Source organism: Centroberyx gerrardi, chromosome 4 (assembly GCF_048128805.1).
Source record: "Centroberyx gerrardi isolate f3 chromosome 4, fCenGer3.hap1.cur.20231027, whole genome shotgun sequence".
In the NCBI taxonomy this organism is placed as follows: Eukaryota; Metazoa; Chordata; class Actinopteri; order Beryciformes; family Berycidae; genus Centroberyx; species Centroberyx gerrardi.
Window position 1 is genome coordinate 1,694,512 of NC_136000.1, and position 288,358 is coordinate 1,982,869.

At 42.5% G+C, this 288,358-nt stretch overlaps 14 protein-coding genes, 1 long non-coding RNA gene and 1 other non-coding gene across 18 annotated transcripts; 13 read left to right on the top strand and 3 right to left on the bottom strand.

The window, feature by feature from the left end:
• The first annotated feature begins 590 nt into the window (after positions 1-590).
• Positions 591-86,210, top strand: LOC139919289 (uncharacterized). 2 transcript variants are annotated; one of them, XR_011784992.2, is made up of 2 exons: positions 591-625; positions 84,858-86,210. It is a non-coding gene; the product is annotated as an uncharacterized LOC139919289 (long non-coding RNA). The 2 variants fall into 2 exon arrangements; XR_013504341.1 differs by lacking the exon at positions 591-625 and adding an exon at positions 73,925-73,942.
• dld (deltaD) lies at positions 20,360-32,372 on the top strand. The gene is made up of 14 exons (XM_078283233.1): positions 20,360-20,484; positions 22,910-22,985; positions 23,757-23,836; positions 24,972-25,040; positions 26,042-26,111; positions 27,151-27,251; positions 27,380-27,523; positions 28,067-28,168; positions 28,624-28,814; positions 28,901-29,071; positions 29,521-29,710; positions 30,351-30,488; positions 31,009-31,098; positions 31,369-32,372. Exons 1-14 carry the CDS (start codon positions 20,446-20,448, stop codon positions 31,432-31,434), a joined length of 1,527 nt encoding a protein of 508 aa, XP_078139359.1. The 5' UTR covers positions 20,360-20,445; the 3' UTR covers positions 31,435-32,372.
• On the top strand, positions 39,244-49,293 carry syt8 (synaptotagmin VIII). The gene is made up of 8 exons (XM_071908985.2): positions 39,244-39,444; positions 41,195-41,358; positions 42,793-42,888; positions 43,906-44,073; positions 44,518-44,685; positions 45,725-45,842; positions 46,907-47,040; positions 48,382-49,293. Exons 1-8 carry the CDS (start codon positions 39,291-39,293, stop codon positions 48,613-48,615), a joined length of 1,236 nt encoding a protein of 411 aa, XP_071765086.2. The 5' UTR covers positions 39,244-39,290; the 3' UTR covers positions 48,616-49,293.
• Positions 64,498-71,090, top strand: LOC139919285 (troponin I, fast skeletal muscle-like). Its single transcript, XM_071908977.2, has 7 exons — positions 64,498-64,607; positions 67,677-67,709; positions 68,133-68,169; positions 68,635-68,763; positions 68,848-68,937; positions 69,868-70,044; positions 70,803-71,090. Exons 2-7 carry the CDS (start codon positions 67,702-67,704, stop codon positions 70,896-70,898), a joined length of 537 nt encoding a protein of 178 aa, XP_071765078.1. The 5' UTR covers positions 64,498-64,607; positions 67,677-67,701; the 3' UTR covers positions 70,899-71,090.
• LOC139919286 (troponin I, fast skeletal muscle-like) lies at positions 75,788-86,210 on the top strand. The gene is made up of 7 exons (XM_071908978.2): positions 75,788-75,832; positions 79,746-79,785; positions 79,871-79,907; positions 80,832-80,960; positions 82,972-83,061; positions 83,495-83,671; positions 84,466-86,210. Exons 2-7 carry the CDS (start codon positions 79,775-79,777, stop codon positions 84,544-84,546), a joined length of 525 nt encoding a protein of 174 aa, XP_071765079.1. The 5' UTR covers positions 75,788-75,832; positions 79,746-79,774; the 3' UTR covers positions 84,547-86,210.
• Positions 86,211-94,030: 7,820 nt separating this feature from the next.
• LOC139919287 (troponin I, fast skeletal muscle-like) lies at positions 94,031-100,962 on the top strand. Its single transcript, XM_071908981.2, has 7 exons — positions 94,031-94,151; positions 95,044-95,076; positions 95,220-95,256; positions 98,274-98,402; positions 99,341-99,430; positions 100,495-100,668; positions 100,764-100,962. Exons 2-7 carry the CDS (start codon positions 95,069-95,071, stop codon positions 100,839-100,841), a joined length of 516 nt encoding a protein of 171 aa, XP_071765082.1. The 5' UTR covers positions 94,031-94,151; positions 95,044-95,068; the 3' UTR covers positions 100,842-100,962.
• A 3,960-nt stretch (positions 100,963-104,922) lies between these two features.
• Positions 104,923-110,285, top strand: LOC139919288 (troponin I, fast skeletal muscle-like). Its single transcript, XM_071908982.2, has 7 exons — positions 104,923-105,037; positions 106,105-106,133; positions 106,573-106,612; positions 106,996-107,124; positions 107,743-107,832; positions 108,989-109,162; positions 110,168-110,285. The coding sequence occupies exons 2-7, from the start codon at positions 106,126-106,128 to the stop codon at positions 110,243-110,245; spliced, it is 519 nt and encodes a 172-aa protein (XP_071765083.2). The 5' UTR covers positions 104,923-105,037; positions 106,105-106,125; the 3' UTR covers positions 110,246-110,285.
• A 1,438-nt stretch (positions 110,286-111,723) lies between these two features.
• Positions 111,724-117,666, top strand: LOC139919280 (troponin I, fast skeletal muscle-like). The gene is made up of 7 exons (XM_078282880.1): positions 111,724-111,843; positions 113,548-113,578; positions 114,538-114,577; positions 115,281-115,409; positions 115,824-115,913; positions 116,609-116,782; positions 117,330-117,666. Exons 2-7 carry the CDS (start codon positions 113,571-113,573, stop codon positions 117,402-117,404), a joined length of 516 nt encoding a protein of 171 aa, XP_078139006.1. The 5' UTR covers positions 111,724-111,843; positions 113,548-113,570; the 3' UTR covers positions 117,405-117,666.
• A 3,421-nt stretch (positions 117,667-121,087) lies between these two features.
• Positions 121,088-125,908, top strand: LOC139919279 (troponin I, fast skeletal muscle-like). Its single transcript, XM_071908968.2, has 6 exons — positions 121,088-121,178; positions 121,620-121,656; positions 122,216-122,344; positions 122,897-122,986; positions 123,797-123,970; positions 125,553-125,908. Exons 1-6 carry the CDS (start codon positions 121,171-121,173, stop codon positions 125,628-125,630), a joined length of 516 nt encoding a protein of 171 aa, XP_071765069.2. The 5' UTR covers positions 121,088-121,170; the 3' UTR covers positions 125,631-125,908.
• Positions 125,909-151,125: 25,217 nt separating this feature from the next.
• LOC139919277 (uncharacterized) lies at positions 151,126-151,797 on the top strand. Its single transcript, XM_078283022.1, has one exon. It carries the CDS (start codon positions 151,126-151,128, stop codon positions 151,795-151,797), a length of 672 nt encoding a protein of 223 aa, XP_078139148.1.
• Positions 151,798-154,633: 2,836 nt separating this feature from the next.
• lsp1a (lymphocyte specific protein 1 a) lies at positions 154,634-196,823 on the top strand. 2 transcript variants are annotated; one of them, XM_078282875.1, is made up of 14 exons: positions 154,634-155,024; positions 166,920-167,066; positions 173,874-174,357; positions 174,610-174,746; positions 175,239-175,479; positions 176,528-176,665; positions 178,291-178,332; positions 180,592-180,635; positions 183,884-183,965; positions 185,276-185,410; positions 187,317-187,412; positions 188,429-188,515; positions 189,250-189,358; positions 195,870-196,823. In XM_078282875.1, exons 1-14 carry the CDS (start codon positions 154,966-154,968, stop codon positions 195,890-195,892), a joined length of 1,824 nt encoding a protein of 607 aa, XP_078139001.1. In that variant the 5' UTR covers positions 154,634-154,965; the 3' UTR covers positions 195,893-196,823. The 2 variants fall into 2 exon arrangements, with proteins under 2 accessions (XP_078139001.1, XP_078139002.1); XM_078282876.1 differs by lacking the exon at positions 178,291-178,332 and having other exon boundaries at positions 195,870-196,822.
• trnas-aga (transfer RNA serine (anticodon AGA)) lies at positions 164,568-164,649 on the top strand. Its single transcript has one exon. It is a non-coding gene; the product is annotated as a tRNA-Ser (tRNA).
• prr33 (proline rich 33) lies at positions 191,943-194,922 on the bottom strand. The gene has a single exon (XM_071908984.2). The coding sequence runs from the start codon at positions 194,890-194,892 to the stop codon at positions 192,301-192,303; it is 2,592 nt and encodes an 863-aa protein (XP_071765085.1). The 5' UTR covers positions 194,893-194,922; the 3' UTR covers positions 191,943-192,300.
• Positions 194,921-199,885, bottom strand: LOC144538544 (uncharacterized). The gene is made up of 4 exons (XM_078282999.1): positions 199,825-199,885; positions 199,352-199,397; positions 195,026-195,438; positions 194,921-194,993 (listed from the first exon to the last, which is right to left on the bottom strand). Exons 3-4 carry the CDS (start codon positions 195,421-195,423, stop codon positions 194,921-194,923), a joined length of 471 nt encoding a protein of 156 aa, XP_078139125.1. The 5' UTR covers positions 195,424-195,438; positions 199,352-199,397; positions 199,825-199,885.
• A 2,742-nt stretch (positions 199,886-202,627) lies between these two features.
• On the top strand, positions 202,628-215,840 carry LOC139919273 (troponin T, fast skeletal muscle isoforms-like). The gene is made up of 13 exons (XM_071908955.2): positions 202,628-202,673; positions 204,855-204,895; positions 205,031-205,044; positions 206,800-206,967; positions 209,965-209,983; positions 210,115-210,160; positions 210,283-210,399; positions 211,040-211,117; positions 211,876-211,989; positions 212,583-212,695; positions 212,917-213,007; positions 213,594-213,634; positions 215,559-215,840. Exons 2-13 carry the CDS (start codon positions 204,876-204,878, stop codon positions 215,593-215,595), a joined length of 858 nt encoding a protein of 285 aa, XP_071765056.1. The 5' UTR covers positions 202,628-202,673; positions 204,855-204,875; the 3' UTR covers positions 215,596-215,840.
• Positions 215,841-219,872: 4,032 nt separating this feature from the next.
• Positions 219,873-223,134, bottom strand: myod1 (myogenic differentiation 1). The gene is made up of 3 exons (XM_071908966.1): positions 222,541-223,134; positions 220,875-220,956; positions 219,873-220,093 (listed from the first exon to the last, which is right to left on the bottom strand). Exons 1-3 carry the CDS (start codon positions 223,126-223,128, stop codon positions 219,873-219,875), a joined length of 891 nt encoding a protein of 296 aa, XP_071765067.1. The 5' UTR covers positions 223,129-223,134.
• Between the last annotated feature and the right edge of the window lie 65,224 nt (positions 223,135-288,358).

Genomic DNA, 288,358 nt, shown 5'->3' on the forward strand with positions numbered 1-288,358 from the left:
AGCTGCAGGTGAAGCTGCAGGTGAAGCTCGTCTGATCAGAGCTGCAGGTGAAGCTGCAGGTGAAGCTCGTCTGAGCTGCAGGTGAAGCTCGTCTGATCGGAGCTGCAGCGCTCAGATACCAGACAAACCCTCAGGATCAGGTTTCTGCTGAAATCACCATAAACCTGCAGACTGAGAGTCGAACTCTCTGCTGTTTACTGACTTCACATCAGACTCTTTACACAAATGAAAAAGCATGAAGCAGCTAGGTAACACCGCCTGCCTGCTGCCACAGTGTTTAGTGTTGCTGAATATGTTTATGTGGAGTGATCTGTATATTCTGTTGTATGTCAGTGCTGTGTGGAAATTGTCAATATCATGTATCAATGTCACCAAGGCCAATTCCTGTCTGTTCACTGTGCTTTGTGAATAAAGTGATTCTGATTCTGAAAGTTGTTTGACACTGCAAACAAAATTCAACAAATCTAGTATTGAGTCTTAAAGGAGAAATCCCCATAAAACAATTTAACTGTTAAAATCAGCTGTTGATGTTCTTTTCATCTCTGGCTCCATCCAGTAGTTTGTTGTGTTTTTCTTCTTGGTGGATAACCGGCCAATCGTAGACGAGGTGACGTCACCTCCAGATGTTTCCAGCAGCTACAGTGGAGTTTGATATGAGAAAATGTTTCAGGATGTAAAACATCAGCGGTAAACGTCAGGTTTTGGTGTCAGTCCCTCAGAATCAAAGAGCGAGGGCTTCTTTCTAGAGCCGCCATTTTGCACCGAGAGACGTTCAACAATCATACAGGGAGAAATCCATCGTAGAAGAGGAGAGAGACCAGTTTCTCCACCACAGGAGCAGGAGAGAGACCAGAATGCACTGCAGGAGCAGGAGAGAGACCAGAATGCACTGCAGGAGCAGGAGAGAGACCAGAATGCACTGCAGCAGAGAGACAGGTTGGGGTTTGAGGAAGGAGAGACTCTCACTTTTACTAGACTGGAAAAACTCTCAATGACTTGCTCTCACTATGCTCACTATCATTATCACTATCAACAAGTTCACGCCCCTTCTCTGGAGGTTGTTGAAAGGCATTCTGGGAAACGTAGTAAATCACTAACTGCAGTAGAAGTAGACGAGGCAGGTAGAGGGAAAGTGGGTTCACCAAAAAAAGTAAATTATAGATTTCATCACTAAATAACGCCTGAGTGTGTTGAACATCACAGACTGAAGAGATCTGACAGTGAAGAGGATCAGAGGGAGTTTTCCTTTAAAATCTTATTATTCTTGTGAAACAATCTTTAAAGAATTTTTTTAAATCAAGCTGAATTATCTTGATACTGATGGAGGGAAAAGTCTTATTTCACAACACTTGTCTCTAGACAGGTGAATCTGCATCAGAAACCAGTGAGATGATCTCATCTCATCTGCAGATTTCTCCACTCGTTTTCAGAACAATACGATTTTAATACTAAATGAACCTTTTATATTTCTGTCCTGTGATTTAGTTTGCTCTTGGATTTGATTGACACCTCGTCTTCCTCACAGCTTCGTTCTTCTTATCCAACAATGACTTCCTCAGAGTTCAAGCCCCCGAAAAGTTTAAGCAAAGTTTCCTTCAGCTCAGTTTCCACCACTGCCTCAGATTTTCAACTTCAAAACAAACTACCCTGCCGCCCCCTCCTTTATCTGAGCGAATACATTTGCATAATTTACTCTGGATTATCCTTAATTTATGCAGAAACTGCTTTTCACTTGTTAGGTTGCGTGTTTCCAGGGGGGCTAATAAAATTAGTCGTACTCCCACAGAGCGACCATTCAGGGGTTTCCAGGCTGCTGTAGCTGCTTTAAAGGTTAGGACAGTTCAACATGACTTTCCTTCAAACTACAGTGAGGAGAGAGAGATTTCTGCCCTCCAACACGAGTCTGTGACCTGAAATGATCTCCGGAGGGAAACTAATGAGCTAGATCTCCGCAATAGATTTTCTTCTCTTTCTCCTATTCATTCTAATGACTCGTTCAATAGGGACATTTTTCACGCTGCCCAGCCGTCTGAACGCAGCAGAGAGGAGTCTGGACAGAAAACATTCCTCAGACAAATGATGCTGCCGCTGCTGCGAAAAGTAAGAAAACTATTTCAGAGTTCAGAGCGAGCAGAGAGTATTGATCAGAGGAAAACATCAGCAGATCGATCAGTCAGCAGGTTCCAGCCTGTGAGAGGAGAGTCGCCGGTTTGAATCCCAGCTGGAGAAGTGACTCACTGTCCCGTCCCTCAGGCTCTCCAGCTGCCGGTCAGCAGGACGCTGAACCCCTCCTGCTCACCGGCCACCAGTAAGAGACTGGGCTGTACTGGGAAGCTCTCAGCAGCCAACGGTATATCATTCCCAGTTGTATAACTGTATGATTGATTGATGATTGATTTTGTCCCCACAATGAAATCGGGGGAGGGATTATGGATCTGTCCGTTCATCCGTCTCTCCGCCACACGCAGTGTCTCTGACGCCACTGATTGGATTTTGATGAAACTTTGGGCGATGATGTGACACCATGTTGTCACGCAATATACTGGATGATGCTGTTTGGATTTGGGCTAAATGATGCCTCTCACACGTCTCATCAGAGGTGTGACCAAGTCAACTTTGCTCGACTCCCAAGTCCGTCTCAAGTCTTGAGGCACAAGTCTCAAGTCTAAATGTAGATCACCAAGTCAAGTCCAAGTCAAGTCCAAGTCATTAATGTCAAGTCTCAAGTCTAAATGTAGAACAGCAAGTCAAGTCAGAACAAATCAAGAGTCCAGTATCAATTTAATATCTTAAAGAAAACTAAATATCTAGGACTTTTCAATGCAATATGGTTTTAATAGGATAAAGACTTGGTAAGAGCATCATGAGTTTGATTTCTATAATCAGTTTCAACTTCAATAAATTCAATCATTCCATACAAATTCAGAAAACAGAATTTAAATTCAGTCGTCTGCTGGAACAAAAGTTCCACCTCTACGTCTCATTCCCATCATTCAACATGCAGAACACCTTTCTTTCTATTTCATGCTTCAGATAAGAAATGAGCAAACTGAACATTAACGGCAAAAAGCCTCACTCAAAATGGAATTTATTCTCCACCTGATCCATCTTACATAACAAGTGCTTCCTCTCCTCTTCTTCCTCTCCTCTTCCTCTCCTCTTCTGACCGTTTCAAGTGCCAGGGGAGGAGAAACTGACCTTTGACCCCAAGTAAGGGGTTTGGCATAGCAGTTACCTTTAATGAGACTGAATGATCTAAGTTTGGGTTTATACCAAATATCCTCTGACCATTTCTCGTTGCAAATAAGAGAGCGTTGCTTTAATCAATACTATATAATCTATTAATATTTCTGTGATTGTATTGAAGATCAGCTTTCCCTAAATAATACGCAGTCCATCTTGTAAAGTCTGGTTATTTAGACCAAAACTAGCACCAAGAAAAGGAGGGAGAATATACATTCATCGACAACAATCATCACAATAAGAAAAAAGCCAAAATAATAAAATATGTATTAAACAAGATGTATTTATTCAAAACATACAATGTTTACTAGAAAACGACAGATTCTGACCACAGACTGTAAACAGATGCAGTACTGAGTGATGTCACCACAGGTTTCTGAAGGGTTTTGAAGCCTAAAGATCTGGTTTACGATCGCCGCCATGTTGACATTTTTTGGAGGCGGAGCAGCCAGAGAGAGGCTGAGGGTCGACACAGAGCCGCAGCTCCGCCTGCTATTGGTCTGTAATCGCCGACCTGTCAATCACTGGACAGACGACCTGTCAATCACTGGACAGACGACCTGTCAATCACTAGGAAAACAACCCTGTTAGGTTACAACCGTTATATCCCGTTAATGACACAATTATTTTGAAAATCTCCATAAGGACACACATTAGAAGAAGTGAAATTAGCTGCTGAGACCAAAACCTCTTGTGGAGAAAATGTATTGATTTTATATTTTTATCAGAAGTTGGTTGTGGTCCGTTGACTTCCTGGAGTTGGAGGTTTGGAGTTGCCTGATATCAGACAGAATTGTCAACTCGTTACTCTCCATTTCCATCTTCAGTCTGACGTTGCCTCCACTCTAACCGATTTCCGTGTGGGAGGGGGATTCGATTTTCCCTAACCAATCACTAGAGACCGACGTATCTGCCTGAATCTAACGTCATTTTAAGTCGACGCTGATGCGTAGCCATGACAACACCAGAGACAGTTCAGAAAGTATAGAGCATCTTTGACAACACGGAGCGAAGTAAAAACAAAGTATTTCGGATTTCAAAGTAACTGGTACTTTTAATGGATTTAGAACAGCCTCGATAGCGGCGTCTATCTTGTCTACAGCGGTCGCCATTGTTGTTATTACTCCTCCTTGGTTTCGGCGCACAGCTTGACAACAGCTTGACAACGGCGTTAGTCCCGCCCGTGGCGCTGATTGGCTAATCGTTAGTCCCCCCCGGCGCTCATTGGACCGATCATTTTTCAACCGAGAGAAACCGCTGTTTCATGTCACGATGCCGGACCAGAAGCAGTCAACTGGTGGAGAGGGCGGAGTCAAAGGTCTGGACCCAGGCAAGGTTTGGAGTCTTTCTGGAGCCGGACTCTAGCGGACGTTAGAGGAATTGCCGCCACTTCCTTGTCTTCAAAATTCACCCGAGGTTTTGGCCGCTTGGTTCTGACGGTCCGCTGCACAAACACAAAGTTTGAAATTTTTCAAAGCATCCGCCACTCCGTTGTGTCCACACGGGGGCGTTGAGTTTATACTCCGTCGGTCCTCCATTGTTTTTTTCCGGCGAGGCCGACGGAACGAGCGAAGGTGAAGTGTGTGTGAGGCGTTACGGGACGCTCTGCAGCTCAGCCTGCCGTCCCACACCTACAGCACTAATCAATCTCTCTCATCTCTCTGTCGATGCTATCGTCGCTCTCACAGAGGAACCGAAGCACGGGGAGAAATCCTCCTGAGGTGAAAACCAGGTTCCCTTCACAGACGCAGATAAAGCTGCGGTAAACAGACTTTTCACGTCCAGGTTCCACCCTCAGATAGAGTTACATGGGAAAAACAGCCGGCTTTGAAACGGACGGACAACAAGGAATCCCCCGAGGGAAAGTTCTCAGGCGTTTTTCAGGACATCAGATAAGAGCTTCTGTTATTATTGTTGACGTGTTTAACCTTTATTTCATCCGGAGAGAGCGGACTGAGCTCCACCCTGCTTCACCTTCACACAGTGCCACACAGTCATACTGGGAGCTGACCAGTACGACCAGTCTGATACTGGTGGAAGAGTCAGTTTTAGGGAAAGACCAGTGCCAAAGTCTTAAAGTAAGTGAATGGATGGATGGATGGAATAGACAGACAGACAGACAGACAGACAGACAGATAGATAGATAGATAGATAGATAGATAGATAGATAGATAGATAGATAGATAGATAGATAAATAGATAGATAGATAGATAGACAGATAAATAGATAGATAGATAGATAGATAGATAGACAGATAGATAGACAGATAGATAGATAGATAGATAGACAGATAAATAGATAGATAGATAGATAGATAGATAGATAAATAGATAGATAGATAGATAGACAGATAGATAGATAGATAGATAGATAGATAGATAGATAGATAGATAGATAGATAGACAGATAAATAGATAGATAGATAGATAGATAGATAGATAGATAGATAGATAGATAGATAGATAGATATAGAAGCATGTTTGGCAGTGATTCCAGCTTCTTGTCTTCTTTGTCTGTATCCAGATTTTGGGATTTTCTCCTGTTCTAACTGAATCTCTGTCCAGCTGGATGAGCGTCTGTGAACAGCATCTATCTTCAAGTCATTCCACTGATTTTCGATGGGATTTAAGTCAGACTTCAGCCGGGTCTTTCACGTTCTTGTTGTCTTTCACGTTCCAGTGCTGATGTGTGTGTGTGCTGAGCGTCTCTGTCCTGCTGGAACTGAACTGTCGAATTTGGCTGGAAATATTTTCTCACTGAAAATGAATGAAGCAGTTTGAAATCTAGCCAAGAAAATTAGTCAGGTCAAAATATTTTCAAAATGGTCCAACTGCTACTAAATATTAAACACAGCTATGAAATAATAGCTGTGATTCTTTCTGTAGAACATTTAATCTAGCTAGCTAGCTCCAGTGGAAACTACAAGATGACAGTGATGCAGCAGTTTATTTCATCCATTTTCACTCCAAATTGCAAAAGGCAAAACGATTGCCCATTGCCCACTTGCTTATGCTCGTTGCCCATTGCCGGCATATTGTGGCCCAAATTTGCCCTAAAAATGTGCCTGTGTATCATCAGCTTCAGGTCTTGGGCTCTCTGATGCAGGTTCTCCTCTACAGTTTGTATTTATCTAAATTCATCCTGATCCCTCTGTCCTTACAGGTCTCCAGATCTCCATCCTGCCACAGAGCTTTAGTTCAGTCAGATCTCCTCTGCTCCTCGTTCTCCTCCTGACCAAACTCCTCCTGCCCAAACTCCTCCTGACCAAACTCCTCCTGCCCAAACTCCTCCTGCCCAAACTCCTCCTGACCAAACTCCTCCTGCCCAAACTCCTCCTGCCCAAACTCCTCCTGACCAAACTCCTCCTGCCCAAACTCCTCCTGCCCAAACTCCTCCTGCCCAAACTCCTCCTGACCAAACTCCTCCTGCAAACTCCTCCTGACCAAACTCCTCCTGACCAAACTCCTCCTGACCAAACTCCTCCTGCCCAAACTCCTCCTGACCAAACTCCTCCTGACCAAACTCCTCCTGCCCAAACTCCTCCTGACCAAACTCCTCCTGACCAAACTCCTCCTGCAAACTCCTCCTGCCCAAACTCCTCCTGCAAACTCCTCCTGACCAAACTCCTCCTGACCAAACTCCTCCTGCCCAAACTCCTCCTGCAAACTCCTCCTGCCCAAACTCCTCCTGCAAACTCCTCCTGCCCAAACTCCTCCTGACCAAACTCCTCCTGCCCAAACTCCTCCTGACCAACTCCTCCTGCCCAAACTCCTCCTGCCCAAACTCCTCCTGACCAAACTCCTCCTGCCGGTCTGTTTCCTCTTGATGGAGCCTGAACCTGAATTTGGCTGAACCTTCACTCACTGCAGTGGTTGAATAGTGGTTGACTAAAAACAATTCAAATTTTCATTTTTAATTGATTTGTAAAAATAGTTTTATTTTTTGGGCATTTCATCACATTTTCTATAAAAAAAAATCAACTTTAATATTATGGGTTATTGTGTTGCGGAAAAAGTCACGAGGGTGGAAGACTTGTGAAGATCCTGGAGATCAGATCAGATAAATGCCGAAAATGTAAATGTGGATTTAAAGGATAATCCCTGTGTGTGTGTATGTGACACAGATAGACATGATGCTGGGCACTGATCAGTAACCCCCCCCCCCACACACACACACACACACACACACACTCACACACACTCACACACACTCTCCCCGATAGAGGTATTAAGGTAATGAGGTCATGTCACAAAGTACAGACTGGGGTGTGATTTAACACACCCCTCACTCTCTGTCTCTCTCTCCCTCTCTCTCCCTCCCTCTCTCTCTCTCTCCCTCTCTCTCCCTCTCTCTCTCTCCCTCTCTCTCTCTCTCTCCCTCTCTCTCTCTCTCTCCCTCTCTCTCTCTCCCTCACTCTCTCTCTCTGTGCTCTTCTATTACCCCCCACCTCCCCCCCTCCACAGGGAGGTCAGAGGTCAGGGTCACAGCTAAAGAACAGCACTCTGGAGCTGCACTGCAAAAACTCACAAGTCATTTAGACTTAACAAGTCATTTAAGGAGTCCTAAAATTGTAATTTTTTTAAAACAAGTGAAGAAATCTGCCAGTGGGGTTTGATAATTTCTCTTGTTTCCAATGCAAATCAACTTGTTTGAAGAATTTAGTAGAATCAAGAGTCATTTTCCTGACAGCAGTGCAGTGATCTGCCTTATTCTGACTGGTTTCAACAGACTGACACTCTGTTCTAGAAAACTCCTGAAACAAGTGAAGCTGCATTGGAAACAAGTGGAGTTATCTCTCCTCACTGCAGAATGTTTCTCTTGGTTTAAGAACAATAAGATTTGATGGTTGAATATGAGACTAGATGACTTGTTAAGATGGACGTTCACAGTGTGGAGGGAGTCAGAGTGTTGCTCAAGGACACTTCAGCAGGTCGGGGGTTTGAACCCGGCTGCCCCCTCATTCATTTTGTTCTTTTCTCAGTCTTTTACCCACACATTCACTCACTCACACTCACACACACACACACACACTATTATTATTTGGTTCACTGCTCTTGCACGTTCCCGTGGCAGCGGGGGGGTTGAAGCCCAACACCAGCTATTGATCCTCAGTGCCGATCACCACCGGGTCAGCGGTCGATCCTGTGTCCCTGTTCATCACAGGACAGTATGAGCTTCACAGTCCCTCTGTCCACCGCTCACACTTTAGGTTTGGTTGTATTGTTTTATATTTGAGGCCGATCAGTAACAAGACGCGTCATCAAGTTTCATCAAAGTCAGAGCTGTGGTGTCGCAGTTATGGCCTTTCAAAGTCTGAAATTTTGATCTTTTGATGATGAATGATTTCCGCTCATGCATGCTGAACAGGGAAAATATTCTATGAAAATGAAATATCACCTATTCTGAAGGTATTCTATAGGAATACCTGCAGGAAATAGAGAAGTTACTAAATGAAAAACATAAGCAGGTAGGAGTTATCTATTCTTATACTTCAAAATCTGTCACTTTAAGTGCACAGAACATAGTTACTGAACAGTAAATTAACATAGTCAATGAACAGTTAATTAACAGTTAATGAAGTTGCTGAACAAAGTTAATGAATAGTTAATGAACAGTTAACAAACAGTTCATTAACAGTTACTGAACATAGTTAATGAACAGTTAATGTAATGAACACAGTTAATGAACAGTTGAAAATACAGCTAATAAACAGTTACTGAACACAGTCAATAAACAGTTAATGAACAGTTACTGAAGGGTTAATGAACACTTAATGAACACAGTTAATTAACAGTTAATGAACACAGTCAATAAACAGTTAATGAACAGTTACTGAAGGGTTAATGAACACTTAATGAACACAGTTAATTAACAGTTAATGAACACAGTCAATAAACAGTTAATGAACAGTTACTGAAGGGTTAATGAACACTTAATGAACACAGTTAATGAACAGTTAATGAACAACAGAAAACACTGTTGGTGGTAAAACAGATGGGAGAGCTGTACAGAACATAAAAGAATTATTTTAGAAAAGGCTATAAATGTTATAAAAGTTATAAATGTTATAAAGTAATAAATGCCTATAAGCAGAAATGTGAGTGTGTGTTAGAGGGTAAACTGAAGAAGCGGACAGCGGTGTGTGTCGCAGCGCTGTGACTCGGCTGTTAACTCTGTTACTCTGCATATTTACTTTCTGTCGGCTCTTGTTGATTTAGGCGATGGGAACCAAACCCGTCCATATTCTTTCAAACTTTGATGTTTGGTGCCATTGTGGCCCGGTCTGAATCGCGGGCCGCCGGTCGCCATTGAACCTTTCCGAAGATTAACTGTTATTACCGCGCTCTTTGTGCCGTTCGGGCGTCCGGCTCTCCGCATACCAGCAGAACAAAATGCTCCTTCAGCCTCTCCAGTGGAGGACGCTCAGTCAAAAGGAGGCTTCAAACCACACCGGGTTTTATTTGGTTTTATCCACACACACACACACACACACACACACTGACAGACAAATGCATGTGTGTACACTCACATGCACACACACACACACACACACTCATCGTATTCTGAGTCTAAAGACGAGAGTATAAGAGCACTAAGTGGTCTCTCGACTACAAGTTCCTTTTTAGGAGAGAAGAGGTCCGATATGCTCTGTATTACTCTACACTACCTCACACACACTCACACACACACACACACACACACACACACACACACACACACACAATGGAAAAACTTTCTATTTTGGGACAGACGAGGTCAAGCCACAGATCACCTTAATAAAGAGGCAGGAATGTGTTGAAGCACTTCAGATGAGCTGCCATTCACTCTAACTATGGTCTGCTCTCTCTCTCTCTCTCTCTGACACACACACACACACACACACACACACACACACACACTCACCTCCCACTTGTACAGTTCCTCACAGCACTAATGAGCTTGCATTCAGGCATTCATGTAGTCCTGGCTGTATTTGAAACATATGTGGTGTTTCACTGCAACACACGCGACCTCTGACCCCTGCAGCCGGCAGCAGAGGATCAGACATGTTGAGTTTAATATGTTTTTGTTCGAGGGAAAACTGCAGCAACTTGAAGTCAGTGTGATCCTTTCTCATTTAAAACATTCAATTATTTTACTGCTCTCCCGAAATTTGGTGAAATGAGCAGGATGTCTTAAAATGCAAATAACGGTCTCTGCGCACAAAAAGTGAGAGAAACACGTTTTCCCATCGACAAGAGGATCGGGAGGAGGGCGAGAAACAGGAAGTAGTTTGGCGGTGGACAGTCAGGGTGTGGAGGTCGGAGGTCGGAGGTCGGGGGGCGGATGGTTCAACTCCCAACTCATGACAACAAGTTTTCATTTATTGAACCGTGAGCAAAACCTGAAGCTAACCTGAAGCTAACTGTTTCAGCTGCTAAACTGAAGCGTTAGCTAACCAGGAGACAGGAACAGGTGGAAATGTCCAGAACAGTTCCTGCTGTTGGACCAGAATCCTTTACTGGAGGAGGAACCTGGTCTGAACTGGATTCTGTCAGAAACATGGAGGCTGAGCTGCAGAGATTTACTCACAAAACTTTGTGAGACAGACTTCAACTGCCTCGATACAGCGCCTCGATCCTGGTCCTCGATCTGGTTCCTGCAGGTTTTGATGGTTTATGAGCCTCACATGCTGTCAGGTAGATACAGACCAGGTGTGGCATTCACCAGCGGAGAGGAACAAAAACCTGCAGGAACCAGGGCTTTTTATCAATATCGTTCAATATCGTTCTTTATCGTTCCTGTGTCCTCCATGATGTGTTTTGCGTAATATCTAAAAGCTGAAGCACGATTCCAAAACCAAAGAACGAAAGGACGGATGACAGATAAAGATCCTGGAAGCATCGGATGGAGACTTGACCTCCGAGAACGAATGGAAACCCCACGATTCATTGCATGAATGCATCACATCCTAACATTAGCAATCGAGCTAACGATAGCCTAGCTAGCGAGCAATCTTCAGCTATTTCAGGGGATTCTGAATGTAAACACCACAGGAAACTGAACACCGCAGCACTATAGGTATCAAGGAAGATCCACGTCTTTTAAATTTGTACTTGTGGTTCATTTTCAGCTTTATTGTATGAAATTTCTTCCATTCACGTACGACTGCACTGTGTTCAGCCATGTTGGAAAGAGCGATGATGTCACAACTCGGCCAATTCCTGCAAGCAGCAAAGAAGTGAAAAGCAAGTTCACATAAACAGCAGAAGATAAAAGAGTTTTGTCTCTGCCATCAGACGCAGCAGTCTGCCAGTCAAACTGCTGCTGCTCCACTTCTGAGTGTGAAACAGATTAGTTTATTGCTTCCACCTGAGGCACAAAGCTGCTGAAGCTAATTAGAGGATATTGATCGCTGCTCGTTGTGTGCGTGCGACACAGAAATCTGATTTACTGTCTCTCTGCAACAGATAGATTTACTTTCCCTTCTGCCCTCTCTCTTCTTCCATCCTGTTGTTCTCTGTGGGCAGAAACTCGTTCACAGTTGACTCTTCCATTACGTTACCGTTTGGCAGAAGTCCATTGTTTCCTATACGCTCTGTAAGCCCCGCCCCCCCGGGTCCTCTGTGACGTCACTGTCGTCCTTCAACGGTTCCACCCAGCACTCATTTTCTGATTGTGGAAAAACATTAGTGATTAACTAACGCATTTAAAACAATTGTTGAGTAGAGACATTTCAAATTAAGAATTAAGAATTAAACATCGACTGGTGAACGTATAAAGGAAGTTTCTGACTGAACTCCTAAAGCCAGGTAATGTGCTTGTAGTTCTTTGTAGTTTTTTAAAGCTCCATATTCTTCACTTCACCCAGAGTTTTATTTTGTGTCTTTCTGTCCATTCAAAGCTGTGTGTGTGGTGTCATGAACCAAAAACACTCTCAATCCATTTCTCCACGTTCATTTTCCAGCATCTCTCTGAGCCTTACCAAGAACAGGCCGTTTCTGTCTCCGTGTCTTTAAGGCTCATTAATATTAACGACCCCTCTGTTCCGATTGGCTAACCGTTTCGAGAGCGAAACGTGAGACGCCGCGGCCCGGCGGCTACAGGTAGGGAAAACTCTCCGGTAATAAACGATGACGACCGCTCGACCGCTTTGAAAAAAACACTTTGTTAGTCTATTATTTCTTACAGAAATGATAATGAGCGAACCTTTGTGACGCCACAAAGTTACGGAAGTCCAAACGGCTCGTTTAGAGGCTCGCTTTTCTAATATGGATTGTGTGGATTTAGTTTTGACACTTTCACCATGTTTAGATACACATCCAACTCCTTTATCATCACAGAGGAGAGGGAGTCCTGCTTTACACCGTATGGGACCTTTAATGTTTTATCAGAGGCTTTGAAAACTCCCCATTGTGCAGCATGAGATCTATTTAACTGCTCCATATAAACACAATGTTCTCACTCTGTGCATTCATTTTTCATTGATGAAAAAACAATGATGCTAATCGTGGCTCCATTGGGTTCCACTAGCGAAACTAAAGAGTGGAACTCGCCTCTCTCCCGTCGCACTAAGTTACGTTTCCTCTGACAGCGAATTTCCTACAATTTCTTCGGAAGCAGCAACGCAGCGCCTCCTTGTGGACAACAGCTGTGTTGTCAGCGGAGTGACGGATAACGTAGAAAAATCCAACTTTTGCGTTTTCTCCAGTTGTCTGGATTCATGAGCTATTTTCAGTTTTTTTACTTTTAATTCAACACAATATCATTAGACCATTTTAAACCATCATTAACCATTTGAAATTCTGACACAATTTCTGATGATTTGGTAACATGATAACATTATGCAACCTCCCTCCAAAATATATTTTTTAAATTCCCGCTGAAAGAGAAATGATCTGTGTGTGCGACTCGTCCGCCCAGCAGGGGGCGACGTGGCGCTGGAGGTGACGTACGTAGAAAAGCGCGACATTCGACTGTAATACTTCCCCCAAACACACTGATTATTCAACGCAACAAATGTGGATGTTGGCTTTAGTGAATAAACCTTCACACGGCCTAAAAGGAGATGTTTGCTCGCTACTTAGAGCACAACAGAGCCACCTGACCGAGCCGGCGGCCAGCAGAAACCCAGGCAGGAGAGAGGAGAAAGAAAGAAAGAGTCTGCAAGTGCAACTCCGAGCTGAAACTCGGAGTTTCCTAGCAACACACTCAGCGAGATGAAACGAGCAGCGAGACTTTTACTGAACTGAGCGGCTTCTGGGATCTGCTTTCGTTTTTATTCAACACTGTTTTATTCTGCTTTTACTAAAGTGCAGTTTGGTTTTTATAAGGTGAATACCAGAGCTCTTTTATTGGACTAGTTCCTGTTAGTGTTCGTGACCCCAACCACACACACACACACACACACACACACACACACACACACACACACACACACTTCTCTCTCAATGAATTTCCAATAGCAGCATTTGCAGAAGCATTTGCATGTTTTGTTTTTTCACTGTAATCTCTCTCTGCCTGTTGAATCTTAAACCTCACAACTCTCCCATTCTCACCACCGCAAGACCAGGAAAAAAAAAACAAAAAAAAAAACAAGACAAAAGGATGAATGCATAATTAATAAAGTGAAGCTGCATTTTTAATTGTTGCCGGTCTTCAAAGTCGCCCGGTGGCATTGTCTCTCGGTTCGGGCCGGCTGCTTCCGATGGCGGAGCTTCATTCAGGGTTTCTCGGGGCCGAGCGCTGCGGCGGCGGCGGCGGCGGCAGACAACGGCTCCCAGCTCCCCTCTTTCTCAGGGTGTCTGCCCGCACAATGGACTTCCTTAGGCTGCACACAAAGGAGCCCGGCGCATGAAAAAACAGCCAAATTCAATGGCATTCCTCGCCACAATGCACCGCTAGAATATGCGCTTTTTTTTTTTTCCGCCCTCTCCTCCTCTCTCTCCTCTCTCCATCTCTTCTATTTGGGGCGACATATCAGGATATTAGGATGATGATTCAGGATCAGGAAGTGATATATTCACACGTCGAAGTGAAACTCGGGGGTGCAGGAATGTGACTGGAGGCTGTAAAAGAAGAAGAAGAAGAAGAAGAACAGACGATGGCTAACGTGATATTCAACTTTTGATTCGTCTTTATTGAACAAAGCCTCCACTCATGGGGTGAAATTTTTTACTAAGGTGAAATTATAAACAAAAATAAATCACCCAAACCCATGCCTAACACCCCCCCCCCCCCCACACACACACACACACACACACACACACACACACACACACACACACACACACACACACACAACCATACAGCACAGCCACCCTGTAGCTGCCCCGACCCAGAAGGGGCGTCCAGGCCGGTCAGATGGGGTGACATTAGCTCCCCTATCACATCCTCTGTCTGCTGCTGCGGTGGGGTGCGAGGTGGGTGGAGGGCGTGGGGGGGGGGGAGAAGGGGTGGGGGGAGAGGGGGGGGGTGGGGGTGTTGCTCCACCATTGTCGGGGCGCACAACGGGCCCCATTGGCACGGCAGCAGCTTACCACCCCGCGGCCGGCGGGGGGCAGGAGGGCCGGTGTCACGTCACAAACACCCGCCGCCTAATCCGCCCGGCCCGTACATCTGCGCGGGGCGGTTTCTGCTCCGCCGCCAATCAAAAGGCAGCTAGACCCCCTTTTTTTTTTTTTTTTTTTCTTCCTAAAATCACCCCCCCCTCACCCCTCCACCTCCCCCCTCCCTTCCTCGCTCTCCCTTTTCTTTTCTTTCAGTGTTATTCTGTAGTGGAGAAAGGACGGGCCTTTGTGGAGTCCGAGCCCCATAGTGTCACACAGACACAAGACCTGAGGCGGCCGCTCGTCAGATGGAAGCTCTCTCTCTCTCTCTCTCTCTCTCTCTCTCCTTCTCTCTCTCTCTCTCTCTCTCTCTCTGCCTTTCACTGCGCTCACTTTGCTCATGTCGACTTGGAAGGCCGACTCTTATTTTAGCACGTGAAAAGGCTCGAGACGGGACATGAAGGCCGGCTCTTCAGATTGGACACAATTGACTTTGAAAGCCGTCGTCTCTGAGTAGTAGGGAGTGTTTGCCTGGATGTTGGCGTCGTGTTTTAATTGAATTTGACTGTCAGCCGGCCTGAAAGCCTCCAAACAGGCCGGGAGCCGTTCCACCAGATCCACTTATTACCGAAACGCTCCGCTGGGATCCCGCTGAAGTAAAACCTGCGACTCGCGAGACGGAAAGGTCAAACGCTTAAGCACGATCACTTGATACCTTTACATTGATCGCGCTAATTTGGTCAGATCAAACGTTTTACCGAATGAAGGCGGTCAGGTTTCGGCTTCGTTTGTTTGTACAGGGAGAGAGAGAGGGAAGAAATGCAAAGTAGTGAGACAAAGAGGAAACCAAACGGGCCTTTTAAAGACATCGAACCCTCAGAAACCATTTTACTGGTTGGTCACCGGTAGGAAAGTCTTCTGAAATGTTTCTGGAAGAACTGGATTTTTCCACCATGTTGAGAAGGTTAAAGGTCATCGTTGGGCAGCAAAACCTTTCGCCAACATTCAAACTTCCTCCTCTGAAAAGCGTGTGGAGTTTCCAAGTAGAAAATCTGTTTTTTGTGAGCAGGTGAAAGCCGGGTCGGCACTACAGAAACACTGAATGTCTTGCTGATCCGTTTTAATGCCATGAAATAATAAAAATGATTGATGACGAAAAATAACAATTCACCAATTTTCCAGGAAGTTAAAGTGATGGGATTTGATATAAAAATACAAGAACAGCAGTTCATTTCAAGCTAGGTTTGACACCGTAAAGTTTGTATTTCAAAAATGACAAAAAACAAGTAAATGTTAAAAAAATCTAATTCCATACAGCATGCATTGCAAAATGATTGGGGGAAATGAAATAAATGGGCTTTAACTGCTGTTCTCCTAAACCAGTGATTCTCAACCTTTTTCATATCCAGGACCCTAGTTTAGTCCACATTAGAGCCACAGACCCCCATTTGATGAGATTTTGTCTCTCGGACCCAAATCTGAAAATATTTTTATTGTCAGATATGATTTTGTCCAGAATCCCATGACTGTCTGTATTGCAGGTAGAGAGATAACAGAGAAACTATGATCAAAACAGTCATTCTTCTACATTCTCTAACTGTGTTAACTTCTTGTAAATTAAATAATGGTGAAATTCAGCAATTCATCAGTTTGCTGGGGATCTGGAACCCCCTCAAGGACCCCTGGTGGTTCCCCGGCCCCACGTTGAGAACCACTGTCCTAGAGGAACCAAACCCCAAACCCTAATTTGTGGTGAAGCCTGACACCTAATGGGGAAAAATATATGGTACTGAACTGGCCTTCTGCTATTGGCTGATCTTTGGTGCCAAGATGCAAAGATGCAGTCTGGACTGAGGTGCGAACCGTGAAATCAGCACTTCTCTGATCATTCCCCTCTATTCTCTATTCCAGTTCCACATGTCGGATTTCCACCAAAAGTTAATAATTTCTTCCATGCCTCATCACCAACTGGTTTCACATTTTCCCGACTGGACCTGAATGGGACATGAGATCTGCCTGTTCACATTCTACACACTTTTAATCATTTGATCTGATTATCTCAACACCACCTGACCAATCAGCTCTCTATCTGTTCAGTTTCCATCAGAGCTGCTCTTCTACCACTGGACCGAGGTCTGGAGAAATCAGCAGCTCTCCAGAGCCTCCATGTTGTCTGATTGGACCAATAATGGAAAGTTTGCTTCATCTTCTGTCTGTTGATGTTGCCACAAAGTCTGATGGTGTCACGTGAATCCATTTCTATGTTATATGCTTTTTTTGTGAGAAGCCACGCCCACGGCCACGCCCCGTTCAGCTGCACTGGCGGAGGTGTAGTGATGTAGATGCAGTGTTCCCATCCCGGCCAGCAGGGGGCGCCACAGCTGCTCTCTCTGGTCAGATTACCTTCAGCGTCGGGTTCTTAGTGTAACAGAGAGTCAAACAGCTAATTATAACAACAAAAACAGCAGTAGGTGTTGCTCGCTTTTCAATAATTCATCTGTTTTTGGAACCCAACACCTGCATTATGTATGAGTTTGTAAAGTGAGGTGGAAAATGAACGGTTGAGGCGCCGTGGAGCTGTGGAGATTCATCTGATCTTATCCCATCTCACCTGTCTTATCTTATCTGATCTGATCTTACCTTATCTTATCTTGTCTTTTCCTGTCTCATCTCATCTCATCTTTTCTACTGACTGCTTGTAGAAAAAACCCTCTTCCTACACTCTTGAGGTTCAGTTGTTGTTCTTGTCTTTCTTCTCTACCTTTGGTCCATATGTTTTATTATAAGCTGAACAGCTAGTATGCAAATCAGCACATTCTCTACATACTATATGTTACCAGCTGTAACCTTATTACATTTGATAAGGTAAATTGTTTTTTACAACACACATCTCTTTCTGTACAGATGTTTGATCTGTCAGTACAGAGAGCTGACAGCATTTTCACGTCCTGTAGTTTTTCATATTTGCATTATTATTTTTTCATTTGATATATATTGCATGTATCTCTATATTGTCATACTGAATATATCCTCATGTTTTTCCTATGGGTTTATATGATACATATTTTTCAGATTTTCCATTTATTTTATTTTCAGTATGCTCTACTGCTGTCACTGTGTACTCTGCACATATGCTTTAAATTCAGTTTTTTTTTACACACACATATATATATATATATATATATATATGTATATATATATATATATATATATATTCATATATATACTCATATCATTCTACTTACATGTTCTAGTGTTGTAGTTGTTGTGTTTAATAGCTCCCATACGCTCTGTTCTTATTTCTGTTCTGTTTTTCTTTGCTGTGTCCTATTAGCTGCTGCAACGAGTTTAATCTAATCTAATCTAATCTAATCTAATCTAATCTAATCTAATCTAATCTAATGAAATCTAAACTTTTAGGGTTTTCTCAGCAGGTGATGTGAGAACAAACCCAGTGACTGACTGCAGAATAAAGGAAAGTCTTCTTCCCTCTAGTGGTCAGGATGAGAAACTGCAGCCTGAGGCCATCTGAGGTCACACTGCACACTGCACACTGTCTGTCTGCCTGTCTGTCTGTCTGACTGTCTGCCTGTCTGCATGTCTGTCTGTCTGACTGACTGTCTGTCTCTCTGTCTGTCTGTCTGTCTGTCTGTCTGTCTGACTGTCTGTCTGCCTGTCTGTCTGTCTGTCTGTCTCTCTGTCTGTCTGTCTGTCTGTCTGTCTGTCTGACTGTCTGTCTGCCTGTCTGTCTGTCTGTCTGTCTGACTGTCTGTCTGTCTGTCTGTCTGTCTGTCTGACTGTCTGTCTGTCTGTCTGTCTGTCTGTCTGTCTGTCTGCCTGTCTGCCTGTCTGTCTGTCTGACTGTCTGTCTGTCTGTCTGTCTGTCTGTCTGTCTGTCTGACTGTCTGTCTGTCTGTCTGTCTGTCTGACTGTCTGCCTGTCTATCTGTCTGTCTGTCTGCCTGCCTGCCTGCCTGCCTTCCTGTCTGTCTGCCTGTCTATCTGTCTGTCTGTCTGCCTGCCTGCCTGCCTGCCTTCCTGTCTGTCTCCCTGTCTGTCTGTCTGTCTCTCTGCCTGCCTGCCTGTCTGTCTGCCTGTCTGTCTGTCTGCCTGCCTGTCTGTCTGAATACTGAAGCAAATTATTTGTATGAAAGAATAAAATCAAGTTCAAGTTTGTTTCTTTCTATAGCTCTTCATCACAGCATGTGTCAGAGGACTTTACAGAGAATGAGCCTAACTAGATCTAACTGATCAACAATCAGTTGTGAACAACATGATACAGGACAAGTATAATGAAAAGCACAAGACAGACAAGAGCAGATTATAGCAAGACAGTCACCTGTTCTGCAGCCCAACCTGCCGGCTGCACCGGCCTCAGAGCCTCACTGCACACGAGGAAAACCTCCAAGAGAAAAAACCTTGGGAGGAGAAAAAAAGAACAGGAGGAGGAGGGAGCAAGGCCGGCATGGCGACTGGAGAGCCGGGGCAGCACCCGTCCACCGCCAGGCCGAAAACCACACCGCAGTCTGAGAAAGAGGACAGAAGAGCAGCCGCACACACACACACACACACACAGTCTGAAGGGGACAGAAGACAGCGGTACACACAGACATGGAGGCGTGGACACGTCCAGGTGGGGACAGCAGCAGGGAGGGACCAGGCCGGGACGGGACCAGGCCGGGACCAGGCCGGGACCAGGCCGGGCCGGGACCAGGCCGGGACCAGGCCGGGACGGGACCAGGCCGGCCCGACACCGGCACCGACGGCCGTGAGAGCCGAGGATCACTGAGCAGTTTAGCTCAGTGATCCCCCCCCCCCCCCCCCATCTCCAAATCCACTGGCCTTTCTGTCCTGTATTATGTTGTAAAAACTGATGAAATGAGACTTTTGATCCCTGTGTGGAAATCAGGTCGCTGCAGCAGTAAAGAGTGATAGGAAAGAACAACTTCTGTTCAGAACAACTTCTGTTCAGGTCATCTGACACACACACACACACACACACACACACACACACACACACACACTGAAGTTCATTCAGGTTCAGTTGGACTTGGATAACAAAATGGAGATTATAGCAGGAAGCTCCAGTGGCTTCCAGTTAGACTATTAGGCAATTTTGGCTTGATACTTGTTCTCCAATTTAATGTTAAATGCTACAACAGCAAAAAAATGACACACCTCCCAATAGCTGTATATTCTGTGATGAAGAAATAGAGACTACTAATCTTTTCTCTCTCCCATTTTTCATCATGCAACGGACCAAGCAAGTCGCTGGTTAAAACTGCGCAGGACTTGCTCATCTCAAACGAGCCTAATGAATTGTTTAAAAAAGTATTTACTTAGAGAGATCCGTTATAATAATTGTTGACCTTGGGGGGGGGAAATGGAAGAATGACAGAATTATAATTCTTTTTTTTTTTATTGAACAAATTCCATGTACAAACATCATGGCTTTGAAATCTTCACAATATAGGAAATACAATTTACATATATTTTAACTGAATCGTTTCTTGGGTTGTGTCATGGGGTTGTGTAGTATGTAAGATGTCATGCGTCATATAGATGCGACGGACAGGCCTTTTTGCTGGATTGGTACTGCGCGTGCGCAATGTCAGGAGTCCTTGGCTGGTTGGCCTGCTGTAGGTGACTGATCCTGTGAAGGGACGCCGACAACATGCAGAGCTGGAATCAGTTATATCGCACTCTGGCAACGGTAAGGCTGAAGTTTACTCCCCCACTGTCCTGCACATGTTAGACAGACTGGTTATGAAGAGGTGTGCCTGGTTGTTAGTGTTGTGCTGACTGCTTCTCCTGCCTCATTCCCTCCTCCGCTGCCCGGGCCTTGCTAGCTGGTTAGCTACACAGCCCTGGTTCGGCGATATTGTATGGAGTGAGCGGCGCACCGAACTCCATTAAAAAATCTGCCAGTTCAGGGTTGCTTTGCTTAGTGGCAAATATACATACATCGTAAAACATAATTTAAGGTATTTTCTAAATCTATAGTTTTCAATGATACGTTCGGCTTAAACGCAATCTACCAAAACGGCTCTTATTTCAGGAAAATATCAACCTATATTAATGTTCCCCAGCTATTCCTACAATCTCTTCTTCCAGCCAAAAAGACCACAGAACTTGGTAATAAACACTGCAAACCAGTTCTAAAAGCTTTATTGAGCTGCTGCTTGGTGGATTATCTGACTGCCGATTTGAAGAGAAACTCCTAAAGATTCAGAGTTGACCTCGGGTCATGTTTTATATGTGTGTGACGTTAACGTTACCGATGAGCAAGGCAGCATCACATCTGCCGGTGTAAGGCATGACGTCTGTCCGTACAGAACGGACCGGACCGAGGCTTCTGGGGCTCGCTCACTAGCCGGGATAGCTTGCTAGGCTAGTTACCTCCGCCAAGGAGGTTATGTTTGTTTGTTTGTCTGTTAGCAGGATTATGGAAAAACTACTGGCTCGATTTTCATGAAACTTCGTGGAATGGTGTAGCATGGGCCAAGGAAGAACCCATTACATTTTGGAGCGGATCCGACTCACGAACGAGCAATAATAGCACGAGCCTTGGCGGAGGTCTGCGCTCTCGTGCCCTTCTAGTTATCACTGTTATCTAACTAGTTTGTCACAGCTTTGCTACTTGTGGCTCGTCGTCATATAGAGAAGCTTATCTCTGACTGTGGATATGATTACTGTCTAATACGACTGCAGCTAACGGTTCATTTCGTCATAATCTATCGATATTTTTTTTCCTATTAATTGATTAACCATTTACTCTGTAAAATGACAACATTTGTCCATCACAGTTCCCAGAGCCCAAAATGATTCTTCAAATTACTTAATTAGTCTGACCAGCAGCCAAAAACCCACAGTATTCATTTAATGATATGTAACGGAGATAAGCAGCAAATCTTAGTATTTGTGAAGCTGTAACCAGCAAATGTTTGATATGTTTACTTGATAAATGACTAAAACGATTCATCAAGTATCAAAATGATAATCAGATTGACTAGTTGTGTCTGCACTACTGTCTAATGACTTTCATCAGCTGTCATTACAAAACCATGTTTACTTGCTAACTAGCTAGCAGCCAAGTACTGTATATCATATCCACCATGTATAGTGAACGTTTTCCATACGTAGGTAAACCACATTCAATAATTGAGGACATGTAGAAAAGAAGATTCATCTCTCTTCTGTCTCCACAGATGTTTTCAGTCTGATACACACTGTGTGACTCTGCCAGGTGTTTAGACAAACTCTGCATCCCCTAAAAGTGTGTTCCCCCGGCAGTGTGTCCTCGTTCTGTCCTCGGTGTGTGTTGTTCTGCCAGTTCACAAGGAAATCCTGATGTAGGAAATATATTTGATAAATGACAAGTAGGCTGATGTGCAGCGTGTCGAGTCAGTGGACACTTGTTGTTTCAGATAATATCACAAACGAGGGACGTCTCTGTTTATTACGAGGGAACCAGTCCGGTTACTTTGGGAACTTGATGATTAATTTCATTCTCTGTAATCCTGTGAAATGTTTTTAAAAATGTTGTTTTACTGTTTTAAAAATCTAGAGATGTGAAAACAATCCAAAAACAAAAAAGAAGTGACTTTATTTTCTTCCCTTAAAGTTAGTAAACCCAGTAGAAATCACACAGTTTGCTGCCTGGTTTCCTAACCTGTCTGCCTGTCTGCCTGCCTGCCTGTCTGTCTGTCTGTCTGTCTGTCTGTCTGTCTGTCTGCCTGTCTGTCTGTCTGTCTGTCTGTCTGTCTGTCTGTCTCTCTGTCTGTCTGCCTGTCTGTCTGTCTGTCTGTCTGTCTGTCTGTCTGCCTGTCTGCCTGTCTGTCTGTCTGTCTGTCTGTCTGTCTGTCTGTCTGTCTGTCTGTCTGTCTGCCTGTCTGTCTGTCTGCCTGTCTGTCTGTCTGTCTGTCTGTCTGTCTGTCTGTCTGCCTGTCTGCCTGTCTGTCTGTCTGTCTGTCTGTCTGTCTGTCTGTCTGTCTGTCTGTCTGTCTGCCTGTCTGTCTGTCTGCCTGTCTGTCTGTCTGTCTGTCTGTCTCTCTGTCTGTCTGCCTGTCTGTCTGTCTGTCTGTCTGTCTGCCTGTCTGCCTGTCTGTCTGTCTGTCTGTCTGTCTGTCTGTCCACAGCGGGGCCAGCATCTCCCCTGCAAACTCCACGGAGCGTCAGTCCTGTCTGTGCGGACGTACGCCGACAAAGCAGCAAGTAAGCCGACGATTTATGATCCTTAATCAACTCCGCTGTCTTTATTAACGCCTGATGGACTTTGTTCAGATCTTGGCAAACTGACAGAAGTTTCCCCAGGAGTTAAAGTTCCAGCACGGGGCCGGGCGATAAGTCAATATTATCATTTATCGTCTTGTGATCTGGTGATTTTGGGAAATCATGACACACAGTTCTGCTGTCTGAGCTGATGAGAACAAGCAGATTTTATTTAAGAACTCTGACAAAATGAGATATGGTAGGAATATTATTTGAAAATGTCAGTTTTGTTTGACATCACTCCTAACATTACCATTCAGTTCAATGGGATGAGCATTAATTTGATTATTTAACGTGTGATTTTTTCATACGTGAGCCGTATTGTAACATATATTGATATCGATAAAAATCCATATCATGATATTTTTTCAATCATATTGCCTAGTCCTAACTGAAATCAATATCACAGGCAGTGCCAGAATTCAGCATCCACCTGAATTATTATTTTTTTTTACCAGCCAGCTAGAATAGATTGTTAGAATAAAATTGGAATTAGAATTGGACTTGATGGTTGGTCGCCTGCCACAGTGGCTGCTACAGTACACTGACTTCCTGCCACAGCCTAAATAGACCTGTTTGGCTGGAGGTGACTTCCTGTCAGGTGACCCTCCTCTCACCTGGCTGCGTCCAGATTCAGAGGATCTGACAAACTAAAGGAGTCTGAATAAGAGCCTGCGGTGATAAACTCCTGATGTCGTTACTCTCTGTCTGCAGTCGATGCCGACGTCACGGTGGTCGGCTCCGGACCCGGCGGGTATGTCGCTGCCATCAAAGCCGCCCAGCTGGGCTTTAAGGTGAGATGCCTTCAGGGCCGCCGCATACTGAGAAACTATGCAGGTTTTTTTTTGCATTTCTGCTTCATTAGACAGGGCAGAGAGAGGGAGACATGCAGCAGAGGGCACAGGCCGGCTTCAAACCCGTGCCGCTGCAATTAGGAATTAGCCTTAATGTTACTTTAATTAACGCTGTACCAGTTGAGCTTTACTTCCTTGATTTGATGTATTGAAACACGATGTTGGGGCGGGGCTTAATGCAGGGAGGGATCATTCAAAAGTGTAAACCAATGGGAGATCAGTCAGGAAGAGAAAGGCTGATTGTTTTGAGCGGAGAGTAGGGCTGAACAATTCATCGAAATATTATCGAAATCGCAATATGGCCTACTGCAATTTTCAAATCGCAGGAGGCGCAATATTCGTTAAAGGCGAAACGTATGTCAAAATACCATTTTAAATGAAATATTGTCGTGCTGCAGAGATGTCCTGCCTACACATCATATTCTACAGACTTAAGAAAACATCTTTGTTTGGTACAGATCCCCGCAAAAATCACACCATAACCATTTTAATATGTTTTACAATGAAAATGAGAATAATGATGTAAAAATTATCATTCCCTCTAATATTGCAAATCATATCGCAATTGCAATATCAGTCAAAATAATCGCAATTAGATATTTTTTCAAAATCATTCAGCCCTAGCGGAGAGGCAGGACTGTTCAAAAATCTGTGATGTTTTATCGGTTTAAATTTATAGTTATACCATCTAGTACAGCATGAGGTCACCGTTAAAGATGCACTGTTTTCCAGGAAGGAGAAGTAACGGGAGTTCATTTCATGGAGAATGTTATTGTGCGGTCCTGGTTTCCGTAGGAATATTTTGCACAACCTGACCTTCCAGTATCGTCGCCAAATCCTGTTTCAGTGAAAACTCCCTGAAACCAAATTCATGTTGGAGTCCGTGAACGAGCCTCTCTCATTTAAACTAGAGAAACTGGAAAGTAGAGAACCAAGAGTCCAGTCTGTCACAGAATCAACTCTCATGTGAACATTATGCTTTGACTTTATTGATTTCAGGTTAATTGGAATAAATGTAGGCTTCCCTTTTTTTTTTTAAAGCAGAAATGTATTGATGTGTGTTTCTCCCGGTCAGACGGTGTGTGTGGAGAAGAACATCACTCTGGGTGGAACCTGCCTGAACGTCGGCTGCATCCCTTCAAAGGTAAAACCTGTGAAATGTCGTAATGGAAGAGAAGGCAGTGAGCACCGAAACATTTAGACAGCGACTCATTTATTTGTCTCTGACTTTTGGCTTTAGTCAAACATTTTTAACGTGCAACGACCGAGGCATCCCATAATCCTCACCAGCTGATTCAGATCTTATTCTTCTCAGCCTGTTTGTCTGAGAAAACTGAACTGAACTACAGTCGGCTTTAAAGTATTCTGGTCTACTACAAAATTCTTTATTGGCTAGTCAGTGGTTGACAGTTGGGGGGTTTAGGCGCCACTGGTGATGAAAAGAGTTGTTGATTAAGATCAAGATTAAGAGCAATGCCCTTTAGGAAGGAAAAGCAGTCCCACCAGGATTTCGCGGAGTTTTTTTGTGATTATTGCGGCCAAAAATGCTTGAATTTGCTGCGGCTTTTCTCAAAAATTGCGATACAATTTGTGAGGTTTTATGTGCTCTTTTTGCGGTAAAATTGCGGGAATTGGGAAAAATTGCAAGCAAAGGAAAACATTTTTTTTCTCTCTCTCTCACACACGCACGCACACACACACACACACACACAGCCTCCCCCTATTCTCTCCCACTCTCCGTTGAAGCTATTAACTCTTCCAAGAGCTTGAATTTTGCACTCACCTCGATTCTTGCTGCTTTTGTTTTGTTTTGCACGGTCTATGGCAGCCATTTTTGTTAGCAGGTGAGTTTTGTTCATCTTCCACCTGAATGCGCGCTGCGATGACGTAAGTTCCCACGACACCGAATGCGACAATTGGTCCAAATCACAAGCGGTCTGTTGATTTGGCCATTTCATGCGGAAAAGTTGCGGCAATTTTGCAAAACTGCAAGCTCTCGCAAATATTGCGGAGATTTCTCGAATTTGCGTTAATTATTGCGATCGCAAAATCGCAAGTTCCTGGAGGGACTGGAAACGTGACTTCCTTCCCTGCTGTAGTGTGACATCGTTCTCCAGCTGAGAGGAAACTGTCTTCTCTCCTCAGGCGCTGCTGAACAACTCCTACCTGTACCACATGGCTCACGGCAAGGACTTCGAGAGCAGGGGCATCGAAAGTAAGAGTACACTTCATTTTGTGAGCGATGTCAAACTCCATTAAAAGGTTTTGGCCGGTCGCTAACGGCAGAAATCAAGTGTGAAGTAAATGTTTGCTAATGAATGTGTTGACACTGTTTTCTGCACCGGGACTTGCACACTGAACTTCCCTGCTGCTGGATCTTATCAGTGGTGGATAGAGTACTAAAATAAGTAGGAGTGCTGTTACTTTGTTGATATTTTACTGACAAAGTTCCTGAGTTCCTCTTTAGAACAGAGAACGTTGTTAGCTGTGATCTTTTCCATGTGATTCTAACAGGAGAGAGGTCAGAGTTCAAACTAGATTCTTTTCACTGGAAACATTAGAAACGACAAAATAAAAGTGCAGAAACAAAGTAAAGTCAGATTCCTCTTCTCACTGTGAATGGATCCACAGTTTGTCAGTTTCTGTTGATCCAGTTTCTGTTGATCCAGTTTCTGTTGATCCAGTTTCTGTTGATCCAGTTTCTGTTGATCCAGTTTCTGTTGCTGATGGAGAGACACGATCTGTTCTGTGATGGATGGATTTAAAATGGACTGAAGGACAAAAATACAGACTTTAAAAAAATACTCAAAAGTACACAAAAAAGCTACTCAAATACAGTAATGTGAGTAAATTTAATTGGTTACTTGGTCTCTCTCTGTCTCTCTCTCTCTGTCTCTCTCTCTCTGTCTCTCTCTGTCTCTCTCTCTCTCTCTCTCTCTCTCTCTGTCTCTCTCTCTCTCTCTCTCTGTCTCTCTCTGTCTCTTTCTCTCTCTCTCTCTGTCTCTCTCTCTATGTCTCTCTCTCTCTGTCTCTCTCTCTCTATGTCTCTCTCTCTCTCTCTCTGTCTCTCTCCCTCCCTCTCTCTCTCTCTCTCTCTGTCTCTCCCTCCCTCTCTCTCTCTCTGTCTCTCTCTCTCTCTCTGTCTGTCTCTCTCTCTCTCTCTCTCTGTCTCTCTCTCTCTGTCTCTCTCTCTCTCCCTCCCTCCCTCTCTCTCTGTCTCTCTCTCTCTCTCTCTCTCTCTCTCTCTCTCTCAGTCTCTGGCATCACGTTGAACCTGGAGAAGATGATGTCTCAGAAGAGCGGGGCGGTCAAAGCGCTGACCGGAGGAATCGCACATCTATTCAAACAGAACAAGGTCAGGACTTTCACTTTACACTGAATCAAATGATCGTTCGCACGCGTCTTATTCAGCAGCAGAAGAAGAATCGGGATCGGTTGGCACGTACAAGGAATTTGCTGACGGTGTGACATCGCTTCCCTCAGGTGACCCACGTGAGCGGTTACGGGAGGGTGACGGGTAAGAACCAGGTGACGGCCACGTCGGCCGACGGCAGCGAGCAGGTCATCAACACCAAGAACATCCTCATCGCCACCGGCTCCGAGGTCACGCCCTTCCCCGGGATCGAGGTCAGAGCACTTGAAGGGTTTCTCTACTTCGCTGTAGCGCTGTGAGCATTTACGGTTCTGCGTTGGTGATTCTGAGCGGAAACCACTGAAACACCAGATGGCAGTGTGGTGCTTTGTTAAAACTTAAGTAATGACAGAAGAAGTGAGACAGAAATCACTTCTTAAAACACGTTTTTACAGACATACGTTTATATAATTGGTTTTAATCTATTTTATTTCTGTTTTATGTTATTGTTCGGTCTCCAAGTCTACAATTCTGTTATGTTATTGGCTTTTTTTTCATATTTCTTCACTAATGCAGTGGTGTTCATTTTTCTATACTACAGTTAAAAAGCTGCTGCAGCAGATGCGTTTTTGTTGACCACAGTATAATGCTATTATTACTGTTGACTAAAATGCCATTTTAGTCGTTAAGTAATTGACTAAATTGAATCAATGTGGCATAAGTCTTACTAAGACTAAACTCTGCTAAGACTAAAGTTAAAAATGAAATGTAATTCTCTTTTGAAACGCGCTGCAGAATTGAATGTGATTGTTTTGCAGATCGATGAGGACACCATCGTGTCGTCGACCGGCGCTCTGTCGCTGAAGAAAGTTCCTGAAGAGCTCATCGTCATCGGAGCCGGCGTCATCGGGGTGGAGCTGGTCAGTTTCACTTCAGTCTGCTTTTATTCTATTCTATTCTATCTGCTTATAATTCTATTCTACTGCGGCACTCCCTGACTACGTTTACATGGACAGCATTAATCCGACTATTGGCCGTATTCTAAATAAGACAATATTCCGATTAAGATGTTTAATTGGATTTCAACAAATCTATTCTGCCGAAACGACAGTGAAAAACGTCGCAGAAACCATTCAAACTTTAGTCCCGCCCACAAAGGCGGCGATTGGCTCGATTGTTTCTCCAAGCAAGAACAAGTCACTGACGAGGGAAACACCAGACTCTCTGAATCGCTCCACAACATCTGAAAAGTGGAGGGACGATGGAGCCAGACTAACTTCTTGTTGGTGTTTGGGGAAACCTGCAGTGCTGGTGTCTGTCAGTCAGCAGTGTGTGTGTGTGTGTGTGTGTGTGTGTGTGCGCCCCTGTCCCGCAGGGCTCGGTGTGGCAGCGTCTGGGATCTAAAGTCACGGCGGTGGAGTTCCTGGGTCACGTGGGCGGCATGGGCATCGACATGGAGATCTCCAAGAACTTCCAGCGCATCCTGCAGAAGCAAGGCATGAAGTTCAAGCTCGGCACCAAAGTCATGGCCGCCACCAGGAGGCCCGACGGCAAGATCGACGTGGCGTGAGTCCCGAAGTCTGGGAAAGTTCCTCCAGATAAAACGGAAGAACCGGTCGTCTGTAACTCCGTGTGTTGATGTTTCTCTCCAGAGTGGAGGCGGCGGCCGGAGGGAAGAACGAGACTCTGACGTGCGACGTGCTGCTGGTTTGCATCGGCAGGAGACCGTTCACCCAGAACCTCGGCCTGGAGAGCGTCGGCATCGAGCTCGACAACAGAGGAAGGATCCCAACCAACACCCGCTTCCAGACCAAAGTCCCCAGGTACAAGATCAGCTGACCGGAACAAACATGATTCATGATAACAGCTTGAGACTTGACTTGAAGCATGAAGAGAAGACTTGAGACTTGACTTGACTTGGGTTCTGGTGACTTGGGACTTGACTCTGACTTGTACTTTGATGACTTGAAAAGGTTTCTAAAGTCTTGACTTGAGATCTTGTGTTTGTGTAAATGACTTAGATTGAAAGTGATGAGATTTGTTCCAGCGGACGACTGAATTTAAATTCTGTTTTCTGAATTTGTATGGAATGATTGAATTTATTGAAGAAACTGATTATAGAAATGTCTGTAGATTCTTTTCAGTCATTCAGGTAGTAAGATGTCCAAAAAAATAGAAACAAAATCCACTGGACTTAAAATGAGGAGTTGAAGACGTTTCACCACTCTGACCCTCATCCTCTCACCCCCCCCCCCCCCCCTCCCCCACGCAGTATTTATGCCATCGGGGACGTGGTCGCCGGGCCGATGCTGGCCCACAAGGCGGAGGACGAGGGCATCATCTGTGTGGAGGGCATGGCCGGCGGCGCCGTGCACATCGACTACAACTGTGTTCCCTCCGTCATCTACACACATCCTGAGGTCGCCTGGGTGGGCAAGACCGAGGAGCAGCTGAAAGAGGAGGTGAGAGAGAGAGAGTGGGAGAGAGAGAGAGAGAGAGAGAGAGATGATAACGATGTTAGTGGTGGAAATAAAACATGTCAACAACCAGTGAGCTGTACTGAAGTGGAAACTGCTGACCCAGAACTCAGAAAACACACTGGACTCCTAGCTAACAAATTAACAACATTCATGCAGCGTAATGAGAGGAAACCTCAGTCATCACCAGTCAGTTCAGTGCAAACATGTTTTGGAGAAAGTCAAAGCAGTTATATCTTTAAACTAGTTCACACTGTTTGTCCAACATCTTCAGCTGAAGACGAGCGAATGAAATGAATTCACTGCATTAGTAGTTCACAGCTTCAGCCACTAGGAGGCGACATTTCCTCTCTTCCTTCACCAAGTACAGTAGATTATATATCAGTCTACATATAGACAGACTGTACGTATGAGTCTACATGTAGCCTCTATACATGTCAGTCTGCATGTAGACAGTAATAGGTCAGTTGGCTAATCGATTAATCGATTAATCGACTAACCGCTTCAGCAGTTGTTCTGTACCTTCCAGTCCAGCTGCAGCTGTAGAGGAGTGCATCATAATACTGACCGGGCTGAGTCTCCTCTCCTCTTCATCAGTGAGTCACTGAGCTCTTCCTCTCTGCAGGGCGTCCCGTACAAAATCGGCAAGTTCCCCTTCGCCGCCAACAGTCGAGCCAAGACCAACGCCGACACCGACGGCCTGGTGAAGATCCTGAGCCACAAGGAGACAGACAGGATGCTGGGATCACACATCCTGGGAAGTGTAAGACTTTTCTCTACACACACACACACACACACACACACACACACACACACACACACACACACACACACACACACACACGACTGACTGTCCTCACCTGGTCTTTTCTCTGTTAGGGTGGGATTACTACGAGAGCCCACTGAGGATTTTATTTACACCTTTATTTTCTCAAGATATCGACTCATTTCTGTCATGACCTCGAGAAAACAAAGTAACAGGCAGAGAGTAACTGACACAGTAATGATCTGAGCTGTGATGTTCCTGATGTTCCTCTTCTTCCTGTTGTTCTTGATGTTCCTGATGTTCCTGATGTTCCTGATGTTCCTGATGTTCCTGTTGTTCCTGATGTTCCTGTTGTTCCTGATGTTCCTGTTGTTTCTGATGTTCCTGATGTTCCTGATGTTCCTGATGTTCCTGATGTTCTTGTTGTTCCTGTTGTTCCTGATGTTCCTGATGTTCCTGATGTTCCTGATGTTCCTGATGTTCCTGATGTTCCTGATGTTCCGGTGTCGTCCTGCAGGGAGCAGGAGAGATGATCAACGAAGCAGCGCTGGCCATGGAGTACGGAGCGTCCTGTGAGGACATCGCCCGAGTCTGCCACGCCCATCCTGTATGTACTGCTGCACACACACACACACACACACACACACACATATATCCATACATACATACATTGTGACAGTAAGTTAAAATATTCAGCAAAAACATACGAGTGAGATGAAGCTGTACCTGACCTTCCTCTTCCTCCTCTTGTTCCTCCTCCTCTCCTCCCCCCTCTTCCTCCTTCTCCCTCTCCCTTCTCCTCCTCCTCCTCCTCCTCCTCCTCCCCCTCTCCCTCCTCCTCCTTCTCCCTGTCCCCCCCCCCCCCCCCCCCCTCCAGACGGTGTCGGAGGCCTTCAGAGAAGCCAACCTGGCCGCTTCCTTCGGTAAAGCCATCAACTTCTGAGCCGCCGGCCGCTGCGGCTCTTCAGTGTAAATAACCGTTGAGTCTGAGTGTCGACCTTCATCAAACTGTATACAGTCAGCGCACAGTTGTACCACAATCTAGTTATTATGTTATTTAAATGTTCTCAATAAAACCAATAAAGGGGTTTGGGTGGTAACTACTGACTGGAGATCAGTCTTTTGTTTGCTCTGGGAGACGCTCGCTGCTCTTCAGCTTCATTACTTCACTTAGTCACAAATGTATTTAGCTGTTTTCCAACAAGATAAACATCCCGAGAGAATACATTATACATATATATATTTAGTTCTGAATGGATGACTGCGGGTTCTCATGGTAAAGGAAGAAGGGAGTGTATTTCATTTTATTTTTTTTACAGGCTGGCTTGTATGAAATGTAATCAGGGCGGGAAACTCACTCTGAGCAGCAGATCAAATATGATACGATATGATACAGATGTTTATTTTGCTTCAATATCTTTAAATTTGACCATTTTCATGCCCCAAAAATTCCAAATATTCAGTGTTTCCTCCAGAGTTTTATTCCTTTCGGGATGGAAAAGCCTCACGGGACACTAAAACTCTCCACTGAAACTCAGGATGATGATTAAATAAAATTAATAAAACATATTCATACAGACTTGTGTGGAATCTGATCAAAATGTCTCATTAGAATCAGTTCAGTTTAAATTCTTCCCATACACAACCAGTGCAGTATTGATCAATTCTACAATAAATCTGTAATCAATCAGACTGGACCAGAAGCACAGGACCTGGACCTGTAGCTGGTCTGCTGCTGATTTTGGATTCACCCTCCGCTGTTTGGTGGAAAAACAGTTTCCTGCTCTGATTACATCGCTTTGATTTCCATCTGACTGTTTCCTGTTTGGTTTATTCATTCTTGCCTCTCTCAGCACTAAAACCAATAAATGCAGTAACAGTTGAAAAGACTGAGTGTGTTTAAGTTGGGACGTCCCGCCTGCTGAAGCCTCCTGAAGCCTGTGATCCTTTACACCTACTGAACATTTTAGGCATGTACTTGACGCCGAGTGACTCACAGTGAGGTCAACAGTAGAATCGGCTTCAGTTCCTAGATCACCAACATTACAAGCAACCAGCAGTAAGGTCAAAGGTCACAGCACCCAGACATTAGACCGGTCCACCCTGCTGCCCTTGGTTACAGTCAGTGATTCCTTCCAGTTTCAAGTGTTGCTGGTAATGCTGAAGTTTTAATAACGCACCTCTACATGTGAAGAAAGCAGATTTCCATACACATTTTGGAAAAAAATCATCATCTCTGGATTCAGTTCAGTTCAGCTTGCAGCAAGATAACAAATACAACACAGACACAATACAAATACTAAAGGAGCTATGGATTATGGATCCTGTGCACAGGAGGAGACTGCCTGCACTGCACATGGGGAGATAACAGTGCTTACAACTGTCATTCATATACATTCTCTAGTTGGGATCTGTCCTAGTCAATTCAATTATAGTAAACTTCCAGTTCCACATGTCAGATTTCCACCAAAAGTTAATTTCTTCCATGCCACATCACCAACTTGTTCCACATTTTCCTGACTGGACCTGAATGTGACATGAGATCTGCCTGTTCACATTCTACACACTTTTAATCGTTTGATCCGATTATCTCAAAACCACCTGACCAATCAGCTCTCTGTCTGTTCAGCTTCCATTAGAGCTGCTCTTCTACTGATAACTTCTTATCAGTAGAAGGGCACTGGACTACGTTTTGGAGAAATGAGCAGGTTGGTTCTGTCTAAACAGGAGATGAGCTCTCCAGAGCCTCCATGTTGTCTGATTGGTCCAATTGAGAACAGTGATAAATGTGCAAGGAGAGAAAAGAGAGAAAAGTGCAACATTTTTATGTAATGTGCAAATTGAGCAGATTTATTGCACATGGGATAAAGTGTGTTTGGATTGCTGCTGCGTTCAGGTGCTGGAGGGAAAGTCCGACACCTGGCTGCTAAACAGCGTTGCTTCCATGTGTGATTTTGTTGGAAAATCAAATCCTGAAGCTCAACAAGCTAATTTAACAAACTTCATTTAAACAAATGTTAGTTATGATGGTTAGTCTGGTGAACTACAAACCTGTCAGAAAGTTTCATGTGTATAGAAGAGTTTTCTCACTGTTCACTGACACTAAACTGGATTTTTCCGCCACGTTGAGAAGGTTAAAGGTTACTGTCTTCATCATCTGACTTTGAATGGCGTTCTGGTGAATTTTCTAAGAAAACTAAGAAATTAATTTGTCTGATGTATCCAGTAGCGTGAGAGCAGAGTTTCTACAGCTGACTTTCCCAAAACCTGGAGAGCAAAACTGTCTGACAGGAATCTGCTGTCACTCAACTCAGCATCTCTCACTTCTAGAGGATCCAGTCTATAGAAGTTATCATCAAGGACATAAAAAAAAAAAAACAGAATTAGTTTTAATTTTGTGCCATAATTTTGTTGGTCGGTGTCGGTCTTCCAGTTGTGGAAATCTTATTCTGGAAGGAAGCTTCATGTTCAGCAGGTTCATCCTGACCGTCTCAACTCTTCACATGAGACATTTTGATAGAATAAAGAACGCAGGATTTCAGTTTGAGTGCAAATCATCAGGTAACAGCCAAAATATTTTCAGCAATGCTGAGATATCACAAAGTGAAAATGTTAGGTTCAGTTAATTTATTTGCACAGTGATGAACGTAGAAATGAAGCGATTTCAAACTGATATATAATGATAAAAAAAACAAACAAGAAAACAAGATTTTTCAGATTTGTTGTGGTGAGATGAAACAGGTTTGATGTTTTCCTCACACTCGTCTGTGACTCCACCTCTGTTTGAGCTGAGCTGTGTGTTCAGGAGGTGTGGTGCTGCTGAGGAGGTGCAGGTGAAGCCCGTCCTGACGCCAGCAGCAGAAACCAAACCAGCAGCCGACCGAACAAACGCAGCAGAAATATGATTTCAACAAACTGAACAGAAAGACTTCAGGACAGAAACTAACAGGTAAAGTTGTTATTTGCTCTTTTACTGCAGTTCCAGTTAGAGCTGCACTTTTAGGGTGGGAACATTTTTCAGGAATGATCATTTAGTGTTTTTGGATTAAAGTAAATGTAAAAAAAAATTTAATTTTATCAGACAATGACATGTTGATATGTTGTGTATGTTTACAGTCTTCCATGTGTATCCGACATGTCCGGATGGAGCTGCTGTCTGTTGTAACTCGAGGCTTGTTGACTCTTCAGACTCGTTTTTGAGCCTCATTTCTGTGACGATGAAACAGTTAATTTTAAACCTTCTGACTTGCTCTATAGCAGTGGTTCTCAACGTGGGGTCCGGGGACCACCAGGGGTCCTCCAGGGGGTTCCAGGGGGTCCGCAGCAAACTGATGAATTGTTGAACTTCAGCATTATTTAATTTACAAGAATTAACACAGTTGGAGAATATAGAAGAATGACTGTTCTGATCATAGTTTCTCTGTTATCTCTCTACCTGCAATACAGACAGTCATGGAGTTCTGGACAAAATCATATCTGACAATAAAAATGTTCTCAGATTTGGGTCCGAGAGACAAAATCTTATCAAATGGAGGCTCTAATGTGGACTGAATTAGGGTCCTGGATATGGAAAAGGTTGAGAATCACTGATCTTTATCATAAACTGATGCAGACGACTTGAGTGCAGAAGAGGAAATTAGCTGTTTTGTTTTCTCTGCTTCATCCCAAAACTCAGCAGACTCTCCCACTGTGTCGCCGGCCGGCCGGATGATTAAACAGAACCGACTCCTCATGCAGGCCGGCGACCTGAGAGCGGACCGACCTCCAGACACACGTTTCATTTACTAGTATTTATCTGCCGGTCGGTGTTTCAGAGGGATTGTTAGTATTTTTGTTCCCTGCTGATTGTGGTGGAAACAGCCTGTGGGATGGGAGGGAGGCGGGAGAGACGCTTCCTCTGCCTGATCAAACAGTTTCAGTGGTGTATTGTGGGAAATGTCCAGTCCAAAGTCACTTCCTTCCCCTGCACTTGTTATCCTGTAACTCCCCTCTCTGTCTGAGCGATGTGGATCAGAAAGGAATTTTCTCAGCCTTCAGTCTTCTGACCCGCCGCTGCAGCACCGACATGCCGACATTTCTGTAAAGCTCGACATCAGTGAGTAAAATACTTTGCTTAAAGGATCAGTTTGGTGGTTTCGTTCCTCTATAATTCCTCTCTTCATCCCTGGAGCACTTGGACCCACAGACAGTATTGTTTCCAGAGAGCAGAGTCAAAATATCTCCCAAAAAGCTGTTAATATTGTCTGTGGGTCCACAGTACTGCAGGTACAGAAGAGACTAATAATAGATAAACTTTTCCTTTAAAGTGATAATCTGCTTGGTTCTTGTTTTTCTTGGTTTTGGCGACACTTTGATGATCAGCGGGCGTTAGTTTGGTGTCGGCACTGACCAACATTATAATAAAGACAGTCCACTGTGGCTAATAAACTGTAAACCTACCAGTCCAAAAGAAAAAGAGCCACATCTTCATCGCTCCTCATCCTCCCTTCTCATCCTGGAGTGTTGGTTTCGCCTCGGAGACGAACGCTTTCCTCTGTTCTGTTGCTGCAGTTTGAGTTTCTCTTTTCTCCATGGCGGCTATCGCTGCTCATGCTAACTACCCAGTTCTTCTTCTTCTTCTGTTGATTCCAAACAAACCGGAAACGTAAAACGCATCACTTCCTGTGCGGCAGGAAAGAGCGACCAGACACCGGCTGTTCAGAACAGACAGAGGAGAAGATTTATGAACTGATAGAGGCTGGATCACTGTGGAGAGAGAGAGAGAGAGAGAGAGAGAGAGAGAGAGAGAGAGAGAGAGACAGAGAGAGAGAGACAGAGAGAGAGAGAGACAGAGAGAGAGAGACAGAGAGAGGAGCAGAAAGTTGTAGATTATTACTTTAATAAGCTGACAGCTGAGTCAGATCATGTTCTCGGTCTTGTCAGACTGGAGGAATAATTCATCCTTGGCTCGACTTGCTGCCTGTGCTGTTTGTTTGCTTCCAGGTCTGTTGATTTACCCAAATCGACTCGTCGGGTCTGCTCAGGAATCCGTCTCTGCTCTCTGGGTGTTTTTCCAGCAGCCTTGTTTGAATGTGATCAGCATTGCAGCAGAGCGTTATCGCAGTATGAATCACTCTGTGTTAACGGGCTCCGCACACCCTCCGCTGTTTATCCATGGTGTCGCCCAGGACCCGCTCGGCCCTGCAGACCAGGCTGTTCCTGGTGCTGTGGGACGGACTGAGACGGGGTGTAACTCTGAGAAATAGCTGGTGTCATGTGGAAAAATTGTAACTCCAGTTTTGGTCAAGTCAAGTTTATTTATATAGCCCTTTATCACAAGCACGTCTCAGAGGACTTTACAGAGAATGTGTCTAGCTAGATCTAACTAAACACAATCAGTGGTGAACAAAATTATGTAGGACAAACATAGCGAAGAACACAAGGTAGGCAAGAGCAGATTTAGCAAGACAAACAATCTACCTGTTCTACATAGCCTAACCTACCCGGCACCCCCAGCCTCAGACCCTAATGCACACAAGGAAAAACTCCCAGGAAAAACCTTAGTAGGAAAACTTGGAAGAAACCTTGGGTGGGCTGAGGCAGAGAGGGACGCCCCCCGCCCCGGGACGGCTTAGCGTGCAATAGGTGCCGGGCAAAACATTGACAGAGTCATGGGCAACAATGATGACAGGAGAAAACAGAGAAAGACAAAAAGGGTGGAGAAGCGAGAGGGGGCTGAGGCCAGCGCTGAAGGAGCGAGGGCGGCAGTCGTAATTCAGCATCCAGGTGGGAACAGCGGAAAGGAAGAGCAAGGCAGCACTGACGGTGATATTTGGTGATTTTCATGTTTTAACTTCAGCTGAAGGATCCCGGGCTCCTCTGTGGGCTGAGATCATTCTACGGGCTCTTGGTCTGATGAGACTCTTTGAAAACCCCAGTGGATAAACTCTACAAGTCATGTGGTTAGTTTGGAGATACGAGGCTTTCACCTGACGATCAGCAGCCTTCTTTCCACAGACTGATGGAGTCGTGAGTTTCTTCCCCCGTCGTCTCCTGAAGGGCCGTTTTACAGCCTGGAGTTTACGTTCGCCGCCATGTTGTCATTTTTTGGAGCCGGAGCAGCCAAAGAGAGGCAAAGGGGCGGAGCCACAGTGGAAGGGGCGGAGTTTGGGCTGTCTGCAGGTCGCATAATCGGCGACCTGTCGATCACTAGGAAAACAACCCAAAACAACAGCGTGTTATATCCAGGTCCAGCAGGACAGCTCATATCATACCCATGTTATCTTCTTTATATTAGCTTCCCATCAAATTTAGGACTCAATTTAAACCTGCAATCAGCGATATCAGACCTTCTAACCAATCCTGAAGCTGATGTGTGCTGTGTGGAGATTTCCTTGAGACATAATGATATAAACCAATATCCAGCTGTGTTGCTGTTTTCTCCTCTTTTCTAAAGCTTGTTGTCAAATTCTGCTCCTGAACGAAACTCCTCCCGCTCCATTCAGCAGCTTTTCATTTATTTAAAACCAGCTCGTCTCCTCCCTCGCTGTTTAAAAGCGGCGCTCCCCCTCCCAGTCCTGAACATTTTCTCATAATGGAGGAGTCGATGAAGCGAGCGAGTAAACTTGTTAAACTAGTGAACTTGTTGTTAAACTAGTGAACTTGTTAAACTAGTAAACTTGTTGTTAAACTAGTAAACTTGTTAAACTAGTGAACTTGTTATTAAACTAGTGAACTTGTTAAACTAGTAAACTTGTTGTTAAACTAGTAAACTTGTTGTTAAACTAGTGAACTTGTTAAACTAGTAAACTTGTTGTTAAACTAGTAAACTTGTTAAACTAGTGAACTTGTTGTTAAACTAGTGAACTTGTTAAACTAGTAAACTTGTTGTTAAACTAGTAAACTTGTTGTTAAACTAGTGAACTTGTTAAACTAGTAAACTTGTTGTTAAACTAGTAAACTTGTTAAACTAGTAAACTTGTTGTTAAACTAGTGAACTTGTTAAACTAGTAAACTTGTTGTTAAACTAGTAAACTTGTTGTTAAACTAGTGAACTTGTTGTTAAACTAGTAAACTTGTTAAACTAGTGAACTTGTTGTTAAACTAGTGAACTTGTTAAACTAGTAAACTTGTTAAACTAGTAAACTTGTTGTTAAACTAGTGAACTTGTTGTTAAACTAGTAAACATGTTAAACTAGTAAACTTGTTGTTAAACTAGTAAACTTGTTAAACTAGTGAACTTGTTAAACTAGTAAACTTGTTGTTAAACTAGTAAACTTGTTAAACTAGTAAACTTGTTGTTAAACTAGTAAACTTGTTAAACTAGTGAACTTGTTCAACTAGTAAACTTGTTGTTAAACTAGTGAACTTGTTGTTAAACTAGTGAACTTGCTACCTTGCTACCTCTTCACTTGTCATAGTTTGTGGCTTATTGCAGCTTTAAAGTTCTTGTAATCACATAACTCCCAGCATGCTCAGCAGCTGTGTGTCTGGATGAACTGAACTCAGGTTTCTGTCCTTCACTCCGGACTGAAAACTAAAGCTGATGGAGACTTTAAACTGTGGATCGCTCTTCCACTGGACTGAAGATCTGAGACTGTTGACTCATCTGTTCAGACTGGCCTTCGTTCAGTTGTTTCAACAGGAAGTGCATCATCACATTACAGAATGCTGTTTCCTTGTGACTTCAACTAACTTTACAGTTGCTGTTTTTGATGAGATGTAACGCCTTGCTTCACCACTAGAGCGCAGACTGAAACAACAGTAGAGTCAACACTAACCCCCCCCCACCTCTTGTTTCAGATCTCACCCCCCCTCACCATGCCTGCCACCCCCTCGCCCGCTCCCGTCCCCCCCACCCATCCCCCCGCCATCACCACCGCCATCACCACCGCCAGCCTCACTAACTCCACCACCGCCGGCCCCCCCGACGCCGCCGCCGGCTTCGTCAACGACCTGCTGGACAAGATTCCCTGTAAGTGACCCCTCCTAACCCCACCCAACCCCACCTCTAACCACCCATGGGTGTCAGTTGGGTGAGGTAAGGTGTGGTTCTCTCTGTAAATCTCCGACTAATCGAGTCTAGATCTGATATTTTGGTTTTTTATCATTATAATGGAGAGTGAGGATCAAGCAGAAGATGCCAGAAATGTGCAAAATTTACATCAATTTTGCCAAATCTAAAAATCCCATCAGGCAGCATCAGGACCAAAGTTCCTCTGAGCTGATAGTTTGGTGACCTGTGAATAATCATTTCTCATATTAACCAGATAATAATATCAGTCATTGCTCCAGGAATTTCATCAAAATAATCAGGTTTATAAGTTTTGTTTCATCGAGTCCAGTCCAGTTTATCTCTACATTCCTTCATCACAGTCTGTCTCACAGCTGACCTCCATCTAACTGATCAACAATCAATCACAGGATCAATACCAGGCTTGGGGCCACTCATGAACTGAATTGAGAATGCAAAATGGAAATTCCAATTCTGTTTCCTGTGGGTTTTTTCCAGCTGGCACACTTCTGTCTCTTTCTCAGAATCTACCTGTTTGGTTTTTGTCCTACGCACCTGTCACTCAAAGACTTTTAGGTGTACAAAAATTGTTTTTCTTTGTTTGTACAACATGCAAATGAAGCTGCTCAAACCCCAGCAAAAATAAATAAATAAATAAATAAAGTTAAACTTGACACTTTATCCCCAGGAATTTAGTCAGAATAATGGGGTTTAGAAGTTGTAATTGATATCAGATTCAGGGACTCTGCCAGAGCTTAGGGTTTAGTGGGACCCCCCCCCCAGCACACACACACACACACACACACACACACACACACACACACACACACACACACACACACACACAGCAGCTGTTCCCTGCTGTATCTAATTCCACAGCAGGAGCACATTTCTTCCTTCTCCGTTTCCACTTGTTCCCAGTTGATCTCCTCTTAATCCTCCTGGCTGTGCTCTTGCTTCATGCTTCACATCAGTGCCATAGCGAGGCTCTCACAGCAGAGCTATTTCCTAGAAAAAACTAAAGCTTGGGCTTCAAAGAACAGTTATGTGCTGCCTGGACAGTCACAGCAGTCTGACGAAGCTGAAACTATCGTGGTCTCATGAAATTTAGTGAAATAAACACAGCGTCTAAAAATACAAATCACCCTGTCCACGCACAAAAGGTGTTAGAAATGTGTTTCCCAGCAGAAGGGATCAGCTGGAGGAGACAGGACTAGAAACAGGAAGTAGTTTGGCGGCGGACAGTCAGGGTGTGGAGGTCGGAGGTCGGGGGGGCGGATGGGCGACGACCCGGGTTCTTAACCTGAAGCTAACTGTTTCAGCTGCTAAACTGAAGCATTAGCTAACCTTGTCATGTGACCAACAGGTGGAAACGTCCAGAACAATTCCTGCTGTTGGACCAGAATCCTTTACTGGATCTGAACCTGATCTGAACTGGATTCTGTCAGAAACATGGAGGCTGAGCTTCACAGTTCAGCCTCATTTCATTAAATTTTGAGACTGTATTGGCTGAAACGCATTGGCCAGTTTTAACTTTTCAAATTGCCAAAGTAGAATAAAGGCTTTGAACTTTTGCTGACACAGCAGAGAGCCTCGGACCCGCTTTGAGTTTTACTACAGTCTTGTTCTGAAGTGGATCTGTTGATGGTTCCTCCACCTTCGCTCTGTCCCAGACAGATCGGTCCTGAGCTCAGTGTGTTCTGTCCTGCAGTGCCGCGGTGGGCCGTCTACGCTCTGTTCGTCGCCGGCGGGCTGCTGCTTCTGCTCTGCTGTCTCTGCATCTGCGTCAAGTGCTGCTGCAAGAGGAAGAAGAAGAGGAAGAAGAAGGAGCAGATCAACCTGAAGGGGCTGAACGGGAAAACCAGCACAGCGCTGGTGAGCGAGGCCGCCGGCAGAAACTGAAACTGAATTGAGTTCATTTGAATTTTTGATGCTTGAGTTGAATCATCGTTTGCAAAAACTGAAACTGAATTGCAGGATTTGAATTTGTATTGTCAAATTTTAAAGCTATAATTAGCTATTCAACACTACGAAACCAAACCCCTTAATTTTATCCCTGAAATATCCTTAATTTCTCCATTACATAAACAGTAATTATCCATTAAAAATAAAAAACTACGGTTAGTATCCTGGGTTTATAAGGGATTTATTCATGGGTTGATTCATGAAGACACTAGTAATTAAGGGATTTTTCATGCCTTTTGTGCAGGTTTACAGGTTATTAATGAGTTATTAATGGAAAAGTTCCTGTCTCCCTGAATTTTACATTAAATTAGAAAGTAAGAAGTCAAGGGGGTGTTTAAGGAGGTTTCGATGGGATCTCCTCCATTAATTTTAAGGTGATTTTGCATGAATTAAGGGGTGAATTAATGTAAATTCATGAAAATGTAAGGTTATTTTAAGGCATTACTGGTTCGTAGAGCAAACTACAGAAGTTGGATATCTTAGTCACATACAAAATTCAACAAAATATAATAAAACTAAATCACGTCTCCAGCAACCTTCTGTACTATTCCAACAATATTTGTCCAGTCCAACACGTTAGCTGGAGGAGTTTAGCCCTGATGCAGGAGCCTCTGGTCGATTTACGTAATCCTTCACTTGTCTGCTGGCTCATGCTGCATCTCCTGTGCACAAATAAACTATAAACCGTAGTTAAAGACAAGTATCTCCCAAATCTCCACTGTAATGAAATCAAAGATGGCCGACAGACGCCTTGGCTTCAGTCTGTCCCAGCGCTGCTTGTAAAGCACTTTGAGCTGCATCCTGTGTATGAAAGGTGCTATATAGGCTAAATAAAGTTTAGAATTAAAGTTTAAGATTTCTCTACGAACCAGTAATCCCTTAAAATAACATTTTCATTAATTTACATTAATTCACCCCTTAAGTCATGCAAAATCCCCTTAAAATTAAGGGAGTTATATGGAGGAGACCCCATCGAAACCTCCTTTAACACCCCTTAATCTTGACTCCTTACTTTTTAATTTAATGAAGAATTCAGGGAGACAGGAACTTTCCATTCATTTCCACGTAATAACCCTGTAAACCTGCACAGAAGGCATGAAAAATCCCTTAATTACTAGAGTCTCTGTGAACCAACCCATGAATAAATCCCTTATAAACCCATGATACTAACCTTACTTTTTTAAAGCTATGTTATTTTTAATGGATAATTAATGTTTATGTAATGGAGAAATTAAGGACATTTCAGGGATAAAATTAAGGGGTTTGGTTTCGTCGTGTTTATTATTGTTTTATTGCTTCATTAATATGTTTTTATCACTGAACCTTCCTGTGCCTTCCTTCCAGGTCCAGCCTGATGCGGAGGATGTGGACTACGGCTCGGCCAAAGACCAGAGAGGAAAACTGCTCTACTCTCTGGAGTACAACGCCGCTCAGTCAGAGGTGAGCTGACGAGCACGGACAAGATGAGATGAAACTTTATTGATCAGCAGGGAAAAATCAGCTCCAGAAAGATGCAAATCTGGGTCACTTCATCCCTCTGGGTCCAGATCTTTCTGTTTCTGTTGTCAGACAACTGAAACATTATAAAAAACAGATTTGATCGAGGCTCACAAAATGCTAACAACACAGAAATTACTGTTAGCCTTGGTTAGCCAGGTAGCATTTTGTGACCGTTGATCAAATCACTTTTATAGTGGAGCAAACAGAAAGACCAGTCAGTGACAACAGCTGTATTGTGTTCTACAGCAGTGGTTCTCAACGTGGGGTCCAGGGACCACCAGGGGTCCTTGAGGGGGTTCCAGGGGGTCCCCAGCAAACTGATGAATTGTTAAACTTCAGCATTATTTAATTTACAACAAGTTAACACAGTTAGAGAATGTAGAAGAATGACTGTTCTGATCATAGTTTCTCTGTTATCTCTCTACCTGCAATACAGACAGTCATGGAGTTCTGGACAAAATCATATCTGACAATAAAAATGTTCTCAGATTTGGGTCCGAGAGACAAAATCTCATCTAATGGGGGTCTGTGGCTCTAATGTGGACTGAATTAAGGTCCTTGATTTGGAAAAGGTTGAGAATCACTGATCTACAGTATGTTGAAACAGAAACTCAGTGATCAGAGTCGGAGGAGACAGAAAGTTGCTTCTTAACATTGCTGGCAACAGTGTGAACCGATCTATAACCTGCAGAAGTACGTCAGCCATGTTTGGGAAAAGGGTTTATTTGTCTCGGGGCGTCAGCTGTTACGTCATCTATCAGACAGGTGGGAGACATGTGGGAGCCATGTCATTTATCTGTCATGTATGTAACCGACCACTGTACAGATCACAGCTCTCTGAGTACAGAGAGGGACTGACATCACTGACTGTGTTCAGCTTGTTTCTCCGATGCTGCATCATTAGACGTCTACTAACTGATCAGATGGACTCCTGTCCGTCTCATGTCTCCCTCTCAGCTCACTGTGGGGATCAAACAGGCAGACGGGCTGAAGGCCATGGACCTGGGAGGAAGCTCCGACCCGTACGTTAAAGTCTACATCTGCCCCGACAAAACCAAGACCTGCGAGACCAAGGTGTTCAGGAGCACGCTCAGCCCCGTCTTCAACGAGCACTTCACCTTCCAGGTAGATGATATACAGCACAGTATTTTACAGTATTTCCATATCAGAACACCAGGTTTACTGTTCTGTTTTCTGTGCAAACATGAAGCCTTTCTTCTGCATGTTTGCTGAACTGCTGCTGCACTTTGGCTGCAGCCCCATGGGAATTATTTGGAAAAATCAAGTTTTACTTTCTATTCAGCCGTTGCAAATTACAAACTAAAAGATGACGGTGATTCTTCTGGCCTAACCTCCTCAGGCAGGTTGTTGTGTTTACCACTGTACTTCACTTTCATTTTTTTTCTATTTTTCTTTATGCATTATTTATATGTATTAAGCCCTGTCTATCTTCAGTCAATGCAAAATAAAAATCATCCACAACAGACATTTCAGCATCCGGGTGGGAAAATCCAGGAAATGCCTGTCAGTCAAAAACTGTCTCTTAACCTGAACTGTCTTTCCACCCAGATATCGAAGGCTTCCCTCATTAAGTCGACGGTGGTGATGCAGGTGTTTGACTTCAACAGATTCACCAAACACGACATCATCGGCGAGCTGAGGCTGCAGCTCGGCGACGTCGACTGGAACCACGTCATCGAGGAGTGGAGGGAGCTGGGACAGCCCGCCAAGTTCGAGGTCAGACCACTGCCTTTATCTTTCTGAACATGTGTTCCCATTACACTGTACAGTTTTTACATTGCATTCTGACAGTGAGATGTGGTGGTAAGTATAAAAAAAAAGAAAACTATGGAGTTAAACTATGACTAGGCCTGTGCAGATGTGAACATTTCATAGTAAAATTATCTCGATATACGACATTATCTCAATAATTACTAAAAACTTTAAAACTTTAAAAACAGTACTGTAATATGCTTCAATTACTTAAAAACTAATTTATTATATCAATCACAACACATTTGACTATTTTCTTAAAAAACAAAATGATAAAACACTGGTTTAGCTAATAGAAACTGTAAGGAGAGTTTTAAACAACACAAAAAATCCAAATAACAGCATCTGAAATAAAGTAAAATGCGTCTCAATTAAATTTCTGCTGTCCTGCAATACTGTGGTCACAGTAATAAAAATGAGCGTTATTATCGTGATATATAGTAATACCGGTTATCGTCCCTAACTTTGCCCTCCAAATAACCACCAATATAAACAAAAAAATCTAATATATTTTCATTCAAGCTTTAATTTTCTTCTCCATAAGAGACCCCCACCTACATTAGTTTGGTAATGTTTAGTATGACGTGTGCTACTTTATGTCATAAAGATTCCTGTCAGCCTAAAAAAGTGGTAAACTATTTGCGATTTGCAATGTCCTTCAAATGACAAACTATGTGCCAAAATTATTGCAATTTTGTTATCTAGTTTTCTTTTAAAACTGGATGTTTGCAGATTCTGAAAATGTCTTAAATAATGTTATAATCTCAAGACCTAAAAAGTCTTGAACACAGTCAACTGCAATTTCAAGCATTTCAAGGTTTTGAAAACTACAGTTTCGTGGTGCGCTGGTTTTCTGGTAAAATAGTCACACAGCTACAGTATATTCTGACATTCACAATATTCACATTTAGTTAATGGTATTATATTTCAACGGCATTAAAAAAGAATAGACTTCTAGTTCTATGTGTGTGTGTGTGTGTGTTGTAATGTTTGCGTGTTGCAGGAGGAAAATCTAGGGGAGATCTGCTTTTCTCTGCGTTACGTTCCCACTGCCAGCAAACTGACTGTGGTGATCCTGGAGGCCAAAAACCTGAAGAGTATGGACGCTGGAGGATCTTCAGGTCGGTCAGAAACAATTCACTCTGAAAAAGCACCTTTCATTTTCAACACATTCATGTCTCTACTGTGGGACAATACATGTTTTTTTAGGCTACTTTTCAACAAAACATCTTCATAGAGCATTTTCAGGTGACACAATGTGCCTTCTGGCGGCCATGTTGGAGGTCCTCAGCTCTGTGAACAGCTGACTGTGTTTCTGTCGTCTCAACAGAATTGAACAGACGGTTAATTTCTGTCTGTTTCTGACTGAACTGATCATTTCATCACTGATCCATCTGATTGATTTAGTGTTTAGATAATGTCAGCTTGTTAGCTAGCTAACCATAGTATCTGGTCAGCTAACATCACTGTCTTGTTGTTAACACATCTGATTAGCACACTAGCTAACGTATCTAGCAGCGGCTAGCGTTAGCGTGTTCACATTAACATCAGTGTGTTTGCCGGCTAGTTAGCTAGCTAACAGTTTGTTCAGGTTAACTGAGCTGACTCTTCTCAAGCTACAACTCAGAGTGTTTTGGAGTAGAGACTAGGGCTAAAGACAAGACAGTTTACTGTGTCACAGTAACCAAATCCACCTTATCACACTATTCACTTTTACTGAGAACGTTACTGAATGGATCTACAGCCACACCACAACAAGCTGACTCAGCTGCTCTCTGTTTCTAGCTGCTTGGTGCAGATTTACACTTTATTAACTAACACAGTTCTACAGATTTACACTTTATTAACTAACACAGTTCTACAGATTTACACTTTATTAACTAACACACAGTTCTACAGATTTACACTTTATTAACTAACACACAGTTCTACATGTTCCTCCATCATGGAGACTCAGCTGGTTGGTTGCAGGTTGGAGTCGCAACTTGAAAGGCTATATAACAAAATGTCGGTATGCAATGCTATTAAATACGTTTTGTTGAAAAGAAACACAAATGTGTGTCACCCCAAACTAGACACACTGATAGGTTTAAAATAATATCTACATTTTACAAGTTACAGATTGCAGGTGCACTGAGGAAGGCTAGATGATAACTGAATGATTCATCCCACCTCCTGTCTGTAGATCCCTATGTGAAGGTGCAGCTAGCTTTGGACAAGAGGAAGTGGAAGAAAAAGAAGACGTCCATCAAAAAGAAGACACTGAATCCTTACTACAATGAATCCTTCACCTTCGACGTGTCGTTTGACCAAATCCAAGTGAGTATGACTGGGTTGAAATTTTTCATAAAATCTCTCCAGGGCGATGAACAGGTTTTTTTCGTCCCTCATTTATCAAGGGACAGGTTTGTGCTCTTTTTCATCACTACCCTGCTTCACATTCACATATTAACATTCATACCATAGGTTGATGTTCAAACTGATATCAGACGTCACTTTCAAACATGAACGTAAGTCGGATCTGAGCAAAAAAAAAAACAGTATCCACACAGCAGCCAGCTGTGTTGCTCTTTTCACCTCTTTTCTAAAGCTTGTTGTCAAAAGCTCCTCCCGCTCCATTCAGTAGCTTTACATTTTTTAAAAACTAGCTCGTCTCCTCCCTCGCTGTTTAAAAGCGGCGCTCTCCCCCTCCCATTCCTGAAAAACATTCTTGTAATGGTGGAATCGATGAAGCGAGCGATCGATGAAACTTGTTAAACTAGTAAACATGTTAAACCAGTAAACTTGTTAAACTAGTAAACATGTTAAACTAGTAAACTGTTAAACTAGTGAACTTGTTAACTAGTAAACTTGTTAAACTAGTAAACATGTTAAACTAGTGAACTTGTTAAACCAGTAAACTTGTTAAACTAGTAAACATGTTAAACTAGTAAACTTCTTAAACTAGTAAACATGTTAAACTAGTAAACTTGTTAAACCAGTAAACTTGTTAAACTAGTAAACATGTTAAACTAGTAAACTGTTAAACTAGTGAACTTGTTAACTAGTAAACTTGTTAAACTAGTGAACTTGTTAAACCAGTAAACTTGTTAAACTAGTAAACTGTTAAACTAGTGAACTTGTTAACTAGTAAACTTGTTAAACTAGTAAACTGTTAAACCAGTAAACTTGTTAAACTAGTAAACTGTTAAACTAGTGAACTTGTTAACTAGTAAACTTGTTAAACTAGTGAACTTGTTAAACTAGTGAACTGTTAAACTAGTGAACTTGTTAAACTAGTAAACTTGTTAAACTAGTAAACTTGCTACCTGCCTCTTCACTTGTCATTGTGGGTCATGTGACCTTCAGCAGGAGAAAGATCTGTCAAAGTGAGACTGGTAACCGGTGACACTTCTCTGTAGGTACGGTTAGCTTAGCTGTTAGCATTTATCCTTTATCCTTCAGGGCCTCCTTAGTCCAGTAGCTTTGCTGTGCTCTATTTACAAATGTGTTGCAGTTTCTGTCAGCCTCTAGTGGTCGGAAAATTGTTTAGTGCAGCTTTAATTATCCAATCAGGCTGAACAGTTTGGCTATGAAGTATCATTGTTACTTCCGTCCATTGAGCTCATCATTCACATTCTGTGATTCTTTGGGCTGACCTGCGCTGGCTTCTGTCCACAGAGGCTGCACCTGGTGATCTCGGTGTGGGACCACGACGCCATGACCAGGAACGACGCCATGGGGAAGATCTTCCTGGGCTGCGACGCCTCGGGGAACCAGCTGCGGCACTGGGCCGACATGCTGTCCAACCCGCGGCGCCCGGTCGCCCAGTGGCACAGCCTGCTGCTGGCCGCACAGGTCAACTCCACCCTGACCCTGAAGAACAAAATCCCCTTCACCAACAAAACCTTCTGAGAACCAGACAGAGAACATCTGGCTTTCAGAACATTTCAAAACATTTACAGGATCTGTGCTGTTTTTATGGCATTTTACATACGGGATCGAATCTATTGAATCTATCTGATAGACAATAGACAATACAGTTTTGTATTTTACATGAAAGATTGACATTTCTATATTGATATCAAACTCTAATGTGGTCTATGATGTTTTAGCTTTGTAGCAGTGGTTCGCAGTCCAAAACAATTTGTAAATGAAAATGGTTTCTAACATCTTTTATTAAATACGTTGCAGGGGAGCGCACGTCTGTGTCCTTTTTCCTCCCCTGTGCCATATTTAATAGAAGATATTAAAAGCAATTTAGTCTACGGACTGTGTTTTTGAGTGTGAACCACCGCTACAAATCTTGAATAACCAAGTAGGATCATTCAAGATTTGTTAGTAACAGACAGTGGACCTGGCTGAGCACGATGCCTCTGTCTAAACTCTGGTCTGATGTTTCACCAGCAAACCTGAACACAGTGATTCAGCACATTTTCAGCCACCCGTGCAAAAGATCAAATCCTGTCTGATCAAGTCCTTCCTGTCTGGACTGTATGATCGCCCACAGTTTTGAACAAACTTCGCCCCTCAGGGGAGAGAAAATATTCTACAGTCTGCTGTAATGTGTATTAAATACTGTGTTTTCTCAAAGGTGTCAGATTTAATGTGTCCAAACCTCAGGTCAGCTGTGATCCTCAGTAATCCTTGGGATGACGGTGGACCAGAGGTGATGGAGGTGGGTTCGTGGGGTGGAAAGTAGGCTTGGGCTGATATTTGATAATATTCAAATATTGCAATATTTTCTACAGTATGGTATAATTATTATTATCACTATTATTATTATCGATAACCTAGAAATTTGATGTAATTTAAAATTTAATTTAAAAAAAAACACCCACGCCTCCCCCCACTGGCCAATAGCGATAATATCGCATATCGGCAGCATTGTGATGTAAAATTTTGGATATCGCCCAAGCCTAGTGGAAAGGTCAGCGGTTGAATCCAAAACGGCAGAAACTGCAGCTGCTCCACTCAAAATAGGAGTGACGTGTTATGGCAATGATAGAAATATGAAGAAACAGCCTGCACTATTCAAAATGATGCTGATAAAGGCTGCAGAGCCAAAACATGCTGATCATGTCTTCTGAATAAAGACAAGTTATTTTTGGAGAGTGCTAGCTATTTCTTCATATTTCTGTGGTTGTCCGCATTTGAAAAAATCGTTCTATTTTTACTCATTTTCAGTGCAGAAACATCTTGGCATGGAAAGAGAATGAGAAATGCTCTCCCCTCCCTCAACACCTACCGCTGAGGTTCCCTTCAGCAAGGCACTGAACCCCCAACGCTCAGTGTGCAGCAGCATCAGACTGTCTGTACCGCGCAGCTCCCAGTGTGAATGTGTGTTACTGGGTGAACTGGGAGCTGAAAACGAGCCTGGTGTTCAGTCAGCTTTCCCCAGATAAATGAAGGCTAAAAAAAAATCAAGGCTCAATCAAGATGAGTTCAGCGTTGTGTTTCTCCCCGCTGAGACCGAGGTTGGGAGCAGATGTGCTGCGTCAGCGCTCCAGAGGCCGGCCTCCCGCTCGTTATCCTGTCCCCGAGCGCCGCGGACGGAAACAGGGAGGGAGGTTTCACAGCCTCAGCACCTCCACAGCGTCACTGCAGCTGCCTTAATTGGGATTTAAACCCCATTCACACCTGGTATTAACATGCGTTCTGTGTCTGAATGTTTTAACAGGATAAGGACAAACAGTCATGTTAAAGTCCCCGTGAAATGAACTCGTATTACTTTAACTTCCTGGAAAACAGAGTATCTTTAATGGTGACGTCATGCTGCACCAGGAGGCGTAAATATAAATTCCAACCAATAAAACAGCAGGGATTTTTGAACGGTCCCGCCCCTCCGCACCTTTCAACCCAGTTCTTCTTCTGTTGATTTCAAACAAGCCATTAACGTAAAACGCATCACTTCCTGTGTGGCAGAGGAGCAAAGAGCTACCAGACCCCGGCAGTGGAGAAGCTTTATGAACTGGACATAGGTTGAACTGGCTCCAGGTTACATTTATCAATCAAGAGTTGTATATCATTCGTTCTAATCCCAGGTGTAAACGGGGCCATAGTTTATCTGAACACACTGCACTGCTGCATGCTGGGTAAGTGCTGTGAAAGGACAGCGTCAGGCCCAGCGGAGTCCGACCTGCGGGTGGCGACTCGTTCTCTCTGCTCTGATCCGCTCCCCATGACGTCCCTGTTCACCGCCGGGGCTGCTGGGAGATCTGAGGTGAGTCACCGCCCTGCTGGGCCGACACGGGGCCGGAGCGTCCGCCGCTCTGTGACCCGCATCAATAAAACATCACATCGGTCTGGACAGATGATGTCACCAAGATATACTGCCTTCAGAAGGATAGGAAATATTTAACATGTCGGACCAGCATTCCCCCTGGGTTTAATGACTTTACTTCTCTTGTCTTTTTCTTGCAATGACCATTTTTTGCTAAAACCTCCAGAATGCCTCAGGCAGGTGTTGGACAGTCCTGGAGGGCGAGGTGGAGGTGGAGGTAGAGGTAGAGGAGGTGGAAGGTGAGATGAAAGGCGAGGTGGAAGGCAAGGTGGAGGGTGAGGAGGAGGAGGAGGATAAGATGGAGGTAGAGGTGGGGCTGGAGGGTCAGAGCTGACCTGGGATCTGCCTGACGGACGGACTGACGCAGGTCTTCCAGCGTCTGAAGAGCTGAGGAGGCTCTTTGAAATGCAAATGTCCCGCCCACCATGCAGCGCTGCATATTCAGCACTTCACATCACACAAGACGCTTCAGCTCTGCTCCTCACTTTCCCCTCATCACCCTGCTGCATGCTGGGAAAACACTCAAGAGTCGGGAGATGACAATGAAGATGAAGATGGCGATACTGACAACAAATATTTATTTGTAAAAGCAACACGTTTCTTCAAGCCAAAGTGTGTTGGTTCACGAGGTTGAAGTTGGAGGTTGAAGTTGGTTTCTGATTGGTGAAGGGAAAATTAAAGGGGAAACCTAAATCTGTTTCCAAAACCGTAAAACACGTCAGTACACACATTTCTCACTTCATCTAAGTCAAATAACACAATTCAACATCACTGAATTTAATTGTATAATCAATAGCTGTGACAGAGGTAGTCATCAGTGTTTTCAGTCCAGATTTCTATGTGTTAAACCACTGATAGAGCGACTGATATACTGCTACAAGGTAAGACCTTTTCAAAACACATGGTTTCTACTGCGGTCCAAAGGGGTTTTGACCTAGAAGTGTTAAAGTGAAAAGTGAAAGTGGAATGAAATAAACAGGTTATAATAATCTAACGTGTGATATTAACCATTTAAAGAAGAAGCGGAGCTGTTCTGAGCAGCGATATCAAAATGACATTATTGTATTACATATAAGACGTGGCCTTCTTTGTCCGCCTTATCTGCTGTGAATTCCCCTCCCTGTTATTGACAGAGGCGGCTGGATACACTCACACTTCATTATGGAGAGCGGTGACATCAGCGGGCCGGCGGGTTACCAGGATACCTGGTGAGTGGCCGAGCCGTCCAATTACAGCCGGGCCTGAAATCACCTCCCAGATAATTGTTTTCAAGGAGAGAGCGGCTGCTGCGTCAGTCTGCTGTCAGACAGAGAAACACACGAGTCTCTACCTGAAAACTCAAACCTGCGGAGTCGACCGACGAACACAAGGTTAGTGAGAAAAAGGCCAAACTGATGATATGATGTTAGGAGTTGTAGTGTGAGTTCAGAAAGAGTGAGGCACTTTGGAAAATGGAGCAGGATGGAAAAGATATTCGCTCTCACTACTGATGTTTTTTATTTTTTTTTATTATTACAAACCTTCTTAACGTGAATGTGTGAATTCATCATCTCTAAGTGTTTTTTTAAGCTTGATTTAACCAAGCAAGTCAATTAAGAACAAATTCTTGTTTACAATGACGGCCTGGCAACAGGCAACATGCTTCTTGGGGGGACTGGGGAGGAAAAAATAAAAAGGAAATGAAGCAACATCAACAAAAATAAGAAGAAGAATTGGACAGTCCTTTACAAAAACAAAAACATTTAATTCTGATTTGTTTTATATTGATGCTCCACCAGCCAGACCTTAACTGCTGTAAATCCTATAATTTGCACAGTAAGAATCTGTTTGTGCACACTGCTTGTTTTCAATTGATTGTGAATATGCATGTCCAATTACAGGGATCCTATTTTCTTATGTTGCACTTTGCTGAACTTATCCCAACCTAAAAATATTGTAATACTGTGATAGTTCAGAATAGCTTATATAACATAACTTGTCGACTAGGTTTCCCCTTTGCCTCTGTGGTATAAAATATAGGCCATCATACACTTGTATCACTTATATGGTGGTTAGGACACAAAAGATTTTATATGATATGATATGATATGATATGATATGATATGATATGGGAGACTGGATAGTTTTTGTTTCATATGGGATAAGATAAGAAATAACCGTTTTCTGCTGCCTTTGCTTTTTCAGGACAGTCTGTAACTAACAGTCTAACAGGCTTTGCTAGAATAAATTCTCATAAGAAATAATTACCAGTTGACCAGCTAATTATTATTATCATATTTTTAAAGTGCTTTGTAACTGTGGTTTGTAAAGTATAATAATAATAATAATAGTACTACTAGTAGTAATAATAATAATCATAATCATAATTCCTAAAAAAAAATAAAAATCATTGCTCTTTAATTAATTTTACCCATTGGAGAGGCTTTATTAAGTATCCTGGCTCAGCCGTAGGAGGAAATAACCGTTTAGCTTTGAGTTGAATGCACAGGGAAACGGCCTAACTCCACCCGCCTGGCAAATGCCCTGAAGATAATCGAGCGTTTCCTAAAGTCACATTCCAGTCAGCGGCGGGGGGTCGCGCTCGCGCAGAGAGGGACGGTGATGCGGTTCTGGCAAAGCTAGCTAGCCAGTTAGTTGTACCTGGGTTATATAATAATTAGGTACATTTTCAGTGCTTGTCACGGCAGTGAGTTTGTCTTGTTTGTCTGTTGACAAACTGAAGATGTTGTAGCTGTTGTTAAACGGCGGTTATCGCTGCTTAGCAGTAGCCGCATAGGACGGAGGATGCTACAGTAGCAAACAGCGGGTAGCTAGCCGGGCTTGGTTAGCTACTGGACTTTTAACACAGAGAATCAGTTGGCCAGCTAACGCTCAATACCTTGATAACGTTAGCTACTTAGTCGTCATGTTACTCTTGTGTGGCTTGCATGGTGCAGCTTGTTCTGGTCTTACACGTCGCCTCCGGTAGAAATAAACGCCGGTAAGAGCTGCCGTTAAGCCAAGCCTCCTCTAGCACAACATGAATCTTACACAGTTAGCTAGCGGACTACCGGGCTAGCTGCTGCTAGGAGCTCAGCTAGCCGAGCTGGCGACTCGGCTGGTTCTGCTAGCTCAATCCACGCTGCAAACTGAAATGTCTGGCTGATGGAGCTGAAGTGTTGCTCGGCTTGTGAAAGATGATGGGCCGCCTGTGTCGGGTTTTACCTCTGTCTGCAGGAGGCGGAACATGGAAACCGTGGAAAAGTGGAACAAAGACGTGAATGCACACAAGCTGCTGGATAAAAAAGTGTTCTGCAAGCAGAATGGCAGGATCGGTAAGACCGTCGTCTTCCTGTGTTCCAAACTGTAAATAATAACCTCAGGAGAAACTAAAATGTTGATTTGTGTCATTCTTCCATGACTTCTTCGTTCACAGGTATTGCGAGGAATCTTCACAACGTTTTCAAAAGCCACAACACACTGCAGATTCAATCCATCACTCGCTCAGAATGTGCTGGTAGGTAAATCCTCAAGGAAAAAGGTTTTGTATCTGTATTATTTGCATCTTTCCTGAAATGAGAGGAGTCTTAGATGCCTCTGGACTGGTGGCAGCATTAAGGCCACACTGAGATTTTGTTTGTTGATTGCAACATCATATTATTTAATATTTAGGAGCGTCATGTCAGCCTGTTGAAGTAACTGATGAACCATAGATCATCTGTTCTGATATTGCTGAGCTGACTGAGTTTACACCAGTGCCGTACCATGCACTATCAACCATATTACTCGTGTGAGCTGTGTCCGAAATTTAACTTTTTGTGTCACCTGCAAAGGGGCTGGTGAACTGAAAAATGATCTGCCAAGAATAACCTTTACCAGCTAAAATACTTAATATATATGTTTTTCACGGAGGTATGTCACCCTACATTACTGCACACCTGGGTTATTTTGCGTCCTGTGTTTTAATTAATATATATACAATATCTATACAATACAACAGTGGTTCTCAATCTTTTTGGCTTGTGACTTCTTAAAACGAAGCATTGCCCACTCGCGACTCTCTATCAAAGACAGTCCAACCAGAGAATGATTTTCCCTTTTCAGGTTGTTTTATTTGATATCAGAGAAGGCCTAGAGGCTGAAAACTATTCAATATTTCACAAGAAAAAAAACAAAATTAGAAAAAAAAAATTGTCATGATCATGAATTTGTATGACAGAAATATGTTTATTTCTTGTCCCATAAATCATCTTGCCCCCCCACCCACAAAAAAAAAATCCTGCAACCCCCAGGTTGAGAACCACTGCACTGGGGTCGGACAGTACTGGTCAGGCTACAAACAAGTTTCTTATTATAAGATGGAGTCCGCACACTAGAAATTGCTCAAAATGGTGTTTATTACCACCACATGTAACGTTTCAAGCGTGAGCTCTTCTTCAGACATGAACAACAAACAAGTTTCTACCTGTGTTTCACCCCTGGTTCGGCTTCGTCCGTGTGACCCAGGCTCCTGTCCAAATTTGATGATGAGTAGGAACGAGCAGGCCGACGCCCGTCCCGTCCCCATGGCCCTCACCCCCCAGCTGCCCCCCCGAGCCCACCGGCCCCTCTGCCTGTCCGTCTCCTCCGACAGCTCCGGACGCTTCAAGGCTCTGGAGACGCAGGAGTGGAAGAACAACCTGAAAGCCCAGGTATGTCCGCACATCGCCGTCCTGGTCACGGTACTGTAAGTTGTGTTGGAGAACAGTCGCCTAATGTCAGATCCGTGTGTTGCAGATGGAGCAGGCCCACAGCGCCGGAGCGGCCAGCAGCACCGGCTCTCTGGAGCGGGCGTCGCTGTTCTGTGCCTCCTCTTCCACCACGGCGTCCAGCTCGGGCCTGTCCAGCCCGGTGGACATCCTCAACAAGAGCAAGTCCTCCAGCCGCTTCTCGCTCTTCTCTCCGCCCTGGAACAGCAGCTCCGAGTCCGACTCCAACCCCCCCTCCCGCTCCGGCTCCAAGAAGCTGCGCAACTACAGCAGGCGGGCCGCCACGGGGCCGGCCGGCGTGGGCGGCAGGGGCCCGGACACCCCAGAGCCCAAACCCGCCGGCCCCGAACACTTCCAGTACTCCGAACCCGTCATTTCCAAGGTGACGGACTACATCTACGTCGGCAACCTGAACGCGGCGTACAACGGGCGCACGCTGTGCCGCAACAACATCGACAGCATCATCGACATGAGCGGCCTGCCGGGCGAGCCGGGCCCCAGCCTCAGCCTCATTCCCTGCACCTGCTCCCGCGGCGTGCGGCACAGCTGGTCCCGCCTCAAGGTGGACATCGGCGACGTGCCGGACGCTCTGGGCGACGGGCCGGCCCTAAAGCAGCGCTGCTTCGAAGACATCAACGAGTGCATCGACGCCTCCACCGAGAAGAGGAAGCGCGTCTTGGTCCACTGCCGGGACGGCTTCTCCCTGGCGCCGACCTGCATCATCCAGTACCTGATGGTGAAGCAGAACATGAGGCTGATCGCCGCCTACGAGCTGCTGAGGGCCAAATACCCGCTGAACATCAGGGAGTGCCACCAGAACGTCCTGGTGAGCCTGGAGCGAGCTCTGCGGCCCGGGGGCAACGTCGACCCAGAGTGCTTCAAACAGGCCATCTCACGCAAACTGGCATGGACCTGACTCCGTTACCCAACATCCTCGGCTGCTGCTCATGACACTCTTTATTTTTCTACCCTACCACGGTATTGGATATTTTCCTATGGACAACGAAGGGCAGCTGTGCTTTTCCCTGTAGACTGGTCAACTGGATGTTGTTGTTTCCACTTGAGTTCGGTGGTTGTAAAAGTTATTTGCGAAATTGATGTATTTTCCTCTTATAACCTGTAAATGTGACCTGTGACCCCCCCAGAAAAGGAGACGCAATAGACTAATTGTATTGTACACAGCTTCTTGGTATGAAAATGTAATTGTCTTGGCTGTATAGTTCATATAGTCATGCTTCAGTTCTGTGCCATGCTGGTGTGATGATGTTTTTATATCAGGGGAATTTTTAATGGGAGATCTCAGGAGATTATTGATGTCATTCTAGTGCAGGGTGGGAAATTACTTCAAGCCACCAACCAGACGCTGGGGAACTTTGGCTGTTGCTTGTAAATTAGAGAAAGTAACCAACCGTCATTTGGGGGTTTGTTTCTCTTCCAAAAAAAATCAGTTTTGCTGGTTAAGTGGCTGGTAAATTTTGGATGGACTACTTAAGTTTCCAACCCTGTTCCAATATCGCTGCGAATTCTGCTGCTGATAAACTGAAGCCTGGAGGACAGAACGTGACTTCTCACCGCTGACTAGACCACAGTATCGACTAATCCCCCCTGCTGTCACAAGAGGGGACTTTGCACATGGATACCCATTTTAAATCTGACCCGCTTCTGTTCTGTGTGACTTTTTTTTTCTTATGTTTTCCACGGTCATATTCGACGGAAGATGAACGGCCCCGCTGTCCTCTGTGAGGAAGTCCTGTCGGTCCCTGCAGTTTGCCACAGTCCTCTGGTTAAATCTCTGTGGTGCTCAGACTGTGGCTTTGTGATTTTGAGCTTTTGTGTTTGCAGTGAAGCTGGATGATGTGTATCTGTATCAGTATTAGTGTCAGAACCACTGAACTGGGATTCAGTGTTAACACTGCAAGAGATGTTTTGCACTACTCACAGGGTTACAAATGCACAGTGTTGCTAGGTAGCTTTAGTAAGTTTTTTTTTTTTTTTTTTAATAAGTATGGTTGAAATAATTAGTCACCTACATGGTGTGAAATAACCATCACCACCACCAGCTAAATGCAGTAAGTTTGTGCTGTGGCTGTGAGTTTGATGATGCTGCCAGCCACAGGCCAGGCTGTTTTCTTTTCTAAAACCCATTTTAGCTGATGAAACAGGGAAAGTGTCTGCTGAGTTGTAGACTCCACCAGCCAACCTGCTGGATGAAAGTTTCCTGCTCTGAGGTCTGTTTCATGAAGAGACAGTAGTAGGGTTGGGCTCCGTTGCCCGGTTCTGTTTTGGAACCACTTCAAAGTTGGCAGAAACCCGGATTCATTAATCCCCAAGTCGAACGAATCTTCTTTTCGAATCCCCCGTCCCCCTGATGATGTCATATGCTTGCGTCCCCAGTCTCCACTTCCCAGTGTGTCCATCAACATGACAGATCGACACACGCGTTCAAAAGCGATACTGGATTTACATCACCATGCTCCGCAGCAGCTTATATTTAGGTTATCGGATCAGGACGTAAAGAAGCCCACCTCCTAACCAATCAGCTGTCTGTAAAAACAGCATCACCTCTCCTACAGGATCCTGTGGACTTGGTGCACAGACAGTGAGAGGGAGGGAACCTTTTTTCTTTCCCTGATGATTTATTGGATCTGTTTCCAGGCCATTTGCCCATTCTGGCTGCAAACAAGGGAAAATAGCAGGTAGCTTACATTAGTTGACTATAGTTACGATAATGAAATTAACTGCATGTTAAGTCTGATGAAATTCTTTTATAGCATTCCTGAGAGTGAGGCCTCGTCCACATGTATACAGATATTTTTGAAAACTTAGTATTTTCTCTGCGTTTTGGCCTCCCGTCACACGAAAATGGTGTTTTAAGTCACTGAAAACTGAGCTTTTAGAAAACGCCTTCCAGGGTGGAGATTTTTAAAAATGCTGGTGTGTATTCGTGTGGACCGGTGAAACGAAGCTTTTGGAAAACGCTGACATCATGACCTCAACTTGTGGATGGCAATTGTTGTTTTATTTGTACTGAGCAGCGTCAGGAACGTTCGAGCGATGGCGGACCACAAGCTTGTTTCTGTGTGGTCAGTACCGTTAGGTTTGATGACGTGTTTCATCCTAGCTGTACTTCTCTTACTTTACTCTTCTGCTTGAAATCCGCAATCTGCCGCGCTTTTGAAAAAAGTGGCAGAAACGAAGCAGAGCGCTCAGTTTGTTGCCAGGCAACCAAAGCAGCGCTGAGTTGTCCTCTTGTGAGAAGTGAGCGTGGATCTTATCTGCTCCAGTTGAACTGTTTTCCACTCTTTGCACGACCAACCACGGTGGAAATATCTGCGATCTGCTGTGCAGCCGCTGGTGAGCGTGGAATCCACGCCCTTCCATGGGAAATAATGTCATTTTGAACGGAAACCGCTGGAAAACAGCAGAAAGCACCTCCACAACGTGAACACTGCGGAGGTGTTGTAAATCGTTTTTGCGTTCTTGTGTGGACGGAGAGATTTTCTAAAACACTGTTGGTGTGGACAGGAGGTTTTTTGAAAACGGAGGAGGAAAAAATGCATTTTCAGAAATATCCATATAAGTGTGGACAGGACCTGATTCTCCAGCCTGGTTCAGCTTCCTGTGAAATCCACCCTGATCCTCTTCAGTCAGCCCAGGCCAACTGACCCTGCTCCATGTAAAGGGACTTTTTTTTTTATAAACAACAAAAGGGATTCAACATCTACACCTTGGCAGACACTTTTATCCAAAGCACCTTACTGTGTGTGCATCCAGTTGTTTTTTTTTGTTTTTTCTGCTTGGGCGGCCTCAGTTGGGAATCAAACCTCTAACCGTGTTCAGTAGATAAGAACGGCGATGACGGGAGAAAAGTCGTGCCTACAAAGTGAGAAACCCGAATCCATTTCTATGAGCAAAACCAAAAATCGTCATTTTCTGTGGTTGCTTTTTCTGTTCTAATAATTGATGTGAAATGTATATGATGTAAATAATTTGTCGTTTCCTTTTCACGATTATCAAACGGCAGGATCATGAATTTTTTTTTTTTTTTTTTAAGTCTCAAAATGCGAACACGACTGCTCTCTTGAACGAAAGTTTGACAGCTTGTTTGTGACTTCCAGATAAATAAATTATAATGATCATGCAATTAACAACAAATACATTTCACATCAATTATTAGATCACAGAAAAAGCAACCACAGAATATTCTGATTTATTTTATTTTGTCCATAGAACTTCAATAGGGTTTTTACACTTGTACCGCACTTTTGTAGGCGTGGCCCATCTAAAACTTCACGCCGTTCTTATCTACGCTCTGTCCATTGAATTAAACGGGAGAATTCAGCAACAACCATATAGCTGTCAGTCGTCATGTGAGTGGTGTGGTGAGTGGAAGATTAAAGTTCGGTGCCTTCGTCTGGATTCGTCTCGTGACTGTACGGTGACATTTGCACACTTTGTATGCAGTTGATGGGCATTGACTTAAAACTTTTATGGTATGCTGTAAAATGTTGCATATTGATGCTATCAATGTTTTATTTTGGGGAAAAATTGATGAACATGACATTCGTTTAGAGTAGTTATTGCTGTAATATTTTTGCTAGTGATCAGTTAGTGTACAATACCAGTGTTTTACTAAATGCAAATGGTGATGAGTGGTAACGACTGGTGATTTTGTGCAACTGCACGCTGTAAAACAAAGGCCATTCTCTCTCTGGACAGATACTTTAATGTTTTTACCAGGCTCTGCAGTAGACGATGTGTCATATTTTGATTTCTCTTGTTGTAGATGACTTGTTTTGCTATTGAAGTCTCCAAGTCACAGTCATATCAACTTGTTAGGTTTTATAACTTGTTCTCTCAGGTGATTTCTCAATGGCCCAGAATGTTCTCAATGAATATGACGTTCAAATATGTGAAGCAATGTATTTCTCGTGTCATGTTTTTAAGTCAAATATAATTTGTACTGTCGAAATATTAAAAAGATATACTGAATGTCTGTTCTGTTGATGACTTGAGTATTAGAAATTCTATAATATTCTAAATAAGCACCAGTTTTATCAGATTTTTCTTTCTTCTCAGGTCTTTGGAAAGCACAGGTTGACTTTTAATCCACAGTTGAACGGACTGAATCCATTTCATATAATCCAGGTGGGAGATTACCACCGGCCACTGGATGGTGGATTCTGGCCTTGGCTCACCAAAGCAAGTAACGAACCACCGTTTGGAGATGCAGTATATTTCTGTATGTTGAGCTGGGTAAATAGTGAAATTGGCTGTTGAATTCTTCTGGGATCCATTAAAGGATAAATTCATGGATTTTGGACCTTTATATAATGAGTCTCTTCTATACCTTGTAGTATTGGACCCACAGACAATATTGGCTCCAGAGTCAGCTGAGTCCAAATGGGGTTCGTCAGAATATCTCCAGAAAATCCAGTCTGTGAAAACGATCCGGAGAGCGACCGACATATTTCTCTCAGCGGCACCGACCGTTTCCCCTCGGCGGATCGTCTTCTACCGAACTCTACTGTTTACGATCTGACCCGACCGTCCGGAACCAGATCGCTCCGCCGGGAACCGCCTTTCACCCCACAGCGCTCTGTGCTGCGGCGGAGAGAAATAGTTCTGTGATTTCCTGATTAGTGAAAGTTGAGTAACGGAGGAACTGAGTCTGTTTCCTCTCGACTCTGTGGAGACACAGACGGCTTCTCTGGAGATATTCTGACAAACAGTTTGGACTCGTTGTTGCAGCAAGAGGCAGCGGAGCTTCAACTGACAGCTGACTGGAGACAATACTGTCTGTGGGTCCAACAACCACAGACAATACTGTCTGTGGGTCCAACAGCTACAGGAGGAAGAGAGGAATTAACAAAACTGATCCTTTAACCTCTGGTCAGTGGTTTCCTGTACCGACTACAGTGGATTAAAAGAAACCTCAACACTGACAACAGATAATGATAATCTGAAAATTTAGGAGCTATGAAATGGTTTTTTCCTTTTATTGTTGTGTGTTACAGTTAAAAAAAACAAAAATCTAGAAACAGAGCGTGAATCAGTTGCCAGTTGCTACAGAAAAGCTCAGTTCTGTTGTGAGCCTGTCATCACTATCACTTGTCAGCCACTTCATTAGGTTACATGTAACTCGTCTATTTTGGTCGTCTCCTCTCATCACATCCTTGAGACCGGAGCCAATGTATTTAGGACTGTAAAGCCTCCGGACCGCTGGAGCTTCGTCACACGAAAACTCCCCCTAAAACACTTTATCACGGTCAAAAAATGATTATTATTGCCCAATTTGGTGTTTGGTGGATGTTTCTTATTCCTGTGAATAACCGGCCAAACGTTCGATATCAGAAAAAGTTTCAGTCCCTCAGAATCAAAGAGCGAGGGCTTCTTTCTAGAGCCGCCATTTTGCACCGAGAGACGTTCAACAATCATACAGGGAGAAATCCATCGTAGAAGAGGAGAGAGACCAGTTTCTCCACCCACAGGAGCAGGAGAGAGACCAGAATGCACTGCAGGAGCAGGAGAGAGACCAGAATGCACTGCAGCAGAGAGACAGGTTGGGGTTCGAGGAAGGGGATACTCAATTTTTCAAGACTGGGAAAAACTCTCGCTTCGCTCTCCCCATCTGCACGTAAAACCCACAGCTGAAAGCAAGTTGCTGCCCCGTTCTCTGGAGGTTGTCGAAAAGCATTCTGGGAAATGTAATAAATCACTTAACTGCGGTAGAAGCAGACGAGGCAGGTCGAGGGAAAGCGGGTTCGCCAGAAAAGTAAATGACACTTCATCACTAAATAACTCCTGAATGTGTTGAACATCACAGACCGATCAGATCTGACAGTGAAGAGAATCAGAGGAGTTTTCCTTGAAGTTTTGATTGTGGAAACCTTTAACTTGAACTCTGGATAGTTGATGATGTGATGATCTGCAGTGAAGATTAATGAACTCTAATTTACTGATTTAGAAAAAGGGAATGAATATTTAAATCAAAGACAAAACAAATATTGCTAAAGACATAACACATTTCTGTAGTTTGGCTCTTCTGTCAGAGGAACCCACTTAACAAAATGACTCATGCCTTTATTGAGTCACATATTTGCATATTTAAGTGAGTGTGCAATATGGCATGTATAGTGGTTGCTTTATCCCTATGGTACATATGTTTTAGTTTATGGTATTTTATTTTGTTTTATGGTATTTTATTGCTTCTATCTTATGTCTTACCTTGTGTTCTTTGTTTTCTTTGTGTTTTACGTCTTCGTCGTTCCTTTGTCCCTCTGTTTTAAGTGAGCTCGCCAAAGCAAATCCCAACCAGCCATGTTGAGATGACAATAAAGTACTGAACACAGAACATTATACCATCTTGACATGATCACACTGTTCCTGATGAACTGTAATAGCAGTGGTTGTGGTTGAAGGGATTCCTCGTCCTTTCACTTATTATTAGCGTCTGCAGCTTCACATGGTGCGGCCTGTCTTTCACCAGCATCCATGCCCCCCCCCCCCCACACACACACACACACACACCTCCCTCCACACACACACCTCTTTCACTTCCACCTCCCTGGTAGAAACACCATAGCCAGTGATATAATACAAACAAAAATTACAAAAAAATATCTGGTTTGCCTCCTCCTGACCCCGCAGTGAAAAGGGCTTTCTGCCTGTCACATGCATTAGTGAGGGGGGAAATGTGCAAGTTTGCTCATAATTTTAATAACAATAACTACTGTATATCCTAATCCTAACTTTGGGTGTTTTAACACTGAAATACCTGATTCCAATTTCACCTCCTGCATTAGCTGTGCAACTTTACTGCAAATCAAGCATTCATTATCTTCATCCCTCCCTACCTGGACAAATGAACTAATACACACTGCTTTTATTTTTTATTGTATTTTTATTGAGATCCTACTCTTTGCTGCTGCAGTATCTCAGTTTCCTCTGGAGTATTATTAGTCATTTCTGTGCTTGTGTTCCTCTGAAAGGCCTTCCTGCCTGCTGGGAATCGTCTTCCTCCAGCTGCTGCGACTTGCTGACATGTTTCTGCTAAACGGTTTGAGAAAGATTAGTAAGTTCAAAGCTAACAGGAAACATAAGAGAGAGTTGTGTCTGACATCAGTGCTGGATCATTCTTTTCTATTCAGGACTTTTTTTTTTTGAGTCTTTTGAGTGTCTGAGTCATGGATGTTTGAGTGTCTGTAAAGAACAGCCTGTGTGATCTTAGTTTAAAAAGCCTCGCTGTGCCGCTTTCCACTTCTCACTTCTCCTCCTCACTAGCCAGCACCTATTAACAGCTTCTTAATAGCGTCCATTTAGCGCGTCTTGAATGACTGCTTGCCTCCTCTCTCCTCTCTCAGTTGTTTTTCTCTCCTCCCACCTGTCGCTCCCTCAACTTTCATCACTGCGGTTCCCTCGGTTTCCTCGGCTCTGCCCGCCTCACAGCGCTCCGCTCTGAGATGAAACACACTTGTTTTCTCTACTTGAGATGTGTTTATACGGTAATAATCTCTTTATAGAGTCAGATCTGGTTGCGGAGCGGCCGTCCGCTTCCTCTCGCCACGCCATTCCTCCTGGTTTTCACCTCCAGGCGGGCGGACCGGCCTCCTTTGGAGGAGGGAGGGGTCGGCTGGAATAATAGAAGAAGTACCACAATCTGGATGGAAGGGTTATTTATACTGGGCAGGGCTGGGGAGGAGGAGGTGGGGGGGGGGCAGATATAGTATTTCAGGTGCTGGTCCGCCTATTGGTCTGTGGGTAAATCTACTTCCATAAAGAGAAAGATGGGGTTTCCTTTGCCGTTGGGGAATGCCATATATACCAACTTATAATGCCGCCGCCGAGCCACTTCCCAAAATCTGCCGCTCCCTTCTCTTTCTGTCCTCGGCTGATAGGTGAGACTCTTATTGCATCCTTCCATGCTGCTGCCTTTCCTTTACTGCTGTTTTTTTTTTGCAGAAATTATGATTCAGATATGAGCTTCGGTCCTTCAGTGTTCGTCGCTTGCTTGTTGTCGAGCAGTTCTTGATTGTAGGCGAGGATTTGGTTGTTTTCAGGTGTGACTTGGTGGTTTTCTTTCAGCTCTTGTCATGTGAAGCTTGTAGATGCTGGAGACAGAAAACACGACGGATGTTGTTTTTTGGATGTTAAAATGTTTGGGATGTGTTGTGAAAATGCAAATGTGACAAGGATCCAGCTCATTAGAAACTGCTCTAAGATGAAGGTGATGCTGTCGGCCGAATCGAGACTTTAAAGGGTAAATATTGTTGTTTTTGGACGAGAAGGTAAAGCCGAGCGGTGATTCATCCAAATGCTTCTGAAGTGCGGTGTGATGAGGTGTGTGTGTGTAAATGGACCCTGGTGTGTGATGGAGCCGGAAAGCGATAGTCTCAGTGTTTATCTTGGTGTCACCGCAAATTATTTGAATGGAATTGATGCCTCAGAGAGCAGAGCGTCTGAGCCAGCAGCCGACCTGGGGCTTCGCTCACAAAATGGTTCTTTTGCTTCATCTTTGATTCACTGATACAATCATCACATAGAAAATGGTTAAAAAAAATATGGAAACACTTTGTTTGGATAGTCCAATGTTGAAATTCAACTATCAGGTGACAAATTTTGATGTTTAACAAAATATCACTTGCCTTTTTGGTGCATCGATGAAACCCTAAACCTGACTTTAGACTAACCCTAACCCCTCAATAATCTATAAACTACTTTTCACACAATTATGAATATCACTTGAAACTCAGTAGACTTTTAAGTCACTTGATAGGAGGTTGAGTATCAACACTGGACTATCCATGTAAAGCCTGACTTAAAATAATGATATTCATGGCAAGCTTTCAACCCAGTTCAAAAGGTTATTGTCCCGCAAGTCAAATTTGGTTTGCAGACAGGGTTTAAAATACAATGCATCACATTTCATACAGACAAACATCATATAGTGGGGAAAGAAATAATGTATCATTGCGAAGTACAGTATGATGCAGGACAAGTTCATCTCCAGTCAAACAAAGCTGCATCACTGCATGTTCCTACATGTGGAATCTTGCATGGCTTAGCTGATGATAGAAATCTGTTCTGTCTTATTATATTTCATTGAATATTTGAGAAAATCTATGTAAATGTCATATTTTAATATTAAGGTAACTTCATAAATCACAACTTTGGCTCAGATTTGGTTGTAAGCACAATATTATTTTAGCTTTTCTAAATGAGGCCTCTGAGGAGAGACTGGTGCTGATGGGAAGGAAGGAAGGAAGGAAGGAAGGCTGGAAGGAAGGAAGGAAGGAAGGAAGGAAGGAAGGAAGGCTGGAAGGAAGGCTGGAAGGAAGGAAGGCTGGAAGGAAGGAAGGCTGGAAGGAAGGAAGGCAGGAAGGAAGGAAGGCTGCATCACAGCTGAGTCACAGCAAGCCCCTCAGGGTTTGACTGATATGGGTTTTTGAAGGCTGATACCGATACTTTTAGGCTGAAGTTGTCAATGGCCGATATTTTGTGTCGATATTCAATATCTTTAAATTTGACCATTTTCATGCTAAACAATTTCACAAATTCAGCATTTCTCCCAGTATTTTGTTCTTATCAGGGTGGAAAAGCCTCTTTTCATTTAGAGCATCATGGGACACTAAAACTAAAACAGACTGAATGATGAAATTATTTTAGGGTCAGCAGCTCTTTAAGGCAGGATGACCCACCACACCTATGGTGGGTGAATTAATAAATAAAACATGCAAAGAAAATCAAATGTCCTGTCAGGTTTTCCAGCTTGTCTTTCTGTGACTGTGGTCAGGAGGAACCTCCATCATATCAGAGGTGATGATATATATGAGATTTAATAAAATGACACTATCTGCCCCATATATCAGCAAACAGATAAGAGAGAAAAGAGATGATCAGGATTCCTTTCAAATGATCACTAAGGTGACTTGGGGTTTCACTTGCTGCTCCAGTATCATGCTGTTGCCATTTTCAAGTACGAAAGTATAAAAGTATATCTTTATGCTGATGATACTCTACTCTATCTTGATGACATTTTGTTTTAATCAGGTATTTCTGTATCGGCAGCATGTGGATCACTTTAACAAATGTGTTTTTCTTCTAATTTTGATGTCTAAATATGAACTGAATGGAAAAAAATATTTTAAATACCCAGTTTGGTAGTCCCAAGTTTCCTCTTGCAAACCCTTTTTGTTACTACGACCACTAATAATGACAACAATTATAATAATAAACTTTATTTTTATAGGACTTTTCAAAAGAGGCAGTAAAAAGAAACATGGCAATAAACAGCAATAATATAACCTAGAATACAATTAAAATAAAAGAATTAAGTTCAGTATAAAACGTGGCACTATACTTATGAAAAGGCCATTTTGAGCAATGGTTTTTAATGCACAGTGTTTATTAGAGGCTCTCTGTCCCAGTCAAACACGTCTGATCCTGAGCCGGCCGAGCTGGACCGTCCCGCTGAGTCCCGGGTCCCGAGAAGGGGGGGTGACGTCTCAGTCATGTTGGATGTTTTGGGGGGTGAAGTAGGTAGCAACAGAGGCGGTGTCAGGTGCTTTTTGATAATCTTCCAGAAGACAGGCCTTCCATGACAGAGAAGCCCAGGGGGGACAACTGGAGCCCAGATCCTTGTCCTAATTTAGCCGGTGCTTTTCGTCGGGGCAGATTGTTAGTGTCGGGTTTCCTCTAAGTGGAGTTATTATTTCTGAAACACCAGACTGAGGATTTCCAGGCTGATTCCCCCCCACCCTGACCCGGGCTTCACCTCTGCTCCCTCCCTGATGGTGTCAGCTGGCCGATCATAGCTAATTATTTTTCGGTGTTCCTGTCACATACGTTCCTGCTGGATACTCGCTTTTGAAAATGCGAGGATTATTTATGTTATCTGTCCATCTGTCTGTGTGCCTCAGCCTCTCTCATTGTTCTGATGTGGAAAATCTTCTTCTTTTTGTCTGCAGGGTGTGAAGCCGAACAAACGGCAAGATGTCGGAGTGAGTAACTTTTACTAATCACTGGGCCTCGCTTATCTATCTGATAACTACATGTGGTCGCCATGTTGAAGGAAGCTGTAACACAAGAGCTGAATATTGCAAATGTACAACTCACATGTCAAACATTTTAATTAAAGACTATATTGTCAAATTTGGAGCTGAAATTCTCTAGGTCATATATTTTAAACAGAACCCACCAGTTTGTGTTACAGTGTTACAGAAGCAACACTTGTATAATTTTTTGTGTATCTTTCTTGATAAATGAGTTGAATTTATCATGCCACTACAGTGAGGCCTCAAATAAGTCATAGTGTTACTGTATTTCAAATTCTTAACATATCAAGACAATTACTAACTTACAATCATTTTCATGAATCAATGAATTTTCCTCATAACAAAATGATATTTTCTCAAACCTTTTAGTAAAAAGATGTCATCGAGTCGCAAGCATCATCTGAAGGTAAAAAAATCCTTAAAATCGTTTTTTGTTTGAAGTTTTTTTTACAGTGTTGTGTGCAGCAAAGAAAGCTTCAGCTAGTTCATGGTGCAGATTAGATAAGATTAACTTTATTGATAACTGGGTCATTGCAGCAGCAAAAAATAGGGTATAAAGAAAACTACAACAAAATAAAAATATGCTAGTAAAGCATTTCTAATGGCTAAAAAGAATTCTTGCCATGATGGCTATTGACAGATTTGCATCCTAAAAGTAATTTCAGTAATCTACTGTAATTGATAAAAAGCTAGACAATATTTTAAAAGGGAGTTGACACATTAAGTAATTTTTTGAGCGATACAGATACACAACGCTCTCAGCAACAGGAAACAAAACTCAGTTCAGCGTGATGTTCCAGTGTGATTAAAGCAGCGATGCTGAGTTGCACTGTGCATTATTTCCTCATCTTGTCCTGCTGTCCTCTTCCAGAGCTTGATGCTCTCCATTGCCAAAGGTTTAATGGAGGAGGAAGTGAAGGAGCAGGAGGAGGAGAGGAGGAGGTACATGGCGGAGAGCTGCCCCCCCGTCTCCATGCCCAGGTCCATGCAGGAGCTGCAGGTTCGTCACACACCGGCACACAAGCTGCTGCGGCGGATTAACACGGACAGCCGGTAACATCATGTCGTTCATGTTTTCCTTTAGGAGCTGTGCAGAGAAATCCATCACAAGATCGATGTGATCGATGAGGAGAGATACGACCTGAACATGAAAGTCACCAAATGCAACAAGGAGGTAGACAACGCTCTCATCTAAACCTGAGGATGTGAGGGAAGGAAGTCTGAATCCCACTATGTCTCCACTAGCATTTCCATGGAGGGCACTTTGTACTGCAAATAAAGTCAAGTCAGTGTCTACTGTTGACCAAAGTGCTGGGAAATTTCAAAAATAAATAAAAAATAACAAAGGACAGCAATCAGCATGAACAAAAATACTGAGACACAGTGAACATCACATAAAATCAAAATAAAAAAATAAAGTATTTAGTGTAACCATGGCAGGTCTGGTGATGGAAAGTTTTCACCCGAGAACCTCCATGAATTCAACCATGTCCAGAAGAGTATGTCAACCATTTCCACCAGCTTCCCCACCTCAAAACTCCAGCAACAACTACCTGTAGAAGAGAAACTCCTGCTGTCCTCTGTCATTTAGTCAAAAAATAGCAAAACATCATCAACATAGAGCAGAGTATCATCAGTATAAAGACATACTTTCATACTGTCATACTTTAAAATGGTGACACTTCATGATACTCCACCTGGAAAGGTATAAAGTCACAAATATAGTGACTAAGAATAATCATCATACACATATATAATATATCACGGCAGAAGACAAACAATAGAGAATCCACAAGTAGAAACTATACACAAGTAGAAAAGATAAAAGACCATATTAAAGTGAGTGGCATAAGTGAAAATCCCATATAAATATATATATAATGTCCCTATTCATCAAGTACATCTCACAGAACTGTATACAGTATAATTCAATAAGCTCATAAGAACACTAGAGATCCAGCATCTCATCCAGTCCATATGGGGAGGTTGTGTTCAAAAGTTGCATCATTTAACTTCTCTTTGGAGCAAGAATTTATCACAATTTCCAGCCGGAGGAGTTCCTGCCGGTGCTCTGCTCATCCCGCATCATGTCTCCACTGTCCAGATCGATGACCTGAACATCAAAGTTCAGGACCTGAAGGGGAAGTTCAAGAAGCCCGTCCTGAGGAAAGTGCGTATGTCCGCTGACGCCATGCTCAAAGCTCTGCTGGGCTCCAAGCACACGGTCAACATGGACCTGAGGGCCAACCTGAAGCAAGTGAAGAAGGAGGTGAAAGAGGAGGTGAGCAGCTGTTCTGTAAATCTGTTATTGGCGGGTACCAAAATGATCCAGAGCTTTGATTAGCAGAGACAGACATCACAGCCAGGCTGGGACCTGACCACCGGCCACCAGGCAAATGCTGCTTCAACTGTGGCTACTGCTGGTATGTTAGCATGTTAGTCAGGTAGCCAACCATCATCTGAAAGCAAGGCAAACTTTATCTATATAGCACACTTAATACACAGGGAAAATCCAATGTGCTTTACATACAACACACACATCACATTGTATGTAAAATGACATTAAAAAGAAAAAGAAAAAAAGAAAAAATAGGTAAGGATACAATAAAAAAATAGAAATAAAAAATAGACTCACAGGTGAAGCGTTAGATGAATGTTGACATGTATTGACTCATCATCTGTTTTCTTCTAGGTGAGATTGAGAAGTGCAGGTGCTGCATATTTCCATTGATAAGCAGTCTGTTATTGTTTGGTCAGAGATCCATAGTGTTTATACTTAGAGATAGAAGTGCAGTGTGTGATGTTAACATGGGTCAGTAAAGTACCAGAAAAGTACAGTATTCAAATTAACTTTTATATACTTTCCTGTGCTTGTCTAAACTTCCTGTGGCAGACCCGCCCATCTCAGATTCTAAGCAGATTACACTGAGTGATAATTACTATTTGACTCAGGTCTTAACCCAAATTCACCAACTTGCCGACACAATTTCGTGAAAGCACCTGAACCGGCTCTGGTTTGTGCCCGTCTCGGTGTTTCAGGATAAGGAACTGCGTGACGTCGGCGACTGGCGCAAGAACATCGAAGACAAAGCCGGCATGGACGGGAGGAAGAAGATGTTTGAGGCCGAGGCTTAAATCAGCATCCGGTTCTCCAGCTCTGCATCTCCTGTTACAGACCGCTAGCTTTCTCTTCATCTTCTCTTTCATGGACTGGTTTGGATGTTTGCCAATTAGTGTATTTTCCTGTAAACATTTAGCAAAAATACATTGTTTTGAGTCAATGTATAAGCTATAGAAACTTTGACATAATAAACAAGTTAACACCTGCTTAGGGAGCCTATTTGTCATCCTCAGATTTACTCATTTCTTGTTTTTATAAAGATTTACAACTGGAGATACCAATGGGTTTGACACAGTTTGACAGGAATAATAAACATAGGAATGCCACCCATTTTAATAATTGGCATACTGTATGTTCTTCCTGTGCCACAGGACGGTTCAGTCAGTGTTTGTGAACTTGCATCGCTCTTTCCTAAAGCTAGAAACTGGAGAACACCTTGAATCTGTGATGTGACTGGGAGGTAAAACCAGCGGCTGCTCCACTCTACTCTGGGGAGCCATAAGATGCTAAGCTGAGTCGTCACACCAAAATAAAGTTTACCAGAACCAGAATTTAAACCTCATTTGGGTGCAAGAACTCAAACAAAAACCTTATGAGTCAATAAAGTCAGAGCCTTTAGTTCTCAGGTTCTCCAGTGCTATTTCTATAGTTCTAGAGCACCTTTCATACTCAACATGCAGCTCAATAGAAGACAAACAAATAAAAAAATCCCCCAAAAAATACATATATAAAAGAACAAGCAAAATACATTGCATTAAAAGAATAAAATCAAGTAAAATAGAAAGATAAGAATATGCAAATAAAGAAAAATAGACAAAATGAATTGCATTAAAGGAACACAATGAAATTAAACAGTTAAAATGAAGGCTCATTAAAAGCTAAGCTGAAAAGATTGGAAGTTTTTAGCAGTCTTAGCATTAAAGGAATACCTTCCAAAAATCTACTGGACTATATCTACTGGAATCTATTGGAGAGTGTTAGCATCAGGCACACAAATAAAGCGGCTTATGATTTATGTTGAAATATTAATTAATATTAACACTTAATGAGTAGGATTTGCTGCAGCTGCACTGATAATGAATATTTCCATAGAGGAGAAGCTCTTAACCCTCCTCAGTACTGTCAGTGCTTCTCTGCTCCACTGAAGAGTCAGCATGAGGTAAGTAAAGTCTATTTGTATCATTTATTGTTGTTATAATACTGTATGTTGTTTTGGTTGATTTTAGCTTTTTGTGTCTTATAGCGTCTGTCATCATCAAACCGATCAGCTTCATGAATGAATCCACCATGATGAACGGTGAATATTGACTTCCTCTGTTCTGTTCTGTTTGTTTTCACTTCATTAAAAAGCCATTTACGGTCTTATAGTTTCACATTTACATTTCAGGCATTTAGCTGACGCTGTTCTCCCCAGCGACCGGCCTGTAACAGCACATCGTGAGTTCAAGTTCTTTCACTGTTTGATGAAATGATGATAATAATGTTTTGGATTTGACAAAATGGACTTCCTTCAGGAGGATATTTGATTGGTCATGACAGATAATTGTTTTAACGATATACTACGTTCAGACAGCATTTGGATTGGTATTTGGCCTCAATCCAGTAAATTTACTAGAGTATTAACCTATGAAAACATATAATAACTATACACAATATTACTGTGTTGGTACTTTGTACTTATACTACATTGTTCCATTCTTGTAAGTACATAGTACATTATGTACTGGGGAAAGCTTCATTAAGTACTAACACTGTATTGCATTGTGTATTTGCAATAGTCTGCCACAATAATGCACAGGTTAATAAACTGGAATGCATCATAATACATAGTGATACCCATATTTTTCATGTTTTGTTCTGGATTCTTCTGTGTTTGCATCACACTGAGACTCTGAGGTTAAAGTACAGAGAGTGAGAAAGTAAATGCATTTCCATCCATATTGGAAGAGCAGGTAGAAATGTTCCCATGTTAAAATATGAAATGTGTTTGGACGCATAAACATACAGCAGTCATGTATAATTTGTCATCACCATTTCTTAACACACCATAATTTATAAACATAACTCTTGATATATTATTTTTAGATATTCTTCCAACGATTCAACATTGCGAGTGTATTCCTGTGAACGGAGGTGTGAAGTACACGCCGCTCTAAATTAATCCCGCGCCGTCTGAACTACATGACCAGAGAAATATCAACACATAAACAAGAGTCTCGGGTATCAAACCTCAAACCTTCAAATTAGAGTTCGACCGATATCGGTTTTCAAGTCCAGAACTGATGCCGATATTTTTGATTGAAGCTGCTGATATTTTGAGTCGATATTCAACAACTTTAAAGTTGACCATGTTCATGCCAAAAAAATCCCTAAAATTGGAAGTGTAATAACAATAATTAAACATATTCATGCATACTGAAAATGTTGCATTAGAGTCAGTTCAGGTTAAGGGCTTCACAACCAGTGTAGTATTGATCAATTCTGCAATAAATAGGCAATCAATCAAACTGCATCATATCCATCAGATCAAGCTGGACCAGATCCCATTTTAATAAACAGACAATATCAGCTCCAAATATTAAAACAAGTACAGATCCTGTACAGGCCCACGGCGCGTGTGTTGAATTCCACTAACGTCACTTGAAACACCCCAGGTGATAACGTTACCTGCCGTTAAAGTTTGTAGGGCAGCAGAAGACGTGGATGTCTGTAAATCGGCAGAGTGTGTCTCACTGTGTGGGACTCAATGTGGCGTTTAGCTTTTAGACGAGAGGCAACTCTTAGTCAAAGACGCCCTCTAGAGGCCGTCTGACGAAGCGACTGACGTCTGACTGACCGCCTGACCTGAATTTGGCTCCTGATGCCCTCGGCTGCGCTGTGGGAAAAACAAAAAAACAAAACTATATATCCCTCTAACCCTACTTTAAATGTCTTCAACCAGTCATTACTTAAAGGAAAAAATCCCCAAAATCACTTTACCACTGTTAAAAACAGCTACTGGTGATGTACTTTGCATTCCTGGCTCCATTCAGTAGTAGAGGTGACGTCACCTCCAGATGTTTCCAGCAGCTACAGTGGAGTTTGATATGAGAAAATGTTTCAGGATGTAAAACATCAGCGGTAAACGTCAGGTTTTGGTGTCAGTCCCTCAGAATCAAAGAGCGAGGGCTTCTTTCTAGAGCCGCCATTTTGCACCGAGAGACGTTCAACAATCATACAGGGAGAAATCCATCGTAGAAGAGGAGAGAGACCAGTTTCTAGACTGGAAAAACTCTCACTACACTTTCACTATCTCTCTCCACCTAAATGTAAAACCCACAGCTGAAAGCAACAAGTTCAGGCCTCTTCTCTGGAGGTGGTTGAAAGGCATTCTGGGAAATGTAGGAAATTCCTAACTGAGGTAGAAGTAGACGAGGCAGGTTGAGAGAAAGTGGGTTCACCAAAACAATTTAATTGCAACAATTCCTCACTAAATAACTGCTGGAATGTATTGAACACGCAGTGACATATAGTCATACAGTGTATAGCTGAGTCTATATACAGATAAATTTAGATATATACAGATATATTGAAATATAAAGAACTTGTTTTCTGGTTGGAAGAGCACCTGAAAATATGATGTGAAGTGTTGGTTGCCTTTAACAATTCATGGTCAAACATATTGCTTTTTATTTTTTAACACACTAAATTTGAGTACTTGATTTAATTTAATCATTCAATAGCATTTATTTACCCAAATGCTATTGCTACCTAAAATGTGGAGGACTATATACAATTAAGTCCATCTGATTAAAACTATTTGATCTTTAACCTCAGAGCAACTGCATGATTTTAGACCCTAAATGAGCAGCATGTGAAACCACAACACTGAAAATTGTATCACTCTGTATTTTGATGAAAATTACCTAATTTATTCCTCAAAACTGGCTTGCATTTTGAATAATTATGAGGTTAGGGTTAGTTATGAGAATAAAGTCAGTCTATTATTTTGTCTTTGCTGTATCTTTCAGAGAAATGGCGTCACTTAGAAACTGTTCCCAGTTTTTCATCAGACGTCGACACCGGAGGAATCTCACACCTCAAATATCAGCGAACACCTCAAAGATAGGGACAGTTTAAAGCCTCTTCCCCCCCCCCACCCTCCCACCGGGGGGTCCATCATCACGTGTTGTGTGGCCGAGCTTTGTTCAAACCCACAGAGCTTTATTTTAAATTCTTGTAAAGATGCCAAGGTTTCCAAAGATACCAAACATGCCAGGCAGGATTACAGGGAAATGTGCAGAAAATGATGCACAAGATAGATACTTGATAGAAGATCGATTTTTTTCATTTGATGTAATGGTGCAGCCATAAAGAAAAAATGGCTTATTGGGACTGAATATTTCACTCAATATCAGCAGCTGTAGCTTCAGTGAAACGTTGGAACCTCTTTTTTTTTTACAGTGTATGGTTGGAACGAACAGATACAGAATATGGATATGATATTGTCATACAGTATGGAAAAAAAAAAATTCTAACGTTAAAGCTATTTAAGAGGAAAACTAAGGGGAAACTCAGGGTGCGAGGGGTTAAGTGTTTTACCACAAAATATCAAATCTGTAAATGATTTCACTCTCTAATCTGCTAACTGACGCTACTAAAAGCCTCTGGTTCATTGCTTTTCTGTATTGTCCATATCCGAAGCCTGATGGCACAAGATAATAAGGATGACAGTCTTGAAGGGCGGGTTATTTATAATGAGGCGCACTGAGGAAGGGGGCAGATGACACTGTACTGTATTTCATGACCTTGCCAGCTCATTGGTTTGAGTAGTAATCCACTTCCATAAAGAGAAAGTGAAGGATTTAGAGCTATTGCAGAATGCAATATATACCTTCTTAACACTTGGACTGCCTGCAGCTCAGTCCGTCTCTCTCTGACTTTAACAAGCTCACTACTCTCCTGTCAGGTAGGGAACGAGTCTCTCCACTGCTTTTTGTTCTGTGTATGAAGTCGAGACTAAAACTGGAGTTGTTTATGTAACGTTTTGCTGCTTGGTGTGTCCGCTCTCTGCATGGTTACAGTGTTAGTTGGCTGTTTGCTTTGTGGAAATTAAATTATCTCCTCTCTGTCAGTGAAAGATTTTAGAAGAGGGCTTATAGAGGGGGGTTTAAGTTTAAAGTTGAAGTAATCCTGTACAAGTGTTTGGCTATCAGAGCTTTTGTAGAATATTTGCACTGCGAAAAACGTCCATCTTAACGACATTTAGTCTCATATTCAGCCTTCAAATCTTATTTTTCTTAAAACAAGTTTCACTTGTTTTGGGAATTTTCTAGAAATGAGTGTCAATATCTTGAACAAGTTGATTTGCATTGAAAACAAGAGAAATTATGTAACCCCACTGGCAGATTTCTTCACTTAGGTCCTAAAATTAAGATTTTAGGACTCATAGACTAAGATGGCGATTTTTGCAGTGTGATGCGTGTTCATGCGGTCATGAGATCAAGTTGAGAGATCAAGTTGGTGATTGGCTGCTGGCCGTTGACTGACGGCTTTTAAAAGAGTCCGATCGGTTTCCAGTGAGTGTAAAAGACGAAAACGTTTGTCGGGGTTTGCCGTTTTCCGGGAAGCCGCAGAGTTCTTGTATTGGAGTCAGCTGCTGTTAGATTATATGAATATTCTTTTAGTATTATATAACATGAAATTCAAAATACAAATCAAGATGTGGAAACGGTTTTTCTTACCTTCTGTTACATATTGCATTGCTGTCTAGATTCCTCTCCTTATCCCTGCGTGTGTCCTGAACGGTTCTCTGAGGTTTTTCCAGTTTACAGGAGTAGTTTTGTAGTTTTTGCCGGTTAGAAGCGGCTTGTCCGGCTCGGCAGTAAAGCGGTGATGAATGGACTGGTGATGTGGCTCGCTGAAAGCCAACACCGCTACAAGCCATGAATCTGAAACCGATCCGTCGGTGTTTATCCTCCTGTCAGCGCCGAGGCTTCAGATGAAAACTTTGTCTAATCTGCTGCGTCTCGTCACGGCCGCTGACCTCCGTTTTCTCTCCTGACTTCACGCTTCAGTTTACTCTCCAAGCGTCTGGAAGTTCGTCAGTGTTCAGTAAAGCCACGACAACTTTATTTTTATTTTTACATTCATCTTTCATAGGAAATTTCCCCACAGTGGAGGAGGTTTCACCACAGTAACAGATGAACATATGCTATCAGAAAGTCTTCTTGTTTGGCAGACACTTTTTGTTTTTCTGCTTTTTGTTTGGCTCTGAACAATTTGAATCCCTTAACATTAAGTTTGTTTTCTTAGAAAGCAGGCTATAGCCTTTCTGCTATATATTTTAATGTTTATTTTACTGTCTCTTGGTTGGGGTTTGCACCTCTGTGGAAGCGTACGTGCATCTGAGGTCAGCAGTTTATTTTTGCGATATGCTCTAACGTCTTGTTCGTCTGTGGGATGTTCCGGACGGCGAGGCCGCCCGGCCGCCGGTGTCGGGTTACCGCGAACCTTTCAGAGACGAGCCGGCCATAACACCGACTCTTAAGACAAAATCAGACCCCAAATTTAGACCGCAGATAATATTCCATCTCCAGAGAAACAACTCGTCAAGTCAAGTTCCAGTGTCTCAAAATACATTGTCAGCCTCCCTGCTAGTTTTACAGATGACGGCCATTTGTTCCTCGCTCAGCTATGTGTTTAAGATGCCTGCAGGGTTTGTCAGTCGTCTTTTCTCTCAAGACGAGCCTGCAGTCTTTTTTTTTTTCCATAATGAAGACGTTGGGAAGGATGAGGAACAGCTGTGGCTCCAGGAATAGAGCTTTAATCCGCTGCGGTGACACGCTCCAACATATTACAAGTCTGTTATAGATATCTGGCAGTTTAATACAGGGAGAGACTGTGCCGACTGTTGCTGGGGCTTAGAGAGACCGTCCTGTAATGGAAAGCACACAGGTTTGATTCCCACGACAGTCAGTGTGTGTCTTAACCCATCCGTCCTGTTGCGGTCCTGGCAAGGCACTAACACTGCCGGGGTTGGGGGTTCAATTCCAGTCTGGTTTCATGAAATTTTGTGAAATGAGCACAAAGTCTTAAAATGTAAATATGGAACTCCGTCATGAAAAGTGAGAGAAATGCGGGATTCAGGATTAACATACCATAAAATAAAATAAGAATAAAGACGCACCATAAGATAAAATGTAAGAACAGAGAGTAAGACACTATGAGAGTAAATGCAAGTCTATAAAAATAGGTTTTATTTAGTGATTTAAAAGATAATACCAATAATCAATATCAAAACTGATATTGCTCTTTATAATAATGTTGTAGTTGTAGATGGAAAGAATGGACGCAGCGTTATTTACAGGACAGTTACAGACAACAAATCCCTTACCTGCCCAAATCGCAGGAATAAAAAATAAATCTGCCTTCAAAATGCATCTGAAACAGCAACTGACTAGAAAAGACTTATTTAACAAACCTTACTAATCTTTTTATGAGACGTCTCATAGCTGTCGAATTCCTCGAAGTGTTCCGATGTTATAATATCTACTGAATGTCTAGTAATGTTTTCATGTTAGAGTTAGGGTTAGAAACGATGAGCACGATGTCTTAAAAGGCAAATAACAAGCTCCGTGTACGAGAAGTGAGAGAAAAGTTTCCCCAGCAGGACAGGATGAGGTGAGGAGACACGACTAGAAACAGACATTCCCAGTTTCCTACTGGGAGTGACGTTTCATTTGGGATAGCTAACCGTTAGCTAACCGGAAAATGTCCGGTCCAATTCCTGCTGTTGGACCAGAATCCTTTACTGGAGGAGGAACCTGATCTGAACATGATTGACTTTCATATTTCAGGAGATCTTTTGAGTCTGTGTTGTCCGTTGCTTCTGTAGAGCGAGGCACTAACACTGCCAGGGTTGGGGGTTCAATTCCCACTGTGGCCACCCAGGCTGGAAATGTTTGCAGTCGTGGTTCTGTAAGGCGATTTGGAGTAAAGCATTAAGCAAATGGCAGATATTATTCCACCAAATGGCAAACTTGTCCTTTAGCAAGACACTGAACCCCGAACATGAGCTAGAGAAACCAGCTGAAACGGTCCTGCTCCTGCTGCAGAGCCTGAAGACACACGGACCGTTTCATCAGTTGTTCCTCCTGATGGATTTCCCAGCAGAGTTCAGCAGGTTGAGAGAAGGACTCGCCCATCTGTACTCATGTCAGATTCCCAGTGAGAGCAGGACAACCTGATCTCACACAAATACCTGAAATGAGCACGACTTGTTAACACCAAATTACGTGTTGGTGGCACGTAAAGTGCTAAGGAGTAAAGGAGTGAAGGAAACACGATCATAAACATGCAGTAGTGTCATATTGAAGCAGCTCAGTGGAAAATAACGGTGTTGTGGTCGGGTGTTGGGGGGGGGGCGGATGAGTCAAATTTAAATTTTTAACGAAGGTTTTTCTTATTTAAGCCCTTTCCAAACCTTAACCAAGTTGTTTCAGTTGCCTAAACTGAACCGTTAGCCGACCTTTAGCTGAAAATGTCGTGTCCAGTTTGTGTTTTTGTCCCAGAATCCAGTTCATGGTGGAGGAACGTGATTTTCACATAATTCGTGTCCACAGCGCATAAATCTGCGTCTGAGAGTTTGTGCTCATTTCACGACTCTTTAATGAGATCATGTTGCAGCAGGATGTTTTCGTTTGGATGGAGAGCTTCTCAAATTGTGATGGTCAAGCGTCTCATTTGTGATTATTACAGCAGAATAACATGGAGTTAATATCACGATTAATTTTTTCAGCCCCGCGATACGTATTGTCACATTTTTCTATTGCAGTATATTAATTATTATGTGATGTTTGCTGTTTCTGTCCCCTCACCAGGAAGGAAGCGTGGGGATCCAGCCGCCAAGATGGCCACTGAGTAAGTACACAGTTTACTTCATGTGCCATCTTCTGCCTTTAATTTTATTCTGCCTTTAATCTGAATTATCTGTTTGTGTCTGCAGCAAAAGAATGTCTTCGAGCCGCAAGCACAACCTGAAAGTAAGGAATAAATATATCTTAACATTTCTGCTTCCTCACTTTCACACACTGTTATATTCACATTTACATTTTTATAGCATCTCCTCTGTTTCATACCATGTACATATTACTATTCTTATATTTTATAACACTGTAACACTGTGTTTATACAATTATACATATATGCTACAGCAAATGTGTTTATACATACTTTTATATATATGTATAGCAAATGTTTGTTTATGCATAGTTATATCTATATATATTTCTCTATTTACTTATATATCTATTTACTTATATATATATATATATATATATGTATATATATATATATATATATATATATATATATATATATATAAAAATCTACTTATACCTACATACAACATGTTTCGTATTCAATAATTCATATAAGAGAGCAATAGAGACTGTTAGTAACATCTGTAAATAACAGTGGCAAGTAAATCCGAAAATGTGAGCAATTAATTTGCATACTTTCCTACTTCTACAGGCTACTTAACGTGTTGAAATTGTCAGCAGCATGTTAATATAAGCCCACAGTTTTTTATATTTTACTTTGCTTTTATTGTTTCATTTCTGCTATCTTTTCTTTCTTATTTTCATATTTGTTGAGTGCTTATTCCCTGCTGCGTTTCCCCGCTGAATCCTGAGTTTTATCTCACCGTATCTGTCGTGATGTTTTTCCCTCGTGGCGTTTAAAAGTGCTCACATCTCCTAATGCAATTTGATCTTTTTATGCATTTTAATTCTTTATTCTCTCTTCTTATACACTTTATCTCTTTTTTTATTTTTATATCCTGTATTTTCTGTCTAATGTCTTATATTTCTTGCGTAAAGCACTTTGAATTGCCTTTGTGTACGAAATGTGCCGTAGAAATAAACTTTTGTTGCCTAATAACTAAAGTGACGCTTTGTGTTTTGCAGAGTTGCATGCTGGGCGTTGCAAAGGATTTACTGGATGCTGAGTCGGTCGTAAAGGTCGGGGAGAGAGAGAAGTATCTGGCGGATAAATGTCCTCCTCTGGAGCTGCCGTTCTCCAAGGACGAACTCATGGTGAGAGAAAATGTTCAGCTGGAGGAAAACTGGAGTCCGTATGGAGCGGTCCAGTTCTGAGTCCTAAAACCCGGAAGTGAGTTGGCAGTTTTGAGCCGTGGGTTCCCTCGGCTGAAAAGTGACTAGGATTTGAATGTGGTTTTGGTTAAAAGCCTGAAAATAAGGTCTGTGGTTAAGACGAGCTTAAGAAAGTTTTCATGTTTCATTCTGTGAGATAAAACAAACCATTACATCCCTTTCGTGAGTTTTGAAGGTTTTATGCGCCCTAATAAAGTAAGTTGCTAACAAATGGCTAACTGTCTTAGAAATTTAACTACAATGGGTTTGTCGCACAATAACACGTCATTACGCAGAATAGTCCGCCTTAAAGCCTCTGAACTGTAAAACTATTTTGAATTTAGATTGTAGATTTATCGATTGATAGGTTTTTCCAATTGTAGTTTTTCAAATTGTAGGTTTTTGAATTTGCTAGCGTGCTAGCTTGACTGAAGCTGAAGCTCTGAGTGTTCGTGACGGAGGAATGCAACCTGCTGTAGTTCATTTTTTCACAGGTTAGCCTAGCGATAGCTTTTTACTAAAATGGATTACAATTATGCTTTAAAATTAATGAAAGAAGTCCAAATTATTTGACAAGATGACAAGATACACAACATGATCTCACACAAACTGAAATGAACCTGAACTCTGAAGCGCTGCTTTACGTGCTGTGGACACGTATTATGTGAAAATAACGTTTCTCCACCACAAATTGAAATACGTTCCAAAGGTTGGCTAACAGTTAAGTTTAGGCAAGTAAAACAACTTGGTTATGGTTTGGGTTAAGGTTATGCTCAGGCAGCTACACATAACCTTATGGTTAGGGTTAGGGAAAGGCTTTGGTCATGGTTAAATGGGTTAGGGTTAGGGTTAGTGTTAGGGTTAGTGGTTAGGGTTAGTGGTTAGGGTTAGGGTTACGTGCCACCAACGCGTAATTTGGTGTTAACAAGTCGTGTTCATTTCATGTCAGGTTGAGATACAGGCCACCGTTAACCACAGAGCTTATTTTTGGCATCAGTCACACAAAACACACTGAATTTATAGTGGGGCCGCAGCGAACTTCCGGGTTGGCCTACAAAAAACCGTCATCGCTGGACTCTGTAGAGCCTTTTCACACTTCCAGGTTCTACGGTAACGGACGTCGTCACAACAATGGATGCTGTACAAAACAGTATTAACGTTAGTCGTGCAAAAAAATTTAAGTTAAATGATATAACGCTAATATATGACTGAAAGAGAATGAACAATACTAGCTACATTACCTTCCACCTGCATAAACTGGTACCGTTATTAACAAACGTTAGGTAACCAGACAAGAGATTGTTTACCTGCGTAGTCATGAGGTCAGGAGCTTGTAGCCTCTCAAGCTTTGTCCTCTCTAATAAAACACCGGCCCACCTAAAGAACGTGTTTTGTTGAAAAATCTGGTAGATATTGAAATGAGGACGAACATACTCAAGGTGTGTCTTCCATTGAGGTGTGAAAAGGGTCTAAAGGGGGGATAGATCAATAACTGTACTGCCTAAACATTTGTACTATTTGTTCTTTTTCTTCTGATTATTTATCTATATATTTTAATTTCAATTCTTTGATTCTCAGTAAAGCGCGTTGCATTGCATTGCTATGCGTGAAATGTGCTATTTAAATAAAGTTTGATTGATTGATTTATAACACAGCAGTACTGTCTATATGTACCTATACACATATCAGTGTATAGGTACATATAGACAGACTATACATATCAGTCTACATATAGACAATAAAAAAAATTCTTCTAAAAGGGGATCGACTCTCCAAGTTCAACAATTGAGGGAAGACCTCACATTTTGTAAGGATTGCATAATGGACTGATATATTGATTATAGTATCAAGTATCATGCATGCAATGTGATTTCTCATCCTGACACAGAGGAAGCATCATTACATCATATTTTCCCGTCTGCATCAATCAACAAAACTATTGTTTTCTCTTCAGGAACTTTGCAAAAAGCTGCATCAGCAGATTGATGATGGGGAGGAGGAGCGCTACTCCATCGAGTTCAAACTCAACATGGTGGTGAATGAGGTGAGACACAGCTGGGAACCAGCAACCACCAGCCACCCACTGCATGCTGGGAAATTTCTCGGGTTAATCTTGTCTACAATAGAAAAGCTACTCTCTGTTTCTTCTGTATTGGTACAGAAAAACCATTGAAATCCCCGTATGGACGGGCTGTTAACACCTTGGTTATAAGGCGAGGGAGCAGCAGTTTGTTTTTCTTGAGGATTTTGTCTAGAATATCAGCCTCTTTCAAGGTAACCAGCCATCATTTGGAGGTCCAGATCTATTAAAATATAGTATTAGTGGCTGATAAATCATGAGGTGAACCAGCAGCCTCTGTGGCCGATGGACAAATAATGTTTTTTCCCTGTTTGAGAAGTTGACTAGACAAGATCTCACTGGTCTTTCATGACTTCTGATTCTATTATTGTTCTTTCTGCCCCAAATTCACCAAAAGGTCAGAGACCTCAACATCAAGATTATTGATCTGAGGGGAAAGTTCAAGAGACCGAAGCTGAAGAAAGTGCGTATGTCCGCTGACGCCATGCTCAAAGCTCTGCTGGGCTCCAAGCACACGGTCAACATGGACCTGAGGTCCAACCTGAAGCAAGTGAAGAAGGAGGTGAAGGAGGAGGTGAGTTCCCACCTGGTCCATCTAGTCTTCAATCTCAACGCCTTACTGTTCCTCTGTCTTGTTTCTCTCAGCTGCGTTCTTGTTTGTCGTCTTGGTGGAGGTGAGATGCAGAGTCTGAAATTAACTTCTTGGCTTATCTGCCAAGCGCTCGTAAACCTGACAATAATAACTTTTACCAGCCAAAATAGTAATAAGGTGGGGACTCGAGTCACATGACTTGGACTCGAGTCACAATTTTAACTGCTTGAGACTTGACTTGATGCATGAAGAGAAGACTTGAGACTTGACTTGACTTGGGTTCTGGTGACTTGGGACTTGACTCTGACTTGTACTTTGATGACTTGAAAAGGTTTCTAAAGTCTTGACTTGAGATCTTGTGTTTGTGTAAATGACTTAGATTGAAAGTGATGAGATTTGTTCCAGCGGACGACTGAATTTAAATTCTGTTTTCTGAATTTGTATGGAATGATTGAATTTATTGAAGTTGAAACTGATTATAGAAATCAAACTCATGATGCTCTTACCAAGTTTTTATCCTATTAAAACCATATTGCATTGAAAAGTCCTAGATATTTAGTTTTCTTTAAGATATTAAATTGATACTGGACTCTTGACTTGTTCTGACTTGACTTGCTGTTCTACATTTAGACTTGAGACTTAAAATTAATGACTTGGACTTGATTTGGTAATCTACATTTAGACTTGAGACTTGACTTGGGACTTGAGCATCTTTGCGTTTATAATTTAATAATTTACAATAACTAACCTAAATGAAATATTCTGTGTGTTTGCAGGACAAGCAGCTGCGTGACGTGGGAGACTGGCGTAAGAACATTGAAGACAAGTCTGATAGGAAGAAGATGTTCGATAGTTAAATCTGATTGGTTCATTGATTGTTGGGCTTAGCGTGATTGACAGGACAGGATTCTACTCTGATGTGCTTCTAATTGAAGAGTTCTATTCCAAAATGCTATATATCCAGTTTGGACAAAAATCATTACTGCAACTTCAACCTCTAATATCTTTTATAATGTTTTAGCCATTTAGCTGACTTAAAGGAAAACTCCACCTAAAACTGCAACTCTGTTAAAATCAGCTGTTAGTGATGAACCTTTCATTCCTCGGTCCATTTAGTAGTTTGGTGTATTTTTCTTCTTTGTGGATAATTGGCCAATCGTAGACGTAGATTTCCAGCAGCTACGATGGAGTTTGATACCAATTTCTCCACCCACAGTAGCAGGAAATAGACCAGAATGCAATGCGGCATGAAGACAGGTTGGGGTTTGAGGAAGGAGAGACTCACTTTTTCTAGACTGGAAAAACTCTCACTTTGCTATCGTTAACTCTCTAAAACCCACAGCTGAATGCAACAAGTTCAGGCCCCTTCCCTGGGTGTTGTCGAAAGGCATTCTGGGAAATGTAGAAAATCGCTAACTGAAGTTCAGTCAGGAGAGACTTGGTTGAATGCTCACATGAAAACTTTATTCAGAAGCGAAACATGTTGGAAAATTTGGCTTAGGCTTCACGTAGAAACTCCTCCCATTCATGAAGTTAGGAGTACATCCGTGGATGGATTTAGGAATTAGGCAGCCCCGCCCCCCTGGGAAACCAGTAAGCCCCGCCCCCCTGGGGAACTAGGAAGCTCCGCCCCCCCGGGGAATCCCTCTGGAGCCTTGATGTTGGTGGGGGGGTGGAGGAGGGGTGAAGGTAAGCACAGCGACAGGAATGACAGCAGCGTACAGCATAGTAATATGAGTAGCACAATAGCATAGTAGGTGACATGTTTATACTGCCAATCACTGAGATGATTGGCTCTCTGAAAAGAGAGGGAAGTGACGGCTAACTGATTGGTTTTCTGAAAAAAGAGGGAAAGTGTTCGCCAACTCTGATTGGGTAAAGAGAAAGCATGAATGAAACTAGAGAGGTTGGTGGTTTTAGGTCTTCCTGATTGAACTTGCATATAAACTTCAGTAGAGGTAGACGAGGCAGGTCGAGGGAAAGTGGGTTCACCAAAAAAGTAAATGACACTTCATCACTAAATGGAATGAACTGAACATCACAGACTGATGAGGTCTAACAGTGACGAGGATCAGAGGGAGTTTTCCTTTAAAATGAGTTCAACAGCAGAATAAGCTTCAATTCCTAATCACGCTATCAAAGGGTCAAAGATACAGCATGCTGACAATAGATGGAACACATTTTCCTGTGTCTGTAAAATGATCATGTAATGTTTTAATTTTCTATTTTCAATAATTTTGTAGTTTTTCACACTTTGGATATGCACTTTGGAACAAAACTCTTCAGTTGAACCTAAGCTGCGTTCTGCTTCAGCCGGTATTACTGTACTGTGATGTACTGTATCAAAAGTCTCTGGATGTTTGTTTGTGCAGGCGTGTAGATCAGCCATCCACGCATTAGCTCTGTAACTCCTCAGCACATCCTGCACAACATCATGTCATCTTTTCTAAATTGTCCAAAAGGAAACGTTGAGATGTATTTTGCTCTTCTTGGTGCTCTCACATTAAATATGAATGCTTCATGTTCATCTCGCTTCATACTCCTGTTCAATGTGAATATACTTACTGGCGTACACTGCGAAAAACGTCCATCTTAACATTTAGTACTCATTTAGTATTCAGCCTTCAAATCTTATTTTTCAACAGATCTGCAGTGAGGAGAGATAACTCCACTTGTTTCCAATGCAGCTTCACTTGTTTCAGGAGTTTTCTAGAACAGAGTGTCAGTCTATTGAAACCAGTCAGAATAAGGCAGATCACTGCACTGCTGTCAAGAAAATGACTCTTGATTCTACTAAATTCTTGAAACCAGTTGATTGGCATTGGAAACAAGTGAAATTATCAAACCCCACTGGTAGATTTCTTCACTTGTTTTAACACAATTACAATTTTAGAACTCAGTAAGACTAAATGACTTATGATGGAGATTTTTGCAATGTAGAGGAAGTGTGTATCAGATTTTCTGGTGTAAATCGAGGGGTTCAGTGTGTCTGTTGATTTAAGGACTACAGTTTGGCCCGTTTGTCACCTTAGTCAATATGTGTTGAGAGAATTTAAATCATCTCTGTGTCTCTGCTAGATAGCTCACTTTAGCATACAGCATGTTAAGTAATGGTAGGCGACTTGCATTTTCCAAAAAATAACTTGTAGCAGCTCTAAGGCTGATGGTTAGTTCATATTAATGATGCACCTAGGCTTGATTAGGTGATTGGTAAAATAGACATGAAATTTGACAAAAGGAAACACTTTCAATCCTGCGAGACTTCAAGTGTTAATGTTTTTTTGTTCACACAGGAAGTGAGTGAAGTTAGACAGAAACGTTTTTTACGCTGCTGCTTCATAAAGGTGAAGATTGTGATTCTATGAATCTACAGGCCACAGAATATACCAACTTTGGTTTATCTTCATATTTTGGATAATGCTAATCGCCTACAATTACTTAGCATACTGTATGCTAAAGTGTTAGCATGCACTGCAGACAGAGCGAGCTAACAGAGACACAGAGATGATTTTGGTGCCAACCCTCTCATCACATATTAGGTGAGGAGATCAATGGGTCAAACTCCCAAAAAGTCACAGTAATTCTTTAAATCTTTACAGCCTTAGCATTGAAGTCTTCGTAATGTTTTACAATTATTAGAAAACAGGACCGGCACTGTGCATCACCCAGTGAGTGGAAAGATTGGGCTGATTTTGAAAAATGTAGTGGTTATTGAGAGTTGAAATTTTTTAATAATTCATGCAATTAATCACTGAGTGAATTAGTGTTAAGCTGCATCTTTACAGCTGAACGCTCTTTGGATTTTCTTTGGTTAAGAGCCTGAGTTGGTTCAGGCTTTTTAAGGTGAATATCTGCTGTCTGTTCATCATTACAAACAGACAGCGTTCAACAAAGTCATTTTTTCAGTAGGACACATACAGGTGAGTTATTGCACCAAGTTTCATTATTTTTGGATTGTAAATTAATGCATTCTACAATCATTGAAAGTCTTTTTTCTTATTTTTCTCACAGATCCACTCACATGTGAACCAGCTGTTTGCTGCAGGGTGAGTTCACTGCTGTTGACTTCCTGCTCTCAGACAAACCGGTTCCTCTGCACACAGACCGGACCACACGTTTTAAACCCATCTTGCTTTTGACAGCCGGTAAAGTAAATAAGAAATAAAATCATCAGCGGTGTAAAGAGTACTAGATTGTCCTACTCAAGTAGAAGTATTGTTACTTTTCTGATTTTTTACTTAAGGAGAAGTAAAAGTACTGGTGTGAAAATCTACTTCGGTATCTCATTTAAGGGGGAGTCTTGATTATCGGCCTGTCAGACTGTATGAATTGGAGCCGTTCCGTTGTCATATTGTGCGATTGGTTGAACAACGAGGCTGCGTCCCCAACAGCGACCTGGGGAATTTAAAAATGGTGTCGGTGAAGCAGCAAGTCGTGGCGGTAATGACGGTGATGCGATGTTTTACCTGGAGAAACCCACAAAGAGGAGTTGGTGTTTGGATTTGTTTACATTTTATACAGCTGGTGTGCTACTATGCCGTCTTTCATACTGTGCTCTCATTGGTCGCTCACCAGAACAGTGTCATGGTGGCATCAGTCATACAACACGAATATCGGCCCAAATTTCTGACACTGCCAGAACTTTGTCGGACTGTTATATGGGAAAAAGAAAACAATATTTATTTTCTCTCAGTTGCCCATGTAATTTTGAAGTAATTCAATGAGGTTTTAAAAGGTTTCAAGGGCTCAAGGTTCATGAAACGCACTCAAAAGATACACACATTTTTGGTATATTTTCAAATTGCACATATTTTAAATTGTTTTTCTTTATCTCAGTCTTAATGTTTTTTCCTTTCGCTCCATGTTCTATTGCTGTAATTTTGCCGTAATCCATATACTGTATATATATATATATATATATATATATATATATATATATATTTTTTTTTTTTTTTTTTACATTTTTCATTCATACATTTCTATTTTTTTCATTCATACATTTCTATTTAATATGTTAAAATAATCAGTTGCATTATATATTTGCAATGTTATTTTCATCGTATCATATATAATAGTGGAAACTTAAGTAAGCAATAGAAAAACACCAAAACTGCAGTTACGTGTTTTTTTTTTTGGCGCCAGCAGCGATGCCGTTGTTTGAACCTTGACCTTCTGTCCTCTAATTCAGTTCCATTCAAATCCTAATTGGCCTGTAAGGGGAATTCAGTGTGCAGACAGGGTTTAAAATAAAAACACACTAACTCGTCATATTGTCGTACGCCACGCAAACAAACATCAGTCGATAAGAGTAGAGCGGGAGGTAATAGCTGCATACGGTGCAAAAAAGTGACTTATCAATACAAAATACAAAGTTTGACACAGGCACAAGAGCTACATCATTACATGCAAAATGATCTATTTGCATTCTATTTTAAAAATGAATCCCTGGTTGTTTTACGGCCTCGTCCGCAGCTCCCATATTTCTCACTGTCACATTTTTACACCAAAAAACACTGTTGTTTGACATTTCCTCCATGAGAAAATGTTCTTGATTCAGTTTTATCTGCTAAGCTGAATAAATTCTGTGAACATTTATAATTTGGCATACTAGTATAGCTTCTCCTGCATGGTGGTGTGACATCAATTCATGCCTGTGGACTTTAAAATACCTTTGATGTCACTCAAACTGCAACGCCATGTTCATGTCCTTATCTTTGCATGCCAGATAAGATTACATACGAACACGCATTTGCAGATTATGGGGACAGAGTTCGCTACAATTTCTGGGTTTATTTTTCTCATTCACACGCAGGTCTGGAAAGTTTGGAAAAGTATTAAAAACTTCTTTTATATGTTTGGAAATTGTTGAAAAATTCTGAAAAGTTTCTAGAAAAATTCTAAAAAAAATTCTTGACTGTCATTTAACAGATTGTAATATTAGTTGTAGTATAGAATAGTGTTCAGCCAAAGGGTGATATGGCCTAGCTGATAAATAAATAAATACTGAAATCTTAAAATCCAGTCAAGAAACTGTGGTTTGGAAAAAGTCTGGAATTTTAAAATGAAAAATGTGTAGGAGCCCTGTCCCTCTGTCGACCCAAACTGTAATATTTTAATGATTTTGAATACTTGAACATATTTGAAGCAATTCATCAATGTCAGTAGTAATAATCAGAAAGCATTTTCAGATTTTTATAATTTGAAAAAAGTGAAAAAACATATTCCTTACTATTGCGGTATTCAAAGTTCTTAAAATTGATTAATTTCATGTCTGCTGTGCAGACGTGTTTGCATGCGTGTCTCTTATCTGTCTCCCATTAAGAGTCACTTACTTCAGGTCACTGTGGCACCTGGACCTCTGCTAAGCATTCTGGATTTAATGTTAAATATCTTTGAATCAGTTACCCTAAAACAGGATTAATCATGTCTTATTATTGTGTGACAGAACTGTTTTATGTCAAAAGGCAAATTTGTTCATTTTACGTTTTACATGTTTAGCTGACGCTCTTATCCAACACATTAGAGTGTGTGAGCAGGCAGAAGCTCAAAGACGCTTCAACAGGACACACTGGCTGTCACAGGATCGAACCTGTGGCCTTTGAGTCACATTACAATCTCTGTAATCTCTGCACCCTGCTTCCAAAAAATACACTAAAATAAACTGTTGAATTCATTGGACTTTAGACCTATTGCTTGTGTTGTGTAATTTCCAGTTGGTTATGTACAATCATGTTTCAAGGGCAAAATATTAGAGTGGGCGGCATGATTAGTGATCACAGAGACTCTCCTGTTAAAAAGTCACAAGTTCAATTCCTGCAACAGCTGATGGGAATCCATCAGCCATGTGTACCAGGAAAGTGTTCTTGAGCAAATCTCTGAACCCCTCCACCTGTGAAGAGCAGGTACTGATGGAAGTCATTCTGGATAAGAGCGTAATCTAAAATACCTAAAAAGTAAATAGTGAATTAAAGAACAATATTTTAGACAGGAATCCTGCAGGCCTCCAAGGCTTTGTCTGATTGGTCTCCTTGGAATTAGAAATATTTCTGCTACAATAACATATACTATCATATAACACCTGTTTTCATGAGATATATTTTAATATTGTTTATTTTTTCATGTGTCTTAGTCATAAAATTAATTTTGAACCCAGCTGATATCCTTTCTTTCCAGCCAGACCAGACGTACTGCTAGCATGCTACAAACAGCCAAAAGCTAACAAGCCAGTATATCAACATGCTAGCAGATATCCCAGTAAACATGCTGCTAACAAACATAACAACCATGGCACTGGCAAAGTTAGTGTGCTACAAACAAAAGCTAACAAGCCAACACATCAACATGCTAATAGATTAATATACCAGCAAACATACAACTAATACACAGCCAGAGCAACCACTACCAGCAAAAGTCAGCTAGCATGCTACAAACAAAAGCTAACAAGGCAAAATATCCTCATGCTAGCTGCAAACATGCTACAAACAAACAGCTGGAGTAACCGTGCTACTAGCAAACAATATGTCAGCTAGCATACAAACAAACAAGATTGGTGAATGTTGGATGGGCCTAAACAGACATCATGGATATTAATCAAATACACGCAGCATTAATTTATTATCGCCTGTACATAGTGAGGAAAGGCAACACACTTCTCTTGCATTTCTGAATTCAAAACCGCAGCGCAGAACATTCCTGAGGCTCGACTTGGCCGCCGGGCGTCTTCGCTGACATCTGCCCGTCTCTTTACAGTATGATGAATCTGACCCCCCATATTCCTCCATAGCATAACACTGTTGCTGAGGGAGACACCAGAAACCTCCTGACACTCCTGTGTACGTTACACCCGGCATGAGTCAGACTCCATCATCTCTGGTGTCTGCACCTCAGACAGATCTGTCATCGCCATACTCCTGTTAGCATTCACGCTATAGCCTGATCTGGCCAGGCTCGTACCTTTGGTGAAGATGGAGTGGAAATCAATTATTGGAATATTTTGACATGATCTGCATCCACTTAATCCGCTTAATCCTCTACTTTGTATCAGCATAATGCAGAACCGTAGTCTGAGTTAATTTAGTCTAATCTGGAGGAAAATATAAAGCTGTTCTGTGGCCAAAGTTCGGCTTCGATTCATTTTCTATAAGCAGCGGGCAGGTTTGACTTCACTTTTAACTCCGCTTTCACTGAAACAACCGACTAATATAATTTATACTGATGTTTCATCATATATTTGTATCAAATACAGCATTCTGATCAGGTGAGTCTAGGTCTCAGGTGAATGCTTATGTAACTAATTATTGTAATAGATTTTGTTGGCAGCATTCAGTTTCAGTGATCAAAAATCAATACTGAGACTTGTAATATATCATATCTAATACTCAATACATTATTATGGAATATTCCAGTCATACAAATATTTGTCAATAAAAAGTGAATCAAACAATTTATTAATTTTACTTTTTACTATTCAGTATTTCATAAGAAAAAAGCAAATACTGGAGAAATATCTGAAAAAAATAGACCTGATAATAAATTTGTACAGTAGAAACATGTTTTTTTTTTCCTATCCCATAAATCATCTCACGACCCCCTTGAGGGTCCCGACCCCCAGGTTGAGAACCACTGCAATAAACAGATCCTTGACCCTAAAATGTGTTGGAAAAGCACCTAAAGTTGCCTGTGAAAGTATTTACACGTTTAGCACAACGCATTCCTGTGCACAGTCCAATTAGTAAGAATGTATTTCTGACCCGGTCACCCAGAGGCGGGTAACGCTACCCGATGGAAAATCTGTCTTGATAGGCCCACCTGAAATCATGCCCACAATTTTTATAGCCCGAGTGTTAATATGAGAGGCCTTCTGCCGCCGTCCTGCAGCCAAAGCTAAAGAAAGAGCTCGAAGCTTCTCAGATCCATGGCTTAGATCAGCAATCCAAGATGAAACGCTAACCAGGCCAGCAGTGATTAGATGATATTTATAGAAGAAAGAAATGCGAGCCTGTTAAACACTTTATTTGGAGCAATGGTTAAAAGCTATATCAAAGATTCACCTGTAGTTTCTCTCTTTTGAATCTATTTTCCCCGTCGCTCGCAGGACTCTGCCGCCGCGCGTTGTCGACCTTTCAGGTTCACCGTCGTGTTTGCTTTGGAATTAGTGAAATCCTGCATGAGCTGTTTTTTCTCCTGCATGCTGGTTTTGTTTTGAGTGACTTTTCCTGTTGGAGAGCAGATGTCTGTTGGGCCAGCGGAGTGAAACTGGCTGCTGTAAAATGATCAAATGTGATTTTTGGACAAATGTTATGAGAAGACGTACAGGATGGGGCGTCAGGCTGGCAGCTGCTGGTTCCTGGGACTTTGCTTGCATGGGAAGATGTTAGGAAAAGGTCTCTTGTCACCCGGCGGTGTCGTAGGATGTTTTTGTTCCTTGTATTTCTCGGCTGAGCTCAAACAGCAGCGTCTTGCATCTCTTTGAGATTTCAGCTGTATAACGGATCCTGTGTAAATATAGAAGAACGTAAAGTCTCGATAACCGGGCTCGGCGCTCGGTGCTCGTTCCCTCCGTGCCGAAAGCTGCCGGCTGCTTCAGAAGAGGCGTTTCCCTCGGCTAATTCCCTCTGGGAAAACTAGATTGGTTTTAGCAACCTTCTATAAGTGGAGGGCCGGCTGTGAGAAACTGCTGCGTCTTGCCTTTGCACTCAACAAAGCTATGTGTTCAATTGGTGACAAGACATTCGTGTTTTCAGCGTTTGGTCAATATGTGTAATTTAAGATAAGATTAAGATATGGAATATGTGATATATTACAAGTCCAGTAGACACCCGGATGTGTTGAAAATGACCCGGCTCCTTCAAGAGTGGGAAAGTAAGATGAAGAACTGTTGACTGAAATTACTGGCCAGAACTGCTGTTTATTTGCAGTTAACCTGTCCATTGCTTATCATAATTCAAAATGTTGGGCTCTTGACTGCAATAAGACATACTACAACCTGCAAAAAAACACCCATAATAAAGAGCTGATAGTCTGTTCTTTGGCTTCCTATACATCTATTTGTCTTGAATCAGAAATCCAGATTCTAACAGCAAAGAGACAGACATGAATCTGCTGTCCCCACACTTCGTCCCAAGCGAGTCTTCATCTGGTGGAGTATTCAGATTGCCTGATGGTTTTATACTGAATGTGAATCATCATCACTTTTTTAGCATCCAACTGGCACCATGAGTCATATAAAGAAACGCCACCAGGCTCCTCCTCGAAGATGGCCGGTTTATCCGTTGGCAGGGGATGATGATATTTCAGGCGCTTGCTGGCCCATTGGTCTGAGGATCCTTCATTTCCATAAACAGGAGCCCCACATCCAAATTTGACCCCCATATATACCCAGTGTGATTTCCTCTCCCTGCGACTTGCCAGTGTGTCCCGTCTCTCTCTCCAAGGCTCTGTCTCCTCATCTTTCTGTTCATAGGTGAGACTTCTTCACTTCTTCCTCTCTGCGTGCTCCGTGGGTGAAACTGGTAAAATGATATGTTGCTGTACGAAGTTAGAAGCGTTAAACTACATCTGTGCTTTTGGGGAAACCTTTGGTAAAGTGTTAAAGTGATGAAAGTCCTGACCTCCGGACTTGTTAGGAAGCAAAGAGAGAGAAATGTGATCCAGCAGGATGAAGGATCGGACTAATTCCTGGGTTTTAGAAATTGATGTTTGAGTTTGGGATATTTAAGGTTGGAAAATTCTGCTTTTTTTTTGCTTTTGGCTTTTGCTGAAGATTTTCATTTGTGCAAATTTGGGTGTGATTACTGTATGATCAATCTAATCATCATTGAAGTCATTTTTTTAAGTATATGACTCTTTTGGAAAGTTTAGAAATTGAAGTTTGAGTCATTTCTTTGGATTTTGTTTATTTTTTTTTTCATAATCAAATAGCCCAACTCTCTGCGCTCGGTGGCTCTGCAGCTTTGGTCTTCGGTTGTTCAAGAGCTTCATGATCAGAGAAAAGTCGACTAGATGTCATTGTTTTCGGAGCATAAAGAGTTTATTTGTGTAGCACCGAAGGTTTTGACTGCCAGCGCTTTGAAACCTGAACCGAAGAGTTAAGACTTGAATTCCTCTTGGAGGGAAAAATCCCGTCTGCGTCCGTGGAGCTTATTTGTTTGAGCACCTGTAAAGTTACTTATCACAGGCGTCAGCTGACATTTGACCCCTTCCTCCAAATTTAGCTCCGTCAGCACTCGGGCCTCATCAACTGTTTAATAGATCACATTTCATAGGACTGCCTGCATCGCTCTGATATTTAATCGCTCATTAAGCAGCACCAGATGTGTCCTCATGTCCTGTTTCTCCTCTCTGACTCCAAACAGGTTGTGAAGCGAACAAACAGCCAAGATGTCTGAGTAAGTGTCGCTGCTTCTTCTTCTTCTTCACTGAAACGGTTTTAGATTTAAAGTAGAGCGTCTACTGTAGGTTCATGTAGTTAATTTGTCATTCTGCGCTTCCTGTTGAGATGCTAACGATGTGTCTGCTCCTCTCCTTCAAGTAAAAAGATGTCATCGAGCCGCAGGCATCATCTAAAGGTACGACCTCGCATGTGAAATCAGTTTCAGTCGTCGTTTGTCTTTTGTCTTTTTGTCTGGACTCACCACAGCTTCAGTTCATCATAATAATAATAATAATAAACTGTATTTATAGAGCACTTTTCTTAACACATGTTACAAAGTGCTTTACAGGAATAAAACAAATGACTAAAAATGGAATGAGAATAAAAAGAAATATAACACATAGTGAGGGGGGAGAGGTGATGCATATGAAGTTATTTCTGTATTGTACATCACTTTTATGTTGATCTATGCAGATAAAAGCATAAAAAAGGGGGAAAAAAGACATGTAGCACATCAGGTTTGAAACTGCTGATAGGAAATATTTTGTGCCAGTATTCAGCATCTTTAAATTTGACATTTTTCATGATATAAAACGTGTGTTTCTTGTCCGGGTGGAAAAGCCTCTGAAACAGCATTTAGATCATTATGGGACACTAAAACTCTCCACTGACACTGCAGGTTTTCCATTATATCTTTTTAGGGTCAATATCAGCTTGAAATATCGGCAAACCAATATATCAGTCAATATATCGGTCTGATCCTGGCAGCATACAGACTGCACAAAAACTGTAATGTCTGCTGCTGAATTAGTGTGTATTTTGTTGAAAATGTGCATGTTTGTATGTTCATGTGTGTTTACATGTGTGTGATAAATAATATGAAGGGTTGCAACTTTTTCTATTAAAAGAAAAGTTAGCTTGAGAAACTCCAGTCTATCAAATGCAGTTATTGTATTTTATTTTTTTCTGTCATGTCTTCATAATCTGGTCTCTTCTTCATAATCTAGCTTTCTAATGGGCATCACTACTAGTGTTCTTAAGATTTATAACAGTGTATTTTACATTAAATTTAGCTGACATTCTTATCCTGAGCAACTTCCAATGACTTGCTTTCCATTGCGACTTGATTTACTAACTTTGCCTGTTAAATCCAGTAAGGCTTCAGACTGATCCGTTACTGTCAGTCTGCATCACAAGCATCAGCTCAGCCGACAGTCTGAGAAACTTTAACTCTTTAAACTGAGGAGAGAGAGAGAGAGAGGCAGGTGAAGTGAGTCTGAGGCTGTTCAGCTTCCCAGCAGCTCTGAGCTGACATCTGCTGGAGGAGAAATATATATATATAACAGAAATATAAACGCAACACTTTTGGTTTTGCTCCCATTTTTCATGAGTTGAAATACAAGATCTAAGACTTTTTCTATGCACACAAAAGGCTTATTTCTCTCAAATTTTGTTCACAAATTTGTTTAAATTTTAGAGTGGCCTTTTATTGTGAGCAGCCCAAGGCACACCTGTGCAATAATCATGCTGTTTAATCAGCATCTTGATATGCCACACCTGTCAGGTGGATTTGAGAGAAATAAGCCTTTTGTGTGCATAGAAAAAGTCTTAGATCTTTTATTTCAACTCATGAAAAATGGGAGCAAAAACAAAAGTGTTGCGTTTATATTTTTGTTCAGTATAGATGTGCAGCCGAGGCCTTCATGGAAAACATTTACAAGCCTGTCTGTCCTTCAGTAGAGCTCATCCCTCCTCCAACACTGTAACTGTCAACATATTCCAGTTCCACATGTTGGATTTTCACCAAAAGTTAATAATTTCTTCCATGCCACATTACAAACGTGTTACACATTTCAGTCTAAAATAAGAACCAGGTGCCGTCACTGACTACTAATACTAACTAATGTATTTTATGCTTTCAGTTATATTTAGATAAATACTCAATTCCCTGCACCGATAGACAGTGGTGGACATGACATTTGTCTCCTGTTGGCCGAATAATAAATAATAATAATACACTTTATTTCTATAGCACTTTTGCTACTCAAAGTGTTTAACAATTAAAAGAACAAAAACAAACACACATAGTGACATGAGGAAAGTTGCAAAAAGCAGCAAAACAAACGTACGTTTAAATGACGGCCAAGTAATTTGAATGGAAACGAAACAACAAAACAATGAACATAAAACGAGATATTAATTGAATGCAAGTCTATAAAAGTGAGTTTTCAATTGGCTTTTAAAAGAAGAATTACAGAATTAGATGAAAGTGTTTCTACAGCAAATTGTGAAAAAAGTGTGCTTTTTCGACACATGGTAGCTTTCATGTGATATTCCCACCTGTGAATTGTCTGTATGTGACATTAAGTTTTCACATGTGCAACAGATATTGTCATGTGTAATGGCAGATGAAAATGGGAAAAAAAATGTTCACATGGAAAAAAGAAATTCACCTAAGAGTTGAAATATTAACATCTGTAAAATCTGTAAGAATACAACGTGAAAAAACTCAAAACGTGTCCAAAATAAAAAAAAAATTTGCAACACCTATTTCTAAGCGAAAGACTGACTGACATGAAAAAAATAATAGAGAATATAACTTTCTATTGTCTTGTCCTCACTGGTTGCGACGGTGTTCAGCTCTGTCTCTATTTTAACGACGTTTGGCTGCAGTACACCCGCCTCCAAAGTGCTGCCATTGGCCGACAGAACCATGTGCTCACTTCCTCCTCAGGGTTTACCACAGTACGCTACAGAAAGATCACTGAATGTATGCATTGATCATTGATGGGGAAAGGTAGGCGACCCCTTGAGTGTGTGGTTGCACTGACCCCAGGTCAGATAATTAGCTTAGATAATCACTTTTAACAATGCTCAGTGTCCGCAATGACAACATAGTATAGGATATAAACTCTGTCCACAATAACAGCTAAACATCTGCATTATTATGAACAATATTATTAACAATAGAATTAGCAAAGATACTCCAACTACTCAGGAAAACGTGCAAAAATGTTGAACCAAAAAAAAAAAAAAAAGGTCACACTTTGGACCTCCGAGATGTAAAAACAGACCCAGTTTGGATAGTTTACGGTGCGACGTCATAGCCAGGTCGCTCACGTCATGTAAGGGTTATTATCACATTCCTTATCATTTATTTTTACAGTTCTATTTTTTTGCGACATGTCTCCTCTGACTCCCCTCTCCCTGCAGAGTGTGATGCTCTCCATCGCAGCCGGCTGGCTGGAGAACGAGAAGAAGGAGCTTGTGGAGTCCAAGAAGACCTACATGGCTCAGACCTGTCCCGCCCCCAGCACCAGCGGAGACCAGGCCGCCCTGATGGTGAGACCCGTCCCGGCTGAGGGCTTCCCTAGTGAGACCTGCAGCGGCTGGTCTTTAATCAGGATCCACATTAACTCAGAAACCGCTAGTCTTCCTGACAGCAGAGAGACAGACAGGACAGAGAGACAGACAGGTCAGAGAGACAGACAGGACAGAGAGACAGACAGGTCAGAGAGACAGACAGGATAGAGAGGCAGACAGGTCAGAGAGGCAGACAGGACAGAGAGACAGACAGGTCAGAGAGACAGACAGGACAGAGAGACAGACAGGACAGAGAGACAGACAGGACAGAGAGACAGACAGGACAGAGAGACAGACAGGACAGAGAGACAGACGATACAGAGAGTCGGACAAGACAGAGAGACAGACAGGTCAGAGAGACAGACAGGTCAGAGAGACAGACAGGACAGAGAGACAGACAGGACAGAGAGACAGACGATACAGAGAGACAGACAGGACAGAGAGACAGACGATACAGAGAGTCGGACAAGACAGAGAGACAGAGAGACAGACAGGACAGAGAGGCAGACAGGTCAGAGAGACAGACAGAGAGACAGACAGGTCAGACAGACAGGACAGAGAGACAGACAGGTCAGAGAGACAGACAGGACAACACAACACAGTCTCAGAACTCTGAACCTCAGCTGACAGAATCCAGTTCAGATCAGGTTCCTCCAGTAAAGGATTCTGGTCCAGCAGCAGGAACTGGACTGGACATTTCCACCTGGTCACATGTAAAGGTTAGCTAACTCTTCAGCTCAGTCTGGTTCAGGTTAGCTTCAGGTTTTGCTCACGGTACAATAAATGAAAAAACTTGTTGTCATGAGTTGGGAGTTTCATTATTATTATCAGCTTTAAACATCAAAGTGTCTTATTCTAAATACATCAGTGATGGATAATGAGCCGTTAGTGAACATCATGTCTGTCTGTTCCTACAGGAAACCTGCAAAAAGCTGCATGCCCTCATTGACAAAATTGATGAGGACCGGTATGACATCGAGGCCAAAGTGGGCAAAGCTGATAAAGAGGTACAGTGCATCCTTGTTTCATTTAACATCAATAAATCATTAACACAATTTTGAGACAGTATAATTACCGTAAATAAACCAGAGCATCAGCGGTCACCCAGTCAGCCTCTACCTGCCTCTACTCTGCATCCTCCTTGTTTCTCCACCTGGTGGATCTGGAGGGAAATCTGCTGGATCGCTTTACGGCACAAAACAGGAAGAGGTTCTTCTTCTGTTCTTCCGGAGCAAACGGAGCTAAAGCTGAAAGAGTTTCTGGCAGCAGATGGTGGAAGGAGGGAAAGGAAGATGGAGAAATCACTTCCAACATGTTCATCCTCTTCAGGGAGGGGGGGGCAGGAAGCAACGGGGCTGATGGGAAATGTAGTCTTAATGTGGAGAAACACTAGAACTAACAATACTACTGGAGTGAGACAGAGGAGACCAATCGTCTCCAACATGATCTCAAGTGTTTACAGTAATTATATCAACGTAGCATTGTTAATTTGATAATGATATATTTAAGTTTAACAACTTCCCTCAACCAATAGAGGGCAGTCGTCATGCGTATTTATAACGTAATCTGTAGAATCCAACAACTTTGCACTAAAATGTCAAGATTTGTACCTGAATTCATCGACAAATACCCAAACACATCGGTTTCCAGCTGAAAAAAGTGTTTTTGTGGTTTAGTTACTCTTTACAGTTTTCTATTCTATTCCAGTGGTTCTCAACCTGGGGTTTGGGACCCCCCAGGGGCTCGCGAGATCATTTTGGGGGGGGTCGTGAGATGATTTATGGGATAGGAAAAAAGTATATTTCAACTAAACTAATTTATTATCATGTCTATTTTTCTCTTAATTTTTTTGTGAAATACTGAATAGTTTTCGGCCTCTCTGCCTCCTGTGGTAATGAATCAAATGAAACGACCCGAAAAGGGAAAATAATTCTTCGGTTGAGCTCTGACCGGCTGTGACCGGGCGCCGCGAGTCGACATGGCTTCGTTTTAAGGGCTGAGAAACGCTGTTCTCTTCCACACGTTGACCCGAGCCGCTGCGACACCGCTGACATGACTTCATTATCCTCAGATCGATGACCTGAAGATCAAAGTGGTGGACCTGGCCGGCGTGAAGAAGCCCGCTCTGAAGAAAGTGCGTATGTCCGCTGACGCCATGCTCAAAGCTCTGCTGGGCTCCAAGCACACGGTCAACATGGACCTGAGGGCCAACCTGAAGCAAGTGAAGAAGGAGGTGAAAGAGGAGGTGAGTGGTCCGCAGCAGGGAACAGACAGGTGCGGTGTTGGGTCTGCCGACAGACGGACAGACAGAGAGCTGACGGTTGTTGTTTGTGTCTGCAGCCTGCAGAGGCGGTCGGCGACTGGCGTAAGAACATTGAAGACAAGGCTGACAGGAAGAAGATGTTTGAGACTTCCTAAAGATTTTAACTCTTGAACTTGCTCCGGGCTCTTAGCACTTTTTATGGAATTGCTGCAAAAAGATTTTACACTTTTCATTGAATTGAAATGCATTTTGTTTCATTAAATCTTAAATAAGTTTGAGCTTGGTCTTTCATTGTACATTTGTACAGCGGGGGCTGGGAAGTGGAAGTGGCCCCTAGAGGACGCCGTTAGCTTATCTATCGCTGTCGGGTGAAAACCTTTTCTCTGCTGAATGTTAACTTCTCAGCAACATAAACAGCCTGGTAAAACACAAAAAATACATAATTTACATAAAGTAAAATGACATTAAAAAAGAAAGAAAGAAAGATAAAAATAGCTAAATGAGGATAATAATAAAAAAATTGAAATATTAACAAACCTATGATTTACCGCTTTCCAGCACAGGAATGACTCAATGCCCATTTGACTTATCAATCGCCTTCTTGGATGGACCGTGGATTTATTTTTCTGAGGTTTTGAAACGTTTCATAAACCTGACAGAGCGGCATGTCGTCCTTCAAATGAAGTTAAAACATGAAAATCACCAAAATCAGAGTTAAAGGTTTTCACCAGACAGAGACTCGTCCGTCTGGTTTTCACTCTGCAGTGTTGCTTCTCTGCTGATGTTCACTTTTGACAACTTCCTGCTATTAGAGCTTTTCTAATAAATCTGTTTTCTTTCATACATTTGCTCTCATGAGATATTTTGTCCTTGGCTCGGTGGCGAGCGCACGCCTTGTAAATATGAGTCTGAACGGTCTGAACAAGTCCTGAAAAATCTTTTCAAAAAAATCCCAGAAATTCACAAGATCTACATTCAGCATCAGCTTTTTCGGTTCTTTTTTGGCATCTTGTGAAAAGTTAAAGCAAAACTCGGCCTCAAAACAGAATTCACATTTTATTTCTATGAACAAAGAGAGTTAATCGACATATTTGTCAAAGTTCAAGTTTTAAAGAACTCTTTATTGGGCCGCTTTATTAATAATTAATATTAGACTGACCTGATGGAGTCATAGGATGTTTTGTTTGGGCCTTTACACTGAAATTAACGCTTTAATTAAAATGCAAACCGGAAAGTACCTAAATCCTTGAAAAATCCCTCTAGGTTTCATCACAGTGTTTCACCTTCAACTTCCTAAAAAGTGAATCCGGACGATGCGACAGATTAGAGTTTGAGTGTGTTGTTTTTATCTTTGGGAGAGACTTGTTGATGCATATTAATCTAAACTAATCTGTTAAAGATGAATAAGAATAACCTGAATTCTGTTTCAGGATGGATTTCTGCTTTAACGAGGTTATGACTTCACATCCTGAGTTTGTAGCCGCTAATACCAGCAGCTGTCAAAAGTGAATAATAATAATAATAATAGTATAGGAAGAAGAGCAAATGGCAGATAAATGGATCAGTGAAAGCTCCGGTCAAATTCAAGACAAAAGAAATATTGTTCTGTTGGAAAGCTGCTGGGACTGTGTGGAGAAGCTGAACACTCGTTATTTTAGAGCTTTAGATTTATATTTAAGAGCTAATACTGTTTATTTGTTGTGTAGAGACTCGAGCAGTTCTTTAAAACCAACTCAAATACTTAAAACTCAGAAAACAAGGTAGAAGAATCCACCTATTAGGGTTCCAATATTGTAACAATAACTTTTTAATAACTTTATTTATGTAGCACTTTACTAAAAAGGGTTTACAAAGTGCTTTACAGAGCAGCATCAAATCAAACAAGACGATGCAGCGGTAATGAAACAATAGTAAATAGAAGCAATGACAACCGTAAGAACAGTAAAAAGAAACTACATAAAATAAAATCAAGTAACATACCTTTGTACCTTTAGGCACCTGAACCTGTAAAGGAACAATTACACACCAAAGAACAAATTTGTATATACTTTAATTCTTTGGTATAAAAATAAACCCTTCAAAAAGGAACAGAAATGTCCCTTCAGGGCTTCCATCCAGGACTACTGCTGCACCTTTCAGAATCAGAATCAGAATCAGATTTATTGGCCAAGTATGTACACATACAAGAAATTTGACTCCGGTTTTTCGTTGCTCTCAATATACTTACACAGAATAGATATACAGCTAAAAACAAGGACAACAAGATGAACAGAGGTAAACCTAAACATTTAACATTTAACTACTACGTACAAATATCCTTTGGTGCAGAAGTGGACCAGTACTGAACCAGTTTCTGACAGTGAAACAGCAACAGGAATACTGCAGCGTTAGGTTTCAGCAGACAGTAGAGAGCAGATCTGAGTCAGGGAGCTGGACAGGAAGCTGGACCGACCACAGGGCGTCAGCAGAGGACTTCACTTCCAGATCCTCCTCTCTCTGATCCCAGATCTCACTGCCTTCTTACTGCAGAGTGTTATCAATATCATTCATTTAATCTCAGTCAGATTAGCAGTGAATGGAGTTTATTACAATCATCTGATGATTCCTGACCAAGCAGGCCATGTGAAATAAATAATATATAAATAAACGACCTATTTCTCCACTACACCGGCCCTGTGACCAGTTAAAAACGCTTAAAAACGACCAGTTAAAAAAAAAATTTTTTACTACAAGGTATCAACCTTGTTCCTCCACTGATATAAACTTTATTATTTCTAAACGGACCTTATTGATCAGAACTGGACTCCAGTTAGTCGTGCAGAAGGTGAGAATTATTACTTTTATTTTGCAATTTTCTGTTTTTGCAATTACTTGAAGACTGTGTGAAACTGTTCTGACTGAATGTTTCATGTACAGAAATTAGAATAGAATAGGATTTCTTAAGAAATGCCTTTAAATTCAGTCAGGAGACTTTTGGGGCATAAAGGCAAAGCTGTTGTTCTGTTTACTGTCGTTTCTAGCTTCTGTTTCTTTTGTGCTTTCAGTTGTTTCCTGAGCGTCTCTGGATCCAACATGCAGCTCGGGGTTTTAACACAACAACATCACAACAGCAGAGGAGGTTCGTTCTTAAAGGTCACACATTATAGGAATTCAAGTTTATCTCCATTTATATCCATATATGATCAAAGATGTTTAATGCAGACATTGTTAATATTTGATTTTGTTTGTGTGGTTAAATTTAAAGTCTTTTTTCCACACGGTTTGGGTAGACACTGGTAAAATTAAGATTTCCTCCATGACCAGTAGGTAATGGGAGTCGGGTCAACACGCACACTGCTCTGCTATTGGTTGAGACAGAAATTTGGCCGTGAAGACCTTAAGTCTTCACATTCATTCAGTTTAACTGATTAAATTCAACTTTGAACTAAACTACATTTATCTGCATCATGAAGAACTTTATTCTGATGATGATGATGATGATGATGATGATGATGATGATGATAATACTTTATTGTCAGATCCAGTCTGAAATTTTTCTTGCATCACAGCAGCTCCATTTGCAACATCATAGAAAAGACAAAAATTAAGACAAGACACAAAGATACATACATTCAACATATCATTACAATCACAAAAGACAGTATTCAAGGCCCTTCAACGTACATTTGATCTGGAATTAAGCTCTATATTTAATTTTAGGATTGACTGGTGTACAAAAGAGTGCTTCAGTCTAACCCTGTTAAATCGTGGAACCCTATATCTCTGATTTGATGGTAACAGTTTGTATTCACTGTTCAGGACGTGGTTGGGGTCAGAGACGATGTTGTTGGCCAGCCTTAATATGTTATTATGGTAGGCTGATTCATAGAGTTTCTCAAGTGATTGGCCTACGATCTTTGAGCAGATTTTTATTTGGTGGAGCAGTTTTGATCCTGAGACAGAGGAGAGTTGAAAACAGAATAGTATTGAACCTTTAATGTCTTTCTTCTGGTCTCCTGTCACCGCTTTTCAGTTTTGTTTAAGCGGTTTGTATCCAGTGTCTTGTGTGAATAACCGTTGTTTGGTCGTGTGTTTATGTCCGGTCTGACCATCTGTCCGTCCTCTCAGTGTCCAGCTGGTCCCGGTGACCTCGTCCTCCCAGCAGATTTACGATGCGACCGGGCGATGGATGAAGGTATTTCAGGAGCTCACCGGCCAATTGGTGTGAGAGTTCTTCACGACCATAAAGAGGAACCTGCAAACCTGGTCCAATCCCATATATACCAGGCGGATTGCAGCTGCCGGCCTGAGACTTCCCAGTGTGTCCAGACCTTCACCAAGTCTCTGCTGCCTTCATCATCGTCTCCTATAGGTGAGAAACTCTCTTCTTCTTCTACTTTCTGCGTTCTGCATGGAAAGGAAAGGTGATGCTGTTTATTGGTGAAAAATCAAATCAGAACAAGTGAAGGATTACATTTTCTGTATATATGCAGATAATAATCATATATTGACAGATTTAATAACAGGGACTCTCAAAGTACTTGGGTGTTAGTAACACTGAACTTTTGGAAGATGACAAAAAATTGCACAACAGAAATATCCAGTTCAGGAAAATAACTGGGTTCCCTGTTCATGGAAAACTCAAAATTAAAAACTCAAAAAGTCCTAGGATTTAAAAAAAAAAAAGCATTTTCCAGTCCTGGAAAATAATACAGAACCAAAAGTTTTCAGTCCTGCAGGTGTTTCCTGTCAGGTTTGGCTGCTGGTAGATCTGGTTATCTTTGATGGAATAATAACTCCAATAACAGATGATCAGATTACAGAAGCTACAGGTGAGAGCTGAGGCCAAAACCAGACCTGGATATTCAAACCAGTTAGACAAGAACAAATTAAATCATTTGAACAAATATCAGTCTTCAAACTGAGCTGTATGACATGGAGCAGTCCTGGAAAAGTCCTGGAATTTGATTGGTAAAAGTGTAGGAAATTATCACACGCTATATTCACAGATTTAATGACGGCCGTGTTGAGATGAGAGCAGTTAGTCATCAGAAATATTCACACGTGAAAATATTGCATCTAAATCTGAGAAGCCTTTTAAAATATTTGTTGTTAAGGTTTGGTAACTAAAAGCTGCAGCTGGAACGACGACAACAGAACAAAGAAATACAGAACAACTTTAAATGTTCTCCAACTGTTTTGTCAGCAGATTCACAGAAGCAAACAGATTGCTTTCAGTCTCTCCTCTCTCTCAACTTTGAGCTGTCTAATAAAGGCGGAAACTCCTGTGACTCAGAGGTCAAAGGTCTGATCCCGATGCGTCCTGTCTGAGTCTCCATGAGCCAGAAACTAGACCCCAACCATAAACTGTAGATAAGAGCTGGATTTCAGTTCTGAATTTAAATGCCTAAATTAAAAGGTTGTCTGTTCAATTTTCAGTTTGAGTCTGAAGCTGCCAAGATGTCTGAGTAAGTACACATTTATTTTGTTTGATGCTGCCAGTTATAGAATGATGAATATAGACTGTTTTTCACTTTCCTTTTTTAACCAATTATACCAAGAACCAAAGAACAGTTAGCATATCACAGTAATACAAACGTACATTCCCACCACAGAAATCTAGAAAAACTTTGAGGCAGTTCATTCTCTTCATTGAGAAAATTTGTTCTGCAGCTTAAAAACACTCTTACAGCAGAAAACAGTTATTAAAACATTCAACACACAATCATAAAGAGATGACAGTGTTTAACAGTCAATTAACATTTGAAACTGTTAAAATTTTACTTTTGTGTTTCCTGTGAATACTGAGGCAAAACAAGCTAACTGTATATGAATGATGGACTCTCTCACGGTGAGAAAATTTCCAAGAAATCCTCAAATCATTATATGTTTTTTTTGTTATTAAAGGGGAAAGAAGATGACATCGAGCCGCAGGCATCATCTGAAGGTAAAGACATCGTACAACATGACAAACTGAGTCTAAAGGATTTGATATTCTGTAAAACACTGCTGCTGGGTAAAAAACATGGAAGGAAGAAACATGAAAGAAGGAAGCTCCTAAAACTCACAAGGTCATACCTTGACCTTGGAAAGTTTCAGTCAAAATAGGAAAGAGAAAAACAACAAAATTGTAGTTATATGTTTTGGTTTTTTTTTACTCAACAACAACAAGAAATAGATAATTGGCTTCTAGCTGTCAGAGGGTCTTAACATTGTGTAACACTGAACACAATTATATTGCTGTTTGCCTCTTGTTCATTGCTCTGTGATGAAATAACATCATATTGTTCAAGTCAAATAAAACTGATTATTGATGTGTTTGTCCTGCAGAGTTTGATCCTGCAGATCGCTGCCACCTGGCTGGAGCAGGAAGCGACCGAAACCGCCGCCGCCAAGGAAGCTCACCTGGCAGAGAACTGTCCCGCCCCCAACCTGAGCGGAGACCAGGCATCACTAGTGGTAAAACCTGAGAAAACCTCACTCTGACTCTATAGAGGCGGCCATGTTGGAGGTCCTCATCTGTTGGTCAACGGTGGCTGAGAACAGCTGATTGTGTTTCTAAACTTACAACTTGTCTGTCTCAACAGAACTGAGTAGACATGGCTAATGATCACATTTCCTCACTCATATGTGATTTAGTGTTTAGATAATGCCAGCTGGTTAGCTAGCTAACCATCGTATCTGATCAGCTGGATCTCTACAGACTGAAACCCACAACCCTAACCCCCATTTTTAAACCCTAACCCTAACCTGACACTATTTCTAACATTAAACCCAGCCTTAAAATTAACCCTAGTCCAGAGACTGAATATCTATAAACTACTTTTCACACAATTATGAATATCACTTGAAACACAGTAGACCTTTTAGTGACTTGACAGGAAGTTGAATATCAGCATCGGACTATCCAAATAAAGTGACCGGATGCAACTAATAATCGTGATTAATAATTGTTATGACAATATCGGGCAAAAAAGTCCGGATTATCATTTCAGCCTTGGTTTTGGTTGGTAGATGAATTCTTCATGTGAAAAGCAGAAGTCAGTTCATGTGAGAAACGTTTATTTCTGTCAACAGGACATTTGCAAGAAGCTGTCCCAGGCCATCGATAAGATCGATGAGGACAGGTACGACGCCGAGGCCAAGGTGAACAAGTCTGACAAGGAGGTAGAGTCATTTTTTATTCTGAATTATAGATTGTATTCTGTGAATAGTATGTGGTGAATAGTATGTGGTCTTGTGTATCTCAGGCACTAACACTGCCGGGGTTAGAGGTTTGATTCTGTCTCGGACCCAGAACTAGTATAAACTTATTTTTCATCAATTTAAAGAAATATACTTCTTGAAAAACACCCATTTTTTCGTTACAATAAATGACTTCAATCTGGAGTTATGGTCACCCCCCTCTACACAGTCAGGATAGTGGGCCGTTCCACTTTTAGTACGATTTGGCCACTTGACTTTAAGCTCATTTTCCTTGCCACTGCGTCAGTAGCTGAGAGAGAAGTTAAAAAAATAAAATAAGCAAAGCTACCCAAGTTTATATATAGAAAGGATGGATTTAAAAGTGAGAGAGTTGGGATTCAGGGAACCCATGCTCGCCTTTTGTCTAGGGCCCCCAAATTACTAAGGGGGCTTTCACACCGGCCCTTTAGTCCAAATCCGGGTACGGCTCGTGTCGGATGTTGGTGATGTGAAGGAACCGCACCGAGTTCAGCTGTAGGAGGTTCTGAGTCCGGCTCCAAGAGAACTGTGGTCCGGTTCATCAGTGAGAAAGCTGTCCGGACTCATTATTCAGGAAATAAGCAAGCGCATGCTCTTCTGCTGCGACCTGATGGAAGATAGATCTGTAAGACTGTCCAGCAGGCCGATACCTCCTGCCTGTCTGCTCAGAAACCTGCAGCATGAAGCAGGTGAGGCTGTCAGTGACTGCAAATCAACTAAATCATTGCAAAGAACATGAGGCGCACGTTGTTCTCCAATTTTAGCATTTTCACCGATAAAGTGCATCAGACGGACTCACATTGATGATGAACATTTTACCAAACGTACCGCGGTTCGACATTATTCTAACAGTGTGAAACCAGAGCAGCGATGCCGGGCGGCTTGGGAACAATCGAACTTGGGTTTGGACTCAAGCACGCACCAAGAACCATACTTGGTACCAAACAAACCAACCAAAATGTATATGATCATGATGCTGGAAGGCACTTTGGGTAGAAGTATCTGAAGTTTCACAACATGCTAGCTGCTGTGTTTCGTGCACGCCGGGTCTTCAGCCCTCTCTCTCTCTCTCTCTCTCTCTCTCTCTCTCTCTCTGCAGATCGCGGAGCTGAAGCTCAAAGTGGTGGAGCTGGCCGGAGTGAAGAAGCCCGCTCTGAAGAAGGTCCGCATGTCCGCCGACACCATGCTGCAGGCTCTGCTGGGCGGAAAACACAAGGTCACCATGGACCTGAGGTCCAACCTGAAGCAAGTGAAGAAGGAGGTCAAAGAGGAGGTGAGGAACTTTCACACAGGAACATGAATGTTTTAGGCATCTGGCTGACAGTCGTATCCGTACGAGGTCGGGCTTGTGGACACTTGGAAAGCAATGAAGTCGACAGTAGAATCAGCTTCAGTTCCTACATCAGCAACATTACACAGTGAGAAAAAACGTCCATCTTAACATTTAGTCTCATATTCAACCTTCAGATCTTATTTTTCTTAAACCAAGAGAAACATTCTGCAGTGAGGAGAGATAACTCCACTTGTTTCCAATGCAGCTTCACTTGTTTCAGGAGTTTTCTAGAACAGAGTGTCAGTCTGTTGAAACCAGTCAGAATAAGGCAGATCACTGCACTGCTGTCAAGAAAATGACTCTTGATTCTACTAAATTCTTGAAACAAGTTGATTTGCATTGAAAACAAGGGAAATTATCAAAACCCACTGGCAGATTTCTTCACTTGCTTTAAGAAAATTACGATTTTATAACTCAATAATAGACTAAATAACTTGTTAAGATGGAGATTTCTGCAGTGCAGGCAACCGACAGTGAAGAGGTCAAAGGTCAGAGGTCACAGGGAGCTGAAAATAGATGGAACAAAATATTCCTGTGACCCTAGAATGATCATGGATGATGGAGAAGAGCTAGGGAGCTACCCACACAACAAACAGTTATAGATGTTGATCAGGACCTGTAGGGAAGAGGATTAGGACCACGAAAAAAAAATTGAGTTCTGAGAATAATCTCAGAATTCAAATGAGAATTCTGACTTCAGACTTTAAAGTCAGAATTCTGAGAAAAAAAGTCAGAATAAAGTGAGAATTCTGCGTTTAAATTCTGACTTTAAACTCCTTTATTCGGAGAATTCTGAGGTTGATCTCAGAACTCAAACACATTTTTCACATGTGGCCCTAATCCTCTTCTGTAGACCTGAATATCTTCCTGATATCTGAAACATTGTGAGTGTCGAAAGTGTTTTTCTGTCTGAACTCCTGATTAAACGAAGCGTCTGTCCCGCAGGGTAACGAAGCGGTCGGCGACTGGCGTAAGAACATTGAAGACAAAGCTGACAGGAAGAAGATGTTCGAGACTTCCTAAAGACTTTCAAATTATTCTCCCTGTTTCCGTTTTCTCTGGACTGCCGCCTCTGTCTTCCGAATTGCATTTTACCTTTTTCATGGAATTGGAATAAGCTGTTGTGCCATTAAATCTTTTGAATAAGGCGATGCTGCGATGCTGCGGTCTTTCTCAGAGGATGTCGGCCAGTTTAGGGGTAAAAAGGGTCTTTTTATTAGCTGGGACTTATCTTGTTTTTGTTTCATTGCCTCTGCCAAAGAGGTTTTGTTTTCGCTTTCGTTAGTGTGTCTGTCTGTCAGCAGGACATCTCAAAAACAGATTTCCATGAAATTTATTAGATTTTGGTGATGATCCAGATCTGAGATTTCTGAAACTAGACGAATATTGTTTTTTAGCCAGAACTATGAAACTTAACAGAGATAGAAACCTGGTTCCAAATCCTAAGGTTATTTTTGCAGGGTCAAGAAATCAATTTAACTTAAAATCAAAGTGATAGGAATGATGTGTTTGGGTGGAACAGCAAGTTGGAGAATTGTTCAGCGTTGGCGAAGGTTTGAGCTCTCCGGGTGTCTCCCAGCTGGACTGTGTTGTGGAGGCACAGGGAGAATCTGCAACACAGTTTTAAGAAAAGTCCAAAATCTTCTGATGGTAAACCACAAGATGTCAGCAGAGAACCTTTCTCTCACTCCTCCTTCCGTCTTTCTCTGCGGGATGTCTGCCTTCCTCCACAACTCTCCTTATTTCCAGTCCAGAAACATGGCTCCTTGCCAAATATTCTCACCAATCACAGTTCTGCAGATATCTTCTACACTTAAATTGTCATGAAGTCGCAGTAAGTTCTCATTAAGTTCTACAAAAGGTGAGGAGCTTTCTTTTTTTACTTCTGTTCACTTTCCTTTTAGTGAAATCATTGCATGCCTAAATGTAAAAGATAGTTTTGGCAGCAGGACATTTCTAAGCTGAATTTCCAAGTGCTGAAAATATTTCTGTGTGTCTGAAAGTTTTTAGAAAATATTGGAAAAAGTTGCTGAAAGCCTGGCAACACCTGATCGCTTTTTGTTCTTTTGGTTTCAGCCTGGATGGTTTAGAAAAAAATTGAATAATTTAACGAATTTCTGAACTGATTGGATGTGTCTGTCACATCTTGTTGTTTTGGTGTCAACAGCAACACTGTTAATGGAAGAATTTCATTCCATAATGACTGAGCAATTTGAAAGATGCAACTCTGACAAAATGACTGGCAAAGTAAAATTAATTATGGAATTATGGTTTGCTATTTAAAAGCATTTTCTTACAGTGCAATCATCTGTATTTTTGTACTACTCGGTGATGAATATAAAGTCATATTTACCCGCAGAACATATTAATTAATGCATTTATTTATATACTTAAGATAGAGTGACACCATTCATTTCACAATACATTACTGTCAAATTATCTGAGCTGATAATTGTAAAGCTGCAGTTCTAAGGTGTGAAACTTAAAGCATTAATTATGTCCCACGCTGCCTGCTGTTGTGTAACAATCAGCTTCATCCTTCAGTCGTTGGGTGTGGTCGGGCCGGGGGGAGGAGCCTGAGAGCGGCCAGTGTCCGAAACTTCCTGCAGGAAATTTACGAGGTTAGTTGGAGAGGTACGCTGGTATTTCTGGAGCCTGCTGGCCTATTGGTCTGAACTGGCTCTGCTACCATAAAGAGGGCTGAGTTTCTGCTGAGCGGGCGCTTCACACCCTATATACCCTGTTTAATCTTTTCTGTTTGGGACTTGCCAGTGTCTCCCCTTCTTCCAGCCGGTGTGTGTGTGTGTGTCCGGCCCTCCTCCTCTTCACGTTCAGTAGGTGAGAGTCTCTGTTTCCTCTGCAGCAGCCATGTTGACTGGGTCCGCTCTGGTAGGAACCAACTGATTTAAAGACAATAAAAAAAAATAGGCTTTCTTATGTTGTTGTTGTTGTTCACAGGATTTAGTTGTTTTTGTATAGATGAAGGTGGTTTTGTGTGTCTTTAAGTGTGTGTAAGCGGTGCTGCTGTGACCCATGACCTCTGAGGTTTGGAGGTAGAAAGAGAGAGGGAACACTTAGATAATCTAATAATAATAATAATAAACTGGGATTATTGAATCTAATGAAGGAAACTGAAAGACACTGATTTGAATGGTAAAACAGCTACTGGACAAAAAAGCAGTGTACTTATTTTGAAGTGAACATGCAGTCAACACTCATTTTGGAAGTGAAGCTAAATTGTTTTGTGAGCTTAAAATCTAAGGTTATGTCTGACCCTTTGTTAACTAAAATTGAGTTATTCACATATTCATGATCTTTGAATGTGACTTAATGCTTGTATGGGGTTAAATATTTAAAAAGATAGAAAGTGCATCATGCTCAGTATCTCAGAGCTGCAACTTTTAACTCCAAGCTCACAGTTTCCCAGTTAATTCATATTCTCAGATAAAAGATTTTATTTATTTCTTTGCAGTGAGGCTTTGGAAATGAGTTTTATACCGTCGGTTCTTTTCAGCTGCAGTTAGATGCTTTGTTGCTTTGTTGTGACTCAGTGTTGCATCAGAGAGTCTTCAGTGGGGAAATGGGAAGATTTGACTAATTGGTTAAGGACCATTTTTAATTGCTGATATAAATTTCTACAGCTGAAAATGAAAGGGAAGATGATCTAATGTTCTCAGTATGTTCATGATGCTTTAAAGATATAACAGTGTCGTCTACATGTCATGGCAGAACTTCACAAAAGTTTTAATTGGTTCAAGTTGTAATTATTTGGTGTTAATTAGCTACAGTTGTTCATTGGATGTGGCTTTTGCTCAAAGCAGCCAGGACCTTCCTCAGGATGTGTGTGAAGCTTTAACCTTTAAAGCCTTTGGGTATAAAACACTTTTAAAAGAAGTTTTATTGTTATTGATGATAGTTGTGGTCGTTCTGATGGCTGGGAGCTGAAGGTGTCAGTGGACTCAGATCAGTGTGAGCTTGTCGCTGCATGCCTGCAGGATGTTGGACTCGGTGTTAACGGCTGCCTCTGCGTGCCTGGCTCTGTATTCTGTTCCTCTGCGGCTGGCGTTCGTGTTCGGGGGAAGACGGCACATTCCAGGCAGAATGTGCGGCGGCCCGGCGTCTGACCCGCCCGGCCAGAATTAGCCGGTTTGTGATCGCTGCAACAGGTTTTCCAGCATAGTAAAGTGGATCGTGTTTCTGGGGGTCAAGTGGTCACCGATCAATAGGGCGGCAGGACGGATCCAGTTCTGCCCATGTGCCTTCTGTAAGCTGTCTGCTGATTGGCTCGGATGTTTTACTGATGAGTCTTCTCCGTCTTTGAACAGGGTGCAAAACACAAACAGCCAAAATGTCTGAGTAAGTACATGTTTTCTTCTTTCAGTTGGTATCAGAAATGTGTTATTACTGTCCGCCTTATTAACTCTATTGTGCCAGATATTAAGGATGGGACAATATTCTTATCTCACGATACGATTCGATACACAATATAGGTTTCGCAATTCAATATAACCAGGATACGATGTGATCAATAAAAGTTCAGTGACAACAAAGTCTGACTGCAGAATTCTGTTTATTTCTGAGACACAAATCTTTCTAGCGATGCCATTGGCTGCTAGAATGTAAACAACAATTTAAAAATGTCGTTACAAAGTGACAATAATATAATTTGGATGGAGAGCTTGTGAAACTGTGATGGTCAAGAGTCTCATTAGTGATTACTACAGCAGAATAACATGGAGCTGATATCACCATTCATGTTCCTGACAGCAGAATAACATGGAGCTGATATCACCATTCATGTTCCTGACAGCAGAATAACATGGAGCTGATATCACCATTCATGTTCCTGACAGCAGAATAACATGGAGCTGATATCACCATTCATGTTCCTGACAGCAGAATAACATGGAGCTGATATCACCATTCATGTTCCTGACAGCAGAATAACATGGAGCTGATATCACCATTCATGTTCCTGACAGCAGAATAACATGGAGCTGATATCACCATTCATGTTCCTGACACAACATACAGATTGACACATTTTTGTATTGAGATATATTGAATTTTGATTTTCGTCCCATCCCTACCATATATGTGTGTGTGTGTGTGTTTGTGCCATGGATCAGGTTTACACCTCTTACATTACAGTTACCCTCTGGGTCTGTGATAAAGAATGAGCAAAGTAAACTGAACCGACAGACAATTTATCAAAGCAGCCATGATATCATGTGATTAATTTGCTCCATCAGTCCTAATTGTGTTTTTATAACAAATTTTGGCAAATCTAATCTAACCTCTAATCTCTCTGGCAGGGGAAAGAAAATGACCTCCAGCCGCAGGCATCATCTGAAGGTGAGGTATCTTTATTTATCTTTATTTTAAGCACTAAATCATCGACTTGTTAGCAAGTGTCCAGTCTGTCAGTGTTAATCTGATGAATGACTCAACAAACCGGCTCATATTGACATTACAGCAGAATAATTTGAATCAAACTTTACACAGCGGCAGGAAGAAACAACAGCGGTCAAAACACAATAACTAAAGTCAATACTCAAGTCAGAGTATAAAAGTACATGGTGTTAAATTGACTTAAATTATAAAAGTAAAAGTAGTCGTCCAAAAAAGTAATTTCTAATGTTCTAAATTCTGAATCCCAGATGAGAAAGAGTCGGCAGCTCAAAGCACGAACGTTAATTCTCTCTCTCTTTTTGCTTCTCTCTCCTTTTTGGTATTTTGGGTGAACAAGCAGCCAATCACATCTGGCTCTTGATTAGCTGCTTCAAAAAATTAAAAAATTAAATATCAGTTGATGATTTCCCGCGAGTAATGAGTCTGTTTTGAAAATGTAGGGAGTAGAAAGTCTAGATTTTTCTTTTGAAATGTAGAGAGAAAAAGGAAAAAGTCTTCGGTGAAAGAAAACGAAAGAAAGTACAGATACTTGAAAATCTTGAAAAGTGCAGTAACAAAGTATTTTGACTCTGTTACCTCCCTCCTCTGCTCACAGCCCACAGTGTATTCATTCAAATGCTAAATGTTTACCGTCTTCGTCCTGCAGAGCTTGATGCTGCAGATCGCTGCCTCCTGGCTGGAGAACGAGAAGAAGGAGCTTGAAGAGGCGAAGGAAGCCTACATGGCGGAGAACTGTCCCGCCCCGGACGTGAACGGAGACCAGGCCGCCCTCATGGTGAGACCAGCAGCAGGAACCAGGGTTCGACCCAGACGGGTTCCTGAAAGACGATATTTTCCTACTGAAGCTGCTGATAGCTGATATTTTGCGCAGATTTTCAGTATCTTTAAATCTGACCATTTTCATGCTAAAAGCTACCAGGTGTTCAGTGTTTCCTCCCAGAGTTTTCTCATCATCAGGGTGGAAAAGCCTCTGAAACATTTAGAGCATCATGGGAGCGAACAAGGAACATGTTCTCTAACTAGCTAGTAGCAAACACCGTAAACGAAGCAGCTGTAATCTCACTTCTGCTCTAAATTCAAGATTACAAAACCACCAAACAGCCCAGCGGGAAACAGAAGGTGAACATGATCTTAGAGGAGTGTGTGTGTGTGTGGTATTTTAATGGCGTGTTTGTTTGTGCGTCAACAGGAAATCTGCAAGAAGCTGTGCCAGGCCATCGACAAGATCGATGAGTCGAGGTACGACGCCGAGGCCAAAGTCGCCAAGACTGACAAAGAGGTAGAGTAAGATCTGAAAACGAACTGCAGAGCGGACGCAGCGGTTCCTCTCCGACTGACCGACTGAACTCTTAATACATGAGGATGTCTGAACTCATGCATTTTAAAGGAGTTTTACATTTCAAAGCCAATTATTATTGTCTAACTTTGCATTGTTTGCGACTGTACGAGTCAAAAGACTTCTGCTGATATGTTTGTTTTGTTCCTTTTATTTTACAGCATAACTTTCAGAAAAGTGCTTCACAGAGCAGAGCAGTTTAGTCGAGTATCAAGTTTTAAAATCGTATTTTTCTTAAAACAAGTGAAAAATGGGCCAATTTCATTTGTCTCCAGCAGAAATAATTAAGAAATAATCACGATTTTTTGTTTTTTTTAAAGAATTTTTTTTTAATAAAGAGACATTACCTTGATAATAAAGAAGCAGTCTGTCTTTTCTTAGATATTGTCTCTTGTATCAAAAGAATTCTTGAAAAAGGAAAGAAAGTAAATACTTGCGGCCTTTTCAGCAAATGTCTTGTAGACTGGTGTAATGATCTCAGTCCTGATCCAGCAAATCATTGTCGTTGATTATCCATGATCTTCTTCCTCTAGTTCACACGGCTCCATTAGAAGTTCTCAAAACCTGCTTTATTTTTTGGGGCTGCGGGAGAAACTAAAGCAAGTTCCCCAACCTCTCTGCCCTTTCTCTGCCACCAGATCGATGACCTGAAGCTCAAAGTGGTGGAGCTGGCCGGAGTGAAGAAGCCCGCTCTGAAGAAGGTCCGGATGTCCGCTGACGCCATGCTGCAGGCTCTGCTGGGCGGAAAACACAAGGTCACCATGGACCTGAGGTCCAACCTGAAGCAAGTGAAGAAGGAGGTGAAAGAGGAGGTGAGGAACGCTTCCAACAAACAAGCAAACATCAGAGTTTACAGCTAGTTCTTAACTGGAAATGCTGGAATCCTACTGTAGAATCTTAGAGGTCCAGTTGTCCAAACTCTGAACCTCAGCTCCACGTTTTGGACAGGAATCCAGTTCAGATCTGGTTCTTCCTCCAGTAAAGGATTCTGGTCCAACAGCAGGAACTGTTTTGGACATTTCCACCTGTTGGTCACATGGAAAGGTTAGCTAACGCTTCAGTTTAGCAGCTAAACAGTTAGCTTCAGGTTAGCTTCAGGTTTTGCGCACGGTTCAGTAAATGAAAACTTGTCGTCATGAGTTGTGAGTTGAACCATCCGACCTCCGACCTCCACACCCTGACTGTCCACCGCCAAACGACTTCCTGTTTCTAGTCCTGTCTCCTCCTTCCGGTCATTAATGCGAAAATTTATGAAATTTAAAGAGTTGCCAGAAGTTCTCCTGCTCTTCCTGTGAGCGGTTCCTCTGAAGAGCTCTGGGTTTCCAGGTTCTGAACAAATCCGTGTTTCTCTCTCCTCAGAACACAGAGGCGGGCGACTGGCGTAAGAACATCGAGGACAAAGCCGACAGGAAGAAGATGTTCGAGTCTTCCTAAAAACATCCTGGGTCCCGGCTGGCAAGGACAACAGGGAGAGAGAGGTTTTCACCCGAGGTCTGAGTGACTGAATGTGTTTCCAGTAGGCGACACGGGGACGAGCTTTACATGTTTCTTGTTTCTTTTTTTTGTTTTTTGGTTGTTTTTGTGATACCGTTGCACCGTGAGAGACGAACGTCCGTCTTCGACTGAAGCAAAGCAAACGTCCTCAGTCTTCATGTTCACAGTTCAGTCTGACACAGGAACGCATCTTCAAAATGTACAGGTTTCTTGGAATCATTCGAAATAAATGTTTTCAAGTAAGACTTCATTTGTTCGCTACTTTTATCCGCACATCTAGTCCTTCTTGATTTTTTTCCCCTAGTTTCAGGTACAGCTTGACTGACAGGTTTCGCTTTTTACGCATTTCGTCAGAAAAGGAAGACACGTTGCAAAACTCTTAGGAATTGACTAAAATCTTAGAAATTAAGTTATGTGTCTGTGCCAGTTTGCAGGTTTAGTTTAGGATTCACCTTCTTATCATGGAATAGCTTTGGATCAGATCGCCCCAAAATATTACCAACCAAAGAAGCTCTTTGCTCGATTTTGGGAAATCACTTCAGTTCGTTGCATGAGAGGAACGAGAACTTTTGTTTTTCTGGAACGGTTTACAGAACAGACAGAAGATTGACTTCACCTCCAAACAATTTAACACTTTTATCAGTTTTTATTGCAAATACACAAACATAAAGCCATACACGCCTCACATAGTTCATTAAGACCAATTAATATTACTAAGGATGTTTTAAGTGTTACTGAAACATTTCACTTTAAAATCAATGGTTTACATATTCATTACATCCGTATACGAATTTTCTAGGGCAGATTATTTTTGATTTTGGAATAAATTGAGTTATTCCTAAAACAAAACGATAGAAAGGTGTAACCTTCCTGTGTTACGCAACAAACTTCTCACTAAAACACAAAAACCCTCAAGATGTCAGCATCGCTCGCTCCATCGTTCTGCATGAAGATCAGATTAAAGCGTCTGCAGTGAAAGTGGTGAAGTGACATCTGAGCCGCTCCTCCTCCAGTTCAGAGAGAAGTTCAAATGTCAAGTTGAGTTTTTATGACAATATTTGCAATTTGTAACAAACCATATCAGAAATGGAAGAGTTTTGCTCCAAAATTAAATATCTACTGTTTGAAAAAAACAAAAAGATGACACCTACTCTTACAAAATGAATGTAAGCAGAAAACGAAAACAAATTATGGTACTTTTTAAAGAACGGTACTGTTGCTAACTGAGGTGTTCGGTTGACAAAATGCCAATAGTTTCGGATGAACTTGAGATAATGATTTGTTTTAATGAAATAGATAGAGTTTTGGAAATTTTGCTCTCACAATAATCTTTACTTATGGAAAAAAGTTAAAACTCAAACTCAAACTTAACAGCACAAACATCAGAAACGTATTTGCTTGTAAAATAATGTGTTTACATTAGTTAACGCTTGCTGTCACTTACTCACTTTAGTTAATGTCAGGATATGTATATAAGTAATATATGAAGAGTTCAGGTTTCAGTTTAGACAATACATTGACATTAACAAACATGTAGAACAACATTACTTAATGCAGCTGTTTATTGTTCATTTAACATTAACTCATCTTTGTTAATGTCACTGTTCATGCTTAATTCATGTTAGTAAACACATTAGCTAACATTATTAACAAACATGTACATTAATTAATACAGTTCATGTGCATTTAACATCTAATCTTTGTTAATGGTGTTATTCATGCTTACTCATGTTAGTAAATGCATTAGTTAACATTAGTTAATGGACACTTAATGTAAATCTAATGTTTATGCTGCAAGTTAGTATTCTGGGGTTTTTAGATATTGATCATCACATGTTAAACAAGTGAATGTCTTCTGTTCCTCAGTGAAACTTCATGTTAAGAGTCAGACTGTCTTCCACACGTCCAGTTTGTTCCTTGATCTCCAGTTTGATCCACATTTGAACCTGAAGCCTCAGATCAGCTGTAAGAGTCTCACAAGGAGGAAAGTTTAGGAGCGCAGGGTTGGGCTGGGTGTATTTCAGGAGCTCGCCGGCCTATTGGTCTGACTGGGAATCCATTTCCATAAAGAGGATCTGGGCATTTGCTGAGGCATCGCAACACACCATATATACCCTATTTCATTTTTCACTGTCCGTGGCTTGGCAGTGTCTCCTTTTCTTCCACCCAGTGTGTCTTGTCCTCTTCTTCCTCCTCATAGGTGAGAAATCTTCCTTATTTCTTTTTATTTTCCAGTCTCTTTTTAACCCGATTCTCAGAGAGCGGCATCTTTATTCTGACCGAGAATATAAAATCTGCAGAGACACTAGAAGCTAGACTCGTTTCTGCACAGCATCGTTTAAACGGATCGGCACAAGTCGACCTGGAGAGGGAAACACTTTGACCCATCTGACATCCTGACTTCACTGTAGATGTTTGTTGGTGACATTTGACCTTTTCCTGACAGACCTGAATTTATGTGACCTGTTCTTCAGTGTTTTACGGCCGGCTGTTTGTGTTCGGAGGTAGAAAGTGATTGTGACCCTGTCAAGAGAAGAAGGCGAAGTGTTAAACCTTCACCTCAGTGAGCGGACGAGGTCGAGCGGTGACAGCGAATAGAAAACACCGATGTTCTGATTACATTCGTTCAGTAGTGTCTGTTTTCACGTAATGCTGTGAGAATTTTGAGTGAGAATAATCTCTTCGCTGGGTTTTGACCAAGTTTGTACCAAAATTATGAATGCAAAACAACTTTTTTATATTTGAATTATTTAAGCCCCTCAAAGTCCTGATGTTTCCAGTTACCTTGGATGTGAAAATGTTATAGAAAAGGTTACTGATTCTGATACGTTCCCATCTAGGATTACAGCGTGCAGCCTGACAGTCAGACTGGATTATCAATATATCTATTAGGCTAATAGACTTTATTTATGGCTTAATTTATCTGACTAAATGTTTTAGGATTGAGTAATTTTGAATTTGGATTCAAACAAATTGAGTGAAATTGGCTTTGCCATTCTCTCACGTATTGATGATGAGTTTAGTGTTATTTTGTTAACTACTAACTAGCTACTGACACTGTGGGATGATGGATACTTGTTTTTTTTTGTTTTTTTGAGGCGGTGAATTCAGGTCTGTTGGGATGTCATGTATAAGCAGTCATCAAACATGAAGAGTTTTGTTCCAAAATTAAATAAAATAACCTGACAAAATGATTGTTAGTGCAGAATTTAAATCAAACTTTGTTGCTTTTCAATCTAATTTCTTTATAACAAACTATGCCACAGAAAGGAAACCTAAGTGAACATTAAGAGAACCTTTTTCCCGAGTGGAACCTGTATATTTTAGAGATATAGATTGATGAACTTCGGGTAATGATATTTGACCAAAATGGATACATAGCATTTTGGAATTGAACTCTTCACATGATCTGGTCATAAACAGCGAGGCGCGACATCTGATACCCGCCTCCCAGTTTAGTTCAGTCGACGTCTCGGAGCTTCAGCTGTGGGCCGGCGTCACGTTACTGTAAAGAATCCACACACAGACTATTCCCATCCGGCTCCATCTCTGCGGCAGAACACGCTGAGCTCAGCAACTTCAGACCAAGCTGCCGTCTTCAGCTAGAGAGCCGCTGTGTTGAGTGAAGTCAGAAGAGACGAGTGTTTTCTGCCCACTGTGTTTCTATTTGTCTTCCTGCAGGTTGTGAACCGCAAAAACTGCCAAGATGTCTGAGTAAGTCTGATCCTCTCATGTCTGATTATTCACTAAAACTGATTTGATCCATCACTGTCAGCAACACAACAAAACACATTTAGCCAATTTACTTGTATTGCTAAACTGCAAAATTGTCCATCTGAGCATGTCACTTCATCTCTATTATTGAAGTCTTAAAATCGTATTTTTCTGAAAACAAGTTAAAAAAAAAAGCCAATATAGGTGAGACTATCTTACTTTTTTCCATGCAACTCAACTTGTTTTTTTTGTTGATCAACTAATATTAGCCTGAAATAAGTGCAGTGATTTGCCTCATTCCAAGATATCAAGAAACTGCTTGAAATGAAACAAAAATGAAATGATCTCACCCCATGATAGATTTTTTTTTGCTTGTTATGAGAAAAACTATACTTTTTCCATGTCAATCTGACAATACACACAATTCCTTTCTCCTAACAGGAAAAAGATGACATCCAGCCGCAGGCATCACCTGAAGGTAAACTAACACACTGAGGAAACGTATTTCTACATTCATTAATGCTGTTTAAGTTCCTTACTGGATAAAAACCAAACTGAAAGTGTCCTGGCCCTCTGGACCTGAAGAGATTAGGCTTGAAAAGTCAGTGTCAAACATCTTAAAACACATTTCTGTCTCCAAAATGTCTGCCTCTTGCAGCTTGACCACCATGTGTTTTAGAGTTTGTCCAATTACTTTTTGAAAAAGTTTGAAAATGCAGAAACCCCAAAGATAGCAGAATTTTCTTTCAGCCTATAGAGGAGCCTGTAATCCTTCAAGGATAATCAACAAAACTGCAGTTATGAGGTTTTCATCCCACAGCAACAAGTGTCATACTTCCAATCACTTCTTAAAACACATTTCTAGACAGACTCCCACAGAACTTCTTTTTACCTGCTTTACTTCAGTTGTATTTCCCTGATTCTTTCTTCTGTCATGCTGTTTTTGATGCGTGTCCACTCATTTTCTTAATGGGTAGTATTAATTTCTGTCGTATTGTTTGTAAGGCTCTTACCACCTCGTGTGTTTGGCCCTGCAGAGTCTGATCCTGCAGATCGCTCTGGGCTGGCTGGAGCAGGAGAAGAAGGACATCGCAGCAGCGAAGGAAGCCTACATGTCCGAACACTGTCCCGCCGAGGACATGAGCGGAGACCAGAACGCCCTGATGGTGAGAGGCCGCTTTCTGCACTGCAGCGTCGACTCCAAAAACTAAACCTCAAACCAGTTAAACCAATAGAAATGACCACAGCCACCTATTCACTGGTCAGGGAAATACTGGTGTTCAAGATGCACCATGTAGCTTTTTAGCATCAATAAATCATCACCATATGGGCATATAAGCATCAACTTCATGTCTCTTGTCTGGAGGTTGTTGAAAGGCATTCTGGGCAACGTAGGACATCACCAACTGTAGTAGAAGTAGACGAGGCGGATTGAGAGAAAGTGGGTTCACCAAAAAAGTAAACGACAACACTTCATCACTAAATAACTCCTGGAATGTGTTGAGCATCACAGACTGATGAGATCTGACAGTGAGGAGGATCAGAGGGAGTTTTCCTTTCAGTTTGCACAGCTGATAGTTTTGACTCAGTCCTGCTGTCTTCTGTTTTTGGCTCCAAGTTGAAGTTTGTGAGGATTACACAGTTTAGAGCATCCATAATGGTACATACATGTAACATGAGAGCGGTGTGTGTGTGTGTGTGTGTTTGCGTGTCGACAGGAACTCTGCAAGAAGCTCAACGCAGCCATCGAGAAGATCGATGAGGAGAGGTACGACGCTGAGGCCAAAGTGAGCAAGGCCGACAAAGAGGTAAGCAGCCGCAGCGTGAAGGAAGTCACTTTTTCTTTTTCTTTGACTTACTTGATTATGTAAGTTAAATATATGTACCTGTTTTTCTTTCTCTTCTTTTAATGACGTCTGTAGGTGATTTACATGCTCACGACTTATTGATTGATAACAAAATTAATTTCTACATGGGGTTTTGGTGGGGTGGAGGGGGTTACGCCGTCTTATATACTTGTTTCTGTGTTGTTGTTTTTCTTTCTTTGTTTCTTTCTTAATAATGTTCTAAATGTTCTAAATTTTTGCTTAGGTGTAAGCTTCATCTTTACAAATTATATTTCATCAAATTTTAATGCCTAACAAAGCAAGTGTCATGCTTTATCTTGTGGTGTTCCCCAAGGCTCAATTTTGGGGCCAATGTTATTTTGTCTTTACATGCTTCCTCTTGCCGATATTATTAAGAATTATAACATTTGCTATCATCAATTTGCTGACGACACGCAATTCTACCTATCTATAGCATCTGATGCTCACAAGTAACTCCTGCTGCGGTGTATAGATCATGCCAACATCCCCAAACGTCTCAGAACTTCTTACAACTAAACAAAGACAAAACAGAAGTTCTCATTATTGGTAACGAAGCACAGAGAAATTACATATTGCTTCATCTTGACATCTAGACCTATCCCTGAAGGCCAAGGACCATGTCAGGAATCTTGGTGTAATTTTTGACAGTGATCTTAGTTTTAAGAACCAAAGTTTATTATTAATAAAAATAACTGATCATGAAAAAAATGAAGGAAGTCGCTCAGATGGTGACACTCTGTCCTCTCACAGCTTGAAGACCTGAGGATCAAAGTGGTGGATCTGGTCGGAGTGAAGAAGCCCGCCCTGAAGAAGGTCCGCATGTCCGCTGACTCCATGCTGCAGGCTCTGCTGGGCTCCAAACACAAGGTCACCATGGATCTGAGGTCCAACCTGAAGCAAGTGAAGAAGGAGGTCAAAGAGGAGGTGAGGAACATTCACATATCGACATTAATCCTTACAGAGCCGGACAGAAAGCGGCGAGGCCGCCAGGCAGCACCACCGCCTCCTACAATCGGCCGCTTGTGGGCGTGTCACATGCCTTCCACTTGTTTTTTAATAGGATTGTATTAACTACCAAACGAAAGTAAGAATACTTTTTAAAAAATTCTCTGCCATGGAGAATAATTGTTGCTGTTGCTGCAGCCGTTTATCTACAGAGACACAGCTGTTCACAGTGATTATCAGTTATGGAACTAGGAACTAATAATTGGTGAGGAGGGATCATTTATGTGGCGGACGTTTTGCTGAAGTCTGATTGGGTAGGCGACGCGAAAAGTTAACTGAAATAAAATAAAAATGAGATTTTGTGAAAAAAATAAAACTGATCCAAAACTCTCTTGTCTACTTGTAAAACTAACTAAACAAAAATAAAAATATAGAAATGTTTTTAGTTTCCCTCTTTTGGTTTATGGAGAGGGTAAAAAAAGAGAATGAATTTTGGGCAGAGAATTTTTGGCTATTTTTACTGAATGCAGATTGAAAAATTCATGTAAAACATTTTAATGTATGATTTATTGTTATATACAATTGTCATATACAAACTACCTGTTATGAACTTCAATCATTATACATTTAAAATTAACCAGTCCTACCAAAAATACTAAAACTAGAACTGAAACTAAATGAAACAAAAACTAAACATTTGTTAAAAAAAAAAAAAACAACACATAAATAAATAAATAAATAAATACAAACTAAAAAAAACCTACCAAACCCACATTGAAAACTAACTCAAACTAAACAAACTGAAATAAAAATAGAAAACTAAAGAAAAATCCAGGACAGTAACCCTAGCTGGGATTCCTAGTCACCATGTAAATACATTTTGGTATTTTTTGCATCAGAATTTTGGTATTTTTTGCATTTGAATTTACGCACATGAGACATTTTATTTTTTTGGACTTGACAAAAAGAGTGCAGACTAGTGATGTGCAGGTCAGCTTTTTTCAACCTGCGACCGCCTGATCTGACACATAAACATATCTGAACCATTTTCGTACACATAAAATATAACGACCCCAAAATGATCCGCCAATCCGAAAAATAAATAAATAATAAAAAAAAGATTCAGGCAGCCAGATGATTTTCCAAAGGCTCTTGTGTAACTAAGGCACATCCTGCTGGAGATTGGAGAAGTTTATTGCGTTAATTACGTTTAAATTTCATTGTTGTTTCAGACTGACCCGCGCATCACTAGCGCAGACATTTTCTCTCACCTGTATGTTTTCTCTCACCTGTATGTTTTCTCTCACCTGTATGTTTTCTCTCACCTGTATGCTTTCTCTCACCTGTATGTTTTCTCTCACCTGTATGTTTTCTCTCACCTGTATGTTTTCTCTCACCTGTATGCTTTCTCTCACCTGTATGTTTTCTCTCACCTGTATGTTTTCTCTCACCTGTATGTTTTCTCTCACCTGTATGTTTTCTCTCACCTGTATGTTTTCTCTAACCTGTATGTTTTCTCTCACCTGTATGTTTTCTCTAACCTGTGACTGTCTCTCCTCAGCCAACAGAGGCGGTCGGCGACTGGCGTAAGAACATCGAGGACAAAGCTGACAGGAAGAAGATGTTCGAGTCTTCCTAAACGCCAACGCCCGTCTCGTCTTTCTGTGTTTATGAACTCCACTTGTCTTAACGGTCGGTCGCACCAGAAGGGTTTTTGGTTTTTGGTTAAGTCACACATGGCTGAGCGGCGGTAAATCATGTGAGGACTCTGGATGGGTCACGCTGGACGATGTTAAGGTTTTTTTTTTTTTTGCACTTTGTTTGGCTGTTCCAGTGAGAGGAGGGGGGAGAGTCAGGGGGGTTTACAGGTTCACTCACCAACAAAACACACCGCTTCACAACTTCAACTTTACACATTCACACAACCTGAATTATTAAAAAATAAAGTCAAATGTGGAAGAAAAAAATTGTCAATTTGTCTACTTTTTTTGTGGGTCGGTTTGTGTCTTTTCTTTTCACTTCACATTCATAATAAGAATCATGAATCAAAAGCATTATAATGTCATTGGTCCTCTGAAAACCTTGTATCTCCAAAATGTCAATCAGGAAATAAGAAAGAAAACAGTTTTTTTTAGCTTGACCACCATGCAGTTTAGAGTTAGGTTGTATTAATCGCATCAAAACAAAGTGACAAAATGCTTAACAGAGACAAGAGAGTAAAACAGAGGTAATAAAATAAGACAGAAGCACAGAAAAGAGAAATACAATCTAAAAATCACCAAAATTGGAACTACGAGGTTTTCACCCGACAGCAACAATATCATAGATAGATAGAGACAATATCAAGAACTGTTCAGAGAAGTACATTTAGTAAGTAAAGTTTTGTCTTGCAGTGTAGATTTATCACATTACAGTATTTTTCATTTATCTATATTGATATACATGTTTGTGATCCAACAAAATATTCACTTAGAAAGCAATCAACCAGAGTCAAATATCTTTGGTCTAAATAAACAGGAAATCAAGCCCGTTTTCCTTTTTCCCCATTGGTGTCAGTGTGGCTCACTGGTGTTAGAGACTGTCCTGTAACCAGAGGGGCGCAGGTTTGATTCCTGTCAGGCTCTCTGGGTAAGAGCAGAGACGAAACACTGCAGCACAAAACAGAACTGAGTCTGATCCACATGGTCCAGGGCTTGGAGTTGGAGTAAGTTGGTTTCAGCAAACTTTACAGGAGAGGAGAGCCAGAACAACTGGTTTGTTAACAACAGTTTGTTTAACTGTAGAATATCTTCTGATAAGCTGTTAGCTTTTACTTAATAAATATATATATATATCTTCTGATCCACTAATATAATTTTTGGTCTTTTTGCACGTGTGGATCTTTCAAAAGAACGTTGTTTTCCTGTGGAAGTCGACTGTCATTTTCTTAGGAACTGTCAATCATTTCACGTCAGTCCTCAGTTGTGCTGTCAATCAGCAGGGAAAGAGCAGGTGTCGATATTTAGTTAATTGAGTCTGTGATGTCGTGGAAGCCCCGCCCCTTCTTCTTTAAAACAGGAAGGAAGTGGCTGAGCGGCTCCATGTCTGACCCCCCCCCCCCCCCCCCCCCAACTCTATTGACTCTGTGTTACTCAGAGTTTATACGCTCTCTTCTTGTTACAGGAACAAATGCTTTTTATTTCCTCTAAAATCTCCCAAATCTCCAACACAGGGTTCAGTTTGTGTGTTGAGTCACTGAGGCAGGAAGTTAGTTCAGTGTTGGTTTGGTTGTGTGTTTAACTCACTGGTGACACAAACTGTTGTTTTATTAAAATCTACCAACACTGGTTTGAACAGCAAGTGAGTCTTTAGGAATATTGAACGCATTTCATGCAATCCAATTTTCTAATTGGGATCAAAAGAGAATCTTATAAAATTGAGGGTTAGGGTTACATTGAGTGGATTCAGTATGTTTTTTGTGCGCTTGTGATCAAACAACCTAGGTTTAAGTAAATATATTTACTCAAATTAACCTGGGTGAAATATTTTGTGGAGTGTTTCATAAATGAACAATCCTTGATGATGAGGAGACGAGAAGATCGACACCACAATCATCTCTGTGTCTCTGGTAGATCGTTCTGTCCAGCGTGCATGCTAACGCTTTAGCATAGGCTAAGCTAATCGTAGGCAGCTAGCATTATCCTGACAGTGAGAAAATGAGAAGTTGTAGCAGCTCTAAGGCTGAAGGTTAGTTAGTTTTAATGATTTAATGAGGCTTGTTTAGGTGATCGGTAAAATAGACGGAACAGATGCACTTTGAATGACAGCAGATCTCTCTTCCTGCGTAACTTACGCAGGAAGTGCGCGAAGTTAGCAAGACAGCTACAGTTTTATGTAGTGTTGATTTGTAATTGACTTCATTAATGATGAACATTGAGATTTTGTTTCCAGAAGTTAATAAATCTACAGGCCATAGAATAAATAAAGCCAATTTTGGATTGCTAAAAGGTTTATCTTCATATTTTGGATAATCGCCTACGATTACCTAGCACACTGTATGCTAAAGCGTTAGCATGCGCAGACAGAGCCATCTACCAGATGATTTTGGTGCCAAGCCTCTCGTCACATGTCAAGAGACCAATGGACCAAACTCCCAAAAAGTTGTATAGTCCTTTAAGAGCGTTAATGCTCGGACTCACTCCCCCCTGGTCCCTCGCCCCTCGCCCCCCATCGGTCCCTCACCCCTCCCTCTGTCCCTCGCCCCCTTCCCCCCCCTCGCCCCCCTCCCTCGGTCCCTCACCCCTCCCTCGCCCCCCTCCCCCCTCCCTCTGTCCCCCCCCTCGGCCCTCAGATGCCTCAACACTCCTTCTTTGGTCAGCTCAGCCTGGTTCCACCGGCCCGGAGCAGGCAGGAGGTCCCGAGCCTCTAAAGTTTCCTCCGAGGAGCTCAGATGTTGGGCGGAGGCTAAGTTTAACCTCCGGGCCTCCTGGGAATGTGAGGAGATGCCACACAGTTATATTTGGAGGCCGTGACTTCACTCACATCACACTGCGGCGCTCTAAAACACTCCATTTTTCAGCAGCTCGTATGGAAATTCACCGTCGCCGATCTGCCTGTTCGTCCTCACAGCAGCTGACTGACTGCTCAGAAGATTTTTTTTTTTATGAATGTAAAGTTTATTATCATCAATAATATTTTTCTCAAACTAAACCTAGCTAGTCTTTAATGGGGTTAAGTTATTGCAAACCAACAAAGAAAACATGCTGACATTCAAGAGTGTTGATCAAGAGTTCAGGAAATAAAACATCATGTGATCACACTACACTGTAGATCTAAATATCCAGAAACGTCAGCCTGGATCAATAAACTTTCACACACACAACAGAAAATGTTTCCAGACCCTGAAGGGAGAAGCAGCTGCAGAGATTGAGGAGTGAAATCTGACTGCATCGGCTTTCAAAAATTCTGCTAAGGAGTTCTCGTTTGTCATATTTTTGTCAATACTATAGTGAAATAAAATGAATAGAATAGAATGATCTTTATTGTCATTATACTCAGGTACAATGAAATTTCGCCTGGCTTCTCTCGGTGTAGTTAAAAATAAAACAAATAAATAAAAGCAGTAGTAAAAGCAGTAATAGCAGCATAATGTTACGAAAGACTTTAAAAAAGAAAGGCACTAGTTAAATTTACACATTTACAAATTTACAAAGGTTGAATGTTATAAATAATAATAAATAGATGTTAAATCCTTGTGTTTATAAATTGTGTCTCTGAGGGTGGAGGTGTGTATGTCACAGATATGTATAAATATGATCATGGTACTAATGGTGTCTGTTTTAATCCACAGTATAAATTCTGTACTGTAAGTTTTGTTCCCAGTTTGGTTCAGTTTGAGTGTGGCAGCACTTCTGATCAGAAATCCAGAAGGGTTAAGGTTCCTCATACTGAATGACATGTGACACTTTCCTTGACAGTTTAACTGATCAGTCTTTTTAAAATTCACACAAGAATAATTTTTAATCCACTTGATGCCAGGTGAGGCTGTTGAACGCTGCAGCCCAGAACTGTGCGACTGTTTTGACCTTCATACTGCAGCATCTAGAGGAAAAAACAACAACACTGATAAACAAGGAAATCCAAAACAAGCACTTTTTAAACTTTTTTTTTTTTTGTTCCCGTCGAGCTCGGCTGAGCGTGCGCTGATGATGTTTGGGCGGTGATGTCATGACGAGCCGAGGTTTCTGGTTTATTTCAGCAGATGTGGGAGCGGCAGGCCGACGGAGCGTTTATTAGCCTCACCGACGGCTTCAACGCATTAAAATGCACGAGGATTATAAAAATAGGCCGGTAATGTTTTCACAGGTACAGATGTCAACCGGCAGGAAATACATCTGCACATGTGATTGATGTACGGCCGCTCGCATTTACACCGGACCGGTCATTACTCTGCTGCAGGGAACAGGAAGGATTCGGCAGTTTGTCTGAAAACTGACCAAGACGGTTTTTCTCTGCAGGGAAGCTGGAGGAGTTTCAGGCTCAACAGTTTGCATTTAAACACCCAGTGCAATGATTTCAGCTCAGTAAGGAAAAGTTTGATGTTGATTTGTAACACAGTGAGCATCATTTTGTTCAGTTTTTGCTGGTCAGACAGTACAAAGCCTGCAGGACTGAGAGAGCTGATCCTTCCACTGCAGATAATATTTCTGTCTTTGGGAACAAATATCCAGAGTTGGAACTTCGGCAGACTTCTGACAAACTGTTAAAGTTAACAGAGAACAGATCTTTTTTTTTTTTTTCAGCTCCAAAAAAAGAAGAAAACGTCCATCAGATTCCTCCAAACTCCTCCTGCAGCAGAACAAGACGCACTGTGGATCCAAAAGTTCAATATTTCCCTGACCCAAGAATGATCATGATGACAGAGAAGTGAAGGGGTGAGAATTAAATCGGGGAGAAAATGTGTTTGTTTTTTTTCCGCTGTTCCCACCGCTGACCCTTGACCCCGTGTTTCCTCATCGTTAGTGTTATCAGGCCGGAGGGAAGCGAGGCGGCGTGGGACGGATCGCCTCGTCACGCCGCGTTAACAAAACCCCTGGAGGTTCATAGCAGCCCGGTGAGCTCATACAGTTTGTGATGTTGTCCCGGTTCAGGCTGCAGGTTCTGGGCCTCTGCACTGCAAACAAACCTCCATCTCAACAAGTCATTTACTCTTTTCATTTTCTTAAAACAAATGAAACAACCTGCCAGTGGGGTTACATCATTTGACTTGTTTCCAATGCAAATTAGTGCTGAAACGAAGTCGAGCAACAGAACATTAATCGATTATAATTTTGATAATTAATAGTTTTAGTCATTTATCAAGTAAAAATACCAAACATTTTCTGGTTTCAGCTTCACAAATGCTGAGATTTGCTGCTTTTCTCAGTTTCACATCATTATAAAATGAATACTTTGGGGTTTTTTTGGCTGCTGGTCAGAGGAAGAAATCTGAAGAATCACTTTGGGAACTGTGATCGACATTTCTTACATTTGGACATTATTTTTTGGTATTTTATAGACTAAATGATTAATCAATTAATGGAAAAAGAATCAATACATTATTCAATAATGACTAATCGACAGTTGCAGCCCTAATGCAAATCAACTTGTTTGAAGAATTTAGTAGAATCAAGAGTCATTTTCTTGACAGCAGTGCAGTGATCTGCCTTATTCTGACTGGTTTCAACAGACTGACACTCTGTTCTAGAAAACTCCTGAAACAAGTGAAGCTGCATTGGAGACAAGTGGAGTTATCTCTCCTCACTGCAGAATGTTTCTCTTGGTTTAAGAAAAACACAATTAGAAGGGGGAATATGAGACTTGATTTGAGATTGAGATGGACATTTTTTGCAGTGTGGGTCCTGGGCAGGAGGGGGGGCGGGGGGGTGGTGGGGTAATTAGGGGTTGACGTTCACACCCGCCCCGGGTCTCTGGGGCAGGAGGGCAGAAGGCAGCGTTCCTATTCGGGTTCGACCGATAAGGCTTTCTGAAAACCGACACCGGTATTTTTGGATTGAAGCTGCTGATAACCGATGATGTTTTGTGCCGATTATCAATATCTTTACATGCTCTTTGGCTTTGTGTGGCCGAATATTATCAAACACATTGATGCATATTTGTGTTGAATCCAATAAAAATTAGAATCGGTTCAGGTTAAGGGCTTCCCATTGACAACCAGTGTAGTATCGATCAATTCTACAATAAATTCTGCATGTAATCAATCAAACCGCATCATATCCATCAGATCAGACTGGACCAGATCCCATTTTTAATTTAAAAAAAAACGATATCGGTCCCAGATTGTTTGCTGGAACAGGAACCTTTGGTTTGATCACAGGAGGAAAAAGTGGAGAAATGTTTTATTGAAGTACTGCTTCTGTTACTAATAAAGATCCTGCTCAGCTCATGTGGATGGAGTTCAGTGGACGGTCAGTAGGGGGCGTGTTCGCTCTGTTTTAACTTTAACTGTCTCACTGGCTGTTTGACACCAACATGAAACCAAATCTGTGGTCCAGCTGGCTGAAGAAACCAGATCCTGGAGTGACATCAGGTCAGGTCCAGTTTGGACAAAACCTGCAAATAAACTGCTGCTAAACACTTCAGCTAGAATAGATCAGAAAATCATAAATAGATTCATTTTTGGGTTTAACAGAATGTTTTTTATTTAATATGCAGCCGGTTTGTCTTCTTGTTTTTTCTTTCTGGTGGGATATTAAGTTTCTTGGTCTTCCCTCCACTTCTCTGTTCTTTTTGCACATCTTTATCGTTAGTATCACTGCGGAAAACATCCAGCTTAAGTCTTTAGTCTCATATTCAACCTTCAAATCTTATTTTCCTTAAACCCAGAGAAACATTCTGCAGTGAGGAGAGATAACTCCACTTGTTTCCAATGCAGCTTCACTTGTTTCAGGAGTTTTCTAGAGTCTGTCAGTCTGTTGAAACCAGTCAGAATAAGACAGATCACTGCACTGCTGTCAAGAAAATGACTCTTGATTCCACTAAATTCTTCAAACAAGTTGATTTGCATTGGAAACAAGTGAAATTATCAAACCCCACTGGCAGATTTCTTCACTTGTAAGAGAATTACTCCTCAATAACAGACTAAATGACTTGTTAAGATGGAGATTTTTGAACCAGGTCTCCACATTTCGTGCAGCCGCTCTGCCTGGTAAAAATCACTCCAGCAATTTTCCGTTTTCCATCTCTTGCTCTGCTGAATCAAATATCGCTCCTCAGTACTTCCTGACTGTAACTCAAGCAGATCCTACTAACTGACCCAGGCTGTAAAGTCGTTTAGGGTTATTATGTCCAGGCTGCCGAGGTCATCGTAAAAGTTCAAGGAGTGCCGTTACATTTAGTGCCTGCTCAAAATCTCATTAACTTTTCCTATTTGCCCTGAGTCGACGTCCCATATGGTTTCACTTTCTGCACAGATGGAGAGGCAGAGGTTCGCTCTGGTTCTGCTGCAGAGCGCTCCGTGTGCTTGTTGTCATTGATGGTGATTTATTTCTTTTTGAATTCGTCCCTCCATCAGACACTCTGTAACCCAGAGAGCTTCTCATAATCTGAAATTAATCTCATTCCCCAAATCTTTGAAACCCCTCAGAACAAGTTCATGCAGTGTCTGCCCAACTTCATACTGTACTCACAATCCATTGTCTTGTCATCAAGCAATGTCCATGGCATGTTTTGTTGTTGTTAGTTTTTGTGTCTGTTTTTTGTGTTTTGTCTTTGACTTCACATCCAGAGATCTGAAAACCAGAAACTGAGTCTGAGCCTTTTGTCTCCAGTGACTCCAGAGATGAGATGCATTTCTCAGACTGAGACGTTTTAAATGCAACGCCTCCATTTTTATTCTCAAGTGAAAAAGTGCAAAACGGATTTGAGCTGCTGCTGATGCACGGGCCGATTCAAAGACGTTTTGCACTTGAATAAAAATGGAGACTTTGCATTTACACATCTCGTTTTAACAAGTTTTTTCTTCCATCTGCCTCCTAACTTCAGATTTTTGGGCTGAATCACGTGTTTCTGCAGACGGGACAACAGGAGCAGATTCAGTGTGTGAATGTGAACTCCCCAAAAATGTTGAATTATGCTTAAAAAAAACCCAAAATAAAACATCTAAAGCCCCAAAACAAATACTCAAGTCTACAATGACTGGGGATGAGAGGTGAATAAATATTTGAAGTCCTTTACGGTAACACTTTCTATGAAGCCAGTGTCTATAATACATTATAATCATACTTATAACACATTATAATGCCATCATAATGCATTATAAGTATAGTTATAATCATGCATAGACAGTTATGTTTTATAACATTATAAACACATTACTTACAATCTGTTATAAAGCTTTTTCATTACCACTTAAATGAAAAAGCTTTATAACAGATTATGAGTAATGTTATAAAACATTATAACTGTCTATGCATGATTATAACTATACTTATAATGCATTATGATGGCATTATAATGTGTTATAAGTATGATTATAATGTATTATAGACACTGGCTTCATTTTTTTTACTATTCTGTTGTTTTTCCCCTCTGTTTACCCTTCCTGCCTTCTCATGTCATCTTGTTTTAATTTATTTTATGAGTTTATTGAGTTTGTTGTTTCACTTTTATTTGATTATTAGAGCACTAAACCAATGGAGTATCAGTTAGGGCGAAGGCAGCGGAGGGGCGGGACTGTTCAAAAATCTGTGATGGTTTTATTGGTTGGAATTTTTATTTACACCTACCAGTGCATGAGGTCACCATTAAAGATTCTGTTTTCCAGGAAGGAGAGGTAGAAGTAATGGGAATTCATTTCACGGAGACCTTTTAAGCTTCATCTCATGTTTCCTCCTGTTCTACCTCATCCTGCAGGAATGCCCCGCCGCACCGTTCTGTTTAACGAGCTGCATTCCTCCGGCTGAGGCGGGATCAGCGCTGCGTCACGCCGCCGCTCCGCTCCACGCCGCCGACACGCTGTAAAGCTGTAAAATAACAATCCTGCCGTAAAAAACCCCATCCCGGATAACCCATAAAACCTGAGGGGGCTCGGAGCTTCCAGGCAACAAGAACGTAAAGACTGCAGAACGGTTCAGGTTCCTGTCCTGGTTCTTCCACTGGGAAGAAGGCCGAGAACAGCGGGCTTTAATCAGGAACCGTGGAGGTTCTCTGCAGGGTTCCATAGATGATTAGCAAATCCAAGAATGCCATGTCGATACTTGATACTAGAATCAGAGTAGGGGTTTCTGGCACAACTTCACCTACTTCCAAGGTGCATGGAGAAGGGAAAAAGGTCTAAAAAGGTCAAAACTCCAGCAACACTTGTAGTATATAGAACAACTTTATTGTTGGACCAACACGTTTCGGCTTGTGGCCTTCATCAGGGTCATCATACTTGATACTAGAATGTTCTTCCCAAGTTGTCTTGGAGAGAATGAACTTCTCAAGAACGTGAGAACAGAGAAGCATCTTCACAGTTTGAGACGGACTGAAAAGAAGAACAGAGATCATCTTTACAGTTTGAGATGATGGACAGAAAAGAAGAACAGAGCACATCTTTACAGTTTGAGATGGACTGAAGAACACAAAAGAGGAACAGAGAACATCTTTACAGTTTGAGATGGACTGAAGAACACAAAAGAGGAACAGAGAACATCTTTACAGTTTGAGATGAGGAACAGAACAGAGAACATCTTTACAGTTTGAGATGGACTGAAGAACAGAAAAGAGGAACAGAAAAACGTCTTTACAGTTTGAGATGGACTGAAGAACACAAAAGAGGAACAGAGATCATCTTTACAGTTTGAGATAAGGAACAGAACAGAGATCATCTTTACAGTTTGAGATAAGGAACAGAACAGAGATCATCTTTACAGTTTGAGATAAGGAACAGAACAGAGAACATTACAGTTTGAGATGGACTGAAGAACAGAAAAGAGGAACAGAGAACATCTGTACAGTTTGAGATACCTGGTCGGTGTTCAGATGAGACTGTACAAATCTCTCCAGCCCGTCTGCTTTCCATCCAGGACGTTCTGTCTTCTGGGAAGCATCAAACACTGATTAAAGCAACGTGATCTCATAACATTTAGTGAATTGAGCACAAACTCAGAAACGCAGATTTACGTGTTGTGGACCTGAATTATGTTAAGATTACGTTCCTCCACCACAAACTGGATTCAGAACATTTTCACCGGTAACACTTTTAGGTTTAGGATTAGGATTAGGCAATTCACACTTCAATTCCCTTTGATTAGGTTACTGATTTCAAGTTTGATGAGGAAACTACTAACTGTAATAGAATAAATAACTTATAGAGAGAGAGAGAGAGAGAGAGATCTACTAATCCTCATTCATTCCAGATAAATCTAAGTCACGTCAGATTTTGACTGGATGTTCTTCAGTCAGATTACCGTAGCGAAGGTTTTACAACTGCTGCTCTTTGCTCAGGCTTAGCTGCAAAACTCCTCGCTCCAAAAAAAAGTCTCACATGATTGATATGGAGAGCTTTAAACTTCAAAATGCATCATAACCTGCAGTCAGCGTCTATTACCTCATACTTTGAATTGCAGGGTGGGTCAGGAGCGAGCGAGTCATAAAGCGTCTCTGCGCCCATTAATTCTGCTTCATGTTGATTATAACGTTCAGAGTCTCGGGGGAGGAAGGGTTTATCTGCTGATTTTCTGCAGACATCTTTAAGGTTAACAAATCTTTTTAATGGTTCCTCGGGGCGGGGTTTGAGTTCAAATACAGAAGGCTGCTGAATACAGAAGACTTCCAACCCTTGAGAAATGTCTTCCAGGTATCCAAAAAAATAGAAACAAAATCTACTGAAGTGATGTTGAACTTTGGTAGCACCTTGGGGTGTGTAGCTTCCTCGCCATGAAAACCGGTCGGAGGAAACTTAAGCCAATGGAACAAAGAAAATAATACGTTTTCCAATAATTGTAAATAAGCGAAAAAAAGTGAGTGACTGTATTTTTTATATATTGGCAGAATCTGTTTTGTCAAAGTCCTGTCTCACTTTTTTTCACCTATTTACAATTATTGGTAAACGTTTTATTTTCTTCGTTCCATCATTATAAGTTTCCTCCAACCAGATTTCGGTGTTCCACTTGTTCAAACTGAAAGGTTTAATAAACATAAAGAAAGAGATTCACTTAAACACAATTCAGCAGCAGGACTAGTTTTTTATATATAGTCAGAATCTGCTTTGTCGGCGTTCCTTTATGTGCTAGAAGTGATTTTCAGACTGTTCCTCCAAACAACGGCAGTGAATGGAGAGAGAAAAAAAACACAATTCTCCAGTCTGCTCTACCGGAGCAACAGATCACAGAATCACTGATTTGGGGGTTTTATCATGGAGGAAGAGACACGACCCAAGATACTACCAGAGCTACACTGGCACTTAAAATGAAGAGTTGAAGACGTTTTACCACTTAGTTTGGATGAGTGGTGAAACGTCTTCAACTTTCAACTCTTCAACAGCCTTTTCCTATCGAGCAGCTCATGCCTCGAACATTATACCCACAGAACTAAGGAGCATCACATCTCTCAACTCTTTCTCCAAATCTATAAAACAGTGGTTACTGGATAATCAAACATGCTGTCATAATCTGGAGTAGGGGTTATGTCATTGTTTTACTATTTGTCTGTGCTTATGTGTTTATGTGCCTATGTGTTCCTGTATGTTTTCTCTTAATGTTTTTTATATGCCATCAACCTGCCAGGGACTGCAGATGAAAACTAGCCTGTACGGCTAAATCTGGCACTTTTACATGATGGACTTAAGTGCTCATGTTAATTAATGTGCATTGTCCCTTCTTAAATAAATAAACAAAAAAAAAACAAAAAAAAAACCCAACTTATTTACCTGGAAGATGTCTGTGTAGATTCATTTCAAACATATAGCTCAATGCTAATTGTCAGTATGTATTATAGATTTGTGAGTTTCAGAGAACAAACTCAAAACATTAGGAACCAACAGTCTCATTAAGTTTAGTGAAATCAGCATAAACTGTGAAGCTCAGCCTCCATGTTTCTGACAGAATCCAGTTCAGACCAGGTTCCTCCTCCAGTAAAGGATTCTGGTCTAACAGCAGGAACTGGACTGGACATTTCCACCTGTTGGTCTCATGAAAAGTTTAGCTAACGCTTCAGTTTAGCAGCTGAAACAGTTAGCTTCAGGTTAGCTTCAGGTTTTGCTCACGGTTCAATAAATGAAAACTTGTCATGAGTTGTGAGTTGAACCATCCGACCTCTGACCTCTGACCTCTGACCTCCACACCCTGACTGTCCACCGTCAAACTCCTTCTTGTTTTCTAGTCCTGTCTCCTCCAGCTGATCCTTTCTGCTGGAGAAACACATTTCTCTCTCTTTTCATACATGGAGCGAGTTATTCGCATTTTCAGACATCATGCTCATTTCCCGAAATTTCTTGAACCAGAACTGTTTTTTACTGAATCATTAACTGATTATACGCAGCGCTCCCCTAGGACGATTTCTAACGTGCGCCAGTATTGGTGTTGACGGCTCTATTCTTCAGGCAATGACACATCAATATGGTATTTTGCTTTTTCAAAGGAAAACATTTCATTGTTTTGCACTGTTTTTAATCTGTCTCAGTCCATGCTCATTATTAGTTATGGCTGGACAGAAATCGGTATTCTACTATTTTTATTTTCTTCACAGTGGAACCTAAGCAGAGTTATATTCCAAAACATTACATTTCGGGGGGGAAATAAATCATCACCAGTGCTTCATCATTCAATATAAAAAAACATAGAGGATTCCCTCTGCTAAAGACTGTTGCATCTTCAGCAGGAGTTTTATTTTATTTTGTCCAAGGGAAATATTTCATTCTTCCTAGTATTTTTCCTGAGGATGGTTTCATTATGGATGCTGTGTCACCAGATCCGTGCTGGCATGGCAACCGGTCTTTATTTACCACCACAAGCAGAAATAGAGCGATTATATTCACAAAGAAAAGGCCTGAAGGACGGCAGCATGAAATACCAGTTTGTCGGTTGTGTGCAGATCTGCAGCGGCAACATGGCCGCCACACGCGTGTTTACAGTACACAGCAGAGACAGACGCCTCCTTTGTCATCGTCCTCTGGGTCGTCTTACCGCCTGTCAGCTTCTCTCCAGCCGCTCGTTTCCCGGGTTTGATCATCTGAAGGATCGGACACTCGATCCCTAGATAATGAGACTGTGGCTGCATTCACATTACAGGCCTTACTGCTCAATTCCAATGTTTTTTTGTCTTGACTGTTCACATTCATGTTTGGAAGTGACCCATATCTGACATCAGAGTGAACAGACTTCTGCCCTTAATCGACCTGCATGTGCACATGAACAAGAAAAAAAAAAACACGTCATATTTGCGACACAGTCCATCATGGAAAATCAGGGATTATTTGTTGTGGGAGTCGGATGACAGTTTGTCAGCTGTTGAGGATGAGGGCAAGAAGGAGAAAAAGGGCCAAAGGCAAAGCTATAGCTGTGTTAGCAGCTCCTGACGCTGTTGCTGCCCTCCATTTTTTTTTTCTTTAAGTGAGCTGCTGCCAACTAAACAGATGTCTGTTTCACAACAACAGATATCAGATTCCTATTGGATTTCCACATATGAACGTGGACCAAATCAGATCTGAAAATATCCGATTCCATGTTTTCTTCCTGGTTACACGGTTGCACTTGGATCCGAGCCACATGTGAGCAACAAAACTGAATTGGGTCACCTGTCCCAGGCGGTGTGTAAATGTAGCCTGAGTGATGATGACAGCGATCTGCAGCAGCGCTCCTTCAGCGTTTCAAAATGTGCAACTACTGAGCTGAAGTCCACGCAGAAAGCAAAGAGTCTGACGCAAATAAAATCTCCAGAGACCAGTAACTTCATTGAGAACGTTTAGTGGAAAAAACAAACGGTTACAGACTAACGAGATTCACCAGTTGGGAATCATTTTTCTCGGTCAAAAAACTGTGTTGCTCCGTGGACTTCCCCACTCCAACTGAGTCTAATGATGGTGACGTCAAGGATAAATGTTCTATAATAATCAACAAATATGACTATAGTACAAATTAACTATTCAATGTCACTAGTATTTCAATTAACACCATTAGCTATTTACAAATCACAAAATATATCTCAAAATATCCTTTCACCTAGAATGGCTCTTACAGTGACCCCCCCCCCCCCAGATCACATGTGCATCAGATCCAGGATCACATATGAAAGCGGCCCAAATCTGATTTGGAAAGATTTTTTTGGACAGATTTTTGTGGTCACTCTGCTCTGAAAAAATCTGATCCGTGTCACATGTGAGCAAAAAAAAAACAGATTTGGGCCGCTGCCACCTGTAATGTGAACCTGTGTGAGCAAGGCACTAACTCTGCCAGGGTTGGGGGTTTGATTCCCACTGGGGCCGCCCAGGCTAAAACTGTCTGCCCTCACTGTACTGTAAGATGCTTCGGATAAAAGCCTCCACAGAATAGTGTGTGTAAGTCGGGAATAATGTAGAGCGAGCTGGTTATCATCGCAAAATAAACCGCTTCATTCAGCCTGTCAGGGCTTATTTTGCGACGTTGAACCTGCATGTCATCTAAACCTTGAACTAAATGTCAAGCGCTGACTGGGTAATAAACTTTATTTGTATAGCACCTTTCATACAAGAAATGCAGCTCAAAGTGCTTTACAACAGAGAAATTACATGCACCAAGTGCTTCACATAAAACTTGATAATGATAGTGAGAATAAGATAAGAGGAGAATAGAATACATAAAATGCATCTTCACATGAAAATAGACATAGAATGAGCATAACATAAGATGGAAAATAAAACCCACTGAATAACAATAGTAAAAATATGAGGAATGCATAACATAAGATGGAAAATAAAATCCACTGTAAAATAATAATAAAAATAAAGTTAATAAATAGAGTACATAGGATGCATAAAATCAAGTAAAATACAAATTTTAAAAGAAGTGCAGCAGTGCATAAGTGCGAAGCAAAGTGAGAAAAAAAATATAAATAAAAAAAAAAAAAATGTAAAAAAAATAAAATAAAATAAAAAAAAAGAGTTTAAGGCCTGTATCGGGAAAGTCATAGCTAGTTAAAGGCTAAAGTGAAGAGATAAGTTTTTAGCTTTCTTTTAAAAATATTTAGCGAGCTGGCTTCCCTGATATCTATAGGTAGTGTGTTCCATAGCTTTGGGGCGTAATTGACTATTCTTGAGTGACTTTTGACTGAATTCCTGCCTCTGAAACCTGGGCGTTGTTTTGATCCGTGTCAGCTGAGGCTCTTATCTGGCCGCATGTGAAACGCCGCTTCACCCCGAGAGGAGCCGCGGTGCGTGGGAGGCGGTGAGAGCAGCTTTGGCATCGGACGGAGGAGGCAGAGACACTTTGTGGGTCGCAGGTCGGCACTCCCTCCGCTGGCAGGATCCACCGCTCCGATGGATCAACAGGGAGCGGAGGGAGGGAGGGAGGGGATCTGCGGGAATGAGCCGGGCTTTTGTTCCACAGGACTGTGAGCTGTAATCCTGCTTTAGCGGAAAAAAGCAAAACACCCTTCGAAAACGTGGTGAAATTCGGTCCTGGTGATATGTGTGTGTGTGTGTGTGTGTGTGTGTGTGGGTGGAGTGGTGGGGGCGGGTAGCTGGGTAGCTTAGCCTCAGTGATTTACTGGTTTATGCTTAAGACAGAAATCTCAAAATATTGGTGAAATTTAGCTTTCTTTTCATAGTGAAACCATTTTAACACTAGAAAGGCCATGGACTGGGGGTCTAAGAGAAGGCCAACATGCTGTCAATTTAAGGGGGTAAATATAATTATAAAATTGGTTTGTATAAGAATTGGGTCTAAGAAAAGTCATGGAGGGACATTAGAAAGCTGAGATGTTTCACTTCTCAAATTCAATACAGCGATCAGTTCATGGCAGAGGTGGGAAGTAAAGTAAAAACACTTTGTTGCTGTACTTAAGTAAGATTTTCAAGTATCTACTATACTTTCTACTGACTGCATTTTCAAAACAGACTTGTTACTCTCGGGAAATCATCAACTGATTTTTTTATTTATTGATTTATTTTCCGGTGAAAGCAGCGGATCGGATCCAGAGCCAGATGTGATTAGCTGCTTGTTCACAAAGCAACACCAAAAAGGAGAGAAAGGGAGAGAGAGAGAGAGAGAGAGAGAGAGAGAGAGAGAGAGAGAGAGAGAGAGAGAGAGAGAGAGAGAGAGAGAGAGAGAGAGAGAGAGAGAGAGAGAGAGAGAGAGAGAGAGGCAACAGAAAGGAGAGAGAGAAGCAACAAGAGAGAGAATTAACGTTTGTGATCTGAGCTGCAGACTCTTTCTCATCTGGGATTCAGGGGAACACTCAACAGAAAACCAGTTCAGAACATTAGAAATTACTTTTTTTAGACGACGACTTTTACACCAATTTCACACCATGTACTTTAATATTTTGACTTGAGTAAAGGATTTTAAATGGTACTTCAACTTTTACCACAGTATATTTTTAGATGAGTATTTGCACTTTTACTTGAGTTAGGAGTTTGTGTACTCACCACCTCTGGCTGACGGAGGCTTGGCCTCTGTCAGCAGTCAGAGGGGTTTTCCATCGATACCTGGCTTCAGCAGATAACCTTCATTAATAGATAATCCAGCGGCCACAGGACGGCCTGTTTGCTTTGTGCTGCCAGTAAACCGGTCAGACGGTGACTGATGGAAGTGTTTATTCTTCAGCTGGAAGCTGGAGGAGATAAGACAGAGCTGTCTGTCTGACCGTCTCACCACCCCACTGATACCCAGTATATATGTGAGGGCGGCCCAGTCTGCAGCAGGGAAATTAGATCTATTCATGCTGTTATATTGGGACAATGTGATGATACTTTATGTGCTGTGTGTACTTTCTACCCCTCCAATGAGAATTACCTTTTTCATAGAGCTTCTCTGATCTCTGGATGAAAAATGGATTCATCCATCTGATTGATTTAGTGTTTAGATAATGTCAGCTTGTTAGCTAGCTAACCATAGCATCTGGTCAGCTAACATCACTGTCTTGTTGTTAACACATCTGATTAGCACACTAGCTAACGTATCTAGCAGCAGCTAGCGTTAGCGTGTTCACATTAACATCAGTGTGTTTGCCGGCTAGTTAGCTAGCTAACAGTTTGTTCAGGTTAACTGAGCTGACTCTTCTCAAGCTACAACTCAGAGTGTTTTGGAGTAGAGACTAGGGCTAAAGACAAGACAGTTTACTGTGTCACAGTAACCAAATCCACCTTATCACACTATTCACTTTTACTGAGAACGTTACTGAATGGATCTACAGCCACACCACAACAAGCTTCAGCTATAGCTCTTTTCTAGCTGCTTGGTAGAGATTTAGACTTAAACTAACATAATTCTCCAACGGTCCTCCATGACACACCCGGCTAGCAGATTGGTGACAAAACTGCAAAGCCAGATGAAACAAATCATCCTGTGACCCCAGAATGAACATGGAGGATAGAGAAGTGCGAGGAAAGGAAATAGAGCTGAGAAGAAAAGATAGAAAGGATTTTTTTGATCAGTTAGGAGCATAAGAACAGATCAGAGAGGAGGATTTGTGATCAGGAAACAGCGGGATGTGAATCAGCAGAGAAGAAGAGAGTTGAGAAACAGTTCGATGCCACAGGACTTTCTGACAGAGAATATTCTCTGATTAAACCGTCACTCTCCGCCTCTGAACCCTCCGAGCTCACCGACGCCTCCACAAACCCACAGGAAGGGGGATTTCTCCATGACCCTGATTACCATAACAATGTGCTTTTTAAAACCAGTGTATAAACTATCTTTTGACTGAATCATAACCGATTTCATGCTGTGTTCGTCTTCGAAGCCCCGATACCGGTTTAGACAGCTGCGTACTTCGACTCGCATCAATACTGAATTTACTTTTTACAGGGGGAAAAAAATCTCATTGTTTTGCAGTGTTTTCAATCTGTCAGTCTGTTTTTAATAAGAGCAGGACTTGGAGAAGATGGAAGAGTTATGGCTGGACATCCGAGGAGCTGTAAATCATTCAGATGCAGCGGTCGTTGCGGTTGGAAAAGGCAGCCGTCTCTGCCAGCTGTCCTGCTGTTAAATGAAAGTATTCAGCCTCTTTCTGTGGGTTAGTTGGGAAGATTCGAGGAAGATAGACAAACACGTTTCACCACCGCAGGCGAGTTTTATCTGCAGCCTGCGTAAATCACAACCCGCAAAACAGTACGGCTCTGCGGACTAACGCCAACACGCTCCGACACTCGAGGAAATAACATGACTGACTTGTGATTGAAAGTGAAGTGGAAACCCACTGCGTTGTGTTTGGAGATGGAGGACAGGGAGCTGCAGGCCGCAGTCAGGTTTAATGCCTCTTCCAGTTGCTTCACTGTATTCCAGCTGGCCGTCAGAGCTCAGCTGCAACAGCTGCAGTCACACCAGAGACAGACTGATGTATTAGTTTGCTGACATACTGGGCCGATATTGGCTTTTTATTAAATTAAAAATCATTTGTTGGTTAGTCATGTCGTCCGACGAGATGTAGAGGTTCATTTTTTTTCACTAAACCAGCTTCTGATGTGGCAATTTGTAAAACCTGCAATTTTTTTAGCAGCAGAATGTCTTTTCTAGTTGTTTCTTGCTCACCGCTCTTGCGTTGCTGGGCCCCTCGAACGCCCCAAGTTGAAAAAAAGTGGGACTTCTGTGGCGACTCTGTAAACAACAAACATGGCGGATCACCTGCTGCTTTACGACTTCAAAACCAGAGTTACAGCAGTTCTATATAAACACACTACAGTCACCAGTCTGAACCTGACTGAATGTTCTGTTTCATTCTCTTAAAGCATTCTGATCTAAAGGCTTCTGCTTAAATGCTTGAAATGAGTTTCTTAGACAAATATAAATAGTGAAGTTGATCCTATGTATGAATTTCTTTCCAAAGCCTTTGCCTTTCCATCAAGGCAAAGGGCGGCTACTTTAAAGAATGTAAAATATAAAGATAGTTTTGATTTGTTTAACACTTTTTAAAACGTAAATTTAACACTTTACGTTCCACCAACACATAATTTGCTGTTAACATGTCGTGTTCATTTCACGTTTTTCTGTGAGATCAGTCTGAGCATTTTAGAAGCAGCGGTATCTCCGACTGTGATTCTGTGCTCTTGAATGCAGCCTCACGTTCGCACGAGACCGCGCCGGTCAAAACCTCTCGGAGAGCAAATCACTGTTTGTTTGTGTGGAGGCTGCGTTATCTAACAGCTCTTTATCCACCAAAAGCTGCCTTAAATCAGCAGTGTGGAGCATTTTGGATTCCTACAAAATGACTGGGGTTTGTTGAAGAAGACTGATATCCAATTTACAAAGCTGCTGACGAAACGCGGCTCAAACACATCTAACTTGCTAAGACATCTTCCAGATCACCGTCCATCCTGCATGATCAAGACGAGGTCAAAGTCATTTGAAACAGGTTTAATTTGGCGGCAAATTGCTTACTGAAACGTTAAACTGGTAGGGGATTAAATATAAAACTGTCACTTACAATCAAAGAAGTAGCGGTGTCAAGAGTTGGACTTTCAGTGTAACGTAAGCCAACGTCAGTAACTGGAGTATTGTAGCGCCCATAATTACGTTACATACATTTCTTGACATTTCATAAAAGCTCACCAAAATGGCTGTAATCTAGTGGAAACAAAGCAGAAGTATTCCCGCGTTTCTTCTCAGCGGTGTGGCTCGGACACCCGTAGAGCTTGCTAACCCCAAAAAAACAGCCTAACAGGAGGCCCCGGGGGCGATAACACCATACACAACTTTCAAGATTTCATGTCAAAACTGTCAACTTCCAAATTGTGTTAAGTAAGGTGAGGTGGTCATGAGAAGAAGAAAAAAACATATCGGAGGTGGTCAGAGAGGACGGTTGCTGTGACGTCACACTCACTACGTCCATCTGTTTTTACAGTCTGTGGTTCTGATGCATTTCTCCATGTGGTTCGGCAATTCTGTCAGCTATACTAGTAGTAGAAAAATAACATAATTAATCAATCATTGTTCATTTTATAATTTTTTATCCATAAGTAATTCATTTCAAAACATTTGTAGCCAAACTTTTCCATATGTTTGATTTAGTGTTGCTGTTATACCGTAATTAGCGGGCTGTAAAATAAAACGTTACCGAAAACGGACCGGAGGAAATTTAGAGCTGCACTCCAAATACCTGGTAATGTTTTATTAGGAATGTTAATTGTTTATAATAATGGAGTAATTTAGCTAACGTACAATAAACAACAGCTGGTTGAGCGACTGACAGTTGATCGTCAGTTGATTCTCTGGTTGCCTAGCAACAACACAAAAACGCAGCAGGCTGCTCTGCTTTGTGGCGTCAACAGAAAATGCAGTGTCTCATGTAGCTCAGCATCAAAACAGCTGCTCACTTCAGTTTCACTGTAGAAGTTTCAGTGGAGAGCTTTAGTGTCCCATGCGAGCCTCAAAACCTCAAGCCAACCCCCTTCAGCCAATCCTGAATCAGCAGCAGTTCCTCTAACGTCCGCTAGAGTCCGGCTGCAAAAAGACTCCAAACTGCCCAACTCCATGAAGTCAATGGACCAAAACCCAACTTCTGCTAAAAATATAAAGTCAATACATTATTTCCACAAGAGGCTTTGGCCTCAGTAGCTAATTTCACTTCTTCTAATGTGTGTCCTTATGGAGATTTTCAAAATAATTGTATCAACAATCAATTAACGGGACATAATTGATAAAACACAGAGTTGTTTTCCTAAAGTGATAGACAGGTCACCGATTACGGGCCAATAGCAAGCGGCTCTGCAGACGACCCAAACTCCGCCTCCTCCACCTTGGCTCCACCCTCTGCCTCTCTTTGGCTGCTCCTCGCTATTTAATATGTAAGAACAGATCACCAAAAACGGAGGTTTGGGATTAGGTGTGTTTTCTGTGCTTGTTCATGACATGAATCTATAGACAGCAAGCTAACTATATTAGCCTTGTTTTTAGCCTACTTAACATGTATTCCACAGGTCTGTCTGGCGAAACCAACTAGTCTGAAATTACATGCCAATCAACATTTTCTGTAGCTGCATTTTCTGTGTTCTGATGTAAAATGTATATGGTGTAAATAATTTGTTGTTACCTTTTCAGTTATCAAAGAACTGCATTATCATTAAAAAATTGTATTTTCTGGAAGTCACAAAATGCTAACAAGCTAGCAAACTTCCGTTCAAGAGAGGAGTCGTGTTGCATTTTGAGACTTCAGGAAAAAACATTTTCATGATCAGCGTTCTTATCTATGTGTGAGGAACACTCACTCCATCTGTTTTTACAGCCTGTGGTCCTGTGCTATTTCTGGAGTTTAGGGATTTTATTTTTTTTTTTGCCATTACAATGGTCAAATTAAAAGATATCAGGCACCATCAGCAGCTTCAATTAAAATATCAATATTGATATCAGCCTCTCAAAACCCAAAGTCAACATTGATACTTTCGGATTGAAGCTGCACAAATGGGTTTTTTAAATTGTTGAATATGCAGAATATCGGCTATCAGCAGCCTCAGTGCAGAAGTCTCAGTATCGACCTTTAAAAACCCAGACTGGTCGAACTGAAATGAACAATGGGCTTTTGTCTTGGATGTATTTTGTTTCCCATGAGTCTTTGCTGCTGGATTGATCTCAACGTCCACAAATTACCTTCTGTCATTTTCATCTGCAATAAAGTTATTTTATGAAATCGGTGTGATTTACATCTCTGTGTGAAGACTGAACCAGATTTTCCATGAGGCTAGAACCCTGTCACACACACTTTCTATCTCTCTTTCTCTCTCTCTCTCACACACACACACACACACACACACACACAGCAGTGCCTGATGATCCTCCTCCCTTCATTTCTTGATAAAGGGCCAGTTGCTGCTGTAAGATTAACTGTCAGAGGAATGTCCAGTGACTGAGCAGCTGTGGAGAAACTGGACGTTCACACCGGTGCACACTCAGAAATCCAACACACAGATCACACTGCAGCAAACGTGTCGACACGACGACCCGCAACACACAGAACCAGAGAACACAGAACCAGTGAACACAGAGAACCAGAGAACACAGAGAACCAGTGAACACAGAGAACCAGAGAACACACAGAACCAGAGAACACAGAACCAGTGAACACAGAGAACCAGTGAACACAGAGAACCAGTGAACACAGAGAACCAGAGAACACAGAGAACCAGTGAACACAGAACCAGTGAACACAGAACCAGTGAACACACAGAACCAGAACCAGTGAACACAGAGAACCAGTGAACACAGAACCAGTGAACACAGAACCAGTGAACACACAGAACCAGAACCAGTGAACACAGAGAACCAGTGAACACAGAGAACCAGAGAACACAGAGAACCAGTGAACACAGAGAACCAGAGAACACACAGAACCAGAGAACACAGAACCAGTGAACACAGAGAACCAGTGAACACAGAACCAGTGAACACAGAACCAGTGAACACACAGAACCAGAACCAGTGAACACAGAGAACCAGTGAACACAGAACCAGTGAACACAGAACCAGTGAACACACAGAACCAGAACCAGTGAACACAGAGAACCAGAGAACACAGAGAACCAGTGAACACAGAGAACCAGTGAACACAGAACCAGTGAACACAGAACCAGTGAACACACAGAACCAGAACCAGTGAACACAGAGAACCAGTGAACACAGAACCAGTGAACACACAGAACCAGAACCAGTGAACACAGAGAACCAGTGAACACAGAGAACCAGAGAACACAGAGAACCAGTAAACACACAGAACCAGTGAACACAGAGAACCAGTGAACAGAGAACCAGTGAACACAGAGAACCAGAGAACACAGAGAACCAGTAAACACACAGAACCAGTGAACACACAGAACCAGTGAACACAGAGAACCAGTAAACACACAGAACCAGTGAACACAGAGAACCAGTAAACACACAGAACCAGTGAACACACAGAACCAGTGAACACAGAGAACCAGAGAACACAGAACCAGTGAACACAGAGAACCAGTGAACACAGAGAACCAGAGAACACAGAGAACCAGAGAACACAGAGAACCAGTGAACACAGAACCAGTGAACAGAGAGAACCAGTGAACAGAGAGAACCAGTGAACACAGAGAACCAGTGAACACAGAGAACCAGAACCAGTGAACACAGAGAACCAGAGAACACAGAGAACCAGTAAACACACAGAACCAGTGAACACAGAGAACCAGTGAACAGAGAACCAGTGAACACACAGAACCAGTGAACAGAGAACCAGTAAACACACAGAACCAGAGAACACAGAGAACCAGTGAACACAGAGAACCAGTAAACACAGAGAACCAGTGAACACAGAGAACCAGTAAACACAGAGAACCAGTAAACACAGAGAACCAGTAAACACAGAGAACCAGTAAACACAGAGAACCAGTAAACACACAGAACCAGTGAACACAGAGAACCAGAGAACACAGAACCAGTGAACACAGAGAACCAGTGAACACAGAGAACCAGTGAACACAGAACCAGTGAACACAGAGAACCAGTGAACACAGAGAACCAGTGAACACAGAACCAGTGAACACAGAGAACCAGAGAACACAGAGAACCAGTGAACACAGAGAACCAGTGAACACAGAACCAGAGAACACAGAGAACCAGAGAACACAGAGAACCAGTGAACACAGAACCAGTGAACACAGAGAACCAGTGAACACAGAGAACCAGTGAACATATAGAACCAGTGAACACAGAGAACCAGTGAACACACAGAACCAGTGAACACACAGAACCAGTGAACACAGAACCAGTGAACACAGAGAACCAGTGAACACAGAACCAGTGAACACAGAACCAGTGAACAGTCGTCCAGCTGCTGCCTGCATCGCCTGCTGAAATCGCTTCAAAACAGTATACAAAAATGATTTACAGTAATATGAATTATTACCATTATTAATTATGACTATTTAAACTGGAAAGCACCTTTAGTAACAGACTGATTCAGGTGCGTTGTTCTAGTAAGTGCACACACACACTTGTGTAACATATGTAACACACACACACACACACACACTTGTGTAACATATGTAACACACACACACACACTTGGGACATATGTAACAATTTTCACATATACTGTGCAACATGCTGCTTTGCACATGTAGGCTACATTTGAACATAATAATAATAATAATCTTTATTTATAGAGCACTTTTCAAAATCCACGTTACAAAGTGCTTCACAAAGGCAGCAAAATAAAACAGTCAAAATCATCAGGTTTTAAAAGAAAACAGATAAAAACAATTTGGTGTATAAAAACCAATACAGTGTAGGAAAAGATAAGAATAGGAAAAGAAAACATTTTTTAAAGGAAATAAAAGACAGTTCAAAGGAAATTAAAACTCAAGTAAAATCAGGAAAGGCTCTCCGTTTTAAGAAGGGACTTAAAGGAGATCACTGACTCAGCCAACATATGTTGTACCTACATAGTTTATTCTTGCATTGGTATTCATTGGTATTCTTTTTATTTTTTATCCTTCTAATTATGTACCTGATTGGTGCTTTGTTTGTCTGTGTGGTGTCTTAAGTTTCTTGCTACAATAACAATTTGAATTTGCTGGTGTCAAAGACAAAATCAGCGTTATTTTCTGTACTTTTTGCAGCTTTGTGGTTTTCGCCTGACAACAGCACAGGCAGGCTTCGTCTGCTTCTGTCAAACTGGTGGATGTCAGGTTTTGCAAGGGGAAAAAAAAAAAATTGAACATTTCTGCTGATGGACAGAAATGACATGTAGTTTGTGTGTAGTGTGGAGTGGGAAAAAGCCGGTCAGCTCTAATAAACCGTCCGGCCTCCGTGTCTCGCTGCCGGACTGTTTGTTTTTGAGCGTCTGGGTTACGGGGCTGCGTTCAGGTCAGCCAGTGTTCGCTGTAAAGCCGGGCAACGTTTTATTAGCCTGCATGTTGTAGAGCTTCACTCCCCGCCGTGTGAGGAGGAGGAGGAGGAGGAGGAGGAGGAGGAGGAGGAGGAGGAGGGTCCGTCCACGCCGCACATTCACTTCCCAGAACGCCCTTTTGTCCGACGTGCCACCGAGCAAGACTTACCGACACTCCAGGAATGAATGGTGATGAACGCGTTACCGTAGCAACGGCGGTGTGTTGAATGTGTGTGTGTGTATTGGGAGGGGTAGGTGAAGACAAAAGAGAGAGAGAGTGTGTGTGTGTGTGTTTGTCAGTGTGTGGAGAGCGAGAAGGCTTCACAACGTGTGAGTTCCCAGCAAACACTCAGAAAACTCATCCAGCAGAGATAAATCGTGTGTGTGTGTGTGTGTGTGTGTGTGTGTGTGTGTGTGTGCAGTGTTTGGCCATGGAGAAAATGAATAGGAATTTTCCAGTCAGTTTTTCTGCCCTTTAAATGAATGAAATCATGTCAATAAAAAGTGACACAGGACAAAGTTATGTTTTTTCAACTTAATGCGTTTTTAAAAAGTATTTTTTACTCATCTTATTAAAAACGAGGTTGGCAGACAAGGCAAAAAAAAAAAGTTGAGTGAGAGGCACTAGAATGAACGGTACGGTTTGGGGACTCTCTCACTATCTACCGCGCTTCATGGAGTCGGACAGCAAAGGTTTCCAGCTCTGGCGAGACTACATGGGCCTATCGGACGCCGTCAGAGAGCTCCTGGGGCGAGACGCCTCCAGTGAGTCCTCGCCGGCAGGCTCGTCCAGTCCGCGTTCTGAAACTGAAGGTCTCTGCAGGGCGGTGGAGTCTGGGGGCGTCAACACGGTGTGCCACAGCGGCGACATCGGGGCGCGCTCGGTGCCTGATCTCCCCAGTGAATCTGCACCGACGGGCTCCTCAGCTCATCGTCGACAAGTTGATGACCTGTGGGACGCGCTCGGCTCCTTTCCCACAGACGCCCTGATGGAGGAGGACCTCAAGCCTCCCGTCAGACCGGCGGGACCCCGGGGGGCCAAAGAGCGCAGGAAGGCGACTCGTTCCAAGGCGCCGGAGCTGCCAGCACCTCCTTCACCTGATCGCATGTTCTGCAGTTTCTGCAAGCGCAACGGGGAGTCGGAGCCGGTGTTCGGTTCCCGTTGGCTGAAGAACCGGGCCGGAGATGTGACGCGTCCCTCTCTACGGCAGTGTGTGTGTCCGCTGTGCCGGGCCACGGGCGCCCGAGCCCACCCCGAGCACTCCTGTCCCGTGGTCGACAGCACGTACAGTCCCGTGTGAAATTTGGTACACATGTTCAGGGAGGCTGGACCAGTCAAAATCAGACGTTTTGTCATCATTGGTGAAAGTGGGCGGGGCCTATGGTGTAATAACCTTGTAACAGCCGGTAAATCCAAGTCCATTTACATAATCGCTCCCAAACTTCTCAGCCTCGTCTGGAATGTCATTTCTAACGTGTGCCGAATTTTGTGCGATTCGACCAGAAGGGGGCGCCACAAACTCCAAAAATGGGCGTGGCCTCAGCAACAAACGGCCGTAACTCCACACCCGTTTGTTCAATGATCACGAAACTTGGCAGATATGTCAAGGGATATATTTGGACCGTGTCCTCAGAACCACTGACACTTTTCTTGCGACGTCAGTACCGTTCAGAAAGGCTTGAACTCCTTTCATGGCCGCTTGCGGCTATATTTTTATTTTGAACGTTGATCATGTGTGGGCCTTTCTTAAAATGGCATATGAACACAAGCAGCACTTCTCACTTTGTTTGCAATGCCAAGTATTGTATATCAGAAGTTAAAAATAATATCTTAACTGACAAAAAAAAAAAAGTATTTTTTGGTAACAACTGTGTTGTGGATGTTGTGTTATCGTCGAGTCACGAAGCCACAAGAATGTGCGGTCTGCACATCAGGTCTGCAGCTGCCTGCTGGTAGTGCTATCTCCAACATGATCTCATAAAAAGTCATGAAATTAACACAAACTCTGAAACGCAGATTTACCTGCTGTGGATATGAATTATGTGAAAATCATGTTCCTCCACCACAAACTGGATTCTGTGACAAAAACATGAACTGGATGCGACATTTTCAGCTGCAGGTCGGCTAACGGTTCAGTTTAGGCAACTATAACAACTTGGGTAAGGTTTGGGAAAGGCTTTGCTCGGTTAAATAAGAAAAACTTAAGCTAAAAAAGTTAAATTTGACTCATGGTAGATATTTCCTTCGTACAAGCTGGGAATTGAACTCATGTCTCCAGCAGTGAAGTCAAACTCATCGCCCGTCCAGCACCGACCTCAACACCCTGACTGCTGCACTGTGCCTCTACTGTTTATTTATAGTTTTAACACTTTTTGTGCCACCAACACGTAATGTGCTGTTAACACGCGGTGTTCAGGTCTGCTTGGTGTCTCTGCAGCTTCAGCCAACTTCTCCCGTCAGGCTGTAAAAACATGTTTTCCATCTCGCCTCCCTGGCAGCCAGTCGCTCATCTGCATGCGGAGAGGCCGACGGGACGTACGGGGGGTGTGAAGGGACAAACTGTGCCAAGGCGATCCAGCTCCACACACGGTACATCTGTCATGTCGGCAGGTGACGGGCGGCGTGTGCTCGGTGTGTGAGCGGTGTTGGTCGGAGGTTTATGGGATCGGTCTGACGGTCTGAAGATCACGGCACGCTTCGGTTCGTTTGCCCGTTTGAGCTCATGAGAAAATGTTCTGCTCAGCTGTCAGATCCGCTGCATGTCTGTCTGCTGCATTGCGTTTTATTCACAGTGCGATTTGGTTCAAATACGCCAAACACACTTTGTACTGACCCAGATTTTACAGAGCGCTGGCAGGGATTTCGTCATTATATGAATTTATGCTGTAATTTACATGCGTCGTTTTTCTTCATATCCCCATATCCCTCTAATTTGTTACATATTGCATAGTTATTTTTATAGCTTTTCACTTTTTTCAAACTGCACATATTTCTCTTTCTTTTTTGCGTCAGTAAGTTAAACTGCTACAAGCTGCAGCCTCCATAACAGTTTGTTTCTTCATCATTTGTCTTCCTGGTTTGTGATTCTGACAAAATCGCACGTGAAAGCGACGCTGTTCAGCAGCCGACTTGGAAGTCCTAGATGTCGGTTTTTCCTATCAGCACATGAACGCAACATAATAGTTATGGCTAAAAAAACGATAATGGTCTAATGGTGGATCCAGATCATCAGTAAAATCTAATCAATCTGATCTTTCCTGATCTGTCCATCCAAATCAGTTTGTTACCTTTTGAGAAATCTTGCTAACAGACAAATAACTTCTTTCCAACTTCTTTTCTGAGCCCAAAGACAGACTATATGTTACACAACAGACAAACTATATATCTCTGCATTAATATCCCAAACAGATACTCTAGAGATATATAGTTTGTTGTGTAACATATATAGTCTAATGGTGGATCCAGATCATCAGTGAAATTTAATCAACTGATCTTTCCTGATCTGTTCATCCAAATCAGTTTGTTACCTTTTGAGAAATCTTGCTAATAACTTCTTTCCAACTTCTTTTCTGAGCCCAAAGACAGACTCTATATGTTACACAACAGACAAACTATATATCTATGCATTAATATCCCACACACAGAAGTCCCAGGACTGAAAAACCAAAACACTTGAGTGTGAGTCTCGGCTCCCCGGCTGATAACACGGAGCTGTTTGTGACAAACTCCTTCTCTCTCCGGGCTTTTCCTGCTAATCTGCTGCTTTGGCAATCAGAGAGAGATTGAAATGTTGGGGAGGGGACAGGGGGTGTAAGGGGGGGGGATTAGTAGATGTGGGGTAGGAGGGTGTATCGTCTTTCACCCCCCCCCCGTCCCACCACCCTCCGCACCCCCTGGAGGGAAGACCACATGACCCAGCAGAAGGGAGAAAGGCAGCAAAAAGAAAAAAAACAGAGATGTTGGGCCTCGCTCTGAGCTCTCAATGAAAACCACATGTAGGACAGAGGGAGGAGGAGGAGGGGGGAGGAGGAGGAGAAAGGGGAGGTGGGATGGGGGAGGAGGAGGAGGAGGGGGGGTGAAGTGACTAAAACCCAGCCTCCAGGAGAGAGAGAGTTAAAGAGAGGCTCTGAGCTCCGCTGACACTCACAACAGGCATTGCAGGGGGGAAACTCTGGGTCGAGAGGAAACTGTGTGTGTGATATAGAGGGTGTGTGTGTGTGTGTGTGTGTCGGTCGATCTGAGGGCGTGTGTGTGTGTGAAACCAGAGGAGTGTTAACAGCATAACACACACACAGACACACACAGACTGGCCTCTGGGCTTCAGGACGGCTGCGGGACAGAAAGCCTCCGCTGTTGAAGGGGAAAGAGAGAGAGAGAGAGAGAAGAAGAAGAAGAGGAGTAACTAGAAAACGGCGTGATCTGTTTGCGTTCTGCCAGAGGGAGAGAAGAAGAAGAAGAAGAGAGCGACATGTCCAGCGCGATCGTGAGGAGGAACTCCAGCAAGCAGGGTTTACAGAACCTGATGAGGTACGAAACATCCGCTTTTCTTTTGTTGTTCACACACAAAGCAGCAGCTCAGGTTAATGGTCACACACACACACACACACACACACACACACACACACACACCTCAAACACACACACACACACACACGCACTCTCTCTCTCCACATACACACACACACAGCAGCAGTTTAACACCATGTCATCCTTCCTCTCACACTGTTTGGAAATTTGAATCATTTTGCCTCAGAGGAGAAATCCAGAAAACTTCTGCATGGATTTTTCTGAGATTTGGGAAATCACTGCGTCATGTGAGTGTGTGTGTGTGTGTGGATAAATCTGTGTGTGTGTGTGTGTGTGTGTGGATGGATCTGTGTGTGTGTGGATGGATCTGTACATGTGTGAATTTCCCTGAGATTTGGAGAATCACTGCTTCAAAAAGTCATCAGTCTGTAACCAAGGGGAGTGTTTTGATATTTAAAGTGTGTGTGTATCTGTGTGTGTTTGTATGTATGTGTGTGTGCATAAATTAGTATTTGTGTGTATTTGTGTCCGTGTTTGTGCATAAATGTATGTGCGTGCGTGTAAATGCGTGAATATGTGTGTGTGTATGCATGTATGTGCCCGTGCGTTGTGTGTGTCTGTTTATGTGTTAATGCATGTTTGCTTGCGTGTGTGTGTGTGTATTAATGTGTTAACACCTGTATGTGTGGGCTAATATGTGTGTATTTGTGTGTTTAAGTACATGTGGCTGTTTGTGCTTGTACTAATGCATTGTGTTTGACTGTGTGTGTGTGTGTGTGTGTGTGTGTGTGTGTGGTAAACATGTCAGTCTGATGGGAGCTGTGGGATTACTGGGTGTGTTTTGGGTCAGACGGGGATTCAGGCTTTTCTGTCTCCATTACCGCACGCTCTCTCTCTGCTGAACCGACTTAATACCAAGAATAATAATGAAATAATACAAAAAAATAACAAATCTTTATTTCTATGCCTTTCCAAACAGACAGAAAAAGTAATGAAAGTAAAGTAAGAAATAGAGCAAGACAAGACTGATGAATTTAAAGCATCAAAGGAGGTAAAAAACAATTAATAAAAGATAATTACATTAAAATAAATCTGTAAAAATGAGTTTTAGGAAGTGATTTAAAAGATGATGCAGACTTGGCCCGGCCTCTTGTCTTTTAATCTATGTGCAGAAGCACATACCTTTTTATTTTTATTTGTATTGTATATAGTTTATTAAATTTTTTACATTTTTCTTATTCTTATTAGATTTATGTTGACACCTGCAGCAAGAGAAATTCCTTGTACGTTGTATTTGGCGAATAAAGTTCTGATTCTGAGAGAGAGAAAGAGAGAGAGAGAGAGAGGGAGAGAGAGGGAGGGAGAGAGAGAGAGAGAGGGAGAGAGAGAGAGAGAGAGAGAGAGAGAGAGAGAGAGAGAGAGAGAGAGAGAGAGAGAGAGAGAGAGAGAGAGAGAGAGAGAGAGAGAGAGAGAGGGAGAGAGAGGGAGAGAGAGGGAGAGAGAGGGAGAGAGAGAGAGGGAGGGAGGGAGGGAGAGAGAGAGGGAGAGAGGGAGAGAGAGAGACTGGTAGGGAGAGAGACACCGACAGAGAGCTGGACGCCCGAGGGAAGGGAATCAGAGGGAAGTCGGGTCGCTGACCTGTGTCAGAGGTCAAAGGTCACATGAGCTGCTCTTTTGTTTCCTGGCGGCTCGCGGGCGGCGGCTCGTCCGTCTCATGTGACTTCTTCCCCTCGCTCTGCTCCGGCTTTCTGTTCGTTTTAGGAACCCGGAATATTCTTTACATGTTCTGTCAGGTTTCTACGACTCTGACTCATGAACTGCTTGGTGGCTTCCAGAGGTGAAACTGTGACTCGAGTCAGTTTTAATTTCTTGAGACTTGACTTGAAGCATGAAGGGAAGACTTGACTTGACTTGACTTGGGTTCTGGTGACTTGGGACTTGACTCTGACTTGTACTTTGATGACTTGAAAAGGTTTCTAAAGTCTTGACTTGAGATCTTGTGTTTGTGTAAATGACTTAGATTGAAAGTGATGAGATTTGTTCCAGCGGACGACTGAATTTAAATTCTGTTTTCTGAATTTGTATGGAATGATTGAATTTATTGAAGTTGAAACTGATTATAGAAATCAAACTCATGATGCTCTTACCAAGTTTTTATCCTATTAAAACCATATTGCATTGAAAAGTCCTAGATATTTAGTTTTCTTTAAGATATTAAATTGATACTGGACTCTTGATTTGTTCTGACTTGACTTGCTGTTCTACATTTAGACTTGAGACTTGACATTAATGACACTGACTTGACATTTAGACATTTAGACTTGAGACTTGACTGAGACGTGTGCCTCAAGACTTGAGTCTGAGTTGGGACTCGAGCTAAGTTGACTTGGTCACACCTCTGGAGGCTTATAATGTTGGCTCTCGAACCTCAAAGCCAAACTGTTGCCCCACAGCTACACTGACACTGTTTACATGGACAGCAATAATCTGACTATAGGCCTCATTCTAACTAAGACAATATTCAGATGAATGTGTCTCCATGTGTTGCTTATAGATCTGTTCCCTTCATGTTCCTGTCTCCAGCTGCGGAGCAAAGTCCGGTCAGCAGGACCGAGGAGGATCACCGGAGACTCGGACGGTTTCGGACTTTACCGAAAACTTCACGATCTCCGTTTCCCTCTAAATCCTGAGCATGCTCAGTTTCGGCCTCTCCTTCTGTTTCCTGCTGTCGGTCTCTTTCTCCTCTGAAACCGGTTCAGCCTCTGGAAGGCAGAGGAGCGTCAGGCGGTCCAGAGAGTCCTGGTTGGATTCAGGTGTTTACAGTCTGAACCGCTTCAATAATGAGACTGAAACCAGAATACTGCACATGTCTTAATGAGATTCTGCTTACTGACTATGGAAAATGCTGTTTACATGGCAGTTTCTTATTCAGACTGTTGTCTTAATCGGGCTCATATTGGATTATCGGTGTCCAGGTAAACATAACTACAGTCAAACACGGGCCTCAGCACTCTGATTGGTCCAGGACTGTACCAAGTGTTTTGGTCCTGTGTAACTCTTCCTGAGGAGTGAGGAGGGATGAGCTCAGTGTGGATCTGAGTGAGTTTTGGCGAGAGTGGAGGGAAGTGCTGTGTGTTTAGGAAGCAGATAACAGCTGGAGAAGCCGGCTGTAATCCTCACTGTGGAGGAGCTGAGCGAGCGATGACATCACCAGCCGACCGACGCTCCTCCTGAGTCGCACTACGTCAGCGTCTTGCCTCACACCGCTTCACGTCTGTCGTCCCGTGAGTCAGAGCTGACAGCAGACTGATGATAGTCATGATTCATTTTTCACTGTTAGCTGATGCTTTTGTCTTTCTGTGGTGTCAATCAAACAGTGTGGGCGGAGCTTGGATTTTCTGTTGATGCAGTTTGAGTTTCTCTCTTCTTTGTCTGTTCAGTCATGGTGGCTATCGCTGCTCATGCTAACTACCCAGTTCTTCTTCTTCTGTTGATTCCAAACAAACCGGAAACGCATCACTTCCTGTGCAGCAGAGGATTTTTAGAACAGAAAATGGAAAAGCTTCATGAACTGGATATAGGTTGGATCACTGTTGAGTTAGAGAGAGAGAGAGAGAGAGAGAGGAGAAGAGACATTTATTTAGATGGAAATATTGTCGATTATGGTCAAATATACCTGAGTCACTCCTACAGTACCTGGGGAAACTTCACACTAACAGTCGACGCAAACTAAACACAAAACAATCAGAAACTATCGCACAAATCTCTGCTGCGGCCGGTCGGCTCGAGCCCAAAACATGTTTTTATCAGATCGTCTGCCAGTCAGTGCGGCGGGTCGAGGCCGGCGGGTCGAGGCCGGCGTGCGGGCCGGTCTGTTTCCAATCAGCGCTGTGAGAGAGAGAGAGAGAGAGAGAGAGAGAGAGAGAGAGAGAGAGAGAGAGAGAGAGAGAGAGAGAGAGAGAGAGAGAGAGAGAGAGAGCTTTTCCCCGCTGACATCGTCCGGCTCACGCTGATGATGTCATGCGGGAGGCATCCAGGTACGGGCAGCGGCGTGGGAAGAGCGGAGCGCCGTTCGACTCCGCTAACCGGCATCAAAAAACACGCCGCTGCAGGGCCGCGACCCCTGAACCCCCCCATGCCTGAGCGGGGGGGGGGGGCTCTCTGTTTACGATACAGGGAGATAAGGCACTGAGGAATGCTGGGAGGAGGTGAGGGGGGGGGGGTACCGCTGAGTGAAGGGGGCACTGAACTCTCCCTCCGCTCCCTCCCACCAGGTTTTTACCAAAGGTCGCCTGCATTAGGAGAACAGGGGAAAGTAAACAGTGTGGAGTTTCCTGTTTCCAAGGGTCAAACCACTGATCTCAGAGCAGCAGGAGAGAGACGAACCGCCGTTTATCTCTCTCACCTCGGTCAGTTAAGTGGCAGCAACACTGATCCATCAGAAAACAGACAGAATTGTTGCTGATAGATGTGTGTGTGTGTTGGTTTGTTCTGAGCATCAACATGGCGGCGAGGCAGAAGAACAGGAAGCTTTGCTCATAACGAATAAACTCTACAGTATGAATTCAATCAGAAACTGATCTGAAAACCTCCAGTCATCCCAACGCTCCACCAGGCTTTTATCTTTGTTTCGGTCGGACCGTCGTCTCTGTGTTCGCCGCTAGCTTCTACAAAACAAACGTAGGAACCGACGAATCCGTCGGTCCAGAAAAAGTCCAGCGGGTTGAACTTCCTGTCTGTCAAAACTGATGGAAATCTGACAGACGGAGCATCATCAGTCCTGTCCTGTCAGTGTAAATGAGTTGAAATGAACAGAGACGGACAGACAGTTCAGATCAGTGTGTCCGTAGCCTTAACGTGATAACATGACATGAAGGCCGATGGGATCTACAGAGCAGTGACTCCTCTCTCTCTCTCTGACATGATGGTTCCACGGTCCAGGAAAACCTTCAGGGCTTTAAGACTCTGACCTTTCCGCCTCCTTATTTTTGTTTGCTTGTAATTTTTGGACGATCTTGAAGAGGAACTGAAGCTTATAGAGTTCAGTCAGACCTGGAGTTTGTTTTCTTTGGTCCAAACTATAGTGGAAATGTTGACTTTGTTGTATTTTTGTATTTGGTTCACACTGACCAATCACAAGGGAACCAGGGCTTGAAAACAAAAGTCACATGACTCAGAAGTATAGCTTGTTTACTGGAGAGAGGGAGTGTGTGTGTGTGTGTGCGTGTGTGTGTGTGTGTGTGTGTGTGTGTGTGTGTGTGTGGGCATGCAGCTGAATATGAGCATCAGTTCAGACTTCATTTTGTGCTGCATGAGGAACTGCATCTGTATCCTTCTACCCATAATCCCTTGCGTTTCGGGGTGGTTTCCTGTAGTTGGTTGGATTAACGAACTGCACCACAGTTCTACCGAGACTCTTGGTGCCGTTATTTGGTGCCGCCAGAGTTCAAAGGTCATAGTGGACTATAAGGACACATGGTGGGCTATAAGGACACATAATGGGCCACAAGGATAGATAGTGGGCTATAAGGACACATGGTGGGCTATAAGGACACATAATGGGCCACAAGGATAGATAGTGGGCTATAAGGACACATGGTGGGCTATAAGGACACATAATGGGCCACAAGGATAGATAGTGGGCTATAAGGACACATAATGGGCCACAAGGATAGATAGTGGGCTATAAGGACACATGCAGTAGCGGGTTATATGGGCACACAGTAGAACCTACGATACAATCTCCCACAGTCCAACAGCTTTCATTTGGTTGGATTTTGTCAAATAATCTATGAAATAATTCCAATTTAACTACAATGTTCAGTCCCTCGGTCCTGGCTGATGAGCTGGTGACAGAAACTTGTTCATCGGGTCGTTCAGCTGTTGGAAAATAACATTTCACCTCCCAGACTCAGACTGAAAACCCGCAAGCAAATAAACCTGCGAGGCCCGGGTTCCAGACTTTTGGCACTTTAGGAAATGAGCTGCGGCCCATTTGTGCTGGAGGGGGGGGGGGGCAGACACCCAGCCATAACATGGTGATTACTGTCTGCTGGCTTAGCGAGGGGTGTGTGTGTGTGTGTGTGTGTGTGTGTGTGTGTGTGTAGGGGGGGGGGGTGGTCTGGCCATAGCAACTCTCTTACAGTTGTCACCGCAGTATGCACTATACAGCTGCCGTTAGCCGTTAGACCCAAAGAAATGTATATGACTCATTCCTCGTTAGTAATTAGTTACTCCAATTAGTAACTCTACTCATTATATAACTTCTCCGTTCCTCCTCTCTTCTTCTCCTACACTCAGATCGGTCAGTTTTCTCTCCTGTGAACGATCAGGAAACCAAACGGCGTCGGTGTCCGATGTTCCTGTCGTCCTTTAACTGGACGGCATCAAAGTAGAGGGCAAACAAATCGGGGGTGTGATTTAGTTTTTGGATCATTCAACTTCAATCTGATTTAGAGGGGGTAATAAAGAGTTTTCAAAAACATTTTGATCGGTAACTAATATTTTGTAATTGTAATTTGGTGTAATTCGTTACACCACATGTTACTGGGAAAAGTAATAATACTACTGTAATATGTTTCTACTCAACGCTGCATGGAGCAATGTGAAAAAGTGACTGGCCATTTTGGAAAAACACTGAACGGTGACGGTGGAGTTTTACAAGCGGAGGTAGTTTTTCTAAAACGTAGTAAAACAAGACAAATAAGAGACAAAGACAAGGAGCAGTTCCACTTTACAGGCTTGTTTCTTTAAAATCCCAGTTCAGGTTGTCGACAGACTTTCCTCGGAGCCTGTTTGGTGGCTGTCGTGTCTGTTCTGGGAAGTCGTGTGTTTTGCTGCGGTGTCGGAGTGATTCAGTGCCCTCCGCTGTCCCGACACGTCTCAACACAACAATGACTTCATCCCTCAAACGTCTTCCCACCATCTCCTCCTCGCCTCGTCCCGCAGAGCCTGGCGGGCTTTCAGCCGCTAAAGGAAACCATGTTATTATTGTGTCATTCAACCAAGTCATCCAGCTGATGACAGCGTGTGTTTTCTTACAAAGAAAAACTCTCTGAGGGCTTAATACTTTTAACCTTTCTCCTCCTGACAGCGAATCCTTCTTTCACTCCCTTTCCGGCGAAACGTTGCCGGACGACAATAAAGCGAAGCCCGGACAAGTGCAGACACATAGACGAACAATATGAGGTTTACTGGCTCTGTTGGCAGGTGCTGCTGGTAGTAATGTTGTTTGGTTTGTGGGTATGTGTGTTACTGTGTGTACGTTGGTTGCTGTTGGTTGCTTGTAATGTTGCTGATCAAAGAACTGAAGCTTATTTTACTGTAGAGGCTTTGCAGTTACATCACAAATCACCTGTAAACCAGCTGAGTCTCCATGGAGGAACATGTAGAACTGTGTGTTAGTTAATAAAGTGTAAATCTGTAGAACTGTGTGTTAGTTAATAAAGTGTAAATCTGTATCAAGCAGCTAGAAGCAGAGAGCAGCTGAGTCAGCTTGTTGTGGTATGAATGTTAATGTTAACATGCTAACGCTAGCTGCTACTAGCTACGTTAGCTAGTGTGCTAATCAGATGTGTTAACAACAAGACAGTGATGTTAGCTGACCAGATGCTATGGTTAGCTAGCTAACAAGCTGACATTATCTAAACACTAAATCACTCAGATGGATCAGTGATGAAATGATCAGTTCAGTCAGAAACAGACAGAAATTAACCGTCTGTTCAATTCTGTTGAGACGACAGAAACACAGTCAGCTGTTCACAGAGCTGAGGACCTCCAACATGGCCGCCAGAGGGAGGATTAAGTCACCTGAAAGCGCTCTATTGTCCTCATGACACTCTTGATAAAGATTTCAGCTAAATGCCTAAAATGTAAAATGGTGTGTGTGTGTGTGTGTGAGTGACTCACTCTGTTTGAGCAGAAGTTTCCCCTGTGGCAGGAAACCTGTTGGGCCCTCTGCCTCAGACGTGTTGCTGGGGTCAGAGGTCATGTGTTTTCCTGCCCTCCCATGATGCCTTGGTGTGCAGCTTCGCTCTTTAACATCCAGGTGTTGAAATTAACAAGGGAGTCTCCTGCAGTCACTGGAAAAACATTCAACACTTCCACAGTTGTAGGTCGAAGGTCGTAATGTCGATAGCGATGATGATGTGATTCCACTTTTCAGGTGAAATTAGTTTTCCTTCATTGTTCTGCTAAACGGACCCGATGATGACATGAGGGAGAGAAAATTAGCTGCTTTTTATCCTCGATGCAGATCATATAAAATGCTACAGATCATATAAAACGCTACAGATCATATAAAACGCTGCAGATCATATAAAACTCTGCAGACGAAGAGAGAGCGAAGCCGTTTGTAATCCCGGTAATTTAAAATCTCTCTGATGGGGATTAATCACTCGGTCTGAATCAGAGGTTTGACTGCTGCCAGCGATGAGAGAATCCCACAAGGCCGACTGAAGAAAGAGAAACTAATGAGAGGGCAGAGGAGGTAAAGTTTGCTGAAATAGCCTTGAATCCTTCTCTCTCTTTATGAGCTGGACGGGACGGGACGGGACGGGACGGGACGGGACGGGACGGCGGCCCGCTCGCCCAGCGGTTTTCATCAGAGAACAAACTGAGAACAAACCAGTGACCCTGTCTGCCGGCCATGCCTCACATAATTCTTTGTGTTTCAATTAGGGTTCGACTGATATGGATTATTACTGAAGCTGCCAGTAGCCGATATATTGTGTCAATATATAATCTTTAAATTTCTCGGTTTTCATGCCAAAAAAAACCACCCCAAGTTTTAGGTGTTTCCCCAGAATTTTCTTCTTCAAGCCTCTGAAACAGAATTTAGACCATCATGGGACACTAAAACTTTCCACTGAAACTCTTGGATGCGTTACTGCCTTCAAATGAGGAATTAATTGACAAAAAACAGAGCTGAACAATTCAATTATTAAATAAACTGTGTATAACGTCTGGTTTTCCAGTCTGAGCCTGCATCATATCAGAGGAGATGATATCTGATATTTAATAAAAGGTCGTTATTGTCCTGCAGCAGAGGACAAGACAATGCCAGAAATATTTGCCAATGTAAGAGAATTTTTCCTGTCGTCACCGTCCCGCCTGACCTGAACTGTCCCGCGGCAGGAAGCTCCGCCTATCTGCTATTCCAGCGGGTTCAAAACAAACGCTGTAAATTATCTGAAAATACCCCCTTTGTCCCAGAGTCGCCCTGTTCGTCAGCCAGTCTCTCACCAGCTGACAGACCGGTGACCCACATCCAGCTGCACGTCGGCCTCTTCACCTCTGTCCCTTCCTTCGCTTCCTCCATCCTCGCCCCGACCCGCCCGCCCGCCCGAGTTTTGACCTCATGCTGCACCAGTAGGCATAAATATAAATTCCAACCAATAAAACATCACAGGTTTTTGAACAGTCCCGCCCTTCCACTGCGCCTATCAAATAAAACTGCCTTTCTCTCCCACCCTGACTGAGATCCCATTGGTTTAGACTTTTGAATAACATGAAATACATCAAATCAAGGCAGGGAAGTTGTGAGTTGTCGTGGCCGAGCGGTTAAGGCGATGGACTAGAAATCCATTGGGGTTTCCCCGCGCAGGTTCGAATCCTGCCGACAACGTGCAGCTGGTACGATAATGATGGAGAGCAGTAACAAGTGCTAACCAAAGGAAATGCTGCTATGTTGATGGAGAGACAGCAAAATAGCAGATTCTGTTGTTTTCCCTTGACAAGAGAATATCCAATTACTCTGCACTTAAATGTTTCCTGAATCTCCCCTAGGGGATCAATAAAGTGCAGTCTTGTCTTATCTTAACTTAAAGATGCTGTTTCATGAGGTCTTTAAAGTCACAATGAAACAGCATTTTGAGAGCATCATGCTTCCTTAATGTGATGTATTTCCTGTTGAAACAGGAAGTTGGGGCGGGACATAACGCGAGCAGGGATCATTCAATAGTGTAAACCAATAGGAGATCAGTTAGAACACAGTTTTATTTGATGGGAGGACTGTTAAAAATCTTATGTTTAGTTGGTTGGACTGGTTGGTTATTGGTTAGTTAGAAGTACAATACTTCAGTAAGAATGTACTTCAGTAAAATTACTGACTTTAAAAAATACACAAGTACACAAAAAAGCGACTCAATCACAGCAACATGAGTAAATGTAATTAGTTAATAACACTCTTGGCAGTAATAACAATGAATCAGAGGTAATAATAAAACATATTGCAGGGGAATGAAATGCAAAGAAATAGATGACAAAGTAGATAAAACAGTAGACAGCAGTTTACAGACTGGGGGACGATCAGGTGGCAGAGAGGCTCAGGTGCTCATTAATGGACTGCAGGTTTTACTGAAAACAGACTGAGGCGTCGTGGTTTGTTCTGTGCTGATGTATTCACTGATAGAAGATGATACTATTGCTGTATAGAAGTGTGGTTTTTGTTTTTCCAGTAATTTTTTGGCCAGAACAAGAACGATCCAGAGTTTATTCTCATCGCAACTGGTGAGTTAATTCTCCGATGAGAACGCAGGAAAGGAAGAGAGTAAAAGTTGGAGGAAGAGCCGGCGCTGCGGCTCGTTACGGCTCATAACTTCGCCTGCCGAGATTAAAGGTCTGTTGCTGCTGATGTTCGGGGTCAGAGGTCGCGGGACGTCCCACCTACGTTGATCCTTTAAGAGCCGGCTGTAAAGAAAGCGGAGAGAGCGGGTGAAGCAGATGGGAGTGGAGGGTGGTAACGCTCTGTCTGGGAGCCATTAGGGATCTATTAGTGACCCGGGACGCTTTAATTGGCCCAGAAGCCAAATGTGAGTGTAGTAACCCGACACCTCGACGCCCACCTGGAGCCCGCCGACTGCCGGTCCGCCTGCCGCGCCTCCCAGGCTCAAACATACTGGAGTACAGAGAAAACTAAAAGTCATTTTGGCAATAGCAATGCATTTTCAACATGGAAATGAAAATGAAAATTGTATTATTTCATTTGAATTTTGTCGTACATTATGCCGACATATATGGGAAATGATATTGCAATTCAATTTAATGATTTCAACTGAATAATGTCACATCTGGGCTTCCATACAACACAGGCTTATAGAGGAATAATACATATTTGGCATTAACGTTCCAAAACAGCAACATTAAAGGAGAACTTCTGTCTACGTCTAGTTTACATTTCCCACAATCATTTTGCAATGCATGCTGGATGGAATTAGATTTGAAAACACTCGACTCAGCTCAATGAAATGAGGAGAAAACAGAAAGTTTGGCTTATTGGACAAGAATGAATGAAGGAGGAAAATGAGTGCTGAAACCATGTCATCTCTCTCTCTCCCAGTCTTTCCTGTCTCTCTAAACTTTGAACTGTTTAAAAGCTGAACTTCATTACCCAGAAATCCTGTGTGGTGACATCAGTAAACCAGTATCAGACTGTGGTTGTACTGGTCAGCTCCCAGTGTGAATGTGTTGAACTGTGTGAATGTGAAGCAGGGCGTTGTTGAGCAAGGGAATGCGTGCTTAGCAAACCTTCCCCGGATAAATAAAGGTCAGCAAGTGGTTTTAAGTGTTTGCAATAAATATAGTGATGTCATGCTAACACGGGCTGAAGTGTGTGTGTGTGTGTGTGTGTGTGTGTGTGGTGTGTTTATCATAGAGATAAACAGCAGGGAGGATGCTGCTCATCTCTCATCCGAGGCGCAGCAGATGTTCTGTTGGCCGGATCTCAGCGTCTTCATGAATTAACGGCCTCTTTGTTTAGAATCGGCTTCTTGGGAGAGGCGAGGAGGAGGAGGAGGAGGAGGAGGATGAGTCAGGGAGTCTGCGTCTGTAACAGATGAGTCTTCATGAAAACAGTTTGTCATTTGTGTTTTTTGCCGTGTGTTCCCGCCTCCCCAGGGTGACGGCCCAGCGGAGCATCGAGGATGCCGAGGAGGCGGAGAGGGAGCGGCGGCGCCGGGCGCGAGAGGCTTTCCGCCGGACCAACAGCGGCTCGGCGCCCGGGGAGCCGGCTCAGGAGAACGGGAGTCTGGCAGAAGACGGCCTGTAAGTAGCAGCAGGGCAGGAAACCCACCAGACACAAGTTAAAGTCAACGAACGGATAAAATGAAGACGTAAAACACTTAAAACACATAGAACACTAAGTAAGACATAAGATAGAAGCAAATAGAAATACCATAAAACAAAATAAAACACCATAAACTGAGACATACTGTATATACCATAGGGATAAAAACAGACACTGACAAACCTCACCAGCATTTGGTGATTTCCAATCCTGAGCACAACTCTGATACGACTCAAAATGATGAAGTTCACGTTTCCCTCGGGCCTCGTAAATCCTCAAAAGTGTGTAGAATTGAGAAAAACAAAATAAGTCCTTTTAGTCCTTTTTTGAAAATGAATTGTTGGCCTTGAAAGAACCCAAATTCTCCAGCCTGCCTCGGCTCTCTGGATCAACACTGTGGGATTTCTTGACTTGACAACACCAGGGGTAAAAAATGAGGCCATGGTGTGTCATTTTGACTAATGTCTTTCCTCAAAACATGATAATTTGGAGTCCTTGAATTTCACCAATTAAGAGAAGAAAAGTCATTGAATTTGAAGTCCAAGTGAGTGTGGGAAGCCAGGAAGTTCTTAACCCCTCGCACCCTGAGTTTCCCTTTCAATTTCCTCTTAAGTAGCTTCAAAGTTACAAAAATATTTTTTTCCAAACGTCACATCCATATTGTGTATTGTGTGTGAAATATTCAAACCCAAGATAGCATTTTTTATGGCTGCACCGTTACAACAAAATTCTAGATGTTTGTAAATCATTTTCTACACATTTCCCTGTAGCTCAGCCTGACATGTTTGGTATCTTTGGAAACCTTGGGATCTTGACTAGAAGTTAAAATAAAGTTCTGTAGGGTAGAAGGGGTTTTAAGTGTAGAACATGACTCATTGACTCGTCCCATCTGCAACACACAGTAGATGCTGGTAGTTGTGTTCCTGTGTGTTTGGTCTGGTCGTCGTATTTAAACGGCTCCTGTCGTGTTTCCCAGCTGTGGAGTCGAAGCTCGCCGCGCTGCGACAGTTTCCCTCCTGCCGCACGCTCGCTGCTTTATGGGCCTGTGCAGCCTGAGCTCATGGACGCCTGGTTACATAAAACAAACGTTTCCATTGGGAAAAGCTGCAAACCCCCCTCCTCCTCCTCCTCCTCCTCCTCCTCCTCCTCCTTCTCCTCCTTCTTCTTCTTCTTCTCTCTCTATGTGAAGAAGGACACACAGCTGCCTTCTCATTACACAATCTCCCAAGAATGTTTACTACAAAGTGTCTCGGGGAAACTACCACCGTGTCGTAGCCCGTAGCGTTCGCCCGCTCTTTTTCATTTCAGACATTTAATTACGGCCTGCGTCTCCAACACCTTCTCCCCGTGCGTAAAGACCCGGACCAAACGCCGCGCCGCATCACATCACAGGCTGCGCGGCTTCCAGTCTGCGGTGACTCGGCATGAGGTAACGCCGCCGCGGCCCGGTAATTGAAGGGTTTCGTTTCCAAGACGCGGCGATAATATGAAGCTTTTTTTAATCCCCGTAGGTAAGCTTGCTCTGTGATTTCCCTCCTCCACGCAGGTCAGAGGTCAGGGTCTGCAGCTGGTAGGGTTTCACTGTTTTGCTCAGTGACACTTCAGCAGGGTGGAGGTTTGAACCCACGGTCTCTCTAAGGAAACTCTCGAGGAAAATGCAACAGAGCCCTTCAAGTGGGAAATCTACATCAGAAACTTGCTTTTTTTATGCTTTTTACATAAAAAATCTCACCTAGTGCAGATTTAAGATGCCTCCTAACTTTCATAGCAACCTGTAATGTGTTAAAATTAACTGTCATTTTGTCAGAGTTGGGGTCATTTTTTTGGTTGAGATTTCATTGCGGAATTAACCTCTTCAGTTGGTATAAGAATAAAAGAAAGAGGCTTGGGAAAACCAGTGAAATGTACGTAATGTTTCTGCAGAGTCTGGGGAGCAAACGGCTTTAAAGTTCAGAGGATCAAACGTAAAATGCTGTCATCGCCTCAGCGGGGGGGGGGAATGCTATATATACATCAACATTTGAGGAATTCAACTGATGCTCTTATTCAGAGACACTGACAGAATAAACTTCAGTTCCTTGATCATGAACATTACAAGCAACAAATAATAAGATCAGATCAGATGAAAGTTTGGTTGGGAAGTTGTGTTGAAATTGCGCCACTGCATCAGCAAATAATAATAAGAATAATAGGATACAGCAAAGAGAAATATATACAAAAATAACTGTCAGAGGTTGACTATGCCTGTGGAGGCTTTGTTGTTGTTTCAAACTGTTTCAAACTGCGTTACAGGTGTAATGAATTATGGTCGCTGTAGTTTATGACATTCGGTGCTTGGCAGCGTTAAATTTTGATAGTACGAAAACTACATCAACGAGAACCGCCTGCTTCATGCCCCTTCATGACCCTAACCCTAAATAACAGCAGCAGAACATAATGGGACAAAGAAAAACTGAACGAAAGGCTCGAGCCACAGTGAGCAGAGCAGGATCCTGTTAGAGGAGAGAATAGAGAAAGGGTTTCTTCAGAGGAATCAGAGTGAGTTCAGGTGAAGCGCAGGTGACCCCAACATGTCACAACCACAGCTGGAACAAACCACAGCTGGAACATTCCTCCCAGGCGTCCAGGTGTCCAGTTTACAGCCTGAAGCAGCAGCTGTGACAGAAACAGCATGAGGCGGTGCAGAGCTGAACGGGACCGGGACCGAAACACACCGCAGTCACGTCGAGCCTCGTTACGACCAATCAGCCGCCGGGAGGTTCAGGCGGCGACTCCCGTCTGAGGCTCCGCCGGCCGGCCGGTCCGTCGGCTTAATGATCTGGGGAACGCCGGAGGAATTCCTCTCTGCTGCTGGGAAACACTTTCATACCGTTAATGAGCGGGGGAAAGCCGGAGACGCTGCGCTAATTGTTAAAGAAAGTGTTTGCTTGAAACGGGCCAATAAAAAGAACTTTAGTTACACTTGGCATTTCACACTAGGATAATTAGTGATAACACTAATAAAAATGCTACTACTATTAATATTACTAAAACTACTACTAATAAATTTCATTTGTATACAGATTTTAAAAAGTGCTTTAACAATCAAATAAAACAAAACTAAATTAATACAAGAAAACAAGAGGGCACCAAAAAATAAAAACCTAAAGTTAAATACCTATAATTGCAAATGCACAATAATACTGCATAAGCATTTAATGAAATGTAGTTTGATTAAAGTTTAATGCTCAAAGGTTTTGTTTTTTTAATTGTATTCAGTCTCCATCTTTGTCCCTCAGCCTCACTGTGGTGTTTCTGCACTGCACTTCCCGCAGATCACCTGTCAATCAAACAGTGTGGGCGGAGCTTAGATTTCCTGTTGCTGCAGTTTGAGTTTCTCTTTTTGTTGTCTGTTCAGCCATGGTGGCTATCACTGCTCATGCTAACTACCCAGTTCTTCTTCTTTTGTTTATTCCGGAAACATAAAACGCATCATTTTTAGAACAGACAGTGGAAAAGTGGGTTGGGTCAGTGTTGGGTTAGAGAGAGAGAGAGGAGAACAGACAGTTATTTATGTTAGAATTTGGTGGATTATTGCTTTAGGCACTTACATAGTACAGTCAACACACTGGAATAAGCTCATAGGTTAATAACTCTAGAATGAATCCACTGTAGGATAAAGCTGCAGTGTGTTTGTGGGTGCAGGTGCAGCTGATGGGTGAACACAGCCAGACTGCTGTTAGGAGCACAGAGGAGGAGTGTGCAGTGTGTGGAGGGAGGGAGGCAGGAGGAGTGGAGGGAGGCAGGAGGAGTGTGCAGTGTGTGTGGAGGGAGGCAGGAGGAGTGGAGGGAGGCAAGAGGAGTGTGCAGTGTGTGGAGGAGAGCAGGAGGAGTGTTCAGTGTGTGGTGTGGAGGAGAGCAGGAGGAGTGTGCAGTGTGTGGAGGAGAGCAGGAGGAGTGTGCAGTGTGTGGTGTGGAGGAGAGCAGGAGGAGTGTGCAGTGTGTGGAGGAGAGCAGGAGGAGTGTGCAGTGTGTCTGGAGGAGAGCAGGAGGAGTGTGCAGTGTGTGGAGGAGAGCAGGAGGAGTGTGCAGTGTGTGGAGGGAGGGAGGAGGAGTGTGCAATGTGTGGAGGAGAGCAGGAGGAGTGAGCAGTGTGTGGAGGGAGGCAGGAGGAGTGTGCAGTGTGTGGAGGAGAGCAGGAGGAGTGTGCAGTGTGTGGAGGAGAGCAGGAGGAGTGTGCAGTGTGTGGAGGGAGGCAGGAGGAGTGTGCAGTGTGTGGAGGAGAGCAGGAGGAGTGTGCAGTGTGTGGAGGAGAGCAGGAGGAGTGTGCAGTGTGTGGAGGAGAGCAGGAGGAGTGTACAGTGTGTGGAGGGAGGCAGGAGGAGTGTGCAGTGTGTGGAGGAGAGCAGGAGGAGTGTGCAGTGTGTGGAGGAGAGCAGGAGGAGTGTGCAGTGTGTGGAGGAGAGCAGGAGGAGTGTGCAGTGTGTGGAGGGAGGCAGGAGGAGTGTGCAGTGTGTGGAGGGAGGGAGGAGGAGTGTGCAGTGTGTGGAGGGAGGGAGGAGGAGTGTGCAGTGTGTGGAGGAGAGCAGGAGGAGTGGAGGGAGGCAGGAGGAGTGTGCAGTGTGTGTGGAGGAGAGCAGGAGGAGTGGAGGGAGGCAGGAGGAGTGTGCAGTGTGTGTGGAGGGAGGCAGGAGGAGTGTGCAGTGTGTGTGGAGGGAGGCAGGAGGAGTGGAGGGAGGCAAGAGGAGTGTGCAGTGTGTGTGGAGGAGAGCAGGAGGAGTGTGCAGTGTGTGGAGGAGAGCAGGAGGAGTGGAGGGAGGCAGGAGGAGTGTGCAGTGTGTGTGGAGGGAGGCAGGAGGAGTGTGCAGTGTGTGTGGAGGGAGGCAAGAGGAGTGTGCAGTGTGTGTGGAGGAGAGCAGGAGGAGTGTGTGGAGGAGTGTACAGTGTGTGGAGGAGAGCAGGAGGAGTGTACAGTGTGTGGAGCAGAGCAGGAGGAGAGCAGGAGGAGTGTGTGGAGCAGAGCAGGTGTTTGGAGCAGAGCTGGAAAGGCTTCAGCGCTGACTGACGGTCTCTCAACACGTCCGCTGTCCGGACCGCAGCAGGGTCAATACTGACCGACCCGAGGGAGCTGCACCGCCTGGCTGGGGCCGAGGCGCTCTGCTTTAATGGAGTCCAAATTATTCACACTTGAAACAGCCGCTGACTGTGTGCTTTACAGAGGCCTTATCCCACTGTTTTGATTACTTCTGCCCTGCCGGTCCCGCATGCAGGACCGTCATTACAAACATGTTTCACGGCCGAGCTTCGTTCAAACCCGCAGAACTTTATTTTAAATTCTAGTCAAGATCCCAAAGTTTCCAAAGATACCAAACATGTCAGGCTGAGCTACAGGGGAATGTGTATAAACGATGCATCTTTAAAGTGAAGATATCTAGGTTTTCTCCACTTGATGTACTGGTGCAGCCATAAAAAAATAGCTGGTTGTAAAGTGAAGCGTTACAAAACATTGACATAACATACACTGGCATTATACATTGGTTGGATATTATTGGCCTATATTAGAGTGTCTGTTTCCACATGCTGACCCAGTGTCAGATGCTACAAACTGCCGGCCAAATTCCAAACATGTTTTTTAAGCAATTTCCATTTCCTACTGTCACTGTTCCTCATCACAGCTGCGCTGCATGTTCACTGTTCATCTGTCAGCTGTGCTGTGCTGCTAACAGCTCTCTGATTACAAAAGGTAATCAAGTCAGAGAGTTATTACCCTGCTGTTTACTCTGCATAAGCTTTTCCACTTGGTGAAGTGACGTGTTTGGATTCACAGCTTCCCTCGACTCGCTGCAGCTGCTGACTGACAGAACATGGAGGTTAAAGGAGCCTCAAAGTCACAATGAAACATTTTGAGAGCATCTTGCTTCCGTAATTTGACATATTTCTGGTTGAAACAGGATGCTGGAGCGGGACATAATGCACGAAGGTTTCATTCAGAAGTGTAAAACAATGGGATTTCCGTTGGAGAGAGAAAGGCAACAAGAAAAAAATATCTGGTGTTCCTTATCCCTGTGATTCCAGACTTTTCGGACCGCCTGTCCAGCGCCAGTCTCCAGGCCGGTCTGGACGGTCTCAGCGCTGAACACCCTGCTGTCAGTCTGAGCCTCTGTTTACTCTGCACCGAAACCCTCGTTACAAAAATCCCTTAATGCTGTTTGACGGACAGAGAGCTAAGTCCTGTAGTCCAGACTGGACCTGCTGTCAGGAGCAGAGCCGACACTTCAGAAGGACAACCCACTGACATTAAGTCAACCCACTGTCCCACAGTGGGTGGACTTAGTTCAGGACTGAGACAATTTTACCTGCTTGTCCCATTAGATTTTTAAATGTAAATGAACAGAAGTTAAAGCTGCACTAGGGAAGATTTGTGTGTAACAAATCTCATCACTTTCAATCTAAGTCATTTACACAAACACAAGATCAGACTCAAGTCCCAAGTCAAGTCTCAAGTCTTCTCTTCATGCTTTAAGTCAATTCTCAAGCAATTCAACTTGTGACTCGAGTCCAAGTCATGTGACTCGAGTCCCCACCTCTGGTAGTCAGTACTGATACTGTACCATAGCCAGTATGCCTGGTTGTAGAATTCAAATACTGGGTGTTTAAACTAGGGTTCGACTGATGTTTTGAGCCGATATTGATCTTTTATTAAACGTCAGATTTGGGTCGAACCCCGGCTGAACACCTACAGCTGTTTCACTTCAGATGAACCCAGTTGATAATCCGTCCCATCTCTCCCTGGCGTTCCTCCTCAGGTTCGACGGCAGCCTGAAGCCGAGCTCCTCCCCGTCGCTGGAGGAGGACGAAGGCTTCAGCGACTGGACGCAGCGCCGGGAGAAACGCAGGCAGCAGCGACTGCAGGAGCTCAGCCAGGGAGCGGAGGAGGAAGAGGAGGAGGAGGAGGAGAAACATACGAACACGATGAACGGAGCTGTTCCCGAAAAGAGCGTCCTGGCCTCGGCCTCGGCCTCCTCCTCCTTCTCCTCCTCCACCTCCTCCGCTCGCCTCCATAGGCAGCAGCAGGTGGAAGTAGACAAGGCCAGGACGGCGGCTGAGAGGAGGAAGGAGCGCGAGGAGGAGGAGGCGCTCCGAGCCGACAGGGCGAGGAGGGAGGAGGAGAGGAAGGAGGAGGAGCAGAAGAAGAGGGCGGAGCAGATGAAGAGGGCGGAGCAGAAGAAGAGGGAGGAGCATATGAGGACGGCCAACAGGAGGGAGGAGATCCGAATGCCAGATGAGGAGGTAAGAGTTCCTTCACGAAAAAAAAACAGACCCACCAGGATTTCGCAAGTTTTTTTCTGATTATTGTAGCCTAAAATGGGCTAAAAACAGCATTTCTCAAAAATTGCAATGCAATTTGCGATGTATTGTGTGTGTTTTTTGCGATAAAATTGCAGGAATGGGCGAAAATTACAAAAAATAATTGCGATTTAAAAAAAAAAAATGTTCCCTTCTTCTTTGCATTGGACGATTTCCTCCATCTCTCCTTCTCAGGTGGAGAAAAGAAGAGAGGTGAAAGTCTCGTATACATCAAAGGTTTTCCTTCAACAGGAAGCGAAACACAGCAACAGCAATGGAGACGCAGACGAGGAGGAAGTGACATCACACAATAAAACAAAAAGGTCTACCAGGTTTGTCTGGTTCTATTCATGATAATGGTGATACTGCATTAGAAAAATGACTCTTTCCAGTCTTTAACTTATTTCTAATACAGAAGGAAGAAATGATGGAAAAGTAATAGTACTGCTGTCTGACTTTTTTTTTTTTTGGTTAATGCTAGCCAGCAAACACACTGACGTTAATGTGAACATGCTAACGCTAGCTGCTACTAGCTACGTTAGCTAGTGTGCTAATCAGATGTGTTAACAACAAGACAGTGATGTTAGCTGAACAGATACTATGGTTAGCTAGCTAACAAGCTGACATTATCTAAACACTAAATCAATCAGATGATCAGTGATGAAATGATCAGTTCAGTCAGAAACAGACAGAAATTAACCGTACATTTAGAAATGAAACCAGCTGTTCACAGCCGTTGTAGCCTGAGAGCCTCCAATATGGCCGCCAGAGAGTGTGTCACCTCACTTGACAGCCTATAATTAATAAGTCTCTGGTCTGGGCAGCAGAGCCGTGGAGACGGACGAGGCGGAGGCCATCTTGGAGACGGAGCAGCGGCTGGAGAAGATCCGGCGGAGCCACCAGCAGAAGGAGAGCCAGGAGCTGGAGCAGCTGCGGCACCGGCAGGCGGAGGCCGAGCAGGAGCTGGAGGAGCTGAAGAGGAGGAGGGAGGAGAGACGCAGGGTCCGGGACGAAGAGGAGCGCCGGAGGGAGGAGGAGGAGCAGCAACGTCTGGCCAAAGAGGAGGTGATCAGTTATTACACCGTCATGACCGGGCTGGGAGTTACACCAGCCGCCAGAACAATGCTGCTTCATTTTGAAAGTTAGTGTGCAGGTAACCATTAGCAACCGTCATCTGGAGATCCTATTGATACCTGCACACTGCCAGGATTTGGTAGGCTAGTGACGACTGAATTTATGAATGAGAGTGAATGCGCATATGTCTGGTTCACATTGGAGTAAAATGACTAGACTGTACGGGTAACAGGAGTCACTCCACTCCTCTGATCTCACGATGGCTTTAAATAATGTCTGTAACCATAGTAACGTTGTCTTCAGACTAATATGGCAGCTACCATCCCCTGTGTTTTCAGTTTACTTGACACCAGTAACACCAGTAACCAGAGGCGTCAATTGATCCATAAGCTCGTAATAAACCGCCAATGACAGCGGCGTCGTTTTCTCCTTCTCCACCGCAGGAACTTGATTCTTCTAAGCGACGCAACATTTGGCTCCAAGACCGCAGAACTGGTAGAGCAACCGCAATGTTGAGGCAAATTTGAGAATGTCTCACAACACTTAACGTCCGTCTCTTTCAAATTAAGTGTTGCACCTTAACAACCAGTTGTCCGGGTTCTGGTTCTGGTTCTGATTCTGGTTCACACTACTTGGACTAATCAAATCTGCTCTCAAATTTCGTCGTCAATACCTGAGTTTTTCAGGCAGTGCGTTCAGCTGTAGAAAGCAGTCGTCACTCTCCTTAATAACTGAACTGTGTGGGAACTGACCAGGATGAAGCTCTAATGAAGACTGAGAACTGTACTTAGCTGCAGTGGGATGAAGCCACTAAAAATCTCTACTAAAAATCTAGTTGGCTGGTAAAATAATGAAAGTGGAGATTATCAGCCACAGTGGCCTATTAACCAAAAAGTGAGTTTCCTGGCCTGATTAAAACCATTAAAAGCAAGCTAACACACACATTGTGAACAAATTATCCACATATGACAATTAGACACATGTAGACAAATGCAGGTATGAGTAGTCGTGATCCAACAGTGTATCTGAACCGATTCAGGAGGAGAGGAGGAGGATGAAGGAGGACATAGAGAGGAGGAGGATGGAGGCAGCAGAGAGGATGAAGAGCCTGAGTTCCTCCGGTGTGGAGGGAGACGAGACCTTCAGCCCCTTCAGTCCCAAAGCTCCCACCCACAAGGTAAACCCCCCCCCGGGTCCTCGGCCTGGTCTGGAAGCTGCAGGACGTTCGCACTGTGAGCCGCCTGGTCGCTCCATTCTGACTGACTGTGGACATAGCTTTAGCATAAGAGCATAAATAGGTCGCATTAATGGAAAATAAACAGAAAAAAACTCAATAAAATGCCTTCAGAGCTTCCCATCGACCCAACGATGGATCAACTATTCTCCATGAATCGTTTCTTAGATATTTATTCCTGTCATCTTTCAAATAAAAGTTGTAGAGATCAATCATTTTGCTCTTGCCAGCCAAAACTAACTAAATCAGTAGGGAAACAAGGTAGCGAGGAAATCTGATTGGCTGTTGACGGGTGATGACAGTGAAAAGTTCAGCTTGTTGAGCGTCCAATCATCAGCTGAGTTTCCCTGACTGGAGACCATGTTGCTCACAGTGTGAACGCACAGACAGCGAATAGGCAGCAGGATGAACTTAATGTCCCACAGTGGGTTGACTTGGAGAAACCATCAGCCATGTTAACATGTTGATTTACTCAATGATGATGTCACTTTCAACCACAGTGACAAGAACGATGACAAATAATTCTGCATTATCTTTACAGCCAATGAGTTCAGTTTCAGCTTGTAAGTTGCATGTGTGTGTGTGTGTGTGTGTGTGTATATGTGTGTGTTGGAATTGCCGGTGTGTCCCGGCCGCACCAGACAGCATGTCGTGTTATGAAGGAACTCACTGATGAATGGATTTCTTGGTGTGTTTGTTTGAAATGTGAAACGTGAGACAGAAGTTGCTTTGGAGTCGACGAGCGTTCACTGTTCACGGCAATGCAACCACATCACTTTGAGTTATGTTAATGCGTCATATACGGTGTGTGAGATGAAGAGTTTGGTTCCAAAATGAGATATAATAAGATACAGTAGATGAGATGCAAAAGTGATAGATATTAAAGACACCAAAAAAATAGACAAATTGTATTTTTTAAAGGATAGTAGGTAAATTTAGTCCTTGGTTGATTAAATGAGATCACTTTCACAGACTGGATCCTGTAGGTTTTAGAGATATTGAATGATAATCTTCAAGTAATGATTTTTTCCTGTAGTGGATATATAGCATTTTGGAAATTAACTTTTCAATTGTAATTAACAGCAGAGGGGGAAGAATACTTTCTACCAGTTTTTGGGAAAATAACAATCTATTCACAGATTGTTTATGACTTGAAACCTGTTCCCAAATTCCTTTTCCCAAATTCCTTTTCCCTCTCACTGTTGGAAGTTGTATGTCAGTAATGCAGCGATGTTTCACAGAAAGTCGGGTCGTATTGTCACAGCTTGTCTTGTGCATGGCACCGCATGCTCTGCAACTCCGTATCGCCGCTGTCGGCTGAACACTTGTGGTTTTCTTGTTCCTTTTAATTTCATTTATTTAAAGTTTATACAATGACTTTCATAAGCTTTGTGCCCTTGTTGTGACAAAATTACTTTGCCCCCGTCTTCGTTCGGTTCATTTTTGGCTCAACAAAACTACAGTATCGGTTACAGGAGGTAAAGCCCTGATTGGCTGTTTTACTGTAAAGGCTTTTTGTTTCCTGGGAGCGATCATCAGCTTCCCTCTGCCTGTGTGTTAAATTTCAGAGAGCGAATGAAGAAGGTTTGACGGCAGAAAGTGCGTATTCGGTGATGGCATTCAGGTCCAGGGTTTAAGCCTTGACACAAGGGATTCCTTTGTGTGTGTGTGTGTGTGTGTGTGTGTGTGTGTGTGTGCTGGGGTGGGGGGCGGTGGGGGGGCATGTGAGAGCCTGAGAGCATGCTGTGCCTACTTTGATGTTTGACCCCTTAGGCAACCAAGGGCAGAGAAAATATTGAACCTGTCCTGAACCATAAGTCCTCTGCCAAGACAGAAGCTTCAAAGGATCAGTTCGGCCATTTTGTTCCTCTGTATGACTCTCTTCCTCCTGTAGCTGTTGGACCCACAGACAGTATTGTCTGTAGTTGTTGGACCCACAGACAGTCTTGTCTCCAGTCAGCTGTCAGTTGAAGCTCCGCTGCCTCTTGCTGCAACAACGAGTCCAAACTGTTTGTCAGAATATCTCCAGAAAAGTCGTTTGTGAAAACGATCCGGAGAGCGACCGACGTATTTCTCTCCGCGGCCCGGAAAGCGGCGGCACCGACCGTTTCCACTCGGCGGATCGTCTTCTACCGAACTCTACTGTTTACGATCCGACCCGACCGTCCGGAACCAGATCACTCCGCCAGGAACCGCCTTTCACCCCACAGCGCTCTGTAGAAAAATAGTTCTGTGATTCCCTGATTAGTGAAAGTTGTGTAACGGAGGAACTGAGTCTGTTTCCTCTCGACTCTGTGGAGACACAAACAGCTTTTTAAATTTTTTTTTATTTAACCTTTATTAAACCAGGTAAAAAGTCTCATTGAGATTTATAAACCTCTTTTACAAGAGAGACCTGGCCAAGAGGGCAGCACAATAAAAAACAGAAAAACAGACAAACATCCAAGATATCCATAATAAAAAAGAGAAAAACAACCGAGGTACATACAAGGACAACATAAAAGGCAAAACAGTCTATTTGAACAACAATATGCAGATAAATATAATCCTGGAGAGATGAATATAGTCCTGAAAGAGTCAAAGAGTCAATCAGTTTTCCATTCCAGGTTCTTTATAAGTGAGGTGAATTCAGCCAGAGGGATCAAATCAGTTTTAAGTCAGTTTGTAGAGCTTCCATGTGGAGGGGCAGAAAACCTAAAAGCTGTTTTTCCCAGCTGTCCTAACTCGGGACGACTGGGAAACATCTTGTGAGCGCAGACCATCATGACTCTGGCTTCTGGAGAGATCTTTACACATGTAGGATGGAAGCAAGCCAAGAAGGGATTTGTAAATAAAACGCCTACGCACATGCAGAGATGGCAAGTCAGCTGCGGCATAAAGGGCACAAGGGACTCGTTGTTGCAGCAAGAGGCAGCGGAGCTCCAGTCAGCTGCTTCAACTGACAGCTGACTGGAGACAATACTGTCTGTGGGTCCAACAACTACAGACAATACTGTCTGTGGGTCCAACAACTACAGGAGGAAGAGAGCATATAGGTCCAAAATCACAGAACTTATCCTTAAAGGGACAAATACAAGATCCTGAACACAATGTTCTCCATTGAGACTGTAGTGATGCCTGAAAGAGCTGCTAACCGTTAAATAATTTCATCAGTCTGGGTTTCAGTGGAGAGTTTTAGTGTCCCATGGTGGTTTAAACGTTTAAGAGGATTTTCCACCCTGACAAGAAGAAAATTATGGGGGAAACACGGAATACTTGGAATTTGTTGGTATGAAAATGTAAAAATTTAAGGATAATGAATACTGGCACAAAATATCAGCTATTGGCAGCTTCAAAAGAAAAATATCAGTATCAATATCCTTCAAAAACCCATATCAGTTGAACCCTACTTCCAGTCATACCAATAGTGGTCTTGGTTCTAACAGTGTAGCTTGAATGCTGTTGAAGCTGAGATCGAGAATTTTTTAATCTTTTCAAGAGAGACCCGAGAACAAAATATAACATTAATATAATTGTCAACGACAATACACAATACGTTCCACCAGTCAAACAGTCAGCAACATAAAAACAAACTTTATAAACAATAACTGCGAACGTCGCTCGTCGCTCAGCGTGATGAATGCAACTGACTTCGAAATCTCCCAGCATCCTCTAATCACGCCGATAGTCGCCTTGGCTTGAGCTGACCTGATAAGGGCCGACAGTTCAGTCGCGGAGAAGCTTGATGAAGACCAGCAGACTCCGCTGTGTTTGAGTTGGAAACGGTCCTCTGAGCTGTAATTAACACCCAGCCGCTGCCCTGCTCCCACATGGAAAGCCTCCTCTGTTCCGGCGGTAATAACCTCAGACGGCTTCTTCTTCTTTTCCAGATCACAGAGAGAACGGAGTCGCTGAACCGCTCACTGAAGAAAAGGTGAATACCCGACCTGCATCCTAATCAATTTTCCAACTAACAGCAGCCAGTGTCTGAAATGAACCTGTGAAGAGCTGGTACACTGAAGGAATTTACCTGCCAAGAATCATTTTTTACTGAAAATAATGAATATACATTTTCCTGTTCAATCCTATGTGTTTTCAATTTTGTGCACAGAATCAGGTGCTGTGTGAAACATCCAGTAAAGACACAAGAGCAGATTTTAGAGTTTTAATTTAAAACTTGATCACTCACTTGTACAATACGATCAAGTTTGTAATTCCTCGTGAGGTGCCCGGTCACATGGGAATAACATTAACTTTCAATTAACATTCGGCTAGTTAACCATGCTGGCAGCAGAGAGAAGATGCATCTAAAATGAATTTTAGATGCTCCTGCTTTGTGTAGAGCAGCGTGACAGGCAGCCAATCAGAAGCCTGTTTGATACAGATCTGACTCCTGAATCTCGTCCCTCCAGTCTTCAGAGAGTCTGGTGTTTCCCTCGTCAACGGCTCGGAGAAACAATCGAGCCAATCAGAGCCTTTGTGGGTGGGACTAAAGTTTGAACCGTTCCTGCGACGGTTTTTCATTGGTGTTTCAGCAGAATAGATTTGTTGATATCACCTGCTTAACCAACAGATTACCTTTGTCAAAATGGACGACATTCTTGGTCAGGTGGTAAATGTCTGCTAACCACGGATGTAGAAGCTGACTTGCTGCAGCATCATGTGACCGAAGTGATGTCAGAGCGGCCGATACGTTGGTCACTAGTGATTGGTTCAGATACGTCGGTCACTAGTGATTGGTCCGGGGAAAATCAACCCCCCCACACACAGAAAATGCTTAACGAAGAGGAAATCTCAGGCTGAATAACGGAGTGGAACCAGATGGACGTCCAGTCTGAAGATCAGGCTAAAACAGAACCATTGTGTTGCTTTGATTTGATTGGCTCATGGTTAGAGAGAGTGTATGGTGGCCAGCAGGGACAAAGTTTTAGCAAAGACCAAAGACTGAACATAACTGAAGCGGGTCATCCATAATAATTTATCTGCCAATTTTTCCGGCATTTGCTGCTTGGCGGGGGGGATTTCGGTGCTTGCAGCTCACTGAGCGTGCAACACTCCTGGATGCCCTGCGGCTACTGAGGTTTCCCAGAATCCACCAGGGCCTTCCTGTGGACTCAGAGAGGCAGATCTGCTGGTTAAACGGCTGCTGTCTGAAAGTAAACACTGACAGAGAGGGCCAGCGGCGACCTCTCCACCTCTCTCAGTGCATCACCTCTCCCAGGCATGATTTATGGCTCCGGGTAACTCCAACCAGATGCAGGGGGCTGCGTTTCCTCCGGTGGCCGGTGAAGTATCGCCGCGAGCCGCCGCACGGCTCCAGGCAGTCTGCTGTAGTCAGTTATCAGCGCTAAGGAGCTCTCAGCAGTCTCTCAGCAGAGCATGTGCCTGCTGGTGGAAGCTTTTATCCCAGATGCCTTACAGTACCAGGAGTGCATACGTGTTTTTTTTAGATTGGACCCCTGACCCGGCGGCGTTAGTGCCTGGCTCCGCCCACTGAGCTGCACAGGAGCGCACCGGTTTCTTGTGGCGGCAGTGAGAATGGGAGCCAGAGCTTTCATTCCAGTTTTGTCCTTCATTTAAATGGGTACTCATTGATATCAAGATCTTTTTTATTCAAAAGAGACCTGAGAATCAGAAAAACATTGGTGGACCATTCTCCATCTTGCAAAGATGTTTATGCTTATTTATCATTTATCTTTGATTTTGTCTTTGGTTTGATTTTTGACTATTTAGCAGCCGACTTTGAAGTCCCAGATGTCAGATTTTCCCACCAGCACATGAACGCAGCATAAGAGTTGTGGCTATAAAATGAAAATCAGTAACACTTTACAATAAGGGTACATTAATTAAGGGTTAGTTAAGCATTAACTAACCCTTAATTAACAGTTAATACATTATTTAATAGTCATCTTTATAAACTATTAATGTATAAATTAATACCTTAGTTAACATGAACACCATTAGTAAATGATTACCAGACACATTAGTTAACTGTTAATTAAGAGTTAGTTAATGCTTATTAAGCATTAACTAACCCTTAATTAATGTACCCTTATTGCAAAGTGTTACCTGAAAATCATCTAATGGTGGAAATCCTAGAACCAGATCAACACCAAAATCTAATCAGCTGATTCTTGGGCTGAGAGAGATCTGTCCACCAGATTTAATCCAAATCTGTTTGTAATTTGTTTTTGCTAACAGACAAACAGACAGGAGTGAAAACATAGTTTCCTTCCAACTTCATTGGCAGAAGTGAAAATACGTAATAACACCCTCCAGTCACACGTTCCAGCAGTCAGACCGTCAGCAGCATGCAGGCACAGACGTAATAAAAAGCAATAAAAAGCAAAAACATCTTAGAAATCTAGATCTCGATCCAAGTGTGTGAGATCAGCGACTCGTCTGATGTCATTTCAGGTGATATTTCCTTCAGTCAGTCATGACATCATCAGGTGTGAAGTGGGCGTCGCAGCCCGGCGGCGCCCGGACGTGTTGAAGCAAACGATCCAGATGATGAATGAGATATTTCTGCCCCTTTTTTACTTTTTACCGCCTGCCCTCATAGAGAAGGCATGACATCACTCAGCGGGCCTCGCATCTCGAACTCCCCCCCAAATAAAGCAATGTGGGTCACGTTTATCACATTAAAACAGTCTGGCCAATGCCCGAAGAAGCTAGCTAACGTCCCGGGACTCTTTCTAATGACTCACACATGCCTTTCATCAGCAGAACGCTCTAATACAAATAATGTAGAAAGTGAGAGAACGTCAAAACACAGGAATCGGGGTCAGCCTGTCCGGATAGGAGGCAGAGTTTGTTTTGGTGTTTGGGGAAGATGGCGGAGATTAGGCCGCCATGCGTTTGGACAGCTGGAGGGGAGCTATGACCCCCCCCACCCCGCCTCACCCCACCCCACCCCGCCTCACCCCGCCCCCCCCCCCCCCCGGCTCTGGAGCTTTCATAAAAGAAGAAAGTAACAACATTCAACAGACTACAAAAATGAATGCATTAAGTTAGTTAAAGTTACCACAAAGAAGTAATCTGACTATTCCAAAGTGATTCCCCCCAAAACTGGCTATATCAATCTCTTACTCATACTCATCACACATAGAGGGAACAAACTCATCCTCTCATTATATTTATTTATTTTAATCCGTCGTATGTCTTGTTGTGCTGAAACAGTAACAGCTTCAAGAAGACGCAGCCTCCGGTTCTGCTGTCCAAGATCGACGACAAGCTGGAGCAGTATGCACACGCTGTGGAGGTCAGCGCACACACACACACACACACACACACTATCAATACCTGTTACACTCTTCAACACACGAGTGAGTTTCAGCGAGGCCTCTGTTCTGCACCCAGGGGAAAGGAGGGTTCCTCGAGGGTTCTTCGGTTAGGGACGTGGTTCTTTTGTCCCACAGCACTGTGTTTTTAAAAGCCAAATGGGACAGCAGGCAGTTTGTTTTCATGTTTGGGGAAGATGGCGGAGATTAGGCCGCCATGCGTTTGGACAGCTGGAGGAGCTGACCCCAACAAAAACCTTGCAATCCTGCTGGTTTAGAACATTTCAGACATTGTTGACGTGTTCTCCACAGCACCATCTTCTATGTAGAGCTATTTGAGCATGGTGCTATAGAGAACCTTTCTAAAAGCAGTTCTTTACAGCACCATACATGGTTCTGCTGTGGTACAAGTCTAAAGGATGATTTCCTGGTACCCTGTATGTGAGTGTGCTGTAGTGACAAATCTGTCCAGCGCCTGGAGAATGACATCATACATGTTGTTTTATATCTGCGTGTCGGACAGATATACTGCAGGAACGCCGGCTTTCACAGCACTTTATTTTTAGCCTTTCCGTTCCTTCTTTTCACACTTAACCTCAGGAGTTCCCATGTTGATTAACGGCCCGGTGTGTGACCTCGAGGCAAGTCGAGTCAAATTTATTTATGAGGCGCTTTTAACAAAACGGGTTTGTCACAAGAATGCTTTTAGAGTAATGAAGAACAGAAAGACAGATCAAAACAGAAGAAGAAACACCGCAAATGTTAAGAGATGAGGCCACACTTTTCAAAACAGTTAACCCTAACCATACCATGTGCTTCACAATGAAAAAAAACAAATTTGGACAATGAGCTCAGAAAAAAAATGTCCAGTCATAGAGATAAAACAAAAGGAATAAATAAAAACAGACAAGGCAACAAGAATAATGTGAATAAAAGCCAAAGATTACAGAAAGGCTTTATGATAAAATTAAGTTTTAAGAAGTGAGTCCAGATTTGATGGAGAGCAGAGATTCAAGCAAAAATCACCAAAATACCCAGAAGCCATTTTTAAAGAAAGAAATCAGGGAGCGTTCAGGACCAAAGTTCCTCTAAGCTGACAGTTTGTTGACCTACAGTATGTCTAATTATTTACCACAGTGACTTGCTCTAGAAATGTGCTGGATATCAGCGGGTCTGCAAGTTTTGTTGGTAAATGACATTAGCTGCTGGGACTTTGCCAGCTGAGGGTTTGGTGGTGTGAGTGGATATGACAGCAGATGGATGGGACTAACCCAGGCTTCGTGTTCTCCAGAACGCCCAGGAGGCCAAGGCAGCCAAGGCGGGGCCGGCGGACCTGCCCGGCTCTCCTGAAGTCGTCGCCTCCAAGAAGAACCTGTTTGAGGCCGGGGAAGCCTGGAGCCAGAGTCCCACCAAGGGTCCCACCAAGGCAAGGAAACACCGACACACACTCCTGCCTGTAGTGTGACTCCAGCATGGAGGAACACCGGAGAACCGGCTGTAGGCAAATAAAGTCTAAATATGGAACAACCAGGCTAGAAACAGAGAGCCAGCTGAAAGAGCTTGTTGGGGTTGAAATTTCTGTCCGAAACGAAGGTAGACAGACAGACACAACGGGTCAGTGTGGCCGCCTTACTATTGGTTGTTTATAATGTTGGTGATCTAGGAAGTTTATTCTAAGGTGTTCTGGATAAGAGTGTCGGCTAAATACCTCACATGTGAACGTGGACCTGGCAGGCACAACCTGCCAAGAGCCTGGCCATGAGCTGTGTGATGATTAAAACACTCCATACATGTATATCCATCCCATTTCTATTTCAGATTCTGTTGAGGTCATATTTGCTCCGGTGCTCCAACCTCACACCTCCATTTAAACTCCTCCGGTCTTGGCAGCGGCCCCGAGTCTCTCTCCCATGTGTTTAATTACTTAATCTGTTTCAGTGGGGTTCTTTGAGGCAACCGAACGGGCGTGAGTCCGACCGGGCCGAGAGCGGGAATAATGAGCTATGAGCTGAGAGAGCTGAGGCTTTCCTGGCCTCAGCTGATATTAATGAGTGGTTTTCTCTCCCGGCTGGATCCCAGGACACGCAGCGCTCCGGCTAACCTGCCTGCCAAAGGCCAAAATTTACGTTTTGGGCTTTGGGTTGGGGTGTCGATTATTTGCAGACACAACTTTACAAAGAGAGAAGCAATATAAACCGTGTGGGTGAGCCAAAGAAACTCCACGGGGCTTATAAAAACATCTCAACCATAACAGAAAAGGAAGAAAGAAAGATGACAAACAGAGACAGGGGTTTAAATGTAGGGGGAGATTGGCTTGTTGATTGTCTTGTCAGAAAGCTGAGGCGGGATTTCCGGTGAAAACACTAACTCACGTCCCTTCTGCCGCTGTACACAACTCATCCAAGATGGATCACGGCAGCTCTGACCCGTCTTCCTGCGATTACAAAAACATGTAACCATGATTCTTTAATCCAGCACTGAAGAAACAACCAGAAAGTGGAAAAACCTTGGGGACAGATTTGTTAAAAGATAGAAAAAGCTATAGCTAAAACAAAAGCAGTACATACATGCATCTAGGTGCAATCATAGGGCGCAATACTTATAAATATGAATAACTGGTGTGTGTGAGATGGTTAATGCTGTAAATTAAACATTAAAGGTCCTATATGGTGTAAAGCAGGACTCCCTCTCCTCTGTGATGATAAAGGAGTTGGATGTGTATCTAAACATGGTGAAAGTATCAAAACTAAATCCACACAATCCATATTAGAAAAGCGAGCCTCTAAACGAGCCGTTTGGACTTCCGTAACTTTGTGGCGTCACAAAGGTTCGCTCATTAGCATTTCTGTAAGAAATAATAGACTAACAAAGTGTTTTTTTCAAAGCGGTCGAGCGGTCGTCATCGTTTATTACCGGAGAGTTTTCCCTACCTGTAGCCGCCGGGCCGCGGCGTCTCACGTTTCGCTCTCGAAACGGTTAGCCGATCGGAACAGAGGGGTCGTTAATATTAATGAGCCTTAAAGACACGGCGACAGAAACGGCCTGTTCTTGGTAAGGCTCAGAGAGATGCTGGAAAATGAACGTGGAGAAATGGATTGAGAGTGTTTTTGGTTCATGACACCACACACACAGCTTTGAATGGACAGAAAGACACTAAATAACACTCTGGACAGTGGAGAATATGGAGCTTTCAGCAAGTGGGCAACTGGGCGACTCCCAGTGTGAATGTGTGGAACTGTGTGAATATAAAGCAGGTGATGGGCTTGTGGGAGCTCAGCAGAACTCTTCCCAGAACAAACCAAATGTCTGACAGTTTGTCTCGTCTGCCTCAGGAGGCCGAGGGGCTGAAGGTGGGCGTGGCCGACCTCATCACCCACTGGGTGAAGGGAAGTCCCGACGGCAGCAGGCAGGCGGCCGCCAAACCCGCAGTAAGTCATCGCTCATAAAACCCAGGAGCCGTCCGAGTGAAGCTCTGTGTGTTCATGCTAACTGTTCTCCAGTCAGCCGTTATTAAAGCAACTCTTCACTTATTTCTCCTGTGGGGCCTCATTTATGCGATGGTCCTGCGCATAAATTTTAGGCGTTTACGACCGAACCCGAGCCAAAGTTATGATTCATGAAAAACTGATCTTGATGCCAAAACCATCGAGTTGCCAGGATTTTCTTCAATTTTCTGTTACATATCAAAATTGTTTGTCATTATTCAAGGTATGAATGCCATGGATATCATATTTGTTTTTTTTATATTATTTTCTTTGAAATAATCGGAGGACAGAACCAAGGGCAAAGTCAGGGAACGTTTTTATGAACAAAGCTTCTGGTTCTCTCTGCAAAACTCACTTTAATGACAGAACCATCTGTAATAAAAAAGCTGATGGAGTCTCATCCAGCCTGCAGAGACTCAGCAGGGGAACTGATAGTGATGATAGTGGAGCTGAGAGTCCTGAGTCTCTGAGCCTTATGTGAGGTTTCCCCCTTGTGGAAGATCAAGATACAGCAACTGTTACAACAAATCCTCCTTTTGCTGGAGAATTTGAAGATTTCTTTTTTTTATCTTACTTGAAATTAAATGGATGGGAAGCAAGCCTCGGTCTAATTTGTTTCATATCAATGACATCAATATCTGGAAGTTATTTCCAACTATAAAACCAAAAAAGCAGTACACTCTGTTCATGTTAGAGGAATATGGCTGTTCTTTTATTAAGAAATACCCCTATTGTTCATAATAATAAAAAACGTATTTTAAAGATTTCCCACCATTCAAAGGAATTGAAAACCATTTATTACACTTTTAAAAAGATGATAGGTAACTTTAGTCTGTGATTAACAAAATGAAATCACTTATAGATCTTTTATATTTAAGAGATATTGAATGAGGAACTTTATGTCCTGATTTTCTTTTTGGTCTCCTTGACAACAGTTGCACGTGTTTTTTATCTGTCAGGATGTGAAACCTGGAGATGTGATGCAGAAGAGAAACATGTGGGAGATCATTGGAGATTCATCTGGGAGGCCGGGGCAACGGGCCAGGGTGAGACACACACACACACACACACACACACACACACACACACACACACACACAGATATACAGATTAATATTTGGGCAGTATCAAACCATTGACGTTTAAAAAAAAAAGCGAAGGAACAGTCTTGGGCAGCAAATGTTTTACTGCTTTTATTTATTTTATTTCCCTCTCCTTTTATGTTGTTATTCCTCTTTTACATGTATCTCTTAATTTAATTATTTTCATTTCATATTTTAATTTGGCTTTTATTGTGAAGCACATTGTATTGCGCTGGATTGTAAGAAATATGCTAAATGAATAAAGTTTGATTGATGTATTAAGTTAAATACACCATCATTAACATCATTAAATGAAGTTTCACTCTCTTTTCAGCCATTGGAAGGTATAAAGAACAGTCTGATAGCTGCTTAGACTGACAGTTTTGTTCTGATTTGGTCTAATATTTACTGTATAATATTAAAGAAAGGGTTGTCTGCAGTACTAATACAGGATAAATACATGAAGGAGGACAAACACTGCATACAGACCATGGGTTTACGTTTTTTATTTATTTGTTTAATTGTCAGGAACAATGCTAATAGATATTGTTGCAGGTTAAAAACATGAAACATGCATTGCTTGAGGGTTTCTAGCCAGAGCCCGTCCCTGGTTCGGCTTTTGAGGTAAAAAACAAAACAAAAACAGTTATATCATTTAAAACATGAAGTAATTGAACTTTCCTTTCATCTCTTGTCAGGGCTCGGCTTCTGGGAAAAGGTACAAATTCATTGTGACTGGTCATGGAAAATATGAGAAGATCTCCATCGACGATGAGAACGAAGACGAATTCACTGATGGAAAATCTGGTAAGACTGTCAGCGAGTATTTGTTATTGAAACATTCCCTGCTCCATCTGTAAATTAACCTTACAGTTACATATTGGCACGCTTAATGTTTTAAGCGATATGAAAACAGTTTGAATGTGTGTGAGATCGACATATTAGTGTAACTTGAAAGTTTTGATGTTCAATTCCTGTGTAGCTCTGTAGGCGTTAACACTGTTCCCACTGTCAGTTTATGTTACCGGACACATCGCAGTCAGTTGTTATTAGTAGAGTAGTCCAATAAATTATGAGTCATAATTTGTAGGCAAATGCCAACTTTTTATTCTGCTGTTCCTGTTGATCAAGATATTCTAAAAACAGGCACTGGCTTTAAAATCAATTTATAAACTGCAGTTAATAATCCTGCCATTTAACCATACTTGTGTAAAATACCAAGATCTATGACTTGGCTACACAAATCATAGATCAATCATAGATCTAACCCTAACCTTAACCCTAACCCTATCTTATTATCATCCTGTCATCTTAATATCATCACACTCCAATCCATTCTTTTGCTCAACTGAATTTTTATCCAATGAAATGACCAGTGTAATGCAATTTATATCAAAAAAACAACACAAAAAACCCAACAAATATATATAGAAAAGAACACTTGCTTTAATGGTTTCACAGCATTTTGAGCGTAAATCTAGAAATTACACATTTATGCCAGAAAACAAGAACATGCCAGAAAACATGAAGCACCCAGAGAGAAGCTGACAGTCCTGAAGAGCCTTCAGGTTTTTGGTTTCCATCGCTCTCCTGTTCCAAAACTCAAGTCCCTCCTGATCAGCTGCCTGTCGGTGAAGTGTTTGCATCAGATGCTGAAGCTGCAGAGCCAGTTATTTAGCGCCCGTCTGTCCATAAATCATCTCATAAGTTCAGCCTGAAATCCGCTCTGCGCAGCACTTTCTGCAGAGTTTCCTCTTCCTCTGCTCGCTGAACGAAGCGACACTAAAACTCTCCACTGAAACCATCGCTGAGGAACTTATTTTAGTCGGGATGTCCCACTCTGCATCACCGTCCAGGGTTTGAGGTCAATTCATGACTGAACTCATCAACTCCAATTCAACTGAGGAAACAGAACTGGAATTTCAGGAAGTTTAATTTAATTCTGTGAAATTCCATGTTTTTTTTTGTTTTTTCTTATCACATATCTGAGATTACACGTAGTGTTATATATTATCAATACTGAATATCATAAAATGTTAAAGGAACCTTTCAGCTGGTATTTGATGCAGAATATGTGATCGTAATCCATACATTATGATTGAATGTATTTGATTTGTTGAACTGTCTTTTATTTGATTCTTAATGTTTGATTTATAATGTTTAGCGAGTCGAGACAAACTTTCTTAGAAGTGGAATTTAATGGAATTCAGTTTTGTCTCCTGTCATTCCAATTCAATTTACATTCAGTTTCCTTACAGCTGGGAGACTTTCACATTCACACTGTAGGAACTGAATTAGAATTTACTGTGAATTCTCAATTCAGTTCATGTCACCGTCCTCTCGACCTCTGACCTCTGACCTCTGACCTCTGACCCCTCTGTCCTCCTGTCTTTCACCCAGCAGAGTCCGGCTGGCCTCTCTCATGGCAGTGGAGGCTGCACACTTTAATTCTCACCTTCCTCACCTCTAATCTAACTTTCTAACTTTCACAAGCTTTTAGCTCAGCGGCCATTTTTAAAGTCACAATGAAATGAAAAATGACTTCTTCACCTCGGCAGCTAATTTTCTGTGTCAGAGTATTCGCCTACATGGAATGTACAAAATATTAGGGACACTTACCCTTTTCATGAAGTACGCTGATGAGGTGAATCCAGGTAAAAGCCATTATCCCTTATTGATTTCCCTTATTAAATCTATACCAATCACAAAGGAGGAGATGTAGAAGAGAAACAGACGACAGATGAGTTAGAGAAGGATTTTTAAGCTTTGAGACAACTGAGATGAGATGAGATTGTGCAGCAAGGGGCTGCAACTCAATATCAGGAAGCTGTCCCTAATATTTTGTACATTATTTAACAATAAATGGCAAAAAAATTAAAATTCATTAGTTTTACTTCGTGGACAACAGCATATTTTTAATCCCATCATTTTGAGAGCGAGATGCTCTCAAAATGACGTTTCATTGTGACTTCAAGAAAATTGCATTAGCAAAACATTACCATCTACACCCGGCTCAAACAAATATTTCAGGAAAATATGTTACTCTACCTACGTATCCGCTATCTAGTTAAAGGTCTTGCACTGATGCAAGTAGCACCATTTTGAATAACATAGGGTGGATATTTAAAGAATCATTAAAGAGAAAGAAAATTACACTCTAATATCGCAAGCTATTTGTCTTAAAATCATTTATGAAACACTTATATACTTGAGTCAACTACATGCTATAAATACATTTTGTATTCTACATATTGACTTTTAGCAGTTAAGTATAAATAACTTAAATCCTCAGTGAGCGCTTATGAACAGCAATTGTATATTTGAGCTTAACGATCTGAACTTGTCATTTCACATGTGAGAAAGTTTCCACACTGGACAAAAGAGAAGCTCTGAAATTACTTAAAACATAACGCTTTAATCTGCTGCGTCGTCTGAATGACTTTAAGACAAATGTAGCTCTCTCTATCATGGTAATCCACAGATACACATCTATAACAGCCAGACAACCAGTCATACAGTCAGCACTCCAAATGCAACACAATGCATTTGTCAAGTATAAAGTTCAGACCAAATTCTCTAGATACTGCCACACATTTCATCCTATTGAACACAGAGACTAAAACACCAGACCTGTACATCATTTTCGTTGCTAAGATTTCTGCACCTGTACATAAAACATATATATTAACTTTTTTTTTTTTTGTCTTTTTACATTTTCATCTTGGCACATCAGTCACAGTTGACAGCGCTTAAGAAGCAGCGAACCCTCTTGCTGTTCTATTAAAGTCTTTTGGTTCCTCATCTTTACCTTTACGCCCTATCAGACCCATTTCAAACACCGTCGAGATTTTAGTGAGCGGCCTTGACGCCGCCTCCTTCAGCTTTTTGGCATCAAACTTTGGACTAAACAGCAGCACAGGCAACCGGTGAGCAAATGTAGGGATTTCTTTTGATTCGTCCTTTTCCTCGTGCTTTTTCCCCTCCTCGCTTTTGTTTAACTCAATCTGGAGCATGACGTTTTCTTTAGTGGAAAACATTTGGAAGAGGACAGCGTCCCACATCATCGTTGCCTTGGGAGCGTCTTTGCTTTGTTTCTCATCCTGAGCGCCAGACTTTTCGCTGGCCTCCTCCTCCTCCTTTTTTGCCTCGCTCTCACCCTGCCCAGTTTCTTCCTTCTGAGAGCCTAACTCTGGAAACTTGGGCTCCTCTTGCTCCACCACCATATGCTTCTTGAGGCGGGACCAACCGCTCAGTTTAGATTTCATTCCCTTTGGCTTTTGAATAACTTTAAGAAGGGGCTCAGCTGCAGGGAGGGAGTCGTCGCCTTCCTTTTTCTCAGATGCAGATTTGGCTGGTTCTGCTTTCTCATCTTTTCCTTTGTCTTTAGCGCCTGTCGACTCAGCAGGCGCCTTAACAGGGAGAACAGGCTTTGCAGGACCTGAGACCTCAGCTGGTGGAGCTGCAGTACTCGGCTTTGAGCCTTCAGCTTTGGTCTTGGTGGCAACTGAAGGCTGCGCTGGCTCTTTTTGTTCTGAGACGACAGTTTTTGCCTCAGTTACTGCTACTCGCTCTGCAGCCTGGACTGTATCTTTGGCTACAAGTTTTGTTATTGTCATCAGAGGTACTTGGCTTACTGTGGTGGGCAGGGGACGCTTGGCTTCAGGAGTTCTTGTCTTTGGTTTGGGGATTTCTTGAACTGGTGTTTTCACCCTCTCTCTCTCAGGAGTTTTGACCTCTGCTGTTGGAGGTTTAACCTTTGGTGTTTCTTGCATCACAGTTTGTTCTTGTGTTGCTGCAACATGGCTGACCGTCTTAATTGTCTCATGTGATGATAACGTTGTTCCTGAGATGTCTGATGCTTGTGAAACAACAATAGTGGGAACCACAACTATGGGAGTGGCAGAGACCTCTTCTTCTCTCAGATGGGGTTTATCGACCTCTTTAGGGGTTTCTTCAACTTTAAACACCTCAGCCAAAGACTGTGTTTTCACAGGCGATTCTTGGCTGGGTGTTTTATATTCTGCTGACGGCTCTTGAGTGGTTTTAACCTCTTCTTGAGTTGGCGTCTTAGGTCTAGACAAACCAAATGCTGGTGCGTAACTTTGGATTCCACCGTGAGCAACATATTCCGCCGGTGTCAATCCACGATATGTTGATGATTTTGGTTTCTGGGCCACATGGGTTGGGGTTTTAGGTCTTGTTGCAGGTGAAGCTGTGGGTGATGTTCCATATGTAGGTGTCTTTGGTCTTGGATACCCAGTTGCTGTTGTCATAAGTCGGGACGCCTCGTATGTTGGAGTCTTAGGCCTCTGATAGCCGTAGGAAGTCACCACTGGTTTTGTTGGCTCAGATGTGGGAGTTTTAGGCCTTTGATAGCCAAGTGGAGCCGGTAGGGTCTTTTCTCTCGTCAGCTCAGGCACTGCAGCTTCCTGCTGAGCAGATTGTGATTTTGAAATACTTTCTTGGTTTGATTTAGCTGCAGATGTCTTTGCTGGTGTTATGTCTGCATGAATGTCCCCATTTAGAGTACATTTATCATTTGATATTGTCTTGGCAAGCGTAGCCTCAATAGTCTTCACACTTTGGGAAGTAGACAAACTGACAGCAGTGGAAACCGTTGTTGGTGTTTTTGACCTCTCTGGCTCTACTGTGATTGGTGACACTGCGAATAAAAGAGGGTTGGCTTTTGAGATTTCAAAGACAGGCGTTGTAGCCCGGGTCACGTGATATGACGGTGTTTTAGACCGACCAGATGGAGTTCTTGATGTTGGAAACTCATAAGTTGGTGTTTTAGCTCTTTTGATCTCAGATGTTGGAGTTACGACTCTATTCATCTCTCCTGTAGGTGTCCCTCTTTTGGTTTCTGAAGTTTTTCTCTGGGGATCTGCGCCCAACAAAGGACTCTGGCCTGTCGGTGTCGAACCTCGTTTGATTTCTGATGTTGGAGTCAAACCTCTTTTCACCTCAGATGTTGGTGTCGGGCCTCGTTTTACTTCTGGTGTAGGTGTTTTATTTTGAGGTAGCGTACTGCCAATAGCGGTTAATCCAGCTGTATCATACACCGGTGGGGTCCTGGATGTCTCGTAATATGACGTGTTTGCAGTGTACATCCTAATTTGAGGGACATCAAACATTGGTTTGGGTGATCTGGAGGTTTCGGTCGCTCTAAACATTGGACGAGGGCTTTTCGCTTTGACGAGCGGGGTCAACACCGTGAGAGGTCTCGTCATAGCTTGAGTTGTCACTGTAAAAGGAGTTGGACCTGGACTTCGAGGTTTTGGCTGTGGGGCTGCAGGCTTTAAACCAACATAAGTTTCAGCAACTGAGCTGTGAGCTACCATTGTCACTTCAACAGCTGGTATTGACGCCTCAGGCACAGATATTTTGGGTACCGTTGCCTGGGTGGCCGGCCCCCAAGCTGGTGAGACTCCACGAGCCGGCGCTGGATAAGAAGAAACTGGGGTCACATGTTGCGGGAAGGAGTATGATGGAGCCGCCACCGTCTGAGGCGAGAACCTAGCCACTCTGCCATACGCTACACGCTGCGGGTAAGGGGACGCCACATGCTGATACAGCGGCCGGACGGTGAATCGAGGGTGCTGCGGTACTCCGTAGAGAGGCGTCTCTGGCGTCTTGGGCGGGGTGGAGTGGTCGCTGTGCTCCAGGTCGGGACTCGCTTCGTTCACAGGGGAAAGGCTGGAGCGGAACGGCGCGGCGGACTGCGATGCCTGAGCGGAGGCCTTTTTCTTGGCGCTTTTCTTGAGGAGTTTCTGAAGCCGGGCATTGTCCTTTCTGGGCTTGGGCAGCAGGGGCGGAGGGTACTGCTGGGAAAGCAGGCCGGGCTGGGCGACGCTGCTGTAGGCGACAGCCATGAGCACTTCAGCCCCCTGCGGAGAAAAGGCACAAAACTGTGAGGCAGATTTTTAGAGTAAGGGGGATTCACAGCAAGTTACGTTGCTTAGTTAGTTCTGCCTGAAAGTGTTAAAACCTAAAACTATAGCCTACACTATACTGAACTGTATGATAGGAAAAAAGGCTGCATTACTGTGTTGATGCCAGATGTGAACAAGAGAACTTATTTTATATATTATGTCATTTTATTATTGTTTTTTCTTTCTTTTTTGTTTTAACCCCTTTGAATGCCCTTTATATCCCTCATTATATTTGTCTATTTGTATGTACATGCTATAAAGTTTGAAAATTCAATAAAATATAAATCATAGAAAAAACTGTCTATAACCAAACAGGGTGAATAATGATAGTTCAGTCACTGAGGAGCACACTGCATATTTAACATTTTCTTTTTTCTCTTTTTCAGACTTGTGTCATGATGATTACTGAGGCGCTGCTGCTGCCGCCAAAGTTATCTTCTCTTCAAATGGTTTAACCTTCACATCACAAAACATCTGCTGGCTATAGAGACATCTAACAGAAGCAGCTCTTATAAGACAATATTTCACGCATATTCAATAAATCACTTTTTCTGACACGCTCAGTTGGACGCATAGAAACTCAACAGACAGCTCAAGCCCAAACAATCTTATCATAAAATGTCTATTTTTGTTCAGTTTCCTCTTTCCGTTTTTATATTTTCTGACTTGTATATATCTGACTGTGACGTTTCTTCTCTGTTTACTATTTCTGTATTTTATTCCACTACAGTGTTTAGGTGAATGCATTGAAAATGTCTGTTTATCATTGTATGATGGCGTGTAACGGATAATCTCTTTTAAATAGAAAAGTTTACATTTGCCAATCATGTAGGATTAATCTCTCTGATTGCCGCACTAAATATCATGCAAAGTATATGTTCTGTTATCTGTTCTGCACTTACACTTTGGTTATAGAACAATCTCAAGTCGTCGCCCTGTGGGTTGGGGGAAGGGAGACGTGTATTTTGTGACAAATTGTAAAAATCTCAGAGTTTATAATGAGTATAATGATTACATTTCTGCAACTATGAGCTTAGTAGATCATCTGTCCTTTCACTTCACTTGCAGTGATAAAACACAGACCTGCTTAATACTCTGTGGTACCTGAGTAACCAAAATGCTTAGATATCTGTTCCATCACACCAAACATAATCCCACACACTAACATGTACGCTGAATCCATAACCCTCTGTCTCCTGTGTCTTGTCTTCAGTGCTGCACACTGGTGCCTTCAGCTCTATTTATACTACTAATGCAGACATTTTTCACCTTAAATACTCACTAATTGAGATTTCTGCTTGTATGTTTTCATAACCTTTTTTCTTAAATAAATTAAAATCATTTTCTACTTCAGTTGTGCCTTCTTTGTTTTAGTGTTTTCAGTGTGTGTTTGTTTTTTTGTTAATTAACTAACCACTGCGCTAGAAACACAACACATCGTCGCTGTCTGGTGAAAACCTTTTATCCCCAAAATGTTACGTTTTCAGGAACAAAGAAAAACAGCCTTGTTTTCAGCTCTGTGAAGATGCATTTTTGATGTTTTTCAAAATGTGAAAATCACAAAAAATTGGAGTTGCAACAACAACAGCAACATGTTAATACCATGTTGCATCAGTATGTGTTGCTATTGACATAATGTCGGTGTCAGGTGAAAACCTCATATCTCCAAAATGTCAAATTTTCACGAAATCAGAAGAACAGCCTGACCACCAAGCATTTTAAGATCATCTGTTGGGTTTTGAAAGGTTTCATCAGCCGCAGAAATGTAATCCTTCAATTTAAGTGAAAGCATGAAAATCACCAAAATTTGGGTTTTACGAAGCTTTCACAGGACAACAGCGACATGTTTAAAAAACTTGTGTTGTCCTAAACTCGACACACAGATGTGTTGAAAACCACTCATCCTTTTTTGTGAGTGCTGTTTAGAAAAGACGAGCGCTGCAGACTGAGATCAGGACTGCAGGCTGGAGCGTGAAATAAGAGTCAAGTCGAACTCTCCTGCAGAACGCCGCCGCCGCCTCACAGCTGATCCTGGAAGCTTCCTTGGCCTAATTTTAGTCTGAAGGCAGAGAGGAGGCCGGCCAATCACCTGCTTCCCTTTTTTAAGACCCCATTTTTTTTAAACAGGCTGCATCGCTTTCCCAAAACAATAAATCAGTGGGCTGGGATGCAGATCAGATGCAGCCCATCAGAGACAGCAGCCTCTACATTTACAGCTGCCTCTAGAGTATCACAACCTGAGAAGTTACCAAACTAACAAGAACACTTTGTAAGATGAAGGAATCAAGAGTGAGATTACATTTCAGCACTGACTCCAGCTGGATAAAGTTCTTATATGAGAGCGGCCTCCCTCTCTTTGCAGGTCAATACTTCTGGTATTTTCCTAGTGAAGCTCCTCTGGTCTGTTGTGTTTTACGTATCAGATACTCCGTCCTTTAAGCCTGTTTTGGTGCAGTGAGAGCAGAAAGTTTTGGTTCTGCGATGGTTCTCCTGTGTAGTTCACTGGATAGAGTGAGGCACTACTCTGCCAGGGTTACAGGTTCCATTCCCATCCATGCTAAAAATGAATGCACTCATACTGGAAGGTGCTTTGGATTAAAGTCTCCACCAAGTGGTAGAAAAATGGCATTACATGAGCTTGGAATTACGAGGCTCTATCTGACTTTTTGGTTGTTGTTTTTTTTTTTAATCAAAATTGAGTTATCCACATATTCATGATCTTTGAATGTTACTTTAGCCTATGCTTGTGTGGTGTTATTTTTTTATTTTTTTTTAAAGAATCCTTCGGGGTTAAATATTTAAAAAGATAGAAAGTACATTACAGTTTTGCCAGTTAAATCTGATGCTCAGTATCTCAAATCTGCAGATAGAAACTTACAACTCCAAACTCACAATTTATAGATTGAGTTTTATGTTCATGGCCACAGTGCAGTTGTAGACCTGGGATATAGCTGTGTCCCAGGTCTCCTGCTATATATATATGTTGTGTCCCAAGTCTCCTGCTATATATAAATATATATATGTATGTATGCTTAAGACCTGCTGAAGGGTGAAAGTGAATGCAGAGCATCTGACCTCATGACATCACAGCCCATCACTGGAGAAGGCTTCAGATTCACAAGTAAATACATCAATTTGTAACTGAAACTAGCCAACGATATGAGAAACCAGCAATTTAAAAGAAATTGATGATGGAAAAGTCAAATAAGTAAAAAAAAAAGCTTGGAGTTATGAGGATCTGTCTGGTAGAGCAGTTCTGAGAGATTTGATGCTGTTTTGTACTTACTATCTTTTTAAATATTTAACCTAAAAGGTTCTTTATTAAAAAAAGAACATTACACAAACATCCAGAGATCATAAATATGTGGATAACTCAATTTTGTGAGATAAGCTCACAATATGACTAAATATGACCCAGAACGTTTGGTCCGCACAATGTTTTGCAAGTGCAAGACACCTGACATCATACAATCCGTATAAAAACAAGCACTTAATATCCTCAGTTTACTATGTGTGTCACCTCAGTGAAATGTAGGCCAGTGCTGGTTGTGTTTTAAAGCCCCCCCCCCCTGCAGTAACAGAGGCTGAACTTGCTGCCTGACACATGAGAGGCCGTCCATCCTTTTAAGGCTCTGGAAGGTTAGGCATTTGGAGCTCCTCCAGGATGCAAGTTCAAAAGAGGAAAGGGTAATAATAGCCATCTAATAAAACCAGTTGGTCCACAATGGCCGCTGGTGTCCACCTTAAGTAACTGAATCCACCCCAAAAGACATTCACCTGCAGTTCTGTTATGAAGCTACACACACACACACACACACACACACACACACACACACCACACCTTTTGATTGAATATGGAGGGACTTACCAGGTAAAAAACTTGTTGCTGATGCTAGAAGCGCTGACAGGTTCCCCTTCACAGAACAGAGAGAACATTGACTTTAACTCAAATTCAAAACAATAAAACAACACACCAAACAGGAAAACATTCTTGCGCTTTTCTTACGGCATTTTCCACTATAAAATTACAGGCAAAACAAAAATATATATTTATCATTTACTTTGTTATGATGCCTCATTGCAGCTAGGACAGAGACATGACTGGACTGAATGTGTTGAAGCCACAGGCAGTTTTAACAGTAATCTCAGCTCTGGTTGATGCTTTAAACGTTGCACTGCTAAAAACCCTCAGCTTTCCAAACACATGTCAAATCCCCGGCTGGCGGGGGGGCAGCCTGCCGCAGCAGCTGCCCGCCCGCCGCTCCCTGCCTCCCTGCCTCCCTGCCCACAGCATTAACACGCTCTGTCTGGAGAATAAAAGGTGAATTGTGCCGTGTTTACCTGTGCGACTGCTGCTTGGGGGGCGGCCGGCTGCTGCCTGCTTGTCCCAGCCCGGAGTGTCAGAGCGGCAGGTTCATGTTGAGCCCAACTCGACCCCCCTTCCTACAAATGGAAGGAACAGACTCCATGGCAGTCCAAAAATAAATCCTGAACCCCTCTGCTCAGAATGACAGCGTCGTGACAGCGGAGCGCAGCGCAGCCTGGCCGCAGCACCTTAGGTTTCACCACCTCAGGGCAGGGGCTCTCAAAGTGGGGTCCGAGGGCCCCCAGGGGTCCCTAAATTGGGTTCCAGGGGGGTCCCAGGGGGCCTTGATGGAGGTCTAGGGAGTACCCAGCAAAATGAGGAATAGTTTAATTTCACTATAATTTAATTCACTTAAAATTATCCCAATTAGAGTGTAGTCCGGGTTCCTTTAGGTGGTCCCAAGGCTCCTTAAGGTGGGTTCCAGGGGTGCTTGATGGAGTTCCAGGGAATGCCCATCAAAATGAGGAATAGTTTGATTGGAATATTTTCTTGTGAATTAAGATATAGTGGGGTCCGGGGAACACCAAGGGTCCTTTAAGCGGTCCCAGGGGTTCTTGAGGAGGTTCCCAGGGACCTTAAGGGGGTTCCAGGAAGTACCCAGCAAAATGAGGAATTTTAATTATACCAATTAGGGTGGAGTCCGGGGAACACCAGGGGTTCTTTAAGGAGTCCCAGGGCTCCTAGAGGAGGTTCCAGGAGTTCTTGAGGAGGTTCCAGGAGTTCTTGAGGAGGTTCCAGGAGTTCTTGAGGAGGTTCCAGGGATGCTTTAGGGGTTCTAGGTGCTACCCAGAAAAATGAGGAATAGTTTAATTTCACTGTATTTTAATTCACTAGAAATGATCCCAATTACAGTGAGGCCTGGGGACCCCTAGGGGTCCTTGAGGAGATTCCATGGGTCCTTGAGGGAGTTCTAGGGCTCCTTAAGGGGATCCCAGGGCTCCTTGGAAGGGGGTGGGCAGGGACCCTTTAGGGGGTTGCAGGAGCACACAGCAAAATAGAAGGAATAGGAATAGTTGCATGTCAATTAAGTTTAACTCACTAGAAATTATCCCAATTTAAGTAGGGTCCAGGAATCCCCAGGAATCCTTGAAGGGGTTTGAAGGTCCTTGAGGAGGTTCCAGGGGTTCCAGTGGTCATTGAGGAGGTTACAGAAGGTACCCAGCAAAATGAGGAATAACTTAACTTCACTGTATTGTAATTCACTAGCAGTCATCCTAATTAGAGAATTATAAGAATTAATATTGTTATCACAGGTATCACTCTCACTCTCAGGTTTCAATCTCCCCACCTATAACATAGACAATTCTTCAATTCAATACTAAATCAACAACATATATGGGTCTCCCTGGGGGAAACGTTACCAAATGGGGGTCTGTGGCCTGAAGTTTGTCTATTTGTGGGTCCATGACATGAAAACGTTTCAGATCCATTGCCCCAGGGTGACCAACAGTCTGTTCTGGACTCTGTCGGTGTGGCGCCCCCCGGAGGCAATTTTAAGCTCACTCAAGATTCCTGAGACAGTCGAGACCCAGCTGCTGTGAGTATGAAAGGTCTTCCTGATGAATTAATCCCTTCAAACCCTTTCAACACTGGAAACTGAAGTGTGTGCGGAACGATTCGTGCCGCAGCTCAGTTGGACTCACAATACAAGAAGAAAAAGTGGAAGTCATTGCTAACAGGGACAGCTGACAGTCCTGCAGAGCGTTGGGTGTCTGACTGCAATTACATTAGAAACACAGACAAACACATACAATCACTCATCCATTGTCAGACTGCTTGATTAAATTCAATACAGTACAATTTAAAATGACCCTAACCCTAACCCTAAATGGGACATTTTAAAGGATTGCAAGGAAGGTACAAACGATATTTAAAAAGCAGACATGCAACACATATCCCACAACAACAGAAAGGGCAGATTAACACTTGACCATTTGCATATTTGTGCTATTTAAGTCCAGCGTGCCAACAGAGAGTTCAGCAGACAAATGCATACTGTATATCTGAAATTCGAAGTTTTCAATTGTCTAGTGTTTGAAATTTTGATTGCTTCTGGTACAAAGCTGTTTTCCCTTTGATGTGTCTTACACTGGGGAACCAGACAGCGCCTGCCTGATGGGAGGAGGGGGAAGTCATTGTGTCGCCTGTTGGCTTGTCATCTAATATTGCCCGGGCCGTTCAGGACCTGCTGGAAGTAAAACTCTCTGACAGGTAATCCAGTGACTTTGCAGCACGTACTGACAATGCCAGAGAGCCTATTTCTGCCCTTCTGACTGAGACTTGCAAACCAGGTGCTAAGAGAAAAAGATCATTTTGATGGTAGAGGCAAGTTCAAAGGCCCGAGAGCTACGAGTTAAGTCAACATGGTGGATTTACAGCTGGGTTAGAGGGACTTTTCAGGTTCTCGTCCTCCTTTGACCATGGTATACATTATGTTTATGTGTCCTACACTTCTGAGAGAGGTTCAGGAACAGCCATCTGCCTCTCCTCCCCTGCCGTTCGTGTCTTGTCTCACTCTCAGATGAAATTTGCTTGCCTAATGCCGCGGCCCAGAATAGCAGCAGGGGCGTCTTGGCTGGCCCTCTCCAAACTTGAGCCTCCCTCCTTAGCACTCGACCCGTCCATCTCCTTATTGAGCGTCGGTGGGGGCGAAGACGTCGACCTGCCCCCCGCGGCCTCGCCTCCGGCCGGCTCCTCGGCCAATGGGGAAGCCGGCTGGATCGAGTGTCACTATAACAGAAGGACATAATCAGCGCGGTAAGTTTGCAGAACCTTACAGCCAGTCTCGGCCAGCAGGGAGCTCACTTCTTTCAGCTTTTCTGAGGTAAGAGAGGGAGAGAGTGTGAGAGTGAGAGAGTGACTGAAGGAGAGAAGGCTCAAGTGCAATGTTAAGAGTCCCCTACGCCCCCCCAACCAAGCCAAGCTAAGAACAGCTGAATCCACATGTGTTAAAAACCACTGCCACGGCTAGCAGAGGCCGCGCTGTAGAGCTGCTGAGGTCAGGGGTGAGATGGCAGCAGTTGTACTGAAATATTGGACTGACAGTGGATCACAGGGGGAACAGGCCTCTTCTAAAGGCTCCAGTTTAATCATAGCCATGCTTTTCTGTTTGTGCTCAGTAGTGAGGAAAATTAGTCCATGCTGGTGTTTGAGTGAATCTGTGTGCCTGAGAAGCTGCAAAGCGCTGAATTTTGACACCTTTTGGCATTGCGTTGCTGTTCTGTGGAAACCTTGTATCTCCAACTTCCCAGGAGCTAAGAAAACCAGCTTTTTTTCGTTTTCAGCTTGACCAACCATGCATTTTTGAGTTTACCCAGTGGGGTTTGAAAGGGGATTCATAAGACCAAGGGTGGTACAATGTTCTCAACCCATAGAGGAGCATGCGATCCTAAAATCCACCAAGATTTGGAGTTATGAGGTTTTTACAAGACAGCAGCCGTTGCCTTAAAGGAATTGCGTGTTGTTTTGGCAGCTCGGTCAGACTCCGGCCGGCCGGCGGCGGCTCATACCTGTGGGATTTACAGACGGCTTAAAGCTTCCGTGGCAGCGTCCCGCTCCGGCAGGGTGAAGATAAGAGTCTATTATTGAATTATGTGACAGCTGAGAGCAGCAGCGCTCTGCCTCAACTCTTCTTGGCAGATTCAGTTGTTTTGGAAAGATTGTTTTTAGGTTTTTAGTTTATTAATGTATTTATTTTGATGATGTCTGCTGGTGACCTGTGAATGGGCGGGGCATGCTAGCACATTAAAGCTGACATAGCTTGAGGATAAACAAATACGCACTTACTTAACATCTGGAACAGGAGCCAAGAAACTATAAACTGGATAGAAAGGAATCTTCTAAATGTTTTTTTTTTCCTAACTACCAATATTACATAAAGGTGTAATCAGGACACTTGAGACATTTGAGTATACAATTTAAAAGCTTTGAAGAACAATCATAAGGAGGCAGGACTTTGAACCTTTTAATCTTCACGAGTCCCTCTCGGTGTTTATTTTAATTCTCGTGAAGCCGGTTCGGTCAGAGGGAGATGATTGAAGGAACCATGTGAGAGAGACGGCCAGATAAGGAAAAGGAGTGGAATTATGGGAACTATTCCAAGGGAAAGAACCCGATCTGCAGCATCGCGTCCCCTGAAACTGGATCCGGGATCGTTTCTCAGAGACATTTGCAGCTGTCTGTTTTGAAATAGTTGTGATGTCGGATGCCTTCATGGTGGCCTCGCCGTAATGAGACTAATGGGCAACTAATGCAAGAGCTAATCATTTCTAAATATATTCAGGGTCATGTATGTTTACCAATTCGGACTTTGCATCAGATACGACATTGATACACTTCCAGCACAGCAAAAGTTAATAAATATAATTGAATGCAATAAGGTCACATGCTAAAAATGACTGTAGAAGTGACAGAATCTGTTATAAAGTGTGAAGAGCTGAAGCAATGTGTTTCTAAAGATAAAAAGTCTTTAACACCTTGACAAATGGATCCAAGTGGCTGGGGAAGGCCTGGAGTCTGACCTTTACCAAGACCCCTGTTTTCTTTTTTTTTTTTTTTTTTTTTTTTTTTTTGTACAGCAACATGAATCTCTCACCCAGCGGTAGAAAAAAGACCATTGGCATAAATCTATGTTTGGCTCCCTTCTCACTTATCATTGCAGAAGCAGATTCAAGACAGGGTTCGAATTTCAGTCCAGTCTGTGACGCTAATTATAAACTCAAAGATGTTGTTTTGATCTGACAAATTCGGGAACGTTTCGAATCCAGGACCGCCCGTCCCTAAAAATATTTCAAAAGATGAGGGAAAAAAAGCCTCTCTAGATGAAGCTACATCATGGTTTTTTTTTTTATTTTAGGGCGTGCAGGGTGGGGTCTGGGCAGGGTGGGGCCGCAGGAGACATTCAAGACATCTGCAACTTAATCCTGAGCTATAAATACAGCAAGGCGGACAGAAGCTGCTTGCAGAGAAACTTACAGTTGCTCTCTCCTCTCTTTCCTCTCTCCAGGTCGAAAAGTCCACTGTCACCATGTCTGACACAGAGGAAGTGTAAGTACCGGACACTTCTTATTTTCATTCAAACATCCAGAACTTTTCCTCAGCAAAGCCAAACATTCCCTCTCTGTCCTGCCGGTGAGTAGTTTTGACTCTTGAATCTGAATCTGTTTCCCTTCTGTCTTGCAGTGATCAGGTCGAGGGTAAGTAACACCATCTGCTCCACCCAAACATACCAAACTGTACATTAGGTTCACTGTCCACCCAGAGGAAAGCAACATCCTAAGCAAGAACCCCTCTTCCTTTTATTTACCTCTCCTAGACACACAGTTGATGAGTTTCATTTGAAATCAGCGTGACTTTTTCTCGTAAAACTCCAATTTCTTGGATCGTTTCTTAGCTCTTTCACTGAGCTCTAACATTTTGTTTCTCTCATCTTAATACGCGCTCATCTTCTTCTGAGTCTCTAATGTGTCAATAAGGTGAAACATCTCAGAAGTCTGTCAGCAATCTGTGAGTGTAGCATCTATAAATGAGATATGCTCTTCTTACATTTAATGCAGATGTAGATTCTCATGTGCATCTTCCTAAGGGGGGTTAGGAGAGAGAATTCAAATATCATTGATCCTAAATTAATATTGTGATATGTTATATTTCTCCAGAGACAAAGAAAAGGTGAGGTTAAGCCACAGATCTTTCCTATGGACAGGCACAATCCCAGTCCCATGCTAAATCCCAGTATTATTTCTGAACACTGCCTAACTGGTTTTCCGTTCCCTGTAGAATGGTTAATTGCACCGGACAGATATGTTTGCAGGTTTGGCTTGACTCCTTGAGATTCAAGTTATGCAACGATGCTCTCTCTTTGCAGTCCTGCAGTACTGCACATACTGTATATGATCCTGTCTGTTGATTGGATGCGAGAGGCCCTGACTCGCTGTTGCATGGTTGCAGGCACCAACATTGACAACAGCACAGTGTCATGTTTGATTTGAGATCAAAGTGAAACAATCAGGCGTTCAATTGGGAAGTTTAGTACGCAGACAGAAGCATGCACTGATCTGTTGGCAACGGTCCTGCAACTCTGCATGAAGATCTGCAACTGAGCGGTCCTGCTGAGCTGAGCGCGCTCCGCTAACTTTCAGATCAGCGATGTTTCCGGAAGTTAAAGCGACTCTGAGCTCCGATTGGCCCAGCAGGACCGTGTTGTGTATGCTCAGCATGGATCCCCACTGTACCCACATTTGAATCGTATTCTACCAATTCTATCAAATTGGGTACAGGTGGGATCTTTTCATAATACTGTTCTGCTCCTTTCTTTCTCGGATGACCATGAAGATTTCGATGGTAAGATGCAGCCTGCAGACTCCATATGATAAGTCTCATGTCATTGATACTAATTCGTCAGTCACTTCCTTCATCACTGTGATTGAAGACGTGTGCTCATCTCCACAAACACTCATGTACCTTGTGGCATGCTGGTTAACACTAACGCTATATTCTTTCGTTTAAGACCGCTCAAAGTACAAAACAGGTGTAAATAGAGAGCTACAAGCTAGAATCTCTGTCTCTCCTGCATACGGCCAGTTGATGTTACGATCCTGCCATCTTTAAAGACAAATTCATCTTTTCTTTTACCACATCAAGCTGCATTTCCAGGTTTCTGCACATAGGAATCAATCACATTTTGTCCATCAATGACTGACCTTTTCCCTTTTCCTATATAACTGCTTGCTGTCTCACCCGCTTCAGCGCCGCCCGGTGGTCGTTCCCCTGAACTGCACCACCACCAAAAACCTCCTCATATCTCACAGCTTTCCCCCCTTTCATTCCACTGACTCACCTCCACCTCCACCTCCACCTCCACCTCCACCTTTCCTTTACTTTTACTTTCTCCTGCATCTATTAACCCTTTCATCGCCCTTCCTCTCCCTGGTTACTTGCTGCATGTTGTGTAGCCGTAGAAGAGGAGGTAGTAGAGGAAGTAGAGGTGGCCCCTGAGGCGGCCCCTGAGCCAGAACCAGAGCCAGAACCAGAACCAGAGCCAGAGCCAGAACCAGTGGTAGAACCAGAACCAGAACCAGAGCCTGAGCCTGAGCCAGAGCCAGAGGAAGAGGTGCATGAAGGTATGTGGCATGGGGGGTATTCTCTCATCCTTTCCCAGGCGGCGGCGCGCTCCACCGGTTACAGACAGACAGACCCCCCCTCCTCCCCCCGCTAATCTAATCTCATCCACTCACCTGTTCACCATGTCTACTAATCAGCCTTCCCTTCACCTCTGGCCGAAAGTCAAAGATGGCCGGTTATCTGTAGCACTCAGAGGGCCCAAGTTAGAATATGATGAGAGTCCGTAAAAGGTCCGTACAGACCGCTAGTGGATGCTTTTACACAAGGCATCTTACAGTTAGGGTTCGACCGATATGGGTTTTTAAAGGCCGATACTGATATTTTTGTATTGAAACTGCCCATAGCTGATATTTTATGCCGATTTGTGCCAGCGTCTTTAAATTCGAGAATTTTTATGCCCAAGTATTCAGTGTTTCCTCCACTTGTCTGGGTGGAAAAGCCTCTCGTACAGCATTTAGACCATCATGGGACACTAAAACTCTCCATTGAAACCCAGACTAATGAAATTCTTTTAGTGTTAGCAGCTCTTTAAGGCAGGCCCCCCCACCCCCATCCCACCCCCTCTATCGAATGGTAACTATCTATCTAATGAAACTCTGGGATTCATTAAGAATTCATGGCAGGTTTTCCAGACTGTAGCTGTGGTCAGGAGGAACCTCCATCATATCAGAGGTGGACGATATCTGATATTTAATAAAAGGCCAATATCGGCACCATATATCGGTCTAACCCTACTCACAGTACCATGAGTGCATGGACGGCCCCAGTGGGAACCGAAGCCCTAACCTGACAGAGTTATCTCCATGTCAGAAACACAGGAGAACTGACTGCTGATAATGCAAACTGCTAACTCAACAAGCCTTGGACTGCCGACATCTAAACCATTTTAAACACAGCAGTGATCATGTTTGTGACTTACGACAGCCAATCAGGATGTAAACATCTCTATGAGTTTCTGTCATATGTCTAAAGCCCCAGTGTAAAGCCCCAATCCGGGATTTTGAGTAAGAAATGCAGCTTGTGCATCCCGACTCAAAATTCCTGTCTGTTATATGGCAATGTTTATGAGCAATACGAATGTAAACAAATCACATGCAGTTAAAGATTCCTGTTCAGCTCTCACCAACTGTCTGTCATTTTATTAAGAAGATTAACATTTTATTAACGTATTTATTAATAAGCGATAAGGCTTCCATTTTGTTTACATTTGGATTGAGGATTGGGGCTTTAAAGAGACAAACATGCTTGATATAAATGAATCTGATGCCACTTGTTTTTTTTTCTTCTTCACTGTTGCTTTGATATCTGATGAAGGTAAACATCAGGTTGTCAAAATATGGTAGATGTATTTTGGATTGTTGCTGTTTCTCTAAAGTCCTGCTATGCTTCGACCGAGCATGAAAATCAATGTTGTTGATAGAAAATAGAAAAAAAAGATGGCTTCTGGGATTTCATGTTTTTACTCACTGATAGAAATAGAAATAGAAATAGAAATGTCCGGTTTTATGCCACGTTCATGTGCTGGAGGGAAAGTCAGACATCTGGGACTTCCAAGTCTGCTGCTTAACAGCGTTGCTTTCATGTGCGATTTTATCAGACAATCAGACGATAAACAAACATGGACGCCTTGCAGCTAGAAACTTAACTCGGGTAGCAAAATTTTCTCAAACTTTCTGACTTCATCATCCAATTTTGAATGGCGTTCATGTGAAATTTCCAAGTAGTAAATCTGTTTTTCTGTGATGTATCTGGAAGCATGTGAAAGCAGAAAGATGATACTTTGTTGAGCTTTTGAAAGGTGAAAATGTGGCCTCTGAAAGCCAATAATTAATTTAGCTTAATTTAATAAAACAGTACTTCTCACCTTTTATTCCCAGTGTTTAATTCAACAAAGTATCATGTCTGACAAAGAGCTGCTGCAGTGCAGTAGATTGTTTTGAATGTACGCACCACTGCGCTTGCTAACGCTGTCTATTTTGCTCTTGTTTTCGATGCTTGCTGCATGCAGAGGCCATTGAAGAGGAAGGTATGTTGATGAAAACTTGATGAATCTGATCTGTCATTCTGGTTTTGGAAGGACTGCAGAGTCCGGGTCTGAAGTCTAGCTGTGCTGGGGGAACGCCTGCCTTTCTGGTCACAAAATGTCGTCCAAATTTTACTGTCTGTCAAATCCAGGAGCACTGCCACATTGGCAGAAGTTTGAAAACCAAATAAACAACATAGGATTTTAAATGCATATTTAATTAAAAAAAATTCTAGTGGAGAAAAAGGGTGAAAGAATATGAAATGCTAACATGTGCTTCACTGCGCAGCGACCCCACTGTTAAACTCCTGCTGTGCCACTCGTCATCTGCATGGCATGGTGCCGCCAAACTCAATCCAAGATGAAAAAAAAAAACTGAGAAAATGGATTTTGTCTTGCTTGTGTAAAATGGTTTTGGGGTCAAGCCAAAAAAAACATAACATAGATTTACAGTAGCTTTTCACTTTTAAAGCAAATCTTTGCTTTCAGCAGTGACACTCACCATTAAAACAAAATCACATGACTATCAGCGACTTTTAGACAGATGAAACGAGCACACTGAGCTTTATGAACTGATCACAGCGTTTGTTTTGTAGATTACACCACAGTTCAGATTTACTGTAACTGCACTCACAGCAAGATGTTCTTTTGATATTCACAAAACTTAATATTTCCCTGTGTAAAACTGTTTGTCAAGTCTTAATATATGAAGTTCATTTGTTTGTTGTTATTTACCTGTTGGTTTTTTTCTAACCCTAACTTCAAACTGAAAGCAAGGCGACAATTTGGAGTTTTTTTTAAACATTTAAACAATTCATTTTACATTCCATATAGAGTCAAAAACCTAGAGTTTAATCCATGTAATGCCTGAGACGTTTTGCCTGGAAATGAAATAATTTGCTTCAAACAGACTAGTGTGCATTTCTAACCCGATGACATGTACTTGTCCCCTTCTTCATTCCTTAACATGCAGAGGAGAAGCCAAAGTTCAAGTAAGTTTCCTTGATTGATTGAAATGATTTCTCTACACATTTCAGTCTGAGCCATTTATCATTACCGTTCACTGAAAGCCACGATGACCCCCGAGGTGAACCCAAACACCCTGATCTCTCTCTTCCCGCAGGCCCAGCGCACCAAAAATCCCTGATGGTGAGAAAGTGGACTTTGATGTGAGTAGAACTGAAACGACGTCATGAAGGATTCCTGTTACTTCCTGTCTGTCTCTGCTGCAGCCGTAGAGTTTCTCTGTGGCTGAACGTTCTTCTTCTTCTTCTTCTCCCCGGGTCTACAGGACATCCAGAAGAAACGCCAGAACAAGGATCTGGTGGAGCTGCAGGGGCTGATCGATGCTCACTTTGAGCACAGGAAGAAGGAGGAGGAGGAGCTGATTGCGCTCAAGGAGAGAATCGTGAGTCTCGGTCACATCGGATCAGATCAGATCAGATTAGATCAACATTATTGATCCTTGTTGAGACCTGGTTAGAGCGTACTGTAACCAGAAGGTCTCAGGTTCAATCCCAGCAACAAGGCACTGAAGCTTTACCTGCTCACTCGTAAGCAGTGTTGAGGGTAACATGTTAGCCTATAGTAATCAGATTACTTTTTTGTAGTCATTTAACGCAGTAGTTTTTTTAATTAAGCAATCAGTTATTCATTGCTTTTTAAAACTCAATCCTCTACGAACCAGTAATCCCTTAAAATACCCTTACACTTACATTAATTCACCCCTTAATTAATGCAAAATCCCCTTAAAATTAATTAAGGGAGTTGTTAATGGAGGAGACCCCATCAAAACCTCCTTAAACACCCCTTAATGTTTGACTGCTTACTTTCTAATCTAATGTAAAATTCAGGGAGACAGGAACTTTCCTTACTTTTTTAAAGCTGTTATTTTTAATGAATGCTTAATGTTTATGTAATGAGAAATTCGTAGTGATTACAGTAATGTGAGTCAGTGTAATTGGTGACTTGGTCTCAGTTCAGCCTCCTGCTGGTTTCCCTCTTCATGTGCATCATGAGCTGAAGTGTGTTTTCCTGTCGCTCTGCAGGAGAAGCGTCGCGCTGAGAGAGCCGAGCAGCAGAGGATCCGTTCTGAGAAGGAGAAAGAGCGCCAGGCCAGACGTGAGGTTCGTCCCCGCCGCCCCTTTCTGCTTTTTTATCTCCTGCTTTTATTCATCTTTCATTTTTTTCTCCTTTAATCATGAGTCCTACATTTTAAAGTCCCCGTGGAAAAGAACTCCCATTACTTTTCCTTCTGGGAAAACAAGAGTGTCTTTAATGGTGACATGACGCTGCATCAGGAGGTGGAAATAAAAACTCCAACCAATAAAACATCACAGATTTTTGAACAGTCCCGCCCCTCCCATCCAATAAAACTGCCTTTCTCTTCCCAACTTCATCTCCCATTTGTTTACACTTTTGAATGATCCATCACTGACTTAATATCCCAGTATCCTATAATGAAGATGCTGTTTCATGGGGTCTTTAAAAACACACTTTAATCAATACAAAATAATAAAAACATATATATACAGTATATATATATATACAGTTTCACTAGATACTTCATGTAATTAGTTGTAGAATTCCCTGCATGGCGGTGACTTATCTGTGATGCTGATGTGGATCTGACCTGAGTCTGTGTTGATGCTGATGTGGATCTGACCTGAGTCTGTGTTGATGTTGATGTGGATCTGACCTGAGTCTGTGTGGATGCTGATGTGGATCTGACCTGAGTCTGTGTGGATGTTGATGTGGATCTGACCTGAGCCTGTGTGGATGTTGATGTGGATCTGACCTGAGCCTGTGTGGATGTTGATGTGGATCTGACCTGAGTCTGTGTGGATGTTGATGTGGATCTGACCTGAGCCTGCTGTCTGAACAGGAGGAGAGGCTGAAGAGGGAGGAGGCTGATGCCAAGAAGAAGGCAGATGAAGAGGCGAAGAAGAAGTCAGCACTGTCCAGCATGGGCTCCAACTACAGCAGCCACCTGCAGAGGGTCAGCACACACACACACACACACACAGAGAGAGAGAGAGAGAGAGAGAGAGAGAGAGAGAGAGTGAGATTTCCTATTTATTCTTCATTGACAGTTTGATTACTGTCATTTGAATTTGTTAACTTTGCCAATAAAGCAGCTTGAATTGAATTGAGAGACATAGAGAGACACAGAGACATAGGGAATATATATTACTGTTAATAGTTTTTTGTTCCTTTTATTTTACAGCCCTTTGTTTTTTGTTAAGAAAATGTTATAAATCCATATAATTATTATTATTATTATTATTATTTAGTAGTAGTAGTAGTCAAGTCAGTTTTATTTATGTAGCAGATTTCATACACAGCTATTCAATGCGCTTCACATGAAAAACAACAGTGACAATATAAAATATAGAAACCAAAAATACATTTAAAAAAATTGTATTAGTAGTTCCCCAGTATCCGCCTCAGTGTCCGCTAGTCCTCCTGGGACCAACAGTCACAATTTTAGTAACAGTTGTAATTGTACTACAAGTAGTGTTGGTAGTACTAGTGTTAGTACTTGCAGTATAACTGGTATACTTGGTAACGTTGTGTGTAAACATGTGACAGGCTGACCAGAAGAGAGGAGGAAAGAAAGAGACTGAGAGAGAGAAGAAGAAGAAGATCCTGGCAGGCAGACGCAAGGCGCTCAACATCGACCACCTGAACGAGGACAAGCTCAGGTCAGACTCAGAAACCCACACTGCTTTCTGTTCAGTGTTTCCTCCAAACCTTTCAGGGTGGAGAGGCTGCGTGGGCACAGTGCAGCTTTCTGGGTGTTATAGCTGTATCATATCTTCAGATCTGTTCTGAAAGATAAAGCTGGCAGTGGGTCGCTGTTTCCCAGCCGTCAGTCTGTGTGTTTAAATGGATTTTAGCTCACATGCATGTGTTTTTCCTGCAGGGATAAGATCAATGAGCTGCATGAATGGATGACCCAGCTGGAGTCGGAGAAGTTCGACCACATGGAGAGACTGAAGAGGCAGAAGTACGAGGTGAGAGTCCAAACTCAGACACACAGAAGAAGAAAAAAAAGCATAAACCCCACAGAACCTGAACGGATAGAATGGTTCTTCCTGTTTGTCATGGTAAATGTAGTTCAGCATAAAATGACGATTATGGGATTTTAAGTGTTAGTTGCTATGGTGACAACACAACACTTGAGAACTGAGCAGATGAGTCTGTCAAAACTGTCAAAACTCAACTGGAAGCTAACGTTAGCGACGAGGCTAACGTAGCTTCATCACAGACTGTACTTCTCTCTCTAGCTCTTCTAGTCAACATTAGCATGTTAGCGATCCATGGCAGCGAGGAGACAGAGAAGCTGCTTTGGTTCTTGCTGTAAAACCTCTCAGCTCAGTGACTTGCTGCGAGTCGCTTTATACAGAAGCTAGTCCGACGGGTCACAGCAAGATGGCCGCCGCTCCGACCGTCCAGGAACGTTGATTTGAATGGGAATGACCGTTCTATCCGTTCAAGTTCTGTGATAAATCCATTCTCCTCTCAGAATATAACAGCTTCTTGTTCATCCAAACCTCCTGTGCCTCTGGATGTGAACTGGCTTTGCTCTGCTTCCTCCAGGTTACAACCCTGCGCAAGAGAGTGGAGGAGCTCAGTAAATTGTAAGTAAAGCTGATCAGGGAGTTTGATCTGCTGCATGGTCTGTTAGCATGAAGGTCCGACTGAACCAGAGGAGACCAAGACGACACACCGGCCAAAACACACAGAGAGAGAACCGAGGAGTTCATTTCCAAAACTGACATCCATGAACTGAACATCTGCTTTGGAAAAACAATCAGTAGCTGCAGGTCAGCATTCAGGATCCAGCCAAGCAAGAACTTAAATTACCAATTATCCTTTAAAAAGCGCCGATATTATTCAGTTTTCATGATTTTGGCTCAGGATCAGAATAATGTTCCTCATGATGTTCTGCAGTTGTAGTTTAGTTAAAAGTTGAATTGAATGAGTTAAACTGAATGAATGTGAAGACTAAGTCGTCACAATACTGGCCCCTGATTGGCCGACAGCAGCGGCTCCTCTAACTCAAATGAGACAAACCTGCTGAGTGGACGCTTTCAGTTCAAATGCTGCAAACTGGACCCTGATTGGACAGATTTCAGTCATTCATTAGTGAGGGAGCCAATCAGGAGCGAGTCCAGCTGTGATGCGTTTCCTGGAGTTAGTCTGAAACTGACTGGAGAAAAAGGTTTTGAAAATGTAGTAACTTTACATTTCGCCACTCACAGTCACATTTTAATATCTTCATCAAACATCTTTGATCACATATGGATATAAAAAGAGAAGTTGAATTCTGATAATATGGGACCTTTAAGTTACTGTAATTCCTTTACAGAGTCTCATGATTTGATTGGATTTAATTTGATGCAGTCACTCAGTGTCAGCGATCTCATTTTGGAATTAAACTCCTCAGTTAAGTTAGATTTATCAGCTGAGGTGGTTTTAAAGGTGGAGGTGGGTCTTCCTCTTCCTGTCCTGTGTGGATGTGAGTCGCAGAGCGGGGTGCTCAGCAGGTCAGTGGTTTGGTCTCTAACCAGGTAAGAGGAACCAGGTAAACATCAGTGTTTCCTCTGTGAATTTCTGAAGCAATGTTGGATCCACATCCATCCCTGATTTGGGCCTTGTTATGGATGTAGTGAAGGTTGCAGTGTAAAAAAAAAAAAAAAAAAAATCTCATAGAAACAGCCATTCCAAGCGTTAGTAATACTCTTTTTAGAGGGGAAATTGGGCTAAATTAACTGAACTAAATTTGACTCAAATGATTTTAGTTTTGTTCATTTTCTTGCTCTGGTGGATTACTATTTACATTTATATTGATTTATACACTCTTAAAAAGGATGTGTCATTTTCAGCACATCTTTCAGTCTAGTTTGGGACGACACACAACATAATGTTAATAGTAATATACAGTATGTTGTGTCAGTGTTCAGGACAGTTCATGTCAGTTTATGGCAGAAAACTACAGACCAGCCGGTGCTGTATTACATGAACCTTTGTGAGTAGAGATGCTCCACTAGAAACATGTTGCTGCCCAAGTGTCAGTCATGATGAGGAGGCTCTGAAAAAGGCCTGGTAGACAGATATCAGGCCGATACAGCAGCAGTGTGTGTGTCTGTGGGACTGAAATCCTCTGTTCTTCCTCATCATGACTCAGTGTGATGAAGGTAAGTGCTGCATGTTGGTCTGAAAGTCTGTTTGGTGTTGAGTGTTTTCCTGCAGGGAACAACTCAGATCAGGAACTCAGATCTCAGTTATGAAGGTCAGAGATGCTGAGCTGAAGGTCACCGGTTTGAATCCCAGACTGGCTGCACAGACCTGTGTGGGACAAGTGACAGAAACACTGCTGCTGAGCCTTTGAGCAAGGCAGCGAACCATCAGCTGGTTATACTGCGGCTCTGAAGTGTGATTTTGTGGTTCTGTGCTCGTCCCGTCAGCGTTCTCCTGGTCAGATAAAGGTTTTAAAGGAGTGAGTCGGTCAGAACAGACGCCTCACCCGCTTCCCCCTTGTGTTTGTGTCTGGTATTACAGCAGCAAGAAGGGAGCCGCCGCCCGCCGCAGAAAGTAAAGCGGCTCGCTCTGCTGCACAGAAACCAAACTGCGATCCTACCGGACACACGCCTGATGAAGCAACGCACACTGCGGCCCAGACTGCAGCTCAGAAGCCAATAGCGCTGAGGTTTACCTCCAGATTTCATGCAACCAGGAGCCATTAGCTGCTGTTGTAGGAATGAATATCCGCCATCTTGCTTCCTCGCCCTCGACTGTTTGGTTCTCAGTATTTTTGTAAATAAAGTGTGACTCTTCAAGCCATATCTGTAGATCTGTTGTTATTCAAAACTCAATAAAGTTCCATATTTTTAGCTGTGTAATTTTAAAGTCGTTTGTTCAACACTGTTTGCATTTGCAGGGTTGAATTCTGAAGGCGACATGGAGTTTTCCCTGCTGGCCCGTTAATTACCAGTGAGCTTTAAAATATATTGGCCAAACTACAAGCTTTATCCTAAATACAGTTTATTTGTTAAGCAATGCACTTATTATATGCTAAAATCTATCATGTACACTTAATTTCCATAGCGCTATATATCCATTATGGGAGGAAAAAGAAAGGATTACCTGCAGTTCATCAGTAAATATTAAATTATAAAGGATCCAGTCTTTAAAAATGTTCTCATATTATCAACCAACGACTTAAATTAAAATGAAGCTGCTGACAATCCTTCAAAAAGCTGCATCATTTGTTTTAATCATTTTGTAAAAGCAGATGTCGCTTTATTCAAGAGCCACATTCCTTATTTTGGAATGAAACTCTTCAAATTCAAAGTCTACTTTCTGTTTTAAATCCAACACTGAAGCTGCTGAGACGCTTCAAACCGCTGAGTCTGAGCAGCTTCTTCCCGTTCACTGTTTCACTGCAAGGCACCAAGTGGAAAAACAACATATTTTCATATTTTCAGGAGACAAAATCTGTTTTTTGGTCTAGCTCAGTAATCTATTTTTTGCAGCTTATTATCTATTAAAGGTAAAAAAAAAAAACAACCTCTGATCCTCTTGCTGTTAGATCTCATCAGTCTGTTCTGTTCAAAACATTCAGCACTTATTTAGTGATGAAGTGTTGTACTTAACTGTTTTGCTGAACCCACTTTCCCTCGACCTGCCTCGTCTGCTTCTACTGCAGTTAGTGATTTCCTACGTTTCCCAGAATGCCTTTCAACAACCCCCAGAGAAGAAGTGTGAACTTGTTGCATCCAGTTTCTGGATTGATATGAAGGTGGAGAGAGAGAGAGATAGTGAGCAGAGAAAGAGCAAGAGAGCGAGAGTTTTATTAGTTTAGAAAAACTGAGAATCTCCCCACTTCCTCAAACCCCAGCCTGTCTCTCTGCTGCAGTGCATTCTGGTCTCTCTCCTGCTCCTGTGGTGGAGAAACTGGTCTCTCTCCTCTTCTACGATGGATTTCTCCCTGTATGATTGTTGAACGTCTCTTGGTGCAAAATGGCGGCTCTAGAAAGAAGCCCTCGCTCTTTGATTCTGAGGGACTGACACCAAAACCTGACGTTTACCGCTGAGGTTTTACATCCTGAAACATTTTCTGAGAGCCACAAGGAACGGACTGCAGGGTTGGAGGTTCGACTCCCCAGATGAAATGCCTGATTCATCCTGGAAGGCAGTTTGGATGAATAGATTCTGTTACTTGAGACTGAAACTTGATAAAAACTGTGTAGAAGCTGCAGTTCCTGGTTTCAACACATGGTGGCGCTGCTGCTGTTTGTTTCTGTTTGAGTTCAGAGAGACAAACTGTCAGTCAGCTCTGCTGCTCTTCAGCTCTTCTTCACCAGGAGACATTTCAATCACTGTATGATTTAGCTTGTATGATTTAGTTTTGTCTACAGTAGGTTTTCTATATTTATTTAGCAATGCCCTTGTTATTTAATTTATTAATGATAAAATACAGAATTATTCATTTCCATATTGCTATACTGTATATCCATATACCCCCCCCCCCCGCCCATTTTTTTTTATAATAATAAAATAAAATACAAATATAAATTACCTTGAGTTCATCATACAGTGTTACAAAACTCCAGAGGATCCAGTCTGTATAGTGTCACTGATGCATCATGATCTTCAACAGATCAATATTTAATATTTAGGCTATAACATCAACATGAATCACTTCAGTCACCGAGTCCAATTAATATACAGCAATTAGTCTTGGTGGTATTGATGCAACAAATATAATTTTAAATAAATACAACAACAGTAGTAATAATAGTAATAGTACTAATGTTAATAATGTTGATAATAATAATGTTAATAATAATAATAATAATAATAATAATGTTAATAATAATAATAATAATATAAATGATGAGCTGTATTTGTATAGCACTTTTCAAAAACAAAGTTAAAGTGCGTCACATTTAGAAAAAATATAAACAAAAAAAGCAGAAATGAAGAGCAGCAATTATAAAACAAGAGAGAAGAATTAATAACAGAATTTTAACTGAGGGACAGAATTAACATAATGAAATCAATTCGAAAAAAAAGTCTTTAAAATTGATTTTATAAAGTTAATTATTATTATTGGGATATTTATGTGGAGAGTTCCATTCTAAAATGAGATATTCACCATATCTAATAATAATATATAATATAATAATAATAATAATAATAATATATAGTGTATATATAATAACAATAATATATATATTTATAATAATTCTTCATCATTTCCATTCAGTTCCTAATTAACTGATAAATGAATCCTGGATTGGGATTTATGGAAAATTATACACATTCATTCTAATTAGTCACATTGATTCTTTCCTTTACTGATTATTAAGAATTAATTTGTTCAGTTGTTGTGGAAAAATAAATCCAGACCTGTAAAATGTCTCATTACTTTCAAATTAACTATAGTATATTATATAAATTAATCAAGTAATAAATCCTATACAACCTATCATTTATTTTCATTTGGTGCTGTCAGTCATTTTTTTTTTTCATATTTAAGCTGCTGTAAACTGATCATCAGCTTCTATTATAGACAAAATATTCACAAATTTTTGTTTTCATTGTTCTGCTTAAAAATTGTTAATTTCTGTGTCTGGAACAAAACTTCAGCCATATTGAATTAATCATAATACATTCATTAAATAAAAATGAACCAAGGAGGCGTTTGTTGTATAAATAAGCATGTTCATTTATTATCATCATGTGAACTGTCACTCATTTTTCAGATGTATAAATATAAAGTTTAACATTTCTCACAACAAACAAACCACAGACAGACAGAAACATTAAATACATTAGTAATACTTTTAGTTGTAACAAATCAGCTCTTATTTACACATGTACAAAAACACAAATGGTCCTCCGCTGCAGTGAAAAGACAATGAAATTATAATATTTAATATTTAACCTCCATATGGGATCGAAAGAGGTCCAAATCTACTTTAACCCTGCTGGAAAATCACTACAATATCCCTATAATAATCCTATAATATTCCTATAGTTCTCTATAGTGATCTCCTATGTTATCACTATAATATTCCTATAGGAACCTGTAGTTTTGCAGTGATATTTGTATATTTTCCTTCAAAAATGCATCATAGGATTACTGTAGCTCTCGTTCCTCGTGCAGGGAAAAGCTCACTGGGGGTTTTAGACTTCAGATGGACACAACTGGAGGAATGTAGCTGCTGTTTTGGCCTCCATCCTTCACCAAATATACACTGACAGACAAACATCCACCTTAACAAGGCAGTTTGGTTTAGAACTGAGTCTTAAAACTGTTTTTTAACTTAAGACAAGTGACAACATGCTGCCGGCGGGGTCAGATCAGCCTGAACCGCTTCTCTGCATCTTCACTTATTTATTTGCTGGATCATTTTCACTGTTTTCTTATTTTCTTCTCTATTGTCTTTCTCTCATCTGTTTTCTATTCTCTGCTGCAGCAGTAACTTCTTTTTCCCAGGATTGAAGTTTTCATCGTTTTTCATCATTTTAACAGTAGAAAAGTCATTTTGTGGCTCCAACAGAAGGCCGATCAGCCGTCAGTTGAATGGAATAAATGTGATTCTAACTGCTGTTTCCTTGTGATTTTGAAAATCTAACAACAGAAACCGGTCTGGGAAAAGTCATGGAGGATTTTGAAAACTCAGATACTTCATTTCTGAACCTTTCTAGTGTTGAGGAAACCAGACTTTAGGACTCAGTTCTGTCTGAAAACGTGTTAATGTGAATATTTGTTGTCAGTCCCTCCTGACTCCAGTCTGGGGATCCGGGTTCGACCGGACGGGTTTTTGCAGGAAATAAAAACGTCCCGTGTTGAGCGTGAGAGGTTCATAGGACTTGGTAGATGAGGTTTGGGTCCTGGCTGGTCGGGGTGGGGGAGGGGGCGGCGGGGGGCGGGGCGGCCGGCTCGCCCGGGGCGGCGGCCGGCGGCGGGGAGGCGGGGGCGTCGGCCGCCGGCAGCAGGCCGGTCTCCGTGGAAATCCGCTCCACGATGCTGGAGAGGCAGTCCAGACTGGAAACCACCGAGCTGCGGTCGCTCTTCACTCCGCCTGCAGAGAGAGAGAGAGGGGGGGGGGGGGGGAAATGTTGTTATTTCACTGGATTCACGGAGTGTTTTATATTCTGTTTCTTTTCCCTGCTGAATCTCATTAGTTTCCCTCAACAAGCTGGAAAGTTGTTTCAGTGTTGCAGAGCCTGGATTCAGTTTTATATTGGAGGATAAACTTCCATCATGATGCAAACAAACACTATTAAATGAACATCACATTTTCATAAAATCAGCACTTGAAAATAAATTATATTTTCCTATGATCATTAATTTCTGCTGTTTCCCTCACAGAGCCTTTCCTCACAACTGACATTCTACTTAATATGATAGAAACTATTCATTTACTGTGAATTACACTAAAAAGTTCCTGCAAATAAGAAGCAGCGTGAAATAGATTTGAGGTAATTTTACCCTCCATAAGCCCTGGGTTAAACTAATAAAATATTATTATTAATATTATTAATATTAGTATTTCCATACTGTTTTTACCATTTCATACAGTATATACAGTATACCCTTACCTTTATATTTTATGATTTATTATTCTGCCTCCTACATAGGCTACTAGTTTATAGAAGCTCTATTTTATTGCTTGATTGTTTTATTAGTCTTCTGCTGGTTTTATTGTTTTTAATATTGCTTATATTCTGTTTCTCTCTTCCCTGCTGAATCCTGTTGCTTTTGCTTCTGCAGCTTCGTTTCCCATCAGATCAATAAACTTTCACCTGATCTGGTCTTATCTTCTTATTAGTTATTCATATTAATAATTGCAGGTTTCTCACCGTTTGGAGTCTCAGAGAAATAAGAGCTGTTGTCGTAACTTCCTCTTCTGGCGGACTGACAGGTCGGACCATTAAAATCCATCTGAGAAAAAAACAAATCAACACAATATTTAATATTCAGATTTTACAACATGGAACAATGTGAAAATTATGTTTTATTCATAAAAACAACTGTCACAAAAACAGCTGTAGTAATTCGATAATTTCCTCCATTTTAGAGGGAAACGATATAAATATCACAGCAACTATCGACCTATTAGGAATATTATAAGGCCTGTTTTAACATAACAACAATAATAATGCAATTAAATAAAGCACATTAAAATAAACGAAAATGTGAAGAATAAATTGAAATTGAAAGAGATTCTTTTGGATCAAACTAAATGTCTAAACTGTTTCTCTGAGGAGGAAAAACTGAAACTTTCGGTTGTTTTAGTGAAGAAACTTTGAACTGGAGGTTAGAAATAATAATTAAAAAAATCACCATACTGAAATATTATACAGTGTGGGATAGTGCGCCAACTATTTTATATTCATAAGCCTGTAATCGAGTTTCATAAAAATCAAAGTATGATAATGTCGCTATAAACTACTACTGAGCACCATAAACACATCAGTTCCTATAGGAAGATTATAGGGAATTTTCGTTAAAAAGCAAAAAAAACCAACATTTGAATAAAACCTGACTAAATTTACTGATGGACTTTTATTCTGAGAGGAATAAAAAATGAAAACTATAGCCTACTAGGCCTGTTTAGCAGAGTTTCACGAAAAGAATCATAAATAATAAAAATAAACTAAATAAAGAAGTTGAGGTGAGTGTGAAGCTGTCTGATGAAACAGCATTGAAATTATGAAATGTGATTTTCCCGGTGAGTTCATGAGCTGTTTAACTCGGGATGAAGCATGGAAATGATATTTTCAATAAAACAGTATAGCCTAAATCAAATTTAGATTGAAGTTTTATTTCTCACAAGGAGAAATCTGTAAAATTCGTTTCATCACACTGGTTTTGTTGAAAACCGGATTTCCATGCGTCCTTCCAACTCACAGCCTGGTACAGTTGTTTGGAGTTGTGCGGTATGGAAATATTCTGAATATAAACACTTGTTTTGGAAATGTGGAAATGGAAATGTTCGTTGGAATATAAACCATGTGACTGAAGGAAATCTGCCGCTAAATTTTCATCCTTGTTCTTTTGCATAAAGGCGAGTTGTAGTGACGCATGGAAATAATATTTCGATCATAACCAATGTGATTAAACGAAACATGTTCCCCTTGCGAGGACGAAAAATTGCACTTGAACTCCTAGTCTACTAGATTTTTCTCATGAGCTGACATAAAGCCTGAAACATTCTGAACAGAATCAACGACTGAACGATTTTTTTTCCCAGTGACTCTTCTGCGTAAAGAGCGTTGGAAACATTATTTTGAATATGACCAATGAGATAAATCGAAATTTACATGTTTTTTGTTTTTTTACTATAAGGAAGAAAATGAAATTTACTTATTTTTTTCCCAGTGAGAAAGAAAACATGCAGATGACTGTGACTCTTGTGCGTAAAGGCGCGTTGGAAACATTATTTTGAACAGGACCCCCCCGCCCCTCCTCCCTCCTCCTCCTGTCAGTGTCAGGAATCTAACGCCTGCGTGTCCCTGAACTCACCATGCCGTCGGAGCAGTTGGACCGGGGGCTGGAGGCGTCCGAGTCCCCGCTGTAGTGCTCCAGCACCGGGTAGTACGCGTCGTCCTGGCCGCCGCGCAGCAGCGCCTGCAGGGACTCGATGTAGCTGATGGCGTTGCGCAGGATCTCCACCTTGGGCAGCCGCTGGTTCGGGTTGGCCGACGTGCAGCGCTTCAGCGTCTCGAAGGCGTCGTTGACCTTGCTGAGCCGCCTGCGCTCGCGCATGGTGGCCGCCTTCCTCCGGTCCGCGTTGGTGGTCTTCCTCTTGCAGGCCTTGCAGGCCCACAGCAGGCAGCGGCCCGCCTGGTGGTGCCCGCTGGGCGCGCGGACGTGCTCGTCGTCCTCCTCGCCGTGGTGGAGGTGCTGGTGGAGGTGCAGCAGGGAGGAGGGGGACGAGGAGGCGGAGGAGGAGGAGGAGACGGAGGAGGAGTCCTCGGGCTTCAGCAGGCCCACGTGCACCAGCCGCGGGTCCAGGTCCTCGAAGAAGTGCATGTCGCTGGTGTTGAAGCACGGGTCGTCGTAGAAGTCATCAGCGGCGGGGATCGGGAAAGAGATATCCGACAACTCCATGTTCAGTCCCAAATATCCAGCGGGAGGTCAGGAGAGTCTGCAGCTTCCACTCAGCTCCGAGAGGCGAGAGGGGAGAATCAGAGAAGTCTTCCAGTGTCAGCCTGGAGGAAACTGACTGACTGTCTGTGTGACTGTCTGTGTGTCTGTCTCTCTGTCTGTGTCTCTGTCTGTCTGTCTCTCTGTCTGACAGATGAAACTCAGCTCGCTGTCAGTCTCCAGGAATGTATTTTCCCTTCACAACTTCAGCTGTCAGCCTGGCAGCTCTTATACCTGGGGAGAGCGGAGGGGGCGTGTCTCTGCTGGTGACAGTAACCAATCGGCTGGCAGGGGGAGGGGTTTACAACTTCACGGTAATTAGTGTACAATTACCTCTAACTGCGCAGTAACAGCCAGGGAAATACTGCAGAGAAGTACTAACATCAAATATGTAGGAAATGTAAACTACAAGGCGTAAAAAATACCATAAAATACCATAAGATCACTATTAAAATCAGATAGAGAACCATAGACACACGGAAAGAGCCTGAAGGAATATTAGGGTGTGTGTTTATATATTAGTAATAATAATAAGAGGAATAAGAAGAAGAACAGAGTATTTAAAAACGAAATACAATAAACAAAAGCATGAACAATAAGTAGAAATAAAAGAAAAAAGAAAATATTAAAGGGCAAATGCGCAGAATAAATGGAATCAATTCAAAAGTTCACAGTTAAAGTAAAAGAAAGTCAGTCTGATGCTTCATAAAAACGAAATTTCTAATTTATTTTTTCCCTTTGAGGAGAAAAAAAAATGCAACTCATTATTAAAAGTTTCCTGAGTATAAGAAGAAAACAGTTTGACAGTCCAGCTGAAGTTCGCTTCTGTAACTTGAAGATGATAAAAGTTGAACAAATTTGGGTAAAATGCACAGGAGACACAGTTGTTGGAAATGATTTATACAGGGAAACTGATTCTGAGTCTGTTATATCATACAGCTATCTGTGCAACTGCTGTGACCTCTGACCCCTGACCTGTTGGAGATCTAAGACATGAAGTTAGTCAGTCTGATGAAGCATCAGCTAAATGACTAAAATGTGTCATATAAAAAGTCAATATAAAAAGAGATCCAGCAGAGCAACCAGCTGTAAAACTGACAACAGATGAAGTGAACTGGAACCAAACGAATACTAACAATGTTTCATATCATTATTTTCTATTTGCCTCTGGTTTATGGAATATATTATCTTTATATGACTAGTCAAAAAAGTGAAGTAGCACATCCAAAATTAGAAAAAAAATGACTGAATACAATACTCAGATTTCACTTATTTATTGGGATGTGCAGCATGAAAATGTGTAAAGACTCCATGAAATAACTGAAATGTCAAATCATTTCTGGATCTGAAGTTTCGTCTCATCTCTCCTCAAACACGAATCTAACATGCGCTTCTTCCCCCTCTTATCACCTCTTAGCTGTGATTACGTCATATTCTTGTACCTTTGGTTTGTGCCAGTCGTCATTCATTAACACGACGATGTGGATTATTATTCTTGTGTTATGCAGTCTGAGGTGAGACTCCGGGCTGCAGCACCGCGCCGCCGCCGCTGGGTGGCGGGAGCGAGTCGATCAGTCTGCAGGAACCAGTCGGAGCTGGAAACGGTTTCCTCTGCTGCAGCAGGTTTCTGTCATGCGCAGCATGGACCCGACACACAGAGACCCGACACACAGAGACCCGACACACAGGGAAGTAAAGGTGCGAACTGGAAAATGGTTCTTCGGAGTGATGCCATAGGAGAACCGTTTCTGGTTCCACAAAGAACCTTTCAGACCAATGTTCTTTGAAGGCCCTTTCTGCACTCCTTCACTTAGACTCCTGCACTGTGTTTTTGTTTATCTGTTCTGGTTCCACAAAGAACCTTTCAAGAACATTTTAATATGGTTCTTTGGGTTCTTAATTCTTAGTTACTGGATGGTGGCTGATGGCATAAATATGGAAAATAAACAAACCCCTCAATATTTTATATTGTGCATTTGCAAATGAGGCTATACAAGAACAGATAAACAAAAACACAGTGCAGGAGTCTAAGTAAAGGGCCTTTAAAGAACCTCGGTCTGAAAGGTTCTTTGTGGAACCAGAAATGGTTCTTCTATGGCGTCACTCTGAAGAACCATTTTCAGTTCCAGTTCGCACCTTTATTTTTCTGTGTGAACAGACTGGAACCTGCAGACGCTCTGAGGCCCGTTCACACAACTGTAAACCATAATGAAGCAGTGACCCTACATCATGTCTGGGATCAGCTCCCAGCAGCCCCGCCCCCTTTTCTCTTACAACTTTAATCTGATTGGTTCAAAATATTTTATAGTTGTCTCTGCATTTAAAAAAAAAAAAAAAAATCACTCTGGGATCAAACCAAAAATATAATTATAGATATAGATATTCTATTTACTAGGAACGATTTATTTTATAGTTATAGTTATGTTTATAGTTATCATTCTAGATATGAATAGGCCTTTAGTGATTTGAAGTGTTCACGATTTTACAAAAGACATAAAAGAGACAGATAAAGGCAAAAGGAGATCATAAATGAACCAGGAGAAATAATATATGGAGTGCCAGGTGAGGAAGTGAGTCTGGCTGCAGCAGGCTCTTTATCATCATGAAGTTCACCATCCAGAACCTCTAAAATCCAGAGGATCCAGGCTGTAAACGTTTTGTTATTTAGTCAAAGACTTCAGTCGCCTGCTGTCCTTTAAAAAGCACGAGAATTGTTTTTGGTTTTTTGACATCAATCATTTTATAAAAGTAGAAAAGTTGTTGATCTGACTTCAGAATGAAGCTTCATATGGACTGAATAACTATCTGTTATACTGGAGTCCCATTGGATAAACTGGTTTAAAAACAAGACACATGCAGGAGAGAGACGGAGGCAGTTCAGTGAGACTTTGGTCTGATAGTTTGAAGCTGGATCAATATTTCATTTAAAAGTAAAATTCCCCCCAAAACCCTCTAACTCTGTTCAAATCAGCTGTTGTTGATGAACTTCATTCCTGGCTCCATTCAGTAGTTTGTTGTGTTTTTCTTCTTGGTGGATAACCGGCCAATCGTAGACGAGATGACGTCACCTCCAGATGTTTCCAGCAGCTACAGTGGAGTTTGATATGAGAAAATGTTTCAGGATGTAAAACATCAGCGGTAAACGTCAGGTTTTGGTGTCAGTCCCTCAGAATCAAAGAGCGAGGGCTTCTTTCTAGAGCGGGACGAGAAACAACACAAACCTCAGTCTGATGAAACCTTTTAAAACCTGCTGGATGGTTTGTGACACGTTGATTTCACCCATCAGCCACGCCATCAAATCCTCAGCTAGTATCTGTAGTGAAGTATTTTCGACACCCAGCCATCCCACGATCCTCCTCTCCTCTCCTCTCTCCTCCTCTCCTCTCCTCTCTACTCCTCTCCCCTCTTCTCCTCCTCTCCTATCCTCTCCTCTCCTTCTCTCCTCTCCTCTCCTCTCCCCTCCTCTCCTCCTCTCCTCCTCCTCCTCTCCTCCTCTCCCCTCCTCTCCTCCTCTCCTCTCTTCTCCTCTCCCCTCTTCTCCTCCTCTCCTATCCTCTCCTCTCCTTCTCTCCTCTCTTCTCCTCTCCTCTCCCCTCCTCTCCTCCTCTCCTCTCCTCCTCCTCCTCTCCCCTCCTCCTCTCCTCCTCTCCTCCTCTCCTCTCCTCCTCTCCTCTCCCCTCCTCTCCTCCTCTCCTCTCCTCCTCCTCCTCTCCCCTCCTCTCTCCTCCTCTCCTCCCCTCCTCTCCTCCTCTCCCCTCCTCTCCTCCTCTCCTCCTCCTCCTCTCCCCTCCTCCTCTCCTCCTCTCCTCCCCTCCTCTCCTCCTCTCCCCTCCTCTCCTCCTCTCCTCCTCCTCCTCTCCCCTCCTCCTCTCCTCCTCTCCTCCCCTCCTCTCCTCCTCTCCCCTCCTCTCCTCCTCTCCTCTCCTCCTCTCCTCTCCTCTCCTCTCCAGTTGGATTGTGATCCAGGTTCACTCCACAGCAGGAGAGCCAGTTTTCTGAACCCTAAACTACAGCAAAGTCCCTGAATCTGAAACCATTCAGCACCAAAACCTCCACACCTGCTGACAGAAAGATAATAAATTAATGGAGACAAAGTGGAGCGAAGACTGAAGAAGGAAGTGATGGGTCAATATGCTTCTGTCACAATACGATACAACCAGGATACCATGTGATAAATAAGTTCAGTGATCTGAACTGATCTGATCTGATCTGGTCTGATCTGGTCTGGTCTGATCTGGTCTGGTCTGATCTGATCTGGTCTGGTCTGGTCTGATCTGATCTGGTCTGGTCTGATCTGATCTGATCTGGTCTGATCTGGTCTGGTCTGATCTGGTCTGGTCTGATCTGGTCTGGTCTGGTCTGATCTGATCTGGTCTGGTCTGGTCTGGTCTGGTCTGGTCTGGTCTGATCTGGTCTGGTCTGGTCTGGTCTGATCTGGTCTGGTCTGATCTGGTCTGGTCTGGTCTGGTCTGGTCTGGTGCTCAGCTGGACAGAAGGTGTTGTCGCCTGGAGGAACTCTCCACTTAACCCTCTCAGCCGGACGGATAACAAGCTGTCCAGCCTGCTGCTGCTGCAGCGCTCCGCCGTCTCAGTCCCCAAACTGCTTTACACCACTCATAAAGCGCAGGGTGGCGGGCGGAGGGCGGAGGCGGCGGCAGGCGGGCGGAGGCGGCAGGCGGGCGGAGGCGGCAGGCGGGCGGGCGGAGGCGGCGGGTGGGCGGAGGCGCTGCGACGGGCCAGCGCCGCAGAGCCACCTCCATCTGGAAACGCCATCAGTGCCACCGTCCCTCTGCCGCGGCATTAATCTCGCCAATTTTCCGGAACTCAGGGGGAAATGTACACCCTGACCGGCTTTAGAGCTGAGCCAGGGGCAGATCTCCAGGGGTTTACCCCACCCCATCCCCCCCCCCCCCCCCGCCTCTCAGTATCTGACCCCACCCTCCCCAACACACACACTCACACACACACACACACACCCCACATCCTCAGGCTGAGCAGTGCTATCACTAACTCCTGACCTAAATGAAGAGCTTCGTTCCAAAATGAGATCTCTGCCATTTGGAAAAAAAGAGACACACACACACACACACACACACACACACACACACACCTGCTCCGACAACATGAGTGATAGTGCAGCAGGGAAAGTAATCCACAGGATGGGACTTCTGGAGGACAGAGGGGAACTGAAGTCCTCAGAACAGTAAAATGAGATCCGAATGATGAAGTTCAGGTAATAAATTTTGTCTCAAAATGGATATTTACTGTAGCATTATCCAGATGAACCCTTCATATGATAAACTGCTATAAATACACTGTTTCCCCACAGGGATCATGACAGTTCAGCCAGAGGATCCGGGTTCACCCCCCCCACCCCCTTCCACCCACACACACACACACACACACACCCTGCTGAAGTGTCCTTGAGCAACACACTGAAGCCCTACCAGCTCCAGACCTCTGACCTCTGACCTCCCTGTGGGGCGACGGAGGTCAGAGAAAAGACTAAGTATTATTATTAATCTGTGATTTTAGTAATATTTGATTGCATGATATTTGCAGGTTTCAGAAAGTCAAATTTAAAGCTCCATATTCTCTCTGTCCAGAGTTTTATTTTGTGTCTTTCTGTCCATTCAAAGCTGTGTGTGTGGTGTCATGAACCAAAAACACTCTCAATCCATTTCTCCACGTTCATTTTCCAGCATCTCTCTGAGCCTTACCAAGAACAGGCCGTTTCTGTCTCCGTGTCTTTAAGGCTCATTAATATTAACGACCCTCCGTTCCGATCGGCTAACCGTTTCGAGAGCGAAACGTGAGACGCCGCGGCCCGGCGGCTACAGGTAGGGAAAACTCTCCGGTAATAAACGATGACGACCGCTCGACCGCTTTGAAAAAAACACTTTGTTAGTCTATTATTTCTTACAGAAATGATAATGAGCGAACCTTTGTGACGCCGCAAAGTTACGGAAGTCCAAACGGCTCGTTTAGAGGCTCGCTTTTCTAATATGGATTGTGTGGATTTAGTTTTGATACTTTCACCATGTTTAGATAGACCATCCGACTCCTTTATCATCCTTGCCTTGCCTTGTTTTAAGTAACTAATCAGCAGTATTAGACTTCTGTATTTGGTTTCATCGAGTCAACTAACACCGTCCGACACTGAGCAGTTCACAGCAGTGATGCAGATCAGACTGAACTGAAGAGCTGAGCAACTCCAGTGTTACTGTCAGTCTCATCCATCTCCCTGCTGCAGAGCTGGAGCTCCAGGAGGCTCCTCTTTCTCCTCTGATTCTACTCTGATTCTACTCTGATTCTACTCTTATTCTCCTCTATTTCTCCTCTGGTTTCTTCTCTGTTTCTCCTCTGATTCTACTGTTTCTCCTCTGATTTTACTCTGATTCTACTCTAATTCTCTTCTGGTTTCTCCTCTGTTTCTCCTCTGGTTTCTCCTCTGTTTCTCCTCTGATTCTACTGTTTCTCCTCTGGTTTCTCCTCTGATTCTACTCTGTTTCTCCTCTGGTTTCTCCTCTGTTTCTCCTCTGATTCTACCGTTTCTCTTCTGGTTTCTCCTCTGTTTCTCCTCTGGTTTCTCCTCTGATTCTACCGTTTCTCCTCTGGTTTCTCCTCTGGTTTCTCCTCTGATTCTACTCTGTTTCTCCTCTGTTTCTCCTCTGTTTCTCCTCTGTTTCTCCTCTGATTCTACTCTGTTTCTCCTCTGTTTCTCCTCTGGTTTCTCCTCTGATTCTACTCTGTTTCTCCTCTGATTCTACTGTTTCTCCTCTGGTTTCTCCTCTGATTCTACTCTGTTTCTCCTCTGATTCTACTGTTTCTCCTCTGGTTTCTCCTCTGATTCTACTCTGTTTCTCCTCTGATTCTACTGTTTCTCCTCTGGTTTCTCCTCTGATTCTCCTCTGGTTTCTCCTCCTGTTTCTCCTCTGTTTCTCCTCTGATTCTACTCTGTTTCTCCTCTGTTTCTACTCTGATTCTCCTCTGGTTTCTGGGGGGGGGGGGGGGGGTTGGGGGGTGAGTGACGGGTGGGGCTGGGCGCTCCCCGGGGGTCCGCTCCTCCGGTGGGGAAGAAAGGCTGGCTCTAAGCTCGGGGGCCACCCGGGGGTCAACGGGACCCGCACCCTTGACACGACCCTCCGACCCTCAGACACCCAGAGAATCACCTGGCTGGCCTGCAGTGACATCACAGCCTCGCTCCAGGAACTGAGGCGGAAACTCTTCTGCTTCTCTGCAGAGTCGCTGCAGTGTGTTTCACTGGAGACGATCTCCACAGGGCTTCTGCTCTCTGCTGTGTGGTGCAACTGATGGCACGATATCTGAAGGACAGTTTCATGTCCAACATTTGGAAAACGTGACACCTACTCTTACAAAATGTTGACCACTAGGGACGGGACGATACTCTTATCTCACGATACAATTCGATACGTGATCTGAGGTTCAGGAGTCAATACAACCAGGATACGATGTGATCAATAAAAGTTCAGTGACAACAAAGTCTGACTGTGCAGAATTCTGTTTATTTCTGAGACACAAATCTTTCTAGCGATGCCATTGGCTGCTAGAATGTAAACAACAATTTAAAAATGTCATTACAAAGTGACAATAATATAATTTGGATGGAGAGCTTGTGAAACTGTGATGGTCAAGAGTCTCATTAGTGATTACTACAGCAGAATAACATGGAGCTGATATCACCATTCATGTTCCTGACAGCAGAATAACATGGAGCTGATATCACCATTCATGTTCCTGACAGCAGAATAACATGGAGCTGATATCACCATTCATGTTCCTGACACAACATACGGACTGACATGTTTTGTATTGCGATATATTGAATTTCGATATATCGTCCCATCAGTATTTACTACCCATTGTGGTGATTTTTTCCTTTCCCTGAATAAATATATAAAGTGTTTATTCTGTGCTGTTTAGTCGTACAGCATGTATCTGCTCGTTCAGCCTAGCATGACTCCAACATAGCAGGACGGTTTGATTCACGGCCCTGTGGAGATCTTCTATTGTTACAACCCCCCCACTGCCCTAACACACACACACACACACATACACACACCACACAGCCCACTCCAATCCATCCTGTCCCAGTCGCTGTGTGTCTGTCCTGTGTCTTGGTCCGCAGCTGTCGACAGACACTCAGAGCCTCCACTTGTGTTGTTAGTGTACAGCTGCACTCACCATACACACACACACACACACACACACACACACACACACACACAGTCAGACTTTAACAGATTGACACTTACCCATTAAAGTGTTTAATGGAGGCAGTTGGCAACGGCAGAGAGGACAAGGCCGCTCTGATAGAACTGCAAGAACGAAAAATAAATACATTTACAACAAAACTGTGTTGAACAGAGCTTTCAGGTCATGTCACCCCCTTCTGGGGGCCATGTTGGAGGTCTTCAGCTCTGTGAACAGCTGATTGTTTTTCTAAACTTTTGACTGAACTGATCATTTCATCACTGATCCATCTGATTGATTTAGTGTTTAGATAATGTCAGCTTGTTAGCTAGCTAACCATAGTATCTGGTCAGCTAACATCACTGTCTTGTTGTTAACACATCTGATTAGCACACTAGCTAACGTATCTAGCAGCAGCTAGCGTTAGCATGTTCACATTAACATCAGTGTGTTTGCCGGCTAGTTAGCTAGCTAACAGTTTGTTCAGGTTAACTGAGCTGACTCTTCTCAAGCTACAACTCAGAGTGTTTTGGAGTAGAGACTAGGGCTAAAGACAAGACAGTTTACTGTGTCACAGTAACCAAATCCACCTTATCACACTATTCACTTTTACTGAGAACGTTACTGAATGGATCTACAGCCACACCACAACAGATTTCTACTGCGGCGGTTTGACTCTTTTCATGCCGGGTGCCAGTCGTTTCGTTTAGTTTTATTAGTCATATGTAGGTTAACACAGTACAAGGTACGTCAGTACAAGGTCTGACAATATTAAATTGAAGGTGTATGTAAAAAATAATCAAATAAATAAATACAAACTAAAAATAAATAACAGAAAAACACAGTAGAGGAATTAATTTATGAAGTGCTTTTGAAAAGTGATTCATCACAAAGTGCTTTACAGAGCAGCAGAGGAGATAAATACAGATGAAAAAAGCAGTGGATGAAATCAGATTGGACAAACATCTCTGATACGCTGCATGATTAATCAAACAAACAACACGATCACAGGATATTGATTACTGTAAGTCAAGTCATATTCTTTATTCTTTTATTCTTTTAAAGTGCTTTTTACAGAAAACGGGTTCGTCAAACAGACAGAGCAGCCGAGGACAGAAACATGAGATAACAAGACAGGACAGGAACATCTTTATACAGGGCCAGATCCTGTGTGTGTGTGTGCACATGGGTGCATGTGTGTGTGCATGTGTGTGTTTGCATGTGCGCACACACAAAACACTTAATAAAACCAAAATGGCCAGACTGACAGGCAAGGTGTCGGCCTTCACACCTGCTGCCTGCTGTAAACCCCCCCACTACAACGGACGCATTGTCCTGCCTGGTGGCAGATTACCTTACACACACACACACACACACACACACACACACACACACACATACACACACACACACACACACACACACACACACACACACACACACACACACACACACACACACCAGTGTGCTGGATTAGCCCTGAAAAGCAGATTTATAGCTTTGCCATCCAGCGGCCAGTTGTGTTTTGTTTGCAGGAGTAAACTCACATTACATCTTTTATTTGTGGAACAGAGTTTACAATTTACCGCTTTTTAGACTGAAATAAATCTTTACGATGTGAAGTTAAGAGTATTTCCTGAATTCAATTCAATTCAAGAAAACAATTCCCGAATTTCCCCAAGGGGATTAATAAAGTGACATCTTATTTATCATGGTAATAGTATCAATCTGATGGAAATTAAATGAATAATAATAATAATAATAACAATAAACTTAATTTATATAGCACGTTTCTTAACAAGGTTACAAGGTGCTTTACAATAAAATGAGAAAAAAACAGTAACTAACCCTAACAACAAATACAGATAATGGATAAAAGAATAAAACAAAAGTAAAATGAAGCGGTACAAGTGTGATGAAGGAAGGAACTGAAACAAACAGAAACAGAAAAGCCAACATGAAGATGTCAAAAAGGCATTTTGTAAAATATGTTGTAAAAAGATTTAAAAGAAGATACTAAGCTAAACAGAAAATGAAGATTGGGACCTTTAAGGAAAATATAAATGTGTTTCTGACAATATAACAGTGTTTTGTTCATATTGGTGTTAGGGTTAGGGTCAGTCTGATGGTGACAGGCTGGAGGTCAGAGGTCACCCTCCTTTTACCGTTTATTGTACGAGTTTGATGTTTGCTTTTATTTCTATTTTATTTTGTCTTTATCTCATATCTCTCACTGCTGTCCCGGCCAGTGTTGGACAGTAATGTGATTACTTTTTCCAGTAACAGTAGTGTAAGGGATTACAATTTCAAATTCAGTAATTACATTACAGTTACTAATCCCATAACGCTCCGTTCCTGCGTTACTTAAACCTGAACCTCCTTCAACCTTTACTTTTCTCTCCTTTGACATTTTCGAATTTATTTTTTTTTCAAATCCCAGTTTGTTTTTTGGTATAAAAAAGTATACAAAATATTAAAAGCATGAGCAAGAAGAGCAAGTCCTTAAGATACCTATGACAAAAAAAAAATCAGGGATTTGGAAAAAAAAAACGTTGAAAATTTCAAAGGAGAGAAAAGAAAAGGTTGAACACTGCAAAAACTGACAAACTTGTTATTTTACTGTCATTTATTTTCTCTTGTCTCCAGACTTATCAAGCTGATTTTAGGATTATTTTAGTGAAATCGTCTCACTGCGCTGGCAGATAATTTTACCGGTTTCAACAAATTTGTCGTTTTTTTTCCCAGGAGAATGTAACTTGTTTCAGGACATTTTCTTGGTAAAAGTGAAATTGTCTTGGAGAAAGTTCCTGATTTCCAGATTTTCTTCATTGTTTTATGATGATTTCTTGAAAGAAGTCATATTGGCATGAATCAAGTGAAATTTATTGAAACCAGTGAGATAATCTGACTAAAAATATCATGAAATCAGCTGATAGGTCTGGAGACAAGATGAAATCACTGGACAGCTCGTCATGTTTTGCAGTGAAGGAGGTTCAGGTAACGGAGCGTTACTGGGATTAGTAACTGTAATGTAATGTAATCTGAATTTGAAATTGTAATCCCTTATAAGAATTTATCTCTCAGTTTAGACAGACATGACTACTCTACCAGACATGCTATAGGAGGAAATTTTACATTACCGGAACGTACCGAGCTATGCATGAATGGAATTTACTCCCTAGACAAATCACACAAGAAAACAGTAAAATTCAATTAAAAATTTTAGTAAAACAGCATCTTTTGACTAGAGACGTTGAAAAGATGTAGAAACTAGTTTGGCTAAGTTTTGAATAAAATACAAATATGAGTTTGATTGTGTTGATGTGTCTTGTGAACCGGGAAACTGGAGTGAAACGGACTAATTTCATGTATTTTGATTATTGTATTGAATACTAGCGTGAAATGGATCGTATTATGATTTGAAATGTGTTGGGACACTGGAGTGAAACGGACTATTTCATATATTCTGATTATTGAATTGTCAGGAGCTTGTCTTGTCTGTGTGTGTTGTAGTCTTTGTGTTTATTTTGTAATGTTATGTGTTATGATGTAAGTGTAATAGTTGCATTGTCACTATGTAAAGTCTGTTTTTGCACCCCAGGAAGAATAGCTGCTGCAACGCTGTAGCTAATGGGGATCCTAATAAACTAAACTAAACACTACTGTTACAGAAAAAAGTAATCACATTACTGTAACCGGCCCACGCTGCTCTCCACAGACAGTAAGGAGGAGGAGGAGGAGGAGGAGGCGGAGCGGCAGCCTGACAGCAGAGGGTTAACTCTCTGTTCGCTCTGCAGGAACGCCGCCTTTCGTTTTGAATTCCTGTCTCTCATCACATGACCAGGAATATAAATACGCCGCCGCTCGGCCGCATGTCTTCATGCTTCAGACCAAGTTCACCATGTAACAGTAACAGCTGCTCCGATACCCAAGAACAGCAGATTGTCTGAAAAAAACAAAAGCCTTGTATCTCCAAGGAGAAACACGGCTCAGTATCTGAAGAGATCTGGCTTCTCTTCCTCATCGACTGCCACGTGCTTCTGATGTTGTACAAGACTTTCTGAATGAGTTCACACAGTCCAAAGATCATGTAGAGTAGATAATATACAGCTGATTTCATGAGGAATTAGACTCAGTTCAGAAGTTAGAGATGATTTCCTCTTCACTTTATTTTCAACTGAATAATGCAGAAGTGTTGGTATTTGGTTATTCTTTCTTTCTGTATTTCTAGTAAATGGTAAGGCAGCAGAGAAGGTTTTGCTCTATGTCAAAAAGCCCAATTAAATATTTTACACCTTCATTTGGTCTCGGGCTTCATTTTGGCTAGTCTGGGTAGTTAAAGGATCATCCTGGTGTGTTTTAAGTCAGCAGCAGCAGTCCAGCTTCCTCTGTTTCTGCACACAGTCAGCATAGTTCAGATATCGGCGCTCATTTTCCTCCTTCATTCCTTCTTGTCCGGTATGAAAAACAAACTTCCACAGAGCGAGATCACAGGAAACATGAAGCCAGACTTTCTGTTTTGTACGGGAAGTGTAGCCCACTGTTTTCCTATTAGTCCCTGACGGGCCACCGTATTCTGCTACATAGAGGGGGCGCTATGTTTTCTGAAAAAAAAAAAAAAGTGTGTATGGTGTGTGTGGGATGCTGAGTTACAAGTCTACAGATACTTTATTACATATGCATGTCATTTCCTCTGTGAAACAAAGTGTCAGTGCCTCAGGAGCATAAGAAGTGGAAGACTGATCCTTTGCCATTTGCAGCAGAGTTCAGACAATTTAGGAATGTTAATTGGGTGTTTCCCCAAAGATGGTAGCAAATTAGCCGCATTAGCAACTTAAGCCAGTTAGGTCAGTTGAACAGTCACAGCACCGGCCCGGACCTGCTTGGGTTTTAATCAGGTCGGCCTTTCAAAATGCTGCAAACCTGCGGGCTCGGTTCAGGCTCGGGCTGAGAAAATGCGGCTCAGGTTGGATCTGGCTGGAACCACCGGGCCCGATTCAGGCATTCAGTATAATGCAGAGGAGTGACCAAGTCAACTTCACTCGAGTCCCAAGTCAGTCTCAAGTCTTGAGGCAAAAGTCTGAAGTCAAGTTTCAAGTCTAAATGTAGATTACCAAGTCAAGTCCAAGTCATTAATGTCAAGTCTCAAGTCTAAATGTAGAACAGCAAGTCAAGTCAGAACAAATCAAGAGTCCAGTATCAATTTAATATCTTAAAGAAAACTAAATATCTAGGACTTTTCAATGCAATATGGTTTTAATAGGATAAAAACTTGGTAAGAGCATCATGAGTTTGATTTCTATAATCAGTTTCAACTTCAATAAATTCAATCATTCCATACAAATTCAGAAAACAGAATTTAAATTCAGTCGTCCGCTGGAACAAATCTCATCACTTTCAATCTAAGTCATTTACACAAACACAAGATCTCAAGTCAAGACTTTAGAAACCTTTTCAAGTCATCAAAGTACAAGTCAGAGTCAAGTCCCAAGTCACCAGAAGTCAAGTCAAGTCTCAAGTATTCAAGTCCAAGTCATGTGACTGGAGTCCCCAGCTCTGGTACGGTGACAACAACAAAAGGCTAAAGGGAAGCTGAAACATGTCATGAGTCTTTGGGCTGAAGTTCATGTTGCTGCTCGGAGGCTCGGCGGCTGCGAGGCTGCGGCTCACAGCTGTCCAACAGATCAGCAGGTTTCTCTTTACGCCGGACCAACAGCTGTCTGTTAAGAATCCTCCGGATCGCCATCAACGGCGAACTCCTCAGCTCACAACTCGCCCAATTACCGCTCTTAATGGAGGGAAGACAGAGACAAGGTAAATACAATTACTGATCGGAGCGCAGGACACCCGAGCCTCCGGCGGTGCCCCGTTTCACTGCCGGTACCCGACACCAGCGCCGGCCCAAACTGGGCCTTGTAACGGGCGCCGTAACCCCGGCGGAGGCTCCGCTCCCACTTTCATGAGCGTTTTCTCCCTTGTTTTCTTTTTTTGCAGAGTTGTTGTGAAAACCTCATCAGTCGGACGAACTCGGGTCTTTTGAAAGATGTTGTTGCCCTCTGAGGGGGGCGGTAAGTAAATCCGGCGTTGGCGCTGAAGCCCGGCGAGACCCCGCATGCCTTTTGTGTCAGACACTGTGATTACCCAGAGAGCCTCTGGAATGCCCCCTCCTCATTAAAGAGACAAATATAGCCTGGTGTGGTCCAGTGAGGGACGCTGGGTAATGGATGCCGCAGTGTTATGTGGCAGAAATTAAACAATGATGAATGATGACGCTGAGTTACATGGGGGAGGGGGGGGGGGGGGGGGGGGGGGGATTAGTAACAGGACTATTTCCAGTGAAAGCAGAAACACATTCTTACACATGTGCAGCGGCGTGCCTCGGCCTGGAAGACCACCATGATGGAGGTCAAGACAAAACCAGCTTCAGTTCTCTGCAGCGTTCATCTGAAATACAGACAACAACATTATGATGAATAAATAATATCCAGTTGTCTGGTTATATTCTGTGGTACTGTACAGATGAACAGGACTGTTACTACTACTGTCACTATGACTACTGCTATTAATACTACTGCTATTACTACTACTACTCGTGTTACTACTACAGCTACTACCACTACTGCTGCAGTTACCTTTACTACTATTACAGTAATACTACTCCTGATATTGCAGCTACTACTGCTGTTGATATACTGCTACTACTACAACTACTACAACTGCTAGTACTATAATTACTATTACTACTGCTACTACTATTAATACTGCTACTACTACTATTACTACTACTACTGCTACTGCTGCTACTATATAATAATGAATAATAATTATAATAATAATAATGATAAAAAGGTTTATTTGTACACTGCTTTTCAACACAGGTTCACCACACAGTGAATGGGTGATATAAGTGCTGGTCTGATATCTGTTGTCCTGCCAGTCCACAGATTAAAGTCTCCTGTTTCTCCACACTGTGGGAATAGTGATGATGACTCAGGTGTCATGTGATGGTCGTCTCCTCCAATCAGATCGCTGTGTGTCCAGACTGACGTCAGCGCTGTGCAGCTCCGTTACACTCATTTATCACTACCCAGAAAACATCATACATCAACAAGTGTGTTAAATCTATTTCAGGAAACTCAGTATTTACCAGGCTGACGCTTTCACTATCTGACCAGCAAGATGGATTTTTAGAATAGAAGAGAATCTAAAATGATGGCTGGTTGGAGTCGATGTAGCTTTTAGCTGCTAGCTGATTTTTCCCCTGAAAGTAACCAGTCACAGGATAAACTTTGCCATTTGTTTTCAGTAATTTATCCAGAGGAGACATGCTAAGTAGTAATTTATCCTTTGAGACAGACTGTGATAAAGGACTGTAGAAATAAATGAACTTAAACTTGAACTTCTGCTTCTTCTGATGTGACATGAATGCAGCCTATCAGAGCCAAGTGCATAACTAATAGAAAAGAGACCTATTTCCTGAGTTTCTATATTTCATTTTAAGCTGACATTATCTAAACACTAAATCAATCAGATGGATCAGTGATGAAATGATCAGTTCAGTCAGAAACAGACAGAAATGAACCGTCTGTTCAATTCTGTTGAGACGGACAGAAACACAGTCAGCTGTTCACAGAGCTGAGGACCTCCAACATGGCCGCCGTCACCTGGAATCCTTCTGTTCTAGTCAGCTTCTAAAGCGGTGAAAGTGACAGCAGGGGATTGTGGGATTGCTCCGTGCTCTGAAGTGTCGGCGGTGAATCGTCTGTTAAAGTTAAAGGCCAATGTAACTCTATGAGATAACAGACTGAAACCAGAGCTGCTTTACAGAGCCTCTCTCTCAGCAGTGGGCAGTGTGTGTGTGTGTGTGTGTTTGTGTGTGTGTGAGTGTGTGTGAGTGTGTGTGTGGGCATTCAGCATGTGCTCTCTGGTGCTCTGCATAGGTGTTTGTACTGTGTGTTTCTGTTGTGTGTGTGTGTGAGTACTTACGTGTGTGTGTGTGTGTGTGTGTGTGTGTGTGTGTGTGTGGGTGGGTGTTTGTGCACAGCAGATTTTGGAGTGTTAAGTGTTGATTGGACTCATATAAACACTGCCAGCGTTGATTTTAACACTTTCAGAGTTAAATGAACACTGACAATTTTAATGTGTGTGTGTGTGTGTGTGTGTGTGTGTGTGTATGAGTGTGTTTTTGTTGTGTGTGTGTGTGTGTGTGTGTGTCGTCCTCCCTGTAAACCTCCTTTGAAGAGGAGCTCTTTAAAAACACACAGCCCACCCTGACACTGCCACTGTCCTGCTGTGGGGGTGTGTGTGTGTGTGTGTGTGTGTGTGTGTGTGTGTGTGCACGCAGAAATATTCAAAAATGTAGCAATCAAGAATACATGATGCCTAACAGAGTAAGAAATTCGGGGGTTTTTTTCAGAGGGCATTTTTGTCCCCTTGATCTGATTTTGGTCCTTTTCAGGTGAAATGTTTTAAACTAAGAAATAAAACCTTTAATAAACCGTCAGTCAGATTATCTGAACTTGTTTCCTGCTGGAAACTGGCAGCAGCTTCCAGAAGACTCTCCGTCCGTCAGTCCGTCTTCACCTCCTGTTAGCTTTCTGTTGGATTGTTTCTACTGAACAGTTTCTACTGAACAGTTTCTACTGAACAGTTTTTACTGAACAGTTTCTACTGAACAGTTTCTACCGAACAGTTTCTACTGAACAGTTTCTACTGAACATATTCTACTGAACAGATTCTACTGAACAGATTCTACTGAACAGTTTCTACTGAACAGTTTCTACTGAACAGTTTCTACTGAACATATTCTACTGAACAGATTCTACTGAACAGATTCTACTGAACAGATTCTACTGAACATATTCTACTGAACAGATTCTACTGAACAGATTCTACTGCTGCAGGCTGACAACTCGTTTGTTTTCTGATCAGAAACCAGAACACACTGGAGGAATCGCCTTATCGACTCTCACAGGTCTAATCTACGGTGGCCCACAGGGGACAAATTGTGGGATTTCACTCTTTACAAAAATGAAACAATAATATAGAAAAATAAAAGTAACAACATTCTAACTTTAAAAAGTAACTCATAACGGATCACAAGAATTTAAAAACTAATGTGATACGTTACTAGTTACACAAAAACACCAGTGTACTCTGAACACTGATCACAGATCACTGGGCGTCTCCAGGTGATATTAACCCTGTGCACATAGGACTAATATATGTGTGTGTGTGTGTGTGTATGTTTATCTGTGTGTACGTGTGTGTGTGTGTGTGTGTGTGTGTGTGTGTGTGTGTGTGTGTGTTCATACACATGCTGGTGGTTGTAGTTCTGACATGATGAGCAGAGCCTCAGTGATCCTCTGGACGCACACAGACTGATGAGAGTCGTGTTACACGGCAGTTTGGAGGCTTTGTCACGTTAATTTGTGTGTGAGTGAGTGAGTGTGCGAGTGTGTGTGTGAGTGTGTGTGTGTGTGTGAGTGTGAGTGTGAGTGTGTGGTCATATAAGTGGCCGGCCTCTCTGTGTGGTCTCTCACCCTTTAACCTGAGGAGCCTCGACAGTCTGAGTCAACATCGCTCCAGGATTTGCTGCTGTGGTTTCAGGTTCGACAGAAACACGGGGCCGAGGTTTTATTAACGAGTCGACGTGTCGTCCCTCGCTGATGATGCAGGCGGCGGTCAGGAGCGAGACGCAGTGTCCAACCAAGACTCATCCAGATCAGAGCAGCACTGTCTGAGAAACCACCTGAGATACAGAGTGATGGATGAACTCAGGACAAAAAGAACAAATTAAGAAAAAAGTAAAGTGAGAAGCACATTCCATACAAAAAGCAACACAATGTGCTTCAGAGAGCCAAAATAAAACAACCAAAAAAAACAACACATTACATATATAATAAAATAAAACAAGAACATACATGTCATCATACATAGAAACATACACACATACAGATACACACACAGGTACATACATACACATGCTCACATACAGAAGACAGACAATTTAAAGTGCAAATAGATTCAAGTAAAACAACAGCAGACATTTACTCTCAAAGCCCAACATCATCAGTGTATTCAGTCAAAAGCAGCAGGAAAAAGAAAAGTTTTCAGTCTGCTTCTAAAGGAGCTGAGTGTTGGGAGTGTTGGACTTGGCTTCATCTGTCAGGAGCAGAGAAACCAACTGCAGCTTCTCCTGCTTCACACTGCAGATCAGTTCTAGTGTTCACTGGAAGACAAGAGATGAAGAGATGAAGAGGTGAAGAGGTGAAGAGATGAAGAGGTGAAGAGGGAGAGGAGTTTTCAGTCTGCGACTTTAAATATTCAGACTGATCAGCTCTGCAACATGCGACGGCGTTTCAGGGCCGCAACCGGGGAGAGGGGGTGATATTCAGAGAAAACATTTCTGAGATTAAAGTCAGAAATTTGTGAACTCTGAAAAATCAAGGCAGGATCAACCAAGTGGAACCGTGCAGTCTCTACAGCAGTGATTCTCAACCTTTTTCATATCCAGGACCCTAATTCAGTCCACATTAGAGCCACAGATCCCATTTGCTGAGATTTTGTCTCTCAGACCCAAATCTGAGAATATTTTTATTGTCAGATATGATTTTGTCCAGAACTCCATGACTGTCTGTATTGCAGGTAGAGAGATAACAGAGAAACTATGATCAGAACAGTCATTCTTCTACATTCTCCAACTGTGTTAATTCTTGTAAATTAAATAATGCTGAAGTTTAACAATTCATCAGTTTGCTGGGGACCCCCTGGAACCCCCTCAAGGACCCCCTGGTGGTCCCCGGACCCCACGTTGAGAACCACTGCTCTACTGCACACCACAGACAGCCTGAACAAGAGGAGGAGCAACAAACATGGCATCACGTTTACTTATAGTGAAATTAATGAAGTTGGTAGGTTATGATTTGATTTTTATGAGTTTTTTCTCTGAGTATTTCCCTACCGGCTCAGGAGAAAATGCTCCCACTGGGCTGGATGGTGCTGGGATACTGGGAGTGCTGGTCAGCTCTTCAGTGTTATTTACTGACCACTTCTCTGAGTTGTTATTTTGAACCTGTATGAAGTGAAAACATGACCAACGCCTGTAGGTTTGTTGTTGAGTCTTTCTCTCTGCAGCTCATGTGAAGCTCTGAGATGTTTTGTTCACACAGTCTGGACCTGACTGAATGTTCTGTTTCATTCTCTTAAATCCATTTTGATCTAAAGACTTCTGCTTAAATGCTTGAAATGAGTTTCTTAGACAAATATAAATAGTGAAGTTGATCCTATGTATGAATTTCTTTCCAAAGCCTTTGCCTTTCCATCAAGGCAAAGAATCTAAAATATAAGATAGTTTTGATTTGTTTAACACTTTTTTGGTCGCTGCATAATTCTATTTGTGTTATTTCATAGTTTTGAGTCTTTACTGTTATTCTAAAATGTGGAAAAGAGTAAAAATAAAGAAAAAGGTGGTGTATCCAAACATTTGACTGGTAGTGTCCCGCAGGTTTCAGAGTGGAGGAGACAGCGTCCCGCAGCAGACCGTCTGTCCTGGTCTGCCTGGGGAGTCCAGCAGACCTCAGCTGAGATCACAGCAGCTCAGTATTTACCTTCAGCACCGGGCGTTTGATTCCCCCGGGCCTCCAGCAGGGAACCCAGGGGGACACACAGCGAGGGGTGGGGTGGGGTGGGGTGGGGGGGTGGGGGTGGGGGTGACAGGGCCGGCAGGTGAGAACAACCAGCCAGGACCGACCCCAAACCCCCGGGACAGACTGAGGTTTGGTTTGGTCTGGCTCTGCTGTGTGTCCCGTCTGTCCTGGTGGTCCGCACACTTCGCTACATTCTTGTTCCGTACAAATGGTGAATTATCTGTCGGACTTCAACGCCTCCGCAGGAAAACATCTGACGACATTTGGGAGGCGGATGTTTAGAAAAGAGTCGGACTCCAAATGACGGCTGTTTACCTGCAGAGTCGACTAACAATCTTTATTTACCAATGGAAACTAAAGCAATATTCCACTTTAACATGGAGGTTATTTATCTCTTGACCGCCATGAAAAGCAGAATATAATCTCCTCACCAAGATCAGATGCAGCTGGACCAGTTTGTAGCGTTCAGATTTTTACTTCCCATTCATTTGAATGGAAACTGGCATTGAACACGTTGGAGAACAGATTCAACAACAGATCTGCTGCTGTGATTTCCAGCTGACTGTTGGTCCGACGCTTCAGAACAGAATCTCACCAAACAGCATTTTTACTGATAGAAGAGAACACAGCGGAGGGATACCATGTAGGAGAGATAGTTCCTGTTGGGGAGACCGGATCTACTTTTACTTTTAAATACTAATTTTAGTGTAAACCAAGAACAGAAATGCAAAATGCTGACGGACTCAGGATGCTTTGTTGTCTTAAAGCAGGATCTGTTGTTGAATCTGTTCACCAACGTGTTCAGTGTCAGTTTCCATTTAAATGAATGGGAAGTAAAAATCTGAACGCTACAAACTGGTCCAGCTGCATCTGATCTTGGTCAATAGATTATATTCTGGTTTTCATGGCGGTCAAGAGTCAAATAACCCCCATGTTGAAACTAAGTGGAACGCTGCTTTAACTTCTCAGCAACACTCTGCTTCACATCCATACAGTTCCACACATTCCCACTGGGAGCCGCCCAGTACAACCAGTCTGCTACTGGTGGCAGTAGCGGCAGCTCAGTGTTAGGTGTTGAGAGAGCGGAGATTGTTTCTCATTCACTTTCCAGCTGATAGAGGGATTTGAACCTTCAACCTTCTTCTGCCAGCTCTGATTGGCTGGTAGCTGCTGGTAATATCCCAGCTCCTGTCGCTCGTCACTTTATGGAAACAAACCACTCAGTCACTGCAGTGTATTGACAGGAGAAAGTTACTCAGCTGGTAACTTAGATAATTACAACTTTAATCAGATGGTAACTTAGATAAACTACTAGTCCAGCATGAAGCCTGCTGGATTTTTACACCAAATGCTAATCTAAATGAATTTGACCTGTCTCCTTTCCTATAACTAAGTAATCATTCAGTGCATATGATCATATTCTGTGATCTGTCTTATACTGCAATGACTTATGACAGGTGTGCTGATTTTCCCAGTGTAATAAACCACACACATGTTGATTGTCCTGTTCAGTCTAGGAAATGTAGATGTATATACGTATATATGTGTAAATGCAGCCTTTGTAAGTAGGAGAGGTCATGTATGTGTAGACTATGTAGGCCAACATGTACCAGTATGTATATAGGTGTATGTATAGGTATATTTGTCTTTGTGTGTATATATATATGCATGTATAGATGTATGTGCATGTTTCTATAGACTGTATATAAGAATCGATGTTCATATGAAGAGGTTTAGATGTTGTTTATGGGAGTTTTGGGGGATTTTAGTCAGGAAACCTCAGAGACGCCTGTTTCACCAAGAGCTGCAACTGACAGCTGATGGTGATTAGTGATCAGTTGGTGTTTGGGTTTAAAAGGCAGCAGATCCAACAAACTGCATTACACACTGATGAAGGAGTGAGCCGAAACCTTTGTGCTGCTTATTGTTTGTTAGAAGAAGATTGTTGAACGCAGCCCGTTTCTTTGTGTCTTGGTTGAGCGCGACGATTTTTGTCTTCGGTTTCCCACCTGATCCCACTGACTCCTGACATTCATTCACTCCAAGTTCACATGGTGCTGGATTTATTTTAGGTTTTTGTGAACGTCCCCATAAGAGTGAGAGCATCAACACCAAAATCATCCATGTGTCCCCGGTAGATCGGTGACAGTTGTCTGCTGGCATTATCTCAAGAGGGAGAAAATGAAAACTTGTAGAAGCTCCAAAGTGAAATTTTGAAATGACACAAATAAAGTTTTGGCTATTTTGTTTAGGCAGTTATTTTTTAATTAATTAATTAATTACAAAACAAAATATACAATACACCAATAACATACTGTTTTGAACTAGCAGGGAGTACTTTCCCCTGTTTCTATATACTAGTCCATACCCAGGGATGCACGCGCCACAACTCTGCGCAGACTTGCCAAAAATGCGCATAAACAGCGTAAATTTGGGAAAATGGTAAAATTGGCTTCGTCAGTCCCTGCCTATGCCAATGCTCAATGCCCATGTGCAGTTTCAGATTGATCGACCAACCCATTGAGGAGCAAAATGGATGCAGACGGACAGACAGAGTATTCCTCATTCTATAGTAGGATATTGAGTTAATGATATTTAATTTTTTAAAATGTATTGCTTTCTAAAAGGTCAGTCGTCTTATCTTCTTCTTCTTGGATAATGCTAAAGGTCCACTATCACTCAACATAGTGAATGCTAAAGTGTTAGCATGGAGCTGCTATCGCTCAATATAGTGAATGCTAAAGTGTTAGCATGGAGCTGCTATCGCTCAACATAGTGAATGCTAAAGTGTTAGCATGGAGCTGCTATCGCTCAACATAGTGAATGCTAAAGCGTTAGCATGGAGCACTGGAGCCAATGATCTACCAGGGACACATGGATGGTTTTGGTGTCTCTGCTCTCCCCACCTACCAGGGAAGTGGACCTTATTGTCCTGTTGGTCCCGGGAAACTTGTGCCTGACTTCCTCTGAACTGCTACAGTTCAGTTGAGTCTGATCAGGCTTCACACCTCCAGGCCAGCAGCTGCTTCCTGTTCCACACTTCACCTCTGAAGGGAAGAGAGTCATCGGTCAGACGGTGAACTGCTGCTGTCGGCAAAACTTTCAGTTTCAAAAGGCTTCCACCTGCTTTCATCATGTTAATCATCTTTCATATTAATTTTCATACAGTACAATCAATGTAGAAAAGTAAGGCAGAATAAATGAAGAGTTCATTTCCAAAACACTACAAACAGACAAAGAACTTCTGTCGGCCTGTATCTGGAATCAGTTTTAAATTTAAGTTAATCATTTTGTCAGAAGTTTCTGTTTTCAAACGGTGGATCTCTGGTTTTGGTTCGGGTTTGCCGAACCTGAACCAAATCTCTGAGTCCCAGTTCATCAGGCAGGAAAGTTAACTGATGGAGAGAGACACTTTTAAATTTAATTTTACTTTTCAGGAGTCAGGATTCTTTATTGCCATTTGCAACCAGTGCACTGAAAATCTCACGCTTTCCTCAACCCTCAATCAATTCCTCAGTTCCTCAATCCTTTTAAACCCTTTTACCCAGGGGAAAAAGGTTTAAAAAAAAAAAAAGTAATTGATGAATAAATGTGCAAATGGGAGTAGTGCAGTGTGCAGACTCTACTTTTTATTTTCATTGTCTTGTTTTGCTTTTTGCGCTGGAATACGATGACTTTTTGGAAACGCTGACTTTGAATTCATTTAAACACCGGACTCAATCGACTCAGCAGCAACAGGGAGGGTTAGGGTTAGGGTTAGGTTAGGGTTAGGGTTAGGGTTAGGTACTGTATGTACCAACATGGTTCACATAACAAGCTTAAAGTGTGTTTGAAACTTCACTAATAGTAGCGTCGTAACTGTGGCTAAACTGACATTTGATTTAACTGAAATGAATCCACTGCAATAATGTTGGTGATCCAGGAACTGAAGCTTATTCTACTCTTACTAACATGTAGATATACTGTTGGCTTCAGCATTATGATCCACATCCTCCTTGTTCCATCTCTCTCTGCGGTGAAGTGCGACTCAGCAGAGCGGTTTCTAATCTTCTACACGGCTGGAGAATGTCTTCAGTCATGGAAACTGAACCCAGGTCTGCTCCGGCGCTTCCTGCTCAGCCTCCTCAGCCTCCTCCTTCTCAGTTTCATGCCGGGGTTCGGGCCGGGCGATCCGGAGCGTGGCTGTGACAAAAGCGGAGGAATGCGCTGGCCGCGGCAGTAAAGAGCCGCGCCGCTGTAACTGTAGCGCGCTCGCCATAAACGCCGAGCGGCGCGGGAGGCCCGGGGACGGGGGGGGGATCGGGTTTCATGCATGTGCAAGACGAATTCGACATCCTGCGGTCCGAGGACAGAGAGACGAGCCGCTGGAAACACCAAATACACCGACAGCCACAGAGAACTGGCATGTATTCAGAAAATGGAGCTTTCTGAAAATGAAATTAATAAGTAACAGGTGAGAAGCTCCTAACCTGCAGTTATGTCTAAAATGATGAAGTATCTTAGGTATTAAAGCGATCCTTGTTTTTTATTTGGTCTCCATCTTTGTCCCTCACTGGTGGTGTTTCTGCACTGCACTTCCCACAGATCACCTGTCAATCAAACAGTGTGGGCGGAGCTTGGATTTTCTGTTCTGATGAAGTTTCTCTCTTCTTTGTCTGTTCAGTCATGGTGGCTATCGCTGCTCATGCTAACTACCCAGTTCTTCTTCTTCTGTTGATTCCAAACAAACTGTAAAACGCATCACTTCCTGTGCGGCAGAGGATTTTTGAAAATGACAAATTGATCACAATCATTTGTCTTGAAGAATTGAGGAACAAAATAATTTCATTTAATGTAATAATCACTCCAGTTTATGCATCTTATATCGGCATCTAAACTATTTTCAACTACAATTCTAGATAAAATAAAATACTTCGATATTGCCAATACACCAATATTCTGTGATCATTAAAGCTTCATATTCTCACTGTCCAGAGTTTTATTTTGTGTCTTTCTGTCCATTCAAAGCTGTGTGTGTGGTGCCATGAACCAAAAACACTCTCAATCCATTTCTCCACGTTCATTTTCCAGCATCTCTCTGAGCCTTACCAAGAACAGGCCGTTTCTGTCTCCGTGTCTTTAAGGCTCATTAATATTAACGACCCTCCGTTCCGATCGGCTAACCGTTTCGAGAGCGAAACGTGAGACGCCGCGGCCCGGCGGCTACAGGTAGGGAAAACTCTCCGGTAATAAACGATGACGACCGCTCGACCGCTTTGAAAAAAACACTTTGTTAGTCTATTATTTCTTACAGAAATGATAATGAGCGAACCTTTGTGACGCCACAAAGTTACGGAAGTCCAAACGGCTCGTTTAGAGGCTCGCTTTTCTAATATGGATTGTGTGGATTTAGTTTTGATGCTTTCACCATGTTTAGATACACATCCAACTCCTTTATCATCACAGAGGAGAGGGAGTCCTGCTTTACACCATGTGGACCTTTACTAGTGGAGGCTGATCTCATGAGTGATCCAGAGGGGGCGGAGCCTCTCGCTGCATTACTGCAGCTTTCATCCTGCAGTGACGCTCCAGATGAGCTCATCACTCCTCCGGGCTTCAGCAGATATTTTCCGCTGGCAAATTCACCAGAACTGACGTGCAAACACTCTCTGTTCCTCTGTGTGTTTTTTTCAGGCTGCCATTAGCGCGGCCCTCTGGCACGCCGCGCTCGGCGTTATGGAGTTTGTCCCCATCAGCACCTGCCGGCCTGCCAAACCTCCCCCCTCTCCCCCGCCCCCCCCGCCTCCCCGCCCGCTCCGGACAAACAGAGGTCTTTAAGTCACGCTGGGCTGAAACACGACTGGCACATAAAAGCGGAGGCAGGAGTTAAAAAGCGCTGGTGGCTTTCTGACAGACGAAACACGAGCTGATGTTTTTCCAAAACAGAATTACGGAAGAAAAAAGAGAATGGAAGTGGAAGAGATTCGATGCGATTAGGCCCCAACATCGCATGGGACTGTGTGTGTGTGTGTGTGTGTGTGTGTGTATATATATATGTGTGTGTGTGTGTGTGTGTGCGTCTGTGCACTTGCTTGTGTGTGTGTGTGTGTGTTTATGTGGGTGTGTGTGCGTGTAAATGTGTATTTGTGAATGTGTGTGTGCTGGGGGGGTATGGGCATGGAGTTGGGCATGGCAAGGTGTGTGTGTGTGTGTGTGTGTGTGTGTGTGTGCTGGAGGGTGTGTGTGTGTGTGTGTGTGTTGGAGGGTGTGTGTGTGTGTGTGTGTGTGTGTGTGTGGCAGAGGAAGTCATGGCCGCTGGCTGTCAGCCCCATTTGGCTCCTGTCAGCCTCTCTCCATTTCTCATAGAGAACCATAAGGAAGGCCTCAGCACAACGAGTTCCCAGAATGCCCCTCTGTGGTTCCCAACGGCAGCCATTCATCTCCTCCCTCGCCCACCACCCCCTCCCCCCCTCTCCCCCTCCCCCCTCCCCAGAGCCCTCATTTAAACCCATTTAAACCCTGGGATCATGGCTGGGATCAAGTGTCCTGTGTATCTGGAGGCAGAGCAAGGCAGCAGCGCTGGGCGGGTCGGGGGTTCGAATCCCAGCGGGCCACCCAGGCTAAACCTGTCTGCTGGAAGCTGCTTTCAACAGCATCTTATGGCAGATGATGTGTGACTGTACGTCCCGTGTTACAGCGAGCGACCGGCCAGACTTCCACATTTACATTGGTTAATTCCCAATGTGTCGCTCTAGCTGCTCCGCACAGCGCTTTTATTTTGAAAAGGAAGAGCAGAGGGGAAAATCAATTGGACCAGATGCATCTGATCAATCCTCCAAATCTTCAAAGCTGCAGCCTCTGTAACGGTTTCTGTTTGTTTATCGTTTGTCTTCCAGGTTTGATTTCCTGACTAAATCGCACGTGAAAGCAACGAAAGCAACAAGTTGGAAGTCCCAGATGTCGGACTTTCCCACCAGCACATGAACGCAGCATGATAGTTCTGGCTAATAAATGAAAATCGTCTAACGGTGGAAATCCCAGATCCAGATCATCACCAAAATTTAATCAATTGATCTGTTTGTAGCCTTTTGAGAACTGAAACTACAAAACAGCCACAAACTACAGTCTGACACTAGAACAGCAGGTTGCAATTGTTTTTGGAGTATTGGGGAAGAAAAGAGTTATTTTTGTTTTGAGTTATCTGCTGTCCTGAACCTTTTCTTTCCTCCTTTGCCCTCAGCTTCAGTTCAGCGGTCCTTTGGGATTTTGTTTGTTTTACTGTCTGGCTGAAGCAGCAGCACCTCACTGCAGTACTGACTCATTTCAGGTACACGTCAAAAATGTCAGAACATCATAGCTATGTGGATTTAGGATTTTTTTTTTTAAGTGACTCAATGAACCAGAAAACCACCAATATGAGCTTTATGTCTGATTATTCCAAAGCACTACATGAAGGTGAACGTCCACGTCAATCTGTGATTTTTGCGCTTTGAGCGGCGTTTTCACTGATGTGGATCTGGTTCAGGTTTACTAGGCTGATTACATATTGTTATATGACTTCCCAATAAGATAGGAAACCATTATTATTATTACCAAGTATTTGGCCAGCGGCACATTTTCCCATGTTGTAGCTCAATACTCTGCATGTGAAATGATACAGTGATTATGAGGCTAAAGTGTGGACTGTTCCAACTGTTTCAGATCTATTTATTATTAACATCTATTTATTATTATTTATAACATTCAACCTTTTTGTAAATTTGTAAATGTGTAAATTTAATTTAACTAGTGCCTTTGATTTTTAAAGTCTTTCGTAACATTATAGCTTTTACTACTGCTTTTATTTATTTGTTTTATTTTTAACTACACCGAGAGAAGCCAGGCGAAATTTCATTGTACCTGAGTATAATGACAATAAAGATCATTCTATTCTATTCTATTCTATCTACAGGAAAACTCACATTCATACAGTTCATACAGTCCTCCTCCCCGCATATTTGGACAGATTATAATTCACCTGTTATGTCTGCAGTCGATGGAGATTATCATCATCATTTCTGTTTGTCATATAGTCATCAGTTGATACTCCGTTTGCTTTTTTTTTTTATGTTGTTTGTTTATTGTTGTTGTGTTTTGTTTTTGATTTGTTTTTTTTTATGTTTTCTATATTTTCATGTTCAGGAATGATTGTATTCACCTTGAAAATCTGAATAAAAAAAGAAAGAAAAAAAAGATGCTGTCTGTAGGAGCTCAGAGGAAACAGAGGTCCAGCAGCCGCCCGTCTCTGATCGGGACGCTGAAGCCCACCTGCTCCCTCGCTGCTCCGCTCTGCCCTCTCACCAGCTAAATACCTAAAATGTAATGTAATGTGTTTTAGCCTCATAATCAGATGTCAGCGCTCAGCCTCAGAAAACCGCAGGGAGAGGTTTTCTTTTCCCCGGGTCGGTGGATTTACTGAACCCCACGATATAATCCCATTTTCCACTCGGAGACGAAGCTGTGAACCCGGCGAATTTTGCCCTCTAAGTACCGGAGGCGCCGTCCAGCCCTCTGCAGCCAGGCAGCCAGCCAGGACCGGGTGGGGGGTCCGGCCTGTACCAGCCAGGGAACAAAAGGAACATGCCCGGTCTGTGTGCAAGTGTGTGTGTGTGTGTGTGTGTGTGTGTGTGTGGAGAGAGGAGGGAGGGAGAGAGAGAGAGAGCAGTGTGGGGTCCAAATGATGAAAGAGAAGAAGAAGCTGTGAGAACTGGCCTGACTGCAGCAGCGAAGGCAGGAAACTACAGAGAGAAAATACAGAGACTCTGGTAGATTATCCTGTTGGTCAACTTCCCTGTTAAGACACCAGACATGCCAACACTTTAGCATACACTATGGTGAGTGATAGCAGGCTCCATGCTAACACATTTCTGAACAGCTAAAGCATTTTTGAACTCTTGAACACTTCTGAGCAGTCGCTCCCCGCATCATGTCCCACCAACATCCTCCATCAGTGGAGAGTTTCAGGATGTTTTTACATATAGTTCTTTTTAAAAGAACTGAACTCAGTCCTTTTTAAGTGAACCAAAAAGTGAAGCAGCTGCATATGAACTCAGTAAGTGGACTCACAAGAGGACTCAGCTCTCTTTTTCAATGGGAATCAATCAGACCACAAAATGGACCTCAATTCGGTTCGTTTTAGAGGGTCTGAGTTCATTTGGCGTGTTCACATATGCACAAAACATTGCTGAGTCATTGGACTGAGTCCAGGCTGAAATGGACCAAGTGTGAAAACACCCATAGGGCAGAAACACAGTTTAAATACACGTATGTGTTCGTAAGACAGCTGTCATGCGTATCCTGCGGTCGTTCGGAGCGTTCTTTGTGCAAAAATGAATGCTACACGTCCGCTACGTGTTTTACCCCCAAAAACCTGCTGCTTCAGAGCTTTTTCCAAACTGACAAGAAGAAAAAACTTGGGGAAAACACTGAATGCTTGTAATTTTTTAGCATGAAAATAGTCAAATATAAACATAAATACTGGCATAAAATATTGGCTATTGGTTTTGACCCTCAAAAACCCAAAACCGTACTCAGGACTCATATGAGCTGCAGCCTGAGCCCAGTCTCCCTTCAGGTGGTCGGTGTAAACAGGTGGAGGCTGGGAGCTTGATGGCTTTCGCAGCCTTGGTTCCTCTTGTTGTTTTATGTAAACAGTGGATGTTACGACCGCCAGCCGGTATCAGGTTTAATATCGACCCGCTGAAGTTCACGTTCACGGGACCTCAGGGAGCTGCGGGCCGGGTGGGGGGAGGGGAGGGGGGGGCGGGTGTAACCTGAGTGTGTGTGGAGAATCAGTGTGTTTGGACCGGACGGCTGAAGAGGCGAGCGACGTTACCGTACTGCTGGGACCAGATCTCTGTCTGTTTCTTCCTCATCGTGGCCGTCAGTCAGTGATGAAGGGCTGAAGAGGAGAAGAAGAAGATAAACTGCTGTGGGACCTCCAGTCACTGAGCACCATAAGGCAAACAAGCACCAGTGTTGTTTATTGTTGGTTGTTTATTACCTGATGTTCAGCAGCAGCTAGTCCTCCTGGGCTTCACGCATACAATATACACTACAATAATAAAGACATAATGTAAAAATGACCAGAATGACCACCAGTGATGCAGGCAGCCCTTGGGCCAATCAGCAACAAGATGCATCATCCCTCCAACTTTCATCAGAATCAGACCGCCGGTGTCTGAGAAATCATGTTTGACAGAGAGATCAGGTTAAAAAAGTTGTTCTGTCATATTTTCTTCAGTTGAGAAATATATGCAAAATCAAGTTGTTTTCATCCACTACAGACCTGGAAAAGGTAATCCACACTTTTATTTTCTTCTAGACTGAACTATTGTAACTTTATCAGGCATCAGTTATAAAGTTATAAAGCATAGAAAATGTTGCTATAATCTGTTGCAGGTAGAAAAGTAACTGAGACAAGCCTGTTTCTCACCTCCAAAAGAAAAGTTATTTCTAAAGTAAAAACCCAACTTCAGTCTTAGTTCAGTCTATATGATACATAAAGTAAGACCATCGGCTATTAAAAAACCCAGGTACTTATTAATTGACACTCTTTCATTCGGTTTATCCTACATTGCAGTAAGAGGAGGTAAAGTTTGGGGCTAGAAACCTTCAGCTTCAGCCGACACAGCTGCACTTGTACAGTAAAAGTATAAAGTAAAAGCACATTGAAGGCCCTCAAAAGCCTTTTTTTTTATGTTTCTACAGAAGAATAAATGACCAAGACTTGGTACCAAGAGCAGAGAACACATCACCTGTTTCAGCCTCCTACACTGGCTTCCTGTAGACTTCACAATTGATTTTAATATTTTACTCCTCATCATCACTTACAAAACAGTCGATGGTCCCCAGCCTGCAGTTCTGAGCTTTTCCCCCCCTGTACCCAGGTGTGTAACACTCAGGTTGGATAATAAGTCTCTTCTCTCTGTACTAACTACCTAATTTGCAGTGAAGGCCCCAAACTGTGGAACAACTTGTCGCTATTCATAAGATCAGTCAAGTCACTCTCAACTTTTAAGTCCCTTTTAAAAACATTTCTCTATGAATGTGGTTTTGCTTGATTTTACTGATTTAATTTAACTTCTTTTCTTTTTTTTTTATTGTTCTTACAGTTCTCATCGCTTTTATTTACTGTTGTTTTATTGCCGCTGTATATCGTCTGATTGTATGCTGCTCTGTAAAGCACTTTGTAAACCTTTTTTAGAAGACCTTTTAAGAAGTGCTATATAAATAACGTTATTATTATTATTATTTGCTGCTGCAACGACCCAGTTTCCCCAAGTTCCACCTCATCATTTCTTACTTTCATTCCAATATCTTTAAAGCATGAATATGGGTAAATCTATAAATTTGCTTCTGTAATTTCTCCAGTTTTTCACCTGAGTGCTTTTAATAATAATTCTAAACGTGTGTCAAAAAGAGTCTACATTGTAATATAATAACATGTTTTGTATGATAACTTTTCTCCTCCTGTAGCGTCCAGACTTTCCCTCGTGCTTCAGCGGAGCGTCCTGTTCCCATGGCTGAATGTCTCTAGCACATTGAGTCTGATGCAGAAAAGCAGACTTCCAGGTCGCGGCGTCCCGTTCGGTAACATGGCAGGATCGTTTGTCCCGTGGGAGTCCCCCCCCCCCCCCTGCCGGCCCCCAGCGCCCGGCGAGGCAGCGGCCGGCCGGTTCTCACACCGACGTCAATCACACCGACTGTCCCGACTGTCCCCACCCGGCCGGGCCCAGCAGGGGGCGAGGGGGGGGGGGGGCGGGGGGGTGTGGTGGGTAAGTAGAGGAGTGGAAGCAGTGTCAGAGGTGGAAGTGGATGCAGTTTCCAGATGCTTCACTGTTGTTTGTTCTGCTGACTCAGAGCGCTCAAGTCCACGATTTACGGTTCATCTCTTGGTTTTTAGCATCGTTCCTGTTTCCAGTTTGAGACTTTTTTCCATCTCCCATGTTATTCTGTCTTGACTCCATCTTATTATGCTGCTGATGACACCCTGATGGGATTAATCAAGTTTATATCTAAATAAATTATCCAACCGCACACTGTGAGGCTTTGCTGACAATATAATCACATCTTTATGCTTTCATTATAATGTGATTTCATTATTTTGTGTCCATGTGACCAACCAGCATTCATGATAAGTGGCTGTGACGGGCGTCTTGACTACTCAAGTTTATATCTAATTTAGTATCTAGAAATAATTTTGCATCTCTTGTTTTTTTTACTTTTTAAAGTGTTCTTTTTGCGCTTGTTTGTTCCTATTCTGTGAATGTGAATGTAAACTTCGTTTTTGAAAAAATCTGCCGTACAAATGAAGTTTATTATTATTATGATTAGTAGTAGTAATTGTAGTAGTAAAAGTAATTGTAGTAGCCGTAGCAGTAGTACTAGCATTACCTGTAGCATTATTAGCAATGGTAGTAATAGTCTATCTATCTATCTATCTCTTTTCTGAAGTAGGCCAGTGTTTGTGTGCCCTGTGACCTCTGACCTCCTGACGGGGGGTGACTGTCTCAGGCTGACCAGCCGCAGCTCAACAGGTGTCTGTCCATCTGTAAAAGCCATAGGAGCTGAAACACACTGAGGACAGGAGACACTGCAGATACAGGAACACTTCACATCTCTCACTGAGTGGAACCTGTGGAGAAAAAGACAGACAGATATACTGTACATAGATCAGGCTGTAAATTTATAGATATTACAAATATCACGACTACTTCCACTCTGTCTGGTCAGTCATCAGTCACAGACTTAATGACTGTAAGAAGGTTTATGAGCTTTGGTGGTAAATTTTAAAAGTTAGTTTTAAGTGAAGTGAACTGACACCTCTCCTGTTTGATGCGTCTGTGTGTCATTTTCAACACGTCTGTGTGTCTGGTTTGGGACAACACACACGTTTATGACACTTTTAAACTCATTTTGACGCATCACTGCTGTCGGTTAAAAGCACCACATATACAGACTAAAAAACAGACCAAGGGAGTGAGGTGCAAAAGTGCAAATGTTTCTAATACAAAGTAGAAAAAGTGGAAAAAGTTACCAGCTTTATGGAAAAATGAATGGCTTGTGTTAACTTTTGGTGATTTTAATGTTTTAACTTCAGTTAAAGGATTAGATGGCATTGGATAAGCTCAGCACTGCCTGGCGCTCAAGCTGACAACAAAGCTGTTTTTCTTAATTCCTGAAAAGTCGACATTTTGCAGATATGAGGTTTCCACCTGAGTGCAGCGATAAGTTTGAATAATAATTCTAAAAGTAATACACGTTTTCACCCAAACTCGATCCACACACGACATAGTCTACATTGTAATATGATAACATGTTTTGTAATTAACAGTTGACTGCATTAATATTTGTTTTTCAGAAATCACCAGAAATGCTTTAGAAAAGTCATTTTTCAGGTTGTACATTTTATCAATTGTGTTTTTGCATCAATAAGCCGTATAAAGTTAACAAGTTCAAAGAAGTATGAAGTTCCTGTGAATACTGCCCGTTAGCCTGTTCAGTGTTAAAGTGACGCTTTCCAGCCGGCACATTCATCTCCATCACATTTCACTGAGAAACGTCACTCCAACACAGACAAATTGATGATTATAAATCATATATTGATTATGTTTAGTCTCTACTCTTTCACTGGCCTCGCTAACAGGTGGGGTGAAGCGAGGTGGGGTGGGGTGGGGTGGGGTGGAGTGGGGGGGGGTGGGGGGGTGAAATGGCCACTCACCGAAACCTTAAATTACAGGTTTTCTTCCTGTGGCCCCCGACCCACAATGCAAGCTGTTTTCTGTGACTAACAGCTGTAATTCCCCAATTATCATGCTGCAGCGCTTCAGTTACAGCAGGCTTTTAGCTGCAGAGGCTCGAGGCAAGTTCATCTGAAGTCACATTTATTTAAAGAGCTTTTAACAAACAGCTTCGACACAGATTTGAAGTTATGGAGCCTGTGTGTGTGTGTGTGTGTGTGTGTGTGTGTGAGAGAGAGAGAACATTTGGCAGCAGTTCAGTCGATATGAGCAGAAAATATTTGTGACCAATCTGTACGAAGAGTTTATATAAGATAGATTCACCAAGAAGAAGAAGAAGTCTGGCACAGAAGTATTAAAATGCAGCATGATAAAATAAAAAATATAATACTAAAGCAGCGTTTAAACTAATCTACACTGTCTCATCAAGAAAGATGTCAACCAAAACTATTAATCAGAATGGTTGGGACTATAGACTGGGAACTGATCAATCACTGATCCATCTGATTGATTTAGTGTTTAGATAATGTCAGCTTGTTAGCTAGCTAACCATAGTATCTGGTCAGCTAACATCACTGTCTTGTTGTTAACACATCTGATTAGCACGCTAGCTAACGTATCTAGTAGCAGCTAGCGTTAGCATGTTGACATTAACATCAGTGTGTTTGCCGGCTAGTTAGCTAGCTAACAGTTTGTTCAGGTTAACTGAGCTGACTCTTCTCAAGCTACAACTCAGAGTGTTTTGGAGTAGAGACTAGGGCTAAAGACAAGACAGTTTACTGTGTCACAGTAACCAAATCCACCTTATCACACTATTCACTTTTACTGAGAACGTTACTGAATGGATCTACAGCCACACCACAACAAGCTGACTCAGCTGCTCTCTGCTTCTAGCTGCTTGTACAGATTTACACTTTATTAACTAACACACAATTCTACATGTTCCTCCATCATGGAGACAGACGGTGTTACGATGAGATTTGTGATGTGACTACAAAGCGTCTATAGAAAGATGTCAACCAAACCACTAATCACTGATATGGACGATCACTGCTGCTTTCTGTTGTTTTCAAGTCAGCCGGCCAAGTCGTAGAGCGAGGACAGATTTGGCCTCGCTTCCTGTCACAGCGGTACAATCAGCTTTAATTCCCTGATCACCAACATTACAAGCGGCCAATACTAAGCAGTGCAAAGGTCAGAGCCGTCATGCCTTGACAACAGATACAACAAATATTCCCGGGTCTCCATTCAGTCCATGACTGTTATGTTGAAGCTGCCAATTAAGCGAAGTGTAAATTCCTCCAGAAAGCAGCGTTACAGCCTTTATAACGTCTCTCTTCACCCGGGACGCTATTTTAAGGAGGAATTTGGTCTCGGGGCTTATGAGGTGTCCATAGCTCACATTCCCACCCAGCGGCATTGAAGTCTTGAGGCGTTATTTTGGGAACACAACGTATCCCAGCTCCCCTTCCCCGCTCTGTACCGGGACGGCTCACTCCCACTTCAATGAAGCGACGATCCCACAAATCACGTTATGTCATCTGGTGTCTGCAGCGATTATTAAGTCAAGTAAAGTGAAGGCAGATTTATGTCTGAAGTGCTTTTGACCAACAGGTTTGTGCTTTAAAAGAGCAGAAAAGGACCTGAGTACAGATGAGAAGAACAATGACATCACACATTCAAGATATGAGGCCACAGCTTGCGTGTGTGTGTGTGCGTGTGTGTGTGTGCATGTGTGTGTGTATGTGTACAGGATACGTGTGTGTTGCATAAGAGAGAACTGCAGCTTCCCCTCCTCACCTTCATCCAACATCTTCCTTTGACACTCACTGAGTTTTATACGCAGCTTCCAGCCATAGTCCACATTCACCTCTTAAAATAGTTCACTACTGACGCACACACACACACACACACACACACGCACACACACACACACACACACGCACACACACACACACACACACACTCAACTTCAGTCCAGAGTTTGAACATGGTACAAAAGTGAAATGTTAAAGTAAAATACAAAACAAATATTTTATTAAGCCACAGAAGTCAAAAGGGTTTGTTCCAAAATGAGAGAAAACATGAAACCAAATGATGGTACTTTTTAAAGGATGTTTTCAATGGTCTCCTAGCAACAGCAGGAGCCACGCACACCACTTCCCACAATGCATCTTTCTAGCGCTGCTAGCTAAAAAACTAGGCACAATAATAGAACATTTAGTTTGTTGATTAATTAAATGCTGCTCAGCAAAGAACGGAAACAATTTGTAGGGAATGATCTTCTGAAATGCTGCAATCTGTGATGTGGTTTGATAGTGTTCAGCTATAGAGGAGTGATGTAGTTTGATAGTGTTCAGCTATAGAGGAGTGATGTAGTTTGATAGTGTTCAGCTATAGAGGAGTGATGTAGTTTGATAGTGTTCAGCTATAGAGGAGTGATGTAGTTTGATAGTGATGAAGTTTGATAGTGTTCAGCTATAGAGGAGTGATGTAGTTTGATAGTGATGTGGTTTGATAGTGTTCAGCTATAGAGGAGTGATGTAGTTTGATAGTGATGAAGTTTGATAGTGTTCAGCTATAGAGGAGTGATGTAGTTTGATAGTGTCCAGCTATAGAAGAGTGATGTAGTTTGATAGTGTTCAGCTATACAGGAGTGATGTAGTTTGATAGTGTTCAGCTATACAGGAGTGATGTAGTTTGATAGTGTTCAGCTATACAGGAGTGATGTAGTTTGATAGTGTTCAGCTATAGAAGAGTGATGTAGTTTGATAGTGTTCAGCTATAGAAGAGTGATGTAGTTTGATAGTGTTCTGTATAGAGGAGTGATGTAGTTTCATAGTGATGTAGTTTGATAGTGTTCAGCTATAGAAGAGTGATGTAGTTTGATAGTGTTCTGTATAGAAGAATGATGTAGTTTGATTGCGATGTAGTTTGATAGTGTTCAGCTATAGAAGAGTGGTGTAGTTTGATAGTGATGTAGTTTGATAGTGTTCAGCTATAGAAGAGTGATGTAGTTTGATAGTGATGTAGTTTGATAGTGTTCTGTATAGAGGAGTGAAGTGCCTCACCTTCACTAACTGACCTGAGTTTGACCTCAGTACAAATAAAGTCAAAAGTAAGGACGAGTGGAGGCTGAAACAACCAGCCTGCTCTCTAATTAACCAGCCACTTTCCCCACCACAGAAAAATCCTCCAAGATGGCCGACCTGTCAGCAGGCGACTTGCCCTTGGCTCTGAGTGCGTTGGGCTGTAAGAGGAGAACCCCCCCCCCCCCCACCACCACCTCCATCCCCCCATCCTGATGAAAAGCCCATTTAAAACACCGAGCCCCGGTACAAATGGCAGCTCCATTTTTAAGAATCCCTCTTTTAACACTTGGCAGAGAGAGGTGCAAGAGAAGCGTCCTGCCCTCCAGGTCGGGTCGGGTTATAAATGGGTCCCAGGGGCCGGCTCCCGAGTGATGAAGTCCAAACTCTGAACCTAGGGGGGGGGGGGGGGGGGTCGGGTCCGCCGGGCCGGGCCGGGCACCCGGGGGACGGCGGTCGCGGTGCGGAGGAGAGCTGAAACCCAAGCATCATTGAACATTTCATCGGCCGCACGGGGAGTCACCGTTGTTTTGGAAATGTAATAGCTAAGTGTCCGACTGCTCACTGTGGCAGCAGGACGCCAAGTTCAACACCAACCCAAGCATCAAAACATATTCACTGTGATGTTATGTCACGGTAAAAATCCATATTAAAACAGCTTTGGAAACTGTTCTGAACTGATATCAGAAAGATAGTATGGTCCTGATCTCCTGATTTCTGACTACAGAGATCATCTCAACTGTCAGTTTGGTTTTCAGCATCATGTCAACATCTACTCAATGTCTGAATGTTGGCTAGGGATCGTAACAATTTCAAGGACTTGAATATTTTGGGATTGAGTGAAGGAGCTGTGTGTATTGTAAAGCACCATATTGATAGGAAATGCATGTGACATCATGGGAATACTATGAATTTAGGCAAACTGACACCCGAAATGATGACATCACTAACAAGATATGATGAGACTTTATTGGGGAAATTGGGTCATTCAGCAACATTAACAGGATACAGCAGAGAAAAAACAGAACAACAGAATATAAGCACAAAAATAGAAAATTAAAATTAGCAATAAAAGAAGAAATACAAAAATAATATAAACAGTTGTGGGTTTGAAACCACTTGCTGCTGACAGTTTAACACCTGAAGCAGACTGTCAGTATGGGGAAGAGAATGGATCACTGACATGTTGGATTCCCTCACTAACAGTCTCAATTGCTTCACTCACTTAGAAACAACTAATCCCACTTCTGAGTCCGTGACCTTCCTGATTGGACATGAACCCTGTCGGCCGAGGGGTCGCGACCTTTCCGGCCGTTTCTGAAACTCCAGCGGAGGATCACAGACACACAGACAGCAGCAGCTTCCAGCCTGACTTCACCAGTACAAACCTCCATTCAAACACATTCAGTAATGTGGAATCATGGTGGATAAGCAGGGTAATACACACAGCATGTATGTGTGATGTCACATGTTTGAATCCAACTCTTGACTTTTTTTCTGCTCAATGTTTTTATTGATTTTCAACATTATAGTCCAAAAAAAGCCAATGCAAGGAGTAGAAAAGATGTCATATGTTCCAACATCTGTAAAAACAGATGGAGCAGTGAGTCTTCTGAAGGGTTTTGAAGCTGCAGATTGTGTTTACGGACGCCGCCATGTTGAGATAAGACACACATTACAAGAAGTGAAATTAGCTACTGAGGCCAAAACCTCTTGTGGCAAAAATGTATTGACTTTATATTTTTAGCAGAAGTTGGGTTGTGGTCTGTTGACTTCATGGAGTTGGAGGTTTGGAGTCTTTCTGGACGTTAGAGGATCTGCTGCTGCTGCACTTCAGGATCGGCTCCAAAATTCAGCTGAGGTTTTGGCTGTTTGGTTCCAACAGAAACTTCCATCTTCCTCACTCCTGCACCCACATGAATGCAAAATGCATCAAACATATTGATGAGTAAGACTTGTATGACTTGTTTGGCATCTTAAATAAGCCGCCAAGGGCAGATGACGTTCAGTTAACACTGGCGCATGCTGACAGTTCTGTTGGATGACAATCATTCACACCACAGCCACATGTAGAGAAAGTTAGAATGAAAAATGTTGGATCTTATTTTTTCTTGCTTGAGGGATTTTTTCCAAGTCAAATTGGGCAACATATCATCCACAGAAAGGGTTGGTGACGAAAACAGAGCCATGAGCAAAACCTGAAACTAACCTGAAGCAAACTGTTTCAGCTGCTAAACTGAAGCGTTAGCTAACCTTTTCATGAGACCAACAGGTGGAAATGTCCAAAACAATTCTTGCTGCTGGACCAGAATCCTTTACTGGAGGAACCTGATCTGAACTGGATTCCTGTCAGAAACATGGAGGCTGAGCTTCAGAGTTCAGGCTCGTTTGATGAGGTTTGTCCAGACTGTGTTGGTGTTTGGGGGGTCGGTCCTGTCCTGCAGCTCCGGGGTCAGTAATCCTGGTAATCTGTGGGCAGATTCCTCCAGCTCCAGGACGAGGGAACGCCTCCACAGACAGACACCGGATAGCACTGTTAAAGAGAGTGAGGAGACATAAACACCCGTCCTCACCCGTCTCTCCGTGTCCCCGCTCTTCAGACTTCACCCTGACTTCACCGCTCCTCCTGCCGGTGTGGGTTTCACGGAGTGTGCAGGAGACAGCGGCCTGGTGGAAATGAGACGGTTTTTAACGTAAAACGCGGGTTAGTCTGATACCTGAGCGCCGAGCGCGGACGCTCCCTCTGTTTACCTTGAGGTACGGCTAGCGGCCGGCCTGAAACCCAAACCCCCGACTCTGTTTACTCAACTGCTGTGTCCTAACCTCGGTACCTACGGTGGCTCCCTACATGATCCACCTTAATACTGACAAATGACTTTCTGACCAGGAAGTCGGAGGAACTGCGGGGGGGTTGTGGGTAATCGTACCGTGAAGGAGGGACTGAAGACTTTGGGGATGAAGAGGAGTTTCGTTCCAAAATGAAGTTCCTCTTCAATAGGAGATGCAGAGTAGATCAGTAGGGATCTGATCAAATGATTTTACCAAGAGTTGTCTTTCCAAAATGAGGAAAAAATGACACAGACTCTTACAAAATGTTTCATATCATCAAACTTCTAGTACTTTGTTTGACCAAACTCATACTTTTACAGACTCAATCCTCTAGATTTTAGAGATATTAAATGATGAACTTCAGGTAGAACTTCAAGATTTTTTCCCAAAAATAGCTGTAGATTGTTTTAAAGATGAACTCTTTAAATGAAGATATGCTGTTTGTGTCTGACAGATCTTTAGTTTTATTTCTGCAGTAGCTGGATGCACTCAACAAATTCAAAACATAAATGTAAAAGTAATATTGTACTTATATAGATATATACAGTATATGTATATGCATATCTGTAATTAACAATTGAAAAATGTTTAATACAAGTCAGTGGATGATGAGTGTAAATCATTATTAGTAGTTCAATAGCTGGACAATAACACATAACTTGCTGTATAGCTCTTGTTTTGATTTAGATATATGAATGAAACAATAGCATCTCTTGTTGAAATGAGCTAAATTATGTCAAATTTTGAATTTGTAAATATTTACCAATAATTTCTGGATTAACAATATTTATATAGCATAATGAGAGCAAAAACAAGTCATAAACTTGCATTAAACTGATAACATCATATTGCTCTTATTATGTTTATTGTAAATTTGTCTGTTATGTTCCAATAAAGTTTCCCTGATCCCTTTACACAGATATAGTTATTACTTGTCTTATCCAGAGTGAGCAGGTTGATGAACACACTGCTGGTTTGGGGATTGAACCTGTGACCTTTATGGTTACAGGACTTTTGGTCTCTTGAACCACCAGGAAACCCTGCCAGCCAGTTAGATGACTCTTAATTCATAAGTATCTTCGACACGCCTTCTGATTGTTTTAAGGGTTTCAGCTCTTCTCCAGGACTTCACATCAACATGCTCTGTAATGATCATTACAAGTTAAAGTTGTGTAAGAAAACTTCCTTCGTCTCGTTAAAATCCCAAATTCTTCTCTTAATGGAATTCTTCTCAGGAGATATTTTGACAGCCGCTGTCTAAACATTTTATTCTCATGCTGGTTTTACGCCCTGCGAGCGATCTGAAATACAGAACTAAAACAGAACTAAAAGCTTTTGTTTTATAAATTGGGGGGGTGGAGGAGGGTGGAGGGTGGGGTGGGCAGAGGAGAGAGGGGGGGGGGGGGGGGCATCACTCAGTGGTTTCCACTTAGTTTGTGGAGCTGCTGGCTGCTGGACAGGCTGCTTCAGTCTGGACTGCTGTTGATGTACAGGAGACGACCTGCAAGAGCCTTAAACACCAGAACGATTCAAACTAACATTATGATGGGAGGAACCCAGTTCACTTTCCTCTAGCATTAGATTACACTAGATTAGGGTTAGGTTAGGTTAGATTAGTTTAGTTTAGGTTAGGTTATTTTAGATTATATTAAATTAGGTTAGGTTAGGTTATATTAGATTTGATTATATTAGATTATATTAGGTTAGGTTAGATTATATTATATTAGATTATATTAGATTAGGTTAGGTTAGGTTAGATTATATTAGATTATATTAGGTTAGGTTAGATTAGAGCAGATTATATTATGTTATTTTAGATTATGTTGGGTTAGATTAGGGTTAGATTAGATTAGATTTTATTCAATATCGATATCATGATATGGCTGTCTATGCAAAATCACATGTTAAATAATCAAATTAATGTTCATCCCTTTGAACCAATTGGTAATGTTAGGTGTGATTTTTAGTGAAAGTTTTTCTTATTTAACCGACCAAAGCCTTTCCCAAACCCAAATCGGTTTAGTTCCTGAACTGAACCGTTAACCGACCTTTAGCTGAAAATGTCCAATTCATGTTTTTGTCACAGAATCCAGTTTGTGGTGGAGGAACGTCATTTTCCCATAATTCCTGTTCACAGCAGGTAAATCTGTGTTTCAGAGTTCCTGCTCATTTCACGACTCTTGATGAGATCACATTGCTTCATATCTCCAGTCAGCAGCGAAGCATCATGGCGTCACGTGATGTTTGGGCCTCCAGTGTCGTCCTGTGGAGCGAGACAGATCCACGGTGTCCGGCCTTCTGGACAGATTGTGCGCTGCAACGTTCCTCCAAGTCAAGTCCAAATTATTCATGAAGCACTTCTGACGGACAGTTTCATCACAGAGTGCTTCACATAGCAACACGGGACATAAATACAGATGAAACCTCGGAGGCGGCTGTGGAGCTGCTCCGGTCTCACGGTGTGACTTCCTGTCATCCTACACCAGATTGCAGCCGTTGTTTGGCGAGCGTCTATTGTTCTGCCGCCGCACCAAAGGTCAGATGGAGCTGTGAATTTATGAGACGACGGCTGAAGGTGACCGGCAAGAGAAGACTGAGGCGGCGGCCATTCTGCTCCGTCCGTCTGTCCGTCTCCGTTCATTTCAATTCAGGACTGATGACACTCCGTCTGTCAGACTTCCATCGTTTTGACGGACAGAAAGTTCAACTCAGATGAACTTCTTCTGGACGGACGGATTCGTCAGCGTCCGTTCAGCCAATCAGAGCGTTCCTACGTTTGTTTTGTAGAAACTAGCGGCGAACACAGAGACGACGGTCCGACCGAAACAAAGAGAAACCAGAGAAAGCCTGGTGGGACGTTGGGATGACTGGAGGTTTCCAGATCAGTTTCTGATTGAGTTTATACTGTAGAGTCTGTTTCTTCGTTATGAGCAAAGCTTCCTGTTCTTCTGCCTCGCCGCCATGTTGACGCTCAGAACAAACCAACACACACACATCTGTCAGCAGTAATTCTTTCTGTTTTCTGATGGATCAGTGTGGCCGATGTGTACAGTTTGATACAGTCTGATACTTTCAAAACTGATTTCAGGACTGATTCAATGATCTTGTCCAGCAGGTCAAGAATCCAAAATTCACTGAATCTAAGCTGCTGGACTCAAACCCCGGACGATGCATTCAGGAGGAACTCGCCTCAGACCGCTGAACCACCAGCACGCCCCAACGTTCACTGTTTAATCAGAAAAACATCCCAGATATAGAGCAAAAAAAAATGTTGTTAATAGGGGAGACCAGGGCATGTTGTCACACTTTTTACTCATTGGTGTATTTCTCAGCAGCGTCTTACTACTGAGATACGATCTATATTTTTCTAGCTAGATTAACGTCTTCTCTGAAAAATGGCATTTTTACATTTTGAATAATTTACTGATGATTATTTACTGATGAAATACCACAATTTGTGACAACTTACCCCATGTCAGGGCAAGAAAAAAAACACTAAGATTTTCATTATTTACTTTCAGGAATCACATTTTTTTGTTTAGACTGTTTAAACTGTTGTATTAAGAAAGTGGACATTTGTGTAACTGGATTTTGGCTCTAAAATATTTCGTTTCAGAAATAAAGCCACTGAGACAACTTACCCACGTTACAACTGGCCCCGCTCTCCCCTACATACGTTCTCATTCTCAACAGATTCTCTCATTTGAAATAAATTATACTGGACAACAGGGATTCAGCGCAGTAAGAAGTCCTTTATTTGACTGCTGGGTTAAATCCTCGTCCTGCTCATTGATCATCGGCTGCTCCTGATATTTGGACGTTGGCCTTGACCTCCGCCTGACCTGCGCCTCCTGCGTCGTTAGTGTTGGGTTTCTCTGCTCGGCTCCTGTAATGGAAGCTGAGGATGTTGGGATGGTGGAGGAGAACCAGATGGGGCGTCGTGCGCTGCAAAAAATATCCATCTAACAAGTCATTTAGTCTCATATTCAGCCTTCAAATCTTATTTTTCTTAAACCACGAGAAACATTCTGCAGTGCAATTATATGTCAAATTAAAAAAGGTTGTAAACTCTAGTTGGCAAATTAAAAGGTGGTAAACTGAGTTGAGGTGGATTTACGCTCCACAATCCGCTTCGAGCAAAGTTAAAGGTTTTTTCTTGCAGTGTGAACAGCAGCTCTGACAGTCTGACAGCGGTCTAATTACTCCTCTCATCACACTGGTTTCCAGCAGCCAGACTGGGAGAGAGAGGGACGACACCAGTTCACCACATTCAGTGTTTGGTAGCACTTTCTATAACTACTATATCTGTAGTGCATTATATGGGCGCTGATAGGGAATTATAATGTAGCTACTTATAATGCCTTCAATCCAAACCCAAAGCTTGTGTCTTTGTTTAGTGTTTGATGCTATTGTAAAAATGTTGTAAATGTTGTATAAAAGCAGCCTGCAGCCTCATTATAACTGCAGCACATTGGTGCCAGGAGGCTTTGCTGCGTCTCCAACCTGCTGCCAGCTGAGTCTCATGATGGAGGAACATGTAGAACTGTGTGTTAGTTAATAAAGTGTAAATCTGTAGAACTGTGTGTTAGTTAATAAAGTATAAATCTGTAGAACTGTGTGTTAGTTAATAAAGTGTAAACCTGTAGAACTGTGTGTTAGTTAATAAAGTGTAAATCTGTACCCAGCAGCTAGAAGCAGAGAGCAGCTGAGTCAGCTTGTTGTGGTGTGGCTGTAGATCCATTCAGTAACGTTCTCAGTAAAAGTGAATAGTGTGATAAGGTGGATTTGGTTACTGTGACACAGTAAACTGTCTTGTCTTTAGCCCTAGTCTCTACTCCAAAACACTCTGAGTTGTAGCTTGAGAAGAGTCAGCTCAGTTAACCTGAACAAACTGTTAGCTAGCTAACTAGCCGGCAAACACACTGATGTTAATGTGAACATGCTAACGCTAGCTGCTACTAGATACGTTAGCTAGTGTGCTAATCAGATGTGTTAACAACAAGACAGTGATGTTAGCTGACCAGATACTATGGTTAGCTAGCTAACAAGCTGACACTAAACACGAAATTATTGTTTTTAATTGTTGGTTGCATTATGTTTACAGTTTCCTGAATTGTCTGCTCACTATGGGACTTGAAATACGTACAGTGATCAAAACATTTAGCAAAACACCACACACACAATTCTGTATATGTGGCACAATCTTCATAACTAAAATCTCTTGTATTCACATGGAAAGCACTGCCATTAAAACACTAAACTGAAATGACCAATAAACACACACACACACACACACACACACACACACACACACACACACACACATCTATCTGTCCATCAGGTCTTGAGAACAGATCAGAGCTGGAGGTGAAGGAGGTTAAGATGAGAGCAGAGCAGACAGAAGGTGTCGGGCCGGCGGGTCACTTCCTCCGGGGGTCAGAGGTCACGCTCCCCCTTCCTCTCTCACTTCACCTGGACACTCACTTTACAGTTTGGTCCTAATTGACCTGCCTGGTTACATAAGACTGAATCCATTCATCTAGCAGCCTGGTTTATTTTACATTTACATCCCAGGCGTTTTTAAAAGCCTGTTGGGGTTTTGTGTCTGACCGACGCTAATTTATCATTTTATTGTCTTCTGTTTGTTTTTTAAATGAGGTTATCATGGCAATTAGGCTTTTATATTATATGATATTATATTATATTATATTATATTATATTATATTATATCATATACACTACCAGTCACCAGTCTGGACACCTGATTGAATGTTCTGTGTTTTTCATTCTCTTAAAACCATTTTGATCTAAAGGCTTCTGCTTAAATGCTTGAAATTAGTTTCTTAGACAAATATAAATAGTGAAGTTGATCCTATGTATGAATTTTATATGTATGTATTTATTGAAATAAATCGACTGAACTGTTTTTTTATCACTGTGTTTTTCGAGCTGTGAGGAGTTTTACAGTGTTTTGATGTTTTATCAGCTTCTTAATCCTGAACCACTTGTAGAAATGTTAAATTATTAATTGCATCTACAGCCTTTAGCTGACTGTTGTCCAGCCTGACTGACAGTGAAGGGTCACAGTAATATTTGTTCCATCTGTTGTTGGGAGCCGTGACCTCTGACCCTTCACCTGCTAACTGCAGACTGGGCTGTGACATCACCGGTCTGATTCTAACGAAACTGATGACTGTTCTGCTGTTTAAAATATGACACTGATCGGCCTGATGGGGGCGCTGTAATTAAAGATCACAATTTCATGAAATGATTTCATGAATTTTGTGATTCTGTTTTTTTTTGTGTGTGTGTGTGTGTGCGCATGTGTAGTGTGTGTGTGTGTGTGTGTAGTAGAGGGTTTACTGTTCTGGTGTGGGTGAGGTGGAAGAGAGAGAGTGTGTGTGTGTGTGAGAGAGAGAGAGAGAGAGAGAGTGAGAGTGAGTGAGTGTGTTATTATGATTATTACTATATTTGTACTTTTCTTAACAAAGTTATTTTCTATGGACTATGAGTCTGCAATAAAGATGAAATGAAATGAAAGTCCCAAAACATTGTAAAATCAAAAGGAACAAAACAAACAAATGAGTCAAGTTAGTTTGAATCATCTGTGGGTATTTTGAAGGAAGTATGCAGCAGTTCAGACACTGCTGGTGTTTCAATATATTTATCATCTCAGTCCTGCTTCTTCTTAAAGTTCCCAGAATCACAACAACAGTTTTTGGTGAAAAGGTTTTTGATTATTTTCCCCCCCGGTCCTGAACAAGCTCCAGTCAAAACTCCAGCTCGACCATTTCATTCCCCTAAACCAGTTCAAACAAATTATCTTATGTAAGATGTGTGCTCCTGTTTCTAAATTGTGGTCTTTTTTATTGTGCATATTTTACTATTTTTGTATTTTCTACTATATTGTATGTTTTATTGTGTAACCCCATTTCATGGCCAGGTCTCCCTTGGAAAAGACATTTTGAATCTCAATGGGACTTCCTGGTAAAATAAAGGCAAAAAAAAAAAGTTCTTCTTCTCTGAAACAATGCCAGCAGCCTCCTCATCCTCCTCATCCTCCTCGGCGTCCTCATCCTCCTCATCCTCCTCATCCTCCTCATCCTCCTCATCCTCCTCATCCTCCTCGGCCTCCATCACCTGTCTGCTCTGAGGCTCGGCTCAGGTCCATGAAGAACCGTCACAGTCAACTCTTTAACAGCAGCTGATCCAGGCTTCTGGTCACATCTACAGGCTGAGACCAGGAGATAAATTAAATAAATTAAAACTTTTTTCACCTCCTCAGAGTCCCAGGAGCTGTTAAGAGTGATAAAACTGAGTCACACTGGTCAGCTGTGTGTGTTAAACCAGTGATTCTCAACCTTTTCCATATCCAGGACTCTAATTCAGTCCACATTAGAGCCGCAGACCCCCATTTGATGAGATTTTGTCTCTCGGACCCAAATCTGAGAATATTTTTATTGTCAGATATGATTTTGTCCAGAACTCCATGACCATGAGATAACAGAGAAAATATGACAAAAATAAAATAACCATTCTCTAATTGTGTTAACTTCTTGTAAATGAAATAATGCTGAAGTTTAAGGATTCATCAGTTTGCTGCGGACCCCCTGGATCCCCCTCAAGGACCCCTGGTGGTCCCCGGACCCCATGTTGAGAACCACCGTGTTAAACAGCAGTCAGTCCTGGTGGAACCTGCCTCTCTCTCCCTGCAGGCTCTTCACACTTCAGCTGCTAACGGCAGTATCAGACGCAGAATTATGTTTCTCTTGTTGTTTGGTGGATGTGGATCTATATGGAGCTTTTTCCTCCTGCCACAGTGGGACTGGAGGAATGGTGTTTACTGCACAGAGCCAACTGGACCAGACACACACACACACACACACACACGCACACGCATGCACACACACACACACGCACGCACACACTGCTCTGCTCTGGCACCATGTCTTAGAGTCTGATGTTCTTGTAATATCTTGATCTTACTTCGCTTTTTGTTTTATTACTTTCCTCTTCTTCTCTGTTTATAAGTATATCTGACTTCACTTGATACTGCGCCACTCGATAGTACCGCCACACACACACACACACACACACACACACACACACACACACACATACACTCCACCCCCCCACCCCCACCCCCTAAAGCTCCTCATTGGCCGATCGTGTCGTCACGGAGACAACAGCTGTCTCCAGGATGAAGAAGCTACTTTGAGGGTGCCAGCCAGTCTGCAGGCCTGCAACTGGAGAGTCCCATGGGTCCCTCATGGCCTTCAAAACACACACACACACACACACACACACACACACACACACACACACACACAGGAGCAGCGCCCTCTAGAGGACACAGGGCGACTTGTCCTCCATGTTGTCCTCAGTGGAGGGTAAAGTCTGAATCCTCACACCAAAAGATACTACTGCAGTATTAATAATATTAATATTAATAATTCACACACACATAATAATACATTTTATTTATATAGCATTTACCCTAAAGCTGAGTTTACAAAGTGCTGCACAGGAAGGCATGAAGCAGTCAAATTTCCATACAGGGAAACTTGGTGGAAACATGAATAACAACATTAATTAATGCAGCTGTTCATGTGCATTTAACATGATCTAATCTTTGTTAATGTTGTTAATCATCTCTAATTCATGTTAGTAAATGCATTAGTTAACATTCGTTAATGTAAAGTGTTACTGATTTACTTACAGATGTTACTAACAGTATTGATTAAATATGGATTAGTAAATATGAAAAGTGTTGTATCCATATAAACTGGAGTCGTATTCTCAGGACTGAGGCATCATGGGAGATTTTACTGACTGATGGACAGACAGAAGGAAGGAGGAGAGGAAAACTTTGATGAGGCACTTTTAAGTCAAAAAATCAATTTGTGTCAAAAAGTACAAAGTGACAAATTGAGTTACATCTCTCTCTCTCTCTCTCTCTCTCTCTCTCTCTCTCTCTCTCTCTCTCTCTCTCTCACACACACACAGTTTTTTTTTTTTAAAGGATTTTCATTGCATTCCGATTTTCTACATTGTTTCACCTTGCTGCTTCTTTTATGTGATTTTGTACATAAAAGAAGTGTTGTTGGTTTATATTTTATTTGTATGTTTTGTTTTTTTTCCTTTGCTGCCAAATTCAGGTTTCATCAAATTGAATCAAATGTAATGAAATTAAACATAATCGAATGTAATATAATGTAATGTAATGTAACATAATGTAATATAATGTAATGTAATGTAACATAATGTAATATAATGTAATGTAGGCTAATGTAATATAATGTAATGTAATGTAACATAATGTAATATAATGTAACATAATGTAATATAATGTAATGTAATGTAACATAATGTAATATAATGTAACATAATGTAATATAATGTAACATAATGTAATATAATGTAATGTAATGTAACATAATGTAATATAATGTAACATAATGTAATATAATGTAACATAATGTAATATAATGTAATGTAATGTAACATAATGTAATATAATGTAACATAATGTAATATAATGTAACATAATGTAATATAATGTAATGTAATGTAACATAATGTAATATAATGTAACATAATGTAATATAATGTAACATAATGTAATATAATGTAATGTAATGTAACATAATGTAATATAATGTAACATAATGTAATATAATGTAACATAATGTAATATAATGTAATGTAGGCTAATGTAATATAATGTAATGTAATGTAACATAATGTAATATAATGTAATATAATGTAACATAATGTAATATAATGTAATGTAATGTAACATAATGTAATATAATGTAATGTAATGTAACATAATGTAATATAATGTAATGTAGGCTAATGTAATATAATGTAATGAAATGTAACATAATGTAATATAATGTAATATAATGTAACATAATGTAATATAATGTAATGTAATGTAACATAATGTAATATAATGTAATGTAATGTAACATAATGTAATATAATGTAATATAATGTAATGTAATGTAACATAATGTAATATAATGTAATATAATGTAATGTAATGTAACATAATGTAATATAATGTAATATAATGTAATGTAGGCTAATGTAATGTAATGTAATCTGACTCTCATTTGAACCAAACACAATAATGAATCTTTCCTGTACAGAGGGAAAGTGTGTTTTGTGTGTTTTGTTTTTCTTACAACACACACTCTGCTGACTCACTGAGGACAGCTTCATGCGTGTGTGTGTGTGTGTGTGTGTGTGTGTGTGTGTGTGTGCACGTCTGTGCGTGTTGCATGTGTTGTTTTGAGTCGAAGGCAACTGTCAGGACACCGACCCGTCTAATCTGCACCTGCCACTGACACGGCAAATGCTGCGTCTCTCTCTTACACACACACACACACTCACACACACACACACACACACACACACCGAGCTGGAGCCGGAGCCGACTGTCCGACTGACCGACTGCAGGGCATGCTGGGAAATGACCAGCAACCAGCAGATAATTTTAGTTGTGTAAGTCGGTCTGATCTGCAGGTGATCAAACCCTCACACTGTGTTAAAGGGGCATTCAGTCATTTTTTAGTTTTATCGCCTCCAGCAGCGACCGAGGAACTGCAGCAACTGACGGTCTGAAGTTCAGCTTACGGTGGCCTGTAAAGGACAGAAATACAAAACTCACAGGGGAATTGGGAGATGGGAGTGTCTTGAAACTTCCAAAACAAAGTACGGACCGGAAAGTGAGTTTTGAAATCCAGAAATCTCAAGTAATCACTGAGTCGTTGGTATTGATCATCAACCCTATCGGCCCCTGCAGATACATTATGGTCTGTTTGTGCTGTGGGACAGTAAATATCCAACTTATAGGTTTCTTACGATCCATATTTGTCTGTTTTATTCCAAAGTGCAGAGAGATCAAAGTGCAGCGAACAGTTCGGTCTGGAAACCAGTTTCAGTCCAACTAATGAAAGAAAACAAAACCTTTTCTGTTGTGAACATCCGGCTGGCTGCTGAAACAGTGAAAGTGGCTGGTGAGTTAGTCTGGTCTACCAAACATCATGTGATAACATAGAACTTTATTGATTAGATGAAACTTTATTGATCCCTGTGGGTCATTACAGCAGCAAAAGTAATACCATTCAGCAAAGATAAAAGAATCAATATGCCTTCGTTTACCAATTCACTGTAATTACAGGTAACACTTTACATGAAGTGTTCATTAACTAATGTTAACTAATGCAGTTACTAACATGAAGTAACATGAATAATAACATTAATCAATGCAGTTGTTAATGTGCATTTAACATTAACTAATCTGTTAATGTTAAATGTTAATGTTCTTATTCATCTTTAATTTATGTTACTAAATGCATTAGTTAACATTAATGAACACTTAATGTAAAATGTTATTGATTTACTTACAGATATTACTAACATTATTGATTTTGTACTTAAATATGGATTAGTAAATATGAAATGTGAGAAGAGGAAAGCTTTGATGTGGCACTTTTAAGTCAGAAAAGCAATTTGTGTCAAAAATTACAAAGTGACAAATGTCTACAGTATCTCTCCCTTTCATATCACTGCAGATTACCACACACACACACACACACACACACACACCCACACACACACACACACACCAAGCACAATCTATTAAAACAGTGTGGTCTGTTGTGTACGTCCATCTATTCCTTTCTCTCTCTCTCTTTATCTCTCTCTCTCATCTCTCATTCACAAAAACATTCACACACACACACACACACACACACTAGTAGTTGCCCACTATAACCACACACTGGCCGTTGATTGACAGGCGGGGCAGGTGTGGCCGGTCTGGGGCAACGTCCCACCTGTCGCCTCAGCCCCCCCACCCCCCCACCCCGTCCCCCACCACACCCCCTCGACCCCTGACCCCGTGACCAACTTCCTATCCCCGCGGGCACGGTAACGACCCCCCGTCGCCCCTGGCAACCGTGACCCGGGCTGCGGCTGCGCTTCATAAATAAAAGGCAGCCTCTACCTGACCGCTGCGGCCCACCACTGCTGTTTACAGCTCCCAGTCTGCCAGGCCACCGTGACCTCTGACCTCTCACCCCCCCACACCCCCCAAACCCCCGCTACAGCTAGGGAGCCGCGAGCAGCGTTACTGTACAGTAATATAATCATAAATATACAGTACTGTATAATAGTAAGTGGTGACACCGCTATTGAATCAAATGAAGCGGCTGGAAAACAACATTGAATTAAAAGAAGCGGCAGCGATAAATAAATGTCAAGGCATCAAATACAATGATAAAATGATTTGTAAAAACTTTAATTTCATCACTGTGCAATCATTTAATTTGATAGTGTTTCAACAATTCAATATTTAATTGAATTGCATTTTATTCAATCCAACATTTAATTGAGAGCTATTTAATCAATTCAGTATTTAAGTTATTATTTTTGTTACTTCCAAACCCCCACAGACAACAGTTACCAGTCAAATTGAAAACAAGATGCATCATTCTCAAAAGTTTTGTCAAAATCCAGAGGTGTGACCAAGTCAACTTCACTCGAGTCCCAAGTCAGTCTCAAGTCTTTAAGCACAAGTCTCTAATCAAGTCCCAAGTCTAAATGTAGATTACCAAGTCAAGTCCAAGTCATTAATGTCAAGTCTCAAGTCTAAATGTAGAACAGCAAGTCAAGTCAGAACAAATCAAGAGTCCAGTATCAATTTAATATCTTAAAGAAAACTAAATATCTAGGACTTTTCAATGCAATATGGTTTTAATAGGATAAAAACTTGGTAAGAGCATCATGAGTTTGATTTCTATAATCAGTTTCAACTTCAATAAATTCAATCATTCCATACAAATTCAGAAAACAGAATTTAAATTCAGTCGTCCGCTGGAACAAATCTCATCACTTTCAATCTGAGTCATTTACACAAACACAAGATCTCAAGTCAAGACTTTAGAAACCTTTTCAAGTCATCAAAGTACAAGTCAGAGTCAAGTCCCAAGTCACCAGAACCCAAGTCAAGTCAAGTCTCAAGTCTTCTCTTCATGCATCAAGTCAAGTCTCAAGCAATTCAAACTGTGACTCGAGTCCAAGTCATGTGACTCGAGGCCCCACCACAAGATGGAGACTAAATAAAAAACAAGCACAGATCCTGTTCAGACCCACAGTGTGTTCAGTTCTCTGCACTGAAACACTGCGACACGTTAAATTACCTAATTCCACTAACGTTACTTAAATACTACAACATGACGTCACCTACCGTTAAAGTCTGCAGGGCAGAAGACGAGTTACTGTCTGCAGATCTGTTCCTGACTGTGGAATGTTAAGTTTCACTTTAGTTTTCACAGCAGGAGACTCTGTGGACTGAGTTCAGTCTGCTGGTCTGCTGTCTGTACATCTCCACATTACAGACAGGATGTGATGTCACATCAGGCCATTAGAGATCCATTTAGATCCATTTCTATACAGACCAACTTTTGATTTTGTGCCTCTGTATGGAAACACTGCATCTCACAGTCAAAAACGCCCTCTAGAGGCCATCTGACGAAGCGCATCATCTCACTAAGTGTTACCTGACTGACTGACTGACTGACTGACTGACTGACTGACTGACTGACTGACTGACTGAATGCCTGACTGACTGACTGACTGACTGACTGAATGCCTGACTGACTGACTGACTGACTGACTGAATGCCTGACTGACTGACTGACTGACTGACTGACTGACTGACTGGCTGACTGACTGAATGCCTGACTGACTGACTGACTGACTGACTGGCTGACTGACTGACTGACTGACTGACTGGCTGACTGACTGAATGCCTGACTGACTGACTGACTGACTGAATGCCTGACTGGCTGACTGACTGACTGACTGACTGACTGACTGACTGACTGACTGACTGGCTGACTGACTGAATGCCTGACTGACTGACTGACTGACTGAATGCCTGACTGGCTGACTGACTGACTGACTGAATGCCTGACTGACTGACTGACTGACTGAATGCCTGACTGACTGACTGACTGACTGACTGACTGGCTGACTGACTGACTGACTGACCTGAATTTGCCTCATGATGCCCTCGGCTGCCCCGTGGGAAAAACAAGGAACTCAAGGATTACCATGTTAACGACGTTCCATCATGCTGTTAAAACAATGTGAGGGATCATGTCAGAGAAATGTTGCGTGTCAGATCATGAGATCATCAGGTCTTCAGATCATGAGATCATGAGATCATGAGATCATGAGGTCATCAGATCATCAGATCATCAGTGTGACTCACGGCTCTGACACGAAGCAGGGTTTCAATCTGAGCAACATTTCCATTACACCAAACTGACTCAGTCTGAATCACATCATCACAGAAAATACCCATCACCATCTGACCAAAACTTACAGTGAATTCATCATGACAGGAAATGTTTTGTTGGGGTTTTGTCCACTGACCACAGTGGCTGGTAAATCCCCAAATTCACTCCAGACACTTCCACTGTTTTACCGGCCAACCGGTGATGAAGTGGAGGATTAACTCAATTTACCAAACTTTTTATTTGCAGAAGTATCAAACTGATGTCATTTATACAAAGACAGAGCTTGTTGCATTCAGCTGTGTTTTACAAGACATTACCTAAAAAACACTAAATCAATCAGATGGATCAGTGATGAAATGATCAGTTCAGTCAGAAACAGACAGAAATTAACCGCCTGTTCAATTCTGTTGAGACGACAGAAACACAGTCAGCTGTTCACAGAGCTGAGGACCTCCAAGATGGCCGCCAGAGGGGGCGGGGTTACGGGGTTATCACCTGAAAGCTCTCTATTGGTGGAACAAATAAGTATCATGAAGGACAGAGAGGTGACTGATGTGTACTGTTGTGGTGGGGGTGGGGTGGAGTGTGTGTGTGTGTGTGTGTGTGTGTGTGTATTTGTGTGTAGTAGAGGATTTACTGTTGTCATGTGGGTGTGGTTGAGTGAGTGTGTGTGTGTGCGTTGTTGTTTTTTTGTCATTTAAGTTTTTATTAATTTTTCACATAGAAACAACAAAAAACAGACAAAGATAACTCTGGAAAACAAAAACAGACATAAAAGGGAAATAATAATAATAAAAAAAAATAAAAAGAATTTAAAATAAAATAAAATAAAAAGTGGCAGTCAATCAAAGCATCCAGTCAAGACAGCAACTATAAGTCCCTACCTCAAACTCACAAAAACTTGGTCTTGGCTAACCCTAACCCTTTTCCTTTAATAGAGTAGTGTGTGTGTGTGTGTGTGTGTGTGTGTGTGTGTGTGTGTGTTGTTTATGAATTAATGAAGACAGCAGCATTATTTCCAGTGAAGAAAGCGTTCTGTTTGCTCTCATGTCGGCTCATTATCGTCTCAACAGTAAAGGGGAAGGAATGTGTGTGTGTGTGCGTGTGTGTGTGTGTGTGTGTGAGTGTGTGTGTGTGTGTGAGTGTGTGTGTGTGTGTGTGTGTGTGTGTGTGTGTGTGTTGCAGCGGCCGCTCTGCACCGTGCAGAATGAGTGAGAGTGAGGTCATCCTGGTTTTAACAAGCGGTGACTCCACACAGCAAGTATGAGACAGAGCAGACATGATGCTGAAACACACTGCTGGACCAGAACGCTCTCCTACAGCCCAGAGACTGTTTCACATCCACAGATAGATAGATAGACAGATGGATAGATAGATAGATAGATAGATAGATAGATAGATAGATAGATAGATAGATTCAGGGTATCCACAGGTCCTTCAAAGTCTGAAAAAGTCTTAAATTGTTTCAAATTAAGGTCAGAAAAAAGCATTAAAATATCTTGAATTCAGTTATTAGAGGTCTTATTTTTTTCACCATTCTTAGATGAATCCAGAACAGGTTAGTACAACAGATAGATAGATAGATAGATAGATAGATAGATAGATAGATAGATAGATAGACTGTTTCACAACTGTCATTATCAATATGTTCAGTCAGAAACAGGCTGGTTTAGACAAATATAAAACATATACATTTATCTCTCTGATACCTGCAGATATCCTGTATTTGGGGATAAAAACACAATCTTGTAATTAAAATCTGTTTTATCATTACAGTTTTTACACCGTGAAAAATACAAAGGCACTTCATCTTAAACCTAAGTTTCCTTGCTGCCTTGAAGCTGCCAGTCAACTGAAACTGTGCCGAATATTGAAATGAAAGTGTATTTAGTTCTTGTAAAACTCACTAAAACTACATTACAAGTCTCTATCCTGTAACTTTACCCAGATAATGTGTATGCTAATGAGCTAATAATGTTTCTTATTAGACTGTTATATAATTGGTTTAGTGAATAATTGATAAAAAATGTTCTGTCAACTCAATTTTAAGCCAGTTATGAAGCTGATGACCAGCAAGTGGATCTTGAAATCGATGAACACTTCTACACACACTGAGTTTATGATTAAAGATGAGTTGGTGTCACTAAATTGAATTATGAGTTTTTACAGTGTATGAATAAGCTGCATTATGTTCAGTCTGGAGTTCAGTTCTCTGTCTGTTCTTTAGCTGGAAGTGAAGAGTCGTGTTTTTCCATATTGTGATGAGAGCCGCTCCATCTGCAACACTTCACTTTCTAATAAAAGCTCCGCTAAAAGCCGGATGAAGTTACGTGTGCGTCGCAGAACCAAAAAGAAACCCAGAATGCCGAGTGTTCCTCGCCTCGGCCCTCAGTGTTTTTCGGGGGGTCGTGACGGCCCGGGCCCGGCACGCCGCGGCCCCGCCGGCCCGCAGACGCTCACCCGCGAGGGATTAGCCGACCACGCCCGGAAAAGATGTGTGAAATTGCGACGGGCACGAAAATAAAATGACAAAGTTTGCGAGGGTGTGCGTGGAGGAGCGTGTTAGCTGTTGGCACGCACGCCACTGTGTAAGCTGATATGTATGCGTGTGTGTGTGTGTGTGTGTGTGTGTGTGTGTGGGGAAAAGCCCCTGTCAGTCGACCGGCCAACTGCGAGGCCGATGTGAGTCAGTGGTTTTCGGAGGGCGAGAGCTGCGATCACGGCTGATAGCAGGTGCTCTGAATGGGAAACTGGATCAGGCCAGCACTCCAGCGCTGTATGCTTTAATTGATTAGACCAAGTTTTATTACAGTAAGGCTTCAGGCATGCGGCCCACAGTGACTGATCAGACGGGACGAGTGTGCCTCCTGAACACCAACAGCTCCTTCCCAAACTGGTACATACCTGCTTCAAGAAAGTGAAGCGATAACCTGAAGTTCAGCATTCAACGTCTCTAAAATACAGAAGATCTTGTCAGTAGGAGCGTTCTCATTTTGTCAAAAAAGGACTTCAAGTCCCCTCTGTTCTCTGAAAAGTGCCATCATTTGTTTTCATTTTGTGTTACCGATCGTTTTGTGAAAGTAGTTGTGACTTTTGTCAAATGGTGGATATCTTAAAAAGGGAATTTAAGTAATTTAGGACTTTTATCGACCTAAATTAGCACAATTTACTGATGTAACGTTACATGACTTCTGGGTAATGAAGTACTTCAAATTTTCAAAAATCTAATAGTTCTCTCTAGCTGCCTATAAAGATCGGTAACACAAATCTTGGTACAAAAGCTGGTAAAATACTGAAAGTGGCTGGAAAGTCAGTTTAGTTTAACCAACGATCATTTAGAGTCCCGTTCTAGAAAGTTCTAGGAAACCCTCAATCTGTCGAGAACTAAAGGGGCGTTAAGTAATTTATGACTTGTATCGCCCTCTATCAGCGACCAAGGAACTGCAACAACACTGACAAGCCTCTGGCCTTACGGTGGCCTGTAATGGACAGAAATATAAAAGTCACATTTTCACAATAGAGACGAGTGAGCTAGCTCATTAGACAGAACAGAAACGGTGACCTGGTGACGAGGAACTGTATGTGAGATTGTGTTGGTTTAAGCTTTCCTCTCTCACCAAAAGGCTTCTTGTTTGAAGCGGCTGCAGTGCCGCGGCCCGTCAGCGTCCTGATTGGTCAGAGTGAGAGCGATGACGACTGTAATCCCCACGATGGACGGAGGGGAGTCGGATATCTTCATAGTCTTGATATCAACATGATGAGTCACAACAACACAGGCTCAGCAGTCAGCGCTCAGGCACTCCACAGTGTCACCGCTTCAGTATGTGTGATGCTTCAAATCCATTTCATTTCAGTTCCACACAGGTCAGAGGTCACAGGTCAGGGGTCAGGGTCTGGAGCTGGTAGGGATTCAGTGTCTTTTTTAGATTATTTTTGGGGCATTTTCCCCTTTATTTGACCGTTGAAAGTAGAGAGAGAAAGGAAAGACTGGGAGAGAGAAAGAGATGACATGCGACAAAGGTCCTGGGTCGGATTCGAACCCACGTTGCATTTACACGGTACGAGCCCTAGACCACCGATCCACCAGGACGCCCGGGAGTCAGTGTCTTGCTCAAAGACACTTCAGCAGGTTGTGTGTGTGTGTGTGTGTGGGGGGGGGGGTTTGAACCCGGCTCCTCTGCTGATTACAAGTAGGACAAGTATGATTTTTTATTTATCTCCTGCTTGGCGTCACAAATTGCGGAAGCGTGTCCAATATTGGCAGTCCAAGATAATAAAAAAAACAAAATTCTGAGTTTTATTCACAGTAATAGAATCAACTCTACTTAGGAAAAGTGAGTGATGTCTGCTGCAATTTGTTTACGGTTGATCTTAATTCATAAATAAAAATGATTTTGAATGTGGGCGTCCCAAAGAGTTAAACACGTGAACGCTTCCAAGTCGGAGCAACAAAACGTCGATCTGCTCTTTAGTTTCCTCTGATGTGACGTCAACACGAGGTCCGAGGAGTAAAGTTTGCTGATGTAACGTCACATGACTTCTGGGTAATGAAGTACTTCAAATTTTCAAAAATCGAACAGTTACATCTCGCTGCCACTTGGGGCCGCCACAGTGCAGAGTTATGTAGTGCAGCTTTAAGCAATAAATACCATAACACCTGAACTCCACAGCATGAGTAACGCTTGTGTATCTGAACTTGTTGAATGACACTTTGTTACTTGTTGTTTAATTATGCTATACTTGTTTCATTATATTTGTGTTATTTCATTTTTGCTTTTAAACAAAAAACATAGCAATGCAACTGTTGATGAAAATGATGTCCGGTTAAAAATTAAAAGTGCATTGGAACTGATGATGTTTTATAAATATTTCAGTTGCCAATTGGATGTTAAACTGAATTCTACTTTTAGGCAATGATTTATGGGAAATAACCTGCTGGTGATAAAATGCAGAATTAGAGTCATGATGCTCAGGGAATCTAGTTAAAGATAATCTATTAATACAATTCAGCCTTGTATAACATTCTCTTCCTTTTAATTAATGGATAAGCAGAAATTAAAAGTTCCACCATTTGAAAAATGTGACACCTTCTCTTCCAAGATGACTGACACCACAACATGAAAACCAGCTGAGATACTGTCATTACCAGTGAGTCTTTTATAGTCTGTATCTAATTTTCTTTCCAAAATAGACACATGGCAAACTCTTGAATTCACTTTATTACACAGTTTAAACATCGGAAAGTCCTTGAGCTTTCAGGGTGAAGCTGCTTCTCGTCTCCACAGCGTCGCTCTGCAGGTGTTTCATTCTTCACACATCCTCCCTGACCTTTGACCCGCCGTCCTGCCTCTGCTTATCCCTTCCTAATGAAGCCGTACTTGTCACGACGGGCGAAATTTAACGACAGCGAAGACATCGACAAACTGAGCTTTCCCTCTGCCGTCGTCTCTAATACAGTATCCTCCCTCCAACATCCTTTTCATATCAGAACGCCAATTAGAGCTGCAGCAGGCGGAGGAAACGTGGAGCGGCGGCGGCGGCGTGTTTTGGACTCTGCTGGTGTCAACAGGTCTGTTTTGATCAGGGGATGAGAGCGTCTTGGTTGCTGGTAGCTTAAAGGATTGCTGAAGAATGTAAATTCTGCTCTGCACCGGTGTGGGGTCACCGAGGACGGGCAAGGCCAAGCTGGGGTTAAGGGAAAAGGGAAAAGGGAAAAGGGAAAAGGGAAAAGCCCGGTGCAAAGTCAAGGGCAGCACTGCAGTCTGGACGGCGGTGGATGCAGCAGACAGATGTTGACACTTGGTTCTATAGCAGCGAAGTGTTGAGTTCACCTCTTCAGATGTTCAGAGAGATTCAGAGAGTCTGCTCTTTCCCTCGTCCCTTGCTCGGAGAAGCAATCGAGCCAATCGACGCCTTTGTGGGCGGGACTAAAGTTGGTGACGTCTTCGACCTGTGCCAGAGCCAGACAGATCAGAATAACAACAGAACCGTTCGTGCAACAGTTTCTCGTTGACATTTTTACATTTCTGGAACTTGAGATCCTTAACCAACAGATTGTCTTTGCAAAGACAATCTTTTTCTCCAAATCGGTCATTCATTCAGTCTGAACGTCAGGTTAGTGTTGAGATACTGAGGAAAATTTAAAGTGGAAATCCATACTTCCCATCTGCACTTTCAAGAGATCACCTGTCAATCAAACAGTGTGGGCGGAGCTTGGATTTTCTGTTACTGCAGTTTGAGTTTCTGTTTTCTCTGTCTGTTCAGCCATGGTGGCTATCACTGCTCATGCTAACTACCCAGTTCTTCTTCTTCTGTTGATTCCAAACAAACCAGAAACGTAAAACGCATCACTTCCTGTGCAGCAGGAAAGAGCGACCAGACACCGGCTGTTTAGAACAGACAGCGGAGAAGATTTATGAACTGGATATAGGTTGGATCACTGTTCAGTTACAGCGATCAGAGATAGAGAGAGTTTAATTTAAATGAAAATATGGCAGATTATTACTTTAAGTTAATTCATAAAAGTATGTTGAAGGTTGTATTTGTTAACATGTACAGTCAGAAGCTCTGTGCAGGCTGCTTCTCCTCAGAAAGCCTGTCAGCAGCCTCAGCACATCCAGCAGGACATCTGCAGCTCCTCAAACATGGAAACATGGTTGTTTCTCCGTCTTCATCCCCCCCTCCCTCTCTCTCTCTCTCTCTCTCTCTCTCTCTCTCTCTCTCTCTCTCTCTCTCTCTCTCTCAGCTTTCGTCTCAAAAAGCCCCTCAGCATCAGATTGTGAAAAAGCGTCCTGCTCTACAGCTGGTGCTGAGGACTTTGACTTTGAAATGTGAGCCGGCAGCAGGATTGTTTGCGCAGCGTTTGCGAGCGGCTCGTAGAGTCGGAGGGACGGCGTTAATTAACGGACGGGACCGGCCGGGCCTCCGCCGTCCCCAGAGAGCAGGACTTCCCATTTCATCTGGCCTCAGCACCGCTCTTAACATTCTCACTGAACCTTTAAAGTGCTTTGGTAATTGGTTCGGCCTTTCCACTGCGAGGCGCGTGGCTTCGACGGTAAAACTGTCTCGCTACAGTCCGACTACAGTAACACTCCTGATTCATTTTTTAAAACTCGTATGGCAGATAATCTTATTAAACTTCCTCTAGTCAACAAGCTGATAGGACGTTCAGGATCTTGACTCTTCTTACCATTTTATATTCTGTTGGCAGCTGAATATTTTAGTAGTTTTCATGTTCCTCTCTGGGTTGAGAAACTTCTTCAACCCACTGGAGAAGCTCAACATTGTATTGTTGTCAAAGCTGAAAACAAAGCTGTTTTTCTTAGGATTTCACTCGACAGCAACGACATGTAAACAGCCAAATACATGTTGACATGACTAACATCAAGACAACAGACTTACAAAATAAATGGCAAGATTTGATTCACTGATAATCTAAAAATCTCTAGTTTGGATGGGAATCTGCAGTATGAGTGAGTTCGCCTGAGTTCGTGTGTATCTGCTCTGCACACACACACACACACACACACACACACACACACACACACACACACACCATGGGGAATTACCACTGGTTGACCTAGAAATGGGCCGGTTTGCAAATAGTACACTGGGTTCAGCCAACATGTAATAGATGATATGAAATTCAAACATCTGCCATTTGGTTTAGGCTTTTATCCAAATTAACTTGGGCAGTGTTCACATTTAGCATCTGTCAAATTCAAATTGGGACAAGTCTGCGTGGAAACCGCATAGGCTGCGTTGTGGGCGGGGCTCCAAACCTGTTGAAGTATACAAATTTCATTGGCTGAAGAAGTCCGTTAGCGGACGACGTTTCCCTGCGCGCCGTCAAAAGTCCAACTAGTTTAAACTTTTTGGATGGACTGAGTTGTGATGTTTTCACACACTGCTCTCTGTCCATGTCATCCGCCAAAGTGGGCGTTGACTTCCCTTCGGCGGCCACGTTAACGGAACGCACCGGCTGCGGCTCGTGGACCTGCAGCGAGAGTTTTTCTCCGCGCTCGGTGTTGTGCCAAAATTTGTATCCCCTACATCATGTTTTTCCCTGGTGGTGTGACTGGTTCTTGTGCTCGTTTGCATAATAATACATTTTAATGTATTAATAAATCTTTTCTCTGTGCTTTTCAATAAATTTGACAATTTGCCTGAATTTCTTTTTTTCGGGTCGGCAGATCGGTTTCAGGTCGTTGTTTTATGAAAACGGGTCAGGCGGGTTCAGATATGGTTATGTGTTGGATCAGGCGGTCGGAGACTGAGGAAAACCTGAATGAATGGAGACTCAACTGTGTGAAATTCCGTCTGGTGTGAACCGGCACTGGTGTGAACCGGGGGTTGAAGTACTGAGAGTGCATATATTTAGTACGGGCCGTCCCAGCAGGAATCAAACCCCCAACTGTCAGCGTTAGTGCCTTGCTCTGCCCATTTGAGCTGTATTTAACATTTCACACTCCTGTCCTGTGTGTCTTCCTATGTCTCTCTCTCTCTTTCCTCTCTCTCTCTCCAGGTGTTTCCAGTCGGTCTGATCAGAGGTGCGTTGGGTGTTTCCTATAAAAACTCCCTGAGGAAGACAGCGTGGGGCAGGAAGGGAGCAGCGTGTCTCACTGCAGCATGAATCCTTGTCCCGCCCTGATCTGAACGTGGTTAGTCACCAGGTGAGGCAGGGGAAGATCTCTCCTCCAGTCGGCAGCGTTGGTCCGGCTGCCGGCAGCAGACTTCAGTCTTCAGACGGAGCGGTCCGCTCTGTCGCCTCTCAGCATCTCATTAACATCCAGCTGGGAGACGTTTAACCAGCAGAGTGCCAACAGAGGACACACTGCTGCACGCCGCCACGATTATCTGAACGCTGCAGTCTCTGTGTTACCAGCAGCACTCTGCCACGCTCACACCGGGTGATGAAAGTGACGGAGTATCGCCTTCCCTCTGTTAACAACTGCCCAAGACCCTCGAGCAAGGCACCGAACCCCCGACTGCTCCAGTGTCCACCAGTGTTAGGCTGTGTTCAGACTGCCAGCCCAGATCTGATGTTTGGCAGATCCAGACTAGAGTCAGATTGATTTGAAATTTTGAATTGAAGTCTGAACAGCAAAAATGTTTGAAAAACAGATTTAAGCCACATTTCTATGTGGTTTGAAATTCAAATCAGATTTGTACAGATGCGTCTCAGTCTGACACTCTGGACACTCAGAATGGTTTTCAAACTGTCCTGTACGTCACTCGCAACGCGACATATGGCGTTGGTGTCACATCCAGAGCGCCAGAAACCAAAATGGTTTCTGACACCCCTGGGCTGTTGTCCTATGGTGTGAAGGCAAACAGGATTCATCTCCATTCTGCATTTGCAGCTTTTTATTTTGGTCCTGTAAAAAATCAGTTACCGTACGTACACACACACTTTCTCCATTACCACAGCAACCGATGCAGATAGCTGAACGCTGCCTGAACACACAAATCCGACCTGATCACTTGCAAATAACAGTGTGGACAGTCAGTCCTAAAGATCGGATTTGAGAAACAAATCTGATTTCCCTGCAGCGGCTGCTAGAGAGCAGATGAACTCGCTGGTTGTGACTTACTGTCTGTTTATTTCCAGCTCTGTGAGAATAGCTGTTGTCATCATGGACTGTGGGTCTGGTTCACCCAGTGTGGACTCGTGTGTGTGTGTGTGTGTGTGTGTGTGTGTGTTGGGGGGATCCAGCAGTGCCAAGGTACCACAGCGTCTAGAGCGAGGGCCTCCTCTCATTATCCCGTGCAGATGTTCAGCGCGGCCCTCGCCGTATCAGGTGACCACAAATCTAATTGATATCAAAACTCCGGCGGGGGAAGCCTAAGCCCCTCTGCGCTCTCGGGTTACGGCCGGTTATAAGACCGGCCGACTTCTGACAGGCATTTCGGCGTGAAACATGCACTGTCCTCACTTCAAAGGAGGCGGGCGTCAGAAAGCGTCCCGCCGCCACCTAGGAAGAGCCCCGTTCTGCCTGTTTTCACAGCATCAGACCCCTCTAGTTATGACTGATTTGTGACTTAGGCGGCTAAATCGGATTAATCATGCTTGGACTTTTATCTCGGCGCGGAGGCATTTGTTTTGGCACGCCGAAACAAAAGCATTAATAAGCTCATCGGCAAACAGTGAGTTTAATATGGGAAAGTGATCCCTGGCCCGGGTATTACAATGCGGCTGAGAGAGGGAATTGGAAGCTTAAGGAGAGGATGTGATGGTAATGACTTTAAGGCGAGATAATCCTCCCCATCTGGGCCTGGCGATTGTTTGATATTTATGGTTGATGATCGGTACTAATAGGTTTGTTATTTCTTATGGGGTGAATATGAATGGAAGGAGCATGGGAAGGAGGTGTGATTTGTTTTGTTTTCATTTTGGGTTCCCCGAGATCAGTTTCAGAAGAGGCGTGTTCGCTCTTTGTCTTCCGCAGGGAGGCGGGGGGGGGGGGGGCGTCCCGGGCGTCCCGGCCGGCACCAGGGGACCGAGGTCCGCCGGGGAGACGGAGTCCTTTAAGCTCAAAGAAAAGCATCGTACCTTCTCTCTCCACGTCTCAGACCAAAATAAGATTAGAGCGTGGAAGGCGGGAGCGGTTCTCACACCGGTGCTGAGTGGAAGCAGATGGAGCCGTGTGTTCAACAGTAATCCCACTTGTCTTTAAAGTCGATGTAGTGACTACTGACTTATACATGATGACATCATTAAGCCGCTCCAAAACCCTCCAGCTGAACGTTACCTAGCTTTCTTTAAAGTGGCAATCTGTGAAATCCCTGATATTTTGATTTTTGCCGACATCTTTGTCGCTAAACACTCATTGCTGTGGTGTTACCTGACTAAGAAAGAAAAGACGGCTTTGGATGATTTAGCCAAAAGAGAAGACGTTGTGATAAAACGTGCCGATAAAGGAGGTTCTGTAGCGGTATGGCAAAAAACAAAATACATAACTGAGGCACATCGACAACTTGAAGACCATACATACTACAAGAGACTAAGAACTAATCCTATAGAAGATATGAAAAGCGACATATTAAGAGAAGCAAAAGATAATACCTGGATTGATGAAGCAGAATGCAATTTCCTATTTTCCTCTAACTCTACATTGCCATGCTTCTATATGCTGCCTAAAGTACATAAAGATCTCTAAATATATAGACTTCTTCATTAAACCTTTTGCGTCCGAGCTTCCCTCATTTATACAAGACACTACTCATATCCTCAATAAACTTAATAACCTAGATGACGTCACTAATTGCTATCTGGTTACAATGGATGTAGAAGCCTTATATACCAGCATAGACCACACTGAAGGCCTGCATGCACT

Bases quoted from the DNA above. Each gene is read 5' to 3' on its own strand.
- dld (XM_078283233.1), top strand. From the start codon at position 20,446: ATGCAGAGCTGGAATCAGTTATATCGCACTCTGGCAACG. The intron at 25,041-26,041 runs GTAAAACCTGTG...TTCTCTCCTCAG, and splicing joins TCGGCTGCATCCCTTCAAAG to GCGCTGCTGAACAACTCCTA. The intron at 27,524-28,066 runs GTCAGAGCACTT...ATTGTTTTGCAG, and splicing joins CGCCCTTCCCCGGGATCGAG to ATCGATGAGGACACCATCGT.
- syt8 (XM_071908985.2), top strand. From the start codon at position 39,291: ATGCCTGCCACCCCCTCGCCCGCTCCCGTCCCCCCCACCCATCCCCCC. The intron at 44,074-44,517 runs GTAGATGATATA...CTTTCCACCCAG, and splicing joins ACGAGCACTTCACCTTCCAG to ATATCGAAGGCTTCCCTCAT. The intron at 44,686-45,724 runs GTCAGACCACTG...TGCGTGTTGCAG, and splicing joins GACAGCCCGCCAAGTTCGAG to GAGGAAAATCTAGGGGAGAT.
- LOC139919285 (XM_071908977.2), top strand. The intron at 68,764-68,847 runs GTTCGTCACACA...GTTTTCCTTTAG, and splicing joins GGTCCATGCAGGAGCTGCAG to GAGCTGTGCAGAGAAATCCA. The intron at 68,938-69,867 runs GTAGACAACGCT...TCCACTGTCCAG, and splicing joins TCACCAAATGCAACAAGGAG to ATCGATGACCTGAACATCAA.
- LOC139919286 (XM_071908978.2), top strand. The intron at 83,062-83,494 runs GTGAGACACAGC...ATTCACCAAAAG, and splicing joins TCAACATGGTGGTGAATGAG to GTCAGAGACCTCAACATCAA. The intron at 83,672-84,465 runs GTGAGTTCCCAC...GTGTGTTTGCAG, and splicing joins AGAAGGAGGTGAAGGAGGAG to GACAAGCAGCTGCGTGACGT.
- LOC139919287 (XM_071908981.2), top strand. The intron at 95,257-98,273 runs GTACGACCTCGC...CTCTCCCTGCAG, and splicing joins GCCGCAGGCATCATCTAAAG to AGTGTGATGCTCTCCATCGC. The intron at 98,403-99,340 runs GTGAGACCCGTC...CTGTTCCTACAG, and splicing joins GAGACCAGGCCGCCCTGATG to GAAACCTGCAAAAAGCTGCA.
- LOC139919288 (XM_071908982.2), top strand. The intron at 106,613-106,995 runs GTAAAGACATCG...TTTGTCCTGCAG, and splicing joins GCCGCAGGCATCATCTGAAG to AGTTTGATCCTGCAGATCGC. The intron at 107,833-108,988 runs GTAGAGTCATTT...CTCTCTCTGCAG, and splicing joins TGAACAAGTCTGACAAGGAG to ATCGCGGAGCTGAAGCTCAA.
- LOC139919280 (XM_078282880.1), top strand. The intron at 114,578-115,280 runs GTGAGGTATCTT...TTCGTCCTGCAG, and splicing joins GCCGCAGGCATCATCTGAAG to AGCTTGATGCTGCAGATCGC. The intron at 115,914-116,608 runs GTAGAGTAAGAT...CTCTGCCACCAG, and splicing joins TCGCCAAGACTGACAAAGAG to ATCGATGACCTGAAGCTCAA.
- LOC139919279 (XM_071908968.2), top strand. The intron at 121,657-122,215 runs GTAAACTAACAC...TTGGCCCTGCAG, and splicing joins GCCGCAGGCATCACCTGAAG to AGTCTGATCCTGCAGATCGC. The intron at 123,971-125,552 runs GTGAGGAACATT...GTCTCTCCTCAG, and splicing joins AGAAGGAGGTCAAAGAGGAG to CCAACAGAGGCGGTCGGCGA.
- LOC139919277 (XM_078283022.1), top strand. From the start codon at position 151,126: ATGAACGGTACGGTTTGGGGACTCTCTCACTATCTACCGCGCTTCATG.
- lsp1a (XM_078282875.1), top strand. From the start codon at position 154,966: ATGTCCAGCGCGATCGTGAGGAGGAACTCCAGCAAGCAGGGTTTACAG. The intron at 175,480-176,527 runs GTGATCAGTTAT...GAACCGATTCAG, and splicing joins AACGTCTGGCCAAAGAGGAG to GAGGAGAGGAGGAGGATGAA. The intron at 185,411-187,316 runs GCAAGGAAACAC...CGTCTGCCTCAG, and splicing joins CCACCAAGGGTCCCACCAAG to GAGGCCGAGGGGCTGAAGGT.
- prr33 (XM_071908984.2), bottom strand. From the start codon at position 194,892: ATGGTAGCTCACAGCTCAGTTGCTGAAACTTATGTTGGTTTAAAGCCT.
- LOC144538544 (XM_078282999.1), bottom strand. From the start codon at position 195,423: ATGGCTGTCGCCTACAGCAGCGTCGCCCAGCCCGGCCTGCTTTCCCAG. The intron at 194,994-195,025 runs GCAACATGTGAC...CTTCTTATCCAG, and splicing joins GCTCCATCATACTCCTTCCC to CGCCGGCTCGTGGAGTCTCA.
- LOC139919273 (XM_071908955.2), top strand. From the start codon at position 204,876: ATGTCTGACACAGAGGAAGT. The intron at 211,990-212,582 runs GTCAGCACACAC...AACATGTGACAG, and splicing joins ACAGCAGCCACCTGCAGAGG to GCTGACCAGAAGAGAGGAGG. The intron at 213,008-213,593 runs GTGAGAGTCCAA...TGCTTCCTCCAG, and splicing joins TGAAGAGGCAGAAGTACGAG to GTTACAACCCTGCGCAAGAG.
- myod1 (XM_071908966.1), bottom strand. From the start codon at position 223,128: ATGGAGTTGTCGGATATCTCTTTCCCGATCCCCGCCGCTGATGACTTC. The intron at 220,957-222,540 runs GTGAGTTCAGGG...TTTTTTTCTCAG, and splicing joins CCAACTGCTCCGACGGCATG to ATGGATTTTAATGGTCCGAC. The intron at 220,094-220,874 runs GTGAGAAACCTG...CTCTCTCTGCAG, and splicing joins TTTCTCTGAGACTCCAAACG to GCGGAGTGAAGAGCGACCGC.